Source organism: Perissodus microlepis, chromosome 16 (genome assembly GCF_051167445.1).
Source record: "Perissodus microlepis isolate ML-2025 ecotype Zambia chromosome 16, ASM5116744v1, whole genome shotgun sequence".
NCBI lineage: Eukaryota > Metazoa > Chordata > Actinopteri > Cichliformes > Cichlidae > Perissodus > Perissodus microlepis.
The window spans coordinates 24,830,235-25,071,046 of NC_140476.1; the positions used below are offsets into that span (position 1 = coordinate 24,830,235).

The following is a 240,812-nucleotide window of genomic DNA, read 5'->3' on the forward strand; positions in this document are numbered from 1 at the left end:
TTTATGCCCTTAATTGTTGTAGCCTGTCTAATTGCTGCTGCTAATGGCTCAATAAAAATTGCAAACAGTGAAGGGGAGAGTGGGCATCCCTGTCTGGTGCCCCTCAGAAGAGAGAAGCGGGAGGATGTTTGGTCATTTGTTCTGACACAAGCTGTTGGGGAGTTATATAATATTTTTAACCAGTTTATGAAACAGGGTCCAAAACCAAATTTATGTAAAGTTGCAAATAGAAATTTCCAGTTAACTCTGTCAAATGTTTTTTCTGCATCTAAAGAAAATATTATGGTTTCAGTGTTTTTACTGCATGAGTAGTCTATTAAATTAAGTAATCTACGTGTATTTGTTGATGAGTGCCTACCTTTTATAAAACCAGTTTGGTCAGGATGAATTAAAAGGGGGGTTATTTTCTCTAATCTCTTTGAGAGAGCTTTGCAGATTATTTTAAGGTCTACATTAATAAGGGATATTGGACGATAGCTTGAGGGATATACAGGGTCTTTGCCTGGTTTTTGTAAGAGACTGATATTTGCAGAGTTCATATTTGGTGGTAGTCTACCATTTTCTTTGATTTCCTGCAACATCCTGTGAAAAACTGGTGCCAGAATTGTCCAGAATTCTTTGTAAAAATCTGTTGGAAAACCATCTGGACCTGGAGCCTTATTATTGGGCATACTTATCAGAGCTTCCTGGAGTTCACCTGGCGTCAGTGGCGAATCCAGTGCTATTGCTTGGGTGTCTAATAATTTTGGAAGAGTTATGTTGTCGAGAAATTGATCAATTTCGTTTTTAGATGGGTTTATTTGTGGTGTATATAAAGTTTCATAGAAATCCCTAAAAATGTTATTTATTTTTTTAGGATCATATATTGTATTCCCAGATAAATCTTTAACAGCACATATAGTTGTTTTTTCTTTATTGATTTTTAACTGGTTAGCAAGAAATTGTCCGGATTTGTTACCGTGTTCATAATTTTGCAGGCGAAGTCTTTGTACTAAGAATTTAGTCTTTTTATTAATAATTTCATTTAATTCTAGTTTTGTCTTGCGTATTTTGTTTAATATTTCTTGATCTTGGTGTGACACATAGGCTTTTTCTAAGGATTTTATGTTTTTCTCTAGTTCCTGAATTTTTTTGTTTTCTTCTTTCTTCTTATGTGATGAGAAAGAGATTATTTTACCTCTCATCACGGCTTTCCCTGAGCTTTAATTTAAAGTTGTTTGAAAAAATGAACTGCATTAACTCTTTAAGAATTACAGGAAGTTTTATTGGTTGTATCTCATGTTCAGAGGCTGTTTTTTGCTGCTTAATCAAGCCACAAGAGTCACGAGTTACCACAAGATGGCGGAATTGCACACAGAGTGTTGGACCGGGACCAGTGTTGGACCAGGGTAAGGCTGAGTTTAAAAAACCAAAAAGCCTTCATGAGGTGATTGATGTGTAGCATTAAAGCTGCAGCAACAGCAGTTTAAAAAAGCAGACACCCCCCAAGCCGATCTTCTCGTACAAACTGAGAATGAATAAAAAGAAAAAAAGATGTTGGTCTTTAGCTTGAGGGACTTGAGGGTGTTATAAAATAAGAAGGAGAATTATTTTGTTGTGCTAGCTACATTTAAAATGTGAGAGAGAACGTGTATCTAAGACGTGTAGTGCTATTAAGCAGGTCAGACACTCATGCTTCTACTACAGTCACAGAGTATGAATATGAATCTTTGCAGCCTTGTGTAACCTACTTTTCTATTAGTACCTCTTCTGCTCTCATCTGTGCACACACACCCTTGTGTTAAAGGTTTACCAGGGAGCCTGATGTGACGTCAAACAGCGGACAAGGAAAAAAGAAACAGTATTGCCATGGAAACCTATCTCCCTCAGTTTCTCTATGATCTCTGATCTATCCTGAATCTGAGAACATGAAGGCTGTATTATTGCACAGACTCGCACAAAATAATGCATCTTTGTGCATGACGGGGCAATCCTTTCAGGAAACCACATGGATGCAGAACAGATGACTGCACAGGAGAGATTTGAAAATATCTTTGGACTCTGTTTCAGATTTCATATTTATCTTCAATGACAGGCTGCTGCTAATGTAGTGTAACCACACATTTAGTCCCATATACAGATTCAGACCTTATGAACTTCAAGCCATCATCAAAGGTTTTAAGGGTGGTTTGGGAGCCGCAATGATTCTTGTGTGTTTCCCCACACCAGCAAATACTTTTTGCTTTAAAACAGCCAAAACGAGGATTTGGACTTACAGATGTTAAAGAGACAGCAGTGTAGTCCCAACAAAATCACATAATGGGCTCTGTCATGGCTGTCCAATGTTGATACTTGTGTCGGTGATTTGCTGTAATCAATAAATTAAACTGGCTACTTAGGTGGCGCATGTCTAATGTGTTATTAAAGAGTTATTAGTCTCTCATTAGCTAGTTAGACTTGGGGAAATTGATGATGTGAGCCCTCTTCGTTGTGTAGAAGAATGCAATAACTTTTGTTGTTTGACTAGCAAACACCAAGTGAGGAGGCAGCATAATTCTTGTCCAGCATAAGTTTCTGCCTGAATTGGACATAAGATAAACTGAGCTGGAGACCAGTGTGTTATGTTCCCTGTAAGGCCTGTCAAACTTTGCCCATGGTGGATTGTCTATGACAGGAGCTGCAGTAAGAGATAATCTTTCTCTTCAAGGACTAGGTTAAACAGATGACTACATTTGTTTGTGGAATTTCAAACGATGTTTCAAACGTGTGTAATATGTGATATACCTTGTGTTAAACTTTCCTCAAATACACACACACACACATACATATAAATAGCATGGCTCTATAGACCGACCACTTGAGTTGGGCTCTAAGGCTGTTCATAGCGCTGAAACAGCTTTCACTCGGAGCTTTGCTTTGACAAAGAAAGAAATGGCTAGACCACCGACAAATTCTTCTTTGCATGATATGAAAAAGACGTCCGTGACTTTTTTAGAAACTTTTTATTTATTTATTCATTTTTTAACATTTTACATGTTTGTAACTCAAAATTACTGACTGCCACTAAAAAATATGAGGAGATCACTCATCCTCATCCTGGTATTACTACATTAATTTTAGAATTCAGCTGAATATTTTACTGATTGTTTTTCAGGCCCCATCTTATATTACCAGTCTAATTTGTTTACAGTGAGCTCACAGGTGTCACAGATACACAGGCAAAGGTTTATTACATATCCCAAGGTCATACGTCAAACACAGTGACAGAGCCTTTCCAGTCAGTGCTCCAAGTTTGGTTAATCAGTTACTACTTGACATAAAAACTGCGGCCCTCCACCTCTGCTGTGAAGTGTAGGCCTTAAAGAAATTTTCATTCTACAGCCTTCCCAGCCCACTCTTTTCTCATTTGTTGCTGTGTGTCCACTGTGAGTACAGCATTTTGGTCAGTGATAATCATGTTTAAATTTACTTTTTAAATAAATTGTACTTAGTTTTACTAAATATCTGATATTTGTTATCATATGGTATCTACATATGAGTTACAGCACAAAATCAGGTTTTGATTCAGGGCTTCTAAATTGTGGAACAGAAAAAAACTGAGTTCAGTTTTTTGATGGGCTATCTGAACACTTCTTTTCTTTCATTGCACAGATGCATTAGGACTCTAAGTCAGCACTCAACACTTGCATTTATTTGGTTCTTGGGTCGAATGTGGTGAAGCTGCACTCTTTATTTTTGGATCAGGTTGTCACAGCCTCATCTGGCTCAGACCTACTGTTTAAATCTCCAGGGGTGTTCCTGTGTTGTTTCCAGCCTGTGGTGCACATGTTGTCCTCTTTAGCCATGTGGATTTGCTGTTGAATGAGCCTGTGAGATTGGCTGAACTGTTCATGTAATCTTCTCAATTCAATCTGCGGGAAACAGAAGTATATAGAGATGTATTTACTGTGTCACACCAATTGTTTAAAGCAGTGTAAAGCATATTCATTTGTAAATTTGTGAAACGTGTGAAGTAAGCAGGAGGTTTGCATCTTATTTTTATGATGGTGCCTAATTGACTTGGAGATCAGCAGGAAGCTAACCTTACTGTGGCGTGTGTGCAGAATCTGACACTGTTTGCATATAGTGTGTAAAAAGTGGACAACCTGTAGTGTAATAACAGTTCCTGTGATAAGGCTGACTGCCTCTTTAAACAAAGACTAAATGCTGTCTGTTGCCATGAACAGATGCAGTGTGTGACTGTCCTTGAGAGAAACTGCTTTCATTTCTAGAAACCATAGTTAAAGTCAGTTAACTACTCATACTCAGATCGCTTCAAAGATCAATCATAAGATGTTCCCTGAATCTTCAGAGTCTTGAGATTTAAGAAAAGTGACCCAGATTCCAGTTAATGCAGTGGTCCTCATTATTTTTTTACATGCCAATTTTTAGTTTCAAAACAGGTTCATGCAATTTGATTTTTCAACTGTTTTCACTCCATATTATTCCTGGGATGAGGAATAAGATTTCTAGCAAGGTTCCAAAGCTGTGACTTGGTTTCTTATCCACATAGGTGGTGAGCTTTTGACTTCTTGTTTTGACTAATTTAGGGAACGATTAAACAATGTTACTGGTCAAAAAAACAGTGAATTAAATGGTTTTTAATCCTTAATTTCATTCCATAATAACAATAAGCATTTTATAATAACCTGGGTTGTTCATTCACTGCTATAATAGTTCAGAGAAACCAGCAGTTGACATGTGGACTACAAACTAAGGCCACAACTTTGCTTGGATAATGTCAGGTTTTGCCCAATTGGAATTTGCCCTTTCTTAATGGGAACGTGTGTCTAAGCTTTATCAAGGTGACTGTTTCTTCTGTAGAGCTGTAAGGCACTAACGCTCCCTCGGCTTGTTAAAGTAAAAATCCCACAGATGGTTCTAATTGTACAGCGGCTCAATGATGAATGCTTGCCAATCTAAACACCGGTTTATGACGGGGGAGGGGAGGGCGAGGACTGCAGTATGTCCAACACACACAGGATCCTTATCCATGTATACACGTACACACACATGCACGCACACACACATGCTGCCAGCCACTGCCTGTCGCTGGCTCTCTGAGTGTTTACAGTGCCATAAGAGGGGGATCCTGGGAGGCAGCTATTTTTAGCTCTGGTTTCATCATTCTTCTCTCTCTGCTGTGTGCAGCTGCAGACTGGTGCTGCATTCTAATGAAGAGATGAGCGGATGGCAGTATAACACAGTGTTTTTACTTCACACACGCAGAGAAAGGGCTACGACAAATTAGCATCGATTTCGAATCCCCAATAAATCACTATAATCACTAATAAATTTACTGTGATAGCATTTATTTATCACTCCTTTTTATCCAGAATTATTTTGCTTGCATTATTTATTAGCAAAGCAGCCATGCTAAATGTGCCAAGCTGTAGCACACATTTGGAGCCTCAGTCTGCAGTGTAGTAACGCTAGTTGGGAATGTTAACCAGCTGTACTCTGAACTCATGAAGCCGGCCATTGTTTCCTCCCTGGGCTGCCACAACAGACTCACCCCTTCAATTTTTATATTGTACAAGCCTGACACCCCTCACATACTCCTGCTCTCACCATTTACAATGTGATATAAATGAAACAAACACATGAAATAACTGAAAATGCCACTGTAACAATGAGGTACCTCAGTGGGAACATTGTGTAACATAGAGCAGTAGTTCTGCAACTCTAAGATTCTAGTTACTGTTAAGGACATCAACATTATGCATTTGTTTTGGATTATTTATGTATTTTAAACCACCAGTCTCCAACCTTTTTTGCGCCACGGACCGGTTTATGTCCGACAATATTTTCACGGACTGGCCTTTAAGGTGTCGCGGATAAATACAACAAAATAAAAACATTACCGGTATCAAAAAAAAAAGAAAATTTATTCATAACACACGGGAAAATACCCAGGGAAACCAAGTTAATGATAAAAATGATTTTAAAAAAAATAACGATAAAATCCTATAAAAACCCTGAAAACCATAAATTTCACACCCGGGCCTCAACTCTGGCCCGGCGGTTCGGGACCGCTGTACTTGATCAGTAGATGTTGAATATAGTACATCTGGAAAGTATTCACAGGACTTCACATGTTACAGTCATATGCCAAAATAGATTAAATTAACACATAATTAACAAATAATGACAAAGTTAAAAAAAAACAAAACCCATTGAAGTTCCTAATGAACACTGTCCTCTATCATCATAAATGGAAGAAGTTTGGAACCACCAGGACTCTTCCCAGAGTAGTAGAAGGGCCTTAGTCAGGGAAATGACCAAGAATCCGATGGTCACTCTGACAGAGCTCTGTCCTTCCAGGAGCACAACTATTTCTTCAGAACTCAACCAATGAGGCCTGTATGGTAGAGTGGCCAGTTTGAGGTCTCTGGCCTGAATACCAAACGTCAAGTCTGGAGGAAACTAAGGCACTGCTCATCACCTGTCTAATACCATCCCTACAGTGAAGCACGGTGGTGGCAGCATCATGCTGTAAGGACTTTTCAGCAATAGAAACTTGGAGACTACTCAGCATCAAGAAAAATATGAATGCCAAAATGTACAGAGACATCCTTCATGATAACCTGCTCCAGAGTGCTCTGGACCTCTGACTGGGGTGAAGGTTTATCTTCCAACAGGACAATGAACCCAAGCCAGGCAGCCTTCACTATCAAAAGAACCATTTTAGCTCCTCCTACCAAACCAAAAAGAGCAGCAGGGGGTAATGGGGGACAGATGGGCAGATGATAGATGTAACTAGGGGAGCATAAATTAATACATATAGTATATGTATGCGGCTATTGAGCTGCAGGTTTTCAACCTCTGCCCTAAACACACAGGCAAGAGAACACAGGAGTGGCTTTGTGACTACTCTGTGAATGTTCCTGAATGGCCCAGCCAGAACCCATACTTGAACCTGACTGAACATCTCTGGAGAGATCTGAAAATAGCTGAGAATACTTAAGTACACAGTGTTACACACCATGTATTCACAACATAAGTGTTTTGAATACTTTCCAGATGCTCTGTACATAAAAAGACTTACTGAAGTAATGAAGAGCCCTGAAAGTACAACAACTGCTAATTTACAGAACCTCTAAGACCTCTATGACAGACCTCCAAACAATCGAACATGGTGGCAAAACGTGTAATAGACACACTGGTCCACTGTGTCCATATGAAGTACATGCATCCAAAAGTAGCAGTACATCAGAGTGAACTGCAGTAACAACAGAGGGGGATATTTTATTTCAAGCCAAAATAAAAAAAATGACATTTAAACAAACATTACAAACAAATTTTAATGTATTTAAATATTAGCCGCCTAGTTTTATCTTTTCCACCAATTACAGGCCCTGAAATGTGCTTCATACGTTTTTTGCTCACTACTGACTTTGTGGCTTTAAATATATTAAACATATATCTCCACCTGCTGATAATACAAGTTGGTGAGTTAGGTGTGATTACACCTAACTCACTTTTACAGTCCAAAGGGCAACTTTGGAAGTCATTCCATTTTGTACTACCACATAGGCTTCATTTAACTGTTACCTGGCTCAGTTCTAAAACCAAAGTCTTTCTAGTAGTTATTAAAGTACTTCAGAAATTCAAATTCAAATACTAGTTGCAATGCTGTGTTAAAAGCAGCCACAATAGACAGGAAAACTTGGTAAAAGTTGAATGAAGATGGAAAACCACCAACTTTGATGTAATGCCTTTGCACTGCACCACATTCACAATAATATGGAGACATAAAAAACATGTTTGATTTCACAGTAAAATGAATCAGTTATTAAAGTGAGCCTTGGGTCACTATTGAGCCACAGCTTCATTGTTCTGGTTTAAGGTTATAGCTTTATGTTAAGACACAGGTGGCAGCTGATTAATTTAGACAATAAATAACAGAACAATTGGTGGTAAACTTCATATAATAAGTAAAACTATATTCTTACTTTAGTATATGAAATCTAATTAGAGTAAAAATGCTTGGTGGTTGATATCAGTGGGGAGGTTCAGTGTTTCTGAAATCTTGGTGATGGTTCTTTACAAAAGGAAGATCCTGAGACTGAGATGAGGGACAGTCTTCAGGAAATGAGGCTTGCTGTGTATATTTTTGGAAATTAGTGTTCTTCAGCTTTCTCTTTGAAGGCCAATTGTCATGGAGACAAAACAGAAAAACAAGCTTATAATGGAATCAGAGTTTCCCAAAGCGAGGTCTATTGATAGCTCACTCTGAGTGGAAAACTGACATATCTGGGATGAACACTAGTTCATCCCAAATCTAGCGCTATGTTTTCCTTTCCTCAACCTTTCATCTCAGACCCCTGCTTGCCTCATGTTTTTACATAACTGCAGTGCTCTGCGCTTCTCTTAAACATCATCAGATTCAGATTGCACGGTAGTTACTGAATCTATTTGTGGCAATATAAACTGTATTTTGTTCCTAAGCAGCACACAATGGTTTGTTTATAGAGCACAGTTGCGTCACAGTAATTGAGATCCTAGTGAGAGCATTTTGAGCTGATGAAGCACTACAAGAGGCTGATAAATGACAGACCCTGGGTGTGCAGTCAAAAGTGAAAACTAGCACTGTGTCTTTGATAGAAACGTAAAATTTTCCAGAGAAATTCAAGGTTCCTTTTTCATGCTCCGGTCTCTCTTGATGACTGTGGGCTCAGCAAATGTGTCTTTTACTAATAGAACATTATAGTGTTTTTTTATAGTTTCCTATTTGCCATTAAGGTGTCTCTGCTTTTAGATTTGTAGCTACACAGTCAGCCTATTTAAATGAAATATAACTGACCTTCCTTGCTCTGGAAATCAGACTTAAAAACATGTCGCATTAATGATCAATGATTTCTTTTACTGGTGTAATGTAGCTGAGGAAATTTACTCAAGCATTCCACATTTGTCAGTTTTATTTATATAGCCCAATATAGCAACTTACACATTTGGTTCACAAGGTTTACAGCACATGACATCCTGTGTCCTTAAACTCATGGGGACAGATTTATGACTGCACTTACAAAAAGTTGGAACCCTGTTGGGCTATGTCAAATCCATCCATCCATCCATCTTCTTCCGCTTATCCAGGGCCGGGTCACGGGGGGAGCAGCCTATGCAGAGAAGCCCAGACCTCCCTCTCCCAGCCACCTCCTCCAGCTTGTCCGGGGGAACACCAAGGCGTTCCCAGGCCAGCCGAGAGATATAATCTCTTCAGCGTGTCCTGGGTCTGCTGCGGGGCCTCCTCCCGGTGGGACATACCCAGAACACCTCACCCAGGAGGCGCCCAGGAAGCATCCTTGTCAGATGCCCGAACCACCTCAGCTGGCTCCTTTCGATGTGGAGGAGCAGTGGCTCTCCTCTGAGCCCCTCCTGGATGGCTGAACTTCTCACCCTATTTCTAAGGGAGCGGCCAGGAAGTCTATTTATGTCAAATGTACTGTACATTAAAAAGAAAAAAAAGAATGTAATGATTTCCAAAACTTAACCTCCTAAGACATGAACTCTTTCATGGCGTGCATTTATATTTCTCTTTGCTATTTGGGCTGATTGGGACCTGATGAATGTAACAACAAAGAATTGCCTGATTTTTTTTTTTTTACCTGATTTTTGTTTCTGAGAAAAATGAGATCCACATATGAGCACATTCGGTTTAAATTTCGATAGAGCAGTGGCAGTATAATGTCCTCGTAAATGGATATCAGGCCCTTGTAGAGCAAAATTTAGTATTTTGGTCTAGACAACCCAAAAAGTGATGTCCACATATGTGGACGCCAGGTCCTAGGAGATTAATAGAACACTGAAAACACACCAAATATTTGAAGTGAACGCCCCCCAAAAATACAATTTTAAGAGAAATATTAGCTTATTCTGAATGTAATGGCAGAAACATGTCTCAAAAAAAATTGGGAAAGGGCCACTTTACCGCTGTATATAAGACTAAAAATCGGCCCTGGCATTTTTGGTCCAGTCAGCCCACCGCACACAAATATTAATTTCTAATTATTTCAAATTATTTCCTCCATCTATCTTCTTACCATATAAATTACAATTTCCTCCATTTATGCCTAGCCACTCTGTTTTGGGGGCTGTTGTCCCTCCTCCTGCAGTTTTTCAAAGCTAATGCTACTAACAGGAGCCTTCTGTAACTGCACAAACTTACAAGTTGCTGCTGGTACTACTGTTGACCGTGAAGCAGCCAAGGCAGCTAGCATGTCAATTAATTTGACACATTTTGCTGCATCATTTCTAGGTTCTTTCTTTCCTTTTAGCTTTTTGCTGCACCTTTGTGCTTTTATTTGTCCATATTTCCAACCACTTGAGTCCAGAGGGAAGGTAGGGGAGAGCCCGGTTGCGTTAGGAGATTTGATTGGACAATCCAGTGTTGATAATGAAAACGAACAAATGGGCTTCTGTTGGTGTTTGTATGGTCAGTGTGCAGTGGCCCTTCAACCTGTATAATAATAGAAGGAATGCTATCCCAATCTTGTCTGATACAAGTGTCTATCTACTCAACAGTTGGGGGTCTTGACTGTGTCTTATTAAGCCGGACTGTAGTTATCGTGAGTTATGTTCTAAAAATAACCCGCGATAAGTGTAATCCGCGAAGTAGCCAACTTTATTTTTTACAATTATTATAGATGCTTTAAGGCTGTAAAACCCCTCACTACACACTTTATAGACTTTTCTCAGACAGGCACGAACATTTTCACACTTTTCTCTCTTGTTAAACACTCTCAAAATTCAAACCTTCATAGAAAAATAAGTCCAGTATTGTAGAATGAAACCAAAGATGAAACCCTGTTTTCAGGTCCACAACATGGGAATAGAGCAGCTGCCAGAGAATTCAACATTAATGAATCAATGGTACGGAAGTGGAGGAAGCAAGAAGAATGAGTTGAGTAAAGTTTGACTTATCTGACTGTTTTGTTTCGCTTAATGCACCTCATAATCTGAAAAATACAGTAACTTCTACCTTCCGTTAGCATGTCCAGAAGTCCAACTTTGTGGGCTATGGTTAGCATCTTCCTCTGCCTTTTGGGTGCTACAGCAGGTGCCTTTGACGGTGCAAAACGTTTTGTCGACATTGTTGTCTTTGTTGGGGAGAAAACAAACATACAGTACACTTCAGATTCACACTGTAGTGATCGAAGATCAAGATAAATTTGACAAGCTCAACACATTCTCCACTGTACAGGAGACACGGCACGGAAGAGATTGATTGACAATGGTCTACAGCCGATCACGACGCAGAACACAGTGTGCTGTAAAAAAACAAAACAAAACATGCAAAATTGCATAAAATTGCAGAAACAACAAAACAAAAACAGTGCAACACCAGACAGAACAGAATGATACAGACACAAGACAGTGGAGACACAACAATGCAATAGAAAAGCGCAACAGTGACAGCTGGTTGTGCAAAAACACTGACCATTGTGCAAAAGGTAACTTGATGTATGAAGGTGTGTGTGTGTCAGTCCAGCCAGAGTCCTTTTCATCAACTTTAGCTCAGCTTTTAACACGATCATTCCACAGCAGTTGGTGGACAAGCTGATGCTATTCGGCGTGAACCCGGCAACCTGCAACTGGGTTTTCAGCTTCCTGACAAAGCGGCAATAGACAGTCAAGGTGGGCAGCCACACATCAAAGACCATCTTAAACAGCACAGGCTCTCCTCAGGGGTGTGTCCTGACACAACTGTGGTTGGTCTCATCACTGACAACAACGAGTCTGCCTATAGAATGGAAGTGGAGCAGCTTGAAGTGTGGTGTAGGTCCCACAATCTCTCCATCAATGTGGACAAAACAAAAGAGATGGTGATCGATTTCAGGAAGGCTGGCAGAGATCACCACACTGACCTCACCATAGATGGTACTGCTGTGGAGAGGGTCAGCAGTGTTAAGTTCCTGGGTGTACACTCTGCTGATGACCTGTCCTTCTCCATTAACACCACACCAGTTGTCAAAAAGCACAAAAGTCTCCACTCCCTAAGGAGACTCAGAAAAGCAGCACTCTCCACACTTCACCTCACAACTTTTTACATAGGCATCATCGAAAATATCCTGACACAAAGTTTTACATCTTGGTTTGGCAGCTGCAAGTCCTATGAGAAGTGTCAACTCAATAGGATTGTTAAGAAGATTGCCCCCCCATCGCATCTCTCTACACACAGCGCTGCATATGCAGAGCTATCTACATCATCAGAGACCCCCACCACCTGTTCTCCCTTCTGCCATCTAGCAAGAGGTACAGGAGCATCAGCTGCAGAACCACCAGGATGCTGGAAGGGTTCTTTGCACAAGCCGTGAGACTGATAAACAGACTGTGACCCATCCCCACCCACACAGCTATTCACACAGCTACACTGTGAGGTCCACAAACGGACTGTAATGCCCCTACCTACACACACACATACAATACACTCCCCAGATACATACACTACCTAATTTAACCATCCCCTTCTGTGAAAGGACTGCTGCTGTCTACCCAAATGAATGTGACTTGAGTTTGTTTTAGAACTTAGATTGTATGTTATTTATCCATAACTATTGTTGCAATTCATTACTGCCTTTTACTGCTCTTTTTAAACTTATTCTTTTTAAACTGTATTGTTTATTGCACTGTAGAGGCTGGTGAGAAACAGTATTTCGTTTCAGGCTGGATAACACCATACGAAATGACAATAAACTTCTTCAGTCTTGAGTGTTCAGGAGTCTGACATCTTGGGATAAGAAACTGTTGTGCAGTCTTGCAGTGAGGTCCCGAATGCTTCGGTACCTCTTGTCAGAAGGCAGCATGGTAAAAAGTTTGTGTGAGAGGTGCATGGGATCCTCCACAATGCTGGTGGCTTTGCAGATGCAGCGGGTACGATAGGTGGGCACAATAGGCAGTTCTTACTATCCGTTGCAGGGTATCGCAATCCGATATGGTGCAGTTACCATATCAGACAGTGATGCAGCTGATCAGGACACTCTCGATAGTCCACCTGTAGAAGGTGGTGAGAATGGATGGTGGGAGATGGGCTTTCCTCAGCTTCCGCAGGAAGTAGAAGCACTGCTGGGCCTTCTTGGTTATGGAGCTGGTGTTGAGGAACCAGGAGAGGTTCTCTGCCAGGTGAACACCAAGGAATTTGGTGCTCTTGACAACCTCCACAGAGGCTCCATCAATGTTAAATGGACAGTGATCTCTCCATGCTCTCCTGAATTCGACAATCATCTCTTTTGTTTTGTCCACTTTCAGAGACACGTTGTTGACTCTACAGCAGTCTGTTAGCTGTTGCACCTCGTCTCTGTATGCTAACTCATCGCTTTTGCAGTCATGTTATCGGCAAACTTGATGATATGGTTTGAACTGTGCATTGCTGCACAGTCACGAGTCAACAGAGGCTGAGCACACAGCCCTGAGGAGCTCCAGTGCTCAGTGTGGTGGTGTTGGATATGCTGTTACCGATCTGGACTGAGTCAGTACTTATACCAGTGCTGACTCCTCCTCCTCGCTAGATCGTCTGCTATCCAGCATCAGTTCTAGGCTCTCTCATGTTTTGGAATCGTTTTTTGTATTGTTACCAGTGTTGGGGAGTAACGGAATACATGTACCGGCATTATGTATTTAAAATACAAAATATCAGTAACTGTATTCCGTTACAGTTACCGTTTAAAAGGTGGTATTCAGAATGCAGTTACTTTGTTGAAATAAAGGGATTACACGGCGGTCTTTTCCTGTTTCATATGCTAGGCTGTCCCATCTTTTTTTGGTAATTCCACGCTGGTGGAAACCCAAACAAAACGTGCATTAAGAGGCTCTAATGCCTGTGTCTCAATCTCATGGTCCATGTCACCTCTACTTGCAGCCCGCATAATGACGTGACGAAATATTTAAAAAAATTATTGTTCAAAAATTAATTAATATGAAGGCAATAGGCAGAGTGTTACAGGCATCGCCCTAAAGAATGTAGCCTCATGGGCAGTGTAGTCCAGTTGTAAGTAAGCTATTAAGACTCGACTGTACACTGTGTTCGTGTTTTTCTCCGAAACAATAAGTTCCATTGGAGCAGCCTTTCAAAGTCTCTCTCTGTCTCTTGCTAGCAAAGTTGACCCAGACAACAAAGTAAAGCTAGTTTTCAGCTACGAGCCTGACACGGAACCCGACGTATTAGGAGCCGCGGACCTGTTTTATATACGCGTGAAACAGTTTTCTATACGAGATCGCTGCAAAAAGTGCAGCCTTACCTAATGTCCACCCTACTGTTACTCATTTTTTATTAAGATTTAAAAATCTAGTTGGTATTGGTATCTTTCAGTAATAGTAATAAATCACACAGCAATAGTACATTCATGTAGTTGTAAAACGCATAATATATTAAGTAATCCAAAGTATTCAGAATACTCTCATTGAGTAGCGTAACGGAATACGTTACAAAATACATTTTGGGGCATGTATTCTGTAATCTGTAGTGGAATACATTTTAAAAGTAACCTTCCCAACACTGATTGTTACTTACTTTGCTCTGTCTCATCTTCAGTCAATTCCACGGACCACTCTAACCTGTTGCTTGCAGTAATCAACAGCCTGCTCGCTTGGTCTTCTCTCACAGACCTACGCTGCATTAGCTCCAGCACGGACTCCAGTCTCATTCCCACCTGCCTGCCTCTCTGCCGATCCCTCTGGACTTCTGGAATTCGATCATCTCCTTACCTCAGCCGAGCCTCCTCAGTCTCGCCTTTCCCCTATTCACACACATTTATGTCTGTATGCAAATATATGTATGTATATATACATATATTAGTGCTGTCAGCGTTAATCTTGTTAAAATGACATTAACGCCATAAACGCATTAACGCGGCAAATCTCCGTTAGTGAGTTAACATGGATTGCCCCGTGCAAGGGCTGCACAGCTTTAACGCGTCAGCGCAGTTAGCTTGTTAACGCAGCCCCTCTCACGGGGGCTGCATTAACGAGCTAATGCGGTTATGGTGTTAACATCATTTTAATGAGATTAATGCTGACAGCACTAATGTTTTATATATATATATAATTCCCCTCACGCCCCTGGTGGTCTTCATCCTTCAAGCTTGGGTCCTCTACCAGGAGCCTGGGAGCTTGAGGGTCCTGCGCAGTATCTTAGCTGTTCCTAGGACTGCGCTCTTCTGGACAGAGATCTCCGATGTTGTTCTTGGGATCTGCTGGAGCCACTTGCCTAGTTTGGGAGTCACCGCACCTAGTGCTCCGATTACCACTGGGACCACTGTTACCTTCCCCCTCCACATTTTCTCGAGCTGTTCTCTGAGCCCTTGGTATTTCTCGAGCTTCTCGTGTTCCTTCTTCCTGATGTTGCTGTCATTGCAAACCGCTACATCTATCACTACAGCTGTCTTCTTCCGCTTGTCTACCACCACTATGTCTGGTTGGTTAGCCACCACCATTTTGTCTGTATCTGGAAGTCCCACAGGATCTTTACTTGGTCATTTTCCACCACCCATGTTCAAATGCACAGATGTTCCTGTATACTAAGCTGGCCACTTGGCTATGGCGTTCCATGTATGCCCTGCCTGCTAGTATCTTACACCCTGATGTTATGTGCTGGATTGTCTCAGGGGCAACTTTACACAACCTGTACCTGGTGTGATAGACCCCAGCCTCTATGGATCTTGTGCTCAGAGCTTGTTCCTGTGCTGCCATGATTAGTGCCTCTGTGCTGTCTTTCAGTCCGGCTTTGTCCAGCCACTGGTAGGATTTCTGGATATCAGTCACCTCTGCTATCTGCCGGTGGTACATACTGTGCAGGGGCCTGTCCTTCCATGATGGTGTCACCTCTTCCTCCTCATTCTTGGGTTTCTGCTGCCTGAGGTATCCACTGAGCACGAGGTCAGTTGGGGCCATCTTACTGATGCATTTGCGGATGTTTGTTGTCTAATCCTGGACTGTGGTGCTGACACTCACCAGTCCCCGGCCTCCTTCCTTCCGCTTAGCGTACAGCCTCAGGGTGCTGGACTTGGGGTGAAACCCTCCATGCATGGTCAGGAGCTTCCTTGTGTTGATGTCAGTGGCTTCTATCTCCTCCTTTGGCCAGCCTATTACCCCAGCAGGGTACCTGATCACGGGCAGGGTGTAGGTGTTGATAGCCCGGATCTTGTTCTTACCATTCACCTGACTCCTCAGGACTTGCCTGACCCTCTGCAGGTACTTGGTGGTTGCAGCTTTTCTAGCAACCTCTTCATGGTTCCCATTTGCCTGCGGGATCCCCAGGTACTTGTAACTGTCCTCTATGTCTGCAATGTTGCCTTCTGGTAGTTTGATCCCCTCCGTTCTGACTACCTTCGCTCTCTTTGTTACCATCCGACTACATTCATCCAGTCCGAATGACATTCCGATGTCATTGCTGTATATCCTGGTGGTGTGGATCAGTGAATCGATGTCTCATTCACTCTTGGCATACAGCTTGAAGTCATCCATATACAGGAGGTGGCTCACAACTGCTCCATTGCGTAGTCGGTATCTGTAGCCAGTCTTGTCAATGATCTCACTGAGGGGGTCCAGGCCTATGCAGAACAGCAGTGGGGACAGAGTATCTCCATGGTAGATTCCGCACTTGATGGTTATTTGTGCTATGGGCTTGAAGTTGGCCTCTAGTGTTGTCCGCCACATCCCCATTGAGTTCCTGATGAAGGCTCTTAGGGTGACAGAGTTAAGGACTGAGCTGATAACTGAACAGGCAATGGAGCAAGAAACTGAGGTGGTAACAGAATGGATGACTGAGCAGGTAATAGAGCTGACAACTGAGCTAGAGACTGAGCTGGTGACAAAACAGGAAACTGAGCTAATAACTGCGCTATGGACAAAAGTACAAGTTGTAGTGGTGGTTGTGATGATGGTTGTAGTGATGGTGGATCATCAGGTAGCTGAACTTGTGACTGAGCAGGTGACTGACTCTTGGCTGCTCTCCTCCGGAGAACAGGAACGGGTACTGGGCCTGGCCAAACATCAGCCATCCCCACCCGAGGAACAGATACGGGTGCAGGGACGAGCTGGGCTCTGGCTGCCTATACCCTGGGAGCCGGTGTAGGTGCAGGAGCTGGGCCTGCTCCCACCCGAGGAACTGAGACGAGTGCAGAAGTCGGCAGGGTCACAGTCGTCCTCACCCGGGGAACCGGAACAGGCACAGGCAATGACTCGGCGTCCGCCATCCCCACCTGAGGAGCAGGTACGGGTGCAGGGACAAATGGAGCCTCAATTAACCTGGGAACTGAAGCAGGGACCAGCTGGATGTCAGCCACCCTCACCCGAGGAACTGATACGGGTACAAGGGAAAGCTGGGCCCAAGCTGCCCTGGGAGCAGGAACAGGAGGTGGAGAGCGGAGCTCAGGAGCAGTAACAGTCACTGGGTAAACTAGGTTAATGGTGCCGAACACAGTTCCAGCAAACAGAGACTTATAGCAGGCTGGTTTTAGCAACTCTGCTGTTATTAAGCTGTCCACGTTAGAATTAGCAGTCTTTGAAAAAGTCACTGTATAGACAGATTCAGGCTTAGCAAACTCTGGGTCAGTAACTCTCAGCTCAGAAGGAGTGATTACAGAAGCAGGTGTATTTTCACAGGCCGTCTCAGAATAAACTGGCTGGTGGGCTGCACAGTCCAGGGTGTAACAATACCAACAACAGTCTCTTGAGGTGTAACCTCAGTGTTAACAGGGACAGACACACAAACATGGCGAGCTGGTTTACGTATAAATGGCTGTGAAACACAACTCAACCTGACCCATTAGTGCTGGGCCACTAAGTCCAAACATTTTAGCTAGTTTAACTATGGCAGGTGGCACTCTGTTGCCACGTTTACCAGCTGAGGCGCAGCACAGTCCAAGGTTTGAGTGACAGTCCTATAGGAAATAACACAAAAAGTAATTTCATGAGGAGCTTCCTGAACAGTCTTTGCAGAGACTGAGCTAAATGCCTGGTGCACAGAGTTCAAATGGTCAGACCGTGGAACACAAAACTTGTTTGGTTACTGTCATAGATTTCTGGTGACAGAGCAGGTGAGCAGGTAAGACAGTCACTATGAGTAGCTGCATGGCTAATTGTCTCTATATTACCAGGTTTAGGCAGAACAGAAGAATCACTTGCTTGCTTATTAATACTGGATTTACTCAGAGGAACAACAGGTACAGAAACAGATGCTACTGAGTTAACTGCTTCAAAATCCTGAAACTTTAAATCTGCAGAGTCACAATCTACGGATTCAGGCTTAACAAAGTCCACAGAGGGAGGCTCAGTCTTACTCACAGAGGATGTAATGTCAGGAAGCCTGGGAGCTGAATGCTTGAGCGGAATGTGAGAAACACAATCACTCTCACCGCTGCTTGGGATCGCCGGCGGCGTGAACGCCATTTTCTCCGGGAAGGGGGAGAAGATGAGCCAGGCCGCGAATCCTCCAGCGGACCGGGCTGAACATCCTCCGGCTCTTCATACTGGAGAGGCAGCTCCGGGTGGACGTGTACAGTGGGAACGAGGAAGTCCTGGATGAGGGGGTGTAGTGCGCCGAATAGTCAGGGGAGTCCGGAAACCATCCTCTGTAAACGGGTAGCTAACACCTCCTGGTACTCTGGGAACGGCAGCACTACCCACTCTTGGCAAAGATACTCCACCGACTACAAAACTAAACTGGGAAAAACTTATTATAATGTGCACCAGGAGACACAGGGAGAATCACGCACAGCTATGAGGGAGAACGTGACACAGAACTGAGGGAGACGCGGACATAAATACACTGAGGGTTAACAAGGGAAGTGGGAGCACACGGGGAACACAGCTGACACAGATCATAATGAGACAGGGCAGGAGCAAACACAACATGACACATACTGATGGGAGAAACGAGGCATTGGAACTCAGATACATGGAAGAGGACACGGGGTAAAGACATGAGGGGAATTCTAATAAACTAAACTGAACAACCTAGGAACAAAATACAAAAACACAAGAAAACTAAGAACACTGGGTCAATATGACCCAGGACCATGACAACAAGAATTCTTTCAGGTACTTGAATCTCAGACAGAGCTTGGAAGGCCTCTATGACTTCTTTACTCAGGATAGCTATCAATTTGGCACCCTCAATCCTTTTTACAGCAACAGAAATCTACTCAAAAGATACACATTTTTGTGAATTTGATAAGTACTAAATATGACAAGTGTGTGTTTGGATTTATTTGCAGTGTAGTTTGTGTATAACTCGAGCCATCTGCTAACGTATATACATAGCTAGCAGCCACCTGGGTTTTATTTGTCATGAAGCAGAACGGCAGAAGTAGGACTCAGGGATGGACTCTCTTCAGTAATAATAGATCAAGTAATTTGCACAACTAAAGTCCAACACACAGTCCACAGTAGTGATGAATCCCCCCCTCACTAGTACTTGTGATTCTCCTCACTAAGTCTCTCCACAGAAACTCTCGGGCTCAGTTTGCTCACCACTCTCATGGAGGAATTTCTCCACAGGTATCTGCATACAGAATATAAGGGTTAGTGTTCCAACCAGGTTACAAAGCAAGTCAACAAGCAAGGAAGTCAGGGTTACACTAAGTGTGAGTAGTTCAACAATCCAGTGAAGACTAAAGCTTAGCCACTCCCTCAAGTAGTGACTTTGATGAGGACTCGGGTACAAGTGTGTGATGACCAGCAGGTGTCCAGAGACCAGAAGGTGGGACCTTGGCATGAGTCACACCAAGACACATAGAAACACAGACACACACGTTAATAAAAGTTATACAACACATGACCTGCACTTGTAAATATTTAATAAAATTTAATAAATGTTTTTGGTCTACATATATTAAAGACCCTTTCCAGAAGTTAAGCAATCAGGTCATATTTTGGAGGAGTGTAATTTACCAATCAAGAAAGAACTCAAGAGTCTCATCATGAAGAATTTCCCACCAACAGGTAACCGAAACGTTTTTATTATTTCTGATCTGTAAAGCATTAATAAATTGTTTATCAAGTTTTGATCCAACAGAAATAATTTCAAACTTCATGACTGCACCAATATTGCTCAACAATGTGATGAATCGAGCCACAGTGGAAGATTTACTATATGTCTAAAAATAACACAGTCGCTTCTCTGGAGTGAGCCAGATGGTTGTAACACAGAGCATTCACTTGAGCAAATGATAACACTTCCTGTCAGTCTGCATGTGAGCACAAGCCACACTGGGGTTATGACTGTTAGACACCAGAAGGTGTGTGTGCAGTGCGAGTGGATTCATGCTTTTGAATATAACAGGGAAATAATAATTTTTTTTTATTATCCATGACATACATTAGGCTTTTTAATTTAACTTCCACGTACTGTAATAACAAATTAGTGCCTTTGTTATATTTAGAAATCATGGTCTCAATCTTCTCATTTTAGCATTTCATCAAGACAGCAAGCGTAAACAAGCCCCCAGATGTTTAAAAAGTGCCATATCAGTTCTAATAAAATGCTGCGAAGCAGCAGAGTATAGCCAGCAGGAATGGATGCAGTAATTTATTCTCTTGTATTTTCTCTCCCAGGCAACTAGGATAGGTGGCACAAATGGAGCATTTTAATTAAAAAGTGCTGAGACACAGCGATCCTACAAGAAATCTTGGCAGCCACTGACAAGTCTTCCTGTTCCTATGGAGTGTAGGCAGTGGATTACTATGGTGCGTCTAATTCAGTTGAGAAAAAAAAACAAAACAATAATGGGAATCCAATTATTACCTCTACAGGGAAACCAAAATTTCCACAAGCTTCCTTCCTGTCCGCTGCTCCTGTGAGTCTGTTTCAGTTTTTCTTTTCCTTATGTAACTGCAGGACTGATGACAATCATCTCCTGCTGGTGCTTCCCTCTGAGTTGGTAATGTGAATGATGACAACATATTCATGTTATGAACAACACCACCACCAATGATTACCCTTGCAAAAGCTTTGTGCCATAAATAGTTAGTAATTGGTTGTGATTCAGTTTTTCCTTGCTGAAAGACTTTCACCCTGTTTAATGCCAGATTCAACATACGCGATACTAGCATCAAGTAGTAGTAGTTACATGTTTGTGAGAGCATTTTATTAACAATTATTAATTAATTAGTTTATTAACACATAATTAACATGTTTGATGATGGTTTAAACAAGAATGGTCAAACAAATAAAAATGTTCTGAAACAATTTTTAAAAGCTTAATATGCTATAACTAATTAATTAAAATAATATTTTGTGCTTATTAGCATCTACATGTACTTGCAGCTATATCGTCATACACTAGCCTATAAAGGCCACATAAATGATCCCTCCTCAGTAGGTAATATAGAAGTGGTAGTAGTGTAGATATCGATAATAGTGTGGAGTATTATTATTGCACTGAATTGTATTATTGTAGGATCTCTACCTTACAATACAAAGCGCCTTGAGGCAACTGTTGTGATTTGCTGCCATATAAATAAAACTGAAATGAGTATATTCCGTGTGTACACATATGTAGATACGTGCCCATGTAAATTTAGCACTTTTTTAATCGCAGAAGCACGTCTGTCAGGGTAACCTGATTTTACAAACTACTTTTGCACCGTTACACTATAGTCCTGCAAATATTTCTTCTGTCTACCATTACATGACTGACAATCCCACAGCAGCCTATTGCTCAAGAGCTGTCCGTCATATTGGACATGATAAGTATGGGCTCAAAATGTGGTCATAAATATTTTGTACTTGTAAATCGGTTTTGTATGTGTAAAAAAAATTTGTGTGTGTGTAAAAAAGATTTGTATGTGTAAAAAAAATGTGTGTGTGTAAAAAAATTTGTGTGTGCGTAAAAAAGATTTGTATGTGTAAAAAAAATTTGTGTGTGCGTAAAAAAGATTTGTATGTGTAAAAAAAATTTGTGTGTGCGTAAAAAAGATTTGTGTGTGGACTTAGCCAAAAAAAACCCCTGCAAGTTACAAGTACGAATTTTGACCCTATTTTTCTTCCTTTCATCTGATTGGTCAATGTCATGTCAATCACAAATGTAACAATCCAATCAGAGAACAGATGGGTTTGGCTGTCGGAGGGGCGCTTTTTTTAAACTGCAGGTCTTTGAAGGGAATAAATGCCCTTTTACATGCCAACCCAGCGTTTTCCTTCATCACCACGAAGGAAAACAGTCTGTGGTCGTCCGAGTTTGGTGATTTTTGTGTCACAGGTCTACGTGTTTAATACAGGGACTTCCACAGCCTTTTCAACAGCGCTGCGGACCGCGGGGTGGGGGCGGGCAGTGTTTTGGAAATGACAGTCTTCATCACAAAGCTTTCTTCGTTATGAATTAGCATAGATGTTTTTATTGAACATTTGAAGAACTAGCAAAAAAAGAGAAACTCTTTCAATAGCTACTGAAAGTTAGGGGACCTAGCTGCTATCGGATATTTATATAGAGATCCTCCAGCTTCAAACTGTATTACCCTTCAAAGACCTGCAGTTCAAAAAAAGCGCCCCTCCGACAGCCAAACCCATCTGTTCTCTGATTGGATTGTTACATTTGTGATTGACATGACATTGACCAATCAGATGAAAGGAAGAAAAATAGGGTCAAAATTCGTACTTGTAACTTGCAGGGTTTTTTTTGGCTAAGTCCACACACAAATCTTTTTTACGCACGCACAAATTTTTTTACACACACAAATCTTTTTTACACACACACAAATCTTTTTTACACATACAAATCTTTTTTACGCACACACAAATCTTTTTACACATACAAATCTTTTTTACGCACACACAAATTTTTTTTTACACACACAAATCTTTTTTACACATACAAATCTTTTTTACGCACACACAAATTCTTTTTACACATACAAATCTTTTTTACACATACAAAATATTTATGACCACATTTTGAGCCCATAGATAAGTGGCAGGGATCGTGTCCGTTTCACTCATACGTTGTTTATATAAAATAATTTATTATGCTGCACTGTTGGCTGCAGAAATCATCAAGGACATAAAGATAGTCTTTCTTGCTTTCCAGCTGATTTGTATAGAAGATTTATCTGATACAATGGCATCAGATAAATAGCATCAGTTATAAGTTATTTGAATTTTCAAAATCACCAGTATCTTATTCAAACAATATTTGACCATTTAACATATTTATATTTTCATTTTCTCATTCTAGTTTTTCTTTCTCATTTTTGTCATCCTCTTCCTCCTCACCCGAAGCCTCACTTTTGAGCTGAAGTTAGGATTTGTAAACCCCACCCCAGCTTTTGTTATCAGTAACAGAGTCAAATTTGTGCTCTATCATCTTGGCTTTGACTGGACAGCTTTCCAGCTGTCACCACAGCACTCCCCCACAGCTGCCCTGCCCACCTCCCTGGTGCTGCCCCTCGAGCCTGCTGCACCACCCCTCCCCAGCAGCAGAGCCAAAGCCCACACCTCATAAAAAAAACCCACTACAGGAACATGTTTCTTTATTCTTGATATTTTCGCAATTGTTTATCACGAGCAGACCAGACATGGACCCTCTGGGTAAACAACAACATCATTTTATAAGCTAATGCTATGGCAACTAATGTTTGACTTTAGAGTCCTAAAACTCTACCACTAGTACTTTTTCTGTGATGAGCAGTTACAATTACACTTTCATATCACATGAGAGTTTATTTTTAAGTGTGAGTCTGACAAATTTAGAGCCACTTCAAGAAAATTTAATTGACAGCAGCTAACAGTCTGCTGTTAATTAAGTTTGCTGTAGCTCAGGTGGTAGAGCAGGTCTACTAACTGGAAGGTTCATGGTTTGATCCTCGTCTGCTCCAGTCTCCATGCCAAAGATCCTTACTAACCCCAAGTTGCTGTCCGATGCATCCATCGGAGTATCAGTGAGTGTGAATGTTAGATAGAAAGAGCTTATGTGAATGTGTGAATGAGGTAAGTTGTGTAAAGCGCTTTGAGTGGTCAGTTAGAGAAGAAAAGTGCAATATAAGAACCAGTCCATTTACCAGTTAACAGGGGCAGAAACACCAGCCCTTAAAGATATCCTCAACAACTGAGCTCAGTATCACTGTCATCAATCAAAGTTGAGCCACGATGACTCTTTGACAACTTAACCTCTCTCAGCACTTCTCAGCAAACACAACTGAGTAAAACATAGTATGAGACATGAAAGGGTGTCAAGGTTCTCTTTCTGCTTATTTCCGGGCTATGCTTGCTTTTGCTTTTTTGTTATCTAGACTTCCACAGTGCGGCTGGATGCTGAAACATGGTAATCACATTATGAGGATGGCGTTGGGGCAATGGACAACAGCACAGTGCATCAGTGTTTACTCCCAGCAGATGGGATACATCCATGACCAGCAGCGGAAATGAAAGAAAATGATCCAGAATGATCACATAAGGCTTAAGGGCCAAACTAATCAGATGACCATTCAGGATTCTCTGCTGTAATTTGCTAATTGCTCATTCAGTCATCCTTTTCCTCCTCTCGCAGCACAGCCTGTGCGTGTCTGATATGAGAATAGGCTGTTTTATTAATGTTTGGGTTGCCATCAGTTTCAGACTTATTCCAATGTTGTTGTCTTTTAAAAGCTACTTAGCTTGATTAGAACAAATGCTATGTTTGCATAGAAAAAGCACTTTATAAACCACTGGATAGGGTAAAATATGTATTTTAATGCAGACTAAATCTCCATATAATTTTAGTGGCATAGTTTCTACTTATGTCAGGCATTTGTTTAATTTTAGTTCATAATAGTATTATGCCAAGAAATATAACTTACAAGTCCAATTCCCAAAAAGTTGAGCGTGGCGTGGGTGTGGTCTCTGGCCAGCTGCAGAGGAGGGGTGACGCAGTGAGCTCCTGGGGTGGCGCAGGGGCGGGGTGAGCAGGTGTGCTGGGATCTGACAGTGATTGTGTCTCTTTATATGTTGGCAGTGACAGTCGGAGGGGAGGGAGAGCGGACGTGACAGCAGAGAGAGCGGGAGTGTCTGTGTCCCAGTGAACAATACAAAAACCACAGTGTCAAATAAAAAGTTCTGCTGTCATCATATTCGCTCCAGCGTATGTTTATCGGGTCCAACGTTACATTGAGATTTTGTAAAATGTAAATAAAATCAGAATGTAGTGTGAGTCTCATAATCCCATATTCAGTGTGCAACAGTATGGAGTCATGGACGAGCACTATACATGTTTTTTGGATAGTGTTAATGAAAACTACAGAGAAGGTCAGAAGGAACTGGACTGTGTAAATCTTTGTAAATCTAGAAAAAAACATGGCAAGCGAGACACTGTGGTACTGAGGAGGTCAGGGTGGTGCAGGACAGTGAGACAGTGATGAGGCATGAGGGCGGTATCAGATGGGTTTACTCCTACTCCGAGTCTGTTCTTGTTTGCAGTAGTGATGGACAGGTTGACTGATGAGGTGAGGCAGGAGTCTCTGTGGACTAATGTTCATAAATTTGATTGTGATCTGTAGGGAGATTAGGGAGCAGGTGGAAGAGAGCCTGGAGAAGTGGAGGTGTGCTCTAGAGAGAAGAGGACTACGTGTGTAAATGAGAGACCCATCTGTCACTCCTACCCTATACCTTATCACTGTTAGCTTTGTGGTAGCTCCCTCTGTAGTTGCTAAACATCACCTTTCCATTTCACCTTCTCCAAGCTTGTGTCCACTGCCCTCTCTCCTAGACATCTCCATACAACACAGATATGTCCCATTAAATATCTAAATGTTCACCTTTTCTGACACACATGCAAAGATTCACAAGTTTTCAGGCATGTTTAGCTCTTCAAAAAGAGATTTATTTTCACAAATTATACAAGTAATAAGAAGAAAATGAGTAGTGCATTCATGTTCAGTGCTTGAGCCCTGATACACAAACATTTAGCTTTTGAATCCTGCTCAGCAGCTGAATGGGTTTTAATTCTGCAGTATGTTTGAGTCAGTACACTGGGGATTGTTGTTTGGAAAAATGGCAATCACTCATTTGAATGTCAAATTGCTGTGGGCACAAAGGTCTTTATGACATTTCCATTTTGGAGCCGTGACTGCCATCAGACAGTCTGTCCAGATGTCCACTGCTATTGTCATGGATAAAGCTTAGACTGCTGCTGGCTACTGCTTGGATGTGCACATTTCACTTTGTTTTCACAAAGAAAGAGACTGCAAAAAACAACATTTTAATTTAGTTACTCTTACTGGAATTTGAATAAAGATGTGGAAACTGTACTTCAGGTGACACTTCTCACTTTTGCAGTACCATTACTAGCTTAGTGACCACAGAGTGTAATGCTAGCTCATGTCTACAGTGATTCTTATTAAAACTACAAACCAGACGGGAAGAAACGACAAAAAGAGAAACAAGAGTAAGTTTTAAAGTTGCTAAAAATCACAAGAACGACTGCAGATAGTAAATGAAAATAGAAATAATAATAAAAAATGTTAGAACTGATAATTTTTTACATTTGTCTTCTAGACTTTTTAATCCTCACTCCTTTCACTCCAATCCATGCATTGAATTAAAGATTAAATCATTGAAGTCAGTCTTAATATGATTCAGAGGCTGCTCAGAAAGCTGCAGCAGGGTAAAGCCACAGATCTCAAATAATAACAGTTCTAGTGGAAATTTTAGATATGCTGTTTAAACACACATGGTGGACCTCCTACAAACACCTAGGATTCAATTTCCCACTTGTTTGTTGTGTATTTTAACAATGACGAATCACATACCTGTTGCTGGGGAGTAAATATATAAATAGAAAAAAATATAACAAAAAGAAATAGAGAGAGTCTAACTCAAATTTTTAGTGTCCTTCAGCCATGTTTTTGGTCTCGTTTTTGACAAACGTGTGCAAAAAACACAATCACATTTCCCTGTGCTTGAAAATAACTCCTCAAAAAAAGACATTCAGTTTAAACAGATAAGAAAAAGGAAAACTTTTAAGCAATGCATACACTCACTTTGCAACCACCTACTGCTGCTCGTATCCACAATCTCATTCTAATGGTCACTACAAAGAGTTTGTGACCATAAATGAGGGTAGAGACATAGTTCCACAAGTAAACTGTCAGCTTTGTGTTTACACTCAGCTCTCTATTCACCACTACAGACTGATATTGTAGACGTAACCTCAATCCTTGTGTCCCTTAGAGCTATAGGGTGAGGAGTTCAGTCATTCAGGGGGGGTTCAGAGTAGAGCCACTCCACTTGCACATTAAAAGGAGCCAAAGGTGGTGGTTTGGGCTTCTAATTAGCATGCCTCCTGGGCACTTCCTGGGTGAGGTGTTTTGGGCATGTCTTACCATGAGGAAGCCCAGAGGTAGAACGCGGTGTTCCCTGGGATTAGCCGGAGGTGGTGGCTGGGAACTGGGAGGTCTGAGCGTCTCTGCTCAGGCTGCTGCCTCCACAACCTGGCGTAATATAAGTGGCAGAAACTGGATGGGTGGATGGATACTGAACAGCAACATGAGACAAGTTATCTGCCATCACACTGTTGATTTGTCCTGAATTTGTCATAAAAAATAAATGTATAATGGCTTCAGTCTATAGACATGTAATTGTTCATTTGCTCCTACAGTGTTTATTCTTTTTTAATCTTTTAATTCTATTAAAATATTTTAATTTTATTTTAGTTTTTGTTTTATTTATTCCTTTTTTGTTTATTTGAATTCTATTTGAATAGTATGTTTCGATTTTTCAATTCAATTACTTACCTCCAGGCGCAAGCTATTTTTGTGCAAAGCTAACTGTACCATGTGGTATATTAATGTAATGATAAAATAATAAGTAGATGGGGATACAAAATGTATTTTACTCTAAATTTTAATTCTAATAATTGTACTCTGCTTGAATCAGTAGAACATCATCAGAGAAAAAGAAGGAAAATAAAAATAAAATAGCTCTGCTTTCTGTTGTTTGTTGAACTGATAGAAATGTTGTATTTGAGATTACCTGGAACAACATGTTCCTTTATGCTTGCTTGTCTTCTGTACAGCTAACTAGATTCTGAAGTAACCTAACCGTAACTTATGGACACCTGCAGTTGTTTTGTTGTGCCAAATAAATAAATAAATAAATAAATAAAATAAAATAAAAACTGAATATGGCACACAGTTTTGCCTCTTTCATATCTTTTTATGCAACATCTCCTGTTGATCAATATGCACTGCATTTCATGCTTTACTGTTTAGGCTCAAATGGGTTTGATGTGCCTCCCCCCAAATTCACCAAAAGTAACAAGCCTGTTTTGAAAATGTTCAGATATTTGTTTACTCAGTAAAAGTAAAAAGACGTCAGAAAAAATAACTACTCAAGTAAAGTATTCATTAGTACTTTGTATTTATATTAGTATTTATAGTATTTGTACTTCATTTGTACGTCATGATTAACAAAGTATTTGTACTTTGTTACTTCCCACCACTCTGTTTGGATGAATTTGTGGTGTTGCCACAGTAATAAATAACTGCAAACATTGCAGTTTGCAGTGTTTTTTTATATATCAATGGAATGCCCGTCTTTCTCACTCACTGCAGCCAAATGTGTCTGCTCAGCGACACTGAGTCACATGACAGCAGGACAACAAAACGCCCCAGTCAACACATATATGGGGCCCAAATAGGGAGCAGCAGGGCTAATATTTGGGGCCCACTTGGGAAACCCAACTGGGGTCCAGCTAATTTTCTCCTCAGTTTCCATGATGGCCCCAAATGTGTTTTCCTAGATGGGTTTATGCTGGGTCCCAGATAAGCCCCAAATCAGGCCAGTCAAAAAAAATATGTGGGGCCCAGATGGGTAGAAGCAGATCTGATATTTGGGGCCCACTTGGGTTACCCACATGGGACCCAGCTAATTTTGTCCTCAGTTTCCATGGTGGCCCCAAATGTGTTTGCCCAGATGGATTAATGATGGGACCCGGATGGGCCCCAAATCAGGCCCAGCCAACAAATGAGTATGGGGCCCAGATGGGTAGAAGCGGGTCTGATGGTTGGGGCCCACTTGGGTTACCCACCTGGCACCCAGCTACTTTTGTCCTCAGTTTCCATGATGGCCCCAAATGTGTTTTCCCAGATGGGTTAATGATGGGTCCCAAATCAGCCCCAGACAACAAATGAGTATGGGGCCCAGATGGATAGAAGCGGGTCTGATACTTGGGGCCCACTTGGGTTACCAACCTGGGACCCAGCTTTTGTCCTCAGTTTCCATGATGGCCCTTGGGGCCACCATTCCAGATGGAATTTTGGATAATGAAAGTAAGCTATAATTTAAATCACCTGTACAACAAAGCCAGTTTATCTTTTTTTTATTAATACTGATTACTATGAAATTTTAAAACAGTATGCTTTTTTATATAATACATTTTTTTGTTTGGAGAACATGTTGGCAAAAATGTCCACATTATACACAAAACAATAACAAATAAATGTCAAACAATTTAAATGAAAAACAAATGCAGCAAACCACAGCTTCTCACTCATTCACCAATCCATTGGTCCTGAAAGAAATAAAATAAAATAAAAAATTAGTGCATTTTCACAAACAAAATCAGATTTGCGATAGTACTGGAGTTCTTTTGGAGGTTGTGCTGTTCAAGTTGTTTGAGCTCCTACATTGAACTCTTTGAAGACCATGAGTATTCATGGAAACAGAAAAGCTATTTACAAAAGGATTTACCAAGTAGGCACTCAAAAATTAAATTAATGTGAAATATTTTACCTTATACCATCTGAATTGAAGACAAATGTTTAAAAGACGTCTACATAGTTACAATGATAACTGGTGTTGTGGGCTGTCTCAGTGATTGGCACAGAGCTTAGAACAGGCAAGTGGTTAACCAGTTTTTTGCATGGTGCAGCACCTCATAATGAACACAAAACAAAATAGTAAAATGTAACAATGGCTACATCTACCAAGGAGTAAACAGATTCCACTTCTTGAAGTGTGTGCCAGGCAGGCGCCAATGATTTTCATGTAAATCAAAAATAGTGCCATCAGATAAATCAGTGCGTCACCAATCACACTGGTAAAAATACAGCCTGGCTCTGGAGTTCCTGGAGCTTATTCACATTCTGTGAGCAACCAAAAAACTGTTTAGTGAGAGACTTCTTCAAGTATGCTGCAAGCCAGAAAGAAACGTGGTCATTCCTGCCAGCAGCCACCAACCTCCGGAACAACATGCTGATGGTTTCATCTCCACAATTTGTACAGTCTACCTAAACCACATGTGTCAAAGTCAAGGCCCGCGGGCCACATCCGGCCCGGTGTACATTTATATCCGGCCTGCGAGATCCTTTTATATAGATGTACTATTATTGTTATCATGCATGGCCCGGCGATATGAGGCGCTAATAATATACAAACTACAGATCCCATAATGCAGCGCTAATGCTAGGCTAACTGGGAACATTCCCGCGTCAATCAAGTCAAACTTCTGTTATTGCGAAGCTAGCCGCTCACAATGGTGGAGAGAAAAGTTGATTCTGAAAGCAGAGCCTTTCAGCGCCAGTGGGTGACTGAATATATGTATACAGACATTGCTGGTAAACCCGTGTGTCTTATTAGTGGAGCTAATGTGGCTGTAATTAAGGAATTTAATTTAAGACAGCACTACGAGACAAAACGTCAAGATAAGTTGAAAAACCTAAATGCAGAGCAGAAACTACAGAAAGTAGAAGAGCTAAAGAAGAATCTGACATTTCAGCAGACTTTTTTCACCAGAGCAAAATCACAAAGTGAAGCTGTTGTGAAAGCAAGTTTTATTGTAGCAGAGGAGATAGCCAAATCAGCCCGGTACCACTCAGAAGAGCTGCATGATGAAGGTGTGCTACGTCTTGTGTCCAGACAAAACGCAGATTTTGGCAAATGTGAGCCTGAGCAGAAATACGACAGCGCTAGCACGCACTCTGCTTGCGCGTGAAAAAAAGAAAAAGTAAAACACACCTTCCCTATTAGTGTTAAAGCGTACCATGTCGACCAATCAAAAAATTATATGGTAACATGTGGCATTTGGTTGTTTAGGAAGAGGGGAAAGTTTTAAGAGTGATCCCGGCAAGTGAGCGAAAGAAAGAGAGCGAGCAAGTTTTGAGTTGTTAAGAGATTTTTGACGTTTGGCGTGTTTGCAGTGTGTAGTGTAGTGGGCCCTGCTATCAGGCCTGCAGGGTTTTTCCCTGTGGTTCTCCTCTGCATTACAGTGAACAGAAACAATTTTTTGGGAGTGGCACAAATAATGTGTGTGGTATCTTATTTGATGCAGAGCACCTGATTGTTCTAGATAGATAGATGCTACATTTTTAGATAAATAGTTGCATATAACATTGTTTGCAAAACTTGTGCAAAGGTTTTTATAATTTACAAATTCTATTTCCATTTCAAGATTTGAAAATGAATCATTAGGCATGTTAGTGGTTGTTACAGTAAAAATTTAGACCTGAATTTAGGTTTATTGTATTAATAACGTATTTCAAACTGAAAAAAATAACTGTAAATTCAGACATGTGAGGTTGTGCTGAAAAGAATGATACTAAACAAGGTGAGCTTAATAGTTTTTAAAGGTGAAATATAGAGGTCAAATTTAAAGTAGTCAAAAATTGCCAATTATACCCTGGACCCCACAGGGTTAAGTCACTGATTAAATTGTTTGGAAGAATGACTACAGCTGTAGTGAGCATCTGTTATTCAAACATCAACAAAATATCTTACAACTAATGAACTTACCGTATGGCACTTCAAAAACTTTAAGCCCTCGAAATTCCCGCTTTCCATGGCGCCCAACGAAGTTATATTGCCTGGAAAGAGCATTGTCCATAATGAAGGCCATCATTCTTCTTGTGGCTTCATCAACAGTGCTCCCACCGATCTCTGCCACAACAGCAACCTTAGGACACGCAAGGACAATAATTTTACTGACAGTAGTGACATCAGTCACAACTAAAAGAAAGCAAGCACAGCTACACAGTAATTAGGCTCTATAATATTGATGCTATTTGACTGAGAAAGAGTTAGGTGTCAAAGTCAAACACTGTCTGATGTGAATGCAAAGAGCTAAATGATTCACCAAAGGTTTTGGGTTTGGCATGGCACAACTTATAACTAGGTAATGTTTGGAGAAGTTATTTTATTAACAAAAATAGCAACTTTTGTTCAGCTCTCCTCCCACTCCTTCATTGCACTGACCATGTTCGAGCAAACAGCAACTTTCCTTGATCATAACTGCTAGCATGAAACACAGACTGATTGAGGCATTAATCGTTGAATATTGTTATTACATCATTATTATTTACCACGTCTTTTAGGAAGACAGGGTCTGGCAGTTTTTGCTCCAGTGCTGCCACATCTGCTACTGTCCGGATGGGAAATACAGCACCCTCGGGTAATACTGCAGCAACTGGTCCATCACGTTGTGTAAGGAGAGACTGTAGCATTCGACTGTGGACCCTCTGATTGTCCTTAATGTCTTCCAGGAGGGTTAGAACACGTACAAATGCTCGTATTGGTGGCTTGTAGAAGTTGTCTTGGAACTGGTTGTGAAACCACAGGTGAAGGAGTTGAGGGTTGTAGCGGCTGAACAAATGGATGAGTGATGTTCAGGAAGGGAGTTTCACTTGAATGTCTATTCTCCATTGCTGATGGTGGTGAGGTCTCTGGCTGTTCCGCAGTGTTGTCCCAATCCTCATCTTATAATTACACCTTATAATTAACTTGGGTTGCAGCATCTGGGACGTTTATGTATTGTCTTCTCAATACACAAATGGCCTTACATACTCTGTGAACGACTTTCCACACGGTTGGTTCACTGACCCCACATAAATCCCCAGTTCCTCTGTGAAAGATGCCACATGTCAAAAAACGTAAAGTTATGAGCACCTGCAGACTTACTGGAAAGGCCATCCTCTTTGGGTAACAGATGAAAGACTGGGTTCCAAAAGGGATCTCCATATCTTTTACTTTATGCATTTGAAAACAATCTGCAGTGGGTCACTTCTGTCAACAAGAATTTGTCTAGCAGGTGGTTTTCACTGATCATCACTGACATACTCTAAGTAATCCATGTGTCTTCTTCAGCAAACAACATTAATTTGAAGTTAAACGTGCTTGATGGGAGGTTTTATTTAAACCTCCATTTTTGCCTGGACTACCTCTTATTTCTATATATACAGCTAATTATTACATTTTTCTCTTTTTCCTCATGAATTTCAATTGTTATACATTCTAATAAATTATCAATCGCAGTTGTCATACTTTCCACCACCTTGTAATTTAGGTTTTTATCCACATACACAGCTACTCCCCCTCCACTTTTGTTCCTTCTATTTACACAATTCACATCATATCCCTCCAGTCCAAAGTCCAGTCCTTTCTCAGCATTGGTCCATGTTTCAGAAATGGCAATAATTCCAAATGGATTTGTCAACTCATTTAGACATTCCTTTATATTGTTGAAGTTGGCATACAGACTTCTGCTATTAAAATGGATTATTGATATATATATATATATATATATATATATATATATATATATATATATATATAAAATTGTTTTCCGTGTTGATGACGTGTTTAAACTGTTCATCAGTGAAGTAGCAGCAGTTATTGCTGATGTTGTAGAAGAAATTATTTTCAGGGTCTATATCCTTTTCTAAGTCTAGAACATTACAGTCTGTGTATTGAAATGTTCTCAGTTCCAGATTATCATAAACAGAATTCCAATGAGTTATATTGATATCTTTGCCAGATGCAGATGAAGTTCTTTTAGACTGTGCCATGTGTTATGTTGTGTGTCACGTCACATGTGTATTCATACCTCCAATGTAAGTTGAACCTCAGTATTTGTCCAGCTCCTCCATGTTTCTTTTTTTTTTTTTGTGTCCCGTTTGGATCTTTAGCCATCAGAATTGTTGTCTTAAGGCCAAGAAAGATGCCAAGCGGATTTATTTTACCAAGTGGATCATCATGACCTTGCCATATTGGTCCATTTGATTGACCTTTATTATAATTATGAATTTATTTTATTTTCGGTTGATACAAACGGGACAGACATGACTGGGGGATAGGACAGGGAGAAAGAATGAAAGAAAGAGAGGGAGAGAAAGAAAACCAGAGGGGAGAAGAGACGGTGAGAAAGGGGGGAAGAAAGAAAGAAAAAACAAACAAAACACCTGGATCACCTGTATGGAGAAAAAAAAAACAGAAGAGAAAGCAAACAAAAAAAGAGCAACATAATAAAAACAGCACCATCACAATAAACTAGCTAGCAGTAGATAACAGTAGATACTAAATATTAAACGATATTGTGCAGCACGCAAGATAGACAGCGCACAATGTGCTTTGAGGCAGCAGCCAAGAAAGGTGTAGTCCGCGTCTGTGAACACCTGTGTGTACACCTGTGTGCATACCTGTGTGGATCAGCATGCTTGTATTCCAAAGGTTTCTCCATGTAACGATCTGCTAGGGAGTGTGGGGAGCCATAGCCCCGTCCACCAGGGCATGACGCAGGTATGGAGGAGATCCAGGCCCCAGATATCCAGAGGACCCAGAGTACGAGGACCTGAGGAGGACCACCAAAAGGGGAGGAACCGTGCCACCCTCCTGGGAAGAGCTGAGTAGAGCCCCAAACGAGAGGTCACCCAGCAGCTACGGAGCAGAGGCCAGAGGGGGTTGCAGTGGCGTGCCCGCCAGCTCCTCCATGTTTCTGATGACCAGCACTTTGGCTTGTTCCATTGAGTTTAATGAATACTTTACAGTTGGTGGTCCATGTATTTTGAATTTTGTTTCTTCAAGTAGCGTGCTTTCCTGGCGATGTCTGCATATCATTTTGTCAGATGTTCATTCATGAAGACATTGGATCCTTTCAGCTTCTTTCCTTGTTTTAACAGTGCTGTTTTGTGTTTCCTGTTAGCAAATCTCACAATGATGGCTGGTTTGTCACTGTCATTTTTGGGGGGTAGAGGATGACAAGCCTCAATGTTGTTGTAATCCACTTCCACACCTTTGGACCGTAGAAAGGTAACCACTTGATGCTCCATGGAGTTGACATCTTCCTCTCCTGGCCCTACTGGTGTTGGCCAGAGGGGCCGATGGCGCGATATGGCAGCCTCGCTTCTGTCAGTCTGCCCCAGGGCAGCTGTGGCTACAACCGTAGCTTGCCTCCACCAGTGTGTGAATGTGAGAGTGAATGAGTAGTGGCATTGTAAAGCGCTTTGGGTGCCTTGAAAAGCGCTATATAAATCCAATCCATTATTATTATTATAAGACCACGTCTTCAAACCCCTCGTTCACCTCACATGTTTGAAAATCTTTCAGTTCTGCACTAGGGGGCTCAAGTCAATCTCAGCTCCGGTTACCACCCACAGACCAATGTCCAGACAGAAAGGCTGAATTAGGAATTGGAATCCACTCTCCGCTGTGTCATCTCTCACAATCTGAGCCACCTGGGCCTCGCATCTCCCATGAGTAGAGTATGCGCACAATGCACACACCTCATCACCCACTGGTCTGTCTCCATTTGAAGCTGACCTCACGGCTCCTTCAGTCAAGCACCACTTCTGTTTCCTCTGCAGATAATCAGTTACCTGTTTTACATCTACTCTTTCAAGAATTTTTGAGATAAAAGGAAAGTTGGAGATTATCTTATAATTAGCTAAGCGATAAAAGAAAGGTTTTTTTAAGCTTTTTAAGTGAATTTGAGGAAAGTGGGGGGAGTGTGGTAAATTTGAAATTTCGATTTGAAATGTGGATGTGTCGGTGAAGTACCGGGGGCTTTTGTTTAGAACTATGCTTCTTTCTCACCATCAGTCAGCCAGTCTGGTTTCCCGGCTGCTCAAGAAAATTTGCTGGGGGAGAGCTAACAGTGGCTAAGCTGCCTTCACTTTCATCAATGACGGGGTTGGCTCACTAAAGGATTTTCCAGGGTGCCGAGCCAGGTTTCTAATTCATTCTATTGGGAGTAGCTAAATGTCTGACACACTGAGCTATGAGCTAAGCTAAGCTAGCAAATCCCTAGAGATAATATAAATGATTATTGTGAATATAATTACCAGGTGATTCAACAGATTGTTTTTTCGATAAAGCACATGAAGAGTAAACTATGATATAAGTCATTATCTAATGTCTTTAATTAAACAGTGTATAAAGATAAGCTACACAAAATATGTGCCACAAAGAATTAAGGCAGGTCCAAGGCAAAAGACAGTCCAACCCTACTTACTAGCAGGATGCACATAATAAAGTAGTGACTTGTAAACATTTATTTGACATTTGCATATAAATAACATAAAATAGAAAACTAAGTCACTCTACGTTGATCTTCTTGCCATGTTTTGTTTATAATGTTTATTTCTAGATCTCCCTCTGTGTATTCAGTGTTTGCTTTTTACGGGACAACAGCTTAATTCACTGTGGTAGAGGCTCCTGAAGAACTCTTGCCCAGTTCTGTGGGTTTTTTCAGTACATAGTATCTCTTTGGTTCCAATGCTCATGTAGAAAATTAACCAGCTAACACTATTATCTGGTTGTCAGCAGTTACTAGACAAGACTAGGAAACCAAATCACTGTGATTTGTTTTTCAGGGTCTTTTTTGCCGTTGTTTCTATTAGCCATAATTCCTTTGCACCAAGTACACTGCAAAAAGATTCTGAATGACATATAAGCTGTTATCTGCAAGATGACCTAGATACGGAGTTGAGTATTATCTGCTTGCTCGAGTACACATACACAGTTATGGGAGCCAGGGATTTGCATGAAATGTGTATCTCCCCATAAGAAGAACATGTCAAATTCTACATACGATGAAGAAGTAAGTCACAATCTCTGCATTTGGCCATGAGTGTCAGGTCTTTGCATAAAGAAAATGGCTGTTCCTGCTGCAGTAATCTGTGGTGAGAGGATGTGTTAGTTAATTAATGGAATATAACTGTACCCTTTACCGCATTTTAAATGTGGATATCTACTTGCATTTGCTAATCCTGACTCCATTTCACGATGCCCTGGAGGCTGTGGTGTGTTTATGGTAGATATTGGTACAATTTCTGTAAAAAATATAGAGCAATTTTTTCACTGGCTTTTCATTAATCTAGAAACTCAATTTCTTTCTCTGTATATCAAAAGCTAGATAGTGTAATGTAGAAACTGTGAGAGCTCAGAGTGATTGCTCAGCATTAACACATCCTAATGCCTCTTCTCCCCAGAGGAAGTCCAGGCTATTCAATATTCCAAATATGAATCCCATTATTGGCTTCCTGTGATGTATCTGGATAGGCTGCATACATTAAACAGGATCATCCACCAGAGACTGAAAATGCAGAACAGAACTCGTCACAGAAAAACAGATGCACAACACTCATGCTCTCAGAAATGTTTTTTCCCCAGATATTTTTATTGAATTTTATGCATCAATTTTACAAAAGACAAATTGAACAATATGCCGTTTTCTTTTTGAAGAATGTAAAACAAAATGAGACCTATATTCCCACCTCATAATTACAACAGTGCCAGTAGATGTAAAAAAAAAAAAAAAAAGAAGAAAGAAAGATCCAAGCTAATAATACAAATAACAGTTCCTAAGTGGACAAAAGAGATATGCAAAGTTTCAAAACCCACACCCCTACACAAACAAACAAACAAAAAAGTCTAAGATTTAAAATGAGTGGTCAGCTTAGTCGTAATAAGTCAAATCTGTAAAAAGAAAAAAAAAGTAGATAAATAAATGCCATCATAAAGTGCAGGCACAATGGGGTTTGTATAATTAAACATAAAATAAAATAAAGTCTGAGCTGGCTAAATGGGACTGTTGCAGAACAGTAATACATATATATATACATATATATATATATATATATATATATACATATACATATATATATATATATATATATATATATATATATACATATATATACATATATATATACATATACATATATATATACATATATATATAAAAAAAAAACACCCATCTCGCCCCTGCGGGCGGTTTATCCTTCAAGCTCGGGTCCTCTACCAGAGGCCTGGGAGCTTGAGGGTCCTGCGCAGTATCTTAGCTGTTCCTAGGACTGCGCTCTTCTGGACAGAGATCTCCGATGTTGTTCCCGGGATCTGCTGGAGCCACTCGCCTAGCTTGGGAGTCACCGCACCTAGTGCTCCGATTACCACGGGGACCACCGTCACCTTCACCCTCCACATCCTCTTGAGCTCTTCTCTGAGCCCTTGGTATTTCTCCAGCTTCTCGTGTTCCTTCTTCCTGATATTGCTGTCATTCGGAACCGCTACATCGATCACTACGGCCGTCTTCTTCTGTTTGTCTACCACCACTATGTCCAGTTGGTTAGCCACCACCATTTTGTCCGTCTGTATCTGGAAGTCCCACAGGATCTTAGCTCAGTCATTCTCCACCACCCTTGGGGGCATCTCCCATTTTGACCTCAGGACTTCCAGGTTATACTCGGCACAGATGTTCCTGTACACTATGCCGGCCACTTGGTTATGGCGTTCCATGTATGCCTTGCCTGCTAGCATCTTGCACCCTGCTGTTATGTGCTGGATTGTCTCTGGAGCATCTTTACACAGCCTGCACCTGGGGTCTTGCCTGGTGTGATAGACCCCAGCCTCTATGGATCTTGTACTCAGAGCTTGTTCTTGTGCTGCCATGATTAGTGCCTCTGTGCTGTCTTTCAGTCCAGCTTTGTCCAGCCACTGGTAGGATTTCTGGATGTCAGCCACCTCCTCTATCTGCCGGTGGTACATACCGTGCAGGGCCCTGTCCTTCCATGATGGTTCCTCGTCTCCCTCCTCTTTCTTGGGTTTCTGCTGCCTGAGGTATTCACTGAGCACTCGGTCAGTTGGGGCCATCTTCCCAATGTATTCTTGGATGTTCGTTGTCTCATCCTGGACTGTGGTGCTGACACTCACCAGTCCCCGGCCCCCTTCCTTCCGCTTAGCGTACAGCCTCAGGGTGCTGGACTTGGGGTGAAACCCTCCATGCATGGTAAGGAGCTTTCTTGTCTTTATGTCAGTGGCTTCTATCTCCTCCTTTGGCCAGCCTATTACCCCAGCAGGGTACCTGATCACGGGCAGGGCGTAGGTGTTGATGGCCCGGATCTTGTTCTTACCGTTCAGCTGACTCCTCAGGACTTGCCTGACCCTCTGCAGGTACTTGGTGGTTGCAGCCTTTCTAGCGGCCTCTTCATGGTTCCCATTCGCCTGCGGGATCCCCAGGTACTTGTAACTGTCCTCTATGTCTGCAATGTTGCCTTCTGGTAGTTCAATCCCCTCCGTTCTGACTACCTTCCCTCTCTTCGTTACCATTCGACTACACTTCTCCAGTCCAAACGACATTCCAATGTCATTGCTGTATAGCCTGGTAGTGTGGATCAGTGAATCGATGTCTCGTTCACTCTTGGCATACAGCTTGAAGTCATCCATGTACAGGAGGTGGCTGACAACTGCTCCGTTCCGTAGTCGGTATCCGTAGCCAGTCTTGTTAATGATCTCACTGAGGGGGTTCAGGCCTATGCAGAACAGCAGTGGGGACAGAGCATCTCCTTGGTAGATCCCGCACTTGATGGTGACTTGTGCTATGGGCTTGGAGTTGGCCTCTAGTGTTGTACGCCACATCCCCATTGAGTTCCTGATGAAGGCTCTTAGGGTCCTGTTGATCTTGTACAATTCTAAGCATTCTAGGATCCAGCTGTGGGGCATTGAGTCATAGGCCTTCTTGTAATCAATCCAGGCAGTGCACAGGTTGGTCAGTCTGGTCTTGCAGTCTCGGCTGACTGTTCTGTCTACCAGTAGCTGGTGTTTTGCACCTCTGGTATTCTTGCCAATCCCTTTCTGTGCCCCACTCATGTATTGACCCATGTGCCTGTTCATCTTAGCCGATATGATGCCTGACAGGAGCTTCCATGTAGTACTGAGGCAGGTTATTGGTCGGTAGTTGGATGGGACCGGTCCCTTCTTGGGGTCCTTGGGGATCAGGACCGTTCGACCTTCGGTTAGCCATTCCGGGTGTCTCTCGTTAACTAGCAGCTGGTTCATTTGTGCTGCCAGACGCTCGTGGAGTGCAGTCAGCTTCTTCAGCCAGTAGGCGTGAACCATGTCGGGCCCTGGTGCTGTCCAACTCTTCATACTGGAGACCCTTTCTTGGATATCTGCCACTGTGATGGTTACTGGTCGCTATGGTCTGCCCTCAGATCCACTAGCCACTGAGCATTGCCGTTATGGGTTGCGTCCTTCTCCCATATGCTCTTCCAGTATTGCTCCGTCTCCAGCCTTGGTGGTGCTGTTCTCTTATTGTTCCCTTGCCACTGAGAGTACACCTTTGCTGGTTCTGTGGAGAACAGCTGGTTTATTCTCCTGCCTTCTATCTCTCTGGTGTACCTCCTCAAGCGGCTGGCCAAGGCTGTGAGTCTTTGCTTGGCAGTTTCCAAGGCCTCAGGTATGGACAGTTTGCTGTATTTCTTATGCACCTTCTTTGCCGCACCTTTCTGCAACTCCGTTAGTTGGCTAACCTCCCTCCGTGCTGCTTTGATCTTGCTCTCTAGCCTCCTTCTCCATGGAGGGTACTGCCCCTTGTGGCTGTTCAGCTTGTAGCCAAGCATCTCACTGATCACTGCTGCCGTATTGTAGATCAGTTTGTTAGTGTCGGTAATCGTGGCTGTAGGTATCGTCCGTAGTGCTGCATTAACATCATCCAGCTATCCAGCTGTATATGTATATATATATATATATATATATATATATACATACATATATATATATATATATATACACATATATATATATACACATATATATACACACATATACATATATCACTGACTTTCAGCTTGTTGTGTTTGTGGATATATGACTGACTTTAATTATTAAACATTCGCACATGAATAAGTGACGTCATATTCAGTACTTTTGACAGTTCACTCTTCGGCCGCTCCATCTTATTAGGGAAATTCCATATACATAAATGTAAATTTCAAAACTCAACCCCATCATTTAATTTGTTTTTGATTGAAATTGAATATTACTTAAACTCTCTTAAATTAACTTCCAATAAAAAAGGTTTATTATTGATTGAAATTCATTCAGAAATGTTTAACGAATGAGCTGTCACAACTTTCAAGTACAAAGTTGTTATGAAGTCTGTCACATTCCCCCCCTTTTTTCTTTTTTTTCTTTTTTTCCCCTTTATTTATTTATCCTTCTTATTTCATTGTACTGTATATTGTTACTCTTATTTGCCTTGTATGTCTACTGTGCAAACTGAACTGGAATGACTGACTGTTCCCTTTATAATTTCAATAAAGTTTGGAAAAAAAAACCCTCTTCGGCCGCTCCCTTCTGCCGTATTTTGCGGCAAAATTCTCCACACCCACCGCCGCGCTATGAATTGTGGGATATATGGGACCACGAAGCGTGCACCGGACCACGCTTGATATTTGGGGAAATCGACGGCGCATTTGGAGTACGCATTTGAAGTACACTTCGAATTGGGACAGCCGTCGTCGCGTGGCGGTGACATAACCGCACTTAAGATGCGTACTTCAAGCGTGCAGACCCTGAATTGGGACACAGCCAAGAAGCCACGACACAGAAGAACACAGGGAGATTACACACAGGTGGGGAACACAGCTGGAAGTAATTGACGAGACGAGACAAGGGAGGGAAACTGAATACACTCACATATGACACGGACCTTCACAATAAAACAGGAAACAAGAAACCACTACACAAAGACGCAGATTAGACACAGAACTAAACCTACACTAAACATGAGACACAAAACCTAAGAACTAATCCCTAAACATGAATAAACTGAAACATAGATTTATAATAATAATCAACACAGCACAAGAGAATCAGAAAATAATCCATAATGCAAAAATAAACCAAAACATAAGAAACTGAAAATGCTGGGTCAAAATGACCCAGAACCGTAACAGAACATGATCAAAAAAGGGTTGCCAGATCTTAAAAAATTTGGTCATAGACCCACGCAGGGTGAATTTAATCTTTTCGAGTTTGCTAAAATGCAGAGCATCTCTGATCCAGATTTCCCACGATGGGGGAGAAGGGGACTTCCAACATAACAATATTCTGCGTCTTGCCAATAAGGTGAGAAATGCTACCAAATCCGCCTGGGGCGTCGGCAAGACAACTGCTCAGGAAGAAACAACGCAGTTGAGGGCACAGGTTGGAGGGGCAGCTGGATGATCTTTGATAGAGTCAGAAAAATATTAATCCAATATTGTTTGAGGGATGGACATGACCAGAACATACGTATTAAGAAGGCAGGTGTTTGATGACAGCGGTCGCAATCAGGGCTAAGGTTGGGGTATATTTGAGCTAGTCAGAGTACACGGTGTAAAACCTTAGATTGAATTAACCCGTGTTAATTCCGAGATTCAGCTTATAGCCAGAAATAAGGCTAAACTGTTGAAGCATTGAGAGCACCGTAGGAATTCAAGATGCTGGTTTTGAGATATAAAGAAGCAAATCATCTGCATATAAGGAGACCCTTTGTTCCATACCATTTCTAGTAACCCCGGTGATACCTGGGTTTGATCTCAGCGATATGGCCAAGGGCTCAATGGCAAATGCAAAAAGCAATGGCGACATGGGACAGCCCTGCCTAGTCCCTCTGTAAAGAGGAAAAAAGTCAGAATATGTGCCATTTGTTTTGACAGCAGCAAGCGGGGAAGTATAAAGAAGCTTCAACCATGAGATGATTATTTTACCACAGCCAAATTTATCCAAAACATAAAAAAGGTATCCCCACTCGACGTGAAAAGCCTTCTCAGCATCTAAACTGATCACAAACTCAGGGCTGTTGGAGTCCGAAGGATTGTAAAGAACATTAAATAAACGTCTAAGGTTCGAGAAGGCATATCTCCCTTTAATAAATCCTGTTTGATCTGGGCTAATTACAGATGGCAAGACTGCTTCCACACACATCCTTAAAATTTTAGCAAGGATTTTATAGTCCACATTTAGCAAAGAAATGGGACGGTATGAGCCACATTGTAATGACTCCTTATCCTTTTTTACGATCAAGGATATAGATGCCTGCAGTAGAGATGGTGGATACTTATACATATTTACCATGAGCGGGGCCAGTTGAGGCATAAATTTACGATAGAACTCAACGGGAAACCCGTCCTGTCCGCGACACTTAGAACACTGTAATTTGTTGACAGCTTGCAGGATCTCTTCTACAGTTATTGGCCCCTCCAGCTGAAGACTGTGTGTCTGATCAATTGAATGCTCTCAGAAATCGGGTTTTGTTTTTTCTATATCCTGCAAAAAAAAAAGAATACGTTTTAAATAAGTTTTTTAAACCCAGTTATAGGGGCTTGCTTTTATTCTCAGCTATAGCTATTTTTATTCAGTAATTAAAGCAAATGTTGAGCATGAAAGCAAAGCTGTCAGTATAATGGTCAATCTCGGTCTTATTTTCCTCTCATCTTTGGTCATGAGCTGTGGGTTGGATGATATCACAGAAAGAAGTGGCAGAAATGAGCTTCTTCTGGTGGGTGTCTGTGCTTTCCCTTTAGTTGCTGGGTGAGTCATTTAAAGTTCAGACTAGAGTTTCTGCTCCTTTGTATTAAAAAGAGACAGCTTAGTTAGTTCAAACATCCTACTAGAATGTCTTCTAGGTGAGGTGCTTTCCAACTACACGAAGCTCCAGTTGTCTTTTCCAGCCTGGGAATGTCTGAGTATCTCCACAGAAGAGCTGGAAGTTTTGGTTTCCCGTGACCCAGTGAAGAGACAGACCATGGAGTGATATTTACCTCTCTGTATAATAGTTTTACTGGTGAACTACAAGAATCTGAAATATTCAGTAAATTCCTAATTTAAAATCTCATTGCCATTCCTCATTTAGTGATTCTGAAAAGTTTTCAAAGTGCATTAAATGTTTTTCAAATTATTACCTTATTTATTAGATTAAATAGATAAATTATTAATAGATTACATTTATTTTCACCGCAAAACTCTACATGCACTGTCGACTGTAGAGGCTTAAAATGTGTTTTTTATCTGTGGAAAAAATAATATGTACTGTTAAGGATTATTTTTTATGAACCTTTAAGAAACACATTTTCTATCAGCCTCAGGTCTTTCTTGAGTACACACTGACAAAGTCACGTGCATGGCTCAATTACACACAAAAAAATTTGCTGTCTGTGTTCTTATGTTTTATGGTGATAGTGAAACAGGTCAGACATTACCCCAAGATTTCATTTTTTTAAAAGAGCAATGAACATTGAACAATATATCAATGTTCGTTCCACTACCCAACGATATATCTAGTCCGGCTCTGCAGTTTTTCTTTCCAACCAAACTTCACGAGCTTTCTTACCAGAACTTCTTTGAGGCTACTACATCCAAGCTCAGGAATTGATTCTGCAACTGCTAAAGCTGCACCCTCTAATACCGGTTTGCTGCTCCAGGAGACAACAGGGCCAAACAACCATGGAAAGATTTCTTTATACTGACAGCCTCCCTCAGCACTTATGTCCACCAATAGGGTCTCAGGTTGCTACCACAAAAGGTGCCAGTGACCTTACAACCACCGTTCTATGGACAGGGTCTCTGTCGGATGTTCACTACTTGTTTGGCTTTTCCAGGCCTGTCCGGCATCCTTCCCTGCCATCTGATCCAACTCACAAACTCACCAGATGACAGCTGACAGCTCTATTCCTTTTATAACCTGAGTGTCCAAGATGTATGGATATGGAAGATATGGATACTTCAGATGACCTCACATTTTCTGTTATCCTCTCTTTGTATGTCTTTTCAGAAGGCAGCTGATGAAGGAATGACTGCTTGATGTCAAGGCCACAAAAAACGATAAAAAACACATCCCACTCTTTTCAGTAAGCGAGTCGTCAGCCACTTACCAGCCTTGAGTACGCTATATTATAAAATGTGTGCAAATGTTACCAATGGCTCTGAAGAGCGTCCCTGACCAATTTCTTTCTGGGCCCTTTGATTCATACACTGTGGGGGAGGTGTTGATGCAGACGAATGGAGCTCAAATGAGTGGCCTGGGCAGACAGGGAGGTGAATGACTACTGCTGCTATTGTTTTCCATGAAAAATAGTCAGTCGTGTTACTGGATGAAAAATATCTCAATGTGGTAGAGAGCTGGAACAGCCGAATACAAAAGAAAGGTGTTGTTGCTTTATTATTGGCCCTTTTAAAGTCGTCTGGCTCTGATCCATTTATTACTACCACCTACTTCCTGTTTTGCATCTGTTATATTGATTATCCATGGAACTATGCTTGTGTGGGTGGTGAGTTTGTGTGCAAATATACGTTTCCACATACATTTCCACATTTCGAACTGTAAAAATACTGATGCTAAAGATGTCCTAGTATCTGTGATATTGATAAGGAAGCAGTTAGAGGAAGTGAAACAAGAGACTGTGGTGGAGCCCAATGTGGAGCCCTTTCAGTTTTAACCACCAGGATGTCCTGGGGTGAAGCAAAGAACTGTAGCTTGTAGCAGCCAGCACCTCATCTTTCTTCTGATTTGTAGCAGGTGTACACACGAAACTGTCTGACTTGTGACCTTCAAACCTTCAGTTTGAGTATGACATCGCTCCTCAAAAACCATGAACTGTATGAAACTTTTGATGTTGCCAGTGCTGTCTCTCCCTGTGATGAAACTAGCCTGATATCTTCTCATCTCATCACCAGGACGGTTAGCAGCCACATGTGTTCCAGCCCACACACTTCAGTTTTGATAAATGGAAAACAAACTGTTTGATGGGGAAACTGTAGAGGAGGTTTCTCGTTTTGATTTAGTTTCATTTCACTTATTTCACTAAACATTCATTAGGTTCTTCTATAAATAATGGCTCAGTGTACATAGGAGAAATTAGTTGAGGACTTTCATGATAAATATATATCTACATAGATAACTGTCTGCTAGATATTATGTATTTCTAATTTGCAGCAGAAACATATCCTGTAGAAATTTGTGATCAGTGACAAAATGTTGTTCGTAAAACGTTCACTGGCAACACATTTCTTTTCTTTTCCCTGACTGTGTAGTTTTAAAATTTGTTCTAGTTATGTGTTGGCTACACAAATGATCAATGATCAAGTCGAGTGACAGCACCTTGCAGTTTCCCGTCGCTTTCAGATTGTATTTTCTGCATACTCCACCTGTGTGCACTTTCCTCCACCCTTGTGTCCACTACATTCTTTTTCCATCTGTCCTTCCGCATTCTTAACACCATACCCACACAACACCTTAACATAATCTCTGACACCTTCAGTTGCATTGTTATTGAAGTCCAAACAGCATTCTCTCCTGGGAACGCTCTCTGCTACTTCCTCAGTACCAACAGAATTTCTCATTCTCTTTTAACCGACATCCAGCTTTTGATTGGATCTCACTCTATCAGAGCTTGGGACTGGCACTAGTACGCTGGCAGTGAAAGCAGTCAGGGGTGGCTCGTCTGGTCTGCTGTTAGTCTCCCATCAAAGACCAGAAGTTTATCCACAATACATTTGTGCATACAACCAGAAAAAGCTGCTGGCCTCTCAGCCTAACAGGGTCCAGTCTTTCTCACTGGGACATCAAAATGTCAGGGTTCTGGGTTTTCCTGACCCAGTGTTTTGAGTTCCTGTGTTCTTGTTGTTTTGTATTATGAATTATGTATTAAGTTCTCTTTGTTAGTCTCTAGTTTATTTCTATAGGGTCTAGTTTCTTGTGGTCCTGGTTTAGTTCCCTAATTGTTTAGTAATTTCCCTCTGTATAGCTGACCCCTGTGTCTCCCTCTGTGTGTCTAAGTTTATGTGAGTTCTTGTGCCTTGTGTCCACTCCTTATGTTCCGTGTTTCCCTCATCCCGTCATGTCTGTGCTCTCTCTCGTGCCCCTCCGTGTTCTCTCTGCCTCCCCCTCCAGTCTGTCTCTGTGTCCTCCCCGTTTTCTGTGTAATTGCCCTCAGCGTGTCTCCCAGCTGTTCCCTGTTTGCCCTGTTCTCCTTGTGTATTTATTGTCTGTGCTCACCTCCATTCGTTGTTGCGTCATCCCCTCACACTGTGTGTTTTCCACCATGCTTCCTAGTTCCTTGTGCCCAGTTTAGCTCCCTAGTGTCTTCGGTTGTTTGGTTTGAGTTTCATGTTTGTAGTTGCTTGTGTTTAGTTTTGGTATTAGTATGTTCCCAGCAATAAAGCTGCCGTTTTGAGTTGCATTCCTCCCCGTGTATGAGTCCTGCGTCTGGGTCCTATTTCCTGCCTGCCACACAGCGAAACATGACACAAAATGCCCATGTAAATGACACAAACCATATTCCAGTGGCTCAAAGTCATGCTAGTTTCCAAAGCCAACTGCAGCCGCAAGATGGCGGTACTTTCCTATGGAGCAGCGGTCCCCAACCTTTTTTGCGCCATGGACCGGTTTAATGTCAGACAATAATTTCACAGACCAGCTTTTAAGGCGTCGGGGATAAATACAACAAAATAAATGATACGACCAAGACAAAAACTGTGGTATTTTGTAAATATAATGATAAACGCAAATTCACTGTGTGATTGTGTAACTTTATTTGCAGCATCCTCCTGAAATGCTCCAACAACATTGAAAGTAGCATCCTCCTCTCTGCCCCTTAATGTTTTCTGGTCACTATGGTAACATGTAAATATTTCTTTCAAAATAAGACACAAAACTACAACACGAGAAAAGACCCAGGGAAACCGAGTTAACGATAAAAACCCTGAAAACCATAGATTTCACATCTGAGCCTCAACTCTTGCGGCCCGGTACCAAACAACTCACGGACGGGTACCAGTCCGTGGCCTGGGGGTTAGGGACTGCTGCTATGGAGGACCAGAAGAGTCACGCACATCAAACTAAAGAATTATGCGCTTCAATAATGAATTTTGCAATAAAAAATGCTTTATAAATTAGTTACCATTTTTTTATTATTTTTTTCATGTATTATTTAATAATTTTGTATAAAATAAAAACACAAATTAAAAATCAACATTTCAAAATTAATTATTAATCCATTAAAAAAAGGAGGAGAGAACATTTGAAAGTCAGTGTTTTGTTAAATAAAGTACTAATTTTGGCTAGCAAAAGAAAATTATCGAGCAAGCCTCAACTAGCAATTCAGTGCACTGCAAGACTGCAGTTTTTCCACTTTGGCATCATATTCCAGCTCCAAAGATTGCTTCTCAATTGATTTTGTTTGACCACCTGGGGCAGCAGAAACAGTCACACTGTGATGTGTGATTTCAGTTATATATTATCCAGTGGCAATCAAGGCAAACAGTGCTTGCTAAAATCTAAAGTTAGCCATCAAATAAAATATACCAAGTGTCTGTGAAGGTTGTCAGTCATCCAGGTCATCGTAGTCTAAGAAGCTTGGAAAGAAAAGCATCTGGACGTCTTTAAGTTTCTTGAAGATGTTTCACCTCTCAAATGAGAAGCTTCTTCAGGTCTAAGAGAAAATGGTGGAGAGTCCTAGATTTTTAAACCCTATTGGGAGTTTCCCTAAGAGGGTTGTAGTGTATGCTGTACAATGCACAGACCTGTACATTGGAGACACCAAACAGCCACTTCACAAACGCATGGCACAACATAGAAGAGCTACCTCGACAGAACAAGACAACGACAAAAGGTCACCTATGTCCACTGTGAGCGACCATATTTGAGCAGAGGCGATGGCTTACGACACCAACTGTGTGCCATCTATAATCCAGTTTTGAGATCCCTTCCCAGCCGCCGTAATGGTCACTCTTGAGTGGCTCACACTCACATGTCACATCCACGACCCTCTTAGGGACACTCCCAATGGGGCTCAAAAATCTGGGACTCTCATTTAGACTCGCTGTTCAGGTTCTGTCCAGATATGTGAAGAATATGAAGGGACACTGCAGGGAAATGAAGTGCTGAACCTCACAGTGTGCGCCTGTGGACCCAGCCTGACCACCTAAATTCATTCGTCACATACACAATCATACAGAGTACAACATGCAGTGAAATGCTTGTATTTGAGCGGACAGGCTGCAGACGTGGCCACGCCATCTCAGGGCTTGGATTTTAGCATGGGGAGTCTAGCCAGGAACCTTACTGGATATCGCCCCCAGGTGGGAATCAAACTTGTGACTCCTGCTCCAAAGGTGTGTGGTCACATTCCTTCTCAAATGGACATAAATGATCTTCAAGGACCAAGTTCATCAAATCCCAGCCTCTAACACAAGATCTTGAATCTTAGCGCTGAATGTCCACCATATTGCTATGAGTATCATTTAACTATTCACTTCACCTGCAGGAGCTACACCTAGTCAAATGTGTTGTAAAGATACATATAACCAAATTGAACTATTACTCGAGTATATGTAATGAAAAATAAAGATGCGGTTCATTCAGTTTACTAATTTTCTCTGTATGCTCTGCAGTGTCTGTGCCTATTTTCTCCATTGTCCCTTGTGGGGCTCCGTAGATTTTTATGTGTCTAGGTTTGTTTGTTAATAACAACTTGGATTCCTCTGGGAGATGAGGACACGCCCACATCTTTTCCGTACCAAGTTCATGGAGGATGTTAAGGCTTTGACAGCACTTTGACTCAGCTTTTTGGCATCAGGCACCCACACAGGAAAACCTTCAACCTGGACTTCTTCTGGATTTCTTTCTCCTTTAAACCACAATTCCAATCTCTCTAAAAGAGTCATGCAAACTTATTAAAAAGGAAGTCCTTAACTTGCTAACATTTGTGCTTTTACTTTTTTCACGAGTTCTTTTCAATAGATCTTTTTGTCTGATGATTAGCAGATGGTTTACAGTCGTTCTCTTCTAAAAACTGCTGCTTGCTAAGGCTCAAAATAAGGCAGGCCTAATGCTAACTTCACAGTGTGAAAGCTGCCGTATTATAACAAAGTTTAAAATACTTTATTGAGCAGTATGAAGGTGCAGAAAAGCCCAAATGTAATATTCCCCATATGATGACACATGATTTGAGACAAAACATATGTGACCCAGCATTTTACAAAGAATGCAAACTTTCTTACTGTAAGCTGGTATTGTTTCAGAAAGTTGTACAGTTGGATTTATCAGCTCTGTGAAATCTGCCACAGGTCTCCATCACCTACCTGAAATTTAGGTATTTATCATTTTGTCCATTCCCTTTTATTTAGCTTAATTTAGCAAAAGGATGTAATATCTATGAATTTGTTTTGATAAAGCAGAAAGTGGACAGTGCAAAGTTACATAGCAAAAATTTGAAAAACACTGGAATAGGATAAGATGAATAATTAGATATTGTACACAATAGAATAGAATAAATAAAATACTATATACAATAGAATAAAAATTATGAATAAAAAAAAATATAAAAAACATAAATATAAAAGGGAGCCAGTTGAAGTGGTTCAGGAATTTGATAAGGATGCCTCCTGGGCGCCTCCTGGGTGAGGTGTTCCGGGCATGTCCCACCAGGAGGAGACCCCAGGGCAGACCCAGGACACGCTGAAGAGATTATATCTCTCGGCTGGCCTGGGAACGCCTTGGTGTTCCCAGGCCAAGCAGGAGGAGGTGGCTGGGGAGAGAAAGGTCTGGGCTTCTCTGCTTGCCGCAGCCCTGGATAAGAGGAAGAAGATGGATGGATGGATGGATGAGACTTATATAATTATTTTGTGAAATCCATTTGCAATCTAATGTTTATAATGGGATTATTAATTCATTTTGAAATACTCACAAAGTAAAATAGTGTTTTACATTCAAACTACTTCAGTAGAGCTTAAATAAATAAAATAATTAAAAATTAATTTGTAAAATAAATTTACTCATGCATATTTTATTGCACAATTTATTATCAAAGCACAAAATTCTTTATTTTGATGCGCATGACTCTTCTGCTCCTCCATACTTTACAGAATGGCTACAAATAGAAGAGATTGCTTTTACCTTGATTAATTTAATTTGATGTCTAATTTTAGATTTAAAAGCACAAGCACTGTTCGCCTTGCTTGACACTGGATAATATGTAATTAAAATCACGCTATATATCTTAACATATCACTGTGTGAAAACAATTACAAAACCACTAACAACTATAGCTCTATGATTAATGAAGCTTTATGGTGAACGTGAACTTAATGTCTAGTTGTCTGGCCTCAAAATGCACTGCTTTTTACTTTGATGGGTTTCATAGTATTACTTGTAGAGAGAGTTTTACAGAGAAATGTCTTCACGACTGCTGCTGTGCTCAGTAGCAAAGCAGGAGACATGCGCAGCAAGAGACTGAAAGGTGAACCTTGCTGAACGTTTTGCAGCTCAGTGTGGATGCTTTAACAGGCAACAGTTTGTAAAATGTTTGCTGCATCAGTTGTATGTTTCAGCTTAGTGTCCGAGGACTGTTTCTGCTGCCCCCAGGTTGTCAAACAAAATCAGTTGAGAAAACAACTGTTGGGTTTGAAAATGAAGCCAGTGCAGAAATACTGCATTCTTTCACTGAATGTGTAGTTGAGGTTTGTACGTATCTCGCTAACCAAAATTAGCACTTTATTTAACAAGACACTGAATTACACATGCTCCTTGCTAACAATGACAGAGAGCACTAGCATTCATCGATACCTCCAAGATGATCAAGACCAAACTGCCTGAGATTTCAGAACAGCAGCCCACAAAGCAACTGCACTTATGGTACTTGGTACTTGGGTAAGGTTGCCGGTGAAAAATATCCATGCACATGAACATGAACATTCGCTGTATGCAGTAAACCTAATGTGCAGGAGACACTTAAAAATCATTCACAATGTTGAGTATTGCAGCATCGACAGCGATCAACTCAAAGGAAAATGACGACGGAGGCAAAAATGTCCTTAATATTTTGGGAACTTTATTCCACATCAACACGCGGCAAATCTTTTCCTCATGGGTGCCATTTTCATTGTGGTATACTATTATTTTTTCTTAGGGGCGTGATGACGCAGCATCCGTGCCCTTACAATGAATCAGTGCCTCCTTGTGGTGACAACTAAAATACTGTCTCTGTTAAACCACAGTAACCATAATGCAGTTAAACACTGTACAACACGAGTACACACAAGGAATATCTTAACACACAAGATCTTTTTAAGAGCTATTCCAGACCGCATTGTAATAGAGATCTCAATGAATAATTAGAAAGACAAACACAATCTCACAGTGTGCTATTTTTTTATTTCCCTGCTCCTCAGATTAAGCTGAAAGCCATTTGTTTTTGATGCTGGAGTTTAAGACCCATCTTTGCTTATTGGTAGTGGCTGATATTCAGCTTGCAATTAGATGAATATGACTTTGCCCATGCCACGTGACCTTTGGCTGCACAGTTACATCATCATGGCTGACATTCAACGGGCCCTTCATCCCTCCCTAACATCCAGCATCGAGCTCTTGAAAGTTATCAGTGGATGTCAGACATTCTTTGGGAAGTGGTAGAAACTCAGAGCAAGTTTTGTTTTTCTGCCCTAACACAATCACATTCCTCTGAGCTACTTAAAACACTAAGGCAGCTGGAGAGCCAGTTTCCCTTTTAAGATTATGTTGTGGCCTGTAGATTATTTTGCTGGCCTTTTCACAGAGTTCCCATCAACAAGATTGCCCCCATCTATGGTTTCTGCATCTTTTTTCTACAGTCTCCCTACTGGCTTTTTTAAAGTCCAGCTCTTTTATCATATGAAGTCAAAAACAACCAACAGTTATCAAATAACTTGGTGTAACTTCCAGGCAACAGGAAGATGGAAATATGAGAAGGACTGGAGGGAGAGGAGACACAAAGAGGAAAAAATAGTGAATGCTTCTCTTCTTTCTCTGGGGATCAGCCTCTTTTAGCTCACATCTACAACGGCAGGAAACCATGCAGAATTGTGTGAGATGAGGCAACACACCAAATTGTGTGTGTGTGTGTGTGTGTGTGTGTGTGTGTGTGTGTGTGTGTGTGTGTGTGTGTGTGTGTGTGTGTGTGTGTGTGTGTGTAAAATACAATCAGTTAAGCGACGGGATATAAGGGGGAATAAATGGATAGACACAGCTGCCGTTATTCCTCCAAATACCAAGCAGTGGAACAACAGCCTGACACATTTACTGTGACACCTTTAGATTTATATGACAACCTGTGCAGGATGTTCACTGAGTACATGTGTGGGTGTATGATACACAGGAAGATCGCATAATGGTCATGGTGAGAACTGTAGAAGAAAATATAAACAAGAGGCAGTTTTCGGGGAACTAGGTTTCCCTTGCATTTCCCATTTAAAGTAAATGTTGCTTTTCGAGGTTAATTTTAATCGACATTTTTGTGTTATTCCTTTGAAACTATTTCCTAGTTTTTGTCTCATTATATTCTGAATCATATAAAAATCTATTAAAAAAAATCTAAGGAAACAAAAGTTTTCAGTGCAAATCAGAATGATAATTTAATTTGTCCCTGATTGTCAATACTCCACTGGAAGAGGTGGCCATGAGTTATTTATGGTGAGAATGTGATCAGACACAACTATCAGGTGTACATTGAATGTTTGAGCTAAATGCTTCCACATAGTCGTGTACTTGCATTCTGGGATGAGTAGCAGAAGTACAGAGTACTGAAGATGTGCAATGGATACAAACTGTTAGTTTTCGCTGTTTCAAAAGAAACCAAACCACAGGAAAAGCTAGGACTATACAAACTTATCAACCAATCTGGACTAGAATAAATCAACTGTAGGTGCCCTAAGATCTCCCAGAGTTAACCAAAGCCAATAGAGGTTCATAATTTAACCGTTTACATTCTGGAAGCCTTACATCAGATTAAACCCAAACAATTTCAATGGAACTATTTATTATTATAATAGAACCTGCCACCAATGAAGATGTATGACAATTTGAATAGATGTGACACTCTTGAGTCTATTTCCATTCTTTGAAACATAAATGTAATTGGGCATTCTGCCTTTTGTAGGAAATATTGTTTTAAATAAAAAAAAGATTTATTGTTTTTGAAAATTCAAAAAGAATAAAACAGATATGACCGTAGTGAGGACAGTTGAATCAAAGGGGAAGAGAAGAAGCAAGTGCAGCTGTTGATCAGTGAGACAGAAAAGGAAGAGAAGAGAGCAAGAGAGGAAGCTGAACATGGGGAAGCAGAAACACACACACACACACACTCGGGAAGAGAGGGAGAGAGAGAGGGAGAGAGAAAAAACAGCAGCTAGCGAGAGAGAGAGAAAAAAAGGCTTAATTAATTCAGGCTGGATGGGAGGGATGTTGCTTCTGTGCCTGCTGAGGCTCCAGTCAGTGCCTCTGCTGTCGTGCTGCATGTAGCCGAGTGTTTGTGTGAGCAGAGAGGACGACTCTGCGGCTGCTGCCTGCCTCTCTTTGCCTGCCTCATTGGGAACCAGACACCAGTCCAGTCTAGCCACGACTCCACATCCCTGAGCCTGCTGACTGACTGGCAGTCTGTTGGACTGGACTAGCTTGGTCTCTACTAAACGACTAAACAAGGATGTTACTTGGACTGTAGTGAGAGCAGCAATGGCCAGAGGTAGGACAGACTTTCTTGTGACTACTCCTCATGCTCCCGCTTCTCTCATGTCTGTCTGCTGCTGTTGCTTCCATTTTTCTGTTTCTGTGAGCAGTCTCTTCTTTCTCGTTTCTATTTAACCTTTAACTACACTTAAATATTTATATCTCCCTCTTTGTTTCTTGAAAAATTTCTGTCTCTCTGGCTAATTTTATTTTCCAACTTTTCTGGGTTTTTTTGTTTTGTTTTGGGTTTTTATTGTAAACAAAACTCTCATTTAGGTTTTGTGATAAAAGACTATCATTTTGCAGTTCAGGAGGTTTGTGACGTGTGTTTGGGTGGAGATGGATTAAAAACCAAAATGCCTCAGACTCATTGTTCCTTAAGAAACAGCTGGCTACAAAACAGTTCAGCAAAATATAGGATCAATAGTGTAGTCTGACCGGGCGGTATTAGGCAACAGAGTCAGACATCATGTTCCAGGTCAGGTTACTGTTCATTTTAAAAATGTCTTTACAGTAAAATATGCAGCAAGCCTAATACAGTGACCTTTGTGAAGGAGTTGCAATGCAAGAGAAAAATCAAGTAAAAGCATTTCCCCAAACATCAGCTGTTTTGAACCAGGGTTTAAGTTTCAACTAAACATGTGTGGTCTGTCTTCAGTTCTAATTCTGAGGCTATTATATTTGTATCTTTCATTAAAAAACACCCGTTTATGGGTATATGTTGCACATCTTCAAGTCACTCCCTTGTAATCCCAGGATGCCTCCTTGAGACCGATGCTTTAGAACGAAGCGACCGACTCCTCGTGATTAATCTCCAATCGGCACGCCTAATTACATCTCATCAAGCAATCACCGAATGTGATGGTTATTTATTCCTTGACAGCATCCACTTGGATGCTGATAAACATTAAGGACTCTCTGCCCCAGCCTCGTCTACATGAACACGACGAGCGAGCTGAAAGGGCAGAGCCGAGCCAATTGGGAGGAGAGGATCAACAGAGAAAATGAGAGAGGAGCAGAAACACATGAGAAGAGGCTGAGTCCCTAGCAGGGAGTGTGAGGATAGAGGGTGAAGAGAAGAGGATCATTTAGCAGAGCCCTGAAATGCTGCTCAAGCAGCAGGAAAGCATAGAAGCACAAGTGCATGTGTACACTACAGTACATGGCCATGTTGCGGTGTAAGTCATGTTGAAAGAGGATGGCTGCTGGGTCAGTCAAGGTCTGAGAAAACAGTAGTGAAACCTACTGATGAGGAGCTGTCTGTCATCAGAGAGTAATTCACTATTAAGAGGTGAATAAGTGCCTATTTCTTTCATTTACACAGTGACCTGAAGAGGTGATCCCACACATTTTGAAACATCTGTTTCTTGATCGAAATACATATTTGTTCAGTCACATGAAAGCAACATTTAAGTAAAATTAGTGTAAATTCTTCAAATTATTTTACACAAGTCTTCACTACTTGAAGTTTTAGACCCAAACAGTGAGAGTAAAATGAGTCATCACTGGCGCTAAATGAATTAGTGGCTCAGCATCGCATTCTGTGTTGTTTGCTCAGTCATGATACACAGTTTTAAAAGCTTATAGACTCAAAGATGATGTTCTGTACATAGGTGACTGCTGAGGCCTTTAACTTATCATTTTAAGACAGAACTGAGTGAGCTGTGAGTGTGACTGAGCAAACAATGACACTGCAAGGTCATAGACTAGCAACTTTCAGTTGCAGAGAAGCCACATAGTAAAAAACAAAACAAAACCTTTTTTTCAATAATCTTCCCCATTGACTTATTTTTAAAAAATATTCTTATATGTACAATATGTGCAATCAAGTCATAATGGCAGAACACAAGACTTACATTCTGATGTGACCTTTTAAGCTTGTTGCGAAAACTTGCAACAGTATCATTAATTTATAGCCAGTAAAATGTAACAACTGTCAGCACCTGTCATTCCCATACAATTAACCAATAATCAGGTTTCTTCAACAATTATTTTTAACGATGGTCATGTCACATTGCTGAACAGGAAAAAGGGGTAGAATATTTCTACTCTTAAACGGCAATGAAAGGCAACAAAAGCCCACAGAATGAGCCTGTACAAATTGCGTGCAATCCACCAGCCAACTTCAGCTCAAGACCTATTTTGGACTTTCATTTTAATCATCTGTTTTGTTTTTACTGGTTTCATTAAGGTTTAGAGAACAAAATGACTTCTTTTTTGTTGGAAAAAAGATTCCACTTTGGGTTGTAATAGACACTGTAAGGTAAACATCTGATTAGAAGTGTAAAATCCACCATCTTTTTGCTCTGATTTTGATCTCCACCACTTCCTACGGGAAATATTTGTCCCTTCAGCTGCAAAATTCTCCACTACATATTTCCACTACTGATGAGTTTCACTCTGGGCCTGTAGCTGTTTGCTGCTGCGCAAGTAGTAGTAGTATTGATTATAGCTACTTTAGCAAAAAAATAACTAAATTACGCATTTTTAAATGAGGCCATGTTGTAACTAATGCAACTTTGAGTTTGTTTTTGATGTTCGTCACACCCTCTGCTGTCAAGCTGTTAAAAGCAGTTTTGTGATAATGGAAAGAGGACAGCTGTTTGTATTTTTATTTCTCTTTTAGTGAAGTAAAATAATTTTATAACAGTACTAGTTCTATCAGACAAGTGTCAGCAAAACATGTAGCTAACATGATCAACCTGAAATGTTTTAGGGTGACAAATAATAACCCATAGTACAGCCTCTATTAAGACTAACAAGATATCCTAATAAAGGGCTTTCAGCAGTGTCCAGGCAGACCTAGATTCTCCACAGAGCTAAAGCAGAGGTAACAGGCCTCCAGAAGCATTTCATTCTACTGAAGTCGCATTTATGAAGTCAGGCTTTATTAAATGGAGACTATATAATAAATTTGCTGCATATGTGTGAAATCTTGCACAGTATTAATTAGACCCTTTTTCGTGCAGTAAGTTTTTAACCGTCAGTGTATTGCTGACCAAAACTACAAGAGACTACAACCATTTCACTAAAATATCCTTGTATGGTTTTCTAGTGAAGAGGTTGGGTTGAGAAATGATGCAATACAAAGCATGAGGGGCCAAAACAAGGATTGGTCTAACGCTCCAGTGATCCAGAGGTAAATGTGTCCTGACTATCCACAAGGCTGCATACTCTTTACCAGTCATCTATATCACACATTTGTACAGTTAAAAGTAACTCAGGAGTGGATGTGCAAAACCTACAGTGTTTTGATATTGTAGTAAATCTACACCGACCATCCACCACATTACTGGAGAACTGCCTAGTAGTAGGATTAGAATTAGGACGTATTTAAGCCACAAATATGCTACGTTTCAGAACCTATAAGATGTTTCTTTTGAAATCAAGTCTTTATAGATCTGTATTATGGCCTGTGAAGTTATTACAGTTTGGGTATACCATGTGTGGTCTGCAGACCTGCAGCTCCAGTGTTCCCTGTGGTTCTCTGTGCCTGTCTCCAGTAATTCCCTGCGGCTTTGACAAAAATATAGATGAATATGAACACATGAATATAAACATGGAAATCATATGACATGTATATTATGACATATTCCAATTATACATGTATAGTAATGCATGATCTTAAGTTAAAAACAAAACAAAACAAAACGTTTAATGTTCAGAGTGCCCCATATAGTTTAAGAGCAACACCAGTTAAAATAGGACTGTACATTTTAATAGATTTGACTCCACACTTGCCCAAATTGTGTTAATTAAACAATTTTTATGACTTTTATTCTACAATTTCATAAATGTAACAACAACATATTATTATTGAAATAACAATGTAAAGTTAAAGTACCAAAAAACTATAAATAGCCCCTTGCAGATGAGTCATAAGTGGTAAAAGATTTTAATTATTTAGACTTTTTAATAGTGTTGATAGTCAAATTTATATTTAAGTTTAGAAAACAGACAGTCCCTCTACTCTGATTCTTTCTGTGAAAGAAGGAAATTAACACGCTGAATCCTTTTGAATATCTCTATTTTAAGCAGAGCTGGAATTAGCTATATGCTGTAAACCCTCCTAATTTGTGGTGTATATCTTATCAGAAGGGAAGCAAAAGATGTATGACTAAATGCTTGACTTTAGTAGCCTAAATTTGCTAGTGAAATCGAATTATTTGCTGCTGTAAACAGATGTGCTCCTTGAACATAATCAGAACCATAAATCAGCAGGAAGTAAAAGAAATAAAATTATCAATTTCAGCAGCACTTACAGAAGTAATATACAGTTTTATTTATTTATTATCTTCCACCATGTGATTGCTACTCTTCCTGGTGCCCACCAAGGGGGGGGAAAAATCTTCAAACTTACAAAAACCAAATTAGAAAACACAAACTTTATAACCAAAAAGTATATTGCACATTAAAAAAAATAAGCTGATAGGATTAAAGAACTGTTTTGTTCATATAACTGGATTTACTAGATCTAACATCAGTTGACTTCACTGACAGGTTTCATAATTATGATTAGTTCCAGTATAGGCTAATTATATACAAAGGTGTTGTGGTGCATGGGACTTTCTAGCAACAGCTATCAGCTATCAGCAGCCATTGTTGAAATTACATAGTTCACCTGTTTAGACCAACAAAAAAGAATTATTTAATTTTACATTTTTAAATTTAATCTTCTTAACCTGTTCAATGGATATCCTACCAACGTCACAATTCAACAAATGAGACTTAGAAAGAGGTTTCCTAGAACCAAACACAACAGATTTAGTTTTGACAATATTTACTGCTAATTTGATCATTTTCACTGATTGATTTACAGTCTGTAAGCTCTGCCTGCAGGCGCTAATGAAGAAGTTGTAAATAATGTATGTAGGAAATGTACATATTACTTTGTCAGAATTTTAACAAACTAAATCATAAAAATTAAAAATAAAAGAGGGCCCAGATGGCTGCCTTGTGGAACACAAGAGTAAAGTCCTGTTTTTTTTTTTTTTACCTCAATTATTTTCTCTTCATTAAAGTCAACACTGAAGGTGCAAAACCATAGCGTTAAGCTTTTCCATAAGAATGTCATGATCAAAACCATCAAGTGTTATTTAAAAACAGTGATAAAGTTTAACAAACTTACTATCGTTAGTATCCCTTAACCGTTTGTTTGTCTCTTATACAGTACTGGTGGAATATTGAGGTGTATGCATGTTGCAAAACTGTTTGCCATTTTGACAAAAGTCATCAAACATTTGTTTCGATATTATCTTTTCAAACATTTACTTCCAGTCAGAACCAATAAAATCAAGACTTGTCAAGGAAATTTATGCAAAGCCAATACTTTGGCTTCTATCCAGATCTGGAGATAAATTCCGAACATATTATAAGGTTAAAGGTCTTACAACTGTAGACCCTTCAGTAATCTGATTTAATGCAAAATGATACATTTCATCTTTCACTATATTTTTCAAGATCTGTTGAACTGAAAAAAAAAATAGTAAATTGTCTACTTTACTGACAAAAAAATCTTTAAAATAAAATTAGCAATACCTATATGCCTCCGCATTCTACATATCTATGAAATTTTATTAATTCATCACATATTTATCACTTTCCATGATTTCTTACTATTATTTACAGTGTTGTCTCTTGTTGTTGTGATTTAGTCATCTTAATTCTTTATCTGCAATGTGACTTCTGTCATAAAAACAACCCAATTCCTGAGCAGTCTCTTTTTCCCTTATCTCTCTGCAGCATTGTTGATCTTAACTCATCATCTGACAACCCTTTGCTGTTTGCTTCCCGATTGGAGCATGTTTGTTAGACAGATTCATTAAATTATCCATAAACAACTTGTTTTAACATCATGCATCTGACAAGTTTCTTTTTTTCATGTTATTCAGAAATAGATCCATATTAAAAAAAATTTTATCTGATCCATGGAGCGCAATTCCACTTCCAGGTTTTCCAATTTTGTCTTTCAGGTGACATTTATCAAGTTATGATTAGTTGAACCCACCCCCCACCAATACAGCCTGTGAACATAATCTTTTAACATTTGTAAATATATCATATGTGCATGTAGAAATTCTATTATGGTCTATTATGACTCTGTGGTTATTTAAGGGAAACCTTGTTGGCTGTGTCACAATTTGAAAAAGGTTACAGAAGTCTGACTTAAGACTTAAATCCCTTTTTCTTTTTCTTTTTGAACAACTCCTATTAAGCCAATTAATATTCCAGTTTCCAAGAATTAAAATATCAAAAAGTGGTATCCCTGGTGATGATCCTAACCCTTTCCAAACTGAAATCCTACCTTATTGTTTGGAGTCAAGTAAAAAAAGTAATTTTTTAATGTAAATGTAAATGGCAAATGTTTCTTTGCAATTAAGGGACAAAGAAAGGTTATTTTCAGTGCCAGTGTAGCTCAGTTAGATAAGCAGGAAACCATATGCTGCATGGCTGAGAGCAGCCGACACACTTTTGAATCTGACCTGCGGCCCTTTGCCACATGTCTCCTCCTCCTTCTTCCTCTTATTTGTACCTGTCCAATAAAGCCCAAAACATATTAGAATTATTTTCTTTGTCCCTTAATTGCCAAAGTTTGGGCAAACATTTTTTTTCTCATAAACAAAATGTATATATTGTGATTGCAAAGGATTCAGGTTTTCACTGATGATGATCTGGACCTCAGAGGGTTAAGCCAGTTTTCATCTGATTGGCTGTCCTTTGGAAACAAAGGGTTTAAACAGCAGTTAGGTGGTTTCTGTGCTCACAACCAAAGCTTTGTACCTGAGTTGACCATATGAAGGACAACCACTCTTTATGACATCACAGAGATCCAATAGTAGAAAAAAAAGTTTTATTGTATAGTCGTATATACATGATTAAAATGTGGTAAATTACAACAGGTCACATGTCAATACACTGTATTTTTAAGTTAAAGGTGCCATTCAAAGTATCAGTGGTGTTTTTGCCTTTAAAGAGTGTTTACAATGTTTTTTGGTCAGTGCATTTAACTCTGGGAAAGGGGTATTTCATACATAATCATGTTTCATATACACAAAACTCAACCATGACAGGGTGGACAAGCAGCATGGAAACCTCTTATTTCAAACCGACTGCCATTCCTCTTTAAATACAGTGCAATCAGTACTTGTGTATAGCTTGGCCTTTCCATTTCCCTCTGCGTTTTACACACAATCCCCCAGTTGCCATGACACCAAGGCCTTCCATAAATACTCGTGGTATTTGTAAGGCTACATCCCCAGTAGGTTAGAGAACAGAAAGCCCTATGTGAGCCTTGCCTGCAGCAGTGCTAATCGCAGATCAATCTGCTCCCAGATAGTTTGTCACCTACAGTGCCATTTCCAAGCTGAGATTTTGCTCCATGTGCTGTGGGTGTTCGCCACAGTAGATCACAGAACACACATACATATTGTCTTTTCATTATCCTTGTAACCTTCACAATGTACACTTGCTGTAGGCAAATAACAGTGTGGTAGAAGTTTAGCAGATGACTAACAATGCTCATCATACAGACCTATGAAAGCATAGGTGAAAGCTATTGATGATTCATTCTCTTGAGATTGATAGAACTATCATAGAGAATATCAATCTTCTAGATTAGGATTTAGCAGGCGATGAGTTGGGCGAGAATTAAAGATAGTCTGGGACAAGAAGCAGGAATAGCATATGTGTGATTTTGTGAACATGATGTGTGTGCCCTGTCAGCAGCAGTCCTTTTAAGGGTAAAGATGAAACATGGTGTAGTCCATAAGGTTACCCATGGCTCCATTAAGTTTCTTTTTTGAAACATTAATAATCACTAAATTTGTCTCGAATTTTGTGTTTGGCCTGTTAGACCTTTGCCTCTGACCTTTGTTGCAACACATTAACAATCTCACAGAAAAGGAGTCTCTGTCAGAGCAGAAAGGTTTTCCACTGACTAAGGAGTGGTTTGTTTTAAGACCAGGATTTGAAATAAAAATGTTATAGTAGACAGTAAACCACATAACTATCAGAAAAGTAATAATAAATGACAATGATGTAATCTTAAAACAAAAGGTACTTTAGCCTTCTGGTTCCATCTTGAAAGTAAAAGCCGATTCAAGTTCAAAATACTCCGTTATGGTTGAATTAAAACAATTCTGTAAAAATGAATGGGACATAATTCCTCCACATCACTTTCAACAGTTGTTTACATTTCTTGCTGCCAAGGGTGGCACATCCATTTATTAAGTTTAATTAAATTAAATTAAACTTTATTTATATAGCGCCAAATCACAACAACAGCCCCCTTAAAAAAAACACATCTTTTTAGAATTGCATTTTGTTAACTTTTGTCTGTTTTTGTTTTATACCTTGTGAAGCACTTTGTGATTTTTTTTTATCTAGAAATGTGCTATATAAATAAAATTTTACTTACTTACTTACTTACTTAAGGCGCTTCATATTGTAAGGTAGACCCTACAATAATAGATACAGAGAAAAACCCAACAATCATATAACCCCCTATGAGAAAGCACTTTGGTGACAGTGGGAAGGAAAAACTCCCTTTTAACAGGAAGAAACCTCCTGCAGAACAAGGCTCAGGGAGGGGCGGCCATCTACTGCGACCGGTTGGGGAGAGAGAAGGAAGACAGGATAAAGACATGCTGTGGAAGAGATACAGAGATTAATAACAAGAATGATTCGGGGCAGAGAGGTCTATTAACACATAGTGAGTAAGAAAGGTGACTGGAGAAGAAACACTCAATGCCTCATGGGAATCCCCCAGCAGCCTACACCTACTGCATCATACCTAAGGGAGGATTCAGGGTCACCTGATCCAGCCCTAACTATATGCTTTAGCAAAAAGGAAAGTTTTAAGCCTAATCTAAAAATTAGAGATAATGTTTGTCTCCCAAATCCAAACTGGAAGGTGGTTCCATAGAAGAGGGGCCTGAAAATTGAAGGCTCTCCCTCCCATTCTACTTTTAAATACTCTAGGAACAACAAGATTTGTGATTGCAGTGTGAGAGTGAAGTGCTCTAATGCAGCGGTCCCCAACCTTTTTTGCGCCACGGACCGGTTTATGTCCGACAATATTTTCACGGACCTGTCTTTAAGGTGTCGCGGATAAATACAACAAAATAAAACTAGTACCGGTACTGAAAAAAAGAAGATTTATTCATAACACACGTGAAAAGACCCAGGAAAACCGAGTTAACGATAAAAACGATAACAAAATAACGCTGAAAACCGATAAAAACCCTGAAAACCATACATTTCACACCTGAGCCTCAACTCTCGCGGCCCGGTACCAAACGACTCACGGACCGATACCGGTCCAAGGCCCGGGGGTTGGGGACCGCTGCTCTAATGGAGTGATATGGTATTATAAGGTCATTAAAATAAGATGGGGCCTGATTATTTAAGACCTCTTATGTGAGGAGCAGGATTTTGAATTCAATTTTAGGGACAAGTACTTTTTACACAGGACCTTGGATAGTTCTTTTCCCATAAAAAATGAAATAATGATTTAAAAGCAGCATTTAGTATTTATTTGGGTTGTCTTAGTCTAATATTAAAATTTATTTGACGGTCCTAAAAATTTAAGTGCGACAAATATGCAAAGTAAGAAAGGATTCTAGCCCTGTTATAGCTCACCTGGTTGAGTGGGTGACACAGGCAGCATTGTGCTTCCTGCATGTCATTCTCTCTGTCTTTGCTACTATCTTTATCTATTAGTATCTCTACTATCCTATCAACAATAAGGGTAAAAATATTTATAAAAACATTTTTGTAATAAAATAATAATAATAATAGTATAATAATAATAGTTCCACAGCTACACTGTAGCACTATGAATACCTGGCCTAATACAGAAAATATTCTGATTACCATGTTTCTGTAAATATAAATATAATTGTTAAAAAAGTTTGCTATAAGTGACTGATGTTTGACACAAAGGTTGCTGCCTCTATCCATTTAAGAATTTAAATTTGGGGGAGTCTTGGATAACCTTCTTTTAAACTATGTTTAAAAGAAGAGAAGAGATCGTGGCTCAAGAGTTGGGAGTTCGCCTTGTAATCGGAAGGTTGCTGGTTCGAGCCCCTCGGTCGTTGTGTCCTTGTCCTTGGGCGAGACACTTCACCCGTTGCCTACTGGTGGTGGTCAGAGGGCCAAGTGGCAACAGTGTCCGGCAGCCTCGCCTCTGTCAGTGCGACCCAGGGCAGCTGTGGCTACAATGTACCTTGCCATCACCTGTGTGTGGATGGGTGGATGACTGGATGTGTAAAGCGCTTTGGGGTCCTTAGGGATTAGTAAAGCGTTATATAAATACAGGCCATTTTAACAGGGAGTTAACGGTATTCTTCCCAAGTGCTCTTCTATCTAAAAAATACTTTAATGTCATTTGCATTTATCAGTCAGTCCTCTTGAAGCCCCTTCTCTAGTGTTCAAGTACTTTAAGCATCTTCCCTAACATCTTAGACCACTTCAAGAAGCCTAATGAGCCATTAGAGACACTAATTTGTCTGATCAAAGCAGAGGAAACCTGCCATAGGATTCAGGTGACTGAAGTGATTCAAGTGCTTTGGTGACTAATGCTGAAGAACTGGCCCCACTTCATCTCAAGGGTGAAAGAATTAAACCTCAGCCCACGTGCACTTGCTGTTAGAGTTCCTTCTTTTAGTGAAAGCTCTGAATGTGCAGACAGCGCTGATGATGTGCATTTGAGACACACACAAACACACCCACACAGGAAAATGCAAATTGAACAGCAGATATGAGCTGCTGCAGGTGTGCAATGCTCGATTGAAACCTGTGCCCAGTCCTGTAGCATGAATGTGACTGCTTGGTTCCTCACTGTCATGCTGCAGGACTGGGCATGGGTTTCAATCGAGCATTGTAGGGGGGCACACAAAGTGGGGTCCAAGGACTTAATTTTCTCTATTATGGTGAATTTTTAGTCACCAATTTGTGTAATTGTCTTTTATTTAGAGGAAAACACAAAAATCCGGCACCAGATGTTCTTTTAAAATATACTTTATTAATATAATGTAGTTAGGCTTTCGGAGGTTGTGAGTTGCTTTCAATTAATTATTCTCAATTTATTGCATTTTATATTGTCCCTGCTGAGTCAGAGCACATGCAGGCTGGCTCTAGATGGGAGTCAAGATGGAACTAGTTTAAACATGATATCAGGCTAATTTTGTTTATGTGTTTTAGTAATTAAATGGTAAATGAAGTGATACTTATATAGTGCTTTACTACTCTACTGCAAGCCTCATTCACACGCACATTTACATAATGTATCATTCTTTGTCAAATGTTGCACACATACATTCCTTTGATGTCTTTGTGCGACACAGAAAAGGTGAGTGGATGGTCTCTACATGCATGGTTCCCATCTTCAAGCACGGAGGAGGAGGTGTGATGGTGTCTTGCCTCAAAATTGAAGGCACACTGAACCAACATGGCTACCACAGCATACTACAGCGACATGCCATGCCATCCAATTTGCATTTAGTTGGACCATCATTCATTTTCCAACAGTACAATGACCCCAAACACACCTCCAGGTTGTGTAAGGGCTATTTGACCAAGAAGGAGAGTGATGGAGTGCTGCGCCAAATGGCTTAGTCACCTGAACTGAACCCAGTGGAGATGGTTTGGGATGAGATGGACCACAGGGTAAAGGCAATATGGCCAACAAGTGCTCAGCATCTCCGGGAACTCCTTCAAGACTGTGGAAAACCATTTTAGGTGACTACCAGTAGTAGTCACCAGAGCAGTCACCAGAGCAGTCATCAAGCAAAGGTTGGCTATTTTAAAGAATATACAACATGTTTTGAGTTATTTTACACTTTACAACATAATTCCATATGTGTTCATTCATAGTTTTAATGCATTCAGTGAGAATCTAAAATTTAAATAGTCATGAAAATAAAGAACAACCATTAAATGAGTGTAGTGTAGACTTCGTTTAAAATGTAACACCTGTCAACTTACCTATTGTGACCTGTGACTGGTTGCTTATGACAAGTTAAATGTCATGTTTTTCTCAGTTATGTTATTTACACAAGGTGTTTTCTTTAAAGATTTTAAAGGCTTATTTGACTGGCAGTAAAACTTCAAATCTAGAAATTGTATGTACTATATTGCCAAAATTTCAATTCAGTTAATTTCTATTTATATATCACCAGATCCCAACAATCGTTGCCTCCAAAAGACTTTATATTATAAGGTAAAGATTGTATAATAATACAGAGAAAACAGAGAAACCCCCAACAATCAGATGACCCCCCATTAGTAAGTGCTTTGAAGACTGTGGGAAGGAAAAACTTCCTTCGTCTATGCTTTGTCAAAGAGGATAGGATTAAGCCTATTCTTAAAAGTAGAGAGGGTGTCTGTCTGCTGAATCCAAACTGTAAGATGGCTCCACAGAAGAGGGACCTTAAAGCTGAAGGCTCTGCCTCCCAGTTTACCTTTACATACCCCAGAGACCACAATTAAACCAGCAGTCTGAAAGCAAAGTGCTCTCTCGGGGTGATACAGTACTATGAGGTCTTGGGCCTGATTATTCAAGACCTTGCATGTGATGAGAAGGATTTTAAATTTGATTTTGGATTTGACAGGGAGCCAGTAAAGAGAAGCTGGTATAGGTGAAATATGGTCTCTCTTTCTAGTCCCTGTCAGTACTGTTACTGCAGCATTTTGGATCAACTGAAGGCTTTTCAGAGGTTTTAGAACATCCTCATAATTAAGGATTAAGTCCAGCTAGAAGTTATAAATGCATGAATAGTTTTTCAGTATTACTCTGAGACAGGATGTTTCTAATTTTAAGGCTATTACAAATATTAAACATATTTGTTTAATACGCGCATTGAAGGACATATCCTGTTCAAAAATGACTCCAAGATTCCTTCCTGTCTAACCATCCAGAGTTACACACTCAATGGGACTACCTGTACAAATAAAGGGTAAATAGAATATAAACACAAAAATAAGACACTATATTTTTAAGGCTGAGTACAATCACTTCATTTTTATTTGAACTTAGAAGCAGGAAATTAGAGGTCATCCAGGTCTTTAAGTCTTTAAGACATAGTTTAACTTACTGATCTGGCTTCATGGTTAGAAAGTTGGGTATCATCTGCATCGTGGAGAAAATGTATGCTAAAGGCTCTATGTAATTTTTTATTTATTTATTTAGGCAGTGTCATTGGAAGGTGGATGTATAATTCAATCACAATCAGAATAGATCGTAGCACAGAACTTGGGGAACCCGACTGTGTAAAATGGAATCTCCATTTCCATGAACAAATTGGAGACTACTAGATAGATATGATTCAAAGCACTGCAGTACTGTATCTTTAATACCTACAAGCACGGTCTAGTAATAAAAAATTATAGTCATCAGTATCAAATTATTATTTAGGATTTTAATTACTGCCAGCTTGTGGTACGTAGCCCATTAATAGAGATAGATTGATCATATTTAAGTTTGAAACACTGATTAAAATAAGAGAACCATCCCAGTCTTTATCCATGGGGTTTAATATGTCGGCCCACTCTTTGTAGCTATAACAGTTTCAACCCTTCTGGGAAGGCTTTCCATAAGATTTAGGAAAATGTTTATGGAAATTTTTGACCATTCTTCCGGAAGCACATTTGTGAGGTCAGACACTGATTTTGGATGAGAAGGCCTGGCTTGCAATTTCTGCTCTAATTCATTCCAAAGGTGTTCTGTTGTGTTGAGGTCAGGAGTCTGTGCAGGCCAGTCAAGTTCTTCCACACCAAACTCGCTCTTCCATGTCTTTATGGAACTTGTTTTGTGCACTGGTGCGCAGTCATGTTGAAACAGGAAGGGGCCATCCCCACAAAGTTGAGAGCATGAAGTTGTCCAAAATGGAACTAGGAGACTCCTCCTAAAAAACAGCCCCACACCATAACCCCCCTTCACTTAACTTTACACTGCACAATGCAGTCAGACAAGTCACGTTCTGCTGGCCACTGTCAAACCCAGACTCATCTATCATATTACCAGCTAGAGAGTCCAGTAGCAGCATGCTTTACACTGAATCTGACGGTTTCAATTGTGCCCGTTGATGTAAAACTTAGATGCAGCTGCTCGGCCATCGGAGCCAAAACCATGAAGCTCTTTAGCTCTGTTCTTGAGCTAATGTGAAGACCACATGAGGTTTGGAGGTCTGTAGTGATTGCTTCTACAAAAAATATAAAGTGGTTTGAGTGCTCAGGTGGCGTAGAAAAGCGCTACATGAAAGATGCACTATGCACCTCAGCACCTGCTGACCCTTCTCTGTGATGTTACACGGCCTACCACTTTGTGGCTGATTTGCTGTCATTCCCAATCAGTTCCGGTTTGTTATAATACCAATAACAGTTGACTGTGGAATATTTAGTAACAAGGAAATTTCTTTAATGAATTTGTTAAACATTAGTTTGGTACTATCACAGTACCAAACTAGAATTCAGTGGCTCCTAAGAGCAATCCATTCTTTTGCAAAAGGTTTTTAGAAGCAGTCTGCATGCCGACACACCTGTGGCATGGAAGTGATTGGAGCATGATGATTTGGATAGGTGAATGAATATGTACAGGACACACATGATGCTTATGGGTAAAAAGTTCAGCTGACTGTATAAATAAAAACGTGCTTGCTAATGATGACAGCCCTCCTGTTGCAGTAATTTGGTCTTTCTGTAACACCCACAGGGGTTGCGTTTGTAACCTTTGAGCACTTGGAGTGTGGGTTTCATCTGTGTGAGCCAGGCTTGGTAATTTCCATGTGGAAATTAGTCCAATAAGGAGAGATCACTTGGAAGAATTTAGCATTATTTATTGAGATTGAGAAATAAATGTGGCAATTAGACTCTGATCACACATCACGGCAGAACGGGAATCCCAGGACTGATACGATTTAGAACAGGACCCCCTGCAGTCTAGATGCTGGTGGTGGTGAAGATGAGGACTGAGGCTTGACTAGAGCTCTGGCTGAGGTGACTGAGGTGGAGCTGGGGATGAGGTGGGTTATATTGGAAGATGATTGGACTAGAGTAATGATGCCAGTATTGAGACTGACAGTGTGAGTCCTGTAAAGAACAGAAAAGCAGCTGAACACTTAGAAAAGCAGGCAGAAGAGTGATTACACATCTTCCTTATTGAACTTACACATAAATTCATTTAAATTTCACGCAGTTCAGTCTTCAAGATCACCTTCTCTTTATCACTTTCTCACTCACTGGGTGGGGTTGAAAGGCTGTCAAATGGTAGGACTTTCTGTTGTGGGTGGAAATGATAAACGTTTCCCCGTTATAAACATTCACAAACAAGTTGAATTCAAGTGTGTCTACTGATATATAAGCTGAGCTCTTGTATCAGAGTAGATCTGAGGAAAAATGCAGTTTTAGAGTTTTAGAGAAATGAATTGCACCAAAAACACGCAATCCTCAGTTCAGTAAAACATAGGCTTTGTCTGTCTTTGTTTCATTAAAACATAGGCAGACAATGCAGCATTGCAGTATGAGCTACTACATAATGCAGGTGTGAACTGGAGCTAGAATGTGAGGTTTCTAAAGTGTTTTGGTAATCTACCGACCCAGTTATGACAGGATGTCTATATTTAGAAGTGCTTGGATCATGAAGATTATCTCAGTGCTGTAAGTGACTGATGTTTGACACAGAAAAAAGCTGCTGTCTCTATCCATTTAATCATATGGTCACACAGTCCTATGGCTTCCTGCAGCGGACAGGGAAAAATGCTTTGTCTCAGAACATAGCTTCAGCTATCAAAACACTCTTCCTGTAGAAGGGGCCTTCCTAGTCCACAGTATCCTGTTTAGCCCTCTACAGTGGGGACGTCAGAAGCATGCTGCATGGCATTTGGCTTCCAGTTTTACACTGAAGTGCATTGCCTCACAATTTCTTAGTTGGAATTCTGATGACTGGACTATGAATCAACCTTCTGCTTTTATCCTGCAGACTCATCTCCATTTAGTCCTCTCTGCACATAATTATGTCCCTGTTTACACTCCCTTCCTTCTTCTGTGTTATCACTGAACTCATCATCACTATCCTAATTTGGCAGTGCTTCTCTCTCCACATGCTTAATATCTCGGAACATGTCCTGCTAGTGAATGTTGAGACATCAGACCGGAGTGGTACGTGGGTTCAGATTGAACGGTAATAAAATGGCACATATTCAATATGTCTGTGAAGGTTCTCAGTCATCCAGGTCATCGTAGTCAAAGGAGCTTGCAAAGAAAAGCGTCTGGACTTCTTTAAGTTACTTGAAGACGTTTCACCTCTCATCCGAGAAGCTTCTTCAGTTCTAAGGTCAAATGGTGGAGAGTCCCAGATATAAACCTAGTGGGAGTATCCCCCCACAGAGGGACAAAAGGACCCCCTGATGATCCTCTAATCGCCTGAGCCAAGGTGTGAAACTGGGTGTGGGTCCCAATCAGCCAGAGTTTCGGGTGTGTTCATTGTGAAACCTGGCCCCACCTTATCATGCGAATTCCTGAGGTCAGATGGCCCAGGATGTGAGTGGGCGTTAAGGCGTCTGGGAAGGGATCTCAAAACTGGATTATAGATGGCAGAGAGTTGGTGTCGTAAACCCCCGCCTCTGTTCAAAGATGGTCGCTCACAGTGGACATAGATGGCTTCTTTCACTCCTCTTTCAAACCATCTGTCCTCTCTGTCCAAAATGTGAACATTGGCATCCTCGAAAGAGTGACCTTTATCCTTAAGATGCAGATGGACTGCTGAGTCTTGTCCTGTGGAGGTGGCTCTTCTGTGTTGTGCCATGCGCTTGTGAAGTGGCTGTTTGGTCTCCCCAATGTAGAGGTCTGGGCATTCTTATCCTCCCTCACTGAAGACCAGACACCAGCGAGGGAGGATAAGAAGGACAGACGCAACAACATTGTCATCCCCTATGTAGCCGGTGTATCAGAAAAACTTAGGAGAGTTTTCTCCAAGCATGACATCCCGGTGCATTTCAGACCCAGCAACACGCTCAGACAAAAACTGGTTCACCCGAAAGACAAAACGCCAAAACACAGACTTAACAATGTGGTGTATGCTGTACAGTGCAGCGAGGAATGCCCAGACCTCTACATTGGAGAGACCAAACAGCCACTTCACAAGCGCATGGCACAACACAGAAGAGCCACCTCCACAGGACAAGACTCAGGAGTCCATCTGCATCTTAAGGATAAAGGACACTCTTTTGAGGATGCCAATGTTCACATTTTGGACAGAGAGGACAGATGGTTTGAAAGAGGAGTGAAAGAAGCCATCTATGTCCACTGTGAGCGACCATCTTTGAACAGAGGCGGGGGTTTACGACACCAACTCTCTGCCATCTATAATCCAGTTTTGAGATCCCTTCCCAGACGCCTTAACGCCCACTCACATCCTGGGCCATCTGACCTCAGGAATTCGCATGATAAGGTGGGGCCAGGTTTCACAATGAACACACCCGAAACTCTGGCTGATTGGGACCCACACCCAGTTTCACACCTTGGCGCAGGCGATTAGAGGATCATCAGGGGGTCCTTTTGTCCCTCTGTGGGGGGATACTCCCACTAGGTTTATATCTGGGACTCTCCACCATTTGACCTTAGAACTGAAGAAGCTTCTCGGATGAGAGGTGAAACGTCTTCAAGTAACTTAAAGAAGTCCAGACGCTTTTCTTTGCAAGCTCCTTTGACGGCACATATTCAACTTTCTGCTATCATAGTTTTAGTCGAGGGAATTTGGATGACTGTATTTCTTGTCTTTATTTTGTCATTCAAATAAATAAATGAAACTATTATATGTTTAAATCATAGAGGTTCCCAACGCTAGCAAACATGATAAGTAACAGACTAATAAAATACTAGAATTTCACTCACTCGAGTTGACTCACAAACTGCTTGGATGGGTTGCACCACGGAGTAAGTCACATTATTTGTTACACAATTCCTTCAAAAATGTTCCAAAAGGCACCAAAACAAACAAAGTTGTAAGGGACAGTTGAACGTCAGCCAGCCAGTGAATACAGCTGTCTATGAAAGTGGACGGATCTCTAAGTTTGATAATTAACCATATTTTGACCTAAAGAGGACATGTTATAGTCTTTGTTTTCATTATGTAAAATATTGCGATCAATAACTTTAAACCAGCTATTATTGACTGTCTCCATGCCAATGAGTAAGTGGATTTGTCTCAACTCTTAAAACCTCTTTACGTCAGAACAGTGTGGAGATGTTGCTCTCTAGCTGGTCTGTTCTAAAGATAACTGTTGTCAACCACAGACTGTCAGTTGAAAAATGCAGTGCAGCAGGCTGACAAATTTGTTTGATATAGGGAAAATTTCTTTACTAATACCAAAATAAGTCTATTATGGAAGATGTTGCTTGTAGTGCTGAATTTACAATGAATCATCTCTTATATCTGCTGCTTTTGGTTTCACTGAGCTTTATAGTGAGTTTCCGCTCACTGTTAAGCTGTCCAGCCCACAACTTCACTGTTTTGGTTCAGTCTCACCACCCACGCCTTGTGGTTTGTGCAGAGTTTGCGATCCTCATGCGGCTTTAAAGGGTGGTTCCTTTCATTTTATGATAATGTAGCTTACACACATATGTCCAAACATTCTGAATGTGCTGCGCTATTCTTTAAAACACATCCATAAGTTTTGGTGGACCTTTGTAGCACCACAGTGACAGAAGAGCTGCTGTAAGTGTAAATAAACAGAAGAGTGACATACAGTAATTATATGCAACTCTAAAAGCATTAAATGTTTACATGCATATTTGCCTCTTCCAAATTAAAGTGCCACCAACCTGGCAACAGTGTCAAAGGCTGCTATTCTACAGTAGCTAACATGCAGCATACGAACATTAAACAAGTCTCAAACCACATGGAAAACAACAAGGCGATACGGCAAATCAGGAAAACAAAGCCAGTGTAACAAAGCTTGATCCTTACTAGCCAAAAATTACTGGAGGAAATGAAAGAGACGTCCGTGGATGTGTGCATTTGTCAGACCCAAAACCCATGCAGGGTGTCCCTCCAGGGGCTCTACAGCTGCTCTGGTGACCTTAGATAACCTGCTGAACCTCCATGGTGGTGATGTCTCATTCGTATGTCTTCCCTGCCATCTTTCGATGGTACTTTATGGGCCTACTCTGGTGACCACGTGTAAGATGACCTGTTTCACTACAATGCCTTTTTGTTGTCTGCCACCTAAATGCAACTTAAAAAACTATGTATCTGGTAAAGGTGCTATTGCTTTTTCCGGCATGCAGAATGAACATAATGTGCATGGAGGTGTAAATATCCCTTCTATTTTTCTTTGCAAAGCTCTATGAGTCACCGTCGCATTTTAAAACCACAGGCAACAGTTTTAATGTGGAGGCTCATACAGCTCAGCTCTGTTTTGACTGGCTTATTGAGAATGAATTAAAGACTGGAGGGACTCAGGAATACTTGCTTTATTTCATAAAAATATATATATCACTCTCTGAGAGAGAGGCATATACAAAGACTGATGTTACTCTCACATCCTAGTATATTTCCTGATTTTACACTAGGTATGTTAGGTCACTTTGTGAATTAAAAACCTCTGAGTGAAAAGACCAATTGTTGCTATGAAGATCTAAATCCCATAACTCCACCGAGGTTTGACTGGCTTTTTTATTGATACTCAAACTGATACTCATGCAACATTAGCTTTTTGTGTCCTTGTCTTATTTTTTTATTTTTTTATTTTTAATGGAGCCTTAAAAGTCCAGCTGATGTTGAATCATCAAATTTCATTGCATTTTGTTAATTTGTTAAAATAATTTTTTACAAACAAAAGTTTGTAAAATTCATTCATTTCTTTTTTAAATTTTTTATTTGCACCCACAAACAGTATTGAAAGTCTTTGCTGAGATATAATGGTCATTTAACCAGCCAGTATGGCAACAACAAGCTTCATGTAAAGTTGCCTCTGCTCATTATTTGCATATGGTTTACCAGTTGTAAACACCTGGTGGCCCAAACTGCATTCACTCTGTCAACTTCTGTAAAACAGAAAACACATTCATTTTTTTTAAGTTTTTACTTTTAAATGGAATAAAATATGTTTTCAGGGTATACAGTGGTAACAGTAGTTATGAAAGCTAGTTTTTACTGCCAAAACAAGCCCCAACACTTCAGTCCAGCAGAACTTTATCTATTCAAAATCCAACTGTGGAGCAATTAATTACCATTAGCAAGCTAACTTTAATAAACAAGCACTCTGATGTTCTTTATTCTGCATAATACACAGACTGGTATCCTTAAAGTAGTCTGCTGGACATGTCACTTTCCTTTTACTTTTCATTCGATTCTCCACCATCTAGTGCACCGCGTCTTCCCACTGGTGAACTCACTTCATTGTTTCTTTTGTTGTTATTTGATTGCTTCGCGTTAATGTTCAAAATCACTAAAAACATTCACAGTAACATAATAAAAAGCAGAATTACGCTGGTATTTCCAGGTAGAGTTAACTAATTTATGTAAGGCAGGAAAGCAGAAAACTAAAAGCACACTACTAAAAGTAGTTGGAACAAGAAAGGGAAAAGTTAATGGAATAACTAAGAAACACAAAGAAGACCGGAAAAAATGTACAAGCCAAAGAAAGAAGGAGAGATGAAAATATTTTTGGACGGTTGGCACTTTTGTTTTTGTAGCAGCAGTGTAGAGGGAGCAACCTCAGTTTTAAGGGTTTATGCCTATATACCCTTAAAATATAGGTCAATCTTACAATTGCTTACTATTATATTACAGACACAGTAGTAATTATTGTCTACTAGTATTTATCAGCACCCAGCAGTTAGACTGACTAGGCACTAGTTAAACCAATCCTTGAAGATATTTTGTGGTTCAGTAAACAATCTGCATGGTTTATATGTTCATGTGCAGTATCGATCCATGGCATGTAGTTACATCTGGTCATAGCAGCCATAGTGATTTCTGTTTCCCTCTTTGCCTCTCTTTGTCATGTACTCCTGTTACGTCACAGTTGCCAGGCAACCTCAGGAGCAAAACAGAATCCCTCTCTGCTCAGAGGGGGAGGCCCACTACTCTTGATCTGCACGTGCTCTGTCTTTCAGTCATGCATTCACAGCATGTACATATAGACCTCCCCTTTGTTCCCTTCCCATTAGTAACATCAGTAAACATGCACAGCCTGTTACAGCATGCTGCTGGCTGTTTTCGCATGTAGTCCGGGAGTGAGGCGAGCACCTGATAGAGGACGAAGGGAGAATATTAAGGAATAAAGCATGACACTGTTTCCCTGTGATAATGTTTGGACTGAAGAGTCCTTTCTGTAAAACCCGAGCGAAATTAAAAAGGCCTTGTGTTGCTTCTGCAAACAAAACCTCCTAAAAGCAGCAGAGGTGTTTAAAGTATACACTATGTACTGCTGGGGGTGCAGGTTATGCCCACTGGATTTTTTCTGGGAAGTATTCCTTTAGGGCTTTTTGGCAGAAGGTATTTCTGACTGAAACACAAAACTAAGATAAGGTAATATAAGGGGCAGCAAAGCAAATATTCATACGAATAAATGTTTTACTGTTTGATTTTCAGTGCAAACTTTTAAGTATCCTGAATATTATAATATACATACATACAGTGCATGTCACATTTTTATTTTGTGGTGTGTTTATAATAATTTCTGGTTATATCATTTCTGGTGTTTAGCTATTTATTTTGTATTTTTACCCTGTAATTTAATGTTTAAATGTTTAGATAAAGGAATGTATAAAATATATAAAGAAAATAGAGTACTGACTCACAGTATTGCTATAAGGTGATTATTGACAAAAACTATTATGTTTCAGTGATATTTCACCTGGTTGCAACAGCAGGGAATACATGATGAACATTTGCATTTTTATGTTTGCAAACACGAGACCACATTGAATTTTTAAATCGATACCATAGATGCATCTACTGAAAATCTTTGGTAAGTTCAAATCTCAGTGATCTTGACCTCAACGTCAAGGTCCAAAGTCATGTTTTCTGAAAATCTTGTGAACACAATAACTTGAGAACAAGGTGAAATGCAATTTTCCAGGACTAATTCAAATCCTGGTGACCTCAATATCAAGATCAAGATTTGAGGTCAAGTTTTCTGAAATTCATTAGGCGTGCCATGTATGCAGTTTAATGATGCATGGCTATTACATTATCTACAAAGAAGCTGGGTTTAAACTGTAAAAGCTCTGCTATTTAGAGTCACTGGGTTACTAATCAAATCAGTCTTTTAGCACTGACTCATTCACAAAAATGCAAATACAGACATGAAACAGCTTAATTCCAAAACCAGTAGCCTATGTGTTGCAATCCTACATTACATTTATGTTTTCATCTATGATTTGGTAAGTATGCTCGCTATAAATTTAGATAAGATAAAAACTACATTTAGCTAAGTAAACATGCATAAATCATATATATATATGTTTAGCTTACGCATGTTTCCTCAGTCCTGGCTTTGATGGCAACTCAGACCTGACTTTTGCCTTTCAGGGTCACCAACCATTTTCATACTTGTCAGCCCACCTATACCATCTCACACCAGTATTTGACAGCATTTTTCATACAGACTAGTGGTGACCGAAGCAATCTGCTAGAAACCAAAGCAATAACAGGGAGGTTTTTAGTGACATTACACACACACAAGAATTGTGTGAGAGCATACAGCATACAAATCACATCAGTGACATATTTACAGTGTAACTATTGTTTTGATATAAACAAGTGAATAACATAAAAACACAGCTGTGCTGAGCTGTATTTTTATGTTATTTAACTATGCATTTTTACCTCTGTTGTTTGACTTGAGCATTACCCGTGTAGTAAATGTTTAGCACCCTAAAGTCCAAATATTATAGTAATTCCAAGTGCATTCTCTCTCAGTAGCTCGCGGTGTCTCCAACTGGCTCAGATGTGAAGCAATGGCTAGAATCCCAAGTGCTTTTATGCTAATCAGAGCTTTGAAGGGTTACAAATTACAAACGTTTTCTAGCCATATTTCATTCAGTTGAGAATCATTTCTAAAAATAAGCTCTTGTTATTCCCTCGGTAAATTAGAGTTAGTCACCCGTGCTTTTATCTCTTCTCTTTTGGAACTACGTGTACTCCAACATCAGTCAAATAAATCCTCTCATTTCTAATTTACACAAAAAGCACAAGCACAGATTCTTCCAGGAGCCAAGATGGATAATATCTCCTTTTGTTTTTTACACTTTTACACTGGAGACCTCCAAGTTTTACCTCGTGCTTTGAGCTTCTGGTAAAGTTTCAGATGGTTCCATCAGTGAAAAGACTTTTTCTCAGCAGACTTTACGAAAGTATGATAGAAAGCAGAGGTGGTTGTACGCCATTCTAGTGAGCTCCGCTAAGTGGAATGCAGCCATCATTCATGTTACAGAACACACCTGTGCTTTCTAATGTTACTATTAACATTAATAAAATACACATGAAATAAAAACAAGATGCTAAAAAAGGAGTAAACAAATAGAACTGTTTTTTTGTTTTTTGTTTTGCTATACTATGCGTGGCCACTTGAAGAAATAGAAAGCTTTTGGGGTGGCTGTAGCTCAGGTAGTAGAGCGGGTCACCTACTCAAAAAAACCTTCGATAAAGTGCTTGTGTGAATGGGTGAATGCGCGAGTTGTATAAAGTGCTTTAAGTGCTCAGTGAGAGTAGAAAAGTGCTATATAAGAACCTGTCCATTTACCATTTACTTTAAGAAGGGCTCATATGCCAGCTCTTTTAATGTTAAAAATGTTTTAAATCACTACCTTGAAGCACATGCAGTTTTACACAAGTACCAATCATAATTTTTAGACTTATGGAACAATAAAATTGCTATGAAAATAGCTTCAAAATCCAGTGTTAGGTCTAAAGTGACCAAAACCCTGTTACAAACATGCTGCAGGTCATAGGGGATGAAAACCACGTTTATAGCAGGTCCAGTGCTGAAGTAGTGAACACTAAGAAGTGGAACTAGTTGATTATCAGCAAGTGAACCTTTAAAATAAGACCATGGTGTTGTTCAGTTGTACACAAATTGCACTGTCACGTCACATGTATCCATTTTAGTAGTTTAATTGTCATCATGCTGAAAATCACAGAGCAAATGATTCTGTATTAAATGGCTATACTAGTATATAATAACAACTGTAATGTGACAAAACAACAAAGCTCAGGTTGGGCAGAGCTTTGCAAACATAATGTTAACAATATGATTCCAGCATTAAAAAATGAGCTGCTTGAGTCTACAGGGACTTTTCTTGTCATGCACTTACAATGTATTTCCCACGGGAAATGTTCAGAAGACAAAAGGCTCCAAAAATGTATCTGCATCGTTTCAAATTTCCCAGGTCAGCTGTAGAAAAGTAATACATTTGTCACAAATAGGAAACTTTAAAGGCAGACTGGTGGTTTAATTTTGCAGCATTTCCCTCAGCTGTCCGTCCCTCACTTTTATAAATTGTTTTTTGTTCATACTTGTTGCTTCTTTCCCTCCTCCCATTCATTTCTCCGTTGTGCCTGCTAACATGAGGCTATCTACATATTTCATATCGAATCAGAGAAGCCTGATGATCAACTCAATAAATTTGTTTCTCTTTTCTCTCTTTTTCCTCTCCCTCTCTCTTTCTCCAGGACAAAAAAGGGATTTTTGATGTGGACATGCTGAGAAAACTTGTGCCATCTTCCGGTGATCAGGATCAGTTAGCAGCCTTTGTGGACAGACTTCCCATTGGTCTCATTGCTTCAGGGGCTGAACTGGATCGAGTAGACTAAAATCCTATGCTATTTTATTTTGTGATTCAAAGGGACAAATTAAATATCCAGGGAGAGAAATATAAACATCGTCTTTCCTCCCCCACTGTTCATGTGGCCTCAGTTTTTTCAGCTTTCACTCCTATGGTTCTCGTAAAGTAGGAGCGATGACATCCCAAAACCTCTTCTTCTCAGTCTTTTTACACAACGTGACCGAAGGATAGCCATCAGTTCCCACTGCAGCACTCGTGGACTGACACCAAGAGCCCAGCCCCTGGCTTCAGGCAGCATGGGAGACAGTAGCTGGGTGTGTCTGAGCCCGGCTGAGTTTAGCCAGCTGCAGCAGTACAGTGAATGTGAGTACCCATGTGACTTGGTCCGGAGATTTGTTTGCATGGCAGATTTAGGTACATATAATGAGGTTTGTCTGTATGTGTCTCCATTTGTGTATAGCACATTCATGTATGCATTAGATGTTACTCAAAAGCTTTGTTTGCCAATCCAAATCATGCAATCCTCCAGCAGCTTAAGCCTATTTTTAATTAGATAATTAGATGTTTATTTATGATAATGTGCACAACATTTCAAATTATGTATATTTACAGTTAAGTGATGTATGCATGCATGCGTTTAAATACTGCCTCCAGTGGTGAGAAAAGGGGTACTGGTTCTGTTTTAGCTAGAATTGCAAAGCAACTTTGGGGCTATGTCAAGAAGAGCATCTGTTGTAAAAATCTGCCACATCAAACATGTAGACCAGCCTGCTGTGGTGACCTCTCGTGGCAAGGAAGCAGCTGACATGGGGATCAGTATTTTATAGACATATATATGTCATATTTATACATAAAGCAATCGGAGGGATCCAAACACTGGCCCTTCAACCTGCTTGATTTGTATCGCATGACTCTTTGCCACTTATTAGCCTGCTGAATAAGCCTTGTGGCTATCTCTTCCCTCACTGTCAGCTGCATTTGTTAGTCAAAGGAGCATCTGTCTTCTTGCTCCTGCTGGATTGTACGTGTCATTGTGAGTGATGAATAGAGTGTGATTCTCTCACGGAAGCTATTCCACCGAGGAATTACACAATCATGCATAAGTCATTGTCTTATAGACCCACACGAACAGCATGCAACATGTAAGATTCACCGGCTGATTGCAGAGCCATTAACCCCAATCTTTTCATGGTGATAATAGTAGGTGTTCCCCTAAAGATGATAGAAAAGTCATGCATAGGACTATTTTACTGTGTATGCTCTGATTTAAAGCTGTCACTGATGTTGTCATTGGAGTGGTATTAGGACTGTTTGAATCTCTATGGTCTCCAAATACTGCATTATTAATTTAATATACAGCTGTACCTAAAACAGTGATGCACAAAGTGGTGTTTTTCAGTTTCAACAGGTGCACTAGAGGGGCAACAAGGAGACAACCCCCAAAACATAAATGGTTTTACAGGTGGAGCCCACTGACAATTTTCACTCCCTATCATTTTTGGCTGTTTTTTCCCCACTAGTTTTGCATTTACTGTACCTAGGGTCAGTGTCACTACTGGTAGCATGAGGCGGTACCTGGACACCATCTAGGTTGGTAGTCCAACCTCTCCTAGATGGCACATCAGTATCTTTCATTGGCAGAAAGTTGGCTGTGTCTCCCAGCACAGCCTCAAAAGCATGGAGGAGATTCTAGGAGAGGCGGTTACTCTAGGAGAGCTAGAGTAGCTGAGCTGTAGAAGGTCCTCATCTATCACGTTACTGATATCTGCTCTTTTGTGCAAAGAGGAATAGGATGAGCACTTCCAGAGCAACAAAATTACCTCCAGCAGGCCACTGGTGTGAATATCTCAGACCAAAAAAACAGAAACTGACTTCATGAGGGCCTAATGTCCTCTTGTGGGCCCTGTGCTCACTGCCTTGTGTCGCATTCGCCACAGAATACCGAATTGGCACGTCCACCACTGATGCCATGCGCTTTTCACTGATGATTCACTCTGAGCACGTATGACAGACATGAAAGTTTCTGGAGAAGCCGTGGAGGAGGTTATGCTGCTGGTAACATGATGGCCTGCGGAGGCATATCCACGGAGGAATGCAAAGATCTCTACAGCACAGGCAATGCCACCCTGGTATATGGCTGAAATCCTTGAACTCATTATTGCTGCTTTTTAACTAAATAAATGTCATGATGGGAGGTAATGAGTTTTATTGGCTAACCTGCAAAATTCACCATTCTTTTGTTAGAAACCGTTTATGACATGTCTAGTGAATTACTCACACAGTGCAACTTACCCTACTGTAGCACACAGTTAGTGTTTGGCAGAGATATGGTGAATATGTATGAAGGAGTTGTTGGAGATGCGATGGGGGGATTTGCATATATATCCTTGCATACTCATTTAGAAAATAAACTCTTTAAGGCAGGAAGAGTTATTCCCATGGAAGAAACTTAATGACACATTACAGAGGAGGAACTTGCATGTTTTTAGAAACAATGCACTTTCTTAAACTTAACATGTGGAAGTAGCACAGTGGATTAATGAAGCCGCCTACACACACACACACACACACACACACAAAAACCCACCCTCCAAGCCCTCCTTTTTTCTTGCTGCTTCTGTGCTCCAGCAGGGTTTTTGACTTTGGCTGCCTTAGAGAAAAAATGTAGCGAGGAAATTTCACGAGTGGACTTGTTGCACAGGTGGCATCCATCACCTGAGCTCTTGAGAAGGACCCATTCTTTCACAAATATTTGTAGAAGAGTCTGCATGCCTAGGTACTTGATTTTATACACCTGTGGCCATGAAAGTGATTGGAACAGCTGAATACAATGATTTGAATGGGTGAGTGAATATTTTTGACAATATAGTGTATCAAAAATATTTTTGGCTGCTCTCTTGTTATCAAAAGCTCAAGATATTTTAATTTGGCAAGAATTTACCCCCTGTGCCTTTTGTGATACAGCCGCAAAGGGATTTGTGTCTCCTCACTAGATCGGGTATTTTAACCCACGTCTCACGTTACCTGAGACTGTATCCTCATTCTCTTTGTCTCCTTGTGTCACTCTAATCACGGCAGATATAGGAAACACTTCCATACTTCCATAACACTTTTTTCTTTCTTCTTTTTTGGCTCTTTTGCCATCAGAATTATTGTCTAAAGGCGAAGAAAGATGCCCAACAGATTTACTTCCATAACCCTAAGATTACCAGTGAAACCAGGCCTGGAGCAGATGGTAAATGGACTGATTCTTATATAGCGCTTTTTTACTCTCACGGAGTACTCAAAGCACTGTATACAACATGCCTAATTCACCCAATCACACCCACTTTATCTATACATAGTGCTTTCTAACGACATTCATACACATTCATACTCCGATGCATCCATCGGAGAGCAAGTTCGGGTTAGTATCTTGCCCAAGGATACTTGACATGCAGACTGGAGGAGCCAGGGATCGAACCGCCAAACTTCCGATCAGTAGGTGACCTGCTCTACCTCCTGAGCTACAGCCACCCTGTTGTGTATGTGTTGCGGTGATGGTGGTCCTGTGGTTTTCATGCACACATGTACATTTGCTCTTTCTAATTATTTGACAGATGGCCGTGGGATGAGGTCAGTATTCTGCACAAAGGCATTTAGTGTGTGCGTATAAAGGATTTGCATCAAAAAGTGAGAAATACGCAATGTCCCTTTCCCCTTTCAACAGGCTGACTCACCAGCTTAACTGATCCAGAGCGCCTTCTTACAGATGAGAGTGTTTATCTGGGAATTTATTTATGAGTTGTATCGTGTTTATTTATTTTTTGTATCCCCATTTTGGCTAAGATGTATGTGAGTCAAAGTAAACTACATTGCTCTGTGTGGAGTGTTTACTCAGTTTTTCTCTTGCCTTTTCAGACTCCACAAAGAAGCTGAAGGATGTGCTGGAGGAGTTTCATGGTGGAGGAGTCCTTTCCAAATACAATCCAGAGCAGGTGTGTCTGCAGCACAATTCCCTGCTCCATTATTCTTCTTGCACTTTGATCTTTTTGTCCCTTTCTGCTTGATATTCTGACTCTTTCCTGCACACTAACAAAAACAGAATCAGCCTCATTATTCAGGTGCTTGTTAAGTTCCTCTAACTCAGGGTGCTATGAGCCTTCGAAATGCTTAGTCAGCCCCAAATTTAGGATGATTATCTGTGTTTAAACACAGCCCGAAATTCATCACTACCTTTGCCACCTGATGTCAGCAGATCAGCTCCCAGCTGTATTGTAGACTCCTGTGTCTGAGGCTTTTGGTGGAAAAATGTTTATATCATCGTCTGGGCTTTCAACAGCACTACTATATTTCTTAGGCAGTGGCGTGTCTAGAAAAGTTTTGTTGGGGGGGGCCAGGTAGGGGCACAGATTTGGAGAAGGGTGACAGATGTAATTGGCAGATAATGTTAAAAAGAAAATTCTACCAACCGTTAGGTTGTAAAGTTTTTAGATACTGCGTTGATAAAGTACAAGAGATACAATCAGTGCTTTGTCAGTGTTTATTCAGCATTCAAGGACAGCAATATTTGCATAGTACTTTTACTGACATATAGTGCACATATGTTTTGGGCAAAAACATTTTTGAATATTAAAATTTTTATAACATTTTTAACATACAATTGGCAAATTAGCCAATGCAAAACTTTATCTGCCTATTAAAAAAAAAGAAGATAATCTTCTCACAAACTGGTGTTTGATTTTGAAACAGGAAAAAAGTGGGGAAACAAATGAAAAGACTAACTTTGAATGAAACCTGAAAGCAGGTAAATACTTTCTATGCTGCCTCATGGTAAACTATGGTAATATTGATGTATAAAGAACAACACTGGCTGATGATGTAATACAGTCAGCTGGCATGGTGACACTGCCAGTATTAACCCGCAGGGCTGGACTGGGACAAAAAATTGGGCATTTTGACTACAGTCCGGCCCACCAGGTATTAAAGCCATAAAGCCTTTGGATGAAAACAAACGCTGTTGTGACAGTGATGTACACTGTCTTTTTGGTATATGTATGATTTCTATACATTTTATGTCAGATAAAAAACTTTGTTTGCAAGATTCAGATAATTATTTAATAAAAGCTAGATATTTTAAATGAGAATAAGAAAGAAAAGTATTTCTTTGTGCCCCCCTTTCCCTGTTAATGCCCCGCCTGGCCCCCTGGCAAAACTTTGCTAGACCCGCCCCTGCACAGTTACTAGCTGTCAGCTACTTAGAAAAGGATCCTGGTGTTATTTGTCTCTCAGAAACAGTTCATAACTTCCCTTCAACTCATTCATGTCACCTAAAAGGTAAACCTGTTTCTCCATCACCTGTTCAGCTCTGATGATTCAGTAAGGACATCTCCTGGTTTCATCTTCATGTTTCCCTCTCACCACATATCCACACCGACATCATGACCAGCAGCTTTTACAGCTGTGGCTCCAGCAAACATCAGCTGATACTAGAAATTAATATTCTAACATTCTAAATTCTAACAACAGCTGATCAAGCTTAAACGTGCTGCTGTTGTTTAACGCGACATCCGCTGGGTTCCTCTTTCTGGCGCAAAGTGGGCGATAAACAAACACGAGAGAAAAGCCGATCAGCTGATCATTGATCAGTTTCATGATTGAAGTACCAACAGGAGAGGCAGGGGGAGAGAATGAGAGAAGAAGAAGCAGCTGCAGCGTGAAGACAGAATAAATCCAGCTTATATCTTATAACTCATAACTCTTATGCTAGCTCCCCCCAGTAGCCTACTGTCTGAAATATTCGAGGGTTGCAATAATTCTTTAAGTGTTATTTTTTCCTTGGTATACTAATTTCACCGAAGTTTACTAAACTCAACAAACTTAATATTACTTACCGGGACATTTATTCTCTCCTCATTTTCTTTCGCCAAAAAATTGTTTTCTGCGGTGTCGTCTTTCCTGCTTGGCTCTCCTACCTTTGCTAACATGATCCTCATAGTGCAGAAGCCAATGCTGCATTCACTTACACTCGAATATCTAGGCTTTACTGTGCAAACATAATCGTACATTTGATATTTGATTGAATTTTATTGTTTTAGCTTCACTGAGTTATTACCCAGCATCAGTGTTGGGGCGTAACGGAATACATGTACGGGTGTTCTGCGAATCCATACTCTGACGGGTAAAGTTAAGTGTTAAACATTAAAGTTGCAGAGCAGGAACAGACGGCTTGTTTAGATGGGCATGTTCTTTTTAGTGAATTCTCTCTAAAAGGAACAGCATCTAAGCAAAGCACAAGACTTCTGGAACAGTTTATATGAGCGATAATGCACAGCACCATGTTTGGCAAAAACCAAGCACAGTGTAAACACCTCACACCAGCTGTCAATCACGGTGATGGAGGGGTGATGATTTGGGTTTGTTTTGCAGCCACAGAACCTGGTCACTTTGCAGTTATTAAGTTAATGATGAATCCTCTGTGTACCAACGTATTCTAAAGTCTAATGTAAAGCCATCTGTCCCACAACTAAAGCTTGGCTGAAACTGGGTTATGCAAACACACCAGAAATCAACAGCAGAACGATTGAAAAGGAAAAGAATTGAAGCTTTAAAACAAACAGCCAAAGTCCGGACCTCAATCTGACTTAAGTGCTGTGGCAGAATGGGCCAGAATTCCCATTCTGGACTGATAAAGTCATACAAGAACAGTCATGGCAAAGGTGTTCTACAGGCTATTGAATCATGACTTGTACTTTAATGATGCTGTACTGTAATCATAAGTGATGGAAGCACATAGACCGATGGTTCAACCGATGAACAGCAGAAGGCACCTCCATAAGAACATGTTTATAGGTACTAAAGAACCCAGAATACAGGTTTTATAACTCATTTACCTGATATGCACAGAAGAAGATAACAGGTTACAGGTTGTTGTATTTCAGCTGCACATCACTGGGCCATGAGCTGTCTTGAATAATAAACTGTAACTATACAAAGGAATAACATTTAGGCTTTAATTTATCAATGCTATAATGTCATAATCAGCCGATCTGTATATATTTGGAGATAGTACTTCCACTTACATCAGAATTTGTACACATACAAAGTATCAAATCTTCCTTTGGCTGCTCCCTTTAGGAGCCACCACAGCAGATCATGTGCCTCCATCTCACCTTATCCCCAGCATCCTCTTCTGTCATACAAACCTGTGGCCTCTGTATGTCCTGTCACACCAACCCTCTGCATGTCACAACACGTCTCATACACAAAAAGTGTGTTAAGAATAAATGTACTTTTACATACGTGGTTATAACAGTTCGATTTTTTTAGGCGAACTATTAAAACCTTACAGACTTCAGACTAATGTCAGAAAATTGGCATATTGTAGAAATAACATTTGAAGTGTCATTTAAAGTTTTAAAATGGCACATTAAAACCTTTAAATGGGTTTACACAACACATGGCATATGTTTTATGTGGTATGCTATTTGTTCCTTTATAAAAATTGCACATGAGACAACTTATGAGAACCAGTAGTTCATTTCTTAAGCCACTCTGAAAAGTCACAATGCCTTCTCATGTTCAAAGCAATTGAGACAGGAGTAGTTGAGTAGTTTTAAAGTCACATATTCAGAAACGGGAGGATGCCGGGGTGGATGGATGAGCTGACAAAACACTTTGTGTTTGCTTCAGACACATGACCAGTAAGCTCATGCTGGTCAGAATTTAATCATTTGTGCACAACGTCTTGATACATGCTGAATCACCCCGTTAAGTAAATCCCAACAGGTTGATTCTGTTCCCCCAGATGTAGTATTTTCAGTGGGAGAAACTGAATGAGTGACGAAACGTCTCTCCCAACAGAATCAAACTTTTGGGATTTGTGCACAACGTTCACCTAAACGAGTCTTCACCCAAATTGTACTCAATTTCACATTTGTTGTTTTTGCGTTGAGATAAACTGGGAACAGGATGAGTGTCACTGTTGACGATGGCCAACCGTGGGGAAGGTGAGGGAAGGAGGACCCAGGCGCGGAGCTCTGTGTATAAGCAGTGCGTTTATTTACAGTGTATGGAACCAAACAACAATACATCCCCGTGCTTTCCCCAGACTCCCGTGTCGTGTCCTCCTTGTGCTCTCTGCTCCCGTGTGTCTGCACTCCCGGTGCTCGCTGCTCTTCAGGCTTCCCACGCTCCTCCTGCAGGAAACGATAGCGGCAGCTGTCAGGACACTTAACTATAGCAGGCATGCACTCAAAGACTAAACCTAAACTGGATGACTAACGTGGAGTCTCACGCAATGATCCCGCGTCGGTGGGAGCTCCAAGACTCTCCTAAGTAGCTCCCCCGACGAGCCCTGATCAGCAGCAGGTGTGTGGCAGGAGCTTCGGGTGTGGCCAGTCCCCTAGCAGGGCCACACCCACCAGGCCTGAAGGCGCCTGTAAACCGGTGTTTGCAGAAACACCTGCATCCGTACGCACAAACACATATCTGCAAGCATGGAGAAGAGGGGCAGCAACACCAAAAATACATATAATATAACATAAGTCCATAACTGCTCGGGGATCCTGGGTCGCTCAGACCCAGGACCCTGACAGTGAGTCACTACGTCACTGACATTCTGTTTATTTATTTTTGTACGATGGTCTTTTTTGGTCTTTTGTTTTTACAAAAAGCCTCTAATCATAAAAAAGCACAATTAGAGCTCCAGTGTATTTAGTTAAAGAATTATTTTTGTGCCTGTATTCTGAACTAAATCTTAACAAAAGCTATGTCATAATATTAAAGGGTTAGTTGTTATTGTTGTTCGTGATCTCCTATTCTTATGCATCAGACAGCTATTTAGGTTAGAGTCATGGTTTAACATTTCATATGGCTTAGGGCTAATTTTATACGTCGGAGTGGAGGACTGGTGAAGGTAATCAACTGATGTTCATTAAATCTATGTTTTCATGTGATGTTCAGCCTCTCCCTGTCACCTTTATATTCTCATATGAGAGCCTCGTTTTTCTTTCTTACTCTGTTCATTATCACCTCCACTTGGCTGTACGATTGTCCTCAGTATTTGCGATGACACAACTAACAGCCTGGCTGGACATTTGGCGCCACAGAACCAGACTTAATGTTCACGTGGGCTTTCTGAGACCCCGTTGTCACCTGGCGCCACCGTGACGACTCTAGCCCTGCATCTGCCCTCCATCAGTGTGTGTGCGCTTGTGCATGTGTGTCTGTGCGTGTGCGCATAACCCCCAATGAGTCATCGCTGCATCAAGCTAGCTGTTGTGGAATCCACTCAGGAAGTAGACCTTTCTTTCTTCCCACTCATTGTTTTTATTGAGCTTTTATTTTTAGCCAAAGTGTGGTCCTGAATTTTTACAATGATAATAATAATAATGAAAAATGACTGACACATGGAGCTCTTGGTGTTGTTGGGTTTTCTCCAATTTAGCAAACAAATAAATATCGCCCTGTCATTCTCAGTGACTGATGAGTGACTGAGAAACAAAGACTGAACATCACACCCACAGATTTCTTTTAACAACAGGCGCAGTCTCTATAAGCATCTGTCACGACAGTGTGGGAGTGATGTCTTTTGCCTTTGCTCTATGCACTTTGTTTGTTGGCCAAGGTTTCAATGAAACAGTGCAAATGTTTGGAGAGCTGTTTTTGAGACATGCAAATTATTTATGTGCTTAAAATGTTTAAGTTGGGTGTGCACTTCATGATTGTCAGGTTGATGTGATTTGGATGTGCTGGCTGATCAAACCCAGACAGACTGGGTCACTTCCAGCTGGGCTTAGTTGGTGTTGACAGCTTGTAGAAAGTGTTATCTTTATTTTTAGGAACCAGTCATTGTTGCCTGTTCTCACTATGTTTTTGAAAAATATATCTAATATTTGTGATTTACAGAGTGTTCACAGAATGTTTTCCCTGTGTCTCTGTTCATAGGTGACTCTAAATTGGCTGTAGGTGTGAATGTTCTTCTACAGCAGCGGTCCCCAACCCCCGGGCCACGGACCGGTACCGGTCCTTGAGTCGTTTGGTACCGGGCCGCGAGAGTTGAGGCTCGGGTGTGAAATTTATGGTTTTGAGGGTTTTTATCATTAACTCGATGGATTTGTGGCTGCTGTAAAGTTGCCAGTGTTGACAGCATTGATGCTGATTGGCTCAGTTTTTTTCTTCCACGGGGAAGCTAGCTGGGGCTTTTCTCCACTTCACAGAGGTGGTAAACTTTTATTGCAAGCAGTCTTTTATTTGTTATAAGTAGATATGAACAAATCCTGCTTTTGTGGTGCTCCTTTTTCCTCTGTTAAAGTGACTGCTTTATCCTTAAGCAGCGGTATCAGGGTCTAGCAACTGTATCCAATCAAAGAACCACTCGCTATTCTTTTTTTAGATTCTATTTTTGGCATTTTAAGCCTTTATTTGACGGCACAGTGGAGAGAGTAGACAGGAAAGCTGTTCGAGAGAGTGTGATGGAATGACACGCAGGAAACGATCTGGGGCAGGCTCAAACCCAGCTCAATTTTTACTTTATGAAGAGTTTTTAGCTGTTCTTGCAACTTCTAGTAGTTAACTTATAAAAGCACACCTTAGAATTTGCTTGTTTAGCACGCGCCAGTAGTTCTGGGGCAGGTTCTTCATTCATGCCTGGCCCAGCAGTTCTCTGCTCAGGTGCTTAGAGCTGATCAAAAATGATAGCTGTGGATGGAACAGTGATGCATAAGCAAAGTCAATCAAAGCATTTGACAGACGAGCTAAAAGAAGAAAAAAAAGAAGAAGATTAAATGGAGCATGTAAAAGTGTCATTTGGGAGATATTTACAGATCAGCAGCCTTGAGCTCGCTCACACAGAGAACAGCCTGTAGTTACTCTCGGGAAAAAGTGTTTCCCAGAGGGATGAGAATTTTTGCAAATGCATCTGGAGGTACTTAGATTCAAAGCACTGTATCAACCTATGAAAAGCATCTTTTTGTATGTCCTGATTTCATATAAAGTACATTCTGTGGTATGTGTGCACATGAGCATATTTGACTGAATCTGCTGTGCTACACGATGGACACCGAATTAAAGCCTTGCAGTGTGTTTGGCCAAATAAGGAGAAGCGAGTGATATGAATAATGCCTGGCAGGATTTGGGAGCTCTCAAGGTTAGGTTAGCAGTGTTGAGCTGAGGGCAGATCCTTACCACTGTGTGCTCTTCTCCGATGGGCATCAGTTACAGCAGCTCCAAACCTGCAGAACAGAAGCATTTTAAAAGTGTGTCTGTCTTCAAAGTGAAAAGAATCAACTGTACTTTCTACTATTTTAGAACATACTAAATTCTGTACAACCTTAATATATTTGCTAGTTTTACTTGTGTTTACTGTTTTGTTTATTATTATCATTATTATTATTATTATTACTCTTAAACAACCCACTAAGAACGAATATGACAGACAGCTTTGGTAGTGATGGGAGCCCTTATAAGAGGTTATCAAAACGTTTTGAGTCCAGCTGCTATTTTTAGATCCCAATGCAGAAGTCCTGTTATGGACCCTTTGTACTTGTGCCTCTGTGAGGAGTGCTGGATCTCTTCGTGTGTGTCAAAATGGCGATCCTTCATTTTGATTTCCAGTTTTGGGAATAAAGTTGCCTGAAGACAAATCTGGTGAACAGAGCAGGTGTGTTTTATGTATTGTGTTTTCATCGCATTTTGTGCTGGCACACACCATTCCATGTGCAGTTTAGATTGTTTCCACTTAATATCTTCTGTAAGAGATTACAGGGCATTATACTTGAACTCTGCAATGGCAGTCTCACCCTGGAGACTAATTCACCGTGCAGAACTCCTTGTACGTTTATAAAAACAAAAACAAACCAAAAAACACAGGCTTGCTTCCGGCCTTGTTCATTACCTGAAATTCTGCATCCAGGCTTGGAAACTATCGACTCATCTGAAAACTGTGGAAAACTGCCGAGGCTTCACTGGAGAACCAACTCATCATTAGTAATGATCCTTCACACAAAATATGTGTCAGTTTGAAACAACATAATGTCTGCTCTCTGCACAAGTTTGAGGACCATTGTGAAATTGCAAAGCACAAGATCCCAACCCTGTCCCAACTAAACAATTGTCATAAAACCTTTTTTCTCTCCATTCTGAGGTGCAGACTCCTTAATTTGCACACCTTAATTCTCCCATGCACCTTCATAGATAACTTGAATCTTTTCTTTGGCAACATACCACATTTCTGTGAGTGGATGGGCTCATAGGGGCTCTGAAATGTTAAAAGCTAATGTTCTCAATGCAGTCTCAATTGCTGTTTTCTGATAGCACCTATGCTGGATTAGAGCCAAGTGTCACGGTGGAGTGTGTATGGAGGACCCAGGTGCGGACACAGGCGAAGGAACAGAATTAATACTAACAAATGGCGAGCCTTTATTTCGGCTGATATACATGAAACATAAATCAAAGCGAGAAAACAAACTAGACTGTGACACTATGAACTGAACTAGGATTTCTACGACAAGGGTAAGATCCACATACAACATGATGCTGAGCACACGAAGACTGAGGACTTAAATACACACATGAGGTGATCAGGGGAAGTGGAGACACATGAGGACACAGCTGACTCGAATGAAACAGGGGGGAGTAAAACTAACCACATGAACACAGAACACAAGACCCTTTTCAAAATAAAACAGGAAACATGGAGACTTAGACATGACAACACAAGCTTAACAGACCTAAAACACATGACAGTCTAGACAAGGAACGACACACAGAAACCAAGGAGACAGCTGATAAGTAATCGTAAACCTAAACCTCCACTAAACCCGAAATAAGAATAACACACAAACTTATAATCACCGAACTAAAATGAGAACTTCAAAATTACAAAATAAGACCCAGAGACCCAGCCTGTGACACCAAGCTTGGTCGACAGAATGATCAACCCTTCAAGTATGGACACTCGTCATCACTGAACAACATTGTTTTAACTAATAGAAGCAGTTGACAACTCTCCAAGAAATACGCTAGTTTTTCCGCCTTATATAGGGTTTTTCAGCAGTACAGTATATATGAGTAAAATAACTATTATGAACAGATGATTTCCTCAGATGCCTTGCCCAAATTCTAGACCAAGTGGTTTTGCTTTAAAAAAAAGAAACGTGTAAAGATCAATAGACAGCATCCTGAAAACTCTTGAAAACAATCAGGCATTTTATCTTTTCTGCTCAATTTTTAACAATATCCTTGATAAACCCCTTCTACTTCTTTTTTTTGATAAAATAACATTTCAACCCTTAGTTCTCAGTCATCTCATAAAGCTGCCAAAAACCGTCTGTCATGTTATTGTCCAAATTTTAGACAAATGTTACTGTATTAGACTATTGTAAGCCGAAATCTAGTTTATATATATTATATATATTATATCTTTGAAACATCTTTGTAACATCTTTGTAACATCTCCTTCAAATCTTTGCAACGTTGTCCACTTGATTCACCTGCTTCAAAAAAATGTTTTGAAAATCAGTTTTACAACTAGAAGTCAGATAGATTTAAATCATCACTTCAGCTTGACTTGGATTTGTTTTATGAGCACTGGTTGTGTACAAAAGCATCTCTAATTCTATATGTTGTCCACCAGATATACAAAACTGAAAACAAATTCTCTTTTAACTTGATAAATCATAGGGACGCCTACAGTAAACTTGGTGATCCATCCCTCCTTCACCTCAGTGCTGATCTGATCGCTAGACTTATAACTCTTATTTGTAATTTAACACTTTCTACAGCCAATTTTTTTTTTAAATATGGAAAGCTGCACAGGTCTTACTACTCGATAAAAGTAATGACCCTAGTCACTTAACTAATTACCACCCTATTTAAAACTGTTTAGTCCTAAAGCCCTAGATAATGGGCAATTAAAGTGTATAACATTTTACAGTGATAGCAGACAGGTTTTAGATCATGTCGCAGAACAATGCCTGCAGTGTGTGTGTACGTAACAATAGTATGGAAACTCTTGATCATCAGTATTGTGCTGCACTTTTGATAGATCCATCAAAAACATTCAATTCAGTAGATTGTGGCATTTTATGAGAAAAAACACACAGGTAGATCTTTTTGGACTTCTTCTTTTCACCGTGTACGCAAACAATGTTATCAGTGTTACCCAAAACTGTAATGTGCATTTTTATGCAGACACTATTTTATATGCCACTGATTTGGCAAATCTATAGAAACAAGAAAATTACACCCAAAGATTGTTTTTTTATATAAAAATAAATCACTATACAATTTTGTCTGCATAAATAGGCAATTCTTTTCCTAGTCACCATTACACCTTACATGGAAAGGTGGGCTAGTACGTGCTACTGGAGTGATTTCCAAAGTGTAGGCTGGGGCCACGAAGGTACTGCAGGTGGGCCACAGTAATAACATACCTGAATTTAAAAGTACTCAGAAGTATGTACACATACATATTTATATAAATGTATTTATATAAAATTGATTTAAAAATAGCAACAGGAGGTGATAGTTTGCGATGTTAATCATTAGTCTGGCTTAACTGTACAGCCCTTGTATTGTTTGTGTCCCAGCTGCAGGTGGGTCGTAAATTGGCTTTAACGCGTTGCAAATGAGTGGGTAACATTTGCAACTGATAGCCAACAGTGTGGCCACTGATGGCTGTCACTTTATCTTATCTTAGCCACTATTGGCTAATGTTTGGTTTATGTGTTTTTTTAAGGAAATACATCATTTTCTCCTGTATTTTGATAAGAATGAAGATTTAAGGCTCAGTGTGCCCCATGGGATTTTCTGGTATGGAAATTCCCATCCCTGGGAATGGCTGCCCAAGTGAATCAAGGAGCATTGCATGATGTTTATTTACAAGGCTCAACTGCAAAGATTGCCTGCATACCTCTGTTCCTTGACTGAATTTAAACATAGTACTTAAAATATCAGATCACAGGACCCCTTAACATTAGCTGTACCTCACACTCACACTGAACTTGGAAAATCTTGATTTAAATCCTTTGCTGTTACTTAGTTAGTTAAAAGTTGCAAAAACTATGAAACTTGACTATCTGATTTCACTGAAAAACTTTAAAGAGTTGAAAGACTTTTTCTTTATTTGTGATCACGTATGATTTGTTTTATTACATAGCTGGGTGTCTTTTTTCTGTATACATGTCTCTCAATGAGACTACCTGTTAAGAAGCTTGTTAATGCAAACTTAAAAATGTAATGTTTTCATTTGATGAGTAGTACAAAAGCTGATTATATAGTTATTTTTACAACCATTTTTTTCTAAAAAATGCCATTGTTACTTGCACAAAATCTGCCCATGGTTGCCGTGACCTTTTCCAGTAGACCATACCTCCTTTTATAATTTTTTCAGCCTGACTTCCTGCTTGATGGTACACCAATGTTGCCAAAGTTGTCCTAGTCAGAAAGCATCACTACCATTGCCACTGAAGATTCACACGAACAAGCTAATTCCTTTTCTTCTTTTACCCACTCCTCCCTTACTCTTCCTCCTTCCTCCCTACCTTTCTCCCCATTTCCTCTTTATTGTTCCAAATGTTAAACAGAAGCAAGACGTTCTCAACCAAGTAAGCCTCAGCCCGGTGGGCTCTGCATGCTGTGTGGTGTCTGTGTCGGCAGACTGCATGCACATTCTGTCCACTAACATAACATAACCACGCTGCAGATGATCTGTTACACAGCCAGGGGAAAAGGCCATGGGGCTGTTGAGTTCAGTGCTAGTATGTACCCATCATATTGCTGTATCAGGGGAAGCTATGTGTGTGTGTGTGTGTGTGTGTGTGTGTGTGTGTGTGTGTGTGTGTGTGTGTGTGTGTGTGTGTACATTAACATAACACAACATAAAATTTCTGTATTCAGCAATGTGACTATTACATGTTTTACTGTGTATATTTTTTGTGTATATATATCTTTCTTTACATTATTTTTAAAGCCATTGGGCCTCCAAGCTCAAATGTTTTTTTTTCTGGATGCAGCTTCTAGTACATCCATTCAGTCATTACTAAGCTTAAATATGTGATGGTCAGTTGATACCACATTTACATTGAACTGTTTAAGAAAATACTGGCATGGCACTCCAAATCACGACTGTGGACTCTCATTTCAGGCCAGATCAACTAAAGCTGGAAATCCCATCACATTTTCTTTTCTGTCCATGGGTGGTGGTATTGGTGTATACATGTCCATCAGTAAGTCTGTTAACATCTTTGCCCTTTCCTTTCTCACGCAGCCTATTGACTATGAGGGCTTCCAGCTCTTCATGGTGACTTATTTGGAGAATGACATACCAGAAGAGCTTTGTCAACATCTCTTTACTTCCTTCAAGAGCAAGACGGGAGGCTGTTCTCCAGACCAGTCTCGGGCAGGAACGAGCTTATTGGGTAGGCTGCTTGTGTTGTTGTCTTAAATAATACTCATCCCAGTAATATTCACCTCACGCATCTAGTGGGAATGGATGTGGGAAGTTGGGTAATACTGTTACATTATTAGAGGTAACACAGGGTAACAAACTGTGCAGATATAGGAGGTCAAGGCTGAGGATAATTGTATAATTTTGACCATGATGCCATATATGTTATTATTTGAATCAAAACCTTGACCTGTTTCCAAACATAATAAAGCTGCCATATCCCTAAACCTAACCAAATAGAGCAAATAATATATACATATATGCACTGCTTCAGGTTGGAGGACACACCATTCTAATGATGTGTAGTTCATTAGCTAGCTTCCTTCATAGCTACGAATTAGTTACCTTTCTACTACCTAAACTGGTTGTGCTTTTGGCTGTCTAGCTTTAACATTAGCATTAGCTTCTGCTTGTTTCTAAAGTTTGAGTTTGTAAAATCTCACCACTATTTGTCAGTAGATTGCAGATTGCTGTGAACAGAGTTATGTTTTCTTACCCTGTCTAATTCAAGTTTATAATTCTAGCTGCAGTGGACAACATCCGGTTGTTAAGTGATGATGATGATGTACTCTGTGTTTATTAAGGCTGTTGTGTTTTTAACATGTTGTAATGCTTTGCATCTTGTTAGAGTTAATCGGTGATCACTTTCTGATCACTTTCTCTCTTGGATTTTATTTCCACTATTCATCGGCAAACACATTTTAAAGCTCAGTTTTTGAAACCATACGATGTAACTACAGCCCAGTCCCTGCAGCAGTAAATTAATGACTAACCTCGTATTGTGGATGGATTATCTAAGTTGTTCTCCTGACTGAAGTTTGGTCCGTTTACAGCATCCTGCTGTGCAATTGCATTTGTCCCTAACCATCAGGAACCCTCACGTTAACTTTTATCGAGTGGAAAGAAGTTAGCGTTCATCCTCCAGCTTCACTGTGTACATATTATGCTAACATAGCTGTGCAGCTAGCCACCACGTAGCGCATCATTATATACCAGCTAGTCCAACTTCAGTAACCGTACAAAGGTCACTGCTGTTTACTTTTCTGTCTTCATTTATGTTGGAAGTGATAGCAGAGCTGTACGTTTTAATTTTTTCGGAAGTCCCTCGGTCAGAACATGGTACATCATGTTTAGATTGAAACTAGCAAGCTAACTCTCTGCTGACTTCGAACTCCATTAAACTTAATAAATTCTGTTTTCGTGGATGTTAAACTTAATTTTTACACCTGGTTGAGCAGGCACACTCATCATTTTATTAAAGATAAAAGAATTTAGACAGTTTGTAACTGTGATGCAACAGTATTAATTTGACTTATTAATTGTTTATTATTATTAAGTATTAATTGGACCTGAAGCGGAGTTTGGACCTGGAAATGGCGAATGACGTCAGACTTATAGACCGGACAAGGAACTCTGGTCACTGTTGTGAGTGTAGGCTTTAAATCCATTTTTTACCTCAGTTATCAATATGCCGGGTCTCCATGTGTAGTTACTGTAGAGCAGCGGTCCCCAACCCCCGGGCCTCGGACCGGTACCGGTCCGTGAGTCGTTTGGTACCAGGCCGCGAGAGTAGAGGCTCCGGTGTGAAATGTATGGTTTTCAGGGTTTTTATCGGTTGTCAGCGTTATTATGTTATTGTTTTTATCGTTAACTCGGTTTTCCTGGGTCTTTTCACGTGTGTTATGAATAAATCTTCTTTTTTTCGGTACCGGTACTAGTTTTATTTTGTTGTATTTATCCGCGACACCTTAAAAGCCGGTCCGTGAAAATATTGTCGGGCATAAACCGGTCCGTGGCGCAAAAAAGGTTGTGGACCGCTGCTGTAGAGGACACTGTAAAAGTTGTGATGAGTCGGTGGAGCTCAGGATATCGGGTATGGAGGACCACAAGAGCCACACACATTGAAATAAAGAATTTTATGCTTGAATATTGAATTGTAGAACAAATTATGCATTTTTAAATTCATTTACGAAGTCATATTTAAATTAGTAATGTTTGAATAAATAAAATAAAGTAATTTATTATTTAATAATTTAATTTAAAATAGTGCTGTCAGCATTAATCTAGTTAAAATGACGTTAACGCCATAACTGAATTAACGTGGCAAATCTCCGTTAGCAGGTTAACGCGGATCGCCCCGTGCGTGGGGCTGCACGATGCAAACGCATTAACGAGCTAACCGCGCTAACGCATTGACGGCGTGCAGCCCCACGCACGGGGCGATCCGCACTAACTCACTAACGGTTATTTGCCACGTTAATGCGGTTATGATGTTAACGTCATTTTAACGAGATAAACGCTGACAAAACGCTTTAAAATAAAAACACTATTTCTAAATCTATATTTCAAAATGAATGATTAATCCATTTTAAAAAAAACTTCAAATCAAAAAAGAATTTCACAAAAAAAAGAATTAAACTCTAAATAAAAACCTCCTTTCAAAAACCATTTTCGAATTCCAATTAAAAAACTGATTTTCAAAATTGTTTTTAAAACACAATTTAAAAAAGGGACATAAGTAAATGGATTAAAAATCAAACATTTATTTCTGACATTTAAAATGACAATTCCACATCCTCACTCCCCATTTACCTTTCCTGTTAGCTCACGGATTAGCTATTATATTAGCTATTGGATTAGCTTTCTCATTTCTGAAATCCCGAAGCAATGCAAATTAGCCACGCGGCTTGCTGTAAGGAGATCCCTGATTGGTTGGACAGACACAGCCTGGCTAACTGGATTTTTCTATGATGTGAGAAGCCACCATAATGTTAGCTTATAACCAACTATTGCTCATTGTCAGCTGTTCCATTCAGGTTTGCATGTCTACTCTGCTGACAATAACTAACTCTGACAATAGCTATAATAAATCACCATATTTACCCACGTTTTCTTGTATCAGATCCCTGATTCAGTTCAGGAGAGGTGTCTTGAGGTCAATATCTCAAGACACCTCTTTTAAATGAGATATTGATTGCGTTTTCTTTTTTCTCTTTATTGGTGAAGGGAACCATCTTCTCACATGTTAAAACATTGATGTGATCCTTCATATCTTGTTTTTAAAGGTACTTTCACAGCACTCGCCTATGAGGTCACCATCACCATGGAATACATTGTTAAAACCCCTGCACGGGTTCATATTTACCTCAGTTAGGACAGTTATAGTTTGAAACTGATGACAATAAATGACAAGCTTAGGTAGAGAAACATTCTTTTATCATTCTTATATACAAATGAAAACAATACTTTAACTATTTTTCATGTGTATGTGTGTACTAAATATGTTTTAGTTTGGTTCATGTCCTGCTCACTAACAGAAAGGGCAGAGCATATGACCTCTGATACAAACTTAAACCAGGGTACAATCAAGATATTTTGGCCTTACTGTATGGGAGCTTTCCTATTGTACATCTTCATATTCAGTCTGTGGTTTGGGCACTTTGTGACTCTTTGTGTGCTCAAGACAACTACAACTGTACATCAAGGCAACTTTATCAGGGGTTACATCATGATTGACCATCCTGTGTAAAAACCCCAAAACTTTTAAGCTAGCCACTTTCAGTTTAAAGTAAAGAGAGATTCGCTACTTCCATACCTTTAAAAAAAAATACCTTTCATGTTTTCATTTAATTCAGTGAACAAGTTTCACAGTATAAGAGAAAGCTGAGCCGCCATGTTGGTCCAAATATGGGAACCGACAGCCCATGAGACTGTCCTTGTCCAGCCAGTAGCTAGATGCCTGCATGTTAATGGGAGGCTGCAGGATAGGGAGAACACATATCAGTCATCTCTTGTGATGGATTCTAGTGGCACACCCATTCTGTATCCATTACTAGAAAGTAGCATGATCCCTTGCATCGAAAAGCACTCCTGTGGAAACACTAAGCACAAACCTGACTTCTGTACTCGCCAGCCACTAAACTCCATAATCAACCTCGCACAGGTTAGTTAGGTTATTGTTATTGAATCAGCTGTGAGGGCAGTCAGCAGGAGTTCACTGTCTGACTGTTCTGTCGTGTTAAGCTGATTTTGTATAAGATTTTTTTAAGCCTATGGCCTGTCCAGGTTTACAGCACTTTTTAAAGAGATTTTTAAGTCCTAGCTGTAACTTTTATCAAACATGTTTAACACCAATACTATGACAATATAGACTCCACAGAGAGATTGACAATGATATGAAAGTCAGACCAGGTTGTTTAGTTTCCTTTTTTAGGTTTACAGCCAAGATTACTGTATAGAGTTAACATCAAGCAAGTGAAGAGAGCTTTCGAAGTAGCCATGTTTGCTGAAATTTGACCAGTGGTCAGATGGTCATCAGCTGTAGTTGTTCAATTATGTCAGAGTTCAAAGCATTTGATCATTCAGTCATTTGAGAATCTTTTGTTGGGTAAATATCCAGTGAGAAAAGGAGAAGATAGGGATGTAGTACTCTTTATAACGGTAATCCATCTGACAAACATCACAACAGTTGCTCAGTTAACACTAAAGATGTCAGCGACAGAAAAATATTACAAGGTCAGACAGAGAGGTCCTCCAGTCACATTGTCGATCTGCAAATTAGGCTATATTTAAAAGTTCTCAGTTAACAAAAATGCACAGATGAACACTGACGCAAAACTAACTTCACACTGATAAGGTGAAAGGCACACACAAGCACAGACATCTATGGGACACACCGGGTCACTTACTCTGTCCTCTGCGCAGTATGTAAACACTTTCTGCCTCGTTGCCGCCATGTAAGTGCTGCGTGGGCCTAGGCACCGAGATCTGCCCGTCTGACTGCAGAGCAGCTGAAGAGACAGATGGACTGCTGAATTAGGAGTCTATTTATGTGCTATAAAGCTTGTAAAAGTAAGAGGCAACAAGTGCAGAGAGGCAAAATGTGAGTGAGAGAATGTCACTTTGGGCAGTGGCATTGGAGCTGTGAGTCCCAGTGCTGTGACTCAGTCCACAGGCCGAGGTTGCCTGTCATCTGCCTGTCTTTGTGTCATCCTTTTAGTCTTTCGTAATGGTCTGAAAATGCAGAAATGGCAGTACAGCAAATGTTGCTATCAGTCTTATTTGTTTTCCACATGGACCCTAAAGCCTCTGGTATACTTGCTTCCAGGTAACAGTGGGAGTTTGGCTGTTTGGCTGTTTGCAGCCTGAACGATGAGTCTTACAAGAAGCATGCCCATGAGATACAATCAGGACAGTTAGTTTTTAACTACCCGTAAAATACTTTGGGAAATGTCCATCCTAATTTTCAGCTGTCAAAGGCAGCATATTTTCACATTTGATAGGAAAATTAAAAGATCATTACATTTACTTTAGAATAAAATCTCATATTACGCGTGTGTCGTGTATCTTAGCTTCACAGAAAGGTGGTAGTGAAATCAGACTATGAACAACAATGAAAGTCCCAAAAGATGATTGATAAACCAAACATCAGGAGACAAGAAGATACCAAGTCGATAAACTTATAAAGTCACAAAGAGTTAATACTTTAATAAAAGGAGAGAAAAAAAATCAGACACGAAATCAGAAATGAGGATGGGAAAACAACAAAGGCAGGAAACTCAAAAGCAATAGACTACATGAGAAATAACCTTAAAATAAAACGAACTAACTGAAAAATTCATGACATACACAGACATAAAAAGGTCAAATAAATAGGTAAAATACTATAACATTAGAAAAAGAAATGAAGGACATGCAGAACATGGTACACATTGTTGGTCATTTAGGATTCTCAAAGTAGGTATTCTTGTGTGGGTGGAGGAATTATTCTTTACCTTTGTATATTCATGTTTATCCTCTTTTGGGGGTACAAAGTACAAAGGCCTGAACAAGCAGTGTGTGCATAAGCAAATGCATCATGAGCTCATCTTAGGAAGCCTGCATACAAGTGACAGTAACTGAGCATAATAACTTCACTTTATCTTCATCATATTTGCAAAAATGAGTCTGTGGCAGCTTCAGTGTTTAGAGTTGTTAGAGCCTGCACTACCACCTGGTGGTAGACTGGTATAACCTTACTGTACTGGTTAGATTTGAGGTATGGCCTCATACTGTTATGCATGTTTTTTTCGGTACGTTTCATCTTCATCATTTGTGTCAGAAGAAAAGTCATATTTGCCCATGTCTATGCTCCTTGGACAACTTTATAAAGACTGTTTCACTACATGTGATATGTTGCATTCTGATGCTGTGTTGCATTCTCATTTGAAACAATATCTACCTGAACATATAACAGAATTCTTAATTGCACCCACTGATTGTGCAGTTAAACTTCTGTGCTCATTAAAGAGCCAAAAATGGGGCTCTTATTTTGATAAGGTTTCTGGGAATCGTTTTTGTTCTTAAATACTGAACAGTATATGCATCAGGAGGACTCCATCAACACTGATGTTCACTCACTGTTGCTGCATCTACCACTGTCTTTTTCCCCTCAAATCAATGATGGACCATAGAAGCCCGTTCCATCGATGCAGGCATCTCTATTCAGACCGAAGTGGCCTGTGCTCCCATTACAGGTACCACAACAAGCTTGTATCATCGCATTGATGTAATCATAATGGGTCAAGAGTCCTGCGGGCTGTAGCCTCCCGCTCCCTTGGCGGTTGCTTGTTTATGTTGTGTTGATGTGAGTTCATGGTCTTTTGGCTGTAGCTCGGTGGATGACAGTGGTGCTTTGTGAGTGTATTTGGTTTTAATGCAGCATCTTACCGGCTTCCTTTACCTATAAGGCCCTTGAGATATTTGTATTTGGATTATTGTTGTGAAGTTATCAGCTGTGCTCATGTTACTCGTTGCAATTAACAACCGTCCTCATCCAGCACTGTTGTTATTCTGCTAAATGCCCTTTTCAAATCTCTCTTTTCTGTTCCATCCCCCTTTGCCCTGTTGTGAATCTGTACAGGGATGAATGGGAAAAGCATCCTGTCTGCAATAAGCCGACACACACCAGAGCACTCCAGTGTGATGAGCACAGCGGGTTCAGGAGCGACCACCTCCCCTTGTTCATCTCGTTCCTCTTCACAGCGTTCAGGGACAGGGGCCCACACACCTGGGGGGCCACACCTATCACCCTGCACCCGAGTCAAAACCTTAGAAGGCAGCAGCAATGCTCTGACCCCTAACCCTGGTCCTGCCAAGTCACCAGTCTCCCCTAAGCTTTCACCAGGTAAGATCAGCCACAATACTGTTTTACTTCTTTTTGTTGGACTTATAAAGTTGGCTCTCACCAGCATGATTACAGCACAACAGATCATACTGGTATGAGTGGTAATCATGAGGCGTACAAGTGTGTCCTGGCAGGAAGCTAAAACTTATCAGGAAGTGATAAGTTTTAGTATCTGCTTCAGGGGTATGATACAAATATTTAAAAATCTGTGTCCCTTAGTCTTCCAGTTTTAAACTCCAAATAGCAGTTTAACAAGAAACTTGCTTAGTTAAAAAACAAACAAACACACATTTTAGTTAAATCTTCAGGGTTGTGGTCAAATATGAATTTTTGTTTAGGGGGTGTTTCAGCCAAATGACCCAGGAGTCTCTTAAATACCAGTGATAATAAGACATCATACTCTCTGAATGCCACAGGGAGGACTTTTTTCATTTCTTTGGTGGTTTATGAAAGGAAAAGTGATAATACTGTGCCACAGCTCCTCACAACCATATCAAGAGTACAAAAAAAAAAAATCATGTAGCCATCTGTTTTTAAAACATACAAATAATATAGTTTGTATTGTAAAATTGTGATTTAAAAAAATTATAAGAAAATCTCAAACTAAACAGTATTTAAAAAAAAAAAAAAAAAAACCTATACAGCATATATTTTTACAGTATAATAAAAAATTACCTCTGACTAGTGCAGAGAGACATGCAGATGTAAATGTTTCAGTTTAAATGATAAGTTAAATAGTGTTAGGATATTTGAGTCAACTTTAGCATCCTTTTAAGCACTTGAATGTGACAACATGTGGTTAGATTTTAGTAAAGACTGTTTCTTTAAAGTCTGTTACTGATTACACTGGGCATGCTCAATAAAAGTGCAATGGCAAGCAGCTCGCGCTGTTATACAGTAAATCCTGTATTTCATACACAGGGGTTAAAGTGGAATTTAGCAGAGGGGGGAACACTGTGGTGGTGCAGCATGAGGAAAAGATTCGCTTACAAATAAGTAATGTAAAAGCTTGTATTGTAAACTCCAGTAGTTTTTACTTTGTGTACAGGCTGTGGTCAGCTGACCTGTGCTGCTGATTCTCTGCACTTTGTGGCTTTAGCCAGTTGAGTTCAACAAGATACAAGCAAATATTTCATACGCTGTCATGGCTTTAAAAGCCCTATGCAGCATAATGCTAGTATAAAAGGCTTGGTGAGTGAATCTAATCAGCATCGATACCTTAAATATACTTTGATCTTTGCTTGATGGCTCTTGGTGTAAACTAATACAAAATGATCATATATTTTGATTTACAAGAGGCTTAATAAAAAAAAATAAATAAAGAAAAAAAAGCAATGTATCATGTGTACATCCAATACCCAAATTTTTTAAAAAAAATCCAAAACTATTTAAAAATGATTTCAGACATTAATTCCAGGTTATTGAACGTCACTTTCAGCTCAGTCCTTGGCTTTCACTTTCCTGTCCTGTCCTTCTTACATTAATGTCTATTGTCTCCCTGGAATAAGCTACCAAGATACAAAGTGTTATAAACTGCACTGGAAATGGGTTTGTGTTTGTTGATATTTGTTGAGCTGTATGAAAAGACAAGGAAATCATATGCTGTGTGAGAAACATTCTCACTCTAACTAGATGATAAAGTACCACAAAACCAACTTTGACCACCATGAATGTATCAGAGGGGTGAGGAGAAAAAAGCAGTGCATTGAGGGTGTATCATTGTTATATCATTGTTTTCTCAGTTCCTCCATCAGCTGGAAGCAACACCACACAAAAATGAGATGCAGCAGAGAAAAAATGAACTCACTTGACAGGATCCTGTATTGACCTGTCAGATTTAATTACTCATGTACTGGAACGCTGTTCCTCCACTTTAACCCCTTCTGTACAGCACAGTGCTGTAACCTTTTATGGTGTGAAACCACATAGTTATAGATTAGTCTATGTGCACTGTAAAATAACAGCACTAACTGATGGTATTTTACTGTAATGTAGTGTGGAACGTGTAGCTTAGTGTAGTGCAGATACTGTTAGCAGCACGTTTCCTCATGAGCTGTCCTTTGCATCTTTTATAAGAAATATTTTTTTTTATTTATTTGATCATCCATGGCTTAGCTCACAAACAGGTGAGGTGACAAATCAGGACAAAGCTTGTTGTCTGAAACCAGAACCAGAAAAATCCAGGATATAGATTAAAATCTGTGAATTCATGATGTACCCATATTTTATTTCAAAATTCCAGTTCTAAAACTAATGACTAAAAAATGAATTCAGCACATATATTTGGATATGTAAATCGTAACAGGGTTAAAGTATGCATCTCACATCATGGCCACAGTGCAAAACACAAAAAATAGTTATCTTTAATAATAATAATAATAATAATAATAATTAGAGCTAATAAAGCTACCTAATATAAGCAAATAAAAGTAACTAAAACTAAACTAACTAATCAGATTTAACTGACAACAATATGTCCTCTCAATAATATGATTTATCACAGTTTTTGTATTAAAGTGTGTCATACTCAGATTCAGAATGCAGGTCAGTGAGTTTATTTACAGTCTTTCAAAAAAGAAAAAACATCCACAGTCTCTATGCACAGTATCCAAGCTGACAGCCCAAGCCGTCTTTAGACTCGATAGCGAAACAGACTTTTCTCTTCAACTTACACTCACAAATCCTCCTTGAGGAAAACAAATGGAGCCTTTTGATATCCAGATGAGGGGCAGGTCAGTCGATTACCACAGATGTGCAAGGCCAGAAGGTGGGGACCAAGAGGATCTCGCCTTTGAAAGGTGCGGTAACCACACAAAAGCACACAAACAGATAGGCAGAGAGAGGAGACAGAACCAAGGTGGAGAGAGAGAAAAACTGGCAGGAGTATCAGGAGGAGTGAAACCCAAAGAAAAAAAATCTTTTCACACCCAGCAGGTAAACTGAGGGCCACCATCCGACATGATATCCCAAAGGAATCCAATGCAGCTGGAAGACATGATTGGTCATTAGCTAGGCTGTCTCCAGTGTGGATTGCAGTTGGGTAAGGTGATGAAGTGGGCTGCTTTAGAAAACCAGTCAACAACAGTAAGGATGACTGTGTTACATGCTGAGGGGGAAAGGCCGGTGATGAAGTCCAGGGGTATGTGGGACCTACTGAGCATAGGAACAGGTCAAAGGTATAGAGCTAGAAGCCTTGTTTTTGGAACAAACTTGGCAAGTAGACACATATTCCCAGCCATCTTTCTTGAGAGAGGGCCACCAGAAAAGACGGAGGAAGGTTATCATGAACCTGGCTGTATGCCCCCAGTGGATGATGTGAGCCAGAGGATGGCAAAAACAAATGATAGGTGGTCTGTTACTCTGGTCTGGTTCCTCCTGTTGAGCATTATGGATCAGGGAGTCGATCTCCAACATCAGAGTTCCAACAATACAGGAGGGTGGCAGAATCGTAGTCTCCTCTGCCGAGGCATCCGAGGGTAAGAACTGATGGGACAGGGCTTCGGGTTTGTCATTCCAGGAGATGTGTCTATAAGTAATGACAAAGTAGAAGTGTGCAAAGAAAAGGCCCCACCTGCCCCGCCAGTATCCCCACCTTTACTGCCGGGCTCCATCTTTTAAACCCAGACCTTCCCAAAGTGTGGGGCCCGCCCCCTAGGGGGGGCGCAGAGCCATGGCAGGGGGGGGCGCGGGATGAAAAGGGGGGAAAAAAACAAAACGCTTGGACACTGCTAGCACGGGCGCCTACAGAAACGCAAAGCAGGAGATGAAGCATGGCTGAATATGTTTCCAAACTAACTTCATTCTAAGCCAAAGACTAGAAAATATGGTGAAGCATATCTTCCCTTTGGCTTCACCTGCACAAGTGCCGAGGTAGGTCTCCCCTGCAGGATTAGTTTTCCCTTCGTCAGGAGCAGCGCTGGGCTGTTCAAATCACGGACAAACAGTATCCCACATTATTGATTTTTAGTTCACAAACACTTCTTGTAATGACTAACTACTCCTGACATTTTGGAGATATACATACTATCAGTGCTTTAAGTGGGCCGGTACGCGCCGGTACTCAGTACCGCCACTTCTAAATATAGCTCTTGAGAGTACCGCCACCTCTCCATGCGCCCAGAACGTGCTTTTAGCGTACCGGTACTCTCATTTGCACATCTGTTATAATCGTTTGGCTGCGCTGCCGCTTTTCAGAGCGCCCTTCACAAGCACGCTTCCTAATTCGTCCCACCGAGAGCAGAGACTACATTACCCATACACCAATGTGTTTTACAAGTGAAAAGCGCATGCGTCGCTTTTGCCGTTGTCATGTCAACAACTCAACGTGGTCCGGAGAGGGTGTGTAAAACGCGCAAACAGCTGCTCGGTTAAAATACAAAAACAATGAACACTTAATATGCTCTCCTGGCTTCAGACTCTGAGTAGTAAAAGAACAAGGTCAGAATCAGAGGACTCGCTGGCTGACACCCCACCAAGCCAGAATGATATCGCTGCAGGTCAGACGCAAGCTAATGAAAGCTGCACTAGTGCCGCAGCCGCGGACGACGGCACTTTTTGCGACGACGAGGACGAGAATGACACCATTTCTACCGATGACAACAGCCGCGTTAGCGAGCATGAGTGGCCAGAATGTTGGTCCCAAGCACAAGTCCGGTATTTCTCCACAAATTACAAGTGGCTGATCAGCAGAAATCAAAAGTTGGGTTGTAGTGTGTGTAGTCAAGTTTGTGCTCGCGTGGACATGCAGCAAGGGCAGAGAGTGTCGCAGGAGTGGAGTGGGTGCTTAATCTCGTCTTTTGGAAGGGACAAGGCTGCACAACAAAACTCACTACGAAAGAAAATAAAAGAGCACAGAGACTCAATTTATCACAAGAAAGCAGTTGAAATAAAAGAGAAGGCAACACAAAATACAATGCAAAAACACATTGAAGATATGAGAAAGGCTGACTACGCTTCAACTTGCAATGTGTTTAGAACAGCTTATAAGATTGGCAAGCATGGGCGTCCCTTTACAGACATGCCAATAGATGTCCAGTTGCAAGTCTTAAATGGTGTCAAGATGGGCAGAGTTTTGCACTCTAATAACTCATGTGCAAATATACTGGATCACATTGCAGCTGAAATGAAAAAGAAGGTAGTCAATGACATAGTGATGAATGAAAGAAAATTGTGTGTGCTCATTGATGAATCCACTACAATAAGTGGAAAGTCTGTGCTTGTCGTGTGCCTGCGGTCAGCTATTTCCAGTGAAAATCCAGACACAATATTTTTTGAACTGATTGAGCTGCAGGGGACCACAGCAAAGGACATCACTGAAGCACTGTTAGGATGTCTTCATAATAATGGCTTTGACCCTCACTACCTACAGGAACATTTGTTGGCATTTGCTTGTGATGGAGCCTCAGTGATGCTTGGGAGGAAAGCAGGAGTTGCTGCGCAGCTTTGTTCCAAATTCCCTTACCTGTTTGTCTGGCATTGTTCCAATCACAGACTGGAACTGGCAGTTTGTGATGTTTTGAAGGAGGTAGGAGGAATCAACCACTTTAAAATATTCTTAGATCAGCTTTACTCCCTCTACCATGCATCACCAAAAAACCAAAGGGAGTTAACCGAGAGTGCTCACAATGTTGGACAACGTCTCCTTGTGATAGGCCGTGTTTTATCAGTGCGTTGGGTTGCTTCAAGTGAGAGAACAGTGAAAGCAGTATGGGAGAACTACCAAGCTCTGCAGGTACACTTTACAAGTGCTGCTGCTGATAGCAGCAGTGACTCAAGAGAGAGCAAAATACAAATTAGTTTATAATTTATTTTATGTACATTTTGTTAAAAAAAATTTCAATACCTTTTTGCACATTTTATTTATGTTCAGTAGCTCTTTCTAGCTCAAGCAAATCCACAAACTAATAAAATGATTTATTATTTTGTATAAGGTTGTCTGTTGACTGTTGTATATAAAACCCATTCAATATAGTTGTTGTTACCTCAGGAGAGGCGGAAAAAAAATAGAGTCCCGGCACCTCTTTTGGGCCACTTAAAGCACTGCATACTATACTATACTTTATACAGTAAAGTTACAGCGGGATACAAATAATATCAGGCTGATCCTGCCACGATTTGTTCCCCCGGTTCAAATCACGGACAAACAGCATCCCACAGCTGTTTATGTTTTTAAACCTATTTTGCACAGAGAGGCATTTTTTGAAAAATGTATTGATAGCAATGTTGAATATTATTACACAGGAAAAAAAAACAACTACGCGTAAAATAATCACATCGTGATGCCTCTGCCTTTGTTAATGGAGGGACAGTAACTGCGTGTGTCTATGTAACCTGCAGATAGTCAGATTGTCTCTATCTGCTATTCTGCAATTCATCTCATCTAAACAGTAACGTGGCGCACAGCGTGACGTGAAAAAAAGGCACATACCTTTGACTTTGTGTGAGGAACTCTGTATTCCTCGTCCACACCTAAACGCAAAAAAGGAGTTTTAAAAAAATCTCAGTTTTCGGTGATTCGAAACGCCGTTTACGTGTGGACGAAACAGCTGCATTTTCAAAAATACCCGCGTAGGTGTGGACGTAACGTAAATTAGTTAGTAGTTTATTTTCTTACTACCTGTAATTTATTGCAGATTACTTGTATTTGCTTAATTGTTTACTAAATGTTTGAGGTGTGAAATAAACCGCAATGGAGCAAAATATGGGTGTGTGTGGTTGGAGGATGTGTGCGTGCTTGTGCGTGCGCGCGTGCACACGGGGGGGGGGGGGCACGAACATTTTTCTTGTACAACAAAGGGGGGCCCAGCAAAAGAAGTTTGGGGACCACTGTTTTAACCGGTGAGAACAGACATCAATGAAAATGCCTTTTTTGCTAGTGTACAAGCACTCACCAGCCTGGATGCGCTTAAGATGTTTGACAGGAGATAGATGAACACAACCCAGCTACATGGGCTGTTCTCCACACTCTGTTTCCCCTTCCAAGTCTACTCGTTGCTCTGAGGAAATGGTGCCGAGACTGGACGTTTTCTTGTGTGCAGGTCCCCGGGATTCGTAGTCCTTCCTCGGATGAAGTTCCCGCATCCAATCGTCCACCCTGATAAACGAAGTCTATCAGTCTATCATTTCATCGACAGAGGCAGCCTCTTCAGCCAATATCCATACTCTGCTTACCTTGACGCAGGGAGAAGCTTTGTGTCTCGCCAGCTGAGCTTCCTGCTGAACGAGCCAGTGACAAGAACAGAGTTGAATCCGCTGAGTCTGTTTATGGCTTGAGCTTGAGCAGGCAGGACTCAACCGCAGACTCAGAATGCAGTTCGGTGAACGCTTTCAATGTTGAAGCAACAGAATAAGCCATGTGTTTAGTGTGTGCTGCAATGTGGAATTGATTTAACTTGAATTGTTTCATCTAGGTGCTGGTAATCTAATTACATCCCCTCACATGGCTTCTGTTGCAGCTGTACAGCGAGGTGTTTTGTCCACCGGTTCTCCACTGTCTCAGGGACATGCACAGTGATTGGGGTTCTCCAAAGTGTCATACGAATGCTTAAATGTATAATTTACTGGTGCTTTTACTGTGTATGCTTAATGAGGAAACTCAGCGGAGTAGAAAGAGTGATGGGTGCTATGAGTAGCTTTGAAAGTTTATGTTGTACATCAACAGAGAGGACCCACTCTGAGAAGCATTTGTCACTGCGGAGGAGCCCATCACCTCAGAGAGCCTCCCCACTGCCGTCACCCCAGGTGGTCTTTCTCAAGGACATTGTCTGCTACCTTTCCCTGCTGGAGAGGGGGACGCCTGAAGACAAGTTGGAGTGTAAGTGACAGTGATGGAAGTGTGTTTGTGTGTGTGGGTGTGTGGGGAGTATGATAGAGGTGGGAGCAGCTGACATGTGCAGTGTGTGTGATCTGGCCTCTAAAGCTAGCCTGCTAGCTCAGGTTGACAGAAAGTAAGTAATAAGGCTATTCCCTCCATCTGGCTGTGTCAACAGTGCCTTAGATACACCACTAACAGCTCCCTCAAAGGGCAGGTCAGTGACATGCTTAAGCCCCGCTGTGCCCAATTGACTTCTTTACTGTCTGTGGCTATATTGGCACTGACTAACAAGGCTAATCTTCTATTTAGTTCCTTTGCTGCGGTACAGTAGAAGCACTTCTTTAACCCAGTGGCCATCTGGATAGAGTCCAGGAATGAATGTTACAGCTTCCGAGAGCTACTAATTATCTGAGTCATCATGGGATCTCTGTTCTCTCCTTTCCCTCTAGTCATGTTCCGGCTGTACGACACAGACGGCAATGGGGTCCTGGACAGCTCGGTAAGTGGACTCCATTTGCTTTTGCATCTCCCTCGTGTTTCCTCTCCGTCTCTCTCAGCCTCTCCCTGTCTTTCCGTCTCTGTGTTTTGTTCCTTCTCTTTTCACTTTGTACACAGCAGCTCCAAGAATAGTAACCTCGACATTCAGTGACAGCCTTGTGTTTACATAAGATCATCTGTAATGGATCTCTTAAGTTTAATATTAGCCACGTGTCACAGAGATCACATAAACAGACAGATACAGGTTATACAAAGAGGGAAATACATAAAACATTCAGACTTTGTTTTACTTTGCATTTCATGTTCTGAACAATTCCGATAACATTGGCTAAAAAACATGTTCAGGAAAAGACTGGTATTTGCTCCGTGCTTGAAATGAGAAGCTATTCTAAAAGCTAAAATGATAGTTTCTCTGTCCTGTAAGTTATGCTTTGTCTTTACATAGGAGCTGGATCGCATCATTAATCAGATGGTGCATGTGGCAGAGTATCTGGAGTGGGATTCAACAGAACTACGACCGGTGAGCAAACACACTCCCAGTTGCAATAAAGTCTGATGGTGAACAGAAAGAGAAACATCTATAGAGGCCTCTATGCGAATGTTTATGCATCCTTGATGTCTCCCAAAACCTAAGCTGACACCCATAAAATGGATTTTAATTCTAAAAAGTAAAGTAAGGTTAAGACCCAGTGAGAACATATATCTAATTTACCGTGCTGTACACAATGTATAAAAACCACTTTATCCCACTTTATTCTGAGGTTTTCTGACATTTAGAGGGAATTATTACACTAACTCTGCATTTCAGTTGTGTTATATTTGCCTGATTTAAAATCCACTGTGGTGTACAAAATTACAGACATATGTATCATAGTCAAATACTTATGGGCTGAAGTGTACCTGTGTATCTTTAGATACTGAAAGAGATGATGGAAGAGATCGACTACGACCGAGATGGGACGGTCACCTTAGAGGAGTGGATCAGAGGAGGCCTCACAACCATCCCTTTACTTGTCCTGCTGGGCATGGATACGGTATGTGCTTGGAAAAGTGTATGTTTACTTTGTTCTTACAGTGTTTGAAAGCATTTCTATACTATTCTGGTGTTTTTGTATTGAACTGTAGGGTTCTTACTCACCTACACGAACTGTTAAGGTTTTAGATTTTAGACCAGGGGTCGGCAACCTTTCTGATGGCGAGTGCCATCTAAAATTTCCTCAGAAGTCAATGTGCCATATGATTGCATTAGCAATAAATTTAATAACACTCTATATTAACAGTTACACAATATATAGAACAACTTAATATAATTATATTTGTTCGCAGATGTTGGCAGCTATCAGCGAATAGTTATCAGCTATTTTGAAACAAAACAAAGACACTTTTTATCCATAACAAGAACTCCATAACAGCAAATGAACTGTACAACAGAAAATGCAAATGCTATTTATGGTCTCCTCACAACAATGATAAGAAAAATAAACTGGGCCAATATGGCATTTTTGTTAATACAGGGATACACATGTTAATGTGATCTCTGGTCTCCCACTCAGAGACACAGGTCTCTGTCCAGCATTCAGACAGCTGCCTGAGGACTCATGTGAGAGAAAATCTGCTCACACAGATATGTAGAGCCAAATACTGTCAATAAGGCCTCTGCAATGTTCTGAAGACAGTTCAACTTGTCAGGTAGTGATGGCCAGCAGGTGAAAATGCAACCTCCATGAACACGCACAGATATGGATTCCAGCTGCGTTTGTAGTTCTGCAAACTTTGACCCCCACAGAGTCAAGGTTTTTATTTCAATCAGCTGCATTCCAATGTCGCATTAACTGGCATTAACTCAGCCAGTTAATGCGAGACAAATCCAGCTGCTCATTAAAGCTTTCTGGTTTGATCAGTCTCGAGTCTACGAATGCTGATGCTGCGCTGAAGCATTTGAAGTGTCGAAATGTGGAAATTTCAACATCGCTTGAAAAAACTGCCAGCTAGCAACGTCCCTCTTACCGGTAGGCTAAGTTATTTTTAGCCAATTACAAGTTGAATCTGGTAGTTGGAGTTGTTAGCTAAGATACCGTCATTAAGAAGCGGCACAACTAATCTGTCTATGCAAGCTAATTTGCAATGTGCACCCCTGGCCCGGCCATTTGTTTTTTAATGCACCTTCTCAGATTAATTCACTGCATGTTGTGCCCGGGGCTGGACTGGGACAAAAAATCGGCCCGGGCATTTTGACTAAAGACCGGCCCACCAGGTATTAAAGCCATAAAGCCTTGGAATAAAAACAAATGCTGTTGTGACAGTGATGTACACTGTCTTGTTGGTCTATGTATGATTTCTATACATTTTACATCAAATGAAAACTTTGGTTGTAAGAGTCAGATAATTATTTATTAAAGCAAGACATTTTAAATAAGAATAAGAAAGAAAAGTATTTCTTTGTGCCCCCCTTTCCCTGTTAATGCCCTACTTGGCCCCCTTGGCAAAACTTTGCTAGACCCGCCCCTCCACAGTTACCAGCTGTCAGCTAGTTAGAAAAAGGATCCTGGTGTTATTTGTCTCTCAGAAACAGTTCATAACTTCAACTCATTCATGTCACCTAAAAGGTAAACCTGTTTCTCCATCACCTGTTCAGCTCTGATGATTCAGTAAGGACATCTCCTGGTTTCATCTTCATGTTTCCCTCTCACCACATATCCAAACCGACATCATGACCAGCAGCTTTACAGCTGTGGCTCCAGCAAACATCAGCTGATACTAGAAATTAATATTAAATAAATTCTAACAACAGCTGATCAAGCTTAAACGTGCTGCTGTTGTTTAGCGTGACCGCCGCTGGTTTCCTCTTTCTGGCGCAAAGTGGGCGATAAATAAACGAGAGAGAAAAGCCGATCAGCTGATCATTGATCAGTTTCATGATTGAAGTAGCAACAGGAGAGGGAGGGGAGAGAATGAGAGAAGAAGAGGCAGCTGCAGCGTGAAGACAGAATAACTCCAGCTTCTTTTCTTTCATTCTAGCTGAAGTACGGGACAAACTGTGTTTCTTTTCAGCTCAATACGAAACTCGTAATATTTTCTCTGAATATGGGACGATTCCATTTTTTACGGGACCGTTGGCAACTCTACTAACTAACCTTATGAATAAAATAAAGTTCACTATCAGTAACATCATAGCACCCACCTAGCTGTATAGAAACTCCGTCATGCTAGCTAGCACGCAGTACGAGTTATTGTAACTGACTGTAAAAAGTCAGCACAACGAAAACTACACCTAAACTTGGTTTATATCTGACCCAGATAGACTGCAGGTCATAACTTCTTACCTGAAGTTTAGTTCACCTGTTGCCTCAGGTCTCTCCTCCTCCTGCCTCCACTTTCCCTCATCCACCTGCTGGCCTCTGTGGAAGCTCCGCCATAGCCACCACCAAACAACCAAGTTATTTTTACACATCTGCCAGCATCTGGCCAATCCACCATCTTTCATTGTTTATACCGTTACTAAAAAAATAAAAAAAATAAAAAATAATAAAATCATGGGCCCATAAAAACGAAAAATCACCATAGTCCCACCGGGCAAATGCCCTCTGGCCAGTCATCAGTTAACCCTTCCCAGGGTTGCCGACCCCTGTTTTAGACTTTTCTCTTTATTGTGTGCACCTTAGTTGCAGATTGTGTAACAGTGTCACTTTCTGAAATCTAATATATCAAAATAAAGAAAACACATTGTATGTCCTTTGTCAATATCATTACACTACTCTTATTCGTTTCATTACTTTCGAGTTACTCCATAATTGACCTGGAACGCATAGTTACCATAGCTACAGTTCCACACATAAACAAAAATACCGATCCTAATGAGGATACACAATCAAAGATGAATCAAAGCAAAGATGAAAAGCAGTCCAAAGAGATCACCACAGTGATTCTCTACAGGTGGAAATGGAGACTACAGTGCTACAAGCCTGACTGCTAATCGCTGCCTTTGTTAAGATCAGATAAATGTAACCACCATAAAAGTTATTCCGAAAGGATACATTTTCCATAAAGAACAACAACATTTTTTTGCTCCAGGCTGTTAACGTGTTTTTTTTAAGATGCACGTTGGGCATTTTTATATAGGGATTACACAGAGACTGACTCTCTTTTGGAGCCAGCCTGAAGAGGTCTTTAGAAGATTTGCAGTTTTTGCTACTTCCACACTGGCTTCATTTTTCAGACATGGCCTTTTTCTTTCCTGGTTTTTCTTACAGGAGTATGTATAGATGCTAAATCAGTTATTCAGCAGAGAAAACATGCTGTATATCACTGAAATTAAGTGTTGCTCGAGTTTAGTTGGGATGGTCCCGTTAGGAGAATGAATCGTGTCCTATATTAATTTTCACTCTTGTTTTGTTGTCCTAGAATGTGCAGGAAGATGGGCAGCATGTTTGGCGTCTCAAGCACTTCAACAAACCAGCCTACTGTAACTACTGCCATACCATGCTGCTCGGAGTGCGCAAACAGGGCCTCTGCTGCTCCTGTGAGTCTCTGCACATTCCAACGTCTCCTTGTTGGTCTTTCTGCTTTTGCGTCTCCTGGTGTCCATTATTCTCCTGCTCTGACTTCCTCCTCTCAGCGTCACTGTCACTATGTCTTTGTCTGCTCTGTCTTCTGTTCCCTACAGCAGACTGAAATTTAGGCCGTTTATCTTGCCTGAGTGTGTCTGAGTCAGTGTTGTTTTCGATTAAAAGTCCTCACAGCCAGCATTAAAAACGCATTAATGATGCCATTATGTGTAATTTCATTATTTAATTCTCCCATGTTGGAACCGCTTCTGAAGGGCTGATGTTATTGTCACTGTTGATTGCAAGCACTTATAGATTGAAATGATCTTCAGTGTAGTTAACTTCTTATTAAATTCCCTGCCAGTCATGTTTTCAGTTAGAGTTACTGGACAAGACAAATAGGTTTAAGAAAGATTGTTTAACAATTCTGCAGCTTGTTTATGATATGAAGTAATTTTACCCTTGTTTTTTTTTAGTATGCAAATACACAGTACATGAACGCTGTGTGTCCAAAGACATCGCTGCCTGCATCAGCACCTACGCCAAGTCACGCAGACACACCAACGTAAGTACAATCAAAGGGTTCATTCTGCACACAGTGTTGCTGCTGGGTAATGAGACGGGAATACCGAGCAGCCTGTTGAGCAGATTCCTGCTGGCTCGTGGTCTCTTTTAAAAGAGCAGCGAGGATCATGGGATTGCCTTTGAGGTCATGTAAGGTTCTCTGTGTTTTAGCACTGACACGCTGAAGCAGTTGAGAATGATTACACTGACTCGGGTCACATGTTGATTATGCTTTGTAGAGCACATTTCCTTCCTTTTGGACTTATTAGAGCTTCATTGTAGCCTCGAGCAAAGTCTCTCTCTCTAATTATTAACTTAATATATTGGATTACCAATTAACTGTTTTGGTAATCTGTTTTTTATTTCCACTGTGAGCGCGTATTTTGTTTTCTCCATTTCAAAACTTTTGAACTGGAAAGGACTTTTCAGATCTGACATCTCTGAAATTGTTTGGCAAACCTCTGCTGACCATTGCTTCTACGAAACTCTGCCTCTCTAAGATGTTCTTTTTCTACCTGTTTGTGTTACTGACCTGTTGCCAGTTAACCTAATTCACTGCATACTGTTCCTCCAGTTGTTTCTTTTTAGTGCAACCTACTAATCCAGCTTTTTCTCATTTACGCAATTTCCTTAGAGATTATTAAAGTATTCTGATTCTAATTTTCTTCGACCCAATGAGAGTTCTCTTGAGAAACATTGTTGCCAACATTGTTGTTCAAATTGAGTTTTTAATGGCATGAATTTTTATTTTTAATTAAATGAATTAACTTTTTCTTTAAATTGTACATTTTCTGGGTTTAAACATTTGATATGTTGTCAGTGCTCTGTTGTGAATAGAAATAATGAAATGAAAAAAATAAAATGAAATTTGCAAAAATTGATAATAGCTTTTACAAGATTAAAAAAATATCTTACTTCATATCGTACTCACCTTATAGGACTTCAGTGACTGTATAATTTTGTGCGACTCATTTCCTCACATCTCTACAGCAGAGATGACTAATAGAACAGCAATAAGCACATGAATGGGAAATATAATTGACTGAAGTGCTTTGAAAAAAAATCTACAGATAGATACTGAATAGCAAACGTGACTATTAGTGGCAACTGTAAAACCACTGTTATCAGAGCTTTGCTGAGGTAACAAAACAAGTTTGTAATATGTGCAACAAGGTTTCAGCAAAATTCTTGAGGCTAGCAGAGATGCTTTTGCCTTTTAGCTTAAAAAATGTGCTTCATCTGTTAGTGTTATTACTGTTGCTCTATTCATGCATGTTTTCTCTTTAGATAAGCAGTGCTGAGGAGTACCAGCATTTCATAGCTGCTTTACATTTAGTAGATTTTTACATTGAAACCAGTTCTGCAATATTTTTAAAAGGTGTTCAGCAATATTTGTGAAATAAAATATGAATGAATTTGAACTAACATGAGCATGTACCATTGAATACAAAATTGAAAAGCATTAAATACTTGAATAAAAAATGTCCCATTCTCCTGTTGTTTCTCTAGGCTATGCAGCATGTATGGATGGAGGGTAACTCTCCTACCAAGTGCGACCGCTGTCACAGAAGCATCAAATGTTACCAGGGCCTCACTGGCCTGCACTGCGTCTGGTGTCAGATCACTGTGAGTCGCTGCCTTATATAAACTCAGATGAACTATTAACAGGAAACATTAATCTCTAGAAGTACACAGCAGTGTCAACACTGCCATACAGAGGAAGACAGCAGTAGATATAGACAAAGATGAAGACGAGGGAAAGGCTGCTTAGCTAAAGTGAAAGCAAAGTAAGCTCTAAAGCCTTAAGAACATGGATGACAGTTCCTTAAATAGAAAAAAATCAGAAGAACATAATTCAATTAAAGAAACGTTTGCACAGCCTAAATAGATATTTTAAGACAGGTAAGATAGTTTTAAGTGTTTGTGTTACTGTTGTTCTTTATTCCCTGTTCCTTTATAAAACAGTTTTTTACTAATTTTTTATGTGTTTGTGCAAATTTATTGTCTGACTTGCAAAAAGCTAGCAAGAGAAAGGTGGTATTTAAGGCTATTTTTACCCTTCACTTGGTGTACTTAATAATCATAATCATATATATTTTATTACCAGATGATAATTATTGATTGATCAGTCACTCTAATAGTGTAACTGGAGATGCATATGTATACAGGTATCTATATACTGATGGCAGTTTTATCCATAATAACATAAAGCTAAATATTAGTATAGTGTTATTAAAAGCAGTAATTATTTTAGCAGTGAAACTAATTAAAGTATCTGAAGTGCAGCTTGTACTGAGTAACCCCATGTACATTACTTCTCTTAGTATATACCTAATCCTTCTGCAAACTACTATCAGACAAACCGCAACATAACTGAAACTGTAATGTCTCCATAATGTGATACATGAATACACAGATCTTCATATATATTTTACTTGTCATTGCACTTCAGATCCTCTAGGTGTCAATGCTGACTTTGAATTTTCCTGACTATCAAAAACCCACAGCCAAAGCTCTCACAAATCTCTTGTATCGGTATTAAAGTCATCTTGCTCAGAAATACAAAGTGATATCTTATTGATTGGTCCTATATGACCTGTCAAACAATCAATACAGCCCATTAGTGAGAATGCCCTCAGAAGAATAGCTTTTCGTACTGGTAGTGTTTAACAGACTCAGTCTCACAGATGGATGACGCCCACAGTTCTTATGTTTCTGGCTTTCCTCTCTGTTGTAGCTCCATAATAAGTGTGCATCTAATGTGAAGCCAGAGTGTGATGGAGGAGCCTTGAGGGACCACACTCTGTTGCCCTCGTACATCTGCCCTGTCGTCTTGGTAAGAATGCATTTCTCTGTACGAGAGCGTGCATACAGCAAAAACTCAAATAGTTTTAATTCACCAGTTTAACATTTATTGGACTCTTCAAAAATCAATTTAACAAAAAATATGTGGTCAGAGTTTAGAAGTTTGGAGAAGTTGCTGCAGTTCTGTAGGTAAAAACAGACCTACTCCATAAAGGTGAGATCAAGCATTTGATCAAGCATTTGATCAAACATTTGCGGGTGGCTGTTGCTCAGGAGGTAGAGCAGGTCACTTACTGATCGGAAGGTTTGTGGTTCGATCCTTGGCACCTCCAGTCTGTATGCCAAGTAGCCTTGGGCAAGATACTAACCCCAAGTTTCTCTCCGATGCATCCATCGGAGTGTGAATGTCGTTAGAAAAGCTCAGTTTAGAGTTAGCACTTGTGAGAATGGGTGTGATTGGGTGTTGTATACAGCACTTTCAGTGCTCCGGGAGAGTAGAAAAGCGCTATATAAGAATCAGTCCATTTGACATGCAGCTACAGAGTACATTTAAGGAAAACTCTGTTCTGTGATGCATTCATTTACCTCATTTGGTCAGGTATCAGTTTATCAATTCATAACTTTTAGGTATTTATTTTCCTGTTGATATTGTGTCTCTCGCTCTTAAAGTGAAACTACCTTAAAAATTAGAGATTTACCTTTATGTAATCACCCATTTACAGACATAAACTCTCTCTGAATACAAGTAGTTAGATGTAATGTCACCACAGTGATGTCACCCATTGTGACATTCCCCATTCTAGTTTTGAAAGGTTACTGCATATCCACTGGTATCCTGACACCAGACAGGAGGCAAGTGTGACAGGAATAATGAGTTAATGCTGATATAATGCACGGCCATTATACATTTGCTATGTATGGCTATGCAGCTATTTCATGTTCTGTCTGAAATGACTGAATGTTTCCTAAAAACCTCCCTGTGGAGGTCCTGGAAGGTTAATCAAAGGAAGTCAGTGTTAAACCCCTCTGCCTCTACCTACCTCTGAGCAGTTTGATGGTTGACTGGATGAACATCAGAAAATAGATGGCAAAACTCGTGAAGCAACTGTGTTTGTGACAAATCGTTATTTATAAAACTTCCTTTTGTCACCGCATGGCTGAGTTACAACCTCCAAACACGTTCGTCTTTTTCACAATCAGCAAATATTATTAAAAGCAGTGATTGTTTTAGTGGTGAAAACAATTATTGGAGTATTTTTATGCTCCTCACTCTTTAATTTCTCACACAAATCCATAAGTGACAAACTGATACATATCAAGCTTGAGTGCTAGAGCACTTTCTGGAATCTGCTGAAGCCACTCTTCCAGTTTCAGGGTTAAAGCTTCTAATGATCACTACATCTATCACATCTGTAAACATCTGCTCCTGTCAGCCACCACTTGTTTGTCCAGCAACTGCTTGTCTGTCTGGAACTTAAAGTCCTACAGCACCTTAGCCCTGATGTTCCCAACTACCTTTGGTGGTGACTCCTATCAGGAGTTGGGGACTTCTAGTCCCCATGTGGCACAGATGTTCCCGCACACTATCTCAGCCACTTGGTCGCACCTTTCAGTGTACACTACCCCAGCTTGAATCTTAGGTCCTCGAGAGCATCTGCAGTTTGTGCCCTGACTGTATGATAGACTCCTGCATCTGTGAATCTGGTGCTGAGGGCCAGTTCTTATAAGAACAGGAAAGAACAGAGGCTCTGAATATATTCTGCCATGATCAGAGCCTCTGTTCTTTCCTTTACTTTGGTTCTTTTCGTGCCACTGGTAGAATTTCTTGATGTCAGCTTTTTCCTCTGTCTGTTGATGGTACATCCCATGCAGAGGCTTGGTCTTCCATCATAGTTCTTCCTTCCTTTTCCTTATCACCGTCTGTCTTTAGCTGTCTGAGGCACTCTTGGAGCAGCTCATCTTTGGGGGCTATCGTCCTGCTGTATTCATAGGTGCTTATTTTTTGCTGCTGAGTTGTGACTGACACTCAATAATCTTCGCCCTCCTACTGTCTGTTGCTCATAGAGCCTCAGGGTGCTGGACTTCAGCTGGAGACCTCTGTACATTCTGAGGAGTTGTTGCATCTCGACATTAGGAGCATCTGTCTCCTGTGGACAGTTTATTATTCCAGTATGGTATCTGATGACTGTTCGGTGAATGGCATGCCGTGATTGGAATCAGAATCCTGTGCTATTATTCCAAAGACACTAATGTTGCCACTGCGCTATCCAGCTGCTTTTTCATGGACTTGGACATTTAATTTGTATTTTGTTTTTAGTTTTTTTAGACACAGGTCGTACAGACTAGGTTAGGTACATTTGTCATTTTACAACTAAAATTTAATTTAATTTAATGAATGTGACCTGTACACAGTCAATCACTTCACCTTCATTCTCAGGACCGTCATTCTGGGGTGAAGCGAGGAGAGGGGGAATCACCTCCCAGCACCAGCCCTGATGACACCAATCAGACTTTTAAATTCTCCCCTGGAGATGGACAAGCACTCCAGGTATGCTGGCCGCTCACTCTGCACCTGTCATTTCTGCATGGTGTAAATAAAGCTGGTTAGCAGCTACCTGAATCTATCCTTCCTCTATCCAGATAACCCCGCTTCCAGGCACTCACCCACTCCTGGTTTTGGTCAATCCCAAGAGTGGAGGGAGACAGGGGGAGCGGTAAGTTACACTCACCCACAGGCCGACTCTCGCTTACCTCTTCGATTTATTAGACAGAGGTTATAAATCTCATTTGACATTTGAGATAAATAGTTAATATTTCATTAATCAAACGTAAATTCATTATCATTATTCTTTTATTTTTTGGAGTAAAATCTGAGGTATGTAATAGTCAGTTATTCCATTTAAAAACTAAACACTAAACAGAAATGAATCTGTCCCCTGCTGTGGCAAAAAGGACCCAAATGCAAGACTCGCAGACAAAGCAAAGTAAATTTCAAAAAAATTTAAGCACACAAAGTAACAAACGCAGACACTCTAGGACTGAAGGGAGACTGAAGCAGAAATCAAGAAATCAATCAAGATGATGAGACAGGTGGAAGTAAAACTGAAGGAAAAGCTCAAAAGACGGCAGAGGCATAAACAGGCATATACATGAATTCAATTACATTAATGCAACAAACATGCTCAGTAATTGCCAAACACATAAATGCCAACACTCAAGGAAGCTGGAGGTTAAAATTCCCGAGGAAATGCTTTAACAATGATCTGTATAAATAAAATGAGACGAGTGAAAAGTTACTTCATTAACACCAGTTTTCTTTGTTTTTCTTTAAACTAAGTTTATGACATACCTCTAAAGAAAACATCTGGCCCACGAGTTATCAGCTATAGTGACTAACTTGGCTTTCCTATAACACACAAGCACCTACTACAGCAAGTGTAGAACTTACCCACAGTGCATTTACTGCTCATAGCTTAGAGGGCTCTGTTAAATCAACCCCATCATTGAACAAGACAAAAGTGTACCACACCTGGTGCATGGACTTTTGTTACCTAAGCACCTCCCACTAATAATCCTGCTATTCTCAGGTCTATTCTCACTGTTCTTCTAGCAACCTGGGAATTCCATTATATTACAGGGGCTATACTGAACTGAGACACAAAGAAGTAAATACAAAACAATGCACAAAATGTAAATCATCAACGTGTAGTGGATAATTTCAAATAGGACAGTAATTTTAGGTTCTTATCCATACACTTCTGGTTGGGAGGTTTATTCTGCTGTCATGTGTTATATTATAGTGTTTCATGTTCACATTAAACATGTCCAGAGTTTCGCATAATGAAAGAATAAGGGGACAGTTGTCTCAAAGAAGCTAAAACAGCTTGTTTCAGACAGTACATGAATCATGGGGTCTCCCCCTAAAACTTTGATGTTTTATGATGTTTCTATTACAACATGATGACGTCCAGCTGTTAAGGCATAATTGTGATGTTGTAGGGTGTTAGACTGAGAAAATAATGTGATTTACAACTCTGTCCTTATGATATATTATTTGATATAGTTTCTTGGAATCTTTCTTTCAAGGTGAACCAACCCAAATTCTCATGTCCCTAAAGGCCTAATGTATTGTTACGAAGTTTGAAGACGATCAACCTTGACTGACCTTGGCCCCATTTTCACCTAGATATGATTAGCTTGAGGTGTTTTTGGTATCTACTGTCAGACAAAGTTTGAAAATTATATTTTGAAAACTGTGGACAGCAGGCTGCTATCAAACAGACAGAACCGATTACGTACTCCCCCCCTTCGGGGGAGAAAAGGAACTACTCTAGCATTATCTAATCTGGAAAAGATGACAAGAAGAAGAAGGACAAGAAGGACCCCTTTATTTGCATACTAAATACAACATGGATCTGGTGGCCTCATATACATGGACAAATTAGTTACACTCAAAGACTCCCGAGTTGAAATCCATAGAATGATTCCTCAAGAGCAAAATAGTAAAAAAAAACCTAGAACTTCTAGGAGGAAAAAAGGCTTTTTAAAACTTTACTTTGGGGCAAAGTCAGCTAACCTCTTCAGCATTCCTCTTTTTTTTTCTTTCAATTGGAATTGGCCGAGATAGGCCCCAGCCTACAGTGACCCTGAATTAGATAAGCAGTTAAGACGAATGTGATTTGACTGGTGATTCTATACATCCTTTCTATGTCCCACAACCAATGAAATGAAAGCTAATTTACAGAAAAATAGGTGCCCAGAGGCATTAGCAGGATGCTGAGACTAAAATCAGCTTTGATACAAGCTTTTTTGGAGCCATTATGAGAAAATGACAGTATTTTTACTTATGCCAAAGAGGGCGCCAACATTTCTTCACCTCCCTGCCAACGCTCTGAATGCTGTCATTTAAAGAGGAAGAGAGCTGTACAAGCTTTAAATTCATGTCTCCATTGTCTCATTGTACCCCACCTAACTCACAAAAGCCTGTGGCTCTCCCCCAGTTTGATACATTACCATAGCAACGCACTCTTTTGTTACAATTAGAAAGGAAATTATTATCTATTAATAGAACAAATAAACAGTTTAAGCAGGAAACCAGAGACTGAGGCTGCTATTTATGTCTGAGTTCAGTTTCATCTTTATTATGAGTGATGACTGCAAGCGCTGCACGAGTTGTAAAAGCTTCTCTTCTACCCAGAGACGTGTCAACAGATAGGATAGAGAGCTTAGGCACTTATTCACTAGCTGATATAAATATACTGGTACACACAGTAGAAGGATATTAGAAGCCTGTAAAACTGCTTTTACTGCACACATGAACATGTTGGCGAAGGCTTTAATGAACATGTAACGTAACTTCCACGAGGTTGCATGAAGCTGCCTTGTCAATGAGCAGCTCACTGAAAACGCTTGTGAACGCAAAAAGATGACTGTCCAAATGAAGGGCATGCAAAAAAAAAAAACCTGTACCTTTCCTGCAGAACATGGGACACTGATTCAGAGCAATCAGATGTGTGTGGAGGTTGCAGAAGTCATATAACATTCTAAGTTAAATACATGTTGTCATGACTTTTATATCACCTCGATTGTATACCATTGCATAAAAGTGAAAACTTGAGATCTTCATATCATACACATTTGTTGACAAACGAATGATGTGCATGCATTTTGTAACTCTAAAAACCTATGAAAAACAGTATATATATATATATATATATATATATATATATATATATATATATATATATATATATATATATATATATATATATATGCAGCTGTCCCAGCAGAGTTATACTCGACTAAGCTACCCTTGTCACGGTTTGCCAGGGCAAGCCGTGGGGGATGTTGGAGAAAGGACCCAAACGCTGGACTTAGTGCAATGAACAGTGCATTTATTTACAGTGGGGGGTAAATGTACACCACGCAATAGGTCTCCAGAGTGCTCCCTCAACTCCTGTGTTGTGCCTTCTCTCAAGTGCTGGTATTCCGTGCTCTCTGCTCCCGTGCCTACGCACACCCTGTGCGTCCTGCAGTCCCGTGTTCCGCTCTCCTGAGGAAAAAAACAACAGACACCGCCGTTATGGCACCAACTCCAGCAGGCATACCCTGACCAGTACTTTAAACACTGACATGGAGTCTAACTCAACGATCCTGCGCCGGAGGAAGCTCCATCGCTCTGTTAAGTAGCTCCCCCGACGAGCCTGATCAGAAGCAGGTGTGTGAGAACCTAGGCGTGACCGGCAGCCGGCAGGGCCACACCCCTCAGGCCTGCAGGTGGCTGTCCTCCATCCTTCAGCCACACCCGCAGACACCCACACGTACACACACACACCAGCAAGGAACACAAGAGCACAGTGCAGCAAACATACATCCAATACAATAACAATAATAATGGTCCACACTGCTCACGGACCCCGAGTCCCCGGAACCGGGTCCGTGACAGTACCCCCCCTCTAAGGGTCGACTCCCGACGACCCTAAAACAAAACCACAAAAACCAAAAACCACAGCACAACCAACCCAGGGTGGGTGGCGGGGGGTCCAGGACGGAGGGCCCCAAAACCTCTCCGCTAAACAGCCACCACAAAGCAACAAAAGAAAAACACAGTTCAACAGTCCAATCCCCCGGTCCGGTGGCAGCAAACACAGTTCTGCCGACCGACCCGCAGGACGGCAAAACAAGCGGGACCTGCTGTGGGTCAGGCAGTGGCGGCAAAACAGTTCAGGTGGCCTACCTCTACCCCCTTGATGGAAACGCAGCAGCTCCGGCGGGCGGCCACGGGTCCGGCAGCAGCGGCGGAACGGTTCTGGTGGCCTGCCACGGGTCCAGTGGCGGCGGCGGCGCTGCTCCTCCGGCGGCTTGCCCCGGGTCCGGTGGCGGCGGCGCTGCAGCTCCGACGGCCTGCCACGGGACCGGTGGCGGCGGCGCTGCACCTCCGGCGGCTTGCCACGGGTCCGACGGCAACGCCACTGCTCCGGTGAGCAACAGCGAGGAGTGGCACATGGCCTATGAAGCGCTGGTCGCTGACGTGGACGCGCGAGACGTGGGCAGCGTGGAGGGCGCGCTAGACGCGGAGGTCCCCCTGACTCACTGACCTCCAGTTCTGGCTGAGCGAGTCCCTCCAGACCTCCGAGCTCCTCCGGTGTCAGCGCGGGCTCCACAGGCTCGCTGAGCTCCTCCCGCTCACCGATCTCCAGCTCCGGCTCGCCGAGCTCCCCCGGCTGCGGCGCAGGCTCCTCCCGCTCGCCGAGCTCCTCTGCTGGCAACGCCGGTCGCTCCGGCTCGTTGAGGTCCTCCAGCAGCGGCGCTGGCTCCTCAGCTGGTGGCTTGCTGAGCTGCTCCTGCTCCGGCTCGCTGAGCTCCTCCGGCAGCGGCGCTGGCTCCTCCGGCTTCTGCTCGCTGAGCTGCTCCTCGGCAGGCAGCGCGAGCTCCTCCGGCTCGCTGAGCTGCTCCGGCTCTCTGAGCTGCTCCGGCTTCTGCTCGCTGAGCTGCTCCTCGGCAGGCAGCGCGAGCTCCTCCGGCTCGCTGAGCTGCTCCGGCTCGCTGAGCTGCTCCTCGGCCGGCGGCGCGAGCTCCTCCGGCTCCCGCTCGCTGAGCTGCTCCTCGGCCGGCGGCGCGAGCTCCTCCGGCTCCCGCTCGCTGAGCTGCTCCTCGGCCGGCGGCGCGAGCTCGGCCGGCGGCGCGAGCTCCTCCGGCTCCCGCTCGCTGAGCTGCTCCTCGGCCGGCGGCGCGAGCTCGGCCGGCGGCGCGAGCTCCTCCGGCTCCCGCTCGCTGAGCTGCTCCTCGGCAGGCGGCGCGAGCTCCTGCTCCTCCGGCTCGCTGAGCTCCTCCGGCTCGCTGAGCTCCTCCGGCTCGCTGAGCTCCTCCGGCAGCGGCGCTGGCTCCACCAGCTCGCTGAGCTCCTCCGGCTCCTGCTCGCTGAGCTGCTCCTCGGCTGGCGCGAGCACCTCCGGCTCGCCGGGCTCCTGCTCGGGCAGCGCGAGCTCCTCTGGCTTGCTGGGCTCCTGCTCGGGCAGCGCGAGCTCCTCCGGCTCGGGCTGGGCAGGTCCGGGTGGCGACATAGCAGCCGGTGAAAAAGATGGCAGAATGGCGGCTGCAGGCAGATGAGACGACGGCGGTGCTACAGCTGCCGATGGTGAAGCAGCGAGTGGTGTGGAGACCGCTGAATGAGGCGACGCTAGCAGTACTGTTGGCCGGCTTGCAGCAGCGTCAGCGGTGTCACCACCCACTGTAAACAAAAAAGCAGATGGGGTGAGAAATGAGAAAGTGTCCTTATTACTCACCACAGCCGTCTCTTGAGATGTCCGGGAGGTTGGCTGCGGTGAGGAATGCCGGCGGCGCGAACGCCGTTTCCGGGTAGACGACGGGGCCGGCGTGTCAGGCTGAAGAACTTCAGGCTGGCCGAGTGGGGGGGCAGCCTGGATCGGAGAGTGGAGGTGAAGGGTGTTGAGCAGGAATTCCGCCACAATCGGAAAAAGATTGTCCAACACCCAGGGAAAACAAGTCAGTGTTTCCTGCAACCGCTTCTCCACAGCGCAACGTAAAACCTCCGCGTGCGCTTCCAGCCACAGGTCACACAGACGATTTACTTTGTCTGTCACCTCCCTCCTGAACCTCTCCGAAAAGTCCGCTGGGTCCATCTGGCAGGATCGTTCTGTCACGGTTTGCCAGGGCAAGCCGTGGGGGATGTTGGAGAAAGGACCCAAACGCTGGACTTAGTGCAATGAACAGTGCATTTATTTACAGTGGGGGGTAAATGTACACCACGCAATAGGTCTCCAGAGTGCTCCCTCAACTCCTGTGTTGTGCCTTCTCTCAAGTGCTGGTATTCCGTGCTCTCTGCTCCCGTGCCTACGCACACCCTGTGCGTCCTGCAGTCCCGTGTTCCGCTCTCCTGAGGAAAAAACAACAGACACCGCCGTTATGGCACCAACTCCAGCAGGCATACCCTGACCAGTACTTTAAACACTGACATGGAGTCTAACTCAACGATCCTGCGCCGGAGGAAGCTCCATCGCTCTGTTAAGTAGCTCCCCCGACGAGCCTGATCAGAAGCAGGTGTGTGAGAACCTAGGCGTGACCGGCAGCCGGCAGGGCCACACCCCTCAGGCCTGCAGGTGGCTGTCCTCCATCCTTCAGCCACACCCGCAGACACCCACACGTACACACACACCAGCAAGGAACACAAGAGCACAGTGCAGCAAACATACATCCAATACAATAACAATAATAATGGTCCACACTGCTCACGGACCCCGAGTCCCCGGAACCGGGTCCGTGACAACCCTAAGGCAAAAAGTTTATACTCATTAGGGAAACGTGGTGATTTTGTGGCAACATCATGCAGTTCATTTACATTTTTATTTATTTAGAACAACCACAGTAGTCAGATGGTGGTTTATATTTTAAAGCAATAATCCTAAATATTAAAGCAATTATAAGGTTTCCTGTGAATGAGCACTTGGCAACAGTGGGAAGGAATAACATTCTTTTAAATAAGAAGACCGTAGAAGACCACCTACAACAAACATGACAAAATACAAACTACAGGAAAGACGAGACAGACGTTAATGACATGTAGCAGTGCATATAAACACATGGGGAATGAGAAGAAGAAAGCCAGTACAAAAATCTTAAGACCAATGGCCCGATTGGTTTCACAGTCCAGACCATGTGCGTAATTTCTAAATGTGGTAATCGGGCTTATGGCCTGATCATTGATGGTTTTCAATTAATTCGTAGGGCATGAGAATTTATGAAAGAACCAAGCTGATAAAATGTCTTTAGGTAGTCTTTGTGTTTGTTTTGCTGTTCAAAATCTGTTATCCCTGACAGATTGCATCCACGAATTTATAGACTAATCCAGCAGCACGTGGCACACCGCAGAGCTGCAAAATTCTTGTATTTCATAATCTGCGTAATTTGAGCACTCATATAAGGCTGGTGTGTAATTACCATATTAACACTATAAACTGTCCTCCTTCTTTCCTCTTCAGGGTACTTAGGAAGTTCAGGTACCTGCTAAACCCGAGGCAGGTGTACAGTCTGGATCAAGGAGGGCCGATGGTAGGGTAAGTCTGCTGTGTTCATCTCTCTTTCCTGTGCAGTGGTAGTGGCTAGGTGAAGTTGCAGTAAATTGTGAACCCTTAATGACTTAAAAAATGAGCTGACTCAAGTTCTAAGATAAAGACTACCCAATTAAATAAAACAAAGATACTACATGGGATGTTAATTTATTGAGGAGAAGTATGCTGTATTACGTGTGTGAGGGAAAAACCATGTGAACCTTTGGGTGACCCCTTTTCTATTGAGATTCTTTTCATAGACAGACATTTTCCTCTGGTACAATTTGGAATTAATTGTTCTGCACATGATGACAAGCTGTCCTGGCACAGGTGGCAGCAAACACAAACCATGATGCTACCACCACCGTGTTTCACAGATGGAATAAGGTGCTGATACTGGATTACAGTTTTTTTTTCTTGTCCCAAACAGAATATCATTAATCATAAACCAGAAAGTTTATTTGTTTTTGTTTTATTCATGAATTTCCTAGTTTCCTGGGGCTATACTATTTGGAATTAACATGTTCCCCTTGTGCTTGTGTGGATTTTGTGCATGACAAGCAAGTCAGGTTAATTGGGGATTCTAAGCTATGTGAGAGTGTGAGGCTGTCTGTCTCACAGTGTTAGCCCTGTGATGGGCTCTCAACATTATGCCCCATGTCAGAAAGGATATGCTTTAGTGCCTAAAACCAGCACCAGCCCATTAGAGCATACCAACAAAAGAGAAACAATTAAACTCCTATTTTTTCAGCCGATATGATAGTTTGAACTAAAGCTAGTAGTATCCTCTGTTTTTGGGCTGAGTCAGGAGTTTATATTTCAGGATAAAAAGAGCATCATGAATATGAAATAGAAACATAAATTGTTCAGTCAGAGCGCTGTGCTGGGAGACCACCTCCTCCTGTCATGTTAGACTAACCTGCTGGAGGTCAGTGAAGGGGAATGGGGACACTGCGTTACTGCCGCGCTGTGCATTTGACCTCTTGACACTCACATGCGTTCCTGCATTCGTCAGAGCTGAGCACAACTTGTACTTTGAAATGAATTCTGTTGGGCCCCCTTGTTCATTGGAAGAAAAAAAAAATGCCCTTATACAGCAGCACAAGGGCCATGAATGCTTTACCTTGAAGGTGAAGTGACTTCACCATCCTTTCACATCCATTTGTATGAGGCTCTCTGCTCCCTTTTCTGTTACTGTCTCTGCCTCTCTCTCAGTCACGACAAGCAAAGTTGCTGCCCTCAAGAGCCCATTGTAAGAAAAGAGACCCGATGACGCACACGGGTCTTTGGGGAGAATGCTGTAGATGGTACACGCTGCATCAAACACAGACACTGTGATACACTGATGTGATGCTGGACTCTAGAAAAGATATCAAGACGCTGATCTGGTTCTTGTTTTGTAGTATCTGTACTGCCAGTATACACTGTAGCTTACAGTTTAGTACTGCAACGTTCTGAACTAATCAGAGATTTTATTGAATAAAAGTATCTTCAAATGGTTGATTCAAAGGCATTACATCAGTTTTCTTTGCCACTGCATTTTCAAAATAACATATGGACAAGACATATAATTGCTACACATGACACAAACAAAAAAAGACAGCCCCAGTGTCTGTCTGCACAGCCATGGCAATGCTGGGGGGGGGGGGGTCATGTTTTTTTTGAAGGAAAAAAAGGAAGTGACCATATTTAGAAATAACTGGGCTGCTAGGTTATTAGCCAATGCTAGCAAAGCTAGTTGGTAAGGTGCATCCACAAACTCTGAAGGTACAGCACACAGAGTAGCGGTTTTTGATACGGGCGACACGGGCGGTTGCCCGGGGCGGCATCGTGGTGGGGGGCGGCATCACGTGCATCGGCAAAAAAAAAAAAAAATTGCTCGTACTCATGCTGCCCCGACACCAGTCAGCACATATTGGGAATGGCATAGGCACCGATCGGCTTTCTATCGCCCATTTGCTGGGCGTAAGGGCGCCCTTCGTTTGTGAGGTGCGCCTGCTGCTTGTTGCACAGGGAGGAGAGGGCGGGGCGGCGGGGGATTCTCTGACTGGCTGGAGCTCGCAAAATAAAAGAAAATAAAAACAAAACACACCAGACGTTGTGATACAGACTTATAATTTGCACCGATGTTTTTTCGAAATTCTGTACGCGAAAAGTCAGCGCGAGAGTCCTCGGTGCGCCTGCTTGCTGCCAAAGTCAAAGTAAACTTTATTGTCATGTCCGCTACATACAGTCCAGTATATAGAGAGACGAGATGACGAGGCTCCAGTTACAGCAGTGCAAGTAAACAAACAATAAATATAAGAAGAGTAAGAAAATAAACATACACTTTAGGACTCGGGGTAAAGGGATCAATAAGAATTTAAAATTTGAAATTTACAGTTTGATGATTTAAAGTCTCACACACAACCCGTCGAAAGGGGAGGGGGCCGGCTGATTCCAAATAGAGCACATTTCATTCATAATGATGTAAATCCAAGCCCATTATGTATTCATGATTTGAATCCTGGGTTGTGCGAAATCCCAGAAATGCACCTTAGACAAAGTGAATCTGTGAACTAAGGTGTAGGTCTATTAGGTTATGTTGTGGTGATCCTCGAGTTGGGGGACTTATGTTCATACTGGAGTGCAAAATTAAAACTAATGGAAGATGGACAAGAAAAGTTCGAAGTCATCAGGTGCTCAGTTTAGAAAAAATAGAAAAGAAGAGGAGGAGAAATGAGCAAAAGATACAGGTAAGCAGATGTGTCATTGGATAATGGCAGGTCATCCTGAAACAATCAGAATCAGAATACTTTATTTATCCCTAAGGAAATTATGTGGGTTACAGTTGCTCCAAGAAGAAATGGTAAAAATAGCAACAGTAACAGACTAAACTCCAAACAATACATTATGGTACAGATTTTAATATTAATTAGTCAGTGTCAGTTGTTGATTTGTCCTGTTCTCACTGTATGACGTATTATGATGGCTGTTTGGTAGCCGTTTGCATACTATGCATACTCTCTCTCTCTTCATATGTGTGTGTGTGTGTGTGTGTGTGTGTGTGTGTTTCCCTTGTAAAATTCAGTATGGCTCCGACAACAGTTTTATGTTAATGTACAATCCTTAATATGTTTTATCTGTGTGTGTGTGTGTGTGGCCTCTGTAAAATTTGGTGTTTTAACTTTGGAGCCAGCCTCAAGTGGCCATTAGAGGAACTGCAGGTTTTGTAATTTTTCAGCCCCTGAGGTTTTTTTTTTTTTTTTTCCAGGATAATCCTTTATTAACTTGGTCTGTTGTCTGGGTCACACAAGAGGACATCATATTTATAAGACTGTACCATAAAATTGCTCCCAAAAGCACCAACTAAACATGGTTAAGAGCACCAGTTCAGCGGCTCAAATTGGTGGTGAAGAGACAAATATCTGCTGCTGCTGCCTGTGTCAGCAGAATTAATAATATGTAAACAGGCGCCTTGTCAAATGTTCCAACATAGCTAATTTCACTCTCCATAACTATATGTATAAATTATCTGTATTTCTTTGTACCAGACTGTAAACATGCTTTTATGTTGTTAAATTTAGCCTTTTAACAGCAGTGTATTTTATACTGTATATAAAAGATGGATTTGGCATCACATTATCCATTGTTTTAGACTCATTTTGAAGCCTAAGCATCAGTGTTTTGGCCACCAGCATGTTGGTTATAGGGAGCCTGAAGTGACCATATTCAGACTAACGGGTTGATTGCTAACTAATCAGTGGTCGCATGCTTAGTTAGCAAGCTACATTCATAAACTGTATAAGTATTAAGCACAGACACACATGGCAATAGACATTTTCCCTTTCAGGGCCCCTGTATTGAGTTTCTATCTGCAAACTGACTTGGGCTTGCTCAAAGAAAACCTGCTGGGCCCAGTCTAAACTGGAAATGGTCTGGGCCCTGTACGGTTCCTTCCACTGATATTATGATATATTATAATATTTGCAGTCTGTGGCTAAGAACATTGCCTTGTAAGTTCCACTTCCAGTAATTATGTAACTTTTAATAACAAACTCCTCTGCCTGCTCAACTCAGCCTCAGTCCTTTTTCCTCAGTGCAGGGATCTGTCTTAAATGAGGTCATATGACTGTCCTGTGCAGCGGGAGATCTGTGCCGATGCTGCTAAAAGGGTGAAAGAGGCCCTACATTGAAAATAAACACATGCATACAAATAAACACGCAGGGTCTGTTGTCACATAGAGGGTTAACTCACTGCCAGCTGAACTCCACAACTGTTACCATGGGCTCCTTAGCAACACTCACAGCAGGCATTGAAATGAGGGGGTAGATTTCTCTGAGTGATGTGTTTAGGGAACGCGATTAGCTTGCTGTACTTACATTTCATGTCATTGCACATAATATGTCAACCTCCATGTGGTATTTGTTGATGCACCAGCTTCCTTTAAGACATCATGCATAAATCAAACGGAAGATTTTAAATAGGTTTTGGTTAGATGTGAATGCATATTGGTGTTGTTTCTCTATATAGCCCTTAGGGGGTGCTGTTTGCCTTGTGGCTTCTGTGCCTTGTTATAAGGTCTAGAAATAAACCTACCACCTACTTTGATTCTGGGGAGGCAGTAACATAAGGGTAAGGCAGGCAGTTTGGTTGTTTCAGGTACCAGAGAGGCATGAAATCTAATCCAGAAGGAACAGCTGGATTATAGATCCATTAGTAGGAAGAGTTGCCAGGTGCCAAAACACAACAGGGCACAACAGCTTATATATTCCGAGGTTCTCTCTATGTTATTGGCTGTTGGTACCCCTGTTGTGTTGGCAGGCTCCTTCCATTCTTGAGAATGCAGGAGCTTTTTCATTTTCCACATAGACCAAAAGTCAAAACCAATTTCCCTAGCCTCTCATTAGGATTCAGCCCCAAACCTGTTTGTTTCTACTGAAATAATGAAATAAAAACATAAGCTCTATGGGAAAAATGCACAGAGCCACTGTGACATCACAGTTAATGGGGTCCTGTTGTGAAGGCTTGAGATTAGTTGATTATAAGTTGCAAAGTAAATATATTGACTACAAGACCTGAAACTAGTGATCTGTCACTTGGATGCCAGCCGGAATAGGCTTCAGTCCCCCCAAAAAATATGAACTGGACAAGTGGTGTAGATGGATGGTTGGAAATAGATGAAGGGAAAACAGGGCCATTTGTCTATATATTACTATACAACCAGGCTTCTTTTTAGTAAATTGTTGTTTGTAGGTGTTTTTAAAAACAGCAGAGTGTAGTTATATTGTGGATTTGATATACTGACCCAGCTGTCATAGCTAATTATAGGCCAATCCTTTTATCTTACTTCCCTTTATACAACCATATAAAAGTAGTGGTAAAACAGCTAACTGATCATCTGCAGAGGAATGGCTTATTTCAGTCAGGTTTCAGAGCTCATCACAGAACAGAAACAGCATTAATGAAGGTTATGGCCTTTGACAGTGGACTCATCTCTGTGCTTGACCTGCTAGACCTTAGTGCAGCGTTCAATACTGTTGACCATAATATTCTATTAGAGCGATTAGAGCACGCTGTAGGTATTACAGGTACTGTGCTGCAGTGGTTTGTATCATATCTATCTAATAGACTCCAATTTGTGCATGTAAATGGAGAGTCCTCTTCACACACTAAGGTTAATTATGGAGTTCCACAGGGTTCAGTGCTAGGACCAATTCTGTTTACATTATACATGCTTCCCTTTGGCAGTATTATTGGAAGACATACCATACATTTTCACTGCTATGCAGAGCAGAGCAGATTTCTCCTGTATTGGCTTCTCTTTACTGTTCTTCTGTTAAATCCAGAATTGAATTTAAAGTTCTTCTCATTAAATACAAGGTCTTAAATAATCAGTCCCCATCTTATCTTAATTACCTTATAGTATCATATCACCCTATTAGGGCACTTCGCTCTCACACTGCAGGCTTACTTGTTGTTCCTAGAGTATTTAAAAGTATAATGGGAGGCAGAGCTTTTTAGCTTCCATGCCCCTCTTCTGTGGAACCAGCTCCCAGTTTGGATTCAGCAGACAGACACGATCTCTACTTTTAAGATTAGGCTTAAAACCAGTAGCAGAAAATGGGTTTCTTCCTGTTAAAAGGGAGTTTTTCCCTCCGACTGTCACCAAAGCACTTGCTCACAAGGGGTCATAAGATTGTTAGGGCTTTCTCAGTTTTCTTTGTCTGTATGGTTTTTACCTTACAATATAAAGCACCTTGAGACAACCGTTGTTGTGATTTGGCACAAAATAAATGAACGGAACTTTTCACGGGATTCTTTGGCAATAAAATAAAGAACGTGACAATACTGTGGGGTAAGCATTTCATTGTCAATACTGCCTGTAAATAGTCAGGTGTTTCTTCTGTAACACTGCACAGCTGGAGAGTTTTCTATACTATTTGCAAAACATGTATCGTTGTATCTTTGACAAACTGGTCGGGGCATCTGGAGTTCACATATTAATGCATCTTATTATGAAGAATTTTGATCCTGATAAGGACCTGAATAAGGACAAAAGTGATATCACTCATGTGTTATGGCTTCCCTAATATTTTGATCTCAGGTTAACTTGACATTTTGGACGGACAGCCCTTCCTCTATAATCAGTGAAACACCAAAATAGTTAATATGTTTTGGAAAAATAGCGTTCACTCCTCCAGCAGAGTTTGGGAGACTTGAAAAATCATGTGGTGGCCCAAGACCTTACTGAGACACTATATGTCGATTTTTCTTTTAATTTATCACCTGCTTGTATTATGTTCAAGTGAAAATGTAGAACTGGTTTAAAGGATCTATGGGCGATCACTGTGCAGGACCAGGTGGTCACCGGGCAGCTGTCTCATGATAGAGAGAGATGAAAGCTTTTGTCGACACCTTTGTTCCAACACACATTAAAGGTCCCTTTGAAGGGCATGCACTCTGTGACCACTGTGTGACTGTGGTTTCCAGGGAAAGGAGTGAAGTAAGCACAGCTGGAGAGGGCGCACACTGATTACTCTTTCTCTCTCTACCTTCCTCTGTGTCCTCTCTGCCCAGGAGCGCCCCTGTTCATTAAACCATCACAAGCTTAGAAATCCCTGTCAGCTGCTGCAAAATGCAACTAATAAATTTGGCGTTACAGAATTCTTAGTACACACTGACATTAGGATTCAGGGACTCTGTGTATAAAAGTGTTCTACAAACAAAACACCTGTTTTCTGTATATGTGAAGATGTTTTCACACATGTACTGAACCCCTAAACGTGTCTGTAACGTCCCTGACAGAGGTACAGGTCAGAACACAAAGTCTGTGGGATGTCTGATTGCTTTAAGATGTGAACAGTGCAGTCAGTGGTCCATGCCCGCTGGCTTGTGGTTGTCTTGTGTGCTGCCCCGTGAACTCTCTACCCAGGCAGCTCTCCCGTCTTAAACACATACCATTTCTAGTGCTGCAGATACTTCTGAAATTGATTATTTTCTGCTGTATGTGAGAATGGATAGCAGCACTAAAATGTCAGAAGATCATGTGTGATGATTCCTGGATCTATTGTCTTTCTAGGCTCAACTTTTTCCATGATGTCCCTGATTTCCGGGTTCTTGCTTGTGGAGGTGATGGCACAGTGGGCTGGATCCTCGACTGTATAGGTAATTAGATTCTAACTTATGAAAAAGTTAGAATCTAACTAATACTTTTCTTTGATAGGAGTTTATCTGCATTCTTAACCAGATTTAATTTTTTTAAAGGCAGCTGTAGGTCAGAACACATGTCGAAGCATCTTTGACCAATATACTGAACCCTGAGTTACCTAGAGTGTATGTGAATGTTAGAATGTGCTTTAGCATAGATAAAAGCACCGTGTGAATGTGATTTGGTGGATGAAACATATTGTAGAGCACCAGTCCACATATATTTTCTGTTATTAATAAAAGTAAAGATGAAATGTGGCTGAAAGAGCAGAAAAATAAAGGTGAACATTAAATATTTTAGCTGAAAAATGAATTGTAAACATCTGTTTAAAGACCAGCTCGGAAGTTCCACAGTTCCTGCAATCACGCATAGTTTTTTCCACTGTGAGGAATTATTACTCTCTACTTTATTCTAGCTGAGTACAAATGTAGGTTTAGCAGTAATTTATCAGTAATAAATTCAGTCAGAATTCTAGTTCATATATTGTCATAAAAATCTGTTTCAAGAACATTTCCACCTCCATAGCACGAGATCGATCTGCTTGTCTGTGCCCTTGCAGATAAGGCCAACTTTGCCAGGCACCCTCCGGTGGCCATTCTTCCTTTGGGCACAGGGAATGACCTGGCTCGCTGCTTACGCTGGGGAGGAGGTGAGGAGCTCATTCCAGCATCTTTCTGTATTTTCTTTACATAGCTGCATAGGTATCTATAAAGCCTGCAAGAACTGATGCCATAGCTGATCTTTTTGGAAACTTTGTGGCAAAGAGAAACAAGCTGAAAACACTGATAAGATTTTGTGAGCCTGTTAGTTAATGGAGTTAATGTAGCACCATACTTATTCATAATCATTTGTGTTTGTGGTCACCTGATGAGTTTAAGTCCTCTTTAATTCAGTTTTTTTGGTGTTCACCAACTCTTCAGAGGAATATCTGTGTTTCTGCTTACTAAAGCTGCCTTCCACAGTCAAAAAAGACTTCTGATATCACTGGGAAAAAGCATCAATATTGGAGCTGTACAGCTAAGCAGTAAGGAGAAATTGGCTATAAAGAGGGAGCCACAGAGGACAGCTTTCACTTTTTTTCTGCCTTTGTGAGTCTCTGTTCTGTCCCGATTAGTTTCACATTACCAAGTCCGCTGTCACTGTCTATAGCTACGCTTCAGCCTGATTGCCTGTTTGCTTTTCAGTGTTCTTTCCTAAAACTCTGCGTGTTTATACCAATCACTGTTGTCTCCCTCTGGTTGCTGAATTACATTCTCCTGGACATTCCCGCCTGCTCTCTTTTGTTCTTCTCATATCAGCTTCATTTTTCACCTCTGTCTGCCTTACATGCCTCCTGTCTTCTGTATTTAGATACTCATTTTTGAATTGAACATAATAGAGCACGTTTAAACAGTTAATTTAAAGAATGACTCACTTCTCAAATACAAAAGGTAGCCATGTGTCTCTGCACATTTCTGGGAAATGAAAGATGGGAAGAGAAACAGGGGACTTTTATGTGTCAAATTAAAAACTTAATATGCAAATCACTTGCACACGCTGTAAGTCCTTTGCCAACCATTGATTTCTCGTAGTACTTGGGACCAGTAATTACACTGGCTGGTTATAACTGCTCGATTGTTGCTGCGAGGACCAGCAGAGCACTTGAAAGATATTTTGTCAATAAGCTGCCAGGTCTGGGTGGCTTTGGGCTGTTGAACTGATCATCAGAGATAAACTCTGAAATATTAGCTGCAGCCAGTTAGCTTGATGATCATTTACCTGAGAGGGAAAATGAATCTAGTCTGATTTGTATGTGAAGGTGAGCAGCCAGTTTTGATTCATGGCTCTGCAGTCTGTTTTAGTCAGATGTTCATCAACTAACAAAAAAATCTATCGAACAGCTTTCAGATGTATCACCACTCAATCTAATTCATGATCTCTAGAGCATGAATCCCAAAGATTTAGGCCTTGTTGAATTTTAGTTTAATTACTGGGTTTTTGTGGAATATCTTGACAATAATTTGAAGGATTGTCATAAAAGTTGGTAGAGATATTTGCCGAGCAAAGCTTTTCTCTTAACCCATGAGACATGACTGACTTGATCATTTACCATTTGGCAAGTACTGGTATAGAAACACATTATACATTAATTCTTACACTGATTGTATTTGTGAAAGTTAGTGCTAATAATAATAATAATAATGATAATGTGAAAGGAACTTACGTGAATTGCAGTGAAGATGGAACACAGGGCGAAAATGGAGGATATTGGGGAAAGATAAAGCAAATTTTACTTTAAAAATAACACATAATGCAGTGAACACATGAACACTTAATTTCCTCTATTGGTGTCAGTGGATTTTTGTAATCATTTACACAAATATCAAGATGTATTGTACGTGATTGTCTTTCATTATATCAGGTAACTCAGCACTGACATACCATTAGTGTCTCTGGATGGTTTCATGAGTTACTCTTTGCAACTCTTTCTTTCAACCTTCAGGATAGACTGTAATAACTTCCCTTATGCCATTATCAGGTGAAAAAAATCATTTTATCCAATACAGCCTGATTTTAATAAATACCAGCAAAACTATTGCATCAATCTTGGTTGCACTTTGTGCTTAACGTTAATTTCCAAGTATTCATATATGCTAACACTCAAGTACAGGCTTGCAGTCTTCTAAGGTTGTGCACAGATGGCATAACGACAAAAACATGTATCAATTTGTGTAGACGATGTGTGTGTTTGTGTGTGTACCTGTGCAAACATCACAAAATGAATAAATAAATACAGCTAAAAAGTAGCTAATTGTTCATGTAAAAAGACAACTGTTCCCCATGAATTTTCTTTTATTTCTCAAGAGTACAAATGTGAGAACATATGCATATGCAAAATACTCTCATATTTCACACACATGATTCTCCCAGTGTGATGGCACTCATTAAAGCCTCATGCCCTTGTGACACCTTTGGAACAAACATCTGCTTCTTGTTACTATGCCTGGCTGTTAAAGCAGGCTGTCAGCTATGGAGCAAATCCAGAGGGCTTCCCGGAGGGCTGTCAGGTCTGGGCTTCATTCTGGGTTTGAAGCAAGGAGGGTAGTTTCTTTGGAAAGGCAGCTTAATCAGTTTCATTGTGTTCCATATTTGAGCTCGTATAGTGTAATTTGCCTGTTACATGTGGAGATTATGATTAAAAATGATGAAATATAGAGAATGACTTTTCTCTGCCAGATTTTGCTCACGCTACGCTTGATTGATTGATTGATTTTTTTCATGTGATTCCTGATTGATTCCAAGTTTCTAGCTTTATACTGTTTAGCGGGATAAAAGTGGCTGCAGCTAGGGAGGTAGAGCAGGTTATCTGCTAATCAGAAGGTTGATGATTTGAACCCTGGTTGCTCCAGTCTGCACGATAAATATCCCCAAGTTGCTCTCTGATGCATCCATTGGAGTATAAATGCATCTGAATGTAAGATAGAAAGCACTTATTTAAGAAAAGCATAGAAAAAAGTGCTGGAGTAAAATGGTAAATATGGCATGTTGTATAAAGTGCTTTGAATGCTCCAGTAGAGTAGAAAAGCTCGATATAAGAACCAAGCCTCTTCCAGTTAAAAAGCGTTTTTTCCTCCCCGCTGCTAAGTGCTTGCTCATAGGTGGTTGTGTCATTATTGGGGTTTCTTTCTAATATTGTCGGGTCTCTACCTTAACATATAATAAAGCACCTCGAGGCAACTGTTGTTGTGATTTGATATAAATAACACTGAATTGAAGTAAATTGAATTCTCTGGTTGTTCTCGGCAGGTTATGAGGGTGGTAGCTTGGTGAAGGTCCTTCGGGACATTGAGCATAGCACTGAGGTGGTGTTGGACCGCTGGAACATAGACATCATCCCTGACGACAAGGAGGAGAAGGGAGATCCTGTCCCCTACAGCATCGTCAACAACTACTTCTCTATTGGAGTGGTAAGTAAACTGAGAGAAAGATAACATTGCATATGTTTTAAAGAGCCACATTATCCTTTCTTCCTGTTTCTGTCATATGTCATTCTACTATGTCAGACAGTTGCCAACGTTTTAAAAAATAAGATGAACTTAATCTGCGTGAGCCAAAAGCTCAGATTTCTGAGTTACATTTTGTTTTCTTTCTTTCATTTGCCTGAGGTAGAGCTGATGCATGCTGGGTTTTGGAGTGACCAGAAAAAACACATTTGCATATTTGGACAAGATAGTGAAGAGCTAATCATCTAACAGTAGATAGTTTGGTAAAGCAACAGAACTGAAAGACAGACTCCTGTAAACATGTTTTTCAATGTTGTGAAGTTGAGCATTTCTACATGGAAATCTTTTTGCTTTTGGAACTGCAGTTTTAGAAAATCCAGTTTGGATTCATTTTTTAGCCAGTTGTGTCTTGTTTCTAAAATAACATGAGCAAAAACAGGCTTATTTTATACAGAAATAAAAGAATAAAGAAACAGTTTAAGATAAATACATTTCAGATTTAAAAAATGTTACTTTATTGTATGCACAAAATACAGGTTTATTGCTGAGGACGGAAAAAGCAAAACCAAAACTGGGAAAATGACACGAACTATACTGGAAGCACTAAATACATGGAGAAATGCACACAACTATGAGGGAGACGCTGACATAAATACGCAGAAGGATAACGAGGGAAGTGAGGAAACACGGGAATACAGCTGACACAAATTAACATGACGCCACAGGGGAAGCAAAACAAGATACGTGGAACACGGAAACACAAGACCTTCACAATAAAACAGGAAACTGGGGAACATGAACAGGAGTGGAGGAGAGGCAGACCAGAGGGAGCGAGGGAATGCGAAGGAGCACAAGGGAGAGAGAGAGGAGACGACTGGGGAAACATGGATAAACATGGAATAAACCACAAGGAGGGGAAACAAGGCACAAGAACTCATACAAACACATAAACACAGACGCACAGAGGGCAAAGACACAAGGGGAAGTTACTAAATGATCAAGGAACTAAACGGGGCCCATAGGAAACTCAAAACAGGATAACCTGGCATAACCTAAACTTAAGACTAGCAAGGAGAACTTATACATAGATCATAATACAGGAAAACTCACAACGCTGGGTCATATGACCATGACAGTTCATATTCCGTGATCTAATTCCATATAAGACAATATTTCATTTGTTTGGAATTTTGAATTCCAGTTCTTCGTATTGTGAAATAAAGTCCTTCAATTTTTCAAGTAGTTATTACAGTAAAAACATGGTGAAAGAGATTATTTGATCTATGAGGACATGAGCAATTAGGAGATTCATCAGTGAATTTCTGCATCCTCTGGGCAAGAAACACGTTGCCAGGTACCAGTTGCTTAGCAACTTTTTTATCTTGTCCTCATGGAGATAATATGCGGGCCTCGGGGACATTTACACAGAGGTGACAAACAAGACCTTCATAAAGTAATCACAGGGCAGCACCACTCATTTAGCCTCAGTGTATTAAAATAATGGATGTGTCACCACCACAACTCTGTATATCTCCATAGCCGTCGTGATGTTATAAAGAAAACCTAAAGCAACCATTTTCACTCATTCTAATCTTACTAGTTACTATTAAAAAATAATAATATGAGGCTAGGGTGTAATCATTAACTCCATTCCTATCAGCTAATAGTCATGAGATTAGCAGTGCAGTGTATATGACTATAAATAAACCCAAGTGAGATAAGTGTACAGAGGGCATATGTAGACATTTGAGGAGGAGCACTGACAGGGAGCAGATACACTACAGTGATGTTATACAACTGAAATCCTACTGCTAGCTACATATTTATCAATATGGATGTGTGAGCGTAATACTGCACAGTGAAAGTGGCACACACATCTATACTTCTGTGGTTAGAGTTTGTAAAACTGCACTTTGACAATTCTACAAGCAACAACTCGTTCTATTCAAAAATGGGAGAAGAGGCAGTGACAGGATAGAGCCGTTTCCTTTGTGGCCTGAGTGACACCACGAGTGTCTCACACAGGGAGAGACAATAGTATTTGACAGGCCTGTCTTGGTGTGGTGACTGACGCTTTTTGGCAAATTTTGTCTCTCACATTTTCACATTCAGTAATTTGTGCATCTCTGTTTCACAGAGTTTTTACGTTCATTCATGAAGAATATTTCAACCTGCATGTTACATTAATACATGCATGTGATGGCTGTAGTTACATTTTATACACAAAGCGCTGCATCAAGCTGCAGCTTATATTTCTTTTGACCTGATCTCCCATTGTTTAAGCCATCGTGGACAGTAGTTACTGCTGGCTGTGGCAGGTGCAATGCCGACACTTCTGACTTTCTCGTCATAGGTCAGAGCGTTCTCATTCCAGAGGTGGAAAAAAATGCTGATTTTTCAAAACTGCTTGTGTGTCTCAGTTACTTCCAAGGTGTCCTTTAGTGGCAATGTGTGTGAGAGAGCACAGCAACATTGTTACAGTACAGTTTTTCAGTCAGTCTCTTCACCTTTGCACTCATTAACAGTATAGACTGTATATAAAATATCCGGTATACAACTAATCAAACGTTACAGTTTCAAAAGTCACCAAAACTAAAAGATAAGCTTCTTGGATGAACTGTTTCACAACAATGGGACATATATCTTGTCCGATCATTTAATTACGATGCTGTAAAAAATACTACATCTGCAAACGCAGGCAAGTCAAAGCAGTGAGTTCAGTTCGATAACTCGAACTGAGGTCTAGCAGACAGCTGCCTGTGTCAGCACATCTAGTAGTCAGAGTGGCTATGCGCCTAACTTTAAGTCTCATCAGTATCCAAATGGATGAGTTATAAAATTTATAGTTGTTATGAAAGGGAGTTCATCAAGAAATAATGGACTATAAAGATTATTTTTATTAAGTTGGACATTTTAACATGAGAGTCTATGGGGTTGACCTGCTTTTAGGGACACCCTCAAGTGTCAACTTGAGGAACTGCAGTTTGTGACTTTTAATTATTGACTTACTTTTTGCCTCTGACACTTGTTTTTTGTTTTGTTTTTATTTTAATTTCTAATCTCTTAAAAAAACATAAATAAAATCCACATTGAGCTATACATTTGTGACCAATGTCTAAAGCTGTAAATGGGACTGATTACACTAAGGGCTGGGAGCGAAATGGTGAGTGAAAAATAACAACTCTTAACCTCTCATGGGATTTGTTGACAGTAATAAAGCTACAGAATAACTCCATGGTTATCCTCTAAAGGAAAGGTTATCTGTGCGAGTCTCTGACAACGCTCCAGCATAGCACAGCCATTAAAATAAAGCAACAGATCGCTGTGCCTCCAGGAGCCATAGTGACAGATGGCTGAGTATCTGTGTGCACACGACACCTGAGCAAACCAAATCTGACTCACACCAATGATGCAGCCATTAGTAAGACCTTAAATCTGCTTTAACAACCATACAAGGTTTGCATTTCCTGCCATCTTATTGCAGACCTTTCTACTCAGGGTTGGGTTGCCATGGAGATGGGAGGCTGGCAAGGCCGAATCTGAAAGCTTTCACAGTCATCTGTCCTTTATCTCGCTGACTTAATTGTGGATGACATAGTGTGGAGCATGTGGCTGGCTCGGTCAAGGCACTTGGAGCTGTTGAGCAGAAGGTATAAGATGATTTTGTGATTTTAAATGACATAACACTTTATTTTGTACTGGTAGGAAATTTTTCAAGCTGCGTAGTTCCACAGGAAATAGTTTTATAATTGAGAAAAAAACCACAAAGTTGTGTGTATCATAAGAATTAAATCAATTCAAACACTGTAGCTTTGACAGCAGCACCTTGCTGTTGCCGCATTGAGCAGTGAGCTCACTGTGGGGGCTGACAGTATTACATTAGGCAGAGAGGATCACAGTAAGAACATCAGTAAGAACAATAGCAGCTCCATATATCTCTGCAATGTTGCATTTTACAGCTCCATCACTTACAGCACCTCTGTTTCTGTGTACATTTTAAAATCTGGACTTAATCAGTGAATGGAATTAATTGGCAGCTATTGAAATAATATATAATGCAACTGGTCATACATTTGTCCACGTAGCTGAAATTGAACTAAACTTGAAAGCGTATTTACAACTTTGCCAAAACAATGCTAAAACTTGGTCAAAGTGAGAAATCACAGAATGACAGTGTCGTTCTGTGTAAAAGTTCTTGTGGTGACCCCTTAGCTGACTCTGTGGGACTGCACTCTGCCAGTAATTAAAAAGCAAAAAACAAAACAGGCACAATACAAAAAAGAACAAAGAAGGGAAATAAAAACAGAGAAAAGCAGATGAGAAAGTATGTTTAAAATAAAACAGGAAGTAAACTGCCTGGGACACTAAGAATGAACTCACACAAATAAAACAAAACAAAACAGGGAAATAAAGATGGAGGGAACACAAGACGCACAGAAAAGGGAAAGAAAAAAACAAAGGACGATAAATAAATAAGGTTTAATAACGGAAACTATAAATAATTACATTGTGATCACAGGTAAAATATATAGAGTGGTTGTTGTGTGACTGTTTAATCGTAACAATTTCACAACCAAATAAAATAAAATAGTCAGTTTAACAGATTTACATTAGAATTCTTCCATATGTAAACATTAATTGGTAGATGGTTAAAATTAGATTGAATTGAAGTTTTTCTAATAGCCTGAAAAGATGACATTTCACCTTTCAATTTTAAGCCAGGTTTACATCTTCATAACGATCCTCACTGGTCATAAAAAAAAATCATGAATAAATACAGAGGACTTAACCATCTCTGTACAGAGCCTGCATTGTACAACTTGCTAAAGTCCCTTCACTTGACCTGCAGCCTGGAAAGAATCTTGTGAAAAGAATTTGAGAGAAGGAAATCACACCATGTCAGCAGCCATTAAAGATGCCGCCTCATGTTTCAATGAGGAAGCTGATCCCTCTGCAGTGTGTGCCCCTGTGTGGAAGCTGCTTTAGATAGGTGCACGGGTGTAGATGTGTATTTATGTGTCTGCACTTGAATGCACATAGCTGAGTGGTGTGCAGTGCAAGCTGATTCCAATAACAGTGTTACTGGCCAGTTCCTATTGCGTACCACAGTCCCTGACTGTGGGGGTGTAGAATATCATGAGCCTCTTCAGATGGAAATATAAGTCGCTGGCTGCTTTTTAACCAGGACAGTGAGGAACTACATTAGGGCAAATAATATGTTGTTCACTATAGACACCACTGTTGCTGTCTTGAATCCTTATGCATATCATCTTGCCATCTTGATCCAGAAAAAGCTTTTTCACTACAGAATTGCTCAGTCATATCACCAAATCTTGTTGCCTTTAGATAACATTTTTCCAGTTATTGATATTCAAACTACATTTTCTGAGAACTTATAAAACTTTTTGACAGAAAGTTCATGCTTGAGCTTGGAAACAGCTGACTCTTGGACAACCTCCTCGAGCTGAATAGTGAGTATGTTAAATAAAACAAAATAGACCACTACTCAGATTTTCCAAATTATCATCTTGTCTGTTAAACCCCATTCCTACAAGACTGCTCAAAGACGTCCTACCAATGATTACTGCTTTGATCTTAAATATGATCAGTGCATCTCTGTTAATGGGCTTTGAAGTACCTTTCGCCTTTCAGGTGACAGTAATTAAACTATTGCTTGAAAAGCCATCACTGACCAACCACAACACTAATAAAGGTAACAAATTCTCTTCTTATGGCCTCTGATAGTCGCCTCATTTCTATGCTTGTCCTGTTAGACGTCAGTGCAGCGTTCAATACCACTGACCACAATATTTTACTACAGAGATTAGAACACGCCGTAGGTATTAAAGGTGCTGCACTGCAGCAGTATGAATCATATCAATCATATCAGAAGAGTTCTGCAGGGTTCTATGTGAGGACCTTTTCTCTTTGCATAACATGTGTTTCCCAGTATTATTAAAAGGCACAGTATACATTATATATGCAGATGATACTCACCTTTACCTAGCCATCTCTCCATGACACTACCCAAAATACTGCAGGCTGGAATGTCTCAAAAACAGGATGACTAATATAAATTATTCTAATAAAAACAGCTAAAAAAAAAACCTAAAGGAAAAAAAAAAAAAACAACCCTCAAAATCACACACACAGACACACACAACACACACACACACACACACAAACAAAACAAAAACAAACAAAAAGGACAGGACCATAACCAAATAGAGGGCTTAAACAATAGCTTTAACTAGAATTTAAAACATAAACCTATGGTTTAAAACTTAAGATGATGACATAAACTGACCTCATTTTTAAAAACTTTAATGATGTAATATGAACATCCATCGTTGGAACAGTGTGTGTATATATATATATATATATATATATATATATATATATACATATGACAGAAAGGAAAAAGAACAGAATAATTGGTATAAATGTTGTGCCATGTTTTCATGAATTCAGAGACTGAAAACGGCATCAGTTGAGAAAACTTACCTGGCCAGTGGTGCATATAAATTTGTGTTCGTGTGTGTGTGTGTGTGTGTGTGTGTGTGTGTGTGTGAGAAAGACAGAGAGAGGGATAGATAGAGAAAGAGCAAGAGAGAGAGAGGGGGACATGGAGTTATTCTGGCACAGACTGAAGGTCAGGGGAAGTATCAGTCACAGGAAGTCAGCGTCTGCCAGGTTCAGGCCAGGTTACCACAGTAATGAATGACCGTGCTGAGTGACACCTGGCTGGTCTTAAAGACAGGAGGAATAGTGCTCAGGGATGGTCTAACATGTGGACTCAAAAAGACACATCTAGACAATCTTTAAAGTCTTAAATATGTCTTCATAACACAATTATAGCAGTTGCCAGGTGCAAGGCATAGTCATCGACTAATTAGTCCTCCTTAAAGGACTAACAAAACAGTAGATTTTCACTCGCCAAAGAACAGTCTTCCATGATGGTTTGTGCTGAATATCAAGTCATAATGTTATGGCGTTAGTGTGGCTCAGTGATGCACAAATTAGCTAACATTAGCGAGCTTGTGTTAGTTAAACCACTGTCTCCCATTCCACTTTTAAATACTGCAGGAACAACAAGTAAGTGTGCAGTCTGAGAGCAGAGTGCTCTATTGGGGTGATACGGTACTGTGAGGTTGGTGTTTCCCCATCCAGGGCGCCACATGACTAATTACTATAGTTATTACTATAGTCTATCAATTCATAAGTGATATAGAAATGTTTAGCTTTCTCTGAATCAAACATGCTAAACTGAGCATTCCAGTACAAGAGTATCATGGCATTTCTCTTTGATATTAAGTTAACAAATATAGGGACTCAAAACATAATAGGGGCACACTGACAATGTATTCCTCTGCCGGGTACTGTGGGCCCCACTGATGTGACATTTTCCATCCACCAGTTTTGTTGTTGTTTGTCACTTTCTATTCCTTTCCTCCTGTTCACCTCACCCATCCCCTAGAAGCTCCTCTTTCCCCCACACACACCATGAGCAAAACTTCAAACGGCAAGATCAAAACAACCTTGATCACATAGGCAACTACAGGCAATGGCAAATGTCACATATTGTTACTGCCAGATTTATCAGGAGGACAGAATGCGTAAAAGTTGTGCTGGTCAGTGATCGCCTGTAGCGGTGGATTCGGGCCAGATTTGGTGACATGGAACAGCCTGTCATGTTTTAAAAAGCTCTGCAGCTACTTTGTGTTGTTGTCTGACCCTGATCCGTATGCTGTCCTACAGACTTTGCTCGTAATAAACCAAAATCAATACAAAAACAAAACTCCACCATTTGTACACATGTGACAAAAAACTCCTTGGGCACAAATTTAAAGAAAAACAACCACTTTGCCCTCATTGAATTCTCACATGTTTATGTGTTTTTGTTGCTATGAGTAACCTTGCCATTAGATCAGAATAGGAAGGTTTTTAAGTTATGGTTCCAGTATCAGATTCTCATGCTCTAAAAGCAGCAGATGCAGCTCTATTTTAAGATGTGAGATTTGCTGATGCATGGAGATCTCAGAACATTGCCCTAGTGTCTGATTGAGGAAGTGCGGTAGCGTCCATTCATGATTTTCAGGGTGACAAGTGAGGAAGCTTGTAATCGCACCTGCCCGCTTGCTTCGTCACAGCCTTCCATTGTCCTTGTTGCACCAATCTGAAACACCTGGACAGGCAGGCAGGATGCCAGCCTATCATCACAGGTGCTTTCACCTGTCAAAATTATGGGATGCACTTTGATCTAAATATATTCCTCCCCAACCCAGTGTGATGGCAAAACATGTAATAGACAGGCCAGTCCACCGTGTCCATTTCCCACTTTGCCTCTCTAACCATGTGAAATGGGCATGCATGCAGAAGTTGCCTAACTCCATGCACAAATTGCATGACCAGCAGGGGGCGGTGATATATTTAAACCCACAAAGTCGCTAGTGAGCAAAAAATGTGTTAAGTACATTCCAGGGTCCTTAATCACCAGAATCTATTAAGCTTGGATGATTATATGTATATAGATGTAAATGTGTTAAAAATAGTCTGTTTAAAGGCTTTCATGTGATTATTTGCATGTTGGTTTGAAACAAACTACCTCGCTCTTCTGTTACTGCAGATTACCGCAACGTTTTGGGAAGACGGTGGACCGCCGTGTCTATTACACACTCTGTTGTGATATTGGGTTGTCCTCCCTTATTACCAAGCATCTAAAATGAGTTGAGTTTATTAGACAAGAATTTACAAATATCCAATTTCCTGTTTTTCACTTTTCGTGTAAAGCTGTACCGTGGAAAGTACAGCTTGACCTTCCAAAACCTACATTTTTGCTAAATTATAAGATGCATGCTCACAATTTTTCTCACAGCTTATCTAAGTGATGTTAGTGGATAAGATAAAAATTAGTAAATGACACCCTTAGAAGATGAGGTTATGATTCTGTGCGGTTAGCAAAAAATTGTATCAGCTTTCATATAAATAATAGGCTACCTTCAAATATTGCATGAAATGTCCAAAAACATGGGGCTTTATTATTATTATTATTAGTGAGTGATGAATAATTGGAGGGTTTGGGTTAGTTCTAGTTGTTAACAGTAGTGGTCGTGGCCCAATCAAAGGTAAAGACAAATCATTATTTCTGTTGAGCCTGTGGAAAAGCAGCAGTACGACTGTTTCTAACTTCTAATTGGGTGAGCAGTTTAGGTCTTCCACTGCACACCATCTTCACATAATCAAAGGCACAAACTCAGACCATGTAGAAATGTACTACAACTATACTCAGAGAAAGGCAGCAACCAAAGGACCCCTGCAGGCACGCACACACTCCTTCATGCAAACCCATGTAGATGCATCGTTTTGGTATCTTTACTCACTGAGCGTCACCGTATCTGTTGTAAAAGAATTTGCGTTGTTTTTGTTCTTGATCTGTTCTCGCTCTCTCTCTGTCCTTTGGTAAAGGTAACATGTTTAATGTAGCAGTGCATCATTACTGCCACGTTTTGGTCGGTAAAACTGGTCATTACTTCTGTCAGGGACTTTTTTCCCCTCATTTGCATCTTCTCTAGCTGCAGGGCATTGAGAGTATTAACTTTTCATTTTACATGTGTGTTGTGCTGAACTGTTATTTACAATATTTAAGTGGAAGGACTGCTTTAAATGAGAAGCCTGGCAGCATGAAAATAACATGCAAATAAGCTGTAAAGGGATTATATTTACATGTGAACTAGAGGATGAACATTGTGTCTGAGTAAATACTGCAGATTATTTTTATCTTGCTCTTACTGTAACTCCAACGGTATATATCAAACCAGCGTGTTGTTCTTTTTCTTCTTTTTAACATCAGTGTAGCATCCTCAAGGCTAAATGCTATGTCAATCGAAAGATAGTCAGTTATTAAACATTGTATGTATTACTTTAACATCTGTAAAGGCGACACATCCTGCTATCCAAACAGTCCCATGTAAGGTTTTGTTAATAAAATAAGACGATCCTCAGACTTTAGTGGAGCAGAAGAAGCTCTGGTCAAGCTCAAAGTTCAGATCAGGACTGCTCTGTGTCACAGATCTCATGCAATCAAATCTGTGCGTGTTCTGTGCGTGCTGCGGGTCGCCATGCATGTTTATGGTATTTTTGAGCGTCTGCAGTCTTAGTGCTAATTGAACTGGCCATTGTTGTTATTTATCTGGCTTGTAGAGTTAATATGATGGACGTATTTGAGTTGTTTTAAGAGGTAAAAAGAAACAAAACTGTGTACTTTAACATAAAGCACTATCAGGGGCTCTTGTGACTGTCAGGCTGTGAAAAATTAATCAAAATGAGCAGAGGACAATATCATTTCTTCTTAGTTTCACATGGTAAACATCAATTATGTCTCTGCTGGCGGCTGCTGTTGGTTGTTTGCCTATTTAAAGGGGTCATACTGAGGCTGCTCTTGTGACTGATCAGGGGTACATTCACCTTTGGCCCAGAGGTGAGGGGTTAAATACACGGGGCAGGAAGGTGGGGTCCGGTCTAAGACCAGCTTCAGTAAACTTGTGACCCTCAGATCAGTGCTGTAGTGTGTCATTAGCCTTAGCTTTATACTCCTCAGTGTCTTTGTGCTCTGTAGACTGAATTACAGCAGGACATAGGAAGGGTTATTGTGGTAGGTTGGATCAAATTATTGTTTGATCAAAACACTGTCTTCATGCACAGCAATTTCTAGTGGGGGGAAATTGGTATGTAAATGGATGTAAATAACTATTATTTCTATTACTGATTACTCTGCCACTTATTTTCCTCTTTCAGTCAATTAATTGCTTCCTATTTAAAATATAGAAAATGAAATGAAAAAAGTAAAGAGAAGAAGTTTAACTTGCTTGGAAACTTTTGATTAAACTAGCTAGTTTTCTGTTGAATACGGCTCTAACATTGGCCTACCAAAATGACTCCAAGAATGCATTGATGACTCATCCACAACGGCACAAAAGAACAAAGAGCAACATCTAGACTGCAAATCTCAGATGTCTCAGGTTAGACCGGTATTCATGATTCAGCAATAAGACGGAGACTGGGCACAAATGGCACCTATGGGAGAGTTTAAAGGCAAAAACGGCTGCTGAGCACAAAGAATACAAACATTCATCTCACCTTTGCCACAAAAACATCTTGACGAACCCCAAGACTTTGGGGAAAATATTCTGTGGAGTGACAAAAGTTGACATTTCCGGAGCAGTCTGGAGTCTCGTCGCGTCTGGCGGAAACAAACGTGGTGATGGTATGGTGTTGGTCTGGGGCTGCTTCCCTGCTTCAGGATCTGTATGACTTTCCATGACTGATGCAACCACGAAGTCTGCTCTCTACCAGAAAATGCTGAACGAGAATATCCAAGAATATCGGTTTGTGTTTCTCTGGCTTATTCAGCAGAACTGAAACTGAACTGAACTGAAACAAACCAGCAAATCCTACTCTGAATGGCTTAAAAACAACAAATTTAAACAGACCTGGCATGACCTCAAACAGACTGTTAATTCTAAAAAAAACAAACAAACAAACAAAAAAAAACAATAACAAAAGAAAAAACAAAACTGAATTTTAAAAATTCTTCAAAGAGGGGTGGGATAAAATTTCTCTAGAGCTTTATGAAGGACTCATTGCCAGCTGTCACAAAAGCTTGATGGCAGTTCTTTTTTTACACAGGGCCAGGTAGGTTTAGATCCTTTTCCCTTCATAAATGAAATCATTTAAAAGCTGTATTTTGTATCAGTGTTGTGGCTCGGTGATGTAGTGGTTAACACATTTGCTTGGTAAAGGTTGCTGGATTAATTCCAGCTGTAAATCCTCCTTTGGAGTTGCATCATGGAGGGTATCTGGTGTAAAAAGGCCAAATCAAACATGCAGTTTTTTTGTCAGGTGCAGGTAATTGACATGTATAGGTAAAGCAGTAAATATGCAACCATAATGAAGGTTAAGTTATGAAATCCTTTTATGACATGGTTGTATATTTGGTAGAACAGAGTGGAGTGGGTACAGTAATTGGCTGATGAGTGTAGCGGTACACTCTCCGTCTCTGTTTTTACTGACTGAACCAGTAGCATTTCTGTTCCCATGCCTATTCTAAAAACAAACAATGACTGATGTATGACACCTTTTTTTATGCTGGCACAAAGCTAAGTTTGCATTTGACCTTTATCCAGCTGTAATAACACGTGAGGTTAAATTCACAATGTCTTTTCTGTTTTCTCCTCCAGGATGCCTCAATCGCCCATCGCTTTCATCTGATGCGTGAGAAGCACCCTGAGAAGTTTAACAGCAGGTTAGTGAGATATTTAGTGGGATTTAGCATAATATTTTGCTACTGCAAAAATTAGTTTACCTGCACCCAACCTCATACCATGAATTGATAAAAAACCCTCATAAATAACGAGTGACCTAGCACTTGTATATACTATATATATATATATATATATATATATATATATATGTATATATATGTTCTTCCTCTACCCCACCCCCCACCCCATTTTTGCACATGTCGAGGAGTGTGTCAGGCTACATTTCACTGTGTGTTATACTTGTATAACTATGCATGTGACAAATAAAAATAAAGAACCTTGAACCTTGAACTTTAATCTGGAAACCCAGTTTCGTACTCCATAATTGTCACCGATCAATAACAGACCAAAACCTGCTGCAGAGAGGGGTCGATATATTGGCGATGTTGGCCTTATTTGGGTTAAAAGGGACTGAGCTAGAAGAGTTGCATAAACTCTGCGTAGAGTACTCCAGGATCTATGCTTTTAATTTCTTCATTTTATTTTCTAATGTTTACTCGTTCGAGCACACAACTAATTATGAAATGATCTAGACATCCAGCAGGAGAAATGAGTAAGGGAGACTGTGATGACGTAAATGGGAGTTGCATCATTCTCATGGTAGAGAAGACACCTTTAAAATGGCAGGCCAGGACAACAAGAGCTCAGCTGCCTAATTAATAGTTACATCATCTGGGTGGCCGCTTCAGCCTGATGAGAGAGAGGGAGACGTCAGAAGAGAGAGTCACGATGATCCAGAGTTGATGAAATACCATCGCCTGGTTCAGATGGATGAATTCAATCTCACCACACCAGGAAGACATGTAAATGAGACAACGTCAGGATTGGAGTCTCAAATGGAGTTTGAGAGCAGCTTGAGGACGTCATCAGAATTTTTATATCAAACTTTTATGCATGTTGAGAAAAAAATTCTTAACCTTAGCCCCATGTGTAAAATTATTGTGGGGCGCCCTTTTCTGTTTTCCATAACATTAAGGCACTGTGTAAATATCACAGGTCTCAGTAGGACTCTTTGTAGTATCAACACTACACCAGCATCCACCATCAGACAATTAAATAGCATTACATACAATACAATACAACTTTATTTGTATAGCACATTTAAAACCAGAGTGCCACTGGATTGTCTGACTTCTCTATCTTAGAACAATTTCTGTTGAGATAAAGAAAATGTTTGTGTTAGTGGCCTTTGTGACCCATTGTAAAGTTTCATCTGGTCAAACACAGAATAAAGAAGACAAACAGTAGACAATTAGAAAAATGAAGTTATTCCCTTGTAAAATACCCTCTGCCTCAAACCACAGGCTACTCACAAATTTGATCTATCTCTTTTTAAACATAGACTGTATATAAAAGATGGACATAGCCCCCATAACATCAACTCTGCATTTTGAAGTCTCAGTTGTGTCATTGCTGCTGCCATCCTTGTTTTTGGGGGCCACAGTGCTAATTTATCAGCTAACACTTGAAATCTTGATTCACAAGCTGTATACATAAACTCTGTGGACACATTTACAGTCGCTGGTAGGGATGGGTATCGAAAACCGGTTCTTGTTGAGAACCGGTTCCCACTGTTTCAATTCCTTGGAATTGTTTGCCATTTTTGCAAACGATTCCCTTATCGATTCCAGTCGCCCCGAATGACGTCACCGCGTTGCGGAGCGTCATTTACCTGGCAGGAAACATCAAACCTTGAGGAAGACAGCAGGAGAAAATCACACCTGAAAGCTGCTCCTGTAAACTAAGAATGAAAACTTGGGCAGCATGTGGTCACTAACACTGGACAGAAGATTGGTTGCCTGGTCTCCATTTCTAATACAACATTCAGGATCCACGTAAACGACTTAAAAGCATGGATCTATCCTGCTTCGTATCAATGGTCCAGGCTGCAGTTGGTGGTGTAACAGTATGCGAGATATCTTCTCTGCACACTTTGGAAACTTTAGTAGCAAGTGAGCATTGTTTAAACTCCACACCCTGACTGACTTTATCTTACTGATGTTGTCGTCTATCCCTTTACGACCAATCTTCTGATGGTTGCTGTCAGCTAGATTACATGTCATTGCATCAGGTTATAAATGTTATAAATTTTTGATGCTATGAAGTTGATCTTTTTTAAAACTGTGGGGACTGACTTGCTTTTATAGCCAGGCCCATGTGGCCATTAGAGGAACTCTAGTTTTTGGTACCTCGCATTGGCTTCATTTTTTAGCCCTGGAGGTTGATTGGACTCATTGTGACATCATGGAATTAAACATAAACCGAATGCCACTTTAGGAACATTTTGCATTTAAGTTTTATATCCGTGGCAATTGAAATTACACACACAAAAGAGTAAGTGTTCATGGACCCACGAAAAGCAAAAAAATGTTTGAAAAGCTGCTTCCTTTTCAGACCAGCACCCTTTACTACACTTGTGAAGCAATCGTTCAGAAGAACAGTCAAACAGCAGCAGACTGCATCAGCCTCTGTAGACATAAACTGCTGCCCTGAGGGGAATGACTGTTGATGAAATCCTGCTTTGCTTGTTGTCTTTACTGTAGCCTGATGTGTATGAATGTGAGAACGTTCTCAAGTTTCTCAAAGCAAATTATGCAAAGTGTCCCCAGTGTGGCTGCATGCAGATCTGCACCTATCGTTTGCTTAAAAGCCATTCTTTGTTTACTGTTGACCACGTGTGATTGTGCTAAAGTGCGCCGAAAAGCACAATCCCTGAACGCGCTGCTCTGAAGGTTTGAAATCACAAGTTAATTAGAGAGTAAAAGCAGCCGTCCTTCGTTGCAATGTGCAGTTGTACTTTGAATACTCAGTTCAGTGTAGGAGCTTGTTTTGAATGCCTCTCAGTCACTTGGGAACCAGGCTCTGTGTTTCATGTTGTTTGCATGATGGCAACAACATGTATTCCACTGGTTCACTCCACAGCTAATTAGCTCACATACTGTGGAAAATGAAAAAAATAGAGGAGTGGAGAGAGTATGAAGGGGTACTAGAGAGATGGCTTGTTTACTCTTTGAAATTCAATAATTAATGCTGAAGTTTCCATCCTTGGTCCCATATCTGTTTCCAGCATCATAAAAGAAAGATACCGCCGTTCTCAGCGGACCCTCTCTTTGATCCATTAGGCAGACTTAGAAGATGTAAAGCATTTATGTGGACAGCGGGACATATTTAGCCCACATATACCCTGAGGTTAAACACAGTAACCTTTAAAGCTCTTTGCTTTTCTACAAAATCTTCTTGGATGTTGCTTTTGACTGTCTCCATTCCTCTCAGAGCCTCTTGTGACAAAGATCAAACTGTAGCTCCAAGCGAGAGTGCCGTGACGCTCCGACAGCCTACTGTACAATATTTACAGTAAGCCTGGTGCTGGAGGTTATTGTTCTTCTGTGAATTTCCTTTTTCAGTACTGCAGCAGAGCACAAGACAGTTGATGGACAGCTGCAACTGTTCTATTGTTGCGTGACTGAAGTTTTGGCAGGGTAAACACCCCTCCATGTTTACAGCAGTTAAAACTGAAAGGAGTCAATGTTGAGATCCAGCTATTTCTTTCTCTGTGGGTAAGCGCATGATAAAATCACCTTTGACCTGGCGAGAGAGGCCCATAGCCACATGTAGCACTTAGCTCAGTGCTTTATTGTACTTCCTGTCAGTCACAATCCCACATTGTCTGCATGTGTTTCTCTCATACACTTGCACCACAAACCATCCCCCACTATCTCAGGCCTACTGGGACAAGGGGGATGTGTGATTCCTGACACCTCAGCTTGTGCAGCTCCATCAGCATCTGATGGTCACAGTAGCCAGACCTCCAGGAGCCTGAAGCCCAGGTGCTAATCATTTCTCATGCTGTGGACAATGCAGTCTTTGTGTGTGTGCAAAAATGTGTGTTATCCATTCTGGAACATTTTCAAGGAGGAGAGGAAATAATATGTTTAGAAAGTGATTTTTTTTTAAATACTTAAGCAGTATAAATCATCTATCCTAACTGCTCTTACTCAGGCCATGTCCACACTATTACATTTTCATTTGAAAACGCATCCTTTTCTCTCCGTTTTGGCCTCCCGTCCACACTGAGACGGCGTGTTCACTCAAGGAACACGGAGCGTTGTGAAAACACTCTCCAAAGCGGATACATTTGAAAACGACGTTTTCGCGTCGCAGTGTGGACTGCGAACCCGGAGCATTTTCGAAAACAATGAAACATTTTATCATGGGATGCAGTCATGTGACCAATTAAACTAAGAGAGTGGAGGGCATTATACAGCAGTTGTTTTGTTTGCTCTCAGTTTTGACAGCCCTATTGAAGATTAATATCAGTACGTACATGCTCCAGATAGCTTTTCTTCAAATTCTTTAATTCTCACTCGCTTTTGCAACTTTGTGCTTTTGTGTTATTCGCAGCAACAACTCCACCTCATTGTTAGTCCATTTAAAAAACTCGGTGCTTTTCCTCAACATTTTGTCGCAATGTTTCAAAGAGTCGGAAAGTGAATAAACGGCAGACAGAAATGAGGCAGGTCGAATCGTCTTGCGTTTCACGCATGCGCAGTACTGGAACGTAAGCGTTCAATGTAAATGAACGAGTCTGTGAAAATGAATGAAAACGATAGTGCGGACGCGGAGCGTTTTCAGACGTATACGCCGTTTTCAAATTTATTCGTGTGGACGTAGCCTCAGATCAGCCTCAGATCAGTTATATGTGTGCGCCCCTTTTGTGACTAAGGCAGACTTGTTCAGAGCTTTTGAACTGGTTTTGAACTGGTTCCATAAAAAGCAGTGGTAAATTTGCAGCAAATCTAGAGTTTTAGTCATTGTCTTTTGAATAAATTGTCATTTAGTTCTAGTCATAATCCAAATGTTTAAAATTTTGCCCGACAAAATATTGTAAGATTATAACAGAGAAAAGCTAAAGCTGATTCAGTTGCCTGATCAGAAACGGTGTCAGTGGATGGTGGCTGAAACAGGGAGAAAAGGCTGAAGCATGCCAAATTATTATAGGCATGGCAGAAATTTCACATTTTCAGTTTAAACTGTTGTCAGTGTGTACAGATGAGGCCGGCAGAGAGGTACAACAGTGAATGTCTGCAGCCTGTAAAGCATGGTGAAGGTTCTGTCATTATGTCATGGTTTAGGGCTGCAGTCAGTCATGTTGGAGATCCTGTCAAACTGATGGAATTATGAATGCAGACAAGTACAGACATCTTGAAATATATCTGAATGGAAAAGACTTTCAGCATGATAAGAAACTCCCAGTTGCAGTCATACCTGAATAGAAAAACACAAATGGAACACTATCAGTGATGGATTACCCTGCCCAGAGCCCAGACGTCAACGTTTTTGAAATAGCGCAGATTCATCTTGACAGAGAAGGAAAATAAGAACTTTAGAATATCCTTCAAGCAGCCTGGAGAACTGTTTCTGTGTCCTATTTAGTGAATTACAAGAAAGCTTGCCAACAAGAGTTCAGGCTAAGTCAAAGAATAAATGTGGTCCTACTAGATATTGACTCGCAAGCCCGATAGAACTGCAGAAACTGTTTTTGCCTGGCTTGGCATTCATTTATGCAGCTGCACAGCTGGCATCAGTAAATTTTGGGAATGTTTTGCTCCAGTGACACCTCTAAAAAGGGGGAAAAATCACTGATTTGATGTGACATAGTTAATGTCATAAAGTTCAATTAACATTCCTTTAACAAAAAGTATTAGTATTAACAGTTATGTCATGGTTCAGGCTTTATTATGTGAGGCATTAGCCCTGAGGGGCTGAGGGCTTTTTTAAATGAAAGTCTGCATGAGACGGAGAATCTCATACAGAAATCCCCCACCCTCTGATGATGAGAAGATCACAAAGGTTGTGCGCTTTACCAGTTTGAACATCTGGCCAGTGTAGATCCACAAAGGAAATCTCAGGGATTAGTATAAATCATTTTTCTTTCAAAACCACTATAGTTGGTATTAGCTGACTGTCATTATGGCCTCTTTGAATAATACCAGCTCAGCAGTTAATGTTATGTTTTATTCTTATTGGAAAAAAAGCCTCAGAATTACCTCACAGTTTGAGATAAGATAAGATAAGATAAGATAAGATAAGATAAGATAAGATAAGATAAGATAAGATAAAACTTTATTAATCCCTCAGGTGGGTTCCTCTGGGAAATTCGGTTCCAAATAAGCACAGCACCGACAGAAGTTATAGAGTTACAGAATATTATATATATATATATATATACACACACACATATATAAATACAAAGACATATATAGATAAAAATATACAAAGGGGATAAATAGAATAAATAGGAATAAAATAAAAATAAAAATACAAGTGGATTGCACATTTCAAGTATGGAGTCTATTGCACCGTTGACTATTAACAAAAAGTATTGCACAAAAGGTAATTGCACAGTGAGGTGAAGAGGCACTACAGCTTAGTTGTTCCCCCCTCCTTTGTCCTCCTGTTTCCCCTCCCTCTCCCCTCCAGAGAGGAGTTAAACAGTCTGATGGCGTGTGGGACAAAGGAGTTTTTAAGTCTGTTGGTTCTTGTCTTGGGGAGAAGCAACCTGTCACTGAACAGGCTCTTCTGGTTGTTTATGGCCGTGTGCAGAGGATGCCCAGCATTGTCCATAATGTCCAGCAGTTTCTTTAGTGTCCTTTTCTCTGCCACTGTCACCAGAGTGTCCAGCTTCATGCCGACCACAGAGCCAGCCTTCCTGATCAGTTTTTCCAGCCTGGATGAGTCCTGGATGAGATGAAACAATAGTATCTAAATTATATACATTATTATAACCATGTTAAGCATTATGACCACCAATAAATTATGAATATATTTAATGTGCAAACGTGCACATTGATATACAGAAACTGGACTAGGGAAAGCTTGCATATGTTTCTGATGTATTTTAGAAAGAGTGTCATTATTAGCTGCACTTTAGTCAAAAAAAGCATACTACTTCACCAATTCTCCTCATTTTCAGCTTCATGTATTTATTTTTGGACTGTACTGGAGTAGCTTTGCATGATTCACAGTTCAAAATATACGACGGGAAATAAGGAAAAGCAGAAAGGATCCCTTTCAGCTGCTGAGCAATACTTTGATTTATCCTTTCAATTCAGAATGATATTATCATCTCTAATAAGCTCCCATCTGTCCTGTTTCTTCCAAATTACCAACCTTTTATGCGCCACTTGTGAATTTTGAATTATTTTGAGTTATTATTACGCTCTCCCCTCTTTTTTTCCCTGGTTCAGAGGGAAAATCCACTCTCTTCCTGTTGTGCAGACAAGGATATACATGTACGCAAGCAAAGGTTCACAACACACTGGGGAAGTTTTTCTCTTTTTAAAAACCACATCGATACAAATGTTCACTGATATGATCTTTTTCCACCTTCTCTTTTCACTATATTAAATTAACTTCAGTGATAGTAAGAGTCTAAATAATACTGTTGCTATGTTATGGTGAGTAGTTTACATGCACTTGTTGTAATATCTGGATTTTAATGATTTTTTTGAGGTTGGAATGACTGTACAGAATACATTTTTATTGAGTGCACTAGTTTGAATTTATTTTTGACTTTCTCTAATCCACATATGTTTAAAAGTATGTAGACTCAAACAGATAGATACACTCACTTAAATAATTTAATAAGTGGTGCTGAGGGTTTTCAGTGTCTTTTAATTTGATGAGGCCAAGACCTGTTAACCTCTTGTTAGTGATCATGATTGGCTGCAACTGGTAGTTTCAGTTTCTGTTTGAGAGCACCACTTAGATTGAGCAACAGTCTGAACAACCGGAAAGTCCAAGTGAAAATCTAAGAAGGAGAACACAAGTTGGAGACATTTCTAAACAGTTGCAGATTCCAACAGTATAAGTTCATCATTAATTGTATGTAAGTACAAGTTATTCGAATGTGTCATCACTTGACCACGGTCTGGAAGAAGATGCAAACTGTCACTCTCTGATGAAAAGAAATACGTTTTTAAGGTTATTAAAGATGTGTATTGTACAATCAATGCACTGTTGAAAAAGAACAGTTCAAAGAAATGATGAGAAACATGACAAGTTACTTTTTGCATAATACTCAGTATTTTGCACATTTCCATTGCACTGTCTTGTGTCTGTATCGTCCTTTTCTGTCTAGTGTTGCACTGTCCTGTTTTTTATGCATTTTTTGCACATTGCACTTTACGTAGTCCTGTGTTTGTCTGTTATATGTCATATGTAGCACCAGGGTCTCAGAGGAACGTTGTCTCGTTTCACTCTGTACTGTACCACTGTACATGGTTGAAATGACAATAAAAGCCACTTGACTTGACATTCATGTCCATGATGAGTGTAAGTGTATATCTCACCAAAAATATACCTATTTTCTCACCTGATGTGTTTGTATATGTAGCTATGATTAGCTCTCTTCATAAGCTGCTTTGTCGAGCTTAAAGAATGGGTCAATGAAGCTTTAGGTCACCGATCGCCTGATTGGATTATCAGAGATCAGATATCAGCACCTTCTTACCAGCTGTCTAAAAACACTGCAGCCAGCATTGTGTTAGCCTTCAGTTCTTTACTTTATCAAGCTCGAGTATTGTCTTTCCATTGTTTTGCATTTTCTCTGTTCAGACAGGTGTCTGTGTCATTTGTTTTGTATATATCCCTCCTAATATATTTTTCCTGTTTGTTATGATTTCCTGCTGTCTACGGTTTATATCGTGGAGCACCTACAATTTCATTTTACATGTACAATGATAATAAAGGGCTATTCTATTCTATTTTTCACACTGTTTAAGACCAACAGGGTGTAATTTCTGCTTGCAGAAAACCAATTTAGTATATAGATACTCCATTTTATATCGAAATTGGAGTATCTATATGTCTGTATACCACTGACTGCACTGTGCTTTGTCTGCACTGATTTTCAAAGTCAGGACACATTCTCTGCTAGTTAGTTTTACTCCCTGACCTCGTATCCTTCTGATTTCACAACCGGTATGAGAGAGGAGGAGGGATTGAAAAGACGTGGTGGGGTCATAAAGTCATTTTTCATATTAGTGATTTAAGGAGATGCTTATCTGACAGGAAGGGCAAGAAACTCCAAGGCACAGTATACTGGTGAGGGTTTTGGAGCCCCTGAGCAGTACTGAAGTAGTGAAGCACCTGAACTGTGTTTTCATAACAGCACAGTTTCACCTTGTACCTTACTACACCACCAATCTCTGTTCTCCACACTCTCTTTGAATCTTTTGGTTTCTCTGAAGGAGATGTGTCATCTTAAAAACCAGACAGTACTTGTTAAAGTTGAATAGAATTAATAAGTACTTCTCTTTTTTGGAAGTACGCTGTGAAAGCCAACTGAGGGCTCAGCACACGCTGAACTGGAGACTAATAATGAGAGATTAAAGTGTTAGACTTTTTAGACTATTTACGATCCCCTTTGTTGTAGTTTTGCATTAGGTTTAGTGCAGAAACATGGGAATAATGGTGGAAAGGCTTAAGGAAGTAGTCTGCCTCCCTGTTGCACTCGCTGTCCATAAGGGGGGAGGGGGACATGAGTTAATTGCATTTTTTTACAGGCTGTCTCAAGTGGAAGCAGCTTAATGAGGTTAGGCAGCTCGCCTCGTTGAGAATCACAACTGTTCCTAATTGTGATCTCAAATATGCTCATAATCCCCTGATTTGACAGCAGCAGAGGTTTCTGGGGAGGAATTAAGGTGAAAGAGAAAGAGCGAGACACAGAAAGACAATTAGCAGCAAGAAAAACATGTGAACAAGTGTATCAGCTGAAGACAATCGTGCTACCTTTTAAAGAACATGAAGAGTAATTACAGATTTTAATGCTGTGTCTGAAGTCTGTTCAGTATTGTTCTGTCTCTTATTTTGCTCTGTTAAATTTTGAGACTTTTCTAAAGAGCTTCTGCTTGAAATGTCCTATTTTGTTGGGCTAGGATTGCACCTAACCTTGGTGCTGTCATACCTCCATTATACAACGCTGTTGCGTCAATAACTATGTTATTAGTATAAGCAATATTTCCACATACCAGTGTACCTACTGTGATTTCATTAAACATGCACCACTTTTAGTGATTACATAAATATGCAGGGTCATCCTTTATCTTCCATCTATGTTAAAGCTAGAAACTCTAGGAACCCCCTGTTTAGTACTTCACACGTAGTGATCGTGACAAGTCATGACCAGTGATAGGCCCCAATCCTTAACAGTATCCCCACTTTTTTTTTTTTTTTTTTTTTGGGGGGGGGGGGGGGGGGGGGGGATTGTGTTTGTCAGAATTATTATTTTTTGTTGGTCACCTGAGTATGAAGAACAATTTAAAAAGAACAAAATGACGTATTCTAATGGCGTAGGTTTAGTGTCAACACAGATGACTGGTTGCTGATTTAGACTCCTGCCATGAATCTCAGCTGAGCTAAAATATAACTTGTGTGTGTGTTTGATGCTGTTGCCAGCATTCATGCTTGTGGTGGTGTATATGTTTTATATACAGTACCAGCCATGATAGAAACAAATAAAATGCTGGGACTTTTCCCTTCTCGGGTCTCTACTCTTTGTTGCTGTCAATTTCTTTGTTTTTATTTCAGAGGCAACCATAGTTGTTCCATCTCTTTGCAGAGTCCCTCAGGTCAACTCTAATAGTTTTGACAATCTCCCTGCAGGAATTTGCTGACATCTGTGAATCCTTATATTATACATTCGTCTGTCACTAATCCATTGAAAAACTGCAGAGACAAAGTATCTACAAATGTACAGGAGTAATCAACAGTACTAAACAGGCCAATCGTAATAGTTGTGGGCTGTGTCGACACAATGTGTAGTTACATTTCTAGGGAAGTGCATGTTAGGTAACAGTATAGGGTTTCAGGGGGGTTTGGGTTTAGCACAGACCTATGTTGTAGATTTAACTCAGTAGTATAAATACACTGTTAGAACTCACAGGGTTGAAAGTTCTTCAGACTATTTAGTGCCGTAATACTGTGGATCGTCTACAGCATGTATGAAGAAGATCCACATTGCCCAGTGATCAAGAAGGCAACTAACTTCTTGCTACCTTTAATTTCACGGTATGTTATGCAAGGTGAACCAGACTCGCCTGTACAGCACACCTTGTAACCAGATCATATTAAACCCCCAGAGGAAATAATCAATGAAATTAGGATATTTTTGACTGTGGACCAGTGAAGGGCACTTGAGGTCATCTTTCCAGACAGATCAAGCAGATATTTCACCTTGACTGAAAACCGTATCATTCAGCCACTATCCAGTCACAGAACAGCAATGAATGACACGAAGATATGAACAAAAATAAATCCATCAGGTCACCTCTGACAAATCCGTCTGCAGGGCAGAAATGAACCTTTGCTCAGTCAGGCCCAGTCAGGTTTGCTTTGAATGTTGTGAATCACAGTAATGGTTGCCCTGATACTATAGCCACCACCAGCAATGTTTCACCCCATGTCCCCTCCAGAGGCAACGCTCACGTTGCAGCTCACAGGATGGTTTCGATGAGAACAGCAGAACGCCTGTTTGACAGATGGCGGGGTCAACTTTCTGTGCATTAAATGCTGCCAATGCTACTGTCCCCATTCTAGCTTCAGGGTGCATTGATGGAGTTTTGAACTCTAAGGTCACATGACCACAAGCTGTCCTGAACTGTCAGAAAATGTGAGATGACTCAAGGCAGCAGACAGCTTCAATATGTGTCCACTGCACCCGAACAAATCGTGCTGTAGGCTCAAAACACAGTACTTATGAAGTGGGAGTATTATCTGATATGTTTGCCAAAAGAAAATGTCTGTCCTCTGTGTCCCCTCTGACTCCTCAGAATGAAGAACAAGCTGTGGTACTTTGAGTTTGGCACCACTGAGACCATTTCAGCCACCTGCAAGAAACTAAACGAATGCATAGAAGTGGAGGTGAGTCACAGTCTTATCAAAGCTGCTGTCTCTGATGCAGAATTGATGAGTAATGGCTGAAAGTGACTGGCTGGTTAGATGACAAAAACACTGGAATATTGTTTTTAAATACTGAAGACATGCTATATTTGATGCATCAAAAAAGATAAATATGAAACATCGTGCTACAATAGATACCAACAACTTTGGCTTTCTGTGGAACTCTTTATAGAGCTGATACTTAATGTTTTTCCAAAAAAGAAAAAAGTGTGTCAGAAGTTTACAACAAAGTAGTTTGCTCGTATTAATGAGGCAGGCTATTCATAGCACATCATCAGATTAATGCTCCATAAAGTCACTGATTGCCTCATTCTGTCATACAGCGCTGAATAATCTGTCACCTGGGTGCTTAAAGCACAGCAAGACTCCAAGAAAACACATGAGAAACATACCTTATCAGAAGGCACTGACGAGAAATGGAAACGAGCTCTGTAGCCCACAAGGTTCACATTCCACTGCCTCCCTCCACAACTCAAAAACACCTCATGTTTACATCATGTTATGAGATATTGAGATCAAAAGTCATTCCACTATCTACAGTATTGTGCTAAACGTTTGAGCCACCCCTCATTTCTTTATACTTTGCTTCCTAGACTTTCTTGTAATTTTTTAAGTGGTCTTGAGCAAATTTCAAATTTCTCTGGGGTTTCTAGAGGTCTTTCAGAAGTGTTTCTTTTGACATTGACTGTTTTGTCACTCATTTTCTTTTCTTGTACCTGATTTTTTTGTTTGTTTGATGATTTATTAAGCCTTTCAACACTGACCTAAGAATCATTCAACAATAGAAAGACACATAACTCAAAGAATAACTTAGCACATTTGTTCCCAATTCTTTAGTTCAATCTTTGAAAAATATGAAAGGTAACAGTCAAAGGAGCTTGCAAAGAAAAGCGTCTGGACTTCTTTAAGTTACTTGAAGACGTTTCACCTCTCATCCGAGAAGCTTCTTCAGTTCTAAGGTCAAATGGTGGAGAGTCCCAGATATAAACCTAGTGGGAGTCTCCCCCCACAGAGGGACAAAAGGACCCCCTGATGATCCTCTAATCGCCTGAGCCAAGGTGTGTCAAAGACTCCCATCACCCTTTGGAACACAAACTTGGAGTAATTAGGACCCTACACCACCGGGCAGAACATGTTCCCTCTAAGCCTGAAGGAAAAAAGAAGGAACACACACATGTAAAGGAAGCACTCAAAACGTGCGGCTATCCTAAATGGGCGTTCTTAAAGTCAGCAAAGAGGCACAGAAAAGAAGACCAGACACCAGCGAGGGAGGATAAGAAGGACAGACGCAACAACATTGTCATCCCCTATGTAGCCGGTGTATCAGAAAAACTTAGGAGAGTTTTCTCCAAGCATGACATCCCGGTGCATTTCAGACCCAGCAACACGCTCAGACAAAAACTGGTTCACCCGAAAGACAAAACGCCAAAACACAGACTTAACAATGTGGTGTATGCTGTACAGTGCAGCGAGGAATGCCCAGACCTCTACATTGGAGAGACCAAACAGCCACTTCACAAGCGCATGGCACAACACAGAAGAGCCACCTCCACAGGACAAGACTCAGCAGTCCATCTGCATCTTAAGGATAAAGGACACTCTTTCGAGGATGCCAATGTTCACATTTTGGACAGAGAGGACAGATGGTTTGAAAGAGGAGTGAAAGAAGCCATCTATGTCCACTGTGAGCGACCATCTTTGAACAGAGGCGGGGGTTTACGACACCAACTCTCTGCCATCTATAATCCAGTTTTGAGATCCCTTCCCAGACGCCTTAACGCCCACTCACATCCTGGGCCATCTGACCTCAGGAATTCGCATGATAAGGTGGGGCCAGGTTTCACAATGAACACACCCGAAACTCTGGCTGATTGGGACCCACACCCAGTTTCACACCTTGGCTCAGGCGATTAGAGGATCATCAGGGGGTCCTTTTGTCCCTCTGTGGGGGGAGACTCCCACAAGGTTTATATCTGGGACTCTCCACCATTTGACCTTAGAACTGAAGAAGCTTCTCGGATGAGAGGTGAAACGTCTTCAAGTAACTTAAAGAAGTCCAGACGCTTTTCTTTGCAAGCTCCTTTGACTACGATGACCTGGATGACTGAGAACCTTCACAGACATGAAAGGTAACAGTTTAATAGGCATAAAATAGTTTTAATTTTTATGCACCAAGAAGGTGAGTCCCAAATAGCTATTAGCTGAAAACTCTGCCTATCTCAACATAGTGTGTACTGTGTCCTTAAACAATTTGAGGAAACCGGACAAGTGGAGGCCGAAAGAAATGTCACGCTTAAAAAATGACAGCAGATGAACTGAAATATGAAAGTTATGTCCTTAAGCAACACCAAAAGAAAGACCCGACAGCCGACCCGAGAAATGCATCTAGGCCTTCAGATGATCCATCTACTGTTCACTGAAGTTTCATCAGAAAAGTGTCTCAGTGGAAAGTTGGCTGATCACCAAGCCATTCTTAAGGAAGTGAAACAGGAACAAAAGTCTGAGGAGTGAAGATCGTCAGTATATAAGGAGGAAGTCAGGGGAGAGTTGTAACAGTAGTTTTGTCCCAATTCATAGGCCGAATCCTTCGGAGGACCCGGCCTTCGCAGTCTTCATGGGTCGGGTCCTTTGAAGACCGAGAAGGCTGGAAGTGCAAAGCTGTGAAATGGGACAGTCTAGCCTTCAGATTTGCGTCACCACTGTCTCGGTGAAGTTTAATAAACTCAGCTGTCTTTTCCTTACTGTCTAAAATATAACAGGACACCGGAGTAAATTCTCGACCATCTCACACTTCTGTTTAATCAGTTTTCAGTTTGACGTTCATTCAGCTGTGTGAAAACTATAACTTTAATCTCAGTCAAACCGATTTACTTAGGAATAAATAAAACATTGAAAAAAGCCAAACAGTAACATTTTTAAGTTATCTAAGTGACGTATATATCATGTTTAACCTGAGTAGTGAAAGACCACACGGGGTCTGAAAACGATGTGCCGAGAGTTCACTATTCTCGCTGGCTCTAATGAGCCTTGACCACCCGGTTAAGCTATCGAGCTATCGGTAACAGACATCAAAGCACTTTTGCAAATATGTGATGTCTTAATAAAACGAGCAGATATTTGAAGTTTACCTGAAAATATGTGAAAAGTTTATTTTGTGACCCAAAAAGAGTAATAAGAGTAATACTAAAACTAACTAGCTGCCGCCATTGTTGGAAACTGGAATTGGCTGGGCCGCGCTATGAATTCTGGGATAGGTTGGTCCACGAAGGATATACCCGACCCATCCTTCAAATTCTGGGAAATGAAGGACACATTTGTCGGCTGCATTTGGAGCAGCCTTCGAATTGGGACATCCTTCATCGCCTGGCTGTGACGTGATTGGCCTTCAAATGCAGCCTCCGAAGGATACGGCCTATGAATTGGAACATAGCTAGCGAGTGTCTACAGCTATCTGTAAAACATTGTCACAGTCCTGGGTCAGTAACCAAATGTTTTGATTTGTTTTATTACTATTATTAATCTGTGATTTCATCATGGTTTCTGTTTTGTATTTCTAACGCTCTAGTCCTTCTTTGCTCTCTTAATTCCAGTTCTTGGGTTTCGTTCTGGTGCCCCCATGTTTAGTGTAGGTTTAGTTATGTCTTCGTGTTTGCCTTCTTGTTCCCCAGTCAGTCGTGTCTCATGTCGCTCATGTCCCTGTACTCAGCGTTCCCTCTGTTCAGTGTCTAGTCTGGGTCTCTGGTCTGTTGTGTACTTCCTGTTTTATTTTGACAGTCCTGCTCTGTGTTCAGCCTCTGTTCCCCGTCTCGTCTGTGTAATTAGTACCAGCTGTGTTTCCCTTCTGTCTCCTGTTTCCTGATTACCCCGTCATGTATTTTAGTCGTCTGTCATCCCCTGCTCGTCGTTGCGTCTTTGTCTTGTGTTTCTCCCGTCATGTTTTGAGCCTGTGTTTCCTAATGTCCAGTTTAGTTTAGGTTTAGGAACAAAATGTCATTGATGCAATTGTAGTATCCACTGCTATGAGCTGCCCTTTGGTGTTTTAGCTGATTGTGCACCTCTCAGTTTTTCAGCGGCTGGGTTAAAGATAGTTGTCCAGGTTTTTCCACTGTTTCAGTGATACATTGCTGCAGAACCTAAGAAATTGAAAGCTTATAAAAAGGAGATGCTGCAAAAACTTGAAAAGATTTAGTAGTGGTATAAATGGTGACGGGGCTGTGGCGATATCACAGTTGGATCGCAACACAACCAATGTGATGACAATGAATTTGCCTTTGACATTTAAATTGGTAGATGTGGTGGGCAAATTCAGGAACATTTAGCAATAATTAAAGGAATTCATTCCAGTAGAACAACAAATGAGAGTAGTTGAGACTGCTGGTACCCTGATGAGATTATTACACAATAACAAATGATACAGGTCACCCTGACCTCAAGGCAATACATTTCTAGTGAAAACGTAATCAGTTAAATGAATCTCAAATCTTGTAACTTGTAACAGTAACTGCAGTACTACATGTTCTTTTAAAAGTCAAATATATCTCCTCTCTGAGTGTTTGTTAGAATTTCCTATAGCTGTGGTCCTAGCTGGATATCAAGCTGTTATTTAATCAAACATTCAAGCCAACTGAGAAACAAATAAACCTGAGCTGTTAGATGTCGTGACTTTTTTCATGTAAGCTTAATATGACTTTTTATATACCCCCTGCTCCTGTTTTAAAGCAGAATTATTCAGCACAGTTGCACATCGAGGACTTCAAAACATAATCATCAAGTCTGTGGGTAGTTTGATGATAAAACCCAAAGAATAGATTTGTTTAACACATTCAAAGCTTGTTCTTGTACCGTAGCCTCTCAGAAATGATCACATAATATATTCTTCTCCTTTGCCTTCAGCAGCCAGTGCTTCCTGAGATTGTCTGTGCAAGTTACAAAGCAGGCCTTTCATGTAAACACACAGTAGAAGCTTCTCACATGTGAGCATTCCCTCAGGGTAGAGTAAACAGCAGACACATGTACAGGCAGGGAGAGTCAAAGGCAAGAATGGACAGATAAAGCCACATTTCACAGGTGTGCATGTGGAACCAGGACACCCTAGGCCACAAGTCGATGATCAGTTTAGTGATCATGTATTCACCTCTGCAGCTATATCTTCTAGACACACATGTGAATAGAGGTGCTGAGCTTTCAACTGATGACCAACTGGTGGTAAGTTGGATTACGATCCCCTTTGTTGGATTAACCTGGGGCACGTAAATGTATAGTGAAAGTGTGCTGGGGACAACTGGCAGAGCCACCCGTCCACCAAGTGAAAAATGGCTCAGACAGTGGCTGAAGCAAAAACACGGGTGTGGGAGGAATTCGGGGAGGCCATGGAAAAAGACTTTCGGACTCCCTTGAAGAGATTCTGGAAAACTGTTAGAACTCAGAAGGGGAAAGCGGTGCTCTACCTGAACTGTGTATAGTGTGGAACAGTTCATAGCTGAGTGTGAAGCAGCAGGAACGAGAATCAGCATGTCCAACTCTGTGGCCATGGTCCTCAATCGGAAAAGGGTTAAGCCAGAAGTTTCATCATGTTAAAAGGGAGTTTTTCCCTCCTGCTGTCACCAAAACGCTTGCTCACAGTTGGTTTTCTCTGTTTTCCCTGTATTATTGTAGCATCTTTACCTTACAATATAAAGCACTTTGAGGCAACTGTTGCTGTAATTTGGCGCTATAAAATTACATTGAATTGAACTGAATTGCAGATCTACAGCTGTCTATGATGACATATTTTGGAAACAGCCAAAGACTGGGATAAAACTTGCTGGGTTGTTTGGTCAATGTCATTGTCACTGATTCAAAAGTGTAAAAGACAAGAAGTAGAATATTATGTATCCTACAACAGAAATACATAAGTGATTACTAAATGGAGTACTTCAATCAATATAGTTAATTGAACTGTGAATCATGCATAGCTACTTTAGTAGAGTCCAGGAATAAAAATATAGAGCTGGAGATGAACAGAGTAGGTCACCTTTAAAGAGATGCACTCATACTCACTGGTAAAGCCATTTAGGGTGATTATAACTTTTTAAGATGTGAATGTTATTCATAATGAGAGGAGTGAAGAGTTTTGCAGTCAGCTATGTTGTTTCTGCACTCATCAGTGTGTATGTACACTTGTATCAGGTTCCACATGTGCTCCACAGTTTTACACTCACACGCTAGGTGATAGCACGTCTGTGTTGTCTTTGCATGCCTTAGGCACACAGTGAAGTCCGACATGTGTGGCTGCTTTGACTCAGCACTGCTCAGCCGTGCTTGCTGAGTCACAGCAATGTGTTGTTGACATAGGATGAATTATTTGCTGAATCTAGATGATGTTAGATACATAAATTAGAGTGAGGCTCAGGAGTGCCAAATGGAATGGCTTTCTATCAGTTAATTCCTCTCAATATGTATAGACAGTAGGCCAACTTATTGTGTTTTATTGTTACATCACACAACAGTACACTTGGCCGCTGTCCATGTGATGAATCAGGACAGAATAAATCTCGTAGTCATAACAACCCACTCTATTTATCACTCTCTTATTCTTTTACACGCTGAGGCTGGCAATTTAAAGCATCTGTGACCTTTTAACTCAGTGTAGATCAGCTTAACATGTTAACAAGTTTCAAATAAAACACGTTATTGATTTATTCAGTACATATATACATCAGTATACATATGTATAGTAGCAATTCACAATAACAGTCATCTCAAATATCACAGTACAGAAACCCCAAAATTCAGACAAGTCCCTATGACCAAGCACTTGATGACAGTGGGAAGAAAAACCTCCCTTTTAAAAGGAAGAAACTGTGGAACACTGTGAAAGAGAGCCAGAGCTGAATAAGCTGAAGGCATATTGCCTGAAGGAAACAGCAGTTGCCTGATCCAACTCTTACTATAAGCTTTTTAAAAAGGAATGTTTTAAGTCTGATCTTAAAAGTAGAGATGGTGTTTGTCTCCTGAATCCAAACTTGGAACTAGATCCACAGGAGAGGGAACTCAGCAGAAGCTGAAGGCTCCGCCTCTCATTCTACTTTGAGGCAGTCTAGGAACCATGAATCAGCCTGCAGTCTGGGAGCCAAGTGCTCTGTTGGGGTAATAAGGTACTATAAGGTCTTTAGGATATGGAGGGGCCTGACTATGTCCTGATAATTACTGTGCACATTGTAAAGGTATGGAGAAGGCCTTTTGACAATAAAACACACTGAAAACATTTCAAATGCATATTTCCAGTTGTAGCATCATTACTATATCTCTGCACAGATGAACTCCATGCATTATGGATGGCTGTTGGGATAAGGCTGCATTGCATATTAATAAATACCCTGGTGTTAGTCATTCTACAGCTTAAATGAAATACAGAAGAACCAAGCTGAATATGAAGGACACAAAAATCTAACTATTTTTGTGTCCTTACGTGTCTGTCATAAGCATGACATGAAATCTTTTCATCTTTTTTTAAACCGATTACATCCTTTGTTGCCTCCTCAGTGTGATGGGATCATTTTAGACCTCAGCAACACGTCCTTAGAAGGCATCGCTGTGCTCAACATTCCCAGTATGCATGGCGGCTCCAACCTGTGGGGCGAGACCAAGAAGAGGAGGAACTATAACCGCATGAGCAAGAAGGTTCCTGACAGGATGCCGGCCAGCACCGTCACAGATGCCAAAGAGCTCAAGTTTTGCATGCAAGGTGAGTCAAAGGTGAAGGAGGATGCAAGAAGCCAGAAGCTGTTGAAAGCAAGTGGTGATATGCTTTCTACGCTCAAGATAAATAATTTAAAAGATTCAGATTTCAGAAACTTCAACATAGAAGCAGGCAGCATCAAAGAAAAAGGACAAAAACGCTATGGCAAAATGTTTAGCCAGCTTCCTCGTGCTGGCCCTGAGATTGAAATGTGTGCGACTGTGTATGATTCACCTGCAAAACATCTTCAGATTCCCTCACTAACATCACCACAACCATTTGCTCCAAGGCTGACACTACTATGAGTGAAGTGGATGGAGTAGTTGTTGTGCTTCCATTCTGGTGTATACATTTTGTTTGCATTAAGTGTTTTTCAAACAGATTCAATGATGCCACCAACTCACAGTTAAGGCTGTTGTTTATGGGTTTTTGTTTTTTTACTGTTTTTACATGAATAGTAAAAAAGAGTCAGTGGGTTTTTAACTAACTAATTAGGACACGATTTGCTGTACTTCAAAAGATCTCTTGAGTATCTCAAAGTTGTTACTTTTGGGCTCACAGTTGTGGAGGTGCTGTGGACTTAATTTTATTTATTTTAATTTATTTTCCGTGTGCAAATTTAAAGATAAATGTGGGCTTAAATGGGAAAAACACTCCAAAACACATGTGTGACTTAATTATATATAATTTATATAAATTATATATAATATAATTTATATATATATATTTTATATATATATTTATTTGACAGTGACATTGATATATTTGAAACCGGAGAGAGGAAATCAGCAGGCAGATCAGAGCAGGCATCAAAGACAACAGGTGTGACACTGATTAAGTCACAAACAGCAAGAAATGAGGAGCTGGGGTGGAGCTGGGTTGCAAAGCGGCTTGCAGATTTGAAGGACTTGTAGGTTAAAGCAGCTTAAACAGCACAACCTATAATGAGTTTCCTTTTTGACACGAAGAATATCAGCCAAGGCAATAGTTGATGTGGGCTGCCATACAGATTAGCCGATCTGAACTATTTTCCTTTCTACTAAACTACACAGCAACCAAAATAAGAGCACAGCTTTTTAAGGTTCTTTTCAATATCATTGGACAGCACCAAATAGGAGACAGAGCACAGAGGAAGAAAAACACTGTAAAGGGCCTTGGGCCAGACTCAAACCCATGCTGCTATAGTTCAGCCATGTGGCATATGGTCATCTGCTCAACCCCAGAGTACGGTGTCTTCTTGGGTTACTGAATCAGAGTTTTAGTTAGCATAGGCTTCATTCAGTGGACTGAGCCTTTTAGGAAAAATGTCTTAAAACTTTACATAGTAGAATTATAACTTGTAGGAAATACTTTTTAAAACTGTTTTGGGCAAACTTATGAAACTTTAAAGCATTTTGCTCTTTTCATCAGATACAGTTTTTATGTGCTGCTGGCACATTGGTATTAAATGTGTTACCTCCAAATATTTGCCCAGATTAGTTCCAAGATGGCTGCCAAATTTTGAGATTTGCCTTTAGAAGGTCTTTCTTAAATGCTTGTGTGGTTCTTACACCTCTGTATCACCCAACAACACGCTGTCTGTTCAGAGCTCGAGTACTTTAGATCCAAAACCCTTTTTCAAAGAGGAAATATAACAGGTTCTCAATAGAAAATTTAGGAATGTTCTGCTTTTAATAAGAAGGATTGAGTGTAACCTTTCATTGTTCTTGAAGCACAGCTTCCTAGCCATCTGTCGTTATTACAGGCATAAGCTTTTTATTTTATAGGCACATCATCTATGTAGCACCTTTATTAATGCATTCGCCTGTAGAGAGAAAGGACTGAATAGTTTCTATAATGAATCAGCTAGTTTAACTGAAAATCTCCAAATAACATCAGCACAATCGCTCACCGTTATCCCCTTATGTTTTCTGTCTTTATTAAGACAGAAAATACTTAGAAATAGATGTGCTGTGTATAGGTTCTGTATAGATACTGACGCATAATCTCTCAATGTGCTTTGCAAATTATGCTACTGTAACAATACTGTCACTAGGGTAGTCAGGCAGATGGAGGCACTGTGTAGTTGCCAGGAAATAAAGATGCTGTAAAGTATTTCTCAGGACGGTAAATGTAAAATAGATTCATTCTATTTATTTAGTGGCTCCTGGAGTCAGGAAGTGCTGGCATTTAAGGACAGTGACAACCATCAAACATCTGTTATAGATGACTGCTTCAGAATGACCCCAACACTACGTCAGAGAGGAGACAGGAGAAAGCTGAGTAAATAAATAAAGAGAATTATATAAGAGAGACGATACATGCAGACACATTTTTTCAGACTGTGTCCTCAGATCCATGTTACCTTTCAGCCTCAGGGTGCTTTGGATGGTGTCTGTTGGATCTGAGACAGTGATGCAATTAACACAAGTTTTCTGACATTGATACGTCCAGGTGGTGAGTGGTCACTATCTGAATGATTCATTTTAGGAACAAAGTTCTTCTCAATTAGTGAAGCTGAATAAAAACAAGTACAGTGTTCTCTGTAGATTAGTCATCAAAATAACAACACATCAAACCACTGGCTCACAATTTACTTGGTTTTTAGATTTATTGAGAAAATGATGTCCTCTCCTTCTGGCTTGTCCAAAATGATAAAGCAACTGACAAAAGATGAGCATAGAGATTATAAAACTATCTGCTGGTTTTATAGTAGACTATTGAAAAACTAGAATGTGATTGTTTAAAATAGAAGCTGTCATGGTCCTGAGTCTGATGACTCAGTGTTTTGTGTTTGTTAGTATGATCTTATGTTCTTGTTTATTCTGGTCTTTTGTTAAGATTTGCCATTTGTTAGTTTTCGGTTCGTTACTCCCTCTATTCCTGTTCTGTCAGTTTCGAGTCTGTGTCTCTGCGTGTGTGTTGAGCTCCCTGCTTTACTTTGAAGGTCTGTGTCTTATGTCAGTGTTTTCAGTTTTGTGTGGTCCTTTGTCTCATCTGTGTAATCAGTGTCAGCCGTGTCTCCCAGCTGTTTCCCCTTAGTCCTGTTCACCTCTTCCCCTGCTCGTCATCGCGTCATCCCTCATTTTACACTGTGTGTTCCGTTTGCTAGCTCGCCTGCCTGTTCAGTTTGTTTTGCATTCTCAGTTTAGTTAGTTTTCTGTTCCGTTGCAATACAGCAATAAAGCTTAGTGTTTTGAGTTTACGTCTGCCTCCGTGAGTCCTGCTCTTGGGTCCACCATCCCTGTCTGCCTTCACACAGCCATGACAGAAGCACTTCTTTGACAGTCTCAACAGCAAACCAAAAGATTTGAAGCATTTTATAAGGAATTATCTGACAAAAGACACAAATGGGGAGATGTAGCTCAGAGACCCCAAAGTTATCTGCTTTTCACTTAACCTGTTAAAACTGTGAGGTCTAAGCCACCATCATAGATGCATAACACTAACCATATGCTATAAGAAAATATTCTTTTTGTTTTCCAGCATCGTAGCAATCAGGAAAGTCATTCTAATTGACACACAGCAAAGACTATTTATATTTTTTTAAATTGGAAGTTGGAATCCATCCACAGAGGTTAAAAAACACGAGGCATACCGTGCTGTAAATCTGCTTTTTGATGCTGTAAAGCTGGACATGATAACATGGAGTCAGTATGGGGAGCTAACCTCAAATGGCCATTAAACAAAATGCAATTTTTGTCTCTTCCACATTGCCTTCATTTTGCCTTCCTGTGTGTGTGTGTGTGTGCGTGTGGTTGGGGTAATTGTGTTCACCAGAAGCTTTTGTAACCTCACTGTGACTGTGACCGACTGAGCTCCTTAATGGATGTGAGTGGGCGTAACAGTGTGTGTGATTACCCCCCTTTAGTGGCTTAAAAAACTGTGTGTTGGCATTTCAAGTGATTTAAAGTGTAATCTTCTCTAAACACCAAACAGTAATATTAATCTGACTAAGTTGCAACTTTTGGATATGATTAAGAGTTCTTACTATTTTTGTTTTGTTTTGTTTTGTTTTGTTAAATCAGCATGTTACAGTTATATTTAAGAGCAAAACAAGGATGTATGAAAGTACCTGAGCTGGAATTTTGGATAGTGTTTGTTTTTTTTCTTTCTTTTTTCTTATATTAGACACTGCTGTCCATGTAACTACACATCATCTTCTTCCTAAGAAAGAACAGTTTATTCAGTAATGCTTTCATAGTTGAAGCTGTGGCTATTAGACAATCTGGATAATGACACTTCAGCTTGCATTGAGTGTTTCCTGAGAAGAGGGTTTTTTTTCTGCTGCACCACATTGAAGCCCTTAAAGATTTAAAAACACCATAATAACTTATTTGGGTCTGGAGGACCTTTACCTGTTCTATAATTTATTGAAATATCTTTCTATTTAAATTGTTATGAAATAAGTGTGTGAGATTTACAAGCAGTAACCTCTGCAGCTAATAGAGTGAAGCCAACTGAACACGCCTTATAGACGTCAATTTTAACGGCCAGCTTTTTTTGGCCTGGAACAAAAAAAGAAGGTTTTGAAATCTACAGAAGGTTGATCCCTTTGTAAGAACTATATACAGTATCATCTTTGCAAGTGCCCAGTTTGGGGAGGTTAAAAAGATGGTAAGTTTTTGTTACAATGGATTTAACTGTTGTAATTACATGTTTTAGGGCTGTTGCTATGTTACACACATTAGATGTGACAGTTATCTTGACTGTAACGACATGGCAGCTTTTGAAATGTGTGACGGTGACTGACTACCAGCATTACACTTCTAACTGCCAGTGGCTCCAGGGCTGCTGCAATATGGCTAAGACAAGTAACATCTTTATGCATTTGTTTAATGCAAACCAGCTTATGAAATGTGACGGTGTGATCCTTACTGGGAACTAAAAGCTCCTGCACCTGCTGCTGAAAGAAAACACAAGTGTTGTAATGAAACCTTGTGCCACAATAAAAGTCTAATTCACATCTGAATGAGTTTTATTTTTCAGATTCACAGTAGAGTCACTAAAATACAGCAACAGCGTTACAATCTTAATATTAGTGGAGTATTTTTTAAAATACTCTCGGGGCACTTAGTATCTAAAGTGGCCTTAAATATCTTGCATTATAATTTGGAGTTAGAATAATCAAATTTAATTGTAAATATCCTTCCTAAAAACATCTTAACCCAAGCAGATAATGATTAGTTATAGAGAACTGACTGGGAAATACTGTTCCAGTGATATTGGCATTATTGTTAGTTTGAAAATGTAATTATTAAATCCATAAAACATCCTAAGTTGTTCATAAGTATTTCTGGTTAACTCTGGTCCTTCATTACTGAGGCATTCATAATTAGTTACACTTTTTTATGCATCATCATGCACCAACTCCTCACACAGAGAAGTTACTCAATAACCCCTCGTGACTTCATGATTACCTAACCGTAACTCACCATTTATGTTCCCTCATGTAAAGTGAACTGTGTACAGTAGCTACTAAGCAACTACCCAACATAATCTTCACTATTTTTTCCTTAATAGGCAATCGCAGACTGCATAACACCCAACAAGTGTTTCACTCATAATGTTCAGACCACATTAATATTCACATCATGTCATTAGGGATGTGTACACCCACTCACAGCTGTGGAGCTGTTACTGACTGAATTTGATGATAATGTTCGGGTAGGGGAAAAAGTGCCTCGAGCTTAATGGCCAGTACATAAAGTTACGCTTTAAATGTGACAATCTGTGTGAGATTGGTTTCTTTTTACTGTTCTGTTCTTTCAGTATAACTTTGCATGTGGTCAGTCTGCAGGAAGACTGCAGTCAGAGCCTCCCCTCAGTGACCACAAACAATAGAAAATAACCCACTCTGTGCTTTCACCAAGGTTTTCTGCATCCATCCCACTTTCGTTTCTTTCACATAAGTCTGCACATCTCTGCTGACTGAACTAAACCTTGTTTCCATGGAGATCTCAGTGCTACACTGAAGCAGAGAGTTCAAAAATCCAGGAGAAAAGCTAGAAACTGAAGGAGGAAGAAATGATGAATAGTGACTTTTATGCATTCAGAGTTTGTTATTGCAGTCTTCACTCTCGTCTGCATTTTAAGTCCAGTACGGTGTAAGATGGTAAGATTGTTTGCTGAGTTTGCAGTCTTTAGCCCAAACATTGGGGCTGCAGGGCACTGCTCAGTCTGCATGTCCAAATATTAGACTTTTACTCTCTATAACTATTTAGACCGCTGTAAATGCAAGAGCACTCAGCTTATGTTGTTAATCTTCACCCAGGTTTTAACTCCTGACCCAAATCCACAACACCGGCCTCTTACCAAAGAGGTAGCTGTCCTCACTTGAAGTGATTTTCCTTATCTCATTACACAGATGGGATGTGTGATCTGAAATCAGGATTACTATTTATAAAGGATTAATAATAGAAGAATCAGTGATTGCTAACTTTAATCCTTTCCAACATGGGATTTTGGTGCCGTTCTCTGTTGTTGTAGACTGGATGATCCAGTTTAACCAAAATAAAAAAGCTAAAAATGTAATAAGAGCTGAGTCAGCACTTCTCTGACAGAGAAGAGTTAACAATATGTAGATCTGTCATGTTCATCAAGATCATAAATAACATAACCTTTTAGGGTTCTTTTTGGCTGCATTGCAATGTACAAACATGGACATGGATTGTGCTTTTATTTAGGTTAGATAAACATGCACATACGTCCATGTGTTTCTATTCCAGGTGTTCAGTGGAAAAAAAGTGTGTACCTTTAACTAGCTTCACCCACCATTGTAGTTTATAGCAGAATATGTTTATTTCTTTGTGACTTCATTCACATTGTGCATGCTGGCACCTTTCTGATGGAATCTCTGTTCTCCAGAGCAGTCTCTGGGGATTTAACCTTTATTGAATTACACTCTCCTGCTAATGCGGTTTAGAGACAGGAGTGCTTGAGCTCCAGAGAGAAACTGTGTGCTGGCTCTGCATTTTCTCTTTCTCTGTGCGTGCGCATGTGTGTGTGTGTGTGTGTGTGTGTGTGTGTGTGTGTGTGTGTGTGTGTGTGTGTGTGTGTGTGTGTGTGTGTGACCTCTGTCGCTGTCTATGCTGCTTGTTTATCATACTATTAACTGTTTATGGCAGTTGCCTTCTGTGGCACAATAAACTAAAGCTTTTAAATCAATTTGCTGTAGATAATGCAATCAGCCAGGGTCACCCAGAGAGAGGGTGGGTGCTTCTAACCCCAGTGATGAAACTTCAGTCCTGTGATTCACCACCTTTGCTACTCTGGTCTATGTTCTATGATTTCATACTAAATAATACAACAATAATAAATAATAGTCACTTGAGTTGTTTAATTGAAAGGGGACCCATACTTTTCTTTATTCTCTGTCATATATATTATGTTACAACGGTGGATGTTCTTGTTCATATTATACACGGTCAGTGTTTTAATATTCTCTGCGAGCCAAAAGATCAGGTTACAAGTTGCTTTAAACACGCTGTTCAAGACAGTTTTTCTGCTCTCAGATCTCTGTGAATATTCACCACACATGTGGCAGACTAGCCTCCTGCTAACTCCATAGTGTTGTATTTAAACCTGTAAATTTGGCCACAAAAACACTGCTTTCAAGAATAACAAGATATTATAACAGATATTATAACAAAAAACAAAATAACAAAGAAACATATTTAGTGTGTGTATAAGTCATCCCCACAAGCCAAAACACTAAACACTAAGAAAGTCATTTCTGCTAATCCATCTACTGTTTAAATGTTGTAAGTGTAAATGGAGGGAAAAGGCATTCACACGGTGGATGAACTGAACACCTGCACGGAGGCCCAATATAAGAGATGACAACCTGAACCATGAATCATTCAAAGCTCTTGCAGAGTGCAAGAGGAAAAATGCAGGGCTGGAAAGAGAAAGAGTAGGTCCTCTTTAAGCATTACCTAAAGGGGACATACTCTGTTAATACTGAAAAGTTCTGCTATTAATGATTAAAATTAAAACATTATTCTGTTTGCAAAAATGTAACTCTTGGAGTGCGTGATCGATATTTCTCCAGTTCTTGTACCACTTGTTCAAAACAGGCATAAGTTGTAACTATTTTATGTCTGTGATAGCCTTCTCCTTTTAGCTCATGAACTGGAATGATGAAGCCTTAAGAAGCAAACATTTTGCTTGAGATAGATTAGAATATGGCTTTTTGTTTCCGACTGCCCAGCACAGATTTCACACTTCTGTAGTGACTTTTCCTGCAGCTCTGAGAACTGTTAAAAATGTGTTGATGGTTAAGGCATCGACTGTGAGGCATGCGGCCCCTACCTCACATCCAGCTGAGACCTTTATTGCATGCCAGTGCCAGCCTCTTTCTCCCTTTGCTTCTGACAACCTCTCTGCTCTTACTGTCTAATAAAGCACTTCACACTCAGATACACCTCAAAAATTCAGCCCCAGGTGAGGTACCCATTGACAAAATTAGGTTGAGTTAGTTTACACTTTTGGAAGGACTGTAGCACCACCCGCGTGCAACACGACTAACCCAAATAAAATAAGGACCAAGTGTAATTAGGGGATTACAGCGGTAATCTTGTAACGTGCCTCCTTCTGTCCTTACCTCATCTTCTAGTCTGGCTGCTGTTCTGACATCAATGTGTAAATTTCACTGATTTAAAGAGGACATAAAGCATTAAAGTTTTGTGTGTGGTGGAGAGATAAATTCAGCTGAGTGAGAGAAGACGGTGAGGGCTGGAGCTGCTGACAGAAACAGGATTCATGTAGGAAGGACATCACCACGCTCCTCCTCGACTTTTATCTCCGCACCATCTTCCCCCTCCCCTGTTTATTTCCTTTATGCTCCTGGATCAAGTTTCCTCAGCTTCCTGCTGCCAATTGCACTGGAAAGGATGCATAAACATAATGTGCATGTGGCACGCAAGCTTCTCGTGAAAGGAACTGAAACTATGAACACTGAAAGTGCTGGGTAATGGGCAACATTAATCAGTAGCAGCACATTAATGCAATTATTTTACCATTACTAGTAAATCCAGTTAGATAAAACAGTCCTTGGAGAATATCGGCTTGTTTGCTTGCTGGAAGGTGGACGGATGCTTGATGAAAAAAACAAACAAACAACTAAAATACTTTATTTTACTGATTAATTTGCTTTGTTTAGAGAACAGTGTAACAGCCAAATACATACTGTGTGATCAACTAATAGTGTAACTGTGACACTCGTGACATCCAGTAAAAAGATAAAAAATCATTTTATTATAGTAGAGCGGAATAATACAGGCAGACGGGAAATAAGGAACAGAAAGATGTGACATGCAAAAGTCTGAAAGTACGGGAGCAAACCTTAATGACTGTTTGGTGGCACGAAGCCCATGTGAAATGCACACATGATATTGGATCGCCCGACCTTTTTAAAACTTTTTCTTGCATCACATGACAATTTCTATCCTGTGTAGGCCAACTGGAGTGCAGATGTAAACACTGTGCTGTGACCCTCAAATGGTTCTAGTCTTTTGTGTTTTTTAAGCCAGTCAGTTGAATAGACTGATTGTTTTTATTTTGTTTCTGGTAGTTCCAGATTTCATCTTTTCTGTAGCGTCGCACAGATCGCACATGAGCTATGATTCATCAGTGACTAACATGTATAATTGATGCCACAATCCAAAATGAAATCACAGGTTTGAGTATGTTTAGCAGCATTACATGTATTCTGATAATGCATATTTCTGTGCCTTTTTCCTGACTGACTGGCACGTGCAGGCAGATTTCTCTGTGTGTCTGAGATGATCAAATTAACGAAATTGACTATAAATAAGAGCCATGAATAGGAAAAAAAAGTGTTTGAAATTGAGTATTTAGTGGACTTTGAAGTATTTGGCTCTGATGGATTGCAAAATTTCAGTACCAAAAACACTATTAAAAATGCTGCTCCCCATGCTACCCGATCCTACCCGTGAAAGAGCGTGACCACATGACCACCAATGTACACACCCTTCAACTCAGATGAAAACACAACTTCACATCTATGCATGTCAGGTGAAACTGAGAGAACCATCTAATTCTTTATAAGGTGACACAAGTAAATAAGTCATAGTAATCTAAGCAGTGCTTGTCTTCATTCCAGTCTTCTAATGGTACATTTTTTCAAGAGTACATGTAGAAGTTATACCTTTATATCGGTGCAGAGTTTATGTTATGAGCATAACTCTAACCCTGAACCAAAGAAATTTCCGTGCCTACAACTAGCAGAACAGAAAGTGAAAGGGAAATTAACAGTGGGTTTAACAACATAAAAGTAAACTTCCAACAGTTGCCAGTGTTGTAATGTCTGCACCTCTGTCAGTGTTTCAAATTCAACTATTTGCTTTTGTTGATCTAGTATTGCCATAGCAGGTGCATCAAAGCTACAGCACCCACAACAGCTTCTCACGAAAGAGCAGCATTTGAGAGCTTGAGACTGAGAACGGTTTAATAAAGTAGTCTTAAACTGCAGTCAGCTTATTGATTAAGATAATCAAACGCTGTAGCTACAGGGGCTAAAGTAGCTGTTGGCATTCTCTATTTACCTTAAAACTATAGACTGTTTGCTCAAGATTAAACCCCACGTCACAGAAAATGTGGCTTGTGGCTGTAGTAGTGTTGGAAACTACTCCGTCGTATGAGTCATGTAATATAAATCCTTATTCAGTGACAACTTGTTTGCAATTTTCACACAATTAGCTTGACAATGACAGGATGTAGTCACTGCTGCTGGTGTTTTAGAAACCTGCTAGTTCAGGTATAAGCTGGCCTCCATTCATGACTCATTTGTTTTCTTTTTCCATTTGTCCGACACTGTGCCTCTCCTCATCCACCCTTCACATCGGAGTTCTCTCCCTCCCCTTACCTCTTCGTTCTTCTTTCCCTGCTTCCCAAGACCCACAATTCCACATCTCCCGCCCACTCTGCGCAACAGGAGTCCAGCTGTGACACACCACAAAGGACTCTATTTTTAGGAGAATTGCATCCACACTGCATATTGTTGTGTTCTCACATAACAGAAACAGCAGAGTATAATTACTCTGATCACCCCCACCAGTCTGTGTGGCTGGAAATAGTTCCTGTATGAAGTTGGAGAGCTGCTCAGTGTATGGTGGGAGAGCGGATGACCTTTCAGTGATACATTTACTCAAAGTTAATGAATGACAACTTGTACAAGAGGCGATCACTGTCGTTCTCCTGGGAATGGAAAACATGACACATTTCTATAAGCTTATTAAAATTGAAGAGGAATATAAAGTGTTCTTTCCCACGCTTGTTTTTCTCCCGTTTGGAAAAATTCTCATGGCTGTTTGTATCTGGACAATGCTGGGACCAAAATATGAAATTTTACCATCTGGGTCCTGACACGTCCAGGCAAGGATTCAGTAGCAGGCTGCGTGTATGTATTTTTGTACTGGATCATAGTAACATAGTGTTCTTTGTCAAACGGCCAAGTGCTCTCCCCTGTACCTTTACCTCTGCTGGGTCTGGCGAGGTGAGCCGCAGTTCCTCTTGACCATCTGCCATAACTCCGACCACCCTGAGACAATAACAGGCCGGCAGTTGAGGGAAGGAGAGAAGGAGAGAAAGTGGGTGGAGGAAGGATACACAAATATGTCTGCTTATAATTATAGTTCCACACCTCTAGCTGATGCAAAACGAAAGCTGCAGCTATTTCAGAAAGGAAACTGTAAATAATCTCTTGGTATAAATAGCTCATTGCTCAGATGAGAACAAAAATGACGAGCTTCTTAAAGTCAGCAAAACCATTCAGAAATGATTGTGTGTGAGATTTTACCACCAGTAAGGCTTGGCATTGATGTTTTGGATGTATTTTGAATAGTTTCAAGCTAAAATAAACAGATTGGGAAACACCATCTTGACATTTTTAAGACCGTATCACAAACTAGTTGAGATATCAGGTTCGACTCGTGTGTGGAGGGAATTTGACTTCTTGATGGAGTTATGCAATCTCACACTGCTCTGTTTTCCTCTCTGCTTTGAAATACTTTACCAAGAAAACAATAACAAAGGAGGATTGTCTCAGTTTTCTTTTGGTCCCCCAAAGTGATTGCTGAAAAGATGCTGGTAGGTGTGTGGACTCGTGGTATCAAAAGAGATGACCTGAGCCATCAGAAGCTCGTGGAGTTTTTGTGGGTTTTTTAAACATTTTAAGGCCTGATTGACTCTGAAAGACACTGCCAATATAACTCTAGCTTCCAGCAGTACTCTCCTCATTCAAATATCCAATGTTGTGATTATTTAAAAGTCTGGTTCAGTGTAATAGCAGCCCTTTTTAAACGGTAATCTCCTGGAAAAATCAAGATACTTGGGCAATTCGTTTTTGGGCTTTTAAATGGCTCAACCTCTTGGCTATTTTTTCAAACCCCTACCTGGAAAACATCCCAGATTCTTTCAGTAACAGCTCTACAGCTGAACAGCTTCAGGCTACATGGTTAAAAACACTTTCTGAAGAACAATAAGTCCACTTGTCCTTATCACCAGGCCAATTGCAGGGACTAAAAAAATCCCTCAAAAATTCTCCCCAATCAAGCAAATCACAATAAAGCTGCATCCAAATTCACACAAGCGTATGAAGTTTTCTTTGCTCATGCATCATTAGCCACTCTTTACAATGCCAGGATCCCCACACTCTCTAGTGAGAATGTAACGAAATTTGGTTGTTTGCTACTACATGTGAGAAAAGACAACTGTAGAACATATCCTGACCTAATCCTTGCAGAAATGCTCAAAGTGACATTTGTAAAATGTGGACTACAGCTAGATTTATGCTTTAGTTTTCATGTCAGTCTTTCTACTTAAAATGTAATTTAGGCTTCAATTACAGGATATTTTATATTCATTTCCATATATTTATACAGAGTTACAATAGTGGATGCTGATAAACATGTGCAAATTTATACTGAGCACCTGTACCTGTGAGCCAAAAGTGCAGAATGCTAAATCCTCCACATCAGACAGATCTTTCCTCTGGACTTGTAGGTCTGTGCGATAGCTCGCCCTGTCTAAGGCCCCAACCTCTTGCTGTTTAGACCTTTCTGCTATTGAGAGCAGCAAATCAGAAGAAAGCTATCGTAAAGTTAGGAGGAAGGGAACTAAACCAGCTATTTTCAAAGAGAGAGTAAACTGTAGGACTGCATCAAGTCCCAATATAAGATATATTTTGCAAAGCTCCTCTAATAGATTCCAAGAATACAAATATGAAGCGGGTAATATGTGTGATAGTTGTCCTTTTTTTCTCCTTTTTTCTCATCTTTTCAGTTTACATGTTTTCATGTCATTAGAGAAAAAAATAAGGTTTTCTCAAAAATTCCCCAGAATCAGCATTTCACATGCGTCGTTGTTTAAAATGACTTTTCTGTGGCTTCGTACTGACTGCACAGCAGAGAAAATAGTGCGGCACAGCAGCAACAATTCTCACTGCCCGCTTCTTGGCAAAGCAATGCCATCCCATCCCAGAATGCACTGTAGCTGTGTTATGTAAGAGGCTGTTCTAGTCTATTCTTAGCTCTACCTCACTGAGAAAGTAACAGTGCTGGTTGCCTGAGAGTCAAAAGCGCATAGAGATCTGATGAGGCGGGAATCATCAGTGAGGTGAGAACCAGCACAGTGGGCTATTTTGCCATCAGGCTCTCACACTGGGACACTGGCAGGACGGCATGCCCATTTTTGGTATTTGGAGGAAGTAGAGGTGTAGAGGTGGGCATACGAGCGAGCGGAATTTATTTTTAATACTAGAACAGGAAAGACATGTATAAATAGTGCTGTTTTAAAAATAGGACATGTCACATTGACAATTTCTAGCTCTTCAAATCTAGCAGGAGACATCTAGGCTGCAACTTTCCTCACAAACCAAATATACACTACAATATGTTCATGTTTACATCCAGACTTCTAGTTAATTCCCATCTGCTGTGCGGCCACTGTTTCACCAGCCCCTGCTTCTTGATCCCCTAGTCTCCAACTGTGCCATTTTTTCTCGATGGATGTCGAATCCTATTATAATTATTTCCAGGAAAGCTTTGCAGAAGCAGAGCGATGTATGCAGCGAGCATGTGTCTGGGCCTGTGTAGCAGCATGTAGTCACAGGATGATGTAGGATCACGAACATGTGGTCGGGGCCACAGCTGTCATTTAGAGTACTGGGATTTTATCCTGAGAATGTTTTCTGGGAAATAAGCGTTCTGTAGTGAGACAGATAAATTTGTACTAGATTTGAACTGTAAATATTTTTTATTTTTGTAAGTGTTAGAATAAAGAAGAATGTATTATATGTCCAATGTGTTATACCAAAACCTTTATGTGCTTGCAAAAGGTGAGCTTAGTAAAGAATGACAGGCTGAAGACCAAACCACTGTGAGACATGAGGGGAGTCCATTTTTCCAACTGTTTCTATATTTAACATTGTGTAACATCATATAATTGCATTTGCAATGATGCAGTGAGAAGGACAACTCAATTTCACACAGTGCAGATTGTAGTAGAAGTTAATATTGCCATTAACTGTAGACATTTTATAGACATATTTAAGAAATATCTAGAATTTAACAATGTATTTATTAGGAAGTAAGTACATTCAGAGATGTTAAGAGGGTTGATTGCAATGATAATCTCTCACTTTTTTACAGCTTGGAACATTCAGTAGCCAAGTACCGCTTAGCTTCCATAAAGGTTTGTAAAGGGCAAACACACAAAACGTATCAGGTGAACAGATTTTCCTTCAAATACAGTTTTTCTGCTTTAGGCAGCTAAAGAAATAAACCCCTGCCTGCTCTGCTACAACTTCGAGATGATAATTTGAGACTTTGTCATGTATGTATTGATATTGTTTAAAGAGAGATGTGTGGTGGTGACAGCTGACGTGGCTTATACGTGTCTACTACTCATTCTTTTTCTGCATCTAAATCTGTATTTGTCACCATAGATGTTCCAGCTGTATTAGTGTATTAGCTAACTCTGCAGAACTTCTATTCTATGCACTCTAGCATCAATAAAAACAGTTACCCATCACCACACTTTCAATCACTGCATGTACTTGGTATTACACCCATGTATGTGTCAAAGCCAACACCAAAGCTGTGTAATATCCCCCAAAGCCACAGCTACACTCAGACTCATGAAGTCAATGAGACGGCTCGCCCTTTCAGTATGCTTTTTTTTGGTAAACTGATCTGTTTACTTCTTGTTAGATTGCTTTTTGAATAAACATAGCAAAACAGGAAACTGTATCTGCGAGACCTCATTAACAGTGCAGTCACTGAACTGAATCCCTTGACCAGTTCAGTAACTTTTGGAGCATTTTAATGTAATTATCTGACAAATAACATGGACTGCTGTGTGGTCCACTGCCTCCAGTTGTTTTGGTGTTATTTTCCACTAATTAGCCAATATGTAGGTCTGTGCACTGTACCCATACAGTTGAAGGATGCAGCTATGAGTGGAGGTTTCTAATAGTTCAGTCACATCAGAGTAAAAATGGGATAGTAACTTCTATGCAAAGAGGTAAAAAAAAAAAAAAAAAAAAAAGCAAAACAAGTATTTTTTCATATTCAGCAAGTAGTTATGGCAACCATCTGCTCACACAGAAGTTTAGCATTCAACACTCTCTGCCTCTGGACTTTCAGTCAATTCCACTATTTATGGAGGAATTTACGAATTTCTGTTTCAAACCCATCACCGTATTATCTCAGATGGCATGTAATTGCCAACTGGACTCCATTCAATTGCAGACTGATACTGACTGACAGTAAACTGACTGATGTTCTGTCTCTGTCTTGTCACATGCCAGTGTGTGTGAGCAGACTTGTATTCGTAAGGTTTCTCCATGTAAGTGTCTAATAGTGGGTGTGGGGAGCCATAGCCCTGCCCTCCAGGACATGAAGCAGGCATGGAGGAGATCCGGGGCCCCAGACATCTAGAGGCCCACCAGGGGCCTGGTGGTGGTGGTGGTGGGGGGGTTGGTTCACCCAGCAGCCACAGTGCAGAAGCCACAGGCGGCCGCAGCCACAAGCCCCCAGGATCCTCCGGCTTCCGACTACAACAGAGCGGACCGAGCCCCCGGCCCTGAGACCCGAGATCCAAGGGCCCTCCACACCCTGGAAGGGGCCCGACTGAGCCAGGGGAACCAGGCCCTGCCAAGCAGCACCCAGTCCCTGACACAGAGAACCACTAATGCACCGGCAAGCTAGTTTTGTTCTTAAATATGTTGATGTAGCAAGCAGACACATTTGTTTGCTAATTAGTGCCAGGTAACAGACTAATAAAACCCTCAAATGAAGCACAAAATTCTGCTTCCCACCCCCCCACCCCCACCCCCCAACACACACACACACACACGCACACACACTTTGCAGCCGGAATTTCCTAATTTTAACATAAATATCTTTTAAATATTTATATTAACACACATATTTGCACGTAATGAACATAATGAAAGACTCACTTCTTTTCCTCACATGAACTTCACAAATGCATTTACAGGCAGGCTTTCAATTCTTACCGGGACTCACAAAACTGAAATACAGTCTTTGAGTGATTTCTAAATGTGCGCTCTTTACTCTGCTCTGACATTTTCTTTTGAATTGTCCTCTTAAATATTAAAGAGTACCAGTGAGTCAGCACAGACGTTTTCCCCGATAAACTTTTATAATCATCATCGTCGTCATCGTCTTTGGAGCACTTTGCAAATACCACACATGCACCAACACATGGGAGTGCTTGTATTACTCAGCAGGTATTCTAATTTCACCAAAGAACTGGTAACTATTCTTTTTTTTAAGTAGATGCAAAAAGCAAGATGAGAAATGTTGCAAAACCAGTTCCAGTCCACAGTGGAGCTTTTTACCCTCAAACTGTAAATCTATATTAGCAATTAATAAGATTTGTTACTAGAATATTTTTAATGACTTATCAGGTCTTTTCCTTCATCTGTGACATATTCATGATCTAATGTCATTACTGACAGGTTAATGAAAATCAAAAATGATACAAAGAAAATTTCATTAGACAATTTTTATGTTATTTCTACAAAATTATTTATTTTCAATACTGCTAGAAACCTAAGTTTTAGATGATGAACTAGTGACTCCAAAATCCTTCAGTCAACATGACAATTCAAATGAAGTCATCAGTAGACTGACAATGCATGGCTGCGGGCATGAATGACTTAAATGAAAGGAAAAGCCAGTTAAACCACCTTATGCCACACAGGTTACATACTGCACCACCTTCTTTCTTAAAATCTTCCACACATGAAATTTTATGAGACTTGTTTTGAGTCCTGTGGCCTTTTGCCAAGCCCATTTCCTCTTCAGAGCAAAGAAGAAACACAAGCACTTCCTGTTTGTATTTTGAAACAAAACCAGCAGGGTCTGACGAAATTAGGAAATTATTAAACATTGTTCAGACCGTATCAGACAGACGGAGCCCTACCAGTTTCAGCTTTGTAGGCTGGCTGCAGGAGTGAGACGCTCGGAGAACGGTTCGACGCGCTCTGTGGGTGCTGTTGGCAGACATTTGTTCTTTACTCGTGCACAGAAGCAAACTTTGCTGGAGCCTTCACATCAAACATTATTTATCTACTCTCTCTGTACTTTGATTTTTTGTACCTTTTCCCCACCATTAACATTTGGAATATTCACCCTTTGCAGATATTTAGCGGAGGCTTCGACTGACATTTTAAGCTGTTGAGTCAGTGTAACAGCATAAAGGCACTCAGGAGAAACCCAGTGCCTTTTGTATGCATGAGCAATGACTGCAGCGTGTTCAGGTGTTCAACTGGCACCTGCCTGCCTGCCTGAATAAAGTTAATCAACTCTCAGCGCGCCACAATAGCCTGCATGATTAGCCACGGAGGTTACAGAAGCTGGGATATGACTCAATGCAGAGTCTAGTTTTTGTGCCCAAACCACACTATCCACTTTCCATTATCATTATTATTATTACTGTTATTAAGTATAAACACAAAATAAATAAAAGTCAAAGTTCTTCAGCTTGGTTCTTGTTCCTCTGTGATCTGTAAGCCGCCTCAGTTTATTAGTGCAGACAAAATTGCCACCAGCACAAATTCTGCTGTAGCGCCTCACAAATCACACTGACCGTGAACACAAATCATTAATTTCACAACAATTTGTAAAACATGCAAAATTGCTGCCGGGCCACTCGGACGCATAATTCCCCCAATCCCGGTGGATCCTTTAAAAGCTATGTGAAGTGAAAGTGAAATGTCAAATGACATCATCAATGGCCTTTAAGATCATGTCTGTAAATATTGACTGTAAGGCCTCGCACCTGTCGAACACAGTGAGAACAGAAAAGGGAAAAGCCCGGCAGAAGGTTTGATGAAGAGCCACGGCCTGCTAAAGCGTTCACAGTCTCAGAAGTGACAGGGCGCACTTTGTGTAGCGCATTATTTAACCAGGTCTGCTTGTTTTTGCTGTCACATGTCTAATGTTTGGGAGAGACACAGTGAAAGGAATAGAATAGAATAATCCTTTAATTGTCCCACAAGGGGAAATTTGGTTGTAACAGCAGCCAGAAAGACACATATACAAACAAACAGGACACAGAACAGAAACATACACAATTTTTTTCTTACATATTTACATTAAGGACAATGGTTACTATAAACAGAGTACTGTAAGCAAGGATAAGAGTGTGTGGACTGTTAATTGCGTGTGCCAGCTCTGACCCTACTGTAGTGACGATGAACTGATCAGAGATGATGACTGAGGTTCCTCGAGCTACCCGTGGAGACCAAATCTGAGCCAATCCCTGGATTCTCATGTTTATGTTTATTTTATATACATTAACACTTACACTCACAATGCATGTCTGTATTAGCCATACAGGTTCATTTTAATCCACAGTAGGTAGGAACATTTGTTTTCTAAAACTGACATGACTGTAGCTCAGAAGGTAGAGCAGGTCATCTACTGATCGGAAGGTTGGTGGTTCAATCCCTAGCTCCTCCAGTCTTCATATCAAGTATCCTTGGGCAAGATGCTAACCCCAAGTTGCTCTCCAATGCATCCATCGGAGTGTGAATGTACTTCGAAAGCACTATTTATAGAGAAAGTGCTTGGGTGAATGTGGCATGTTGTAAAGAGCACTTTGAGTACTACGGCAGAGTAGAAAAGTGCTATATAATAATCAATCCATTTACTTTAGACATCAAAACAATAAATACACAAGAAAAATACAGACTACAAAGAAGTGCTGGTGCGGAGCATTTCCATCATGTGACTCAACTCTTACAGGATGTATTTTACCACTGAGAGTCTCCCACGTCATCAGGAGCAATGTAATTCCAGTGATGGACACCAGTTCCCGGTGCCTCTAATGCCTTTAATGTGTATTTATTTTTTTCTGGTATCATAAAAAGCTTATAGACATAAATGATTACAAGGGTTATCGCACTAGCTAGGCTGCAGCTTCACTGGATGTTATGAATAATTTACTGTTATGAATAATAACAAACGGGCAGCATCCTGTGCAGCATTACAGGAAAGTTACTGTGGAAACTTCCCTTTCAGTGGATCCACACGCTGCTAACTACTCTTGGCTATTTTTCCGGTGGCTTTTTTGTTCCCACCAGCCCAAAAAACCATACCAGCCACACCAACTGTGCAGCAACAGCATTAATGTTCTAAATTAATCAGCTGCTTGCCCATTTTTGAAGTTTTTTGAAGTTTAAATAGCCTGCATAAACAGCCTTAGTGTTGCTATGACTACTGTCTTGAAAAGACATGCCAATGTTACCAAATATAGCTTGAAAAGATTTGAATGATTTCTGATAAAACTTTGTAGGGGTGTAGAGTGGGCTCATGTTAACAACCCATTAAAATTTGGCTTACATCAACAAAGGTCTTCAAGGTCAACTTAATGATATATTTGCTTATAACCTAGAAACTATGATCCTTTCAACTGTGCTATGTACATTGTCAACATATAAAAAGTGCCATCTAAGGATTTAAAATATCATTTGACCTCTGAACTCCCCTTTAAGGTCTGTAGATCGATCTGGTCAAAGTGATAATAAAGCCACACAAAGGTATTTAAAACTATGTTTCTTAATACCAGACAGCATGTAGGCATACAGGGAACGATATATGAGGATTCTAAATATCACATTATAGTTTGCATTTGATCTCTAATAACACTGTTCCATTTCACATCTGCCTTTGTCTTTATTTCTCCATCTAATTAAAAAATAACTCTTCTCAAAATGATGTCCAGTATATTCAAATCTATTTCAACAGGGCAAATAACAAAAGCCTGCCCTTTGGTTCTTACTGCACTACAAATGTCTTAAATTGTGCTTAAAAAGATCAAAGAAAACAAGATGACTCTATAGGAAATACAATACTTCTGCCATAAAAGTCAATACTGCCCAGAGAGTGAGCTGAGGTTTGGGCTCCAAGTGCTTCTTCTTTAAGGTTTGAGTAAGGCAAGAATTTTTGTTTCTTATTCTTCCAACCCAAAGTTGTGGGAACCGGGGTTTTTTTGTTTTTTTTTTCTAGTTTGAAGTCATTTCATGATAAATTAAATGGCAAAATCCCTGCTGCCATAGAAACTGTACATGTAACTTTACTAGTGCTGTCTGTTATATTAGAACAAATAACTTCAGTTATATCTGGCCAGGGTGAGCTGGAAGCATGCTAGGTGGTAGCATAGCTGTGTATGAAAGTTGCTATCCGGTCTTTAAGTGATGACGTGATGAACCCTGCTTCCAGGTCCAAACTATTTTGTGTTTATTAAGGCTGTTTTGTTTTTAACGTGTTTTAATGCTTTGTATCTTGCAGTGATCACCGTCGGCCTCTCTTGGTTTTATTACCACTGTTCATTGTAAAGCTCAGTTTTTAAAACCTTACGATGTAACTACAGCCCAGCCCATGCAGCAGTAAATTAATGACGTATTGTGGATGGATTATTTCAGTTGTTCTTCTGACTGAAGTTTGGTCCGTTTACAGCATCCTGCTATGCGATTGCATTTGTCCCTGACCATCAGGAACCCTCACGTTAACTGTTATCAAGTGGAAAAAAGTTAGCGTTCATCCTCCAGCTTCACTGTGTTAATATGTTTATATTATGTTAATCATAGCTATGTCTTCTCTTCCTTAGTTTTTAGATATTTTCAAATTCCCTTGAAAACAAGCAGTTTTGAGGTGATACTCACTGTTATGTCAAAAAACACAGTAAAGCAAAGTTTAGTCATTTGACACCTTCAACTATAATATCATACATGCTGCCTGGAGTCCTAGTTGTAGCATTAAGATTGGCTGGAAGCGAAGGTCTTCATTCAGTCACAGTAGGTGGAAAAAGTCGTTCTTAAAGTCCTGAAGAAATGGTAAATGGCCTGTATTTATATAGCGCTTTACTAGTCCCTAAGGACCCCAAAGCGCTTTACATATCCAGTCATCCACCCATTCACACACACATTCACACACTGAAGTAAATATATTGAAAATTGGATTAAAAAATAAAATTTCACATTTAATCAAAAAATCATGCTAAAAGTCTTTAAAAGATACAAATATATCTGACACTACCATTTGTGTTTGATGGGGCCAAGTTGGAAGCATCATTTCCAGAGATTAAATCCAGGTCTTTGCAGTGAAGAGCAATTGCTTTTTCTCACTACTGTGGCACCGCAAGCAGTTACCTTGAGTCACTTGAGAAATTTGACCTTGGCCTCAAATGGAACACATTTGTATTCCAAAGCAGCAAAAAATGTGTATTTTCTTTGTAAATTCCAAAATCATGCCACAGTTTCCATGTCTCTAATACTCTCTCTGTGACCATTCAGACTTTAGTGACCAACTGCTGGAGGTGGTTGGCTTGGAGGGGGCTATAGAGATGGGGCAGATCTACACTGGGCTGAAGAGCGCAGGACGCAGGCTGGCTCAGTGCGCCAATGTCACCATCAGGTCAGCACCTCCATTTCCCTGCTGTTCCTCACATCTTCTTGCCCACTTTGAACAATCCTCTTCCCTTCTGTCACCTTCTGTACTCCGTTCTCCATCCTGCCTTTGTCTCGTGTCGCTACCCCTGCCTGTCTTTATCTTCCTTCTGATCAACCAACTGGAAGCTGTACTTGGTGCACCAATTGCATCCATCTCCTATACATGCAAGATAAAAAATGTATTCCTTGCGAGTGTTTTTGTGCATTTTAAAATCCCTGCAGTGTCCAAACAATAACATGCCTGTAGCTAATAAATAATATATTCCAAATGCATGTCGTGCTAAGAGTGTTGTTGGAGCTCTGGGCTGACTCGCAGGCTGACAAATGGGCTGTAGTTTGGAGTTCTCATGGCTAGATTTGGGTTTCATTGCAGGTTTTCCAATTACGCAGAAAAATGAAGATGCTACACTAGTGAACCCTTATTCTTCTTTGTGTATTTATAGAGAACCTTGAGGCTGTTCAGCTGATGTCTCATGGTGGGGAAGATATTATCTCAGGCTGATGAATGTTAATTGTGGTTCTGAATTATGTAAATGCCATCTGCCCATATCCATGTGAGTCTGTGCAGACTCATGTCATGTGTGGCCTATAATTAATGATCGAGCTGATTTTTCCCACAAACAAAAACATTATTTGTTTGTGCAAACAATCTTTGACGCACTGGTGCTGCACAAAAAATGCAGTTTGTCATTCTTATTAACCCTCTGATGTCAAAGTCATCATCAGTGAAGGCCTTAACCTATCATTACATATCAAAATATGTCATTTAAAAAAATTCTTCCAAAAAAAGATGCAAATGCACCTAACTTATTGTTCAATAACTGTTAGAAGTCAGTGCAGTAAAGAATTAACTGGATATGATTCGGTGCAAATTCAAATACACTTAGTAGTCTACGCAGCACTCAGTGCTGTGAATGTTCAGTGAGAGGGTAAAAGTGCCATAAATGTGAGTCCATTTACTGAAATTGTATTGTGGATTGCTTTTTGGTTTTACACTTTATTTTATCCAAAGAATGATCTCGTCGCTTGGCCCATTTAACATGCCTAGTGTGCCAGTTACTGCAGCAAAGAAGTGACATTACAAGTTGTTCTCTCACTTGTTCAATAAACCACCACTAATATTTTCCTAGACCAGAATTAAAGGGGCATTCATCCCAGTCATTCTCCCACACTGTGTTTCTCCAGTCACAAAGGCATGCCTGAAAGTCCTAAACCAACTCTGTGTGTGTGTGTGTGTGTGTGTGTGTGTGTGTGTGTGTGTGTGTGTGTGTGTGTGTGTGTGTGTGTGCGTGTGTGTGTGCAGTAGTTGTGTGAGTTTAAAGAGTGGGAGTTTGTCTGGGAAAGGGTCTCATGGGAACAGAGGGTGCAGTGTCTCACCCTGTCCTAGGACAGTGTTAACAGGCCTCAGAGGTGTGTGTGACCCTCATAACCCCCAACCCCACCCTGCCCTCTCCTCTTCCACTCTCACTGTCTCTGCCCTCTGCCCACTCTTTCTTGTTCTTCATCCCTCTGATGTCTCTTCACAGGACGTCCCGACGGCTGCCAATGCAGATTGATGGTGAGCCCTGGATGCAGCCTCCCTGCACGGTGAGACTGAACACCACTACACCACAGTGTGCCAGCACTACAGTTTAAATCAATCACTAAAATTAAGATTTAAACTGCACTTGCTCAGGCCCACGTTCCATATGACGTAAAGTACTATAGGCATGAATGATGCCTTGATGGAAGACTGTTGCTTTATTCTTCTTCAAATTTCATTTTTTAGAAAAGTCATTGCTCAGATTTGTTCAGACAACTGTCTGGTTTAAATGACTGCTCTTATACACTTAATTACTAATTTGCTAATAGTACAGTAATATTCTATATTTGTAAATGAGCCCAACTGAGAATTTCCTCACAGGCTTCAATGAGACGGGTAAGGAACAAATCAGGCATTCACAAAATTTTCACAACAATCTAGCGAAGACAATATTATTTTTGCTCTATTTTGCTGTTGTGTAGACTTGTGCATGTGTCAAACTAAATCAAACAACAACAGCAATAGAGTACATACCACCTTCAATATGTGGGTCCATGGTTGACAACTGGTACAGTGTTCCAAGGTTTGAAAGCCTCGTCTTTAGTTCTCCAAATATACATATGGCTAAATCTTTGTCTTATCTGATGTAAAACACGGTTCACTTTGGACAGTGATGCTAGTGTCCCAGCAGTTTCCAGTTCATGGCAGGCCTGAGCCTCGGTGCTTTCTGGAGGGAGAAACACAGCCCAGCCCCCAATGACTGAGTTTGTACCTGGCAGGTGCAGCAGGCATAGCGCAGTTATTTTGTGGATCTGTGAATGTTCTGGTCGGGCCTCGTGCCAGTCAGGTGACGCGCAAAGACACAAAGCATGACAGTAACCTAACTGCTGTGGTGGGAATGAAGTTAGAGCAAGTGTGGTTGGTGAACCAGCCCACGTTCTAGTGAGGTGATAAAACCAGTTTAAATGTGTGTTTGAAATCATTGTTCTGTCGAAACACCCAGTTGTGTCCAACTTTCAGCTGCCAAGCTGCTGAACTGAGGTGGATTTGAAGAATTTGGAGGTAGTCCTCCTTCTTCATTACTTTGTGCAATGTACTAGTACCACTGGCAGCAAAACCGTTCCAAACCACCTTCACCATTACTTATTCAAATTTACCTCATCAATGTGGCCAAATGGCTAAATCTTTGTCTCATCTGACGTAAAACTCGCTTCACTGTGGACGGTGATGCAAGTGTTCCAGCAGCTTTCAGTTCATGGCAGGTTTGAGCCTCGGTGTTTCCTGGCTTGTTCCTCTAGATCATCTGAGGGTGACAGTTCAATCAAAGTGGTGACAATTCTAAATAACTTGTACTTAAATACAATTTGATCTGATGTTAATCAAATCTGGAGTTGGTAATAAATGGCTCCAAGAGAGCTTTCTAACTTGTGGAATTCTACAATAGTTCTTACATCTTCACTGAGTTCCTTGGAGTTTCCCATCGTCCCATTGATTGGTCAAATCCAAATCTTTCTTATGCTGTGGCCAAACAGAATCAAGTTAAAACATACTGCAGAACCACTAATTAAACTATCTGAGTGTATAATTCTGTCTTTCTGAACTTCTGACTGCAATTCCAAAATTCCAGGTGAGAATGTGTTGGTTGAACTGACTTTATCATGTTCACACTCAACACTACACCAGATTTGACTTTCACTGTGTTTCTCTGGACGTAGTTTAGGGTCTTTTAAAGATTCTCTGGTATCTCAGTGAACGGGCATTTATCCCTAAAACTGATAAAGTAAACTTGCCGTGTAACAGTTCTGTCCACTTCCTCTGCTTACACCCAATCTCCAACACTGTCGTGCCATCAAACATCACAGCAAGAGGAAGTAAATTACTGTCAATTCATTCTCTCAGCATTTCAAACATTTTCATTTTATTTCTTAGCAGACCTTCAGGGAAGGGAAAAATACAGAGCTTTGTTGTGTTATATGAGTTATTTGCAAGGTCACAGTAATTTGTCTGTGTGAAAAGCCAGGAAATGACTGTACCAGATAAATCCTGGTAAACAAATCAAAGACATTCACCTCCATATAGATTATAATTTCTTTCTCTGTGATTTTTGCAGGTCAGGATCACGCACAAGAACCAGGTGCCCATTTTACTGGGCCCACCTCAAAAGACGCCTTTCTTCTTCTTCAAGAAACGCAACCGGAGCCGTGATTAGAACATAAGCATTTACACAAATGAAAAAAACAGACACACACACACATATACAGTACATATATACACACACGCCCACTGTACAGGCAGCAAAATGGGCCAACTGGTATACTGCACACAGTTTGAACACAGGAATAAAATACGGACAAGTGGAAAATTCCTCATGTTGGGATGCCTACAGACAATTGATTCCCAAAGTAACCTGTACTGATGGCTAACAAAACAAGAGGACTCTCAGTATATAGTACCGACCTACTCCTGTGTAACAATCATCCTCCAAGTCTTGTCTCAAACTTTTAAATATGGGTTTAGTCTCAGCCACTTTTAAAATTTCTAAGACTCTCAGTCTAAACCACCCCCTGCTCAACAAACTCAGCCATATACCAGTACTGCACTGCCTCCTAAACACAACTTTGGCTGCTGGGATTTCTGCACAGCTCAGAAAAGAAATAAAGGAAGTAATTGTGTGGGGATGGAGGGTGTAAAGGAACCAGCTGGTATGATGAGAAAAACTACTACAGTGAAAAACAGGGTTAAAGTAAGAATGGTATGGCAGTAGCTGTGGCTGCTTACAAGGTCAGTGAGTAAATAGAGTAAGATCCACCTCTTTGTTATGAATAATGAAACAGCGGTTGCTTGTAAGAGCTCGCACTCCAGGATGTCCCCACAGACTAGCAACACAGTACAGCCAAGGAAAGGAGAGGAGTGGAAAGCCTCATTCATTATTGACTTATTTTGTTTGTGGATTGTTCGCATTGAGGCGTAACAGTGGTCTGGAATAGGTGGAAACATGCAGGGAGCTCAGCCTCTTAGCATGACTGGCCTACAAACAAAAACCCTACAGTATTCGCAGATGTGCAGACGATCTGGAAGTAGACTTCAGGCTGTCTCCATATAAACCAACTAGAGACTAGACTAAAAGTAGAGCTTAGAGACACTCTAGTTCATCTTTGCTTTCTCAAGGAGCTCATTTGTCATCTGTGGCTGCACACCATCACTACGATAAAGATCAAATCAACAGCAGCCACTGTGCATGCTTCTAGAGGACTGGGATAAATCCCCTCAAGGGCATAAGAGCAGGGCCCCTGGGGTTTTTATTTACCAGAGCATTGACAAGAGGACTAAATTTATCCTTCTATTTCAGGGAGTGTCTATCTCTCCTTCACTGAAACCTTACCCTTAATAACATGTCAAACATCAATTCACAATGTCAAGTGAGCTGTCAGAGTGCATATCCCAGTGCCAGTAGGGCACTACTGCAAGGTGCCATGTGGTGCGATTCATCATTTGTCAAAACAGAAGGCCGTGTGCCTGAGACGATGGAGTTCATTGTAGAATGTAACCATATTACTGTTCCAACAAATACGGCAAAGTATATTATAATTTATGTGCAGACAAACTATATGTATATTTCTGGAAAGTAGGTGTAGGTCATGTATACTATACACACAAATGTGTTTTTAATATATCATTGTTAATAATGTGGAATTTTTAGCTTAGAGGGGCTCAGATCAGTGTTCTTCACCATGCAGAGCTGCTGCAGTTGTTCTCTGAAGACAGTTTTCTACACTGATGCAGATCGTTACATTTGAATCTACTGTCCTGTCGCCTTCACTTCCTAGGTGGTCTTGTACACAGTGAGTAAGGAACAGGGAAAAATTTCGATTTTGCACCATCCATGGCAAAACAATCTCATGGTTCAAATACTTAGTTTGCAGAGCTTTTACAATAATCTTATATCAACAGCCGTGCAATGAAAGCTGATTGCATATCAGAGTAAGATAAGATAACCTTTATTAGTCCCACGCATGGGAAATTTGTTTTGTTACAGCAGTGGACAGTGCAAAGTTACATAGAAAAAATAGAGAAAAACACTGGAATAAGATATCAATAAGATACTAAATGAATAATGTGAGTTTATGGCCGATATATTGACAGAAGCGTTTCAGCAAATAAATCAAAAGAAACTGTAGTATATAGAAGATGAATGTAGCCTCTGGGTCTGACAAGTGAAGTCAATGCCGAAGTGCCTTAAACCTGAATTTGGTATGGTGTCCAGCAGGGGGCGACTCCTCTGGCTTAAAAAGACTTCTGGCTGTATTGAAGTCTATGAGAAAACTGCCCTCAGTCCCCGTGATTTGTGACAAGAGATAACCTTTTCCTGATGAAGTTATGGTCACAGTTGACAGACAAAAGTCTTTTTAAATACATCATGATGTTCATTTCGTAATTTGTTTCTCATTAGAGTAAAAAAGAACATGTGAATAACATATTGGATTGCAGCTCGGCTGCTCGTTCAGATCCACCCTTTGCCTTTTCTTCCTGATTCAAAACCACAAGATTAAAAAGCTCACTGTAGTAACTAATGGCTGACATGAGCATCTTTTATACACAGCCTATGCTACAAACACATCTGTAGTCATGCTAGCAGCTATATCTCAGCTGCAGAAGCTCAGAGCAATAAGCAAGTGGTGCAAATGCTTACCTGAACAGCCAACTAATGGTACTTTCAGCCAGTCCAGTCAGTTTCCATTGTGGTCAAGGATCGACACAACTTAAAAGTGAGTGAATCATTTTGCACCAGCTTTGACTTGACTTGCCAGTGTGCCAAAACAGCAATGTAGGGATAGCTGCTCTGTCTGGGTTTGTCAGCCAGGGTCTGTGAGCAATTCTGCTGAGCAACCATATTGAGCCCCAGCCAACAGTTTTTAGGGTTGTCAGAAATAAATACAACAGAGTAGATACTTCTTTTCAGCCTAGAAAGGGCCCCTAGATGGGAAACCAAAACTTCTATGGGAATCCAGTCAATAAGCAATTCCCAAATCAGAATCATCCAGCAAGTTACTCATTAACAAGACACTGAAAAGAAGTCTTTGCTAGAAGTCTAAACAATGTTGAGATTTGGTTGAAAGGTGAAAACAGCACATAAAAAGCCTCCTTGCTAATAAATGTGGTCAAAAAATAAACGAATTATCTTCAAACCCACAACTTTCACGCTGTCAGACTAGCAATGGAAACAATAACTTTTGATTGTGTGAAAGCTGGTAGAAATAAGCTCACCATGCAACACAAAATTCAACAATAACATAATTCTCGTGTAGACATCTATAAACGGCAAAAACATTTTACATTTAAAAAGTTGCGACTCATGAATAATAAGAGTCTGTGTACCTGTGTGATTAAAATCATTTCACAATCAAATCAAATCTCAAATGAATATTGTATTGGAGAAAGAAATCACACATGGCTTTGGGTCTTTAATGCAGACCTTTGACGCTTAGCCTGCTTGGTGACTTCCCATCTCCTTCTCTCCATCTTTTCCTTCTCTGTGTGTTTATATGCAACCATGGCATGTCATTAGCTTTCTGTGTACCCTCTGAGGTTTGTGTTTTATCCTGTTTGCTTTTAGTGCTCTCTCTATACTCATTTTTCCCTCTTCCCTTTGCTCTCTCCTTCCAACCAGGTGAGGCAGATACCAGCCTCTCCCTGAGCCTGTGTCTACTTGTCACCAGGTGCTTGCTCTTATTCGATAAGCTGATTGTTGTGGTTCTCTCTCTGATATTCTAGGGACTTCACTTACTCAGATGACTGTTAATGGGAAATGGTGCTATATAAACAAAACTGAAGTGAACTAAAATTGAATTGAATTTCCTTTTTTTTAGTAAGAAATAAATAAGGTTTATTTATATAGTGCTTCACAAAGTGCTTTACAATACAGAAACAGGTATACACCAAATTAAAATAAACAATCTGGAAAGCACAGTAACCTTTGGTCTTTAACCTGGACCTAGTTGAAGCCAACAAGGATTTTTATGTAGTCTTCAAAAGTCTTTTCACTTTTCAACCAAATTTAAAGATACATTGTTTCAAAGTCTGTGACTGTCGGACCAAATTTAGCCTAGAAAGCAGTGTCCATGCTGGTTACTGATAACATAGCAAATAGACAGAAAAGCGGGCAACCGTCAACTGAAATTGTAAGGGCAGTGGATCAAATACTCGTGGAGACATTTGAGTGTTGACTAATACCAAATTTATGAATGTGTAAATTATTCCAATCACTTCATGCTTTTCTTTTTTTTTCTTTCTTTTTTTTTTGAAAAATAGGGATTGACCACAAAAATCCAGCATATAAAGGTGACATGTGGACCTTGAATGAGATCATTCTGTTTAAAACACTGATCTAAATCTCAAGAAAATGACGACTAAAAATGTAATCCCAAACAAGTAATGTACACCTCTCAGAGAGTCTAAATGTGTATGTGTTACAACTAAACAAGATGTGAGTTTGTGGAAAACTGTCCCATGGATATGACTGCAGAGACGCTCTGATGGTGCAAACTGAGCTCCGCCGTAGGGTCAGGCATTCATGCCTTTGTACTCTGGTTCCCTTTAAAAGCATGCCGAGTCTTCCCTCTCGCACCCAGGCCCCATAAAAACACACAAGATGTCCAGCCAAACCCCACCCAAACGTGATCAGCATCATTCAGGACGCTGGGCGGAGTTCAGGTTCATCATTTCATTCAAATATAAAGCCATTTAGCCTAACTGGTAAATAGTACAATACTGTGGAGATGTCACAACAGCATATCGTTATCCTTTAATCGGAGCGAGTGGAACCTGGGTGCAGAGAGAGCTCAGTGATGAAAGAGTGCATGTTTACAGTAACTTTACATTTATTGAAAGAATGGTTTTAGACAGCTATATTACCATGTGTACATATTTGTTTACAATATTTTATCTGAAGTTAACTTACATCACCGCATGCCTGCTGAAACAAACTGAGAGTGAACAAAAAGGAGAGTGTGGATCAGACTAATCAGACTTATTTCTCTGCATTAAAAAAGCATAGCACAGATTTGTTTGTCGTGCTTCTTCATTTTTCTCCAGGCAGTCTAGTTATGTTAGAAATAAAGAAAGAAACCGAATTCCCACGTGAAGCTTAAATACCCATTTGGGATTTATCACCAAAGCAAAGGGCAGACAACATGAATGCCCTCATAGAGAGCCTGAGTGATTTCTCAGTGTGTGTCACCGCTCATATCTATTCTTGTTCTTTGGAGAAATCAATTGCCTTAACAAATAAATGGATTCGCTCTTTTCTCACAGCTTTGCACCGGCCTCACAGGAGTCGGAGAAAATCACGGCATCACATACAGAATGAATATTTCTTTCAGCAGGATATTGTTCTGAAATCGACAATTTGCTTTAGCAACAACCAGCAACAGCTAATTCCGTTTTTACAATCCAGCAAATTCATTTTGAGCATGGTTAACATTGTAGTCTAACGTAATTTCACTCGGCTGACCTTTACTGGCAAACAGGGGATGTGATACAGTACTGTCTAATGTTAGCTGCTGATTGATTTTCCTGAAGCAAGTAATATCTAGAGATATGCCTGCAAAACGACTGAAAAAGATCTAAACTGCTGTTGCTATTGTGGTTATCATAGTCAGCACAGGTTTGTTCTCACTGAATATTGACGTTTACATTTTTAAAAAATTGAGTAATGTCATAAAATATCTGGGCACATGGGTTTATTTGATTCCTTTAGTTAGTAATCTCTTGAAAGTTTTGTTTTTGCATGCGATTTTTATGAGTGAATAATATTTTTGTACTGTCTATCTCTCAGCTCGCACACGCTCACATTTACATGCATGTATACAGGGGAGATGTAAAGATCTCCTTGTGGAATTTGTTTATAGTAAAACAAATCTAATATCACTGTTTTCCCACTTTTTAGACTTGGACTTTTTGCAAAATACAAAACCTTGAGAAAAGTCAAATATATTTTATACATATTTATAAATATTTCTATCCTTGGATCCTACCTGCTTAGCTTTGCACAACAGACAGATCAGAATAATTCTCATTTATCTTTTACTGGACTTTTATACAGCAGCACGCAGTACTGCAGTACTACAGAATTCACAGATTCTGTCCATCGTGACTTGCTCCTCATGGAATTTAGCTGCTTGTGCTAGTAATTCTACTTATTATCGGCTCTCAAATATGTGGAATTGTAGCTGGTTCTCGATGAAACAGGTTCTGCACCAGCATCATGTTGGTTGTAGGGGCTGGAACCTTGCCCAGCTGATGCTGGGCAAATAGTATCAGTTCATGTTTACCCTTATTGTAGAGTATAGAGGTAAGGCTCCAAAGACTGGAGGCAAAATTATTTCAACTATTTCAACTTATTTCAACTTTTTTTGAGCGATATATAAATATATTCACTCTCTGAACACTTTTTAAAAAAAAGTTTTTTCAAGAAACAGAGGGGAGCAGCACACAAGTGAACATGAATAAAATAGGTGAGAACATTCACAAAAAGAAAATTAGCCTTCAATTTTGCAGAAAGCAACAAAAAGGCCAATGCAGAGAGACAAGAAGACTCATCCTAGACATCAGTAACAGAGGAATAAGCAGAAAGATGAAACAGAGGGAGATGAAGCCACGCAAACACTGAGGGAATTAGACACACCAGAAAGAAGGAGCTGAAAATAGAAACTGAAATTTAATAAAAACCAAGAAATCAAAATGACCACTAGAACAGTACCGTGCTCTACAAGGTATCCAGAACTTCACAGAAAGTAAACAGACATCAGAACTCAGATATACATACAGCATGAAGTAATACTCAGTACAGAGTATAGCTGGGTGAAGCACCTTGATGATCACTCACTGTTTACTGTAAAGTTTTCTGTGCTGTGCTGGCATGTGAGGTTGTGTGTGTTTGCATGTGACAGGCTACAACAGACATGCATCAACACAGTGGACTCCATATTTACCTAACTCTGAATAAGATAAGAGCTTAGAGAGTTACAGCTAAGACATACTGTAAGAAAATGATGAGAGTATCACAGACTAGGGAACTTCTGGCATCATTGGTTGTACATTATACAAAGGACAAGATTATCATGTAATAACAACAGTTATTACATACATAGCAACAGTAATTTGACTCTGTCAAATTACAGAATAAACTGTCTGTGATATGAACCCTCTCTCCTGCCTCGGGGTCATGACTGAGGATTTTAGACGATAATACATCACCATGTTATCTAGATCTCGACTGAGTTAAAAGAGGCTGAAGAATCCGTATGACCAGTCTCTGCAGTGAGTCCGGTCTATCTTTACACTATGTCACCCTCACTGTGTGCTAGCTGTTAACATAGCTTCTGCTTGCATTCTCTCATATGTTTCCAACAAAGTTCAAACCAAGAAAACGGCATAATTTGTTTAAACCATGAAGTCAGTTTTAGTTTGGCTTGGTTGATTTTACTTGAAGCCTTTTCTTAAATTACATTAAATCACATGGTTGTATGTGACTTAAACATAATACAGTAACTTGGTCGTGAATATGATTCAGATTTATACTGGATAGATCTTTGTTGACAATGGTGGTAACAACCACTCCCCTGGTCCACTACTGCGGCATCATTAAGCTATACTGGAAGTAAATGTTAGCACATTTTGCATTACAAACTTTAAAGAACAAATAAAACACAGCGACAGTGACAATGATGTCATTTAACCTGTTATATCTTCGAAGCATCCAAGTTTGATGCAACAGAAATAGAGCTCAGCAATTCTACAAGCTAGTTATTATAATACAGGGTGTTCCAGGACAAGAGGTTCATCTTCAAAAAACATCTGCAGGAGGCCAAATCATATATAGAAATGAGTAGCTAATCTTTTGTTACATGTAAATGACTGTTTTATTTATGTACTGTATGCATTATAGCTTATTGCCACAAAAAATAGGGGTTAAAGGGTGAAACGATGACACAGACAACAATGGTAGGTAGATTTTCCTAGGAGCTGATTTCTGGAGATCCAGGAGACAGATGCAGGTTTTCAGGTGAGTGGAGTTCCAAGGACAAGTTTGGCTGATGTACAGGAGGGATACAGAGCACAAGGACACCCAAAGGTAAGCTCAAAAACAGTGAGCCCAACATGCTGCTGCTTGTGCTACTGTAAAAACCCGACAAAGGAAAAATAAATGAACCTCTATTTAAGTACTCCAGGTGAGTGATTACTGAGGTGGAGCAGGTGTGTCAGCCAGATCCAGCTGGAACTGGTAGTGCATACCTCTCATATGTCCTCACAACTTCAGAGAAACCTTCTTATTCACACACACACAGTTACACACACAGTTACACACACAGTTGGTTTAAGAAAGGGGGAGAAAGTGGAGGCTGGTTCTGAAGGCAAGTGGAGACAATGACGTGTTTTATTCAACTAATCTAACTCACAGTGTTTTGTTAATTTTGCTGCATTGACTCTGTCTTTATTTGCATGTGACTAAGTGACACCAGCAATCACTTTACACAGTTGTGACAGAATTGTGTTTCTGTCATTGCAATTAGAACATGTTGCTGATTAGCATGTCTAACATGGAACTTATCAGTAAAACATTAACTGAAAGCATGCTTTTCTGCCAGAGAGCTGATCTTGCAGCACCAATCCAGACTACAGCATCAGCATTATTGTATTTTTATGATTATTTTTAGGCAGCGTCAGCAATTGGTAGCAGAGGGTAGGAAAACACCGAGTCGTTTTACACAGAAAATATCCAGGACAAAATTGACACACAGTGTGTTTATTGCCATTTACTGTACAGTACCATGCAAAATTCTTCAGAGACCCCTGATTTCTTTATACTGTGCGACGGGAAATTGGAAAACTCCAGAGAATATAAGATAAAATGGTTTGTACAATTCCAATGAGCTTGAAAGTCAGTAATTGCTATGATTTCCTTTATTCTTCAGAGCAACCGGAAGCTTCATCAGCAAGCTTTTTCGTCATTTCTTTAAGTCAGGCTTGGCAAACCCCAGGACTCGAGGGCCGGTGTCCTAGAGGTTTAAGATCTCACCCTGGGTCTACACACCTGAATCAAATGATTAGTTCATGACCAGGCCTCTGGAGAACTTCAAGACAAGTTGATGAGGTCATTTAACCATTTAAATAACCTGTGCTGATCAAAGACACATCTAAAACCTGCAGTAATGTTGAGTTCTGGGCTTTGGGGAAGCCACTCCATGACTGATAGTGTTGTTGGTGGATCAAAATCTGGCAGTACTTTTCATAATTCCATCAATTTTGACAAGATCCTGAACATCATTGGGCGAAATGCAGTCCCAAGCCATTACAGAACCTCCCTGGTGTTTTATAGCTGGCTCCTTCAGTAAATTCAACCAAAGAAATTGGAAGATTTGATAGGTTTTATTTGACAGCCTGTCCATAATAAAGTGCCCAAAGATACCATTTAAAATGCTTTCTTTGCCAAGTTGTCTGTCATGTGCAGATAAAATACTGGTTTCTCCCTCTTCTCTTTAATGCTTGAATGATTCATAAGTCAATGTTAAATGGCTTAACAAACAAAAAACATCCCTTTGAAAATAGCCATGAACAAGGACTGGACAGAAAATGAGTGAAAATCTGCCAGAAGAAAAGCTTTTTCTCAAGACCACTTTAAAAGTTACAAGAAGGTCTGGCTCCTTGGAAGCAAATTGTATAGAAACAAAAAAAAGAGACCAAGAGACCAGTGTTTATTCATTTTTAATGGAATAATATTTGTTTTGTCTTCTTTGTTCTTTCTAAGAAATTTGAAGAAATTTCTACTACAGTAAAAGCAAGTGCATGCATTTGTTATTTGTCCTGTTCTAAACTATTTTAACATACTTGACATCGTTTGGGTATAATAATTTCTTTATTTATGTGGATATATTACATTGTAGTACTCATTGTTTAATAACATTTGTTTAATGTTTCGTAATAAGTACTAAATAAGCAGTAAGTAAAAGTTTTGTTTTCAAAAACTTCGGGAACATCCTACATGTACTCAAATTATGATGTATTTCCAAGGTTACTGTTTCTTTCAAACCTGTTATGTACATAACAAAGTCCTAAGAAAATGAATCAACTACAGTCAAAAAGTATAGTCTCTATACCATTATTGTCATTAACCTTCAGATAAATCTATTGAGCTTGAAGGAGAAGTCAGAGATCCTTATACAGTACTTTGCTGACAATAGACATCACAGTTGTGAGAGTTATAGTTTCTAAATTATAAGACTTTTTGACTTTTTGCCCATTTGGCCCTGAAAATATTACGTGTTTGTATTGAGCTGAAAAGGAACACAGATTGTCCTGTACTTCAGCCAGGATGGAAAAAGACACAAAGCTGGAGTTATTCTGTCTTTACGCTGTCAGCTGCCTCTTCTTCTCTCATTCAATCGTGAAACTGATCAATGATCAGCTGATTGGCTTTTCTCACTTGTTTGTTTATCGCCCACTTTGCGCCAGAAACAGGAAACCAGCGGTTGTCGTGCTAAACAACAGCAGCACATTTAAGCTTGATCAGCTGTTGTTAGAATTTATTTAATATTAATTTCTAGTATCAGCTGATGTTTGCTGGAGCCACAGCTGTAAAAGCTGCTGGTCATGATGTCGGTTTGGATATGTGGTGAGAGGGAAACATGCAGACGAAACCAGGAGACGTCCTTACTGAATCATCAGAGCTGAACAGGTGATGGAGAAACAGGTTTACCTTTTAGGTGACATGAATGAGTTGAAGGGAAGTTATGAACTGTTTCTGAGAGACAAATAACACCAGGATCCTTTCTGTGTAGCTGACAGCTGGTAACTGTGCAGGGGCGGGTCTAGCAAAGCTTTGCCAGGGGGGCAGGTGGGGCATTAACAGGGAGAGGGGGGCACAAAGAAATACTTTTCTTTCTTATTCTCATTTAAAATATCTCGCTTTTATTAAATAATTATCTGAATCTTACAACCAAAGTTTTTATCTGATGTACAACATATAGAAATCATACATATACCAACAAGACAGTGTACATCACTGTCACAACAGCGTTTGTTTTCATTCAAAGGCTTTATGATTTTTCCTATAATACCTGGTGGGCCGGTGTCTAGTCAAAATGCCTGGGCCGATTTTTTTGTCCCAGTCCAGCCCTGGCGTACAAACACACACAAACAAAAACTTAACCTCCTTCATGGAGGTAATGAGGGTTGCATAAGACTTTAGCACAGGACCTTATGTTATACATCTATATACTCAACAAATTTTATTGTATAATTCTTCATAATTTACAGTAAGAGTGTGGCCACCTGCTAATACTGTGATTAGTACTAGCATTTTAATCAAGTTACATAATTACAATGGTTCATGTAACACTCTGGAAGTATTGAAAGAGTTATAGCTGAGAATGACATCAGTGCATCTGTATTACTTCTCTCTAATTCACAGTTTTTATAATGTAAAAACAAAGATTTGCACCCTTTTCCTGGAGAATTTCCAGATACATAGCTTGGCAACAGAGACTGTATCTCATGAATTGTCTCCAGTGTCTCTTATTCATGGAGATAAGGACGTTTTAATTTTGAACCTGCAGTTGTGGAATAAAATTAGCTGGACAGGATTCAGGCAGAAATTTCAAAAAAACAGTTTAAGGGTTTAATGGTTTAAGCTACTCGGACAAAATAGATACCAAAAATGACTCCAGCTACAGATAAACAAAGAGCAACAAAGTCTACATTAAAATAAAAATACACATCATTCTATCAGGAGATTGGAGTTCAAGTCACACTTGAAGACTGACAAAGACAGGGAGCTGATTGTTTTTGATGGTCACGGATGATTTGAAGAGAAACGTATCCAATGACAGCTGTGAGTCACTGACCAGTGTCAGACTGTAAGTTTGACTTTGGCTTTTAGGTAAACAATGGAGAAACATGTAAGATTGAATGCCTTAATATTTCATGCATACATCTGCTGGACACTGTTTTAATGAAAAACCTGAGACACTAACTGTTACTTTTAATAATACTTTCTGTTTAGTGTTGAATACATTTAACATTGTACTACTGGCACAGATGGTAACATGTCAAGGTACACTCTCAAAAAAAATCTCTTAAAATGTACCTCAAGTGTTACAGTAGTTTGTTACTTGAGCAGTACCCTCTAAGTTAATGCACCCTGACATGGAGTACAATTTGCACCTTGTGGTTTGTCGCTTATAGAGACCATTCATTGTAACAATCACTATGAAATTGACTTCTTTCAAAGAAACTGCGCAAAACTGGGTATATGAGTACACATGAATGAATGTAATATATTTTTATATATAAATATTTATGTGCAGCCTTTTAAACTCAGAATCACCAGTTAAACTGAAATAAATCTATGTGAACTACAGGTGTTGGGATGTTTTGCACCTTAAAATCCAGAAGAAATACTCTTTGAGAACATTTACCTTTTCATTTTTTAGCATTAATGTAGATTGTATATGCAGTTACATAAATAGACTTTATTTCTGAGACAATAATAAGATAATTACAACAGAACAAAGGTCATTGTTTGCAGCTAATCATCATTGTTAGGGCTTTAGTCATGTTGCCCTTTTGGCCCTGAGTTGTGGCCCAGTAGCTTCAAGCTAAAGCAGACAGAGAGTGAAGAAGTATGCATTGAATTTAGACTGAGAGAGAGAGAGAGACAATAAAAGATAGCATGGTTATACAACTCAGAGCCTTAGAAGAGTCTGCCTTTGGCAAGGCTTCTTGAGTACGGCTGCAGAGATAACAAGTCAGGAATTATCTCCCAAAGTGCTATTAATAGCAGGCAAGTCACATCTTGTCCCTCAGTGAGAGAGCATCCTGCGCCCAGAGGCACTACTTTCCCATTTTAACTCTTTTTGAAATGTGCATTTTGACAGACATTTGCAAGCCAGGGCAGACTGCTATGACTCTCATTTATAAGGCTCTCAGCCACTTGTGTTTCAACACTATGGTTGTTATTGTACCTCCAAATGGAATAAAGGTCAGGTTCACAAACAGAATAAAGACAACAATGGGAAATTACTCTAAGGTGTATGTATGGTTTGTTTATCATGAAGAGGTTCAATGATCAAGGTAGTGGTTTTGAAGGTTTTTCACAGTTTTGACCTGATTACTCAGAAAAAGTAATGTATTATACATTACGTGTTACTTTTCTTAAAAGTAATGCAATACATTACTTAATTACTTTCCTGATAAAGTAATCCATTATACTACTCATTACAATACTTACAGTCCCACACAGCTGCACAAATTTATATATTAATGCGGACACACACAATGGGTTTTTTTTCTCTTTGGCGTTTATGTATACAAAGCAAACAACACAAATTAAAGATGAAATCCAGCAAAAAGACAGTGATTCTACTGTAGAAACACGAGGTGTGGAAACAGAGGCTGCAGGCCTGACTGCCTTTGTTGTTCAAGTATAGGCTCTGGCTGCTGGGCTGCTGTTGGCATTTCACTCAGCTTTAACATCACATCTGGTGGCTAGCTCTGTACTAGCATGCTGTCTGTGCAGATCAGGGGCGATTTTAGCCCATTTTTGGGGGTGCCTCAGCACCCCCAAAATGAATCAAAGCACCCCCAAAGATTTCTTACTTTTTTTTGACAATATTTGCTGTTTGTGTGACACACTACTAAAAATATAAAAAGCATACAGTACTGTACTTGTTTGAGACGTAACATTTTAACAACAAAAGTATAGATAACCCCCCCTCCCAAAATGGTTTGTTCCAGCTCGCCTCTCCCCTACTCTGGCTCTAGCGCTCTTGCTGCCAGAGCTATGGTGGCTGAGACGCAACGGAGTGGAGGTGTTAGTGCCTGGCTTAAAACAGGACATATTAGCTGCATTTAACCTTCAGTTACTCTTTATATAGTTGGTAGGAGTCAGACCATGTTTCTTTTTAGCTGAAAAGCATTACACCCAGGTAACCTGCAGTGTTGAAAACGTGTTTTTCAACATTTTTTGAAATTTTTTCAAAAAAAGGAGCCACATTCAGGTAAAAGTGTAAAATCAAATGATCCGTCAATCAAGAATAATGTTGGATCAGTGTTTCAATATTTATATCTTGTATTAGATGTTCATGTGGTTTGGTTATTTGCCTTTTGGTTGAAAGTAGACTGAGAGAGGACTTTTTGTTAGCGATCTTAATAGAATTTTTTTCATATTAATGTAATTTTTCATCTAATTGAATACAATCTATTTGTGTATGATTGTCAGTCCGAAGAGGGAGAGAGGAAAGAGGGGAACGTGAGGAGAAAGTACAAGGTCAGGAAGAACCAGGTAAGAAAACAGACAGGGAACAGTGACAGGCAAAACGGAAACTGTTAAACTGACAAAGAGAAAGAAAACTCATACAATCTGGAAGTTGTGTTCTCCCTATATTAAAGCTGCTACACAGAATCTGCAAAACAAACTGGTTTGAAACATTTTTGACCCTGTTTAACAACATTCCAAAATAACATTATAATGGATTGGGGAGATTAAAATTAATGATATATTTTTATGTGGTTCAGCCACAACTCTACTAAAATCTCAGCCAGTAATAGGTAATCTGGACCGTCCAGTTGTCTGTATGACTGCCGCAGTACGTACATCACATTTGTGCAATCAGAAAGTGCCAAACGTGCCCTGGTGGAGTGTGGAGCTGTAAAGAGAAGCAGATGCTCTGTTTATATTCTAAAAATGTTTTAAGCTTGTTTCAAAGATTCTGTACAGCAGCTTTAAATGTTTTCCAAAAGCACACATACACTTATCAGTGTTTCTCAAACTTTTTACAGTGTGTACTACCTGATAAAAATGTCAAGCTCTCCTAAGTACCACTATGAAAGCATGAAAGTCATAAATCTTACAACACAAAATTATTATTATTATTAAATTAGTAAAATTAGTATCTGCAATAAAGATTTTTTTCATACATTGTATACATTCTACCACAGGCAAAGTTGCCTCCATTTCTATAGTTTTTATTAATATTTTGTAATAATTTATTTGTAATAATTTATTCTGTTTTGGGAGTGTTTTTTATGCATCTGTATTATATTATACATACACATTAAAAGTGAATCTCTGTCCAAAAAATGCACTCAGTTTACTTTTTATTCACTATGAGCATCATTCATTATTCTCCCGCAGTAATTAAGGTTAGGATATGTATTTTTTCTATTCCAATCCATTCTTCTTTTGCAGCATTTAAATAACTTTGATCAGATTTGATGGTTTTGTTACAGACTTTTCAAAAAAGTGTTTTGCTTTTCTTTCACAAATGTGGGGATTAAATTGTGTTAAAATGCACAAAACAGTGATGTCATGTTTTGTGACGAGGACCCAGGCACAGAGAGACTTGATGAATTTAAGAATCTTATGATTTAATAAAGAAATTTGCAGACTTGCACAGAGATGGTAAAATTATGATGACTGATAACGGAGACGAAGACAACAGACGATGAGGACAGAGAGGAACGGGTTTAAATGCACCAAAGTGACAGTCAGAGAGAACTCGGGACAACATTTAAGGATGCAGGGACTGACAGAGACAGGTTTATCTTGCCTGGCTGGGCAGCTCTCTGGGTGCTCAGCACCCCCAAAGCTCTGATCCTAGAATCGCCCCTGGTGCAGATGCTTGCAAAGAGCCAAAGTTGCTTCTAGGGGTGGGTTTTGATAATTGATTCATCGATTAAAATCGATTCTGGCTTGGATAACGTCATATCGATTCATTAAAATCCTGAATCGATTTTTTAATATAAATTTATTTTGCCCGAAATGACAGAATCTCAGTTTCGACAACCACCAAACAGCTAAAACAGTAAATGAGAGCAGGTACACGGATTCTGCACAAAGACGTAAACACAAAGCACGGACCCGCCGATGGATCAGAATCAGTGAGATGTCGCCTTTCTCACCCGACGGCACGGACACGGTCGGGGTTGAAAGCTGACAGCTCGCTGATTCTGATGTTTCGGCGGGTCCGCACGTTGTGTTTACGCCCTTTTTGCGCTGATTCTAAAGCTGTTAGTTTGATCACTCTCCAAACAATATTCACTGAACCAGCAGCAAAAGAAGATCCAAACTATGCTTCACATAAACATCGTCATGAATTCCCTCTGACTTTTACTGTTTTGCTTCCACTGTGATAAAATCACACTTCATGCACAGCTCTCTCGCTCTCTCTCTGTACTTTAAGAACAGTTTCCCGTCTAAAAATCTGTTTTCTTCATTATTCGCTTGCTTGTTACGCACAAGTCTACCGTTGTTTACAGCGCTGTCGGCTGCTGTTTTTTTCCCTTTTACCTACTTCCGAAAAGAAAACCTCATTTCTGCCGTTCAATAGGCTACTGAACAAATTTCAACTTTTTAAAGTATGCAAAATGCAAAACGCTTAGCTGTGTCTCTAATAAAACCGCTGTAACTTCAGAGGTAATGTTCATATGTTGATTAATAGTTTTCTTTTGTTTTTGATGTACTGCAGAATATTTTTATAAAATCCCAGGCCAGGAAAATCACCTTCATGTTTTTCTGTGTTTTATCTTCAGCTATTTTGACACAAAGGCATCTGCTGTGACGCTTACACCTTTGATAAAGTCTTGCGAGTGTCAGCTTCCTTTTTATAGATAGAAAAATATGTTAATGTACTGATCTGAATTATAATATTTCTGACTGTCTGAGGGAAAATTTCCCAGATTCAAATCGAATTGAATCGAATCGAATCATGGATCGAATCGTGGATCAAATCGTGGATCGAATCGTGGATCGAAACGATTCGGGACCTTGTGAATCGGAATCAAATCAATTCTAGAAATCAGTGACGATACCCAGCCCTAGTTGTTTCTATCCTAGACACAGTTTGCACTTTACCATTGTGCTCTTGTCTTTTTGTGCAATAGATCAGATATGTTTACTGATGACCCAGTAAATACTTTTCTGATGAGACTGTATTTCATTAGAACATGATGATCCTTTTGTGCTCCCACATAATTCAAAGGGCAATACAGCGAACTATACCTTTTTTATTTATTTTTATTTATTTATTTTTTTTGCTTACAAGTAATCAGGACTGGGGGGACTGGCCTCCCAGTCCCCGGCCAAGAACAATGCCCAACAGCAAACTAAGCTTTAAGCCACTCCTACCTTGTGACTAGCTACTGAACATTTTTCTTGGTTTCTCAGCGAGGTCTTGTCTTGCTTTTCACATCCGGTGTCAAAACACCAAGATTTTCTTGACTATACTATGTGATATGTCACACTAACTCTGTCTCTCTTTTATATACAGTCTATTACCTTCGGTACACCTTTATTTTCTTTAGATCTTGCTCTGGCCTGATTGTATTGTATTTCATCTCATTTTGGCTTCATAGCTGTGAAGCTCTTACTGAGTAAATGTGGAGATGTTTTTAGCTGAAAATCTAAATAAAAATAACCAACAAAATGGACAAAATTCATTTAAGTACTAAAGACAAACTAATTCTGGTAAGTCAAATTCAGAGACAACAGAACAAACAAATGCTGGATGAATGATGATGAATGATCAGAGGTTGCGGGGACACTGTTCCTCGACAGTCTTCACCTGGTGTGGTGAGGATCAGGATTAGCACCCAGGCAGAGCCACTGACCTGGCTGTTATGCCAGTGTACCACTAACCTACAGTTACTGGTACAGTGACGGGAAACAGAAAGCAGGGATGCTGAATCTTGCCCCATTTTCATGACACCCACTGCCACACTGGCAGTCATCCAGAGAGAGACGTATGTACACAAGCAGTGTGTCACCCTTTTACATATGGCACATTTATTTAAGGAAAGAGTAAGAACAGCAACACAATGTGCTTGCTCTCCACACGCCTCCAAGTGACCACCCACCACATCCTCACCAGCAAAGAGGTGCACCATACAGCGGACCTGCAGGCTACTGCCTTTGAAATATGTCCTCTGCTATTTAATGCTTCGCACACATGTACAATTAAGTCTGGCAGTGGATATTTTTAAACCCTCTCACCTCCACATTATTCAGCGTGACATTTCCAAAATGAACCCATGTGATGAAAGACAACCTTTTTGCCTTTGGCTTTGGACTTCTGGACTGGCCAGTGAAGATAGGACCCTGTCCTGTGTGACGACTACATGTGTTTGTCTTCTTACTATTATTGCTTATGCAGCAGCTTCTTAATCTCTCTTTCATGGCTCCAGGGATTTGCTGGGGATTATAGTTTTCATACCAGCTGCTGAAATTTGTTTTAACACTGAGTGACGTTCACGTTGGGATAGTTTATTTGAGGGATTCCTAATTTGGTGAAGGAAATGATGGTGTCAATGGTGATTTATTTACAACCTCTGAGTTTAAATAACCAGTCCTTCATACAGATATTTCAAAATCATTTATGAGGCTATATTTATTAAAAGCTTTAAAGACCTCTCATAAGAAGGTGCAGTTTGAAAAGCCTAAATAAAAATTGTCTTAGGGAATAATCCTGGTGATGTGTCAAAAAAAGTCGCCCCATTCTGCTTGTCCTTATTTTCAATTACATACTGTGATATTTTTGGATGTCATGGGAAAAGAAAATGGACAAAATTTCAAATGATAAGATTAGTGTGTGTTCACGAATCATGCAAAGCTAGTCCGAAACCAAAAAACAAACGGTATTAGAAATTAGCATATTTGGTTCTCTTTAAAGTCCCTGCAATAAACATCATAGAGATTATTATTCTGTTATCTTAACAAACTGTAGGACAGAGCGACTTTCAAGGAAATGCCTCACGAGAAAGAAAACCAAAGGACAACAAATGGTTAAAAATGTGAAAAAATTGAACTTATATGTAATAATACATAATTACATTATTATGTATTAATTAAAATTATTATTAATTAGTAATTATAAATGATAATAGCAAAGACTTTTCTTTTTCCTTTTAGGACAGAAACGGAAATGACGGGGAACAGAGTGGTTGTGAGGGGTAAATGTTTGTATGTTGCTAATAGGATAAGATTTTTCAGAAAGAAAAGCTTCGTAACCAAAAAAATACTTACAAAGTAAAAAAATAAATACACAATATTAATAACAAGAAGCTACAGGATGCAACAGAGTTACAAACTAAATGCTGAGAAAGCATTTGTCTATATAGGCTGTGTGTTCATCAAAGCTTCTTTCACCAGTTACATTTTACACAAGCATGTTTTGCCTATTTCAGCTGCACTTAACTTCAGCGCTCTGACGGTGCTGCACATTTGCATTGCCAAATGGTTATTGAGATTGATATATAATATGTAAATAATGCTGCTGATCCTATTTTTTGTGAGATAATTCTGTAGGTTTACCAGACGCAAACTATACACACAGTGTCGTGCGCACACAGTCATGGTGCAACAGTGTTGCAGCTTTTCATTTCATTTTTAAAATTCATTCGCTGCCATGAAACATTTTCTTATTCAGTATCCATATTAATCCTCTGTCATTTGCGTCATTCTCCTGAAAAACTAATCTCTTACATTACTACGGTGTTAAATTTAACTTTAAATGCTCTGTGTCTCAAAAAGCACAGCTAATATCCAATTTGTTCTGACAGCATAATGATCTATCATTATATAGCACAGGAAAAAGTCAGCGTGACGCTGACGTCGCTCCGGCAGCCTCTGTGTAGGTTTCGATTTTTTGTATATTTCCACTGCAGCTGGCCCTTTAACAAACACCTCTTGGCATTGATGGTTGAAAAAATGTGAATGAAATCCAGCCATTCATAAAAATAGGCCACCACTGCGCTGTGATTGGCCAAGCCGAGCTTCATGTATAAGTCATGGCTCCGGAGAAACCATTGGCTCTTTACTTAACGGACAGATTAATTCCACCAATCAGAGTGCGTATCTTGCGTGCCGCTCGAGCCTAGGGGAGAATCGACCGGGCCATTAAAGAAAAAAAGCTCAGTCAAGTTTTGCGAGTCGAAGGGGACACATCAGTCTGTCTGTACGCAGGCGACTACAGGATTCTCGACACGCTGTTTCTTATTTCTGGATATTTTATCTTATTGTTTCGAAAAAGAGGACGTGTATATATATATATATATATATATATATATAGACAAACAAGGTAGGCTACAATTTTTATTTTGGCAAAAAAAAAACTTGCTTTTGCGAATCCCTCGTATGGGTACATGTTTTTCTAATGCTCTTTTTAGACTACGAACGAGCGCAACGCCATCTTAACCATTTTATATCTACTTATATCCGAGTGAAATAGAGTCGCTGTGTGTGTTGTTTTAACCCAGCATGTGTTGGATTTGACCCCTGGCTTATCTGCGTGGATGTTAGCTTTGGCTTATCAGCACGCTCAGGCGACTGTTTGTGATTTTTATGAATGGACTGGCCGCTTTTTTTCCACACGGATCGAGTTTCACACCATTGAGAAAAACAAGGGAGGGCTTGGTGGGTGGGGGAAGGGCGGGTAGGAGGCGGCAGCAGGGGGGTGTCGGGTGATCGTAGCCCCCCAGTCCCCGGCCAAGGCTGAAGTGCAAAAAGTTTTCCAAAAGATGTTTTCTTCTTTTAGGGAAAGGTCTGGAATGCGCCGTATGAGAGTTTACGTTTTTTTCAGTTCTGCTAAAGATGCTTAACTTTGTCTGGTTTTGGTATGTTTATGTCGCACATCGTATTTCACGTTTCTGAGCACCAGCATTGTGCCAAAACCGACTGCGGTATGCCGCTGTACTCAACGATGGTAATAAACGCTGTATGTATTAATTTCGACACAGCGCGCTTACTATAAAGACAAAGAAATAGCTAAGTATACTGTCTGAATAAAAATATTTGAAACGCCTGCTTCGTGCGTACAACTAAATTCTCACTTCGTCTAACAAATCAGTGTGAATGCGGAGGCAAAATGGAGAAAACAAATGCGCCAACTTCAGCTTAAAGTTGAACAAAAGTCCCACGTGACATGCTGTACAGTGAGTTCTAATGTTAAAAGTACTATCTGTGCTGGGCGCCTGTAAGTATTGCCCAGCAGCTATCCTTTTATTCGTCATCCATTAACGGGAGATAAGAGGAGTGAGTCATGTCTGTGTGCCGAGGGAGAACAGAGGGCAGCGCTCCTGCCCAGTGTTATTGTTTAAAGGGAACTAGTGTCACTAACTGGATGATACTGGACGCAGGGGAGCGAGGAGCTCTGCTTCTGCCAATTGGAACACCACCATTGTCACCCAACAATAGCTCCAAGCTTCTGTAAGACACTAATCAGCTCTGTGACTGGCCCATTTTCCTATCTCATTCAGGAAGCTTTGAGATTTAAAGCATGCCACAGACATCTCTCCAAGTCTTTTACTCAAGATCTCCAAGCTGATTATAGTGGAAAGTAGTGCCCACAGATGGCCAATGAGTGTGGCTTATATAACCATGTTACATGTGTTCTTTAATGATTGTGTTTACATTGGGCCTCTGTGGTTCAAAGAGCTGTTTTGTAGTTCAGATAAAGGGCACAAGAATATGGTGCAACTACACGTATACATTCCTGTTAGATGAAGTCAGAGCTCAGAAATGACAACAAGGTGTACCGGATTGTAAAATTTGACCGTAACAGTCTGTGCTTCTGAGAACAGGGCTATCCGAGCAGGTTTGTGACACATGCTGTTTGTTTTCCAGTGACCCAGAAAGTCGCTCGACGCTGTCGCTTTAAAGCGAATACCTCCCCCTCCCCTTAATTTTGTGAGCCCCCACCTAATCGACGCAGATAACATGGACGGATTCTATGACCAGCAAGTCCCATTTATGGTCCCACCCAGTGTAAGTGGACACACACAGCCTCATCACACTTTCAAACATTATCTTTACATCATGATTGGACCCCACCCCCGCCACACGCACCTGCCTTGATAGATCATCTGCATTGTCCATCGCCTATCTTCTGGTGCTGCGTGACATTTCGCATTTCTTTGTCTCTGTCCTCTCCAACAGCACAAATCCCATTTGGAGGAAGCATCTCACAGCAGGCCTCTAAACGATAGGAAAAGGAAATTTATTGACACGGAACTCGCCCAGGACACGGAAGGTAACAGCATTGGTGTCGATCAGCATTTCGAGATAGAAGCTACTGTACTTTATGATTAATATCTTTTTTCTTTTTCTTTTTTTAAGAACTCTTCCAAGACCTCAGTCAGCTCCAGGAGATCTGGATCGCAGAAGGTTTGTTCTCCATTTGTTTTTGCTCACAAACCCTCAATTCTTCTGGTAAAAGTTACATCAGTAGAGTCATGTGTTATGTGCCACTTTGTTTCTAAATAGTTAACAGGATGAAATTGGTAAAGTTATAACATCAAAGATTAACTGTTTCCGAGTTAACCTTCAGAGCAAAGTACGACTTGTGCAAACTGCTGACTAAGACCCTTTTTTCATGTTTTTTTTTTTTTCCATGTTTTTTGGAGAGTAGGACACTTACTGTGTGATGTGTGTATTCTTCTAAAACGTGCTACATTTTTCCTGTGCTTTTACAGCCCAGGTGCCTGATGACGAACAGTTTGTCCCAGATTTCCAGTCAGATAACTGTGAGTACCTGATATTTGTTGTTTATCTCTGAGTCCTACTGTTGTCGACATAGTCTTGTATTCGTCCTGGCTCTAACTAGTGAGCCTGGGCAAACCTGTGCACAGAGTCCTGCAGCGGTGGCACTTCAGGCTTAAAAACCCAACTGAAACCGCAATGTTTGCGTCTTAAAGATCTGTCTTATTCCTCCTACTGTCTCTTTTCCCCTCTTGCTGGTTCATGTCTCTGTCTTTTGTCAGAACGTCTTCACTAACATCGCTCTTTGTCTTCAAAAACACAGCTCTGGGAAAAGCTGCTCTCTCTCCTCCCTCCCTCTCTCCCGCTCCTCCATTTTGAGTTTAATCAGCCGATTGGCATGGGGCATCACATGAGCCAAGCTCCTAATCTGATTTCACACTTTCCCGCACTCAGGCCCTGCTGCTGAAGTGGGCTAGATTCCAGTGGATAGAGCTGCCTGTTACAGTCCTGCTCTCCACAAATCATGTCTTTCAAACTGTCTTCATAGGTCATTTTAAAGCTGAAGAGGACTGAGGCAGTGTATATATGTCCAAGTGGAGTACCCCCTCCCGTTCTCCTATCTCTGTTTTGGTCCAGCGCGTAGGAGGTGTAGACAGGGTGTGGTTAATGTCTCATTGTCAGGGCTGCCTTTCTCAGTTTTGGCCTCTGTGGTCCACCAGCCTGCAGAGGTGGAGAAAATGGAGGTCGATGCATTGATGAGTTTTCATAGAAGGCTCCATTCAGTGTTGTAAGTGCTGTAAAATGCCACTGTGACGTAGTCTTTGACCTTGTGCTGTCAGTATGCCGTGTGTGTGAGAGAGGGGCACTTGTTGTTGTTGCCAGGCTGCAGCTTGTTCTCTCGCACAAGTTCAGCGAAACCAGCCTTTCCAAAGTCGGCAGGACATCACACGGTGAGCCGCTCCTTCGCTTGCTCAAGCCTGACCTACTTCTGCTTTGGTCTGCAGTGAGAAAAGATGCATAATCTCCCCATTAGTTACTTTTCTCTGTGTGAGCAGTCTAACTTGAGCCATTAGGTTTCAGAGTGCACTCGGGGGAGCTCACGTGCCCATTGTTATCTCCACACAGGTCCATCAGCACGCCGAGTGATTTATTTGGCTTGTGCTCCCCTGTGCCTGGGGATCTAGTTTCTGCCTGGCTATTATGTGGCGCCCCGGAAACGGCGGCCGATCGGCAGAAAGCTGCAGCTAGTGTCTAATGGTTACAGCACAGGAGAATGAAAATCATTCACAGCCATTACATTACAGCTCCAGTGATTCATCAGTATGGGTATTGACAGCTGTAATGGGAATCAGACGAGAGGTTTGATAGCTTTTGTGTGTACAGCGCAGTTAGTATCATGCTACCTAGTGATGGTGGATAGATGGTTGTTTTCAGTCAAACGTCATTAGGGCAGATGATAAATAGCTGCTAAGTGGCTCTGTCAGTCGGGGGAATACAGACATTGTCCATGCATCCATTTATCCCTCACTTCCAAATCTGGTTAAGAGAACTGCTGCACTTATGCTTATGGCTTCAATTAGGTCATATCTGGAGTTTATCTAATGCACTCAGTCGTGTTCCTTGTCTCTGTGTCTCCTCCTGTCTAGTGATGTTTCATGGCCCGCCACCAGCCAAGATCAAACGAGAGCTGACTCCTTCCAAAGAGCTTTCTCCTTGTCACCAGGACAGGAGTCCCATGCCCTACGGAGAGAAGTGCCTTTATAGCTACAGGTATGTTGTGTCATTACGTTCCACATCCCTCTCTAAATGAAGGATTTCTAGCCAGTTTTATGTTGACCTCCGTCCCTTCTCTTGATCCCCAGTGCCTGCGACAGGAAGCCCACTCCCGGGTTCAAGCCACTAACTCCCCCCTCCACACCAGTCTCTCCTTGTGGCCCCACCAGCACAGCAGTAACCCACCCACTGAGTGAACAGACCCCCCCTCTGCACTCCCATGTAGCTAACCCAACCCCAGGCGCTCGTCCAGTGCACATCCAGCAGTCTATAACAGCGAGCACAGCCCCTCCCAATGCGCAGGGCCTTCCAGTCAACAACCACAGCCCGCCCTTTGCCGTGCCCTGTGCCCCTGTCAGCCAGGATGCCAACAGCTTCACACCTGAGCACAGGTGAGCCTCCACAGATGAACTTTGCTGTTGCATTCTGTGATTTTGATTTATTTATTTTTTGCTTTACTTATTACATCGTCTCTCTACTTCTTCTTCCGTGTGTAGATTCCAGAGGCAGATGTCAGAACCATGTTTACTTTTCCCCCCATCTGAGAGTCAAGGGCGCCCCCAGTTCTTGCCTCAGCCCCCCAGCAGCAGCTCCAACAGCCTGCCACGCGATGGCCGGCCGCCATACCACAGGCAGATGTCAGAGCCATTGGTGGCTGTGCCTCCCCAGGGTTTCAAGCAGGAGCTCGTTGACCCACGATACACAGAGCAGGGTGTCCCCGCCATGGGACCCCCGGGCCCTCCACGTCAGGCAGCTTTCCACCCCATGGCTATCAAACAGGAGCCTAGAGACTTCTGCTTCGATTCCGGTGAGTCAAAGGGCAGCACTTTATAAAATATGTGAAGCGCTCATCACCTTTCCTTGTCGAGTTCTCTGGGTACTTTTCTCTGCGCATCATTTGCAAGCTGTGTGAAAGCAGTTGTTCAGGACTGCATGTAGGGCCAACTGAGAGCGAGGAATGTGCCTGGCCATGTTTGTTCTGGGCACCAGCACATGCTTGTTAGTTTTAGTATGCAGCAGAGGTCTGGACACGGCTGCTCATTTTAAACACACAATTATCCTCAAAGCCAGAGTCGTGCCAGTAAAAGTGGCTCTTCTAGCTCAACATTAGCTTCCAAGGGAGGGAGAGAAATAAGTGGGTCACTCAGCCAGGTGCAGAGAACCTTGTCTTCACTGAGCCTACCTGGCAAGGATCTGGGCCAGTGCCCAAAACGGACAGCAAAGTTGGCTCTAAGGGCTTTGAAATTGTCAGCTTGAGGCCAAATGATGCTGCTCCTCTTTAAAAAAGTATCGCTATGAGTGAGGGCACAGAGGCTGCTTGCTCACATGGTTTAATTCAAACAAACCAGAGCGACCCCACGCCCACACAGCCAGCTGTTATCCCTGCTCTGTTGCATTAACATCCCTGTTTCCTGAAATTCTGCAACTCTTTATTTATTTTTTTTATCTTTACCCCGTCACTCACCATGTATTCCTTTTCTGTGTGCGGGCACATCACTGGCTGGCTGGACTGTGATGTAATGACAAATCCTCTTAGGTTCTTATAGCCTTTAAATACCTACGTCACAGTCCCCTCATATCTCTAGATGGAGGGGACATGTTCATGTTGGGCATATCTACATATAATTTATTCTCTTCTGAGCGTTTGCAGACCATAGAAAGACTCCAGTCTTTTCGAGAGAGGAGACCAACTCTTTCAATTGCCTACAACATGCTTTAGAGTCGCTTCTATGTCAAGGATAGATTTTCCTCAGATGAGCTGTGTTCCTCCACTAAACAACATACGTAAATATGTAAGTGAATATAGTGTCAGATAGTATTTTGCTGGCTGGTGAGCTAAGCTAGCTAGCTGGTACATTGGTATTGAGCAGTTTGTCTCCTTTGGCACATAATGTTTATCCAGGAGAAAGCTAGTTTTATGTATTGAAGCTCATCAGGCCAAACAAGAATTTGATCACATGAATGTCGAGGGAAAACAGTGGTCAGAAAGGCAAAAGGACATTCAGTGCATGTAGTTATTTTGTTTTTGGGATCAAAATTGAGCTTAGTGCTATTTTCTTCTGAGAAATGTTAGCCAACTCTGGCTTGCCTGTTTGCAAGTAGAAATCAGTGGCTTTCTACAATGGGATAAGTACCTTTTAATATGCCACATTTGGGACTCTCACACAGCAAACTACTGTCTTGAGTGGATAAATTCCGTTAATTAATCCAAACTCTTGAAGTCATCTGGAACCTTAGCTGGTCATGTCCAGATTATTATCAGCCAACTTTACTAGCCTATCATCCCAAGATTTATGCAACTAGCTGGCTATAGTTACATTGCTTGCTAATGTTATGAACAGGAAAATCACATTTGAGTAGAAATGCTAGTTGACTATCACAGGTACAGCTATCTGGTAGGGGCTGGTTCGTGTCCAGGTCAGTTATATTAATACTTGCATGTGCCTGAGTCTCACGGGTGGACGGTGTCATGCATCACTTTTGACTGATGCTAGCTTGCACACATTGCAAGCACACCTTCAGTTTACTTAAAGATTATGTATGTTATTAATAACAGCATCTGCAGAGCTCCTTTAAGAAACACTTGTTTAAGATTGATGTCTGGTTTTCTTATCAGCAGACAGGAGACAGAGCAATGGAGGTTGTGGTGTGGATGGTTAGTACACTCTGCAGAGATGCTGAAAACGGAAGGCAGGCTTTGACCCCTCAGGGGGAGGAACTGGCGTAACTTGATTGTCACTGAGATTTAATACAGCCACCATGGTGCTAATCCTATTTAAAGGCTTGGAGGACATGCAGGGGATGTTGAGTGCGGTGCAGTGTGCTCTGATCTGGGCTTTAGTCCACTCAAATGTGTAAGCAGACTATGCATTTTTCTGCACAGCTGTTGGACCTCTAGATGAACATAGGCCATGTGTGAAGTGGAGCAAAAATACAGTAATACATTAATTTAGCCTGGACAAAATTAATGTAACCACAACTCTGCTGAAGTACAGCATCAAAGCCGTGTGTCTTTGTGCACAGTGGCCTGAATATATCCATCAGTTGTTAGGTGGATTTTGATGTTTGATGTGAGAACGAGGGTGCTTCTGGTCTAAATTTAGTCTTGTATTTTCTTTGTCTACAGAAGTGCCTAACTGTCAGTCATCGTTCGGGAGAGCTGGAAGCTTCTACCAAAATAACCATGACAGTAAGTTCAGCTTCTTCTCTGCTTTTGAATCGTTTCACATGTGAAGTTTCTCCTCTGTGACCCTCACGACTTACTGAGCCACTGAAAGCGCAGCATGAGGTGGAAAGAGCGGTCAGCAGCATTCATGGGGAAGTGAATCTATCAGTCAATCCAGATGCACATGCACAGTACATTTCTAATATCACCTAGGCCTTAGTGCGCTACATCCATACAAGCAGCTCAGTTCTGTTGCTTTGCATTAAGCTTGGATGTCTGGACTGACCATGGTCACTGGCCTTCATATCAGATCAAAAATATACTCACTCTCATCTGCTGGATTTCTTCTTTTCTCTTCTGTTCCAGGCTTCTCCTTTGACAGAGATGCTCAGCTGTACTTTGATGATACATGCGTGGTTCCTGAAAGATTAGAAGGTAAGGAGAAAAACAAAAGCAGTATTATACGCCCTTAAAGCAGTGGGAATTTTCTACACGCTGCCTAATAAACAAGCGCGCTTCACCATCTGGCAGGAATGTCTCACCACACTGTGGCTGTGCTGGAGAACATTACTGATTGAGCCTTTCTCTTTTTTTCCCCTCCTGCTTGGTTCCCCTTCGGCCTCTTTCAATTCCATCCTCTCCTGCTCACAGGTAAAGTAAAACAGGAGCCTTCAGTCTATCGTGATGGGCCTCCTTACCAGCGCCGCGGCTCCCTGCAGCTCTGGCAGTTCCTGGTCACCTTACTGGACGACCCAGCCAACGGCCACTTCATAGCCTGGACTGGTCGTGGGATGGAATTCAAGCTCATTGAGCCCGAGGAGGTCAGTCCTCGCCTTTGTGCAGCATTACTAACATCCTTTGTGACGTTTGTAATCTACAGTCTTTATTTGTCTCTTGTCGTCTGTAGGTGGCTCGTCGCTGGGGCATCCAAAAGAACAGACCTGCCATGAACTACGACAAGCTGAGCCGCTCACTGCGTTATTACTATGAGAAGGGCATCATGCAGAAGGTAAAGGCACGTTCAGTTTTTTTTTTTTCTTCCCTCAGCAGCTGCGTGCTAAATGAGGCTAATATAGTGACGTTGATATTTAAATACAACCATGAGCCATCCTCTGATCTTAACCACTGGTAAATAGGCTCTCGTGCGTGTTTGTTTGATGTTGTCTGACTCAGTTTGAATTAGTGCATTAAAATGAACAGAAATCATTTATATTTTAATTTGAAAAACACAGAATAATGGTGAATTAGTTTTTTAAATCAGGTTACTCAGTAGCGCAGAGGTTTTGTACAAATAAAATGACACGTTTGTAGATCTAAAGCTCTTTATTTGATCTCAGTGTGTTTTGTCTCGTTGCTCAGGTGGCTGGTGAGCGGTACGTGTACAAGTTTGTGTGTGACCCCGAGGCTCTGTTTTCTATGGCCTTCCCCGACAAACAGAGGCCCAGTCTTAAGGCTGACCCAGACAGCCTGCCGGGGCTCGACGATGACACCGTGCCCCTCACCCACTATGACGAAACTGCTCCCTACCTGCTGGACGGCGGGGAGCAGTGTGTGGCAGGCCTGCCCTTTCCAGATGGTTACGGCTACTAAATGAGCAGTGGGGGTTCCCCAACTCACAAACACATGTACATGCAAACACTCCCAATAAGTCTGTCGGCGCCCAGTCTTTAGAATCCAGAGCTGGAGCTGCAGAGCTACTTGGATCAACATCCTGGCACTCTGCTCCTTCTTGGTTCCCTCTCCTGCTCGCTGGAAAATAGAACTCTGTTGGCTCTTCAGCTGAGAATGAAGGGAGAGGGCGGGAGGGGGCCTGCGAGGCTCCCCTACTTGCACCATCAGAGAACAAGAGAAGAGAGGGTTGTAAAACCAGTGATGGTGAACTGGACTAGGTTACTCAGCAAGATGGGCTGCTGTTGCTGTGGAGACCAAATGAATTGTGGCCACAGGCAGCCAACTTTAGGTGGACTGATAGATCTCCCACCCCTCCTTTTGTAAGAGATTGGAGAAAAAAAAATTGTTACACTTTTGATTTTGTGACAATCTGCTCTTCTTAAAACAATCAGAGAGTATAAACATGACGAATCTAATGAGATATTCTAAACTACTTAATAGTTGCCTTTATGGTCCCCAAGTTATTCATGTCACCACATTTGAACCATGAGATCCGTGAAAGGGCTTTAAATGCATTAAAACTGATTGACAAAACACACAGCATATGTTGAAAACATTTCTGTAGATAGGACAACCTTGTTTGTTTTTGTTTTTGTGCCAGCTGTTTTATGATTCTGTTAAGACTTCAGAGACCCAGAACTCTCAGGTCCTTTCTGAGGCATTGCTGTATTTCAGGCTAGTCAGTTGGTTGGGCTGCTCTCTCGTGTAAATGTTCTTTAACTGTTCTGCCCGTGTAAGAGATTGTATCCGCTTCCCTTTAAAGACTGCACCCCACAGTAAGAGCCTACGGTCTATACAGTACACTCCTCATGTCCGTTCATCACTGCTGGGTCTGTATTGCTCAAACTTAAGCATAGAACTCCCATCTCCTTTTTTTTTCTTTTCTTTTTTAAGCCTAAGAAGTTGTATGATAAATGGTCACATTGCTCATTGTTTTTTGTATTTCTGTCTGGGTGCTTAATGTTTCCTTGGCAGTGTACTAGTTCCTCTGATGCACCAGTATGGCAGGAGCATCAGGATGCTGCATGCAAAAAAGAAAAAAGAAAAGAGGTGAAACTTGGACATTTGACACCTCTGCCAATCACAAGCTGTCAGCAGGAGACCTCTGCTTCTCTTTGCATGGTGTAATCTGTTCAAGACTGTGTCCACTAACATATTGCTTTACTGTCATTGGACAAAGAAGATATTTGTGATATTCTCTGCAGTTTTTTGTGTTTATCTGTTTCTGAATGGGGGCAAAGACAAACTTATATAAAGTATATATTTTTGCTATAAGGCTGCGTTTGTTTTGATTTTAATGTATAAGCTGTATAGTTTTGGCTCTAATAGAAATGTACCTTTTTTTACAAAAACAAAACAAAAAAATCTTTTCTTGTGATGCAACTACTGCAGACTACAACTACTCTCTTTTTTTGTGTGTGTTGGGTTGGAGAAAGGCTGAGATATTATCTTGCCTGTAAAATGTATGCGTATAAAGGCCAGAGTACCAGCAAAGGCCAAAGTGAACACGTGTTCTATCACGTAATGCAACTCAGGCACAGGGTTTGTCTGCACTTGTACAGGCTTCAGCTCCCCCTCCTCACGATGTGTTTCTTACACTGCTGGCTTTCTGATAATCTGTACTGGGTACAATAAACAGTCCTTAATGCTTCACTGCCTGCACTTGTGGTGTGTTTCTGCTTTTTTCCCTTCTCCTTCCATCCACCCACTCCTACTCCTACTTGCAATGAGCCAGTCAGCTGACTGGCTGTGGTGGTCTGGCAGTCACTGCTTGACCTGGCTGATGTGTGAGTCACATGCCTCTCCTGACTCTTTCTGCTGCATTTCTTGGTAAATGATTACTTGCTTAATCCAAATGTGCTTTGAGCAATGAAAAAAGGAGACAAAGATATACATGCATTTTTTTTTTCCAATGCTATATTTCAGGTTAAGGCTTTTCAGCATTTTTGATAATCAGTTATTCAATTTGTTAAATATTTAGTCCATTGAGACCTGTGTACAAAAAACATACAGTACAACTTGAGAATTCAGACAAGTCTGCATGAAGTTTATTTAATCTGCAGTTTAACCTGTGTCCGCATCGCTAGTTTAAAGGTCATTCAATTGTCCTGTTTGTGCTAATAAAATGTATAGGCTGGCTAAATGATGTTCAGATTTTCTTATTCACACTGAAGACAAAATATAATCATTTTTCCATTACCAAATTTGAAAAGCCAACTTTATAATGAACACAACTCATTAATGTCATACAGTTACAACGGTAGCATATAAAACTATCATCAGAAAGTTTATTTGCTATTGCCCATAATATTGCTTCCTCTAGAAAATAGCAAATACTTAATCTTGTTCTCATTCGGCACTTAAGTTGAGAATCACCAGTTAACCTAACATCCATGACTCGGGACTGTGGGAGGGAATCAATTGGCTGATTAACCTTAACATTGGCTGATTGATTCAACCTAGGACCTGGGGTCCTAGACGGCTGTAGGTCAGGAGGAAGAGCAGGCCATCGATTAATTGTAAGGTTGGATGTTCAGTCGCTGACTGCTCCAGTCTGCATGACAAATATCCTTGGGAAAGATACTAACCCCAAGTTGCTCCATCAGAATCTGGATGTCTGTGAATGTTAGGCAGAGAGCACTTATGAATAGAGAAAAGTGCTTGTGTGAACGGGTAAATGAAGCATGTTGTATTGCATGTTGCACTTTGAGTGTTCATTTGGAAACGCACTACAGTATATAAGAATTACTATTAATTTACCGTCTTACTGTGAGCGTAACTGTGTTACACATTTTTTCAAAGTTACAAATACACTGTCTCTAGATTGGCAGTCTGGGATGGTAGTTTCCATCTTTAAGAAGGGGGTTTGGAGGGTGTGCTCCAGCTACAGGGGATCACACTCTTCAGCGTCCCTGAGAAGGTCTATGGCTCATAATTTTTATAGACAGACTTTCTAGGCATAGCCCGGTAGCAGAAATTTTCCACTTTGGTGGCCTCAGATTTCCATCTCTGCTTTTTGCAGATGATGTGGTTCTATAGTGAGGGGAGAAGGGATTGAGAGATTGACAGACTACAGATTGTTATTCATGCATTCATTTCATCACGATTGGACTACTGTAATTCACTGTTTACATGTCTAAACAAAAACTCCCCGGAGCGTCTGCAGATTGTCCAAAATGCTGCAGCAAGGTACTCTCATGTAACACCGTTGCTTATACAGCTGCATTGGCTCCCCGTTGAATTCAGAGTCCATTTTAAGATACTGGTTCTGACATTTAAAGCTCTTCAAGGACAAGCACCAGCCTACATCATTGAACTTTTACAGCCCTATGCCCCTAGTAGGTCCATGAGGTCTTGTGATCAGGGCCTACTTGTTATTCAGCATGCAAGGCTGAAAACCAAGGGAGACAGAGCTTTTGCCACTGTGGCCGCCAGACTGTGGAACTCTCTTCCTCAGAACTTAAGATCTGCGGACTCAGTGATCACTTTTAAAAAAAACAACTTTTTAGAATTGCATTTTGTTAACTTTTGTCTGTTTTTGTTTTATACCTTGTGAAGCACTTTGTGAGTTTTTATCTAGAAATGTGCTATATAAATAAAATTTTACTTACTTACAGTGATGTGACTGCTGTACCAGTCCATTGTGGTGAACAGAGAGCTGAGCGTAAAAGTGAAGCTGTCTATTTACTGGCCAATCTACATCCCAACCCTTTGGGTAGCGACTAAACAAATGAGATTGTGATAGAAATGTCAGAAATGAGCTTTCTGCGAAAGGTGACTGGCTTCTCCCTTATACATATGATGAGGGAGGTGAGATGAGGGTCTCTGGAGCAGGCAAGGACACGCTGGAGAGATATTGTCTCTCGGCTGGCCTGGGAATGTCTATGTATTCCCCAAAATAAGATGAAGGAGGTGGCAGGGGAGAGGGTGGTCTGCTTAGGCTGCTGCTCCCACCTGGCCTCAGATAAGCAAACGTAAATAAATGGACGGCTGGACAGATAGACAAAAGGATGCCACATCTTTTTATAGAAAATAAACATATAGAGGACTGATTTTAAAGACAGCTCGAAAATCACTGAAAAATTATGCGGCAGGCTAGTCTTAAAAATGGTATTGAGTAGTTTCTGGCCCGCAGGTGCTTGTATGCATGCCTGACAACATTGGTGTACACTCTTAATCTGGAGCTGGGCATCACTGAGCTCCTGGACTATCTGAGGTGCAGCCTGTAGAACTCCTTCCAGAGGTTTTCTATTGAACTTAGTTCAGGAAAGCGTGGGGGCAGTCAGTGGTATCAATTCTTTCATCCTCCTGGAACTGCCTACATACTCTCACCACAAAAGGCCAGGCATTGTCTTGTACCACGAGAAATCCATCCGGATACCTGATGGTAGTCAGGCTTCTGTTGGCTAGCCTGTAGAGTTCCTTGCATCCCTCTATGGAGATTTCTCCCTAGATCATCACTGATCACTACCAAACCAGTCACACTGAACTACATCACAGCCAGCATAATATTCTCAACAGCTTCTCCAGACCTTTTCATGTCTGTCAGATGGACTCAGATTTCCAGGCCATGCTCAGCATGGCTATTATTGTATACTATGCAGACCACATATATCCCACATATTCCACATATGCTCTTCCTGCTAGCATTTTGGTCCCTGCCATTATGTGCTGGATTGTCTCAGGGGCATCTTTGCACAGCCTACACCTTGGATCTTACCTTGTGTGGTGGACTCCAGGCTTTATTGATCTTGTGGTACTGTGATAAGGTGCCACCTGTGCACCTTGCCACTAAATATTCCACAGTCAACTGTTAATCGTCTTTAAAGTAGTAGGTTACATGAAATTACAGAGCGGGGTGAGTGGATACTGAGGTGCTTGTGCGCAGAGGTTGCCAACTTTGTGCAGAGTCAATCGCTACAGACCTTCAAACTTCATGTGGCCTTCAGTTTAGCTCAAGAACAGTGGATAGAGATCGTCCTGGAATGGGTTTCCAGCAGCTGCATCAACCATCACCAATTGCAATCCAAAGTATTGGGTGCAGTGGTGTTGAAGCACATATATAGACCTCCTTCTTCCTCTTTAGAGCAGGGACTTGCATGGACCCAACCCCAGCCGACCCAGGTAGAGACAGAGGCAGAGGAACATACAGGTGCCCAGTCTCCATTGGCCCAGGTAGAAGACCTGATATGGATCTGGCATTTCTTGTTCTCAGCACTGGGAGTGGAGAGGAGCTGGCATGGTCTTTAAGAAGCATAATTTACTTTGGCTCAGGTTTGTGGCAGTTGCAACAAGAACATGCTTCCTCTTTGAAGATGGAAAAATGGTGGAATCGGGCTCAGGCAGGTGGCTAGCTGCTGCATATTTAACCGTTAAATATGGAGCTGAGAACCAGTGACCAGGGAGGTGAGGCCTTCTCCTGGACCACGCAGTGGGAGCCCTCACGGCAAGTTCCTCTGAAGATGAGTCACCGTCCTTTAAAACGAAAAGGAATAGGAAAAAAGGATCAACTGCTGTTATTCATGTAGTTCCAAATCTGTGGGGTTCAACTGTAGTCAAAGCGTAGTAGTATTATAATTTTTTTGACCCAAATGTAGACTTGGGAGGCAGACTGAATTTTTGAAAATGCGAACCTGTTCATTCAGGCTGTTTACAAAGTCCAAAAAGCAAGGCAAAACTGAACAGACAAGGGAAGGTAAGCTGACAAAGAGCACGCCATAATATACACAAACGCCCTGAGGGCTAAGCAGAGGAATGCGACAGTTCCAGAAAAAAACAAGCAATGTAAAGACAAGAGGAAGTAAAATTAAATACAAGAAACGAAAGGAAAGAGAAGAGATACATGACTATGAAAATAAAACAGGATGTGAGAATTATAACTAATGGAGAAAGGCAGAGATCTAAATGGACTTATCCTAGGGAAACTGACACAAGAAGGCAAGACGGGGAACACTGAGGGAATAAAACAAATCCAAACTGGAACTAAGACCAAAAAGAGGATGTGACCAAGGGAACACAGGAAGACGAAAAACAAAGCAAAATACAAATCAAAGAGATAATATTTCATAATAAACAGGGCTTCACAGTCTAATCTCAAAAAGCTGCATCAATGACCAGGACCACGAGGGAACTGCTAGCCTGTATTTCTACAGTGTCTGACTTATAATATGGTTAATGGGTTAAACTGCAACTTTTCTCAAATTCAAGTATATAGCATGATGGTATCCGATAGTATCTGTGAAGCTTTAGACTCAGACTTTGTTTCGATGGCCAGCAGCACTCTGCGTGGTGATGAGTCAGAGCCTTATCAAACCACGGAGTGTAAAAGCCGAGCTCTGGCCTCCACTCACACAGCCTGGTGCTACTTTTCATTGATTGAGAGAGCAGAGTGCCTTTGAATGCTATGAAAGGCCTTTTAGTGAGCTCCAGGGAGGTTCCCCTGCCTGATATCATGTGTATATATGAGTATAGTTTCTAACAGCACTCATAATACATTTTTTTATTAACCTCTTTGTGTTTTCTTCTGCCTGAGGAAAGTAGCTGAAGGAAGGTTTTAGTTGACTAGAATGTGGCAAGTGTACAAAAGTTCACTTAAGATGGGTGAATGGCATTGAGGTTGTTGATCACAGCTGAAATTGAGATTAGTTGTTGGACTTTTAGGATGGGGCAACAAAAGGCCGGAAAAGTTAGTGGTTAAGATAACTGGCCAGTAACATAACTGGGTAAAAAAAACATCATCTAAGAGAGACATGGTTTCTCAGAAGAAAAGCTGGACAGAGGTTCACCAGCTGCAAAAAGAAAAATCCTGGAACAATTTCAGAATAATGTTCCTCAACATAAAATTGTAAAGACTTTGAACATGTCATCAGCTACATAATGATATAGATGATATTGTCCCTTGGGTAGAGAAGTTGCTCTACTCAAGGGACAAAAATTAATATTTAATGCCTGTGATTTTCAATCAGATGGCACTGCATTAAACACATTCTGTTATGCAAATTGCTATATGGGCTCAGCAACACGTCTAGAAATCTCTGAACACTGTTCACCGTACCATCCATAAATGAGAGTTTTCCTGATCCCAAAAACACTGCTGCTTTCTCTCAACCAAAACTAAAATGCACTCAGCCAAAGTGAAAAACTGTTCAGTGATCTGAAGAGCCAAAATTTGTTTTTGTTTTTTTTCTAAAAGGTGGATAGACCATCTGGCTTGTTATCAGCGCCCAGTTCAAAATCCTGAATCCTACATTAGCACATCTGGAATACTGCCATCAGTGCTGAATAGAGATGGGCAGTAACGTGTTAAAAGTAACGTTACAAGTAACGCGTTACTGTAATCCGATTACTTTTTCAAGTAACGAGTAAAGTAAGGGATTACTATTGCAAAAAAGGTAATTAGATTACTGTTACTTTCCCGTAAGCACGCTGCATTACTGCGTTACTAAAACCGTGATTTTTTTTTTTTGCGACAGTGTCTCATGACAATGACTAAGCGAGTGCGATATTCGTGGCAACAGCTGTGCAGATCAACAATGGATAATATAACGAGTGCGGGAGAGAGTATGAGCGTGCAGCGTTTAAAGTGTGGAAGTACTGACCTTACTTTGAGTTTGATTCCGTAAAAAGTGACAAAAACATTAGCGTCCGCTGCACACTGCATGGGAAGAAAACTTCTTTTTACAGCGAAAAAAACCCCTAAACTTCCAAGCAAGCACTGACAGTACGCTGCCACGGGAATGTGAAACTGCCAGATCCTTCCACTGACCGCTAAGACACACCTGCACCAGGGCAAACCTCCGCCTGCCCCACTCCTGCTATACAGGTGAAAATAGAGCAACAGGACCGCTGAGTCTTTGATTTTATTTATTTTCTGCTGTGTTTTACGTGCATTTATTTGAAAGAGTGAGTGTAAACACAAAAAACAAATTTTATTTTATACACTGGTATATGCAGAAAATAGGTTTAAATGTTAAAACAAATTTCTTCCAGTCAGAGAGTGTTGCATATAATTTAATGTTTGCTTCATCTGTAAAGTTAAAAGATTCAAACTAATAAAACTAGTTTCAAAAAGAGACTTTTTCATTTGATTACATTTATATGATGGATTATGCAGAAAAAATAGAATTGGGCTGAAAGATCTATCGCTTTATTACCTATTCAGGTTGTTAATCATTTTAAGTAATTAAGTAACTAATTACTTTCGAAAATAAGTAATCAGTAAAGTAACTGGATTACTTTTTGGGGGAAGTAATCAGTAATTAGTTACTGATTACTTTTTTCAAGTAACTTGACCAACACTGGTGCTGAACGACATATACAGGCCGCAAAAAGTCGATTCTGCTCATCTGGACGTAGCATTTTCAGTGGGACATATGCAACATCTGCTCCCACATGATGAGGCGTTGCATATTACCTCAATACAATGCTAGACAGCATGTTACATGTTTCATGTATTTCAATAGCATAACTACATAGTAGAGGCTACTTGGTGAACTGGCTAAGATGTTTATGGCTACCACATTTTCTTGAGTTGGAGAGAGATGTTTTAATTTCTTCTGGTCAAGCCTCATACATTACTATGTGTTAATAGACCTCTCCGCATTGCATCATACTTGTTATTCATCTCTGGCTCTCTTCCACAGCATGTCTTTTGTCTGGTCTTCCTTCTCTCACCCCAATAAGTCACACCAGATGGCCCCGCCCCTCCGTGAGCCTGGTTCCATCGGAGGTTTCTTCCTGTTAAAAGGAAGTTTTTCCTTCCCACTGTCGCCAGAGTGCTTGCTCATAGGGGGACATATGATTGTTGGGTTTTTCTCTGTATGTATATCCCAGGAACAACATCGGAGATCTCCAGAAGAGCGCAGGAACAGCTAAGATACTGCACAGATCCCTGTCCTTTAAGCTCGTGTCCTCTACCAGAGGCCTGGGAGCTTGAGGGTCCTGTGCAGTATCTTAGCTGTTCCTCGGACTGCACTCTCTGATGTTGTTCCTGCGATCTGCTGGAGCCACTCGCCTAGCTTCAGAGTCACCGCAACTAGTGCTCTGATTACCACTGGGACCACTGTTACCTTCACCCTCCACATCTTCTTGAGCTCTTCTCTTAGCCCTTGGTATTTCTCGAGCTTCTCATCTTCCTTCTTCCTGATGTTGCTGTCATTCGGAACCGCTACATCGATCACTACGGCCGTCTTCTTCTGTTTGTCTACCACCACTATGTCCGGTTGGTTAGCCACCACCATTTTGTCCGTTTGTATCTGGAAGTCCCACAGGATCTTAGCTCGGTCATTCTCCACCACCCTTGGGGGCGTCTCCCATTTTGACCTCGGGACTTCCAGGCCATACTCGGCACAGATGTTCCTGTACACTATGCCGGCCACTTGGTTATAGCGTTCCATGTATGCCCTGCCTGCTAGTATCTTACACCCTGCAGTTATGTTCTGGATTGTATCAGGGGCATCTTTACACAGCCTGCACCTGGGGTCTTGCCTGGCGTGATAGACCCCAGCCTCTATCGATCTTGTTCTCAGAGCTTGTTCCTGTGCTGCCATGATTAGAGCCTCTGTGCTGTCTTTCAGTCCGGCTTTGTTCAGCCACTGGTAGGATTTCTGGATGTCAGCCACCTCCTCCATCTGCCGGTGTTACATACCGGGAAGGGGCCTGTCCTTCCATGATGGTTCCTCCTCTTTCTTGGGTTTTTCCTGCCTGAGGTATTCACTGAGCACACGGCCGGTCATGGCTATCTTCCTGATGTATTTGTGGATGTTCGTTGTTTCTTCCTGGACTGTGGCTCTGACACACCAGTCCCAGGGCTCCTTTTTGCTTAGCATACAGCCTCAGGGTGCTGGACTTGGGCTGAAACCCTCCATGCATGGTCAGGAGCTTCTTGGTCTTGATATCAGTGGCTTCTATCTCCTCCTTTGGCCAGCCTATTATCCCAGCAGGGTACCTGATCACTGGCAGGGTGATGGGGGAGAGAGTACAAAAGAGAGGTTCACAAATGCAACTAAGTGCTCCCAGCAGAGCCTGGCCAGTGGTGGATGTCATATTTAACATGACCAAAGTTTCAAATAATGATGTCAGTACATGTACCAGTAATTCCCGACAGCCACAGGCTCAGGCTTCAGACTGCTCTGAATACTCTGCTTCAGACAGACTGCGTATGCATGATGTCTGTGAGAGGGGATATCTTTAATACGGTCATCTCAGGTCTGTACACAGCTCTTGCTAGATCATTTGAACTGTAAATCATTCAATGCTGCTGTAGCTACTTGCAAGAATAAAATGAAGCTGGAAATAAGAAAAACAGGTCATCTTTGACATGTTTATCCAGATCTTTCTGCATGTTGTAGACTGTCAATGGGTCTGAAAATGACCACCTAATTCTGAGGTGCTATATAGTTTTCTTTCTCCCAGTTACAAACCTGCTGTCCATGATCAAAAATAAGCCAATACAATGACTGTGATTCATTTCACAGGAGCAAGTGAGGCCCTGAAAAAGTCCTGTCACCTTTGAAACACCTCTTCTTGTCCATCACCACTTAAATTACTTGACAAAGTTGAACAGTAAGTTATGGGCAGGGTGTCTATATGTTTAAGGCAGCATTATAAATATCACTCCAAATCAATACGCAAACAGAGTGCTTGATACACTGCCTTTGGCTCCAACGGAGAGAAAAGAGAGCAACAAAATGGGCAGTCCTCGCACATACATACAGTACACAACTGTGAGCTGTTGCATATAAGTTATTGAACCAAAGCAATTCATTGTGATGTGTTTTCTGCTGTGAGCTTTCAGATGTGTCCATCCACACAGACACACAAAGAATCCTTATACTGTAGTTTGAGAGGATCACCCGCACTGTTCTGGCTTCAGTTACTGAGAAATTTGGGTCACGCTACCAGGGAACAGCTCAAATCTTTCACAGAATTTGGCTAACATGCTGTGTTTCACACAATGCTCATTACCATGGTGAGACTTTAGTACCAAAACTCTGTTGCATAACTGATTTCTCACAAACACACACACACCACCCACATGGCATTTAGTTCTGATTTTTATGAGGGTCATGCTTACTTTACTTTAACCATTTCTGCCCTCTAGTGGACAAATTCTACTAAAGCACATAAAGTAAGTACTAGGGCATCTGGTTTACCTTCTCATTTGTAATTAAATGACTAACACGATATTGTGCACGGTATGTGTTTACTGTTCAGCCAGACGTTTGACAGCCATAACCAACAAAAATAAAGGCTCAGAGTCAGTACTTTAAGTAACAAATATGTTCTGAGTTTGTCATGGCTGAGCAGCTCCTATAGGTGTAAAGTATAGGTGGCCTGTCGCACACCGTGTACAGTGTTGATAAAATGTATTTGCCCCCATCCTGATTTCTTATTTTTTATTGTTTTATTTGTGACACTTGCATGTTTAAGATCATAAAACGAATTTTTATGTTAGAAAAAGATAACTTATGATAGTTAAATTATTATATATACTTTATCTTACAATTTTGATTTCAGTTATTAAGAGAAAAAGCTATCTAGACCTACCGGACCCTATATGAAAAGGTAATGGATGAATAGTTCTTGAAAACATGAGTAATTTTCTCTAGCCATACTCAGGCCTGATTACTGCCAGACATGATGAATGAAGAAACCAAGTAGGCTAAAACATAAAAAGAAAAGCAGCACATCATGGTACAATCTAAAGAAACTCAAGAACAGATGAGAAACAAAGTCAGTGACATCTATCAGTCTGGAAGGGGTGGCTGTGGACTCCAGTGAACCACAGCGACACCTATTATCCACAATGGAAAAGACTTGGGGTGGCTGTAGCTCAGTAGTAGAGCAGGTCATACTAATTGGAAGGTGGATGGTTTGATACATGGCTGCTCCAGTCTGCATGCCAAATATTATTGGGCAAGATACTAACCCCAAGTTGCTCTCTGAGTGTGAACGTTAGGTAGAATGTACTTGATCATAGAAAGCAACAACAGTATCCATAGGTGAGTTTCAAGATGAAACCCACTGCTGACCAAAAACAACACAAAGGCTTGTCTCATGTTTGCCATTAAATATCTTGATCTCCAGGACTTTTGGGTAAATATTTTATGGACCGATTGAACAAATTTCTTTGGAAGGTTTGAGTCCCATCACATCTGCCACGTTCATGCTCAAAACTCCACCACTGAGACTGGATTGACACATTAACTTTACACAAAGCAATGTGAAAGAGTCATTGCCATCGAACAGCTGATGCAGTTTTTTCAGCCGAGGGTGGCACAATCAGTTATCATATTTAGAGGGCAATTACTTTTTCAGACAGAACCAGATAGGTTTGGGTAGCTTTTGTTCCTTAAGAAATGAAAGGACCATTTAAAAACTGCATTTTGTATTTGTACTTGCATTGTCGTTGATATTGAAATTAGTTTGATGATCTTAAACAAATACTTAAAAAGAAATTAAGAGGGAGCAAAAATATTTTCACAGCACTGTATCTGTTTTTTAGTGTAAGCCAATCATGTCGGCACCATTGCAATGCAGTCTATTCCCAGTAAATTATTCTAAAATATAATGTACATTTTGTACAGTTATGTTAAAAAAAATTATATATTGCGTTTGTGCCCCATATGTTTTTCAGATATTTAAATCTGGTCTTGGTCTTATGTTTAAATATCATGCCACTGAGAGTGAAACAAAAGCAAATTAACATGCTGTCCTTTGACCTCACAAGTCTCACTCCTCATCCCTGCTGTTAACACCATGCTCATTACCTGAAACTTTGGCCATGTTTAATATGGACATTACCACTGTCCAATATACATATGATAGTAAAGGAAATGAAAACTAGTGATGTGGGATACCACTGATTTCCTTTCCAATTAGATATTAAGTAAAATTCAGGTAGTATCTGATACCGATACTTTGTACAAAAACTCAATGTGTTATTGCATTTCAAATTATAGCTTCCTAATGATTACAGCACATCAAACTATTTGTTCTTATTGTTAAATTATGGAGAATTATTATAGAAATAAAAAAACTGAAGTTGTGTGTTTATTGACGCTATCTGTGTTGTGTCTTGTCATTTAACATGTATATACTTGCCTGGATATTTCAACAAAAACATTCAACATTCATACTTTCCCTCATTCACAGTTGTGCTGTGCCACTACAAATTTTGATATGATACAATCAGTACCAATAATTTTAAAGTATTCAGGCAGCTAATTGGGGGAAGAGTAGTGTGCCACGACTTATGAGATGAATTCTCAATTTGCAAATTCTGAACACGTTTTAATCATCACTGTGATCGTTACTTTC

The 240,812-nt window shown here is 40.6% G+C and overlaps 4 protein-coding genes across 9 annotated transcripts; 3 read left to right on the forward strand and 1 right to left on the reverse strand.

The window, feature by feature from the left end:
* Positions 1-54,080: 54,080 nt before the first annotated feature.
* Positions 54,081-203,413, forward strand: dgkg (diacylglycerol kinase, gamma). 4 transcript variants are annotated; one of them, XM_084908675.1, is made up of 27 exons: positions 54,081-54,510; positions 79,174-79,649; positions 83,187-83,263; positions 94,853-94,873; positions 95,536-95,686; positions 102,168-102,230; positions 102,617-102,880; positions 110,541-110,693; positions 111,143-111,192; positions 111,637-111,711; positions 112,106-112,225; positions 115,593-115,710; positions 116,212-116,300; positions 117,809-117,925; positions 119,037-119,135; positions 121,542-121,652; positions 121,745-121,818; positions 129,103-129,177; positions 136,734-136,819; positions 137,422-137,511; positions 140,649-140,809; positions 153,082-153,146; positions 164,997-165,087; positions 172,651-172,852; positions 194,676-194,796; positions 196,358-196,418; positions 198,464-203,413. In XM_084908675.1, exons 2-27 carry the CDS (start codon positions 79,583-79,585, stop codon positions 198,560-198,562), a joined length of 2,700 nt encoding a protein of 899 aa, XP_084764801.1. In that variant the 5' UTR covers positions 54,081-54,510; positions 79,174-79,582; the 3' UTR covers positions 198,563-203,413. The 4 variants fall into 4 exon arrangements, with proteins under 4 accessions (XP_084764801.1, XP_084764802.1, XP_084764803.1 ...); XM_084908676.1 differs by lacking the exon at positions 94,853-94,873; XM_084908677.1 differs by lacking the exon at positions 102,168-102,230 and having other exon boundaries at positions 54,082-54,510.
* LOC146371009 (E3 SUMO-protein ligase KIAA1586-like) lies at positions 106,598-109,636 on the forward strand. The gene has a single exon (XM_084908681.1). The coding sequence runs from the start codon at positions 107,277-107,279 to the stop codon at positions 108,681-108,683; it is 1,407 nt and encodes a 468-aa protein (XP_084764807.1). The 5' UTR covers positions 106,598-107,276; the 3' UTR covers positions 108,684-109,636.
* LOC146371010 (uncharacterized) lies at positions 124,923-128,384 on the reverse strand. 2 transcript variants are annotated; one of them, XR_014797208.1, is made up of 2 exons: positions 125,237-128,384; positions 124,923-125,156 (listed from the first exon to the last, which is right to left on the reverse strand). XR_014797208.1 is itself a non-coding variant. In XM_084908680.1 (2 exons), the coding sequence occupies exon 2, from the start codon at positions 127,744-127,746 to the stop codon at positions 125,560-125,562; it is 2,187 nt and encodes a 728-aa protein (XP_084764806.1). In that variant the 5' UTR covers positions 127,747-128,000; positions 128,080-128,384; the 3' UTR covers positions 124,923-125,559. The 2 variants fall into 2 exon arrangements, 1 of the variants encoding a protein (XP_084764806.1); XM_084908680.1 differs by having other exon boundaries at positions 124,923-128,000; positions 128,080-128,384.
* A 14,894-nt stretch (positions 203,414-218,307) lies between the features above and the next one.
* Positions 218,308-229,143, forward strand: etv5a (ETS variant transcription factor 5a). 2 transcript variants are annotated; one of them, XM_084908181.1, is made up of 13 exons: positions 218,308-218,483; positions 220,028-220,168; positions 220,340-220,433; positions 220,520-220,567; positions 220,876-220,926; positions 222,529-222,652; positions 222,745-223,047; positions 223,153-223,463; positions 225,783-225,845; positions 226,188-226,256; positions 226,473-226,642; positions 226,729-226,836; positions 227,181-229,143. In XM_084908181.1, exons 2-13 carry the CDS (start codon positions 220,121-220,123, stop codon positions 227,409-227,411), a joined length of 1,620 nt encoding a protein of 539 aa, XP_084764307.1. In that variant the 5' UTR covers positions 218,308-218,483; positions 220,028-220,120; the 3' UTR covers positions 227,412-229,143. The 2 variants fall into 2 exon arrangements, with proteins under 2 accessions (XP_084764307.1, XP_084764308.1); XM_084908182.1 differs by having other exon boundaries at positions 218,309-218,483; positions 226,729-226,830.
* Positions 229,144-240,812: the final 11,669 nt, after the last annotated feature.

Excerpts from the sequence above, each read along its gene's own strand:
- dgkg (XM_084908675.1), top strand. The coding sequence starts at position 79,583 with ATGGGAGACAGTAGCTGGGTGTGTCTGAGCCCGGCTGAGTTTAGCCAG. Across the intron at positions 95,687-102,167 it reads GGCAGGAACGAGCTTATTGG|AAGCCCGTTCCATCGATGCA; the intron begins GTAGGCTGCTTG and ends GATGGACCATAG. Across the intron at positions 117,926-119,036 it reads GCGTCTGGTGTCAGATCACT|CTCCATAATAAGTGTGCATC; the intron begins GTGAGTCGCTGC and ends TCTCTGTTGTAG.
- LOC146371009 (XM_084908681.1), top strand. The coding sequence starts at position 107,277 with ATGCTCTCCTGGCTTCAGACTCTGAGTAGTAAAAGAACAAGGTCAGAA.
- LOC146371010 (XM_084908680.1), bottom strand. The coding sequence starts at position 127,746 with ATGGACCCAGCGGACTTTTCGGAGAGGTTCAGGAGGGAGGTGACAGAC.
- etv5a (XM_084908181.1), top strand. The coding sequence starts at position 220,121 with ATGGACGGATTCTATGACCAGCAAGTCCCATTTATGGTCCCACCCAGT. Across the intron at positions 220,434-220,519 it reads ACTCGCCCAGGACACGGAAG|AACTCTTCCAAGACCTCAGT; the intron begins GTAACAGCATTG and ends TCTTTTTTTAAG. Across the intron at positions 223,464-225,782 it reads AGACTTCTGCTTCGATTCCG|AAGTGCCTAACTGTCAGTCA; the intron begins GTGAGTCAAAGG and ends CTTTGTCTACAG.